The following is a 288358-nucleotide window of genomic DNA, read 5'->3' on the forward strand; positions in this document are numbered from 1 at the left end:
GGCAGCTCAATTGTGGAACTCCCTACCTCACACTCTCAGAACTGACCAAACGTTCGACAAATTCAGAAAGAACACTATAAAATGGCTTATTGAGAATGCTATGTAACTGCACCTGCTATAGATTTGCCACTTTGTTAACGTGAACTTCATGATGACCTGATGTCTGCAAACCGTTTTGTATTTGTACCCTACCGCCTTACCTCCACCTGTGGAGCTAAGAGAATTGTCTCAACTATACTCTGTATAGATATAACTTCTGTAAGTATTTTTGTTTATGTCCGTCACTGCCTTACCTTCACCCTTTGGAGCTGAGAAAATGTTGTTTCTCCATGATCTGTATTTCTGTAACTTCTGTAACTAAACTGTAAGCCTTCTTGTCAAATGCGCCCTGCTACCTCAGGGTCCGGCGCGCACAATAAATAAATAAACAAACAAACAAACAAACAAATTGGACAGAGTAAGGTAGTCTATCTTGGACATGAGGTAGGAGGTGGAGAAATAAGGCCTTTGCTCAGTAAGATTGAAGCTGTGCAAAATTGGACAACACCTACTACTCAAACCCAAGTGAGAGCCTTCCTAGGCCTCACTGGGTATTACAGGAATTTCATAGAGAACTATGGGACCATAGCTTCTCTACTGAATGTCATCTCCTCGCCCAAATTTCCTAAAAAGTTTAGATGGAACGAGGAGTGCAATCAGGCTTTTGAAAACCTGAAAAGGGCTCTTTGCCAAGCCCCAGTACTCAGAGCTCCTGATTACCGCCAACACTTAATTGTGCAGACAGATGCTTCAAATGTAGGGATAGGTGCCGTACTCAGTCAACTGGATGGGAAAGGTAGGGAGCACCCTGTTTGCTTCATCAGCCGCAAGCTGAAGGATCCTGAAACAAGGAGGGCAACAATCGAAAGAGAGTGCTTTGCTATCGTGTGGGCTCTGAAGAAGTTTAGGCCTTACTTGTATGGTTCTACTTTTGTCATTCAGACTGACCACCAACCCTTGAGATTGTTAATGCAAATGAAAGGGGAAAACCCAAAACTATTGAGATGGTCGATCTGCCTGCAAGGGTTTGATTTCACCATTGAGCACAGGTCAGGGTGTCACCACCAAAATGCTGATGGTCTCTCTAGGATGTATGTCATCGACTAGAGGTATGAGATTCATCCAGGAACGGATTAAATCCTCCTGTCCCTTAGTCTGGGGGGGGCGAGTGTTAGGGAGAATTCTCTGTTTAGGCTGAATTTCCTAACCTAGTGAGTCCCCCAGCAGCTTTTCTGGATTTCTGGAGTTTGTTTTTTTCCATCCTGCCAAGAGTGAGACTCTTTTTCTCCCACTCTTGGACATGAAAGTGTGTAATTCCTTCAAATGTCAATGTGTTCTATGGGCTATGGGGTCTTTTACTCCATAGAGTCTCATATGTTTTTCTATGTGTGTTACACCGCACCCTACGTGCCGTAACACTGGGGCGTCCTAGCGGACCTCCATCATAGACTCCATACCCGTGGACTGACTACTGTCTCCCCGGGCATGTAAAGTCACCATTGGCTTTACTAGACCTAAATTTACTAACAGAACTAGTACAAACCATCCTATTGTGGACGTACTAGTAGGGGTAATTCGATTACTCCTGGGTGTGTTATTCGAGGGGGCACTGTCCCGTCCCCCCTCGTCGAGTTTTGGCTGGTGGCAGTGGAAACTACTTGTTATGTTCGACCCCGAATATAACCCTATGGGATTCTTCCCATTGTTGGAGATTAATACCTTTTTTCCCGTTAGTCTCTAACATGCCACCGGTTTACTTATCTTAAATAAGTTTATCGGATGGTATTTTCTGCCAGAACTCGGTTTTTAAAATGGCGTCTGTGTTCGTCTCTGTGACTCCTAAACCAAAGGTTCAGCCCTTTGTTCCACTTTTGGCGGGCTTCTGTACAGAGACCCTCCCAAGTGGTGCCATTCTGTCTGGGTTACCAAAGGGGTGTGGGAGGGGGTTTAGGCACCCTGGACTGAGTTGCCTTGTCAACTCCGGTCGCACTCTGGTGTGATTGGCCCAAGTGGTGAGCCTCCCCGCTCACCACTTAGCGTGTTTTGATTGACAGCTAGGCTGAATGAATGGGGGTTTTCTGCATAAAAGCAGGGCTTTTGGGACTGGATCTTCAGAAGTCGCCACAGGACCTAAGAATCCGACGAGGGTAAAGCTGAGCCGACCTGCAACGACGACACCTCCGGTGGAGCCCTGCTGAACCGACTCACCACCTCCCGACGACAGAGATCTCCCTGCCGGAGAGTCTCTTCCCCTGACTGGTGGGAACAACCAGTCACCTTTGCTTTTTCTTCGCTCCAGGACGCAGTGGTCGAATTGCCGGTGCAGAGCACCTCGGCAACCGGATAGCCACTACACCTGTACCGTGACCAAAAGGTGGTGCCTTGTGACGGAGCACTCCGCGGCTGGTCTCTTCCCTGGTGGTGCAACGATCTTCAACTTTCCTTCGACGACGAGATCATCTCTTCTCTTGGCAAAGACCCGATGTGCATCCACCACCAGGAACAACTGCCCCCGCCGGAGCTGTCTCTCGACAAACAAGGTACCGTGTCCGCATGGCTTCCCTTTCTGCCGGGTAGAGTGAGGTGTCTTAATCCTCGCCTTTCCATTGGGTCGCCTTCAAGCTTTCTTAAACTTTCTGTTCTGAACTGGTCCAAACTTTCCATAACAATTTGCGATAAAGACTCGAAGCGCATTTCTACTGAGACACTTTTTGGGACATATCTCCTTGCCTCTCTCCGAGTGGGCCTGGCCTCTGAACTTTGTGATCTGCAGTAGACCCTGTCTTTCTTGACTTGCATTTTTCCGTAAAGTATTGGTACCGAGTTGATTTCATAACCTGCCTTATTTTTCTCTCCGACCTAACGAATACTAGAGTGCCATCTAGGTTAAAGCATACACCTCTGTCTGCAAATAAGTGATGCCGGTAAACCTAGACTTGTCGAACTATTGTTAGGGGGATTGATCTTTTTCTTCGTATTGTATTGTGATTGAAGTTGTTTGCCGTATTAGTGACAGAGTGTTTTCTATAGATGTGTCGGTATAAATAAATACCTTTATATCTTTACACCGAAGCCTTGTCCCGTGTTTGCTTGTTCTACTGTGTAGATTGCCCTATTTTGTATACTCCACATACTGCCTAACTCTTCTTGAGGGAAGTCTGACTGCTCAGCCACAGCTACCAAGTGAATCTGTGTGGTGCAGACGGCTACCAAGTGGGTTTACTGCCAAACACCTGTAGTCCTAAATCTTTTGCAGTGGTCCCAGAGGGAACTGCACAGGTTTCCGCCTAACACAGATTCACCCTGTTTTCCACACGTCTCTCCTCAAACCTTGTCCTGCCTCCTCCCGCCTCTGTTCCCCGGTTGCCCCGGTGTCCCTGGATGCCCCTGATGTCTTTGAGGATTCCGGTATTCTGGGTTCCCGCCTCCATAGGGGCAAGTTGCAGTACCTCGTAGACTGGTTGGGCTACGATCCAGAGGAGCGGTCTTGGGTCTCAGCTTCGGATGTCCGGGCCCCCCGGTTGGTTGCTCGGTTCCATCGGGAGCATCCTTCCTGCCCACGCAGTCGTGGGCCTTTGCGGGGGGGCTCTGTCATGCCCTCCATCCGACCCACCAGTGATCCCAGGTCCCCCTCGGACTGAATACACCCCCCACTTATCTTCCGGGGCTCACGTTGGCAGTCCAGGCCGTCTCACACACAGCTACAGCAGCAGCTTCACGCTACCACTCCACAGTCACGACTGCGACCATTCCTCCATTGGCAGTTGCCGTGGAAATTAGGCCATCAGAAGATCAAAGTCGCTTCCTCGCATCGTGTTGCTGGGCCTATCCGATCACGTGACCTGAACTCGCGATCACGTGATCTGAACTCGCAATCACGTGACCTGAACTCGCGATCACGTGACCTGAACTCGCGATCACGTGACCAGGAAGCGAATGGTACTTAAGAAGTGAAGTGCTTCAGTACCGCGCTTCACAGCTGTTTTCTTGGAGACCCTGTTTGGCCTGCGAATCTTACCCTGTTTCATGATTGATCTTGGACCCGGCTAACTCTTCTTGGAACTCTTTTGGATCACGCTCTATCTGTGCTGTACCGGCTTGGACTGATACACTTGGCTCTTGACCTCGGATCGTCGTCACAGACTTCTTTTTGGATCCCGCCTTTTCGTTGTTCCGTCAGCTTGGACTGCTACCCTTGACTCTCGACCCTGGATTGTTGTCACGGACTTCTTGTGGATTACCCCTCTTCACAGAATCTGGAGCATTGTATGAACTACAACTCACCATCACCCTTGCCTACAATCTGGTTCAGTCCTGCCTGCAAGTCTCCCCCAGGTGGGGTCTGGTGTGACTACCAGTAAGTGCCTCCTATTCGGGACCTTTGCCTACGTGAGCCCCGGAATTCCTCCTTCTGTCAATTCCTGGTAAGATCCTTCCTGTTTTTTGGCTACCTGTGCATTACCCTGCTTGCTTGGTACTTAACGCTGTTTTCCTTCACAGCTTCCGTGGGGCTTCCAGTACTTCACGGGTTCCGGATTTTTCTCCACCTGTGGCCTCAAAGGTTGCATAGAGAGTGAATCTGTCATTCTCCCTGTGCGGCACTTGGGGACGGAGGTCTCACATATCTACACGACACTCAAGTTACAACAGTCTGTGAAGCCTTGTCGTGTCAGGTATGGAGGGTACCGTGGAGGACCCCATGGCTGCTATAATCCAAGCAATCATGGTATTACAGGCCGACATGGTCGCTGCCAACACAGCAATCCATCAACGCCTTGATTTTTTGCAGAGTACCCAACATCCCTTGCCCGCGGACCCGGAGCTTGGGGACGCTGCTCCAGTACCAGTGCCACCTCCTCCTGTAACCCCGGCTCCTACTGCCCCTACTTCCGTTCCCATCGTTCTGCCCTCTCCTTTTCCCTTGGCAGCCCCAGAAAGGTTCCATGGAGACCCCAGAAAGTTCAGGACCTTCCATAACCAATGCAAACTACACTTTCTATGCCGGCCTCTTGATTTCCCTGATCCCACCACTAAGGCAGCCTTCACACTATCACACCTGGTGGGTATAGCTGCGGCATGGGCAAACCCCCTATTAGAAAATGACCACCCCGCTCTCTATGATTTCGACCAACTGGTATCAGAGATGTCACGAGTATTTGACACCAGGTACAAGGTGCAGTCTCATGATTTAGAGCTACTGGAGCTTACCCAGGGTAGGGGGTCCCTCATCGATTACATCACTCGATTTAACCAACTAGCGGCCGAAACGTCATGGCCAGAAAGTAAGAAGGCAGTGGTCTTCTACAGAGGGTTAAGCAATCCCATGAAGGATGCATTAGCTGTGTTTCCGTCCCTGCCCGTCCAATTCCCGGCCCTTGTGGATCTGACCCTTCAAGTAGACGCACGGCGTTCTGAACGAAGAGCTGAGGCTGGGTTTCCCCATTCCACAGGCCCTGCCATCTCTTCGTCCACCTCAGACACTGCCGGGGAGCCTATGCAGATTGGAGGTATCAGGAGTCCGATCACATCTAGGGAAAGGGAACGTAGAAGAGCAGAGAATGCCTGTTTTTACTGCGGGTTGGGTGGCCATTTCGTGAAAGAATGTCCCTGGAGACCGAAACCCAAGAACCAGGTTTTTCACACAGCTCGACCCTAGACACGGGGGGAATGTCGAGCTCCTCATGTTCCTCCCCGGATCCAGTCCCGATGTTTGGCAGAATTAGACCCATCCAAGTACAAGCCACTCTGCAGCCCACCCCTGGCATCATCCACCCCGTAGTGATCACTCTTGATTCAGGGGCCTCCGGAAACTACATTGAAATTACCTTACCCGAGCCTTAAACCTGCCCTTGGTAAACAAGAATCGACCCGAACTGGTACAAGCAGTTGATGGGACAGAACTCGCGTATGGACCAATCAGACAACAAACAGCAGCACTCTTACTGACGATTCAGTCCGTCCACAAGGAAACCATACATTTTGATTTGATAGCCATGCCTCAGTTCGGTGTTATATTAGGAATGCCATGGTTGCGGGATCACAATCCGCACATCGATTGGGGTACGGGTCACGTGCATTTTGAATCCGAACTGTGCCAGAATTTTTGTCTCCCCATGAATGGAGAGGAGAACTCGCCTGCATCAGCGTTGGGCGCTATTGCCCGACTCAATATCACAGAAAACAGTGCTCCCTCTGATCCGTGTGTAGTGGGTTTAGTCACCGTAAACATCCCTGCGGAGTACCAGGACTATGCTCCGGTTTTCGATCAAGGCTCTTCTGAAACCCTACCCCCACACTGTCCCTATGATTGCCCGATTGATCTGACCCCTGGGGCTTCTATACCCTCGGGTCGTATGTATTCCTTGTCACAGTCCAAAGACCAAGCCCTCAAAGAGTACATAGAAAAGTCTTTGCGCCTGGGTCACATACGCCCTTCCACGTCTTCAGCTGCCAGCCCGATCTTTTTCATGCCTAAAAAAGAAGGCGATCTACGTCCGTGTGTAGACTACCGCCGTCTCAATGCCATTACCATTACGAATTGGTACCCAATACCACGTATCACTCCGCTATTGGACCGATTGACCCATGCCTCTATCTACTCCAAGTTGGATTTGAGAGGTGCCTACAACCTTGTCCACATTCGAAAGGGGGACGAATGGAAGACCACATTCTGTACACGATACGGCCTTTATGAGTATACGGTCATGCCTTTCGGACTATGCAACGCCCCAGCCACCTTCCAGCACTTCATGAATGATGTGTTCGGTGACATATTGGACATATATGTGGTTGCATATCTTGACGATATCCTTATCTTTTCCCATACCCTAGAAGAACATGTGCAACATGTTCGAGAAGTATTGTCCCGGTTACAAAAACACTCGCTCTATGCGAAACCTGAGAAATGCCAATTTCATGTGACCAATATCGAGTTGCTGGGGTTCAACATCACCCCTGGTGGCTTGGCGATTAATTATTCCAAGGTTCGAGCGATCCTAGAATGGCCGGCCCCGCAGACCCTGAAGGCATTACAGTCGTTTCTCGGTTTTGCCAACTTCTACCGGCGTTTTATCTCTGGCTTCTCCTCCATAGTATCACCTCTCACCTCCCTCACCAGTCCACATGTCCCTTTCAAATGGCTAGAGGTACATCAGCAAGCTTTTGAAGATCTAAAAAACGCTTTCACCACCGCCCCTGTCCTCCAGCATCCTGATCCTGACCTGCCTTTCATTGTTGAGGCGGATGCCTCCTCTTTTGCGCTAGGGGCAGTTTTTTCACAAGTCTGCTCTGCTACTGGACGCCTACACACCTTCAACTCTGCGGAAGCCCACTATACTGTAACCGAGAAGGAGCTTCTGGCGGTGATGGATGCCTTTCGTACTTGGCGACAAAATCTGTTGGGGGCCAAACACAGGATCACAGTGTTTACAGATCACCGGAATTTACAGGACCCGGCCTCCCTGAAATGTGTGAACAGCAGGCACGTCAGGTGGCACCTGTTTTTTGCAGCCTTCGACTTTCAAATTAAACACTGTTCTGGTCTGACGCATGGTAAAGCCGATGCGCTGTCTCGTTCCCCCGGGGGGGTTTCGCTACCTATCTTTCCCGACACTCTCTTGTCACATGAGAACGTTGTATGCACATGTACACCTCCTTTGGCATCGCTGGACGCAATCCGTACTTGGGTCCAGCAACATCCCGAGCAGCTATCCGAATGGGACCCAGTGTTCTATGACGGGCTACCATATGTACAGAATCACCTAGTTCTGCCTAACACTGATACCAGAAATCTGGCTTTGGAATGGTCTCATTACGCCCCCTTCAACGGCCACCCAGGCCAGGTCCGTACCCTGGACCTACTGAAACGCTGGTGTTGGTGGCCATCCATGAAACGAGATGTTGTCTGCTATGTAAACACATGTGCAGTATGTGCTCAAAGTAAACACCGCAGGGGTCGTCCGCTTGGCCTCTTACAACCACTACCTATACCACCCAAACCCTGGCACACATTGACCATGGATTTTGTGACTGATTTATCTAGGGTCCAGGGTTACGGCACAGTCTGGGTGGTGGTTGATACTTTCACCAAAATGGCCCGTTTCATCCCCTGCCGGGGTATTCCGTCTGCCCCTATGTTGGCCAAGCTGTTCTTTGAATCTGTCTTCTGTCTCTTTGGTCTGCCTTCTGTGCTCATTTCTGATAGGGGGTCCCAGTTTACGTCACGGTTCTGGCGTGCCTTGACCAGGTTGCTTGGTATTGATGTACGGTTTTCCTCGGCTTACCATCCTGAGACCGACGGTCAAACTGAGAGAACCAACCAATCCATGGAACAATACCTGCGTTGTTTGACGCTGCAACAACAAGCAACCTGGTTGCAGGTCGTTCACTTTGCTGAATTCGCCTACAACAATGCTGTGCATTCCTCCACCGGTTCCTCCCCCTTTTACGCTTTTTATGGCCAATACCCCCGTGTTCTCCCCATTCCTGACTCTTCTTCTTCTGTCAACCCAGCCGCAGCTGCCTGTGTTAGAGATATGTCCTCTATCCATGCCCAAACCGTGGTTCACCTCCAGGAGGCCCGGTCATCCATGAAAGCTTTCGCTGACTCGAAACGTAGTTCTGCCCCGTTATATGCTGTGGGTTCCCGGGACTGGTTGTCCACCCGGCATCTCCATTTAGCGGGTTGTCGGAAACTTTTGCCTCGTTTTGTGGGCCCTTATGTGGTTTCCCGAGTCATCAGTCCAGTGGCCTATCGCCTTGTGCTTCCGTCTTCTTGGCGGATTGTTAGGGAGAATTGTCTGTTTAGGCTGAATTTCCTAACCTAGTGAGTCCCCCAGCAGCTTTGCTGGATTTCTGAAGTTTGTTTTTTTCCATCCTGCCAAGAGTGAGACTCTTTTTCTCCCACTCTTGGACATGAATGTGTGTAATTCCTTCAAATGTCAATGTGTTCTATGGGCTATGGGGTCTTTTACTCCATAGGGTCTCATATGTTTTTCTATGTGTGTTACACCGCACCCTACGTGCCGTAACACTGGGGCGTCCTAGCGGACCTCCATCATAGACTCCATACCCGTGGACTGACTACTGTCTCCTCGGGCATGTAAAGTCACCATTGGCTTTACTAGACCTAAATTTACTAACAGAACTAGTACAAACCATCCTGTTGTGGACGTACTAGTAGGGGTAATTCGATTACTCCTGGGTCTGTTATTCGAGGGGGCACTGTCCCGTCCCCCCTCGTCGAGTTTTGGCTTGTGGCAGTGGAAACTACTTGTTATGTTCGACCCCGAATATAACCCTATGGGATTCTTCCCATTGTTGGAGATTAATACCTTTTTTCCCGTTAGTCTCTAACATGCCACCGGTTTACTTATCTTAAATAAGTTTATCGGATGGTATTTTCTGCCAGAACTCGGTTTTTAAAATGGCGTCTGTGTTCGTTTCTGTGACTCCTAAACCAAAGGTTGAGCCCTTTGTTCCACTTTTGGCGGGCTTCTGTACAGAGACCCTCCCAAGTGGTGCCATTCTGTCTGGGTTACCACAGGGGTGTGGGAGGGGGTTTAGGCACCCTGGACCGAGTTGCCTTGTCAACTCCGGTGGCACTCTGGTGTGATTGGCCCAAGTGGTGAGCCTCCCTGCTCACCACTTAGCGTGTTTTGATTGACAGCTAGGCTGAATGAATGGGGGTTTTCTGCATAAAAGCAGGGCTTTTGGGACTGGATCTTCAGAAGTCGCCACAGGACCTAAGAATCCGACGAGGGTAAAGCTGAGCCGACCTGCAACAACGACACCTCCGGTGGAGCCCTGCTGAACTGACTCACCACCTCCCGATGACAGAGGAGATCTCCCTGCTGGAGAGTCTCTTCCCCTGACTGGTGGGAACAACCAGTCACCTTTGCTTTTTCTTCGCTCCAGGACGCAGTGGTCGAATTGCCCGTGCAGAGCACCTCGGTAACCGGAAAGCCACTACCCCTGTACCGTGGCCAAAAGGTGGTGCCTTGTGACGGAGCACTCAACGGCTGGTCTCTTCCCTGGTGGTGCAACGATCTTCAACTTTCCTTCGACGACGAGATCATCTCTTCTCTTGGCAAAGACCCGACGTGCATCCACCACCAGGAACAACTGCCCCCGCCGGAGCTGTCTCTCGACAAACAAGGTACCGTGTCCGCCTGGCTTCTCTTTCTGCCGGGTAGAGTGAGGTGTCTTAATCCTCGCCTTTCCATTGTGTCGCCTTCAAGCTTTCTTAAACTTTCTGTTCTGAACTGGTCCAAACTTTCTATAACAATTTGCGATAAAGACTCGAAGCGCATTTCCACTAAGACACTTTTTGGGACATATCGCCTTGCCTTTCTCCGAGTGGGCCTGGCCTCTGAACTTTGTGATCTGCAGTAGACCCTGTCTTTCTTGCCTTGCATTTGTCCGTAAAGTATTGGTACCGAGTTGATTTCATAACCTGCCTTATTTTTCTCTCCCGACCTAACGAATACTAGAGTGCCATCTAGGTTAAAGCATACACCTCTGTCTGCAAATAAGTGATGCCGGTAAACCTAGACTTGTCAAACTATTGTTAGGGGGATTGATCTTTTTCTTCGTATAGTATTGTGATTGAAGTTGTTTGCCGTATTAGTGACAGAGTGTTTTCTATAGATGTGTCGTTATAAATAAATACCTTTATATCTTTACACCGAAGCCTTGTTCCGTGTTTGCTTGTTCTACTGTGTAGATTGCCCTATTTTGTATACTCCACATACTGCCTAACTCTTCTTGAGGGAAGTCTGACTGCCCAGCCACAGCTACCAAGTGAATCTGTGTGGTGCAGACTGCTACCAAGTGGGTTTACTGCCAAACACCTGTAGTCCTAAATCTTTTGCAGTGGTCCCAGAGGGAACTGCACAGGTTTCCGCCTCACACGGATTCACCCTGTTTTCCACACGTCTCTCCTCAAACCTTGTCCTGCCTCCTCCCGCCTCTGTTCCCCGGTTGCCCCGGTGTCCCTGGGTGCCCCTGATGTCTTTGAGGTTTCCAGTATTCTGGGTTCCTGCCTCCATACGGGCAAGTTGCAGTACCTGGTAGACTGGTTGGGCTACGATCCGGAGGAGCGGTCTTGGGTCTCAGCTTCGGATGTCCGGGCCCCCCGGTTGGTTGCTCAGTTCCATCGGGAGCATCCTTCCTGCCCACGCGGTCGTGGGCCTTTGCGGGGGGGCTCTGTCATGCCCTCCATCCGACCCACCAGTGATCCCAGGTCCCCCTCGGACTGAATACACCCCCCACTTATCTTCCGGGGCTCACGTTGGCAGTCCAGGCCGTCTCACACACAGCTACAGCAGCAGCTTCACGCTACCAATCCACAGTCACGACTGCGACCATTCCTCCATTGGCAGTTGCCGTGGAAATTAGGCCATCAGAAGATCAAGGTCGCTTCCTCGCATCGTGTTGCTGGGCCTATCCGATCACGTGACCTGAACTCGCGATCACGTGACCTGAACTCGCGATCACGTAACCTGAACTCGCGATCACGTGACCAGGAAGCGAACGGTACTTAAGTAGTGAAGTGCTTCAGTACTGCGCTTCACAGCTGTTTTCTTGGAGACCCTGTTTGGCCTGCGAATCTTACCCTATTTCATGATTGATCTTGGACCCGGCTAACTCTTCTTGGAACTCTTTTGGATCACGCTCTATCTGTGCTCTACCGGCTTGGACTGATACACTTGGCTCTTGACCTCGGATCGTCGTCACAGACTTCTTTTTGGATCCCGCCTTTTCGTTGTTCCGTCAGCTTGGACTGCTACCCTTGGCTCTCGACCCTGGATTGTTGTCACGGACTTTTTGTGGATTACCCCTCTTCACAGAATCTGGAGCATTGTATGAACTACAACTCACCATCACCCTTGCCTACAATCTGGTTCAGTCCTGCCTGCAGGTCTCCCCCAGGTGGGGTCTGGTGTGACTACCAGTAAGTGCCTCCTATTCGGGACCTTTGCCTACTTGAGCCCCGGAATTCCTCCTTCTGTCAATTCCTGGTAAGATCCTTCCTGTTTTTTGGCTACCTGTGCATTACCCTGCTTGCTTGGTACTTAACACTGTTTTCCTTCACAGCTTCCGTGGGGCTTCCAGTACTTCACGGTTCCGGGTTTTTCTCCATCTGTGGCCTCAAAGGTTGCATAGAGAGTGAATCTGTCATTCTCCCTGTGCGGCACTTGGGGACGGAGGTCTCACATATCTACACAACACTCAAGTTACAACATTTATAGAATGCACATCCCAACTGTTGTGCTCTTAAAACAACAAGCCTTGCCTGTCTAGAGACAAATTGTTATCCCAGCCAAAGATGAGAGCCATAACATGGTCTGTGTGGTTAAGGGCAATGGACCAAGGAGAGCGAGAAAGGGAAAGAGTGCAAAAAGCTAGGGATACAAAAAAGTGCTGACCTAACTCACAACATGTATGGACATGAAAAGATAAGGGTAAATGATAGTGATCATTACAGTGAATATACCGTTTTCCTTCAAAAGAAGGAACAAGAGTTTCCGTCTAGCACACTCAATCAGGTCTGATATGTTTGGCCTCCTTAGATATGACCTCTGCCTTTGACTGTGTAATAAGACCATTATTATGGAATAAGCTGCTCTTTGAGATTGGTTCAGTTGGTGGCTGCACTACATCTGAACACCACTTACAGAATTCATCTCACACCGGAAGGGGCCATAACCAGAGCAATCTCGACTCCCACTGGGGTTGAGCAGGGGTGCTGCATGGAATCTACCCTATTTAATCTTTATCTTAGTGATATGGACGAGATTTTGCAAAATGACAAAATCACTCCTGTAAGATTGGGTCGATTAAGAATACACTGGATGGCATTTGCTGATGATCTCATCTTATTTGACAGGACAACTATTGGCTGCAAGCAATGCTTACATTATTCATGCAGTATGCCCTTCAGAATATTCTTAAGGTGAATGTCACAAAATCAAAAATAGTCACCTTTACAAGAACTCAAAAATGAAAAACAATGAAGTGGTCTCTGGCCTTGGAAAGACTACAACTAGTATACAAAATAAGGTATTTAGGTTATAACTTGTGTAACTTCTCTTCGATTTCTATGTGAAAAGAATCTCTGGAAATCTAATTACAACCTCTCCTCCTCAGATGAAATTTCGGTTTTCAAAAATCTGTAAGTTTTCACTCATATCAATCCTTGATTATTATGTGTTGAAGATTGAACCAATTTTACTTTACGGATTGGACATGTGTTTGATAGACATTTAAGAATATCTTAATTCAATTCAGGATCGGATATGGAATGTTGTCCTCCATTTTGCAAACTCCTTGCCCAATGCAGTACTGAGGCATGAGTTAGGTTTTGTATCACTATCCTCAAGATTACAGTAGAGGCAACTCTCCAACTATTGAAACATTCTAGATCCACTGTTTAACTCTTTATATGAGGATCGTGATATAATGCTACAGGAAACCGCTGTCAAATCATTGAATATATATGCCAATAGAATGCAATCTTTGCTTTGCACTATTGACTCTAGAGAGGATGAACTGATTCTAGAGAGGAAGAACTGAATCTAGAGAGGAAGAACTGATTCTAGAGAGGAAGAACTGAGAAAGTAAAACAAAAACTATGTGATCATGATTGGTTGAAAATCTTCGACAATATGGGAACCTACAAACGTCACAAAGAATAAATGTGTTTCCCACGTAAAAGGAAACAAATAATAATACATACATTCTGAAATATTCTTGTAACAAAGTGTGTACATGAGATTCTGATTTAATATTTTTTTAAGAAAGGGATTGTATTAAGCCCTTCAGCACAGGAAACACATCAAACAAAAATACACATTGTCGATTCTGCAATGTATGCACAGAGGTAGAAACGTTAAAACATTGGGTATCAAAATGCACCCACTTTGGTCCTCTGAGAGAGCAAACATTTGTTGATGATCTGCTCACAAAATCTGATTATTACAGTAACCTTTTTTGGTCAAGACTTATGTGGGGTGACAATGTTGCTCTTGTTTTAGCACTAACTCATTTTCTTTAAATGGTTAATCTCCAAATATAGAGTCAACCACTTTAGTATGAATGTATAGAATGTGTGTGGTTTCTATGACATGCTTATTCAGTAATGCTAAAATCACAGCAACATTAAAATATGCTGCTATGTTCTTAGAGAATGTACATTTGAGATGTTCATGAACGTTTAAATAATTTTTGGCAAATTCGAATTGTCAAGCTCTTTTTTTGTGATTTTTTTTAGATACTGTCAATCAAATGATAATAATGTGTAATTTATGTTTTTTTTAATTAAATCTGCTCTATTTTAAAGGGTGATCAATTCTGATTAATGGATTTGAAACATGCTTAAGAGTGTCTGGGAGTTGTTGGGGCCACTAACCAGATAATCATTTTAGACTCCCTCCTGCTGTCAGCGGGATGGGGTTCTGGTAAAGTCGAGTCAACAGAGAGAGTTGTAAGAGCCAGGAATTGGATGCTTGCAGAAAGAGTGCTTGGGATACAAAAGGATAGTTTGACTGGCTTGGGATAGAACATAGAGAATAAGTGCATTGAATCGGTAAAGGAGCCGCTTGATTGGAGTATGAGTAAATAAAATTAGAGGTTGGGCTGTAAAACATCCATGGCATGCTTCCTAGTTACAGGGAGACATTCGTAATAAGGACAACACTTTAGAAGGATAACTGCCCAATATAAGGCCTTTATGCACAGGTTGTCTGGCACCTTAAACACAGGATTCAAGGAATTCCTGCACTTCATGTGATTCGTCAAGGGATGCCCTGGGGAACAAGAGAGACCACACTCTTCTATGTATTCCTTAGGCCACAAACAGACATGAAAACCCAAGTCTTCTTCTTAAGGTTGTCCTGGGTGACAGCCTGATGATCACTTCATCTAAAATTTTCAGTTTGCCCCAGTTCCATCTTTTGGACACTTATCACAAGATTATTTGGTTCTTCCACAACTGTTTCTATGAGGTATATCTTGAGGGAGTAGGGTGGTAACAAACAGAAAGCCCAAGTCGTACAGAGAAAAAAAACTTGGAAGAACTACGGGCACTCCTAAATGAGGGTGACTTCTGATCTGCATTAACATTATTTAATTGAATTTGATGCTTTCCGTTAAATGATACAGGCTCAGAGGAAATACTTTGCACTGCAAAAGCCAGTAATTAAAGTTAAGCAGAAAAAACAAAGTAAAAAACTCAAATTCAGCCCTCACCCCCATCCTATGCCTTTAGGCTTAAATAAAAGAAAAATGTAACTTGTAATATGTGCTAATATTTCCTGTAAAGAAAATTATAATGAGCTAGAATGTGTATTATATTTCATACTATACCTGTTGATAGAACAACCTATTGTTTGATTGCTAATGTAAAATGAAATAGTTCAGATTACACAGACCTATTTTATATGGAATATGCTGCATTCAAAATATTCTTACACATCAGGGTGCAGAATTATCACCATGATTGCACGTCTATGTAGAGAATTATTAGAAAAATTAATATTCCAGTACACTTTTGATTCCTCATTCTGTGGGTGGAGGAAGGCTTGTACATAGCTGACCCATCTTTCTTGTGACATATATAATTCGATTGACCATTAAAGCAAGCATGAGGGCCCTGATGGGTTGAGGTAGTGGAGGGGATCAATCAGGTACCCTATCCAATCCCAAATCCTGCCACATTGGAATGAATGCAGAGGCCTTTCCAAGTGAAGGGCCACATTACCTGAGAGGGATTTTGAGAGCAGGTGCAAAGAATGAAAGCGGAATTACCTGGCATCCAAAAAAGGAATACCCCAGTTTATTTAGACAATTTTCAGAAATATTTGATAAATCCCAGATGGCATTAAATAGTATTTTGGCCAAACCTTTTTGAAAGATATATCACAGAAAATGGGAATGAGTGCAATGTGTATGTGCTTTATGATTCATAATTAAAACCATAACCATAGGTAGCAACATCATAATAGGGCTTTTCTCTAGACATATGACTTATCTGGAGACCTTAGACATCTCATATTTAAATGTGGATTGGTGACTTCATGTTCAATTAAACCTGGAACTGGGGTCTTGTGAGGGGGAACTTGATTCCTTGAAAATAATTAGTGTCTACTGGCCCAGCATTCCAAAAGCAACAGAAACCCTGAAAAAACCCAAGCCTTTAAAATGAATGGCAACCTGACTAGCATCACAACACATATCAAATAGTACCTATGCCTATGCTTGGAACCAAAAGCTTGCCATTGATTCATGTCTAACATTCCAGTTTTAAACCAGTACAATAATCGGTGAGCTATATTACAGCAAAATATGTTCTTGATGCCAATACTTTTTAATAGTTTCAGAGAAAACAAAGTCAATTGTTTTATTCCAAACGTTCTCCTGAGATCTGCTTCCCCTTTAGATACCACGGGGTAGGTGGGTTTAAGACAGTTACAATTCTGTACTGTAGATTGATGACTTCCCAAAAGTTAAATCAAACGTCACTTTGAGAGTCTATAGCTTGAAGTATTTGAGTCCATGAAAGGAGTAGTCATTTGTATTTGTTTTTCAATGTATTGATGTTAGTAAGATTATAAAAAATATTCTAGATATTATATTATATTTTACTAGCAAAATGTACTCGTATTCCGCACGGGTTCCGTTGACAGATATGATAACACCCTCATCAATTGTTGAAAATCAATGATCCTGTAGGTCGTTGTTCCGAGTCGCTTATCGCTTGATGTGCTTTGCACTCTAAAGTAAACATCACTGAGAATGGGCACGTGTGTCTGGCTAACATACCCTGTAGCAGACGTTGGGGGAGGCGAGAGTTGGTGTCGTCTCACCCTGGTGTGATGCAGTGCTTTGCAGTGCAATGCGGTGCAAATATCTTGGAATCAGTGCATCCTAGGACCTTTAAACGTGGTTCTGAAGGTCCCCTAGAGACATATTTTGCATTGAGATGCTTAAAATGAGCTTTGTCTGGACCACTTACGATCACATTGATGTTTTGACCATTTCTGGCAACCGTCTCATGTGCGAAGGAGCTGAAATCCAGGGAAAGGCATGGAGTATTCTAATGACATGAGGCCAGTAAGGTCCGGACGATCCTAACTGTTAACTATGCACAATGTCGTGCAGATTGGTGGAACAGTAAGGAACAAGCTAACAGATTTATATATATATATATATTACATGGCCTGCGGTAGCAGCCATGTAGTTATGGTTAAGTTGCTCACCTCATAGGGAGATCACTTTTTGGGCAGCTTATAACTTCGCTCCCCCTGGACGAATCCTCACCAAACTTTACAAAAGAAGTATATGGTCCACTCTGAATTATTTTTGCAAAGTTTGGTGAAGTTTGGTGCAGGGAGGGCAAAGTTGTAGGTGGGGCCCCAACATTGCTTTTTTTCCCAAAGAGTGAATGGGGAAAAAACTTTGCTCACACCTACAGCTCAAACCGCTGGACGGACTTCCACCAAAGGAAAAATGCAATTTCAGGGGGTGTGTTGGTGTGTAGGAGTGCTTGGGAAGGGTGGCAGAGTAAGAGATGAGTCAAATGCTGTATTTGTTTAGTTGACAGGTGCCCCTGATGTGTTCGTGATGTCCCCGGACACCGTGGCTGTCTGCGGACATACTAAATGCTGGGCGCACTACTAGCTATTTTACTTTAGTATGATGTTGGTTTTGGGTTGTTAGTAGAGCATTGATTGTAATTAATACCCCCTATAAGCAGCCCACATACCACAGTCAAAATGTTTGGTAGCTTGGGTGTTTTATGCTGGGGTCATTGTGGCCAGGGCCTAGAGACTTGGGTGCACGGCCCAAGACTCTAGGCTCCGGCCACAACCACCGCAGCATAACACACCCATAGAATCAAACACCCATCAAATATCCACAACCCAAAAGTTTGTCTACTGTTTGATTTGTAGAGTTTGCATGTGAAGTTTTGGCTAGACTATACAGTTAAGATTGTAGAGCTTGTAACAAGGACTGCGGCATACGATACCCATGGAAGTAAACATTTTGGATTGTGGTTTATGCTTAGATGTTTGCTTGAATGGATGTGTTATGCAGTGGTGTTTGTGAGTCCATTTATTATATACTTATTGCTTGACTTTTTTGTGGTTGCATGTAGTTTTTTCATGACATGGGTAATTGGACCAGACATTCTTTTTCGATCTCTGTCATAAAAGAAAAGATCATATGTTAGTGTAGGTGGTTCATAATGAGTTATTGCATTACATAATAGACATTTAGGTATTGTTCAGTCCCTCATATTTAGTACTTTAGAAGTACTATAATTCAAAATAGTGTACTGCGCAATTTTTTCAGTTTCTGTGTTTGTTTTCTTAATAATTTGGTTGTGGGAAAATTCCATGCTGGAGTAAAAAAAACTTCTATGTTGTGGTAAAATATATGTCTTTCCTTGTTTTAGTGATTATTTCTTACTAATCTTCTATCTGTGGGTTTGTTGCAAATTTTTGGGGCAGTTAGATACCTGTTGGTGTATTTCTAATTGTTTATTTCTACTATTATGCTATTCATCTATCTGTTGGGTTGTTGCAGATTTTTCAGGGCAGTTAAATACCTGTTGGCGTATTGTAACTGTATATTTCTTGTTTGATTTTAGTGGTATGTATTGATCTGTTTGCTTGTTTCAGAATCTTGGGGCAGTTAGATACCAGTTGGCGTATTCTAACTGTGCATAGTTTTGAAGTTGAAGTTTTGCTTATGTTCATACACAGTTTACGTATTAAATTTTGGTTTTAAGAATATTAAGTAAGCGTTTACAAGATTTGCGGGTAATCTCTGGTACTATCATTAAATTCGAACCGTCCACAATTGTTTTTTTATATATGCAGTGTAGTGACCTTCATTGGTTGTGGCTCCTGCATGGTAGATTATACCTATTGTTGTGAAGGTTTTCTTACCAAGTGATACTTTACCATGTGTGAATCCAGTCAGCTTACAGTTGATTTTGGTACCATCTGCATTGTAACGTAAAAGCATTACTATTACGTATTTACTATGTGTCTGTATTTGTAAGGTGGAGCGATTATCTGAATTGCAGGTAGTACATAATCTGCCATGGTTTGTATTTTGTACAAGTTGCTGAAATGGAATGGATTCACAGTTAGGTATGGATACATACATGAAGCATTCATTAGGGACTTGTTCCTGTGCCACATGGCTGCAGAGAGTGCATGCATGTTTCCACATGTATGGAATCTGGAACATTTCATTTATAGGTATGTTTTTGTTTTCCAGTACTTGTAGCAAGTACATTAGACATTCTTGTGGATCTTCTTGTGAGTTTATAGTGAATTTGAACATTCCAGCACAGTAGCCCAATTCTTGTCTTATTCCATGAACACTGTAAGTGTTGTCAGGATTGTTGGTTGCATTTCTACGAAGGACTAACATTTGCAAACACAATTGGTCTGTACTGTGTAAGTAAATGTCAATAATTGGTGGCAATTGGAATAGAATATTGATTGCTACATTTGCGTAGCATTTTACACAAGTTGTATTTGAAAATTTGAATGGACCTGACAGTTCTTTGTTGAAGTCATTTGTTCGGAGTGCGTGTTGCTTCTTTGAAGAAGTAGTTGAGTTACTTTGAGCAGTATAGTCTTCTTTGGTTGTGGTACTTGATGAAATATTAGCTTCTTTTAGTTTCTTTGGAGGAATTGCAGTGAGATCCTGTATCTTTTCAGTTTAAATTAGTTTTCTTTTACAACGTTTTGCTTTTTGTGGAACAGGATAGGTTTTTAGATGGGGTGTAGAGTGAATGCTGTCTATTTTATTCTAGAATGCAAGGAATATCAGCATTTACTTTACTTGCATCAAAGTAGATTAGAAATAGCCCATCAAGTGTATGTAAGCGTGATAGTCCTACATAGCTCATGCCTTCTTTAAAGACTGTGCAACCAATATCTATCAATGCTTTATCTAGGGTAAGACCTTGTGATTTGTGAATGGTAACTGCGTATGCTAGAGTTAGTGAAAATTGTTCTCTACGTACATACATTCCTTTGAAAAGAAGGAAGTGGGCTGTTGAGCGTCCTATCCTTTTAACTTCTGATAGTTTGTCAAAGAGAATATTGTCAAACTGAAAGTTGTTGTCAGGTGGGTATGTTTGAAAGCCAACAACTGTGCCAAGTGCTCCATTAACTACTCCTTGCTCCACGTCAAGGTTATGTTTAAGCATTACTCTACAGTTTAAAGATAATTTTAATATTTTCTCCAAACCAGCTGAGTTTTCTTAGGTATTTAGTCTTGTTGTGGCTTGTTGACACATGGGTAGTGTCATACCATGTATGTCCAGTTTATATGTGGAGCAAATTTCAATTATTGTTTGCATTTCTTTTTTCAACATTGTTTCATTGAATTTTGAACAGCTTGCAAGAGTTGGCATCAAGGACATACAATTGACATTTTTGTCTGCTAATTGTTCCATGGCATCAGTAGCACATGAGTTAGTATACCAACTCTAATACTTTTTAAAATGTTGGCATATGAGAGGTCTGCAGACTGGCGCATGTTTTCCGTTAATTCTCTGTATTGTAAATGTTGCCAAAGGTTGACATTTCATATGCTGCCAAGAGTTTTGCGGCACAGTTTGTGACCTAAGGTTTTAAAAGTAGGTTCACCTTTCACTGGTGTCAATTGAAGAAGATCTCTGAAAACAATAATGTGTTTTCCTCCAAAGAGCTCTTCGTAGTTTGTTTTGAGGACCTCTTGTAATCTGAGGTAAATCAAAGCCAGCATTAGGTTGGAGACCATGCTCACCTCATCTATTATTAGCATTTTCATTTGTTTCAAAACTCTGCGTAGTTCCATTGCAGCTTCTGTAGAAAGTTTGCAATAGTCTAATTTGTTTTGATGTTCTCCTGGAAGGAGTAGTAATTGGTGTAAAGTGACACTGCCTATGTTGTAGGCAGCTAAAGCTCTGGGGGCAACTTACAGTTTGTTGTTTGTCAATTGTTGGAGGAACTTGCTGATGATTTTGATTAAGAATGTTTTGCCTGAACCACCTTGACCACTCATGCATAGCAGTATAGGTTTGTAGTCTTGGCAGGTACAGTTTTTCAGGCTGATTCATGTAATTAATGTGCGCCAAAAATCTCTGCGCAAGCGTGCGCAAGCGTGCGAATCGCAGCGCAAATGCGAAAATCACAGTGCAAGTGTGTGAAAGCCACGCACATCGATTCATGGAAGTCTGTGCGTGTGTAAATACTGGGATGTGCGCTAAAATCCTGCGTGGTGCACGCGGGCGCACACGTCATCAAAAGGCGTGCGCTACGCGCACAGCGAAAGCGTACATAGCGCGGCGCACATAACAAAAGTAGGCGGAACACAGGGCGTAATGGGGGAAGTACAGGAAGCAAATGCGCGGAACGCCCACACACGCGCCTACAACACGTATTCATGGAATCAGACAGGGGAAACGCGTGCGCCAAAAAAGACGCGCTAATCCGGACACACGTACACCAGCAGGAAGCAGGAGTACGCGGACGCGTGCAGCATAAAAGTGCACGCAAACAACAAACAAGCTCAGACGCTACGATGAATATACCATTCCTCGCAGCAGTGGTCGTGGGACACCGCAGGAGGAGGAGTATAGTCAGGGACAGAATTTTTACACCCAGGACCAGCCTTTTTGGGATGCCTGATGACCAGGTGTATGGGAGGTACAGGTTTCCAGCTCACGAAATACTCGACCTGGTGAGTGAGTGGGAGGATGACCTCACATCCCCCACCCTGTGCTTCCTAGCACTCAGCACCTTCGAAAAGGTGCTTAATGTACTGCACTTCTTGGCCACTGGTTCATTTCAGCGGACAAGTGCCATAGTGGGGGGGGGTGTCACAGGCCACGCAGTCACGCTGCCTACACCAGGTGTTGGCCATCATGACTGCACGCCCATCAGTCCGCAGGCACATATACCTGCCCAGAACACCTGCAGAAAGGCAGGCTGCCGTCCAGGATTTTTACAGGGTGGCACACTTCCCCAAAGTGCTAGGTGTCATTGATTGCACCCATGTGGCTCTACGTCCTCCCAGGGCAACTAAGCGCATCTATAGAAACTGCAAGCACTGGCATTCCATCAACGTGCAGGTAGTATGTGATGCCAAGGGAATCATCACCTCAGTATATGCCAACTATCCAGGGTCCACCCATTACAGTTTCATTTACAGAATGTCAACCCTAAACCGGGACCTAGAAGCTGGGCAGCATGGCGATACATGGCTGCTTGGTGAGTATAAATGCCTCTGCAAATCCATGCATATCAGATACTGAGTAATGTCACAACCCCACTAATGATACCCATCATCACCTCCCCATGGGGACAGTGCCTACCCTCTGAGCACCCACCTGATGACACCAATTCGGAACCTCACCACACCACCCGAGGTAAGATACAACATAGCCCATATTGCAACCCGGGGCATAGTGGAGCGCACATTCGGAGTGCTCAAATCACGCTTTCGCTCCCTTGACCGCTCTGATGGGCAGCTGCTATATGCGCCCCCAGTAGTGTGCAGGATCATAGTGGCAGCATGTGTCCTGCACAACGTTGCAACCCGCCGGGGCCTGCCGGTGGACATGGTGGTGCCCCCACATCCCCAACCACATGCATGCCCGCTGCGCATGGGAGGGGAAATGGCATGTGGTGAGGCAGCCCGTACCAGGTGGTGGCTAATTACTTCACCTAAAATCACAACCCTGTGGAGTGCACACAGCCCTGGTACATACCAGCTGACAATCAATGATGATGACATAAGGGACAGTCAACTGTCACAACCATACCAGCCTGAGATTGGTCACCTGGAAGTGTTACATTGTGTGCATCCCTACCTACCGAAAGACAACCAATGCTGTGTCACAAAAAGACACACATTCATGCTGCATGAATGACTACCCCCTTACAAAATACAACATGAAAACAGCACCATGTCACCCAACTCCTACCCATCTCCGCTACCCAACACACCATGGCATGTCATGCAATGTGAAAGCAAACAAAGGAATGCACAACACATGACACAAGTGTCACAAAGTTCACTGTCCCAAATGGAAACAGGCAACAGACAATATGCTCCCAGTAATCAATAACAAACAGCACACATGACCAAATACTTACCAGCAACACAATACAGCAACACAGGATGAAACATTGCCAAAATATGACAGTACCAAATAAAAGTAGTGCAAGTTTTACAACCTGAATAAGCCAGCACATCCACCCCTTCCAACTGCAGAGTGTTGACGTCAGGCAAATGTGTCAGTGTACTGCATGCAACATGAACTGCATCTGCAAAGTAGACAGCCTTGTGAAGACATGAAGAAGGTACCTGTGAATAAGGTGGAAGTCATGGATGCAAAAGCACATATCAATACACCATGCAGTGATCAATACAACAACAATCCCCACTAGGGATGTACACACAGTTTTGACTACAAAATGCCCACACAGCTCATGGGAGCCCAATGTCACGGTTTAAATCACTGTCACTTGGTCACACCCTTTGCAAGCCCATGGAAAGGGAACCAGGAGGGGTGTGAGGAGGGAACATGCAGGCTTGTCCTGTGTTTGGGTTAGAACCCAAGCATCTAACCCAAACACAGGACAAGCCTGCATGTGCCCAGCTGGAATACACAGTGGATGCCCACGGGAGCCACACAAGGCAACACACTGTAAAAAAAAACATAACAATCATGTGGGGGTCATGGCGGGGGGGAGGCCACCCAGGAGGTTCGAGGACAGGGTGCACACCAACACCCACCTGCGTGGATTTTGCGGAAAAAAAAATACCTCCATGGGCTGATGGCCTGCACGGCTACGCTATTGTGTGAGAACTGCTGCTGTCCCTCTCTTCACCCTCTGCTTCTTCATCAGGAGGTGGTGGTGCTATGGGAGGCAGCCCACACAAAGCCCTGGTATGGTCCTCCATGGCAGCAAGCATGCGGGTGTTGAAGGTCTGATTCTGGAGGATGGCAGAGATCCCCATGCACTGTGTCTGTACTGTGTAAGTAAATGTCAATAATTGGTGGCAATTGGAATAAAATATTGATTGCTACATTTGCGTAGCATTTTACACAAGTTGTATTTGAAAATTTGAATGGACCTGACAGTTCTTTGTTGAAGTCATTTGTTCGGAGTGCGTGTTGCTTCTTTGAAGAAGTAGTTGAGTTACTTTGAGCAGTATAGTCTTCTTTGGTTGTGGTACTTGATGCAATATTAGCTTCTTTTAGTTTCTTTGGAGGAATTGCAGTGAGATCCTGTATCTTTTCAGTTTAAATTAGTTTTCTTTTACAACGTTTTGCTTTTTGTGGAACTGGATAGGTTTTTAGATGGGGTGTAGAGTGAATGCTGTCTATTTTATTCTAACCTCAGGGCTTCCCTGTGGCCCTGCGACTCTACAGAAATGGCTTCCCGCAGAGTCTACAGTGCTGTCCGTCGGTCCCTGTTGGATGCCAACATGTCTTCCCTGTGTGATTGGCAAATGGAGTCTGTAGCCTGCTGTTGTTGCTCCATTTGCCTTTCAGGGGGGAGAATGGAAGTGGCCACCCTCTCCATTGCCTGAGCCATCATTTTAACTGATGCTCCCTGTTGTGCTGCAATACCGTAAATGGAGTTTTCCCATACAGTATTGCCTGGTGGCGCACGGCCACCGCGTCGGCGGGCACCACACCTGTTTGGGCAAGGCAATCTGCACCTTGCTGTGCCGGCACTGCCTGAGGCTGCAGGACTGCATTCCCCCTCTGATCTGCTGGCCCAGGAACAGGATCAGATGTTTTGGAGTGTGACCCTGCATTCGTAACCGCCAAAGGCGGAGTTACCAAAACTGACATCCCCATAGAGGGATCTACCCCTGGTCCAGGTGGCTTGGACAGAACAGAATCCCTGCCACAATCACTCACCTGCGACAGAACATTAGTCTCATCATCCGATTCAGCACCTGAATCATAGAGGTCTGGGGAGGTGCAACCAGAGACACCCCTGGACAGTATGGTCTGCAATAAGATTGGGTTTTTTACCCACCACCACACCACGTCCTCCACTGGTGCCCGGTCGTGCCTGAGTTTCCTCCAGGGTCTGCACCATCTCCTCCACCTCTACAGCATCAAGAGCATCATCACCTGCAAAACATGAAAGACAACAAATGGAAACAGGCATGAGCACCATAGCACACACATAGGCCTTACAAGCCAGAGATCCAGTACATGATATACACATGTCCAACATGACAATAACCCTGGCATGCATGCACTGTCAATGAGTTGGAAGGGGAGGTAAAAATCAGACACTGAGGACACCAAGATAGAAAAGCAACACATTTGCTGCATGCTGGGTAGCACTGGCATCACACATTAGCCTGTGAGTGGCATGTCCAATACACATACATGACACATGCCAGAACACAGATGGCATGTAGCCTAGCCATGGTACATTTGACAAGTACAGCCATATGTCAGTGAATGAGTACTGTCACCCATCCATGTGAGATGGACATGATGAGATGAAAAATGCTAAATAGTGTGACAAAATACGCATGTGCCAAACACTGCAACACATCCAGTGTACAATAATATAGAGATTGCAGGCAGACATACACATCAATGGTTGGCCACTTCAACATGACAGGAAACAACTTTCATGTTCCACAATCAAACAGGCCCCAAAAATTAATGTGAGCAGGCCAATACTCAATCAGCCTGAATGGTCTAATCATTCATATAACAAGGTAACACATGTGGGCCAATGTGGGGTGTAATCAATGAAAGAAGCATGTCACATATGTGGCATTAGGGCTGAAAAATGCGTTGCAAAAATGGGAGAATTGAAACAATCAGTCTGAATGAACACTGAAAAATTCAGAACAATGTTGTTGCAAGATGACAGTTCAAGGGCAACTGCAGTAAGGTGGGGCCAATTGGCTACTGTGGGCAGAAGGGATACTGTCATACCCAAATCCAAGGCCGCTGAATGTTTTGGAGGAAGCACATGGGTGACCCATACCACTCAGGAGTACACACCCTCACCTGGCACTCAATCAGAACCCGTCACCCAAAAAACATACACATGGATTACAAACACATGCATGGGCACTCACCAGACAATGCGTCGTAATCTGGTAGGTCTCCCACGCCTTGGATCTGTTCCTCTGTGAGGAAGGTTCCAGCAAAAGACTCATGTTCAGTGAGTTGGTTGTCCTCTGGTGGAGACCCACCGCCAGAAACCAGAGTAGAGACATGATTTGAGGCCAGCTTGTTCTTTGCTCTGCGTTTTAGGTCATTCCACCGCTTGTAGCAATCACTAGCTGTGCGCCTCACAAATCCAAGGGCACTAATCTGGTCCGCGATTGTCTGCCAGTGTGCCCTACGTTGACCAGGTGTGGTCTTGCACCCTGCAGTCACCACTATTTCGCGGCTATATGCCGACACATAGACCACTAGTGCATCAAGTCCGGCATCATTAAAGCTAGGCTTCCTTGACATGCCAGTGTGTGTAGCCGTGTCTGGGGTCTCAGCCTGTAATGCCAGAGCACCCTTCTTCTTCTTTTTCAAAGGTAGTGCGGATCCTGAGTGGCTTACGCCGCTCTGGTCAGTAGGGTCAGAAGCGCAGGTGGACTGGGTACTAGAATTGTGCGAAGGCACAATGACCATAGGTCTTGGTGCAGGCATTGGCTGCAGAGTGATGTTTGCAGGGCCAACGTCGGTTTGATGTCCCGGCTGGGAGACTCAGAGCTGGGGTGGATAGAGCTGCAGCTGCCCTTGCAGCCTTCCCACCATGCCTACTTGGGGCAGCAGATGACATTGCTGCCCCAGATCCACGTGGCCTGGTGACAGCAACTTGCACCGCCACACGTGGCTTAGACTTGCTGACCCGGAAGTCACCCTGGGAGTCATCCTGTGCCGGTTCAGGTGCCAAAATGGGCCGGTCCAACAAGGGCTGAGCTGGGATGGTGTCAGCTAAGTTTCCCACAACCATGGGGGGGGCATGGGTGTCCCTGATTGGTCCTCCACACACAGGGGTCTAGGGGCACCCTGCAAATCCTGGCCACGTCCCCTACCGCACCAACCATGCCCACCTTTTGGAGGTCGGCCACCTTTGCCTCCCTTACTTGCGTGGAAAAATAAACCTGCCCTACGCTGTGGCACCCAGAAACACATAAATAAGCGTACACGTGTTACACGTAGCGTACAATGACCACTGAAGGGGTACGTGACACACGGGACCAACCACAGCGACTCACTGTCTGCCTTGGAAAAGAACATGAAAAAGACGCGCGTGTGCGCGTAGGCAACACCCCCGCCAAAAGAAGAAAAGAACACAGTCTGAGGAAACAGGGAGTACGAACTGGATACGTTGTGAAGTAATCGCGTGTGAACCGAGAAGAAGTACAAGATACACCCACTCGCTCTCCACAAAAAGCACGTAAAACTTAATAGCGTGATACTCGTACCTTTTAAGCCAGCCCACACGTGAAACATCACTTACGTGCTTACACACTAAGGCCCTTTCCTCCAATAGCATGGTGACGTGCAGTTTTCTCACGTGCTGATTCACTATGCACACGTGTTGTGGGCAACGCCTGCGCGTGTAACGTTACTGACGCGCTTACGCGCTGAGGGCCTTTCCTCGGATAACACGCTGACGTGCAATTTTTTCACCTGCCAAATCACTCCATATCAAGCTGGCCACACGAATACACACGGAAGACCACGCTCCTGCCCAAAAGGCCATTTTCCTGCCCCCATGAGGCCCGAGTACACTCCCACCTGCCATCTGCTGCTGCCTGACTGCCTGCTGCCCACGTGCCCTGCTATTTGCTGCCTGCACGTCAGCCAGGGGTGCAGTTGCTGTGACCACCCCTGCTGGAACTGAAGACTCCCGACTGGGATACCATCGCTCCACAGCCCAGCCCCAGGACCCAGTTGCCCACCCACACCTGCCTCTGGGGTTGCCATGTCTGGCACAACACCATCTGACACCACTGGCAACCCCCAGCCAGAGAGGCAGAGGGCCACCAGCTTCAGTGCCAGGGAAGTTGGTGTCCTGGTGGAGCAAGTCCTGGGGCAGTATGATGCCCTCTTTGGAAGTTTGCGCACCGACAATGAAGGACGGACCAGGATCTGAATGGACATCGTGACTGACATCAACAAGGAGGGGGTGGCAGTCCGCGACATCAAACATGTCCGGAAGCGCTGGGAGGATTTCAGCTCCAGGACCCTCGACAAGGCCCAGCGCCTCTTGCAGGCATCGGATGCCAAGGGGCGCCGGGGCGACCTGTTAGACCACCAAATGAGGGTCCTGGAATGCACACGCCCAGCGCTCCACGTCCAGGTCCTTGAGAGGCAGACCCGTCTGGAGTCCAGCGGGAAGGGTACATGCATATTGATTGGACGCTGTGCGTGTTGTGGTGTGCCAGTAGTGTGCAGGTTGCACATGTGTATTTGTATGGCCATTTATGGATATGTATGTACAGGGGTGTGAGGCTGACACATGTGAGTCCTCTCATGTGTGAGAGACATGGATGGTGTATGTGTTGGTAAGCATGCAGGCCAAATGCAGGTGTTGGAGCACACATGTTTGAATTACTGTGTATGTACGTTGGCATGGTTGTGGTGTCACACATGGATTGTGGTTCCAGCTGCATGTATCTGCACTGTGTACATGTGCATGTGTGTGTATTTGACAAGTGTGCAACTGTGATGCAACATGGATGCATGTGACACTGACATGTAGAAGGCTGAATGGCAGATGTGACATGGATGGCGATCTCATCACTGCAACAGTTAGTGGAGATGTACACATGCATGTAAGTGTGGTGGCCTGTGTGCATGTGTTGTGCACTCCCCGTGTTTCATGTGACATCAGGCTCACCTTCGGCTGCTTGTGCTGTTGTTTGTGTATGGATAGTGCTGCCTGGTGGAATAATGCTGTTGAATTGCTCATGTGTGTGTATTGAAATGACATGTGAGTTGGGGAGTGTGATGCCATGTCTGAGGTTTAACACTGACACTCATGTACAACTGTCATGTGTTTACCAGTCCATTGTCCAATGCCCTGATGCCTGTGTTCTATCTCTCCCTGTCTGCAGCGTCAACTGATGAAGAGGGCGGAGAGGGTGCTGTGGAACAGAGCGACAGGGATCGCACCACCAGCCAGAGACGCAAGGCCCAGCTCCGCTCCCAGGTTGCCATCTTGTCAGGGAGTGAGGAGTCTGGAGCCACGTCCTAGGCCACAGCTGCCGAGGGTAGGTCCAAGAGGCGGAGGTTGGAGGTGGACTCCTCGGCAGCAGAAGGGGCAGCTGAGCCCCCACAGGTCAGACGGAGGAAGATGGCACAGAGTCATCCAGGTTGGTGGGGGGTTTGGTGGAGGAGGAGGCCGTGGAAGGGACACACACGGGGTCTGGATGTGGGAATTCCACTGGTGCTAGTGGTGCAGTGCAGGGGCAGGGACAGGAGGCAGCACAGGCCACCGCGGAGGTGCTTGTGTGTAATCCTGTCCCCGATCCTGTGACTGCATCATCCCGCACCAGCAGGGATGCCTACGTCCAGACCCGTTTTCACGGAGGGGATCTGATTACAACAATTGGCCTACCTCTCCCTGCAGACTTGGTTATCTAGGACCGGGTTGAGCCTGTCCTGAGTGGGATGGCGTTGCGTCAACGGGGCATGCGAGGTGACCTGCAGTGTTTTCGTGAAGACACTGCACGTCATCTCGAATGCCTCATTGACTGCGTTGACCAACTGGGGCTGGTCACCAGGGCTGGATTCCTCCATTTGCTGGACCTTGTTCCGACCCCCTCCTCACCTGAACACCCTATGCGCCAGTCGTCCTCCATGCCATCTTCCCACTCATGTATCACATGGGTACCCTGTGGAGCTGCCTCTGACCCACCGGCCAGGTTGGTGGGGGACACATCCCTGCCACTGTCGGGAGTCGGACGTCCAGCAGGGGTGGCCACCACTGCACCCCAGCCAGAGGAGGATGTGGAGGGAGCAAGAGCAGGTGCACTGGCACAGGCACAGCAGCAACAAGGTGGAAGCCATGATGGCTCGGAGCCATCGACATCGGAGGGGCAGGCATCGGCCAGAGGGCAGGAGGACCCAGGATTACAAGTGTCTTCCGTGTGGCAGAGGTTGGGCCATGCCATAGAGGCGGAGCAGCAGCGGGTGGAAGAGGCGCGGCTCACAATGGTCAGGGCGGAGAACTCCATGCGGAGGGCACTGAGGCGGGCCGAGTGCCTCGAGGCAATTCGCAGGGAGTTGGAGGTCAACATGTCATCGTCCCTGCGAACCCTCAGGGCCATGGAAGAGGACCGCCTCCAGGACATTGAGCGGGAGTTTGATGATGCCCTGGCCCGGGACATGGAAAAGTGAGCTGTCGGACTAGCCCGCTGCCATTGTAAATAGTTTTTAGTGTTAGGTTTTATTTTCATTTTCCTTTGATTTGGGGTGATTGGACTATGCCCCACACATTTGTACATAGTTTTTTTCTTAGGTAGTTTGTCAGGTAGGTTTCATTTCTTTTGTTGGGCTCATGGACCCTTGACAATGGATTGTACATAGTTGGACAATGGATTAATTTGTACTTTTTCTTTGGATTTCACCATGGATTCATGGATTTTTCTTTTTACGTTTCCTTTGGATTTGCTTTGGTGGAGGGAGAGTTTGGACTATTTTTCTTTTGGATTTCTTTGGATTGGTTATACTTTTCATTTACTCATCTTTTGGACATGCTTTTCATTTCATGTTTGCTATTTTTTTCATTGCTTTATTTTTGTCCATAATACATTTTGATATTTTACTTCCATGTGTGTGATAGGCTCATTGGCTTCATGCATGTGAAAATGTGGGTTTACGCAATAAATGCAACCAGTGTGTGTGTGTGACGGACATGTGTTGATGTACATAGTTGACTTTGGGTTTGTGTCTTGAGATAGGCATGTCAGTGTGGGGTGGATTGGGAAATCATTGCGTCTCGAGACTGGTGTGGGGTGCTGTGGTATTTTGGTCTAGAAGTGGGCCATGATTGTGCATCTTTATGTCATGTAGGGGGGGACATGAGAGGGGGCCTGCTGGCAGGTGCCCCGCAATGCTGGGGGGTGGGGGTGCAGGGGGACATGAGTGGGGTCCTGCTGGCAGGGGTGGGGGTGCAGGGGGACATGAGTGGGACATGAGTGGGGGCCTGCTGGCAGGTGCCCCTCAATGCTGGGGGTGGGGATCCAGGGGGACATGAGTGGGACATGATTGGGGGCCTGCTGGCAGGTGCACCTCCATGCTGGGGTAGGGGTGCAGGGGGACATGAGTGGGGGCCTGCTGGCAGGTGCCCCTCACTGCTGAGGGGTGGGGGTGCAGGTGGACATGAGTGGGACATGAGTGGGGGCCTGCTGGCTGGTGCCCCTCACTGCTGGGGGGTGGGGATGCAGGGGGACATGAGTGGGGGCCTGCTGGCAGGTGCCCCTCACTGCTGGGGGGTGGTGGTGCAGGGGGACATGAGTGGGACATGAGTGGGGGCCTACTGGCAGGTGCCCCTCATTGCTGGGGGTGGGGGTGCAGGGGGACATGAGTGGGACATGAGTGGGGGCCTGCTGGCAGGTGCCCCTCAATGCTGGGGGGTGGGGGTGCAGGGGGACATGAGTGTGACATGAGTGGGGGCCTGCTGGCAGGTGCACCTCAATGGTGGGGGGTGGGGGTGCAGGGGGACATGAGTGGGGGCCTGCTGGCAGGTGCCCCTCACTGCTGGAGGGTGGGGGTGCAGGGGGACATGAGTGGGGGCCTGCTGGCAGGTGCCCCTCACTGCTGGGGGGTGGGGGTGCAGAGGGACATGAGTGGGACATGAGTGGGGGCCTGCTGGCAGGTGCCCCTCAATGCTGGGGGGTGGGGGTGCTGGGGACATGAGTGGGACATGAGTGGGGGCCTGCTGGCAGGTGCCCCTCAATGCTGGGGGGTGGGGGTGCAGGGGGACATGAGTGGGACATGAGTGGGGGACTGCTGGCAGGTGCCCTTCACTGCTGGGGGGTGGGGGTGCAGGGGGACATGAGTGGGGGCCTGCTGGCAGGTACCCCTCACTGCTGGGGGGTGGGGGTGCAGGGGGACATGAGTGGGGGCCTGCTGGTAGGTGCCCCTCAATGCTGGGGGGTGGGGGTGCAGAGGGACATGAGTGTGACATGAGTGGGGGCCTGCTGGCAGGTGCACCTCAATGCTGGGGGGTGGGGGTGCAGGGGTACATGAGTGGGGGCCTGCTGGCAGGTGCCCCTCACTGCTGGGGGATGGGGGTCCAGGGGACATGAGTGGGACATGAGTATGGGCCTGCTGGCAGGTGTCCCTCAATGCTAGGGGGTGGGGGTGCATGGGGACATGATACATGTACCCTGCTTGCTGGGGAGTGGGGGTACCACCCAAATACACATACCCTTGTCGCTCATGCCCAATCGTGTGTGAAACTCCCCGCAAACCCCAGTAATACACGTACCCCACTCGCACAGGGCCAATCGCGTGTGAAACTTCTCGCGTACCCCCGAAATACACGTACCACGCTCGCACAGGGCCTACCATGTGTGAAAACTCCCAGCGTACCACCCAAATACACATACCCTGCTCGCAAAGGGCCAATCGCGTGTGAAACTTCCCGCAAACCCCAGTAATACACGTACCCCGCTCACACAGGGCCAATCGCATGTGAAACTTCCCGCGCACCCCCGAAATCCACATACCCCGCTCGCACAGGGCCTACCGCGTATGAAACTCCCTGCGTACCACCCAAATACACGTACCCTGCTCGCACAGGGCCAATCGTGTGTGAAACTCCCCGCGAACCCCAGTAATACACGTACCCCGCTCGCACAGGCCCTACCGCGTGTGAAACTCCCCGAGAACCCCAGTAATACACGTACCCCGATCGTACAGGCACTACCACATGTGATAATTCCAGCGCACCCCAGGAATACACGTTCCCCGCTCGGCGTTTGCTGTATAGCGGCCCTGTAAGCTGGTCCAGGGTTAGCGCAGCTCTTTGCGCTGGATTGGGGATTTTGATGGCTTTTCCTTGCGTGAGGGGCGTTCTTCTGGGCGTAACTGGCGCTGCGGGATGTTCTCCGCGCCAGGGCTCTTTTTCCTTGGGAATTCCATGTATACCCGGTGCGCCAGAATGCTGTTTAGCGCACACGGCTGACTCACGCTGGTGCACAATCCCTCTCTGCGCTGCTCGCGTGCGCTGCCTCTGCGCTGAAATCTATGAATTACCCCCTTTATTTTCATGTTGCACACCTTGTTCAATTTGTTTTGTTACTTCTTGGAAAATCCTACGCTGTTCATTGTTCAGTTGTGATTTCAGTACAGAGAAGTCTTCTGTAGCTTGTTCATACTGACACATGGGGCCTCATTACGAGTGCGGCGGTAAGGGGTTAACGGACCGGTAAGGACACTGGTGCCGTTAACCCCTTACTGCCACATTCTGAGGTCCTTTAGCGGGTCCCACTAAGGCCGGCTGGTTTTACCAGCTGCCTTTAGTGGGGGCCACTAAGGGACCAGGGAGCTATTAATTAATTATTAGTTCCTTCCCCATTCCCATTGAGCCCTATGGGGGCTCGAATGGGAATGGGGAATAGTTTTCAGAATGGGGACTTACCGGGTCCTCCAAGGTTGGAATGACCCGGTAAGTACCCATTCCGAGAACCCCGGCCCGGTATGCAGTAAAGGGTTAGCCATGGTGCTAATAGCACCATGGCTACCTCCTACCTCGTAATGAGGCCCATGGTGTTTTCTACCTCTGTCATTGATAATTCTGCTCCATTTGCTATTAGTCGCTGTCCAAGTGGTTCTTGGCTTCCTGTTACAGAAGGTTGACTACTGTCGGGAGTTTCCACTTTTAGTTGGGCCTGGAGTTCTTTTTCATGTTGCTGTACATTGTGCAACATTGTTTGGTACTGTGTAAAGTTTACGTCTGTTATAGTGCTTTCATTTGCTTTGAAAGAGTCTTCATAGGAGCCATATGATTCCAGTAACTCTTCTTCTTTCCGCCATGGTTTAAAAAGTTCTAGAAGGTGTATGTAATACAGTTCTTTATGTTGAGGAGTTTTTAATGACAATTTGATATGATTAATTAAGCTGTGTTTGGTAAGTTTCACTAAGCTGCCTACACAATTTGCTACTCTGTATCTACCTTTCTTTTCATCTGGTTTAATATTATTTTTGTATGTGAAGTTTTGGGCTACGTGGTAGAGACACATGGGACCTCATTACGAGGTTGGCGGAATGGGTTTACCGGCACCAGTAATGGTGCCGGTAAACCCATTCTGCCCCATTACGAGGTTCCCTTGTGGGGCCCGCTCAGAACGTCTGGTCAGACCAGACGTCTTTTGCGGGTCCTGCAAGGGGGCCATGGACCTAATAACGGGCCCAATTATTAGCTCCATTTCCATTCCCATTGAGCCCTATGGGGGCTCAAATGGGAATGGAGATTGGTTTTGTGAATGAGGAATTACCAGGTCCTCCAAGGTTGGAATGACCCAGTAATTCCGCATTCACAGAACCCGGACCCGGACACGATTTTGGAGGCAGCCATGGCGCTATTAGCACCATGTCTACCTCCAAACTCATAATGAAGCCCATGGTTTCCAAAGTGGTACTCCTGTTTGGATAGTATATGTCTAGTAAATTGTTTTTTCAAAATGTCTTCGCTGTTGGGATCATTTTTGGATATTGTTTCTATGTCCTCATATGATTTGAGAACTCTTTTTCTAGATTTAGCAGGACCAAGACTTAGCCATACTATATTGCCAGATTTTCCATACAAGGCAGTACCAGTTAAACGGTCTGCAGCTTCATAGCAGCCACATTCTCTATGAGAGAGCATTTTTATGCCTAAGCTGTACAATTTCTCCGATAGTGTTTTTTCAGATGATATGTCATTGCAGAGGTCCTGTTTTCTCTGCTTTGGTTAAGTAGGCTGTGACATATCGTGCAACTACAGTCGAATTGTCTGCAATGTACAGCACACCTATGTTTTCATTCCATAGGAGGGCAATGATTGCATTGTAATAATTGTTGTATTTGGATTCTTCTGTTTATGTTATGTATGTATGTGTTCTTAGGTGATTTACCATTGACCCTTAATAAGGGCATGGCTGCCTGCAAACTCGGGTCCGGGTCTGTGGTCCCTGAATGGGTAAATACCGGGCCATTCCAACCTTGGAGGACTCAGTATTTCCCCATTCAGGGAACTCATCCCCATTCCATTTGAGCCCCCATAGGGCTCAATGGGAATGGTGAGGGAGCCAACAACGGGCCTGTTAATAATAATAATGTAGCTCCCTGTTCCCCTGGCAGGACCCACAAAGGACGTCTGTTCTGACCAGACGTCCAGAGCGGGTCCCGCAAGGGAACCTTGTAATAGGGCGGAATAGGTTTAACAGCACCGGCACCTTTACCGATGCAGTTAAACCCATTCCGCCTGGGTCGTAATGAGGCTCTATGTCTGACTGAAGACATGAAGTTGTTTACTTGATCTGTTGTTGAAACTGGTCTAGGGAAACCAAAGTGTAGTATTTCTCTTTGTTTTTATATTTGCGACAACAATATTTCCCACATTTGTGTCTTTGAAATTGTAAAATTTGTGCATGAAGGTCACTATGGGGGTCATTATGAGTCTGGCGGTAAGGGGTTAACGGCACCGGTAAGGATGCCGGTGCCGTTAACCCCTTACTGCCGCATTCCGAGGTCCCTTAGCGGGTCCCGCTAAGGGACCAGGAAGCTAATACCGGGCCAGTTATTAGCAGGTCCTTTATTAGCTCCCTCCCCATTCCCATTGAGTCCTCTGGGGGCTCGAATGGGAATGGGGATGGGTATTTTGAATGGGGACTTACCGGGTCCTCCAAGGTTGGAATGACCCGGTAAATCCCCATTCAAGGAACCCGGACACGAGTTTGAAGGCAGCCATGGCGCTAATAGCACCATGGCTACCTCCAGCCTCGTAATGACCCCCTATGTCTTGTTTGTGAAGGGATTTCACAAGTGACATATTTTTGGATGAACTAGAAAACAGTGGCATCACTGTCCTGACCAAATTTAGGAGCATCTTTAATCCATAATAGCATGTGGATGTGTGGTGCTCCTCTGGCTTGGTATTCTTTTCTCTCAAAAGAAGTGTTGCACTTCTCTGAGGGGAGGAACAGTTTTATTACAAATAAAGTGTAGCATAGCAATGAAGCGATGATGGAAATATCATGATACATTTACAGGATCTAGAGAGCAGAGTTCTCCTGGTGTTTTTATATTTATGTTTGTTTTGTTTTTGTTTGCTATGTTTAGGAAATCGTGTAAATCTTCCCATGCATATTTTGCACAACTTAATGTAACAAACCAAGTGGGTGGGCCAAGGTTTCTTATCATACAGCATACATCTCCGTGATGTTGGAACCAGTATTCTTTTGTACCACGCATATTTGCTAAAAGATTAGTAATACTTGACTGTAAAACCTCATCTTTTTCTTGCACTTTTTGTAATAATTGCATAGCTGGCATATTTTGAAAATGGGTACCTGATTTTAATGTGTGTGCAACTCCTTAGCATAGAGTTGCTAGTTCACTTTCAAAGAGAAGGTGGAATATGTATTCCACATTTTGTCTGAATCTGGGGTCGTCAGAATACATTTGTAAAGAGCGATATTCTGATGCTGTTATCTGTGTGCGTCTATCAACGTACCTTCCTCCTTTTCCAGTAGGAAATATTAAAAGAAAGGCCCGTGCTTCTATACTTTTTTCCCATATGCTGATTGGAGATCCTTTGGCTTATCGCATTTGGTACGTTTCCAGTGCATCATCTATAGGATTTAGAAGTTGAAATTGACCAGTTTCTGGTGACTCTTGAATTATTTCAATGGTTTCTCTCAGGTTTTCTTCAATATTAATTTCTTTGCAGTATTCATTGTTTTTTATATATTGCAGGACTTGTCTAACTTTATGTAAATCCATGAGTTGTTGCCACATTTTTTTGTCTTTTATAGGTACGCCATTTACTAAGACAATTAAAGATTGATCTATTGGCTGTTGCACTCCTAGAGTGTGTACAATTTTTTTAACGATCTAATGGTAAATAAACTACTTTGCCATAAATGCCTTTCACTAATTCAGAGGGAGGTAATTTTGCTGTTTTTGGTTGAAGGTGTATTATTGCTTGAAATGGGTCCACTGAATGTGTTTGGTTGTTGTCAAGTTTTGCAGTGCAGTAATTGCAAAGTATTAAGGGGTCAGTCATTCCGTATTTGTTTTCTGCTATAAGGTAGAGAGCTAATTGGAACTATTTGGAATCTTCATTGACTTTTTTTTGTACATTATGTCTACAGTTGTTGTGATACCTTTATAAAAAGTCCTGCGTTAACACAGACACATGGTTTGGTACTTCAGTGGATGTACTTTTAAACTTTAGTATTTCTTTTTTGTATGTGTGTAATAGAAGGTTTCTATTTGTACAGTAGTTGCTAGTTTGTTGTAAAGCTATTGCATTTTGTAAGTGGCTTTCACTTCTAAAATATTTTCTCTGGATATGCTCTATTTCTTCGAGTAGTTGTTTGGTTGTATCATGTAGAAGATTGTTATTTAAATTGGCTAGTGCTAAAGCAGGACTTTTAGCATAGTAGAATTTATGGACCAGATTTCTTATATTTGAATGATGTGTTGATATGATTTTGATATGATGGGTGGTGCTTTTGCAGATAGGTCCTGAAATGCAGGCTAGTGAATGTCCTTGTAGTCCTGTGTATTTGAGCACAGGACAGGCATCCATATTTTGTAGTAGTTTCATTTTGAATTTGCCTTTGCTTTTTAAATACTGATTGAGGAACTGGCGTAAAGATTTGAAAGATTTTTTGGCAATGTTACACATTGATATGCACGGCCAATTGAAGACTGGACGTTTTGGTTCAGTCCAATGGAGAGGTGATACTGAGTTTTCTGGGGATATTTTTGTGAACAGAGTTTCTTGTTCCATAATGGTGTTATTAAGTTTTTCATACCCATGGCCCATGCTATGTATGGCAATTGGGTGTGTTTGCTTTTGTTTATATGCTTCTTCATTAAAATATGGTTCTGTGTTTGCAGTGTGACTCCATTCACCTCCAAAGATCTATAAGAAGCGATTTTTGTTGATATTCTGTTTATTAAGAAGTCTTTTTTGTAGTTTAGTAGTTTGTTTTGTTAGTGGTTTCATTCTGTTTAAAAATAAAATAAATAACTTCCATTTGAGAAGTATTGCACTTTCTACGAGAGTTTCTAGGATTAATTTTCTATGGTAGGTTTTAAGGGTTGTGCATGATTTCTCTCCTGTTTTTATAAGGTTCTGAAGGACTATGTGGTGGGACATTTTTGTAAAATATTTTTTTCGGTATGCTTACTTGCCACTACATCAAGATTTATAGGTGCAGCGTTAGCAGTAGTGGTAGCTAAAGTCTTGTTAATCACTTTCTGTTTTGTTTTACATTTTGATAGAGGTGGCAAAGTTTCTGTACTGAAAGCTTGTTTATGTTTCGCTTAATGACTGTATTATCTGTTTTGTTTGAACTTTTTGTACAAAGTCTGCTAGAAATGGATGCTTATTTTGGACACTTTTGTTTTGATTTGCTCTACTTCTGTGTTGCTTTCTACAGAGTTGCTTTTTGGTAGGCATTCTTTGGGGTCTGTTGGAGGAAAAAAAGAAAGTGTGGGATGGGCTGTTGTGCAGTGTATGCATGCTTTGTGAGTGTGATGGTAAGGAGGTTTGTGGAGGTGTGTGATTGTGCAATGGGCAGCTACATCAAGTTGGAAAGGTTATTCTTTTATTTGTGTGTTACTATACTGGGCTTCAGATGACAATATAAAGTATGCAGCTGGTAAGGGAAAGCACTAATACTAAATGTAATGGTACAGGGTTTATACACTTGTTTGTTCTACAATACTAAAATGTTAGTGTGTTTGAGTAACAGTTAGAATATTATGTTAGTATTGTACTTACTTTTTTGTATGGAAAGAGTAGGTTTCTTCTTGCTTGTTCGTACTTCAGACGCTGCTGCTTTTCAGGAGAGAGGTCTTCACTGCAATTGTAAAAGAAAGAAGTTAGTGTATGTGTGTGTTTATAGCACTTTTGTTAATGTAGACATTGATTTTTTTTGTTTTTGTAGTAGTAGTGTTTTCTTATAATTGAGCATAGTATGCACATGCACTTTCCTTTGCCTATGTGCATTCTGTATATTTTACTTAGAATCTGTTAGTTGAATATGTTTTACAAATGAGTATAATAGTAAATGTATAGAGCACACTTGTTTTTATAAGGCTATGTTATTGGATCTTAAGAGATAGAAGAAATAATCATATGCATCTTTTGCTATTTTTACAGGGTAAATGGTAGAGATTGTACAGAAAAGTATGCAATGTATGCATTTGTGAAGGTGTGGGAAATAAAGCAGAAGGATTTGATATAGAGGCAGTGGTGTTGTTTTAGTTGGGAGCCTTTGTAATGATATTGTCTATCTGTGTGCATGAATGAAGATGCACGTACTCATCCTGGCTGCGTGTAATTTTATAACACACTAGACAGTCTTTTTCATAATTATACTGTTATTTCTCCCATATTTTAATATGAAATAACATTTCTTTAGATAGCTGTGTGTGTAAACAAAAATTTGGAGAGCAGACAGGTTTGCAAGCGACACTTGCATAGCAGATGGGAGAAATTACAGCAAGTTAATTTTACAGTGTATACAGGGTAAGTGGCAGTTACTCTGTTTATATGTATTCCTAGAAGAGCTGTACATGTACTGTGTAGAAAGTATTCATACCTGTAGTCTGTTTTCATGCATGTGGATGTGCATGAATTTGCAAGTAGAAATCTTGGGGAGTTGTATAGTAGTTGTTTCTGTAGGTCCTTTGCAGTCACAGCCCAATTGTACTGAGAGTGATCAATAGTACATCTACAGTGCATATCTGTGATGATGGAGTTAGATGTAGAGTTCTTGGATGTGATTGGTGGATGATTGTGTGACTGCTTAACAATAGCCATTGAGGAAATGGTGCAGAGAGTGAAGTGGAAAGGGTAGAAGAGCTGCCCCAGTGTTACACACTCCACGGACACCACAAATGTCCGCGGACAGGGCATGCCACATACGGGACTTCTTAACATATCTGGCATGGAAATAGGACTATAGGGATCAGCCAATCAGATGTTGAGGTTGGAGTTTGTGTTGAAAGAGTCTGTGTGTAGTGAAGATGGCAGAAGTGGAGGAAGTCAGGGTGTTGGTAGTTGGAGATATGTGTGTGCATGGTTTGGAGCATTATGCTAAATGCAGGAATGTGGCAAACAATTTTGATATTAAAGGAGTGGAGGTGGTATAGAGCACTGTGCTTGGTTTCAATGTGCAGGGACTTTTACACGTTTGTGGAGATATTGGCAGGGTGAACAGTTCACATGTAGTTGTTTTGCACTGTGGTGCTTTGCATTTGGGCTATGTCAGTGCCCCTACTTTGTTGGATGATCTTGGACACTTGGTTCAGGCAGTAAAGAAAATACTTCCAAATGCCAAGGTTATGTTTCTGGTTTAGTACCAAGGGCAAGATGGGACAATATTTCTGTTTTTTGTCCCCAGCAAAATATTGCTAGGTGTGCAATCAACTGAGGCATGCTTGCTTTCATGCTTAGAGCTGACATGTTCTTTTGTAATAATGAGAACATTGATTCTGATAATGTTGTTTATTTTAATGAAGATGGCATGTCTTTATCTTTTATGGGAAATGCATGTTCTTTGGAACATAAAGATTGCTTTGGAGAAGCTAATGTGAAGATTTTTGGAGGAAAATAAGGAAAACAAACCAAAAAAAGTACAAAATAAAAGGTGTTTCTGAAGCATCTTAAAAAAAAGGCTATTTTCAGAGCCATCCCAACGGGGAAATGGGGCACACTATTTAAATTTTAATTCCCCACTCTCAGATTTTACGATGTATCCGCGGACACCGCGGTTGTCCACGGACAGCGCTTATTACATACAGGGAATTTGAGGCGAAGAGGCATGCAAATGAGACTGAGCAGAGCAAGGGTTTGGTCAATAAGGTTTACTGGGTGTGTTATGGGTGTGTTGTGTAAGGAGAGAGCTTGTCAGAGAGTCTTTTTCCTGAGAGAAGAGCAGATAGCTATGGCTGTGTGTTTCAGAAAGCAGATCCACACTGTGGAGTGGCTGCACATCTTGGATTCTCTCATGTGGAAGTGCACTGGCATGGAGTGCGTGGAATGAAGTGGCTGTATTTGGTACCTCTCTGTGCTACTTTGGTGACACAGCATCATCCAGACATTATTATTATTCATTGTGGAGGGAACCGTTTAGGACATGTGTCTGGAATCTCTTTGCAATTTGCAATGAAAGAATGACTTGGGAAAGTCATGGACATGTATCCAAACTCCAGAGTATTTTTTTCCCTTATTGAGCAGAGACAAATGTGGCTGCATTCCTTTTCATTTGGAACAGAAAAAGATCCAACAATAGGGATCCTCCTGTCCCTCGCACACTATCGACAATCCACCAAATATGGTATTAAAAATAAATAATAGACATAATTTAACCTTCCATTGATTGATGTCTATTAATTATTTTTAACACCATATTTGGTGGATTGTCGATAGTGTGCGATGGAGGGGAGGATCCCTATTGTTGGATCTTTTTCTGTTCTATGTGTATAACAGGGTTTTTATGCCAAGGCCTTATTTCCTCCCTTGCACCTCAAATATATAAAAACCAGCTAGTCTGGTATGATAATTTTGTCTTAATACAACAACTACATCTAGCTGTGCTCCTATACCCCAACCTGCTTTTCAGTTCCTTTTCATTTGGTCCACAAATGGGGAAAGCAAGGCGCAATGTTAACAAGGCTGTTTGTGCCTTTTTGAGAGATGTTGGTATGTCCTCTTTTCAGAATGAAAACATAATGTTTTGTAGTACACACATTTTTCGCACAGATGGAGTACATCTTACTTATGCCGGCAATCAGATTTTTCTGAAAAATATACAAAATGCATTGCAATGTTTTTTGGAATTACAGCAATCCATTTTGCAGTAGATCCTGACCATTTGAAGTTTTTTAAACACCAAAAAACACCACAAAAAGGCTCTTTTCAGAGCCACCACTTCCTCTCAGAGAAAAGTGCAATGGTTCTGATAGGGCAGTACCCCAAAAAATATTAAATGTCCTCATACTAAAAAATGAACAGGGACCTGCACTATTTATTTGTCACTTCTATTTTTGAACTGTGAAAGGCGGCTCTGAAAAGAGCCTTTTTTTCTTTTTTGGTTTTTCTTGTTTTATTAATTTTTTGGGTTTTTAAACACGACACACAAGGAAAGGAGGGGAAAGGAGGGTAAGGAAGGGACACCAACCACGGGGATAAGAAAGGGCAGGTGGAGAGAGGAATATGTAGGGTGGGCCTTATTGAGGTAGGCAGCAGTGCTTCTCATGCTCCTTGACCACAGTCTCGAAAGTACTCCGAAGGTTCTCCCCCCCGCAGAGTACTGCATCGCAGTACATGCACAATATTGTGACCCTCAAAAGGTAAGGGTCAACAGCATCATGAATGGCCTGCGAGGCAGCTGGAAGTATGTGCTGTCCCACAGGAGTGTCTCTTGTGGTGGCAGGAGCGGAAACGGAGGATGCTGCAGGGGAACTCAACCTACTACGTTTATCACAAGGTACAACCTTACGAATAGCCCCACCGTGGAACGATTTTAGGTGTCGCTTTATAGATTTTGTACCATAGCTATACGAACCAGGCTTATCACGATTCAGCACCATGTGGCACTGAGTGCAGAACACCTTGTTTGCACAAGCTTTTGGCTTTCCATCAAGAGTGGTAAATAACCGCCACACCCAAGACTCATGATGAGTGCTAGTAGTAGGGACTTCCACTACCTCATCCTCTTCATCCTCTTCTGCATCCTCATGCCTGTTCCCCTCTGCAGGCCCTTGGGGAGATGGTGGTGGTGGAGGGATTGGGGGTGGGGCTGAGACAGCAGTAGCACCAGCTGCAGCCATCAATGTCATCAGGTTAGCTGAAGCAAAGCAGCAAGAGCAGCAAAAGCAGCAAAAGCAGGTCAACCTGCAGTAGTATAAAGACAGAATGAGGATGAGCTCTGGGGTTTGGCCTTTTAGAGGGGTTCAGGTGCATGCTCCGTGGACACCCGCGCTGTTTGCGGACAGATGGAACACCAAGAAAGGGCTCAAAAAGTTCCAGAAATTATGTAGACCACCAGGGACATTGTCTAGGACATGTGCAATGGTGAACATTTACTGGAAAATACCTTGGATTGCTCAAATAAATTACTTTTTAAATGTTTGGGGCCCCGGACAGTGTTCGCAAATAAGGACACATGCTCAGCATGTGTGCAGTCACATGATGACATCGCGGACACGTTCATGAATGGGACAGCTGTCCGCAGGACACCAAATGCGTGGGGGCGGTTATGTGCATGCGCGCGGGAGTTCTACGGACAGTGTTTGGTTCCCCAAACTAATTTAAAGTGCGACACACGTGCAGCGGATAGTTACGAACAGTTGCGATGTCCATAGGACCCAAGGGTGTGGTGCGCATGTGCGAGGGTGTTCTACGAACAGTGTTGAAGTCCCCGAATAAAATAATTTTAATTACGAACAGTACGAACAGGTATAGTATCCTGAGACACCCCCATTTTGGTTAATTGCGGACAGGCGTACACCTTGTACGTTCTACAGACACCTCCATTTTAATTACGAACAGTATGAACAAGTATAGTGCCCTTAGGACACCCCATTTTTGTTAATTGCGGACAGGCGGACACATTGTGTATTCTAAGGACACCTCCATTTTAAATACGAACAGTACAAACAGTTATAGTGTCCTTAGGACACCCCCATTTTGGTTAGTTGTGGACACCCTGGACATCCATGCTGTCCGCGGACACTGTAATTCCTTTTTAAAAAAAAATAAGACACAGACATATAGTAAGAACACACTTAAAATGTTATTATTGTATAACAGTATAAAAATTACGAAAGAGAGGGGGAAGCAGAAACTGAAACAAATGCAGGGGAACTAGGGGTTTAAACATGATGTATGGGAGGGGAGGAAGGGATGCAAGTCTCATTGTAACGTTTGTTTTGCTGTGGAGGGTTTGGGGATAGTTGGCTGGGACATGGAGAGGGGGAACAGGTACATGTGGGACAGTGATATTTAATATTTTCTTTTATGTGGTCTTCTACAAAGTGTCTTAAAATAATGACATTTTTCATGAACATATCCATTTTTAGTTCCATTCTCTGCAGAGGATTTTCTAATGTCTCTCTTGGTATATTATTTGTAGTTTCTGTATGGTCTGTTAAAAAAAGATGTGTTACGTACACATAAACTGATGGTTATTAATTGGCTTATATAGAGAAATGTTGTGTCTACCATTAGTGTCACTGTATAGCTTCCCGGTTAAGGCTGCGAAGTTATGGAACTCCCTCCCCCATGATGTCAGAGAACCTCAGCCCTTCGCTAAATTTAGACAAAACCTCACTAGGTGGCTGAGAGCCAACAACAGCTAACCACTCCACATGCCACATTGTACATAACTGTATATAACTATATATTATGAGACTTTGATTATGCAGGAGCATGCTCCTCGCTCCCTTGTTCTTGATCGCTCCCTGTACATATCGGCTTACTGTAGTATTGCTGATGTCTATGCCCACACTTCCTGCCTTCTTTTTGTACTTGTAATTAGCTGAGCTTATCTGTAACCAAGCTCAGCGTGTCTCTGCACCTTCATCTGATTTGTTTTTTCTTATGTATCTGTAACTAAGTTGAGCATATCCTTGTCTGTTTGCGCCCTGATGCCCCAGGGTATGGCGCGCCATACAAATAATAAACTAAACTAAACTAAACTAAACTGTCTTCACTCATTTCATCTCGTGGGAAATTTTCTTCCAGCCAATTCCAAAGTACTGGACATGTCTGTGTGAATAAAAATAAATATTAGTTTTGTTTGTTTGTTTATCTTATTTGCATAGCGCTCCAAACCCAGTGGAGAAGGGCGCTTAAGAATATGGTTACAGCGTTGAGAAGTATCTTTGTGTTACATACTTCGTACATACTTATAATATATACATATATATATATATATACAGTTATCAATATACAGTGCACATACAATACACACAATATACAATTTTCAATGTGAATACAGTACCTAAAGCAGTTACCGCATGGGGGTGTAAGGTCTGGTGTTAGTGGGGCTATTCATTGTTTAGGAGCCAGCTGATGACCTGCTTCCTGAAGATCTGGAAGGATTCAATAGTTTTGATGTTGAGAGGTAGGGTGTTCCAGAGTTGGGGGGCAAATACTGTGAAGCTTGCCCCTCAAGCTCTTTTTAGGTGGAACCTGGGCACTGTCAAGCATAGAGTGTTGGAGGATCTGGTGGATCTGGTAGCAGGTTTCATGGTGAATTTATTAGCTAGATATGGTGGTGCTAGATGATTGAGGGACTTTTACGTGAGGCAGATGGTTTTTAAATACATTTTTTGGCGTATGGATAGCCATTTGCAGGCTTTCCTAGTAGCTGAGCTATGCTCTCATCTAGGAATGTTGAGGGCTGCGCGCAGGGCATTATTTACCTGCAGCTTGTTGAGTACATATTTGTTAGCACCTAGGTACAGGATGTTGCAGTAATCCAGTTTGGATTGTATGCGGGCCCTGGCAAGGGTGAGGCAGCTGTTGGGTGATAGGAATGGTCTGCTGGCCCTAATGAGCTTGCCAGTGTAGGCGGCGGCTGAGGCGGTCATATTGGTGTGTTTGGTGAGGTTGGTGTTGGCATCTAGATAGAAGACAAGGGTTTTCACGCTTTTGGCTATAGGGATGGTGTGGCCATCGATGGTGATGTTATTATAGCTAGGATTAAGTTTAGTTAGGGTGTTGGGGGAGCCGACGATGAGGAGCTCTGTCTTCTCATCATTCAGGCAGAGACCATGCAAGACCATCCATGCCTGAATGATGGAGAATATTTTGTTGATCCGGGCGGAGTCTGCTTGGTAATTGCCTGTGATGGTGAGGAGTATCTGGGTGTCATCTGCGTAATTTGTGTAGGTGACACCCAGATGGTCCAGTTGGTCAAATAGAGGCTTTGTAAATATATTGTACAAAGTGGGGGATACACAGGATCCTTGTGGGACCCCGCATGTGATGGGGATGGGGTCTGCTGCAGCTGTTGTGGGGAAGACCTGCATTGGTTCTGTTTGCCAGCGAGGATTGTATCCATGTGATGGCAAAGGAGGAGAAGTGGGCTGCGGTGGCAAGGTGATTGCAAAGGATTTAATGGCTGACCAGGGCAAAAGCTGCTGAGAGGTCCAGTAGGAGTAGGACTGCGGGATTGCCTTTATCTTTAATTTCATCAATCTGGCTTTTGAGATCAACAAGGGCGGTTTCTGTTCTGTGTTGAGGTCTGAAGCCAGATTGACGTATTCCTAACAGTTGGTTGGATTCCAAGTATTCCTGAATTTGGATGTAGGCAACTCTGTCCAGGATTTTTAGTAGGAAGGGGACTGTGGTGATAGGCCTGTAGTTGGTGGGTATGGCTGGGTCGAGAGATTGTTTTTTTAGGAGTCGGAGAACCCATGATTGTTTTAAGTTGCTAGGGATCGAGCTATTGGTGAAGGACAGGTTGATGAGTTTGGTGATGAAGGGGGAGAGCTCTCTAGTACAGTTTTAGTGTACTAATACAGAAAGTTTATAAATAAATGTTGGTTACTTATTAATTTCTTACAAACCTTTGGTATTACTGCTGTGTAGGTATGCTCTTGCTTTTTGCTGTGCAGTTTCTGTGAGGTAATTTTGTTGGAGGCATATTTATTTTGTTTTAGTGTATTCCATTATATTGCAAACGTTATTTCAGTGGATGGTTGGTGTCTTACATATACAGTTTCCACTTCTTATTTATTATTAAATGGAATGTATTTATGTGGTGCTTTTTAAACATGTTTGGTGTTTTTATTGTATGACACAATAACGTAAGATACCCCTGAGTTTTTGGATAGTGTTGATGGTGACCGTGCCCGTCCGTGGTCATGCGCATAGTCCGCGGACATCAGAACCACTAGCACAGGTAGGGGGTTCAGTATTTTCTATGTTATTTGTATGTAAGCTAAGGGAATCCTAGTAAACATTTATCAAATTTGTAGTATCTATATCTATATTCAGTGAGAACACTTTGTTAAAGGGGTATTATGGTTAGGTTTAGCTATCAAAAACCTATGAAATTCAGTAAAAAAACGTTGTTAAAGGGACGTTATGGTTAATTTGCGCTACTAAAAAGCTATGAAATTCAGTGAAAAAAACGTTGTTAAAGGGACGTTATGGTTAACTTGCACTACTGAAAACCTACGAAATTCAGTGAAAAAAACATTGTTGAAGGGACGTTATGGTTCCAAGTAAAACCGAAAACCCCTTGAAATTTGCCAGTTATGGTAAGATAAGCAACCATAACTTGCGCCACCACCATGCACTGCTAAGATTAAGACCCAGGACATGAAAGATGACATCACAAATGTCATTGATGACATCACTGATGACATTGCATGTCTGGCTGCCTCTTTTTTCCTTTACTGACATATCTAGGCCAGTAACAGTCAGGAACTAAAAAATCAAAAATTACTATATTTGTAGACTTATACTTCAAATATGTTCTTACAGTTATTCACTTGGGGTTCACTCACAGCATATGAAACATATACATATGGGAAAACAGATTTGGAAAACAGCAATGCTTTCTGTATATGAAGATGATCAGTAAGGTTATCAACACTTTCTTATAGTTCTGCTTTTTTTAAAATGACTTTACTTTCTCTGGATATGCTCATATTTGTATACATTGCATGCACACTACTTTTCTTATGGTTCAGTCACATTATATGATAGTTATACATAGCGAAGTAGTAGCTTTGAAGCAGAGCAATCATTTCTGTCCATAAAAGTAATCACTTAGGGTATGAAGATTGGCTGGTAATACTTTTGTTTACTTCATTTTCCCTGTATATGCTCATATTTGTATGTGTTGTTGTCAATTTGTGTTTTGTTTCCAATAATACAATTATGTAGTAAGTGGGTTTTATTAGCTTTCACAGTAGGCAAAACTGAAATAAGAAAGCATTTATCATTTTACTATTCAACATGGTAAGATTAATAATATTGCACCTCCATCACGTATGTTGCACACAATGCCTATATTTGTTCATGAGTAGCTTAGTATACTGCAAACAACCTAATAATAGAATGGTATTTGTATCAATGCATTACTTAATGCACTACGTGCTTCATGATATTTATTCCAATAATACTTCACACTTTTTTATCAACATTACTATAAGAATCAATTGTGCAGACTTTTCATGAAAAGTAAATGCACATGTGATGTCATCAATGAGGTCATCAATGACATTTGTGATGTCATCTTTGATGTCCTGGGTGTTAATCTTAGCAGAGCACGGTGGTGGCGCGAGTTATGGTTGCTTATCTTACCATAACTGGGGAATTTAAGGGTTTTTCGGTTTCACTTGGAACCATAACGTCTCTTTAACAAAGTTATTTTCACTGAATTTGATAGGATTTTAGTAGGGCAACTTAACCATACGTCCCTTTAATAAAGGTTTTTTCACTGAATATATATATATATATATATATATATATATATATTTATATGCATAAATGAATGAAAACAATAAAGGAACAAGAGCAAGCAGGTTATGTTTTCATTTCTGTAGATTAGCTGCCTGTATTAATTTGAATTATTGTGCATCTCTCCCCCATCATATTATAGTTGGGGGACCGCCCTTAACTCCTTGATTTAAGATGTAAAATAAATCAACAATATTCAGATTAAAAAGCTTGCTTCTTGTCCCAGATTGTGTGCACCAGGTTGAGCATCGTTGTAGTGACATCCCTTTGTAAAGACTACATAGATTTATTCCATTATATCTGAGATCAAGCCCCTGTATCAGGCTGGCGCGCTCCTGCGCGCGTGCTCCTGAAGTGGCTTGGAAGTGTCTGTTCGGCTGTTCGCTGCTCGCAGCGCAGCCTGCTGCACTAGCCACTCATATTCACTTCCCTTCTCACAAAGGAGAAAGTCCTAGTACCTGCTTGTGCGATATTCTAAATCTCCACGGTCCATACCCCCCTGCTCCAAGTGTTTGTTCCAGGGCACATCTCATTGTTGGTAAGTGAGTTGCCCAATTTGAAACCTATCAACATCTTGACTATTCACGCTTGTATTTGGGACATAACACACTTCCAACAGCCAAAGCGGTGACACTGAATCTTTTGCTCTCTTGCTTCTGATTTACGTGTTCTGTTGACCTCACTGTGAACGCACCTGAAACCAGAAGCATATTTGTTTTTCTCGGGCGCTAATCGGCTTGCGTGTGTAAGTTACCATGCAACCAATACATAGCGTATTGTTTTACTTTCTTCCTTAACGCTTTGTCACATGGTTGCAAAGTTGTTTAGCTGGTATTGTTAGAACTGTTAGAATCATTCTTTCTCACTTATGCGTTTTTGTTTAAAACAAACTATTCCGAGACACAAACTAAGACACAATATCTCAGCGCGACTGCGCAGTGGGCATATGGAACCCAAGCTTCCACAAAAAAATCGTAAATTTACCGCTACGATAGACAAAGATTGTACAATCCCCTCACAGAGAATGTCTCAGCAAACAAAGCACAACAACAATGTACTCCCCTTAGCTACAACACCTAGGAATGCTTCCTCCCAAAGTGCACAAAATGATTTAATTTATCATGAAGTAGCATTTGCCTATGCCAAAGCACAACACAACTCACTTTTTAACTTAGAAAATAAACTTGGACTGAATATGGATGAGCCGGAAAACTGTCATCCACATACTCCAATGAAAAGCTTTTTGAGTATGCGTGATGTGGAAGACAGAAATCCGGCAGAAAATACCCTAAGGGCTCCCTTTAGGCCTCTTTCTGACATATCAATAATGTCACTGGCAGTATCTTTTGAACTAGAAAAAAGGGTGGAACTATCAGTTGGGCCTTCTACCCTGGTTATGGCCCCTTCGGGTTGCATTGCCCAAGTAAGTTCATTTACATTGTAACGATCCCAACTATCACCAATCTTTTCTCCGGACAAGCCCATGGAGAAACCTCATACTCAATCTTTTGAACTCCAAATAAAGGGATCTAGGGAGGAGATACCTCAAACTACGTCTGGTCAGGATTGTTCTTCTCCTGATGAACAAAACTATGAACATCCTAAATTTGTAGAGGCTGATGATAAACCTAACGCGGAACCCAAGCCTTCTACCTTAGCTGAAGATCTGCAAATATTTGAAACCAATTATCCAGTAATATCCAGAATTCTTAATCTTCTAGATCGAGGGCACGTCTACACACCCTATGAACTTCGTGACATAAAAGCGGCCCTACCACTCACACTCTCGAAACTAAACAAACTCGAGGGCTTCATCTTTGCGGAAAACTATAAACAGGAGGGCAGTTGTTTTTCACCACAGCTCAACAACAAAAAAATTGCAACACACTATTGCCACGCAAACAGAGACTCCACCTGAAATCATACCATCTAGTAAAGCTTATGTATGTGCTAATGACACAAAATTCAGAGAAACCATCAAAGTCTACACGCATGACCAGCTATGCCAGATGGTGTTTGCACATGTTGAAAAAATAGATCAATTACTATTTTTTATTCAGTCCATGAAGGGAGCACTGGGGATCAGATAACCCAGCGGGGCTCAGCACAGGATGAGGAGACTGTCGTACTTCCTGCCAGTCCCTCGGCTCTACTTGCGATTCTTGAGAGGGAGAACAGTAGCAAAGAGATCGCCAATAGCAATGAGGCATCTGCTGGGGTCTTGGAGGAAATTCCACAACCAAAGCAATTTACATCAAGAAAGCAGAAGAGGTTATACTTACGGGCAATAAAAAGACTCAACATGCGCAAAGCTGCCCAAGTTGAGGCCGAAAAAATATAAAACACCACACAAACAAAAAAGTTACAAAAAAACAAAAAAAGCAGAAAGCTCTTTCCAACGTGATGGACGCCTCAGATAAAGAGAACTTCACTCCGGATATCACCCTTAAACAGGCAAATCTGGAATTAGCCATAAACCTAGAGGAACTGTCACTGGAAAGTAGGCTTGCATTGCAGCACACTGTGGTGGGTAGCTTGAAGCCATCCTTGATGGTACCACTAAAACAAGGCACGTATACTAAACAACTTGTGAGAGATGATGCAAGCTCTGACCTTTAACAAACAGGTTGAGTGTGCTTCCTCTCTTATAGTGCCTCAACAAACCCTTCTTTTTACCTATTACAAACCAATTATATCAAAAAAGCCATAAAAGGAAAAGAACACTTGGCACTGAGCGAAGAAGAAGAACTAGTTTTGATGGTGACGGCACTGGACTGAAGACCCCGTCTAGTAAGATTCCGCCCCACGATGATAAGGAGCCACTGCTCACCGATGCTGGGCCTGGAAGGGTTGCCCCATTGGCGTCCTCTCCAGTGCGGCAAATGTCACTGACCATTACTGCAGCTAGTGCCGCTTCCATCCATAAGCCATCAGGTGCTTTGATGATTTCCCCTTCAAATGAAATCAGCAATGCAAAAGACATCAAATCGGCAACTGAGTTTCAACCTAATAACCAGAAGACCATGGAAAAGGAGGTGCAAGATACATATTCGCAGATCTCAACCATTCTTGTTTGGATAAGCTCCCCTGAAATTAATGGCGACAAAAGCCTGAATCGTTCATTTATGCTGCAGGCATTTCTAAAAATTCCTGCATTAAGAACACTTACATCTCGTGACATTTCTTGGATTACTCTTCCTCCTGTTAATAATTTTAGAATGGTGTTGCAAGTAGAGTGCACAATTATTGCAGAACTAATTTGGATGCACAAACGTGAACTGAAAATGATAGGGCTTGAACTGCACCCCCTACTATCTATTGAGGAAGCCATTGTATTCAACGAAACTCCGGCAGTGATGCAGAAGGTTGCCCCACCAGCATTAACAGGAATTTTAGCCACATCGCCGCCAGAAGCCGTGGTGATTGCTCAACTAGTGGCAATGTCTGTCAATACTTAAGACTGGTCCTGGCTATCTGTCCTACTCAATCCATCTAAAAATCCGCAAGACATAAACACCACATAGTAACAAGAGTTCTTTGAGAGTGATGTCTTGGAATTTGTGCGGTAGCAAAAACCTTTTGCTCTGGGCAGAAGCCTCAAATCCGCACTAATTCATTGACTTCATTCTATGCCAGGATACCATGGGCACCTTACCATTTCAAATAACAGGTTATATTGCATTCCATTTGGACGCAACACAAGGCTTAGATGGCAGGCCTTCTGGTGGTCTTGCTATTTTTTTTTTAGCAATGCTCTTTTGGCTAAACATTGTAAGATCTATAAAACTCGGCTCTACCTGGCAATTGTTGTGGAAATGGGAGATAACGGCTAGGACCGTTATCTGCTTGTTTCCGTATACTATAACCCTCTTCAAATGCTATTAGAACTTGCACTCCAAAAACTTACAGTCCTGTTTGACGAAGTCTTCTTTGAATGGCCAAATTGCAAACTAATTCTGGGTGGTGATCTAAACTCATGTTGCATTCCTTATTTACATTCTGAGGTACTATTATTATTCATTCAAAACCTCTCTTTCGCTTAAGAGAGGAGCCTGATGGTTTTCCTATTTCTCACACTGGGATACCTATTTTATCCCCTTTCAAAAGGGAGGGCACGTTAAAACCTGGCACCGCAATAACATGAAATCATGCATTGATTATCTTGTAGTGACAAGTGATCTACTAGCAGTCTAACGGAATCGAGCGCATCACCTCGGTAAATAGTGACCACAGTATACTAATTGCAACTTTTGATCTTACAACACCTTGCATGGGGAAAGATCCCCTTCAGGTACTTCTAGTACCTGATTGTGTGGGTGCTTCACTCAGGTGGAATTCTTATGTCTGTGATAAAATTAACATAATTATTACAAACGAGATAGGGAAGCTCTTGTGTGGAATTTCTTCGACTATGACTGACCAGCAAAATACACAATTAATCACTGCTGTAATTAAGAAGGCAATATTATCATTCATCAGAACGCAAAAACAGTCACAAGTGCCAGTTACGACCTATTGAGGGAGAAAAAAAAATCTGCAGCTCAGACGGTTTAAGACTCTATCCTTAGAAGAGTTGGAATTTCATGTACTAAAGAAGCAAATATGCAATAGCTGTCATAACAAATGCAAAAACTACAAAGCTTACCTCCATCACATGACAAACCAGGCTATGATAACTAACCTTTGTAGGAACGATAGACAATCTACCTGGGCGATAAGCACTAACCTCTAATATTTCAGAAGAGGCTTGGACAACCTTCTTTAGGACGAAATTCCAACTCCCCGAGAGATTCTCTAATGGACACTCTAAATTTGTTATATGTAAGATTGTGCACCCTTTAGGATGGTCTACTGATGATATCACATGGGCTATCGCCAAACTGAACAACTCTAAAGTCCCCGGCCCTGATTGTCTTCCTCCTTGTGTTCTAAAAAGGAATCCCACACTATGGGCAGAGATCTTGGGAATTCAGTTTGAAGAAATTCGAACTACCTCGCTTATTCCAAAATCTTGTGTATAGTACCAGCCAATTGCTCTAATTGATTCGGGAGCCAAGGTATTTGCTATTCTTTTGCTATGTGAGCTTCATTTCCACCTACGTCAACACAAGGTACTATAGCGTGTCCAGATAGGTTTCCGCGCCGAAATGGGCACTGCTTTGAATCCCACAATTGTGGCTCATCTTTTAACTAAAACTAAAATACTTGATTCAGGGACACTATATATGGCTTCAGTCGATCTTTGGCAGCATTTGACTGCGTAATACGCACTGTTCTATGGGAAAAACTAGAACGGAAGGGAGTCCCTGCACATCTGATAGAGTTAATTGCTAGACTACATCACGACACATCTTACTTAATGAAGATTGATGGCTCAGGTGCTTCCACACAACTGATGATACCCACGGAGGTCAGGGTTAAATAGAGATGCAATTTAGCAGCAACCCTGTTTAACCTCTACCTCTGCGACATAGACGAAATATGGTTACGGGAAATATCATACCCGGCAAAGCTTGCTTGGCCACCTTAAAATCCAATGGCTTGCCTTTGCGGATGATATTTTAATATTTGATTGAACACCTTACGGGCTGCAGAATAAGCTTGCCATCTTTGCAGACTATTTGTACAAGCACAATTTGAAATGCAATGTTAACAAATGAAGAATACTCATTTTACGAACTTTTAAAAAAAGTTGCACACCACTGTTTGGAACCTGGACGGAGTCCCGATTTTGGTGGATAGATCCCTTACATATCTTGGCTATAATGTGAGTGACTCTATTTTCAGGAAAATGTGGATGGAAAATCTTGATGCCAAAGCAGATGCACTAGGCACTCAGATGAGGATGGTATACTCGAAATTCTGTACATTTGTAATGACTCCCTTATTTGAATTCTATACACTTAAAGTAGAATCAATCCTTCTATAAGGGCTAGATTTATGTTTACTAAACATTGATATCATGCTTGATCAAATACAATGCAAACTGTGGAAGCATACCTTACGCCTGCCCAATTTGCTTCCCAATTGCGTCCTTTGCCAGGAACTTCGCTTAACCGCACTAGATAACCACTAGATATCATTGGCGTCAGTTGGCAAATCTAGCTAAAATGCTCTTTCCTCCTGAAGACAAACTTTTTTAGGAATTTCACATCATGATCAAAGCAAGAAATCCAATCTCGGTGGCACACTTCTATGATTCAATGTTGACACTGCTTAACGACTTAGGCTTGAATTCGTACGACTTGAAACTTGGTCTTACCCTAGTACAAAAACGGCTCTTTGAACATGTTCGGGCTAGGACGCTTAGTGAGATGCACACTAAGAAACTGTACTATGAGGCATCACGGTATGTTGGCGAAACGGATGCCTCATAGGCTGTATCTGTTGAAATTTCCATGTCATGCTTTAAGAGATCTATATCTGAGATTTAAGTGTAACCAAATTCACACTGGTGAGAAAATATCAAAATGGGATAAAGGATGTACAATTGAATAGATCGATGCATGTCGCTTTTGCAAACAAACTGGGCAAAGAGAAACATTGAAGCATCTGACAATTTACTGCAACCACTTTGAAACCTATCGCATAGCTGCTTTGGGATGTGTATTGCTGGGCTCTACACCAAATGCTCATGAATGGAGCTGGATGAGATTGATGTGGGACAATTCATGTAAATCTGTAATAGCACTCACCAATTTTCTCAAGATCATTATCGGGGAATTGCATACCAAAAATGCCTTTTAGAGAGATTAACATAAGTTGTTTTTCTTGGTTGTGTGTATAGTTTTCCCTTCTTTTTTTTTCTCTTTGTAATGAAAAATCAAAAATCCTTGTGAAATCTTCTATATATGATCAGACACTTAAGTTTGTCCATGTTTTAAAGTTTTGTATTGTAACCTTGTAAGTTGTAAAAGTTTGTTAATCAAACTACAATCAACTATTTTAATGAAAATAAATATATATGTATATATTTTTTAATATATTAGTGTCGATGAAATGAGTGGAAGATGTTATGCCGTTATCAATGAAGGTTTCAGTTTTCCTCATTTAACACGATGGCTGGCTCTGTGAAGTCAGGCCGCGTTATGCACTCATTGGCCCTCATTACGATACTGGCGCTAAACCATGGCGCTATTAGCACCATGGTTGGTGACAGTATCATAACGAGTCCGGCAATGTTCAATGGGGAATTACCACCCCATTCCAAGGTTGGCGGGGCGGTAATTCCCCATTGAACATTGGCCCTTCCCCATTCCCATTTTTGCCCCATAGGGCTCAATGGGACTGGGGAAGGCGCTAAGTACGATACCGCAAATTGCGGTACCGTACTTAGCACCAAGGTCCCTTTGCAGTCCCTATTTTAACGGCTGGTCAGGTCGGGTCCCGCAAAGGGACCTCGTAGTAAGGCGCTAATGGGTTAACGGCGCTGCAGCATTTTACGGCGCCGTTAACCCATTAGCACCAGGGTCGTAATGAGGCCCATTGTCAGTTTCAAGTCAACATGAGATATTCCACCTAGCTGTGCACATTGAATACAATTAAACCATAATTATCTTCTAACGCCAATCATTTGAAGCCACTTTTTTAGGGTATGCTAATACATTTTTCACGGTGAAAGCAAATCAAAATGATTTTGTTGTTTCAGCAGATTGGAAATGTGTGAGTAAATACATTGTTTATTTCCAAACTACCTTTCTCCATTCTGCCTGGGGGTACAGTTGCTTAATATTGAACATTACTTCAGCTCCATTAGGCCTAAGACTAATGTTGAGGCCTTTTCTATCTCAAATCAACATGCGCTTCACAGTTGCATTATATTTATGGTAGACAATCACTCAATGATATATTCTTAAAAGATGTTAGTCAAGAGCAGTTTTTCTTCATAAAATGGCCTTGTGCAAAGGACATGACATTGCAAATACATTCTAAAAATGACATAATGCAGCATGACATAATACAACATATTGCAATATTCTAGTACAAGTAAAATTTCTTGTGCCCAAAAATTGAAATGGGGAAAATATAGACAGGTACAACCAAAAATGAGCAAAACTCCCCTAAAAATGCAAAAGGGCCTCAGACACCATAACTGAAATATGGACCAAATAAAAAATAAACAAAAACTAAGGATAGAAAGAAGTGAAAGTCCAGCCTGAGTGTGTGTGTGACTTGGGACTGTGGTGGGAAATGGAATACACCCCGATCACTGTAGAAGGCCATTGTACATTAAAAAGCAGAATTTCATGAAGATTTCAGGTCAAGATTAATTTGGTAACACAACACTAAGAAGAGCTACAGAGTAATGAGTTTGGCCGTACACAGTGAAGTGACAACTAACCAGTATGGAACATCAGTCCAGGTAATGGAGAGGAGGCCAGTATCTGACCGTGTGAGAGGTCTCCACATAGAGTATCTTTGGCTTTCTGGAGTTAGGTAGCAGGAGCTGACTCCTATACACTTTTTTTATAGGCTTGCATCCAAAGTAGGCATATGTATTTGAGTGATATTTGTTTTTATTTGGAGAGGCCCAGCCCTGATGTAACAGCTACATTTTGTGCTACTTGTAGTTTATCTCTAGAACTGGTGTGTAGATTGGAAGGAAGCCATCAGCAAAGCCGTGGTTGAATTAACAAGAGCACTGATGACCCTGGGTCTGTCTTCAGTGGGCATAAGAGGGCAGATATGATTCAAACATCCAACTGAAAAATTTCTCTTGTCTTTGGCCTTCTGATGGGCAATGCACATGATAAAGTACATCACCATCTCATGGATATGCACAGGATGTGTAGTTATTTAGATAGTTCAAAAGACATAGTGGAGAAAAAATCCACAGGACAGAGATATAGGGCCTCATTACACGGATGGCGGTAAGGGAATAACGATACCGGTAAAGGATTACCGGTATCGCTAAATTCCCTTGCCAATCACGACCCGGATAACCGCTATTAGCGGCACCGCTAAGAACGGTGCCACTAATAGCAGCTAGTCCGCGGGCGCCCCATCCTTCATGCCGGCAATAGCGGCATGGTGCTAATAGCAGACCATCACAAGCCATCGAACATGCTAATAGCGGCATGGATTTGGCCAAAAAAGCCCATACTGGCATGGAGGAAATACCAGCATCGCGAACCACCCGTTAAGAGACATGAGCAGTGTTCCCACCTGCCACAGGTGGCCACAATCAGCACAGGTGGAGGCAATGGAGACTGGGACAGCAGAAAAGGAGAAAACCACACCCCTTCCCACACACCTTGCCACACCAAGATGGTTCCAATACTAGCAGGATTCCTATAGGCAGCACAGAGGAGACGCAGGAGGAGGGGGAGGGAGAGACAGGCCCAGCAAGCCACACCAGTGCACCTAGTCATACCACAGAGGCAGCCACCAATCCCCAGGATTCGAGCCAGTCCATTCAACCTAACCCCTTAGCAGATACACACCCTGTACCGTCTGGACCAGGATACCATCTCCGCCATTGTGGACATGATACACAACGACATTGTGAGCTTCATAGACATCCGTACTGCCATCCCCCCTCTACTGAAGGTGGTAACTGTGCTCCACTTCCTGGCCACAGGTACCTACCAAAACACGGAAGGGCAGATGCATGGCATATCACAACCAGTATTCTCAGACACGCTGACCCAGGTGCTTGATGCCTTCCTGAAGCACACAAGTGAACACATATCCCTGCCACGCACGGACTGCCCAGGAGATCTCCAATACCAAAGTTGGCTTCTATTCTCTGGCAGGCATCCCAAGTTGCATCAGGGCCATCGACTGTACCCATGTGGAATTGGTGGTCCCACATGACAATGAAGCAGTCTACCGAAACAGAAAGCAATACCACTCCATCAATTTCCAAATGGTATGTGACTCAAACAAGATAATCACACATTGTTGTGCCCGATATCCCTAATCAACCCATGATTCAATGGCCCTGCGGAACTCAACGATACCAAGCTACATGGAGCGACATGCTGGACAACATGCGTGGCTACTTGGAGAGTAGCAGAGCAAGCACATGGCAGTGTGATGTGGATAGTGATCGGGGGGAGAGATGCATACTCCAACTGGGTGTTATTGGGGGGGATGCATACTCCAACTGGGTGTGATTGGGGGGGGAGAGATGCATACTCCAACTGGGTGTGATTGGGGGGGAGAGATGCATACTCCAACTGGGTGTGATTGGGGGGGAGAGATGCATACTCCAAATGGGTGTGATTGGGGGGGAGAGATGCATACTCCAACTGGGTGTGATTGGGGGGGAGAGATGCATACTCCAACTGGGTGTGATTGGGGGGGGAGAGATGCATACTCCAACTGGGTGTGATTGGGGGGGAGAGATGCATACTCCAACTGGGTGTGGACTGTCGTCTGTAGAATAAATGGACATAAAGATGTACGCCAATGTCCACCAAGGCAGCCCACAATGGACCGGGCACAAAACCACATGCAAGTTGTAAGATGCACAACAAAGAAATTAATCCAATACGCCAAACATGACATATCTATCCACATGCACATAGCACATCATACCATACCCTGTATGACAAAAAGCAGCAACATGCAGCCAATATGCAAAATGGAAATGTGCGCTGAACAACATCACACAGATATGCACCCTTGAGTGCATAAAAAGGGATCACCTGTAGCCATTGTACTGAACCACACCCGTACACCACTACTGATGTGCCGCTTCACAGCATGGGGACATCGATTTCAGAATGGCAGTACACTAGCAGTGTGGTGCAAACGTTGCCCGGGCCCAGGAACACTAATGGCCTGTCCTCACCCAGAACATGGCAATAACTGCCAGAGGCATGCATGGTGCATGTCCGCTTGCAAGGACTAGTTCACCTTCTCACATTGCAGTTACATTGATTGTCTCCATGCATGCTGGGATTCATGGATGCCAATCACAATGCAAAGTTGATTTGTGTGATATGTACAGGTTGATGTAAACAGTAACACATCCCCATTCTTGCACCCATTCCGGTGATGCTGGCTATCCCCTGAAGAGGTGGCTCCTTACCCCTGTGCGGAACCCACAGAACAGGCACGAAGAGGAATACAATCATGCACATACCCGTATCCGCGTCGTTATTGAGCAGACATTTGGCCTTTTGAAGACACGGTTCCGGTGCCTCAGGAGGTCGGGTGGGGCACTCCTGTACGTCCATGAGAAGGTGGCCAAGATCACCATGGCATGTGTCATGCTGCACAATATGTGTATCAGATGGAATGTGCCAATGCCCTCTGACATTGAAATGCAACCACCTGATGAGGATGATGATGGGGATGAGGAGGGAGGATACGGGGCTGCAGATCATGCAAGAGGGGATGCCCAGGAGGGACGCGCTGTGCGTCAGCATCTGATCAACCAAATATTATGATTCACATGGTCCTACTCTGTTGAATGGATGTGGGTATTTGTCCACTGGGTTTTGTGGTGAAGCGCACACTGGGCCCTGTCCCCCAATAAAGCTCACATACAGAATGATAAGGTCCAAGCCTGTGTTTTAACTTGTCACCTGTGTGTTTAATATATTATGAGGTATGCATGGACCCATCTACGCAAACACCCTTTCCCCCTCCCCCCACAACACTCCCAAAACACCCTTTCCCCCCTCCCCCCACAACACTCCCAAAACACCCTTTCCCCCCTCCCCCCATAACACTCCCAAAACACCTTTCCCCCCTCCCCCCACAACAACCCCATTTATGGCTGGTACAACGTTGCTGTTTTGCTGTACATGTGTCAGCTACATCGGGCTGGCCCTAGTTCCCATTCCCACTCCCACCATTAGGGGGTTGGAAGGGTGTGCGCCGCATAGATCGCAAGGACTGGTGCCGGGGGCTCGTCTGCCTTGAGCTGGCAGAGAAGGAGGTGCATGGTTATTTTTGTGGCGGTGGGGGGTTCTGCCTGTCCATAGCATCAGCTATGCGTGTGAGGACCTGCCTCACTAGTGCCATTTCCTCACAGAGCCTGTTGGTGCAGGCTTCCATGCCCTGTCTGATCTTCCTTGCATTCTCCCTGCACTCCTCCCTCAAATGTGCTGCCTCATCAACATGCTGGCCAACCAGCGCTGTTATGTCCTCCTGCCGCTGTCTGATGATGGTCATGTCATGGCCACTGTGTCTTGCTCGTGGGGTGGGTGCCGCATCTTCTTCTATGGGTCCAGCATCAGTTGAGGACACCGTTGGACTCCAGCACCCTGCCACGATTTCATCGCCAGACTGGGCATGGCTGCTGGATTGTGATGTGGGGCGTGGGTTTGGTTCTTTTGATTGCTGGGGGCTGGGGGTGTGCTCTTCCGTGGGTGGTTCGTGAGTTGGGGGGATCACTGGAGTGGGTGCAGCAATTGTTTCTGCCGTAGGTTCACATCTTGGTGACGTGGGTGGCTTGCTGTGTTTAGCCCTCTGTGGGAGTGCACTCTTCCCTGTGCCCCTCGATGTGCTGGCGATGTTGCCTGACTCCTTTCCCCTGGGTTGTTTCTTGGCGGGGGGAGCCCGTGTCGCAGTGTCCTGCTCATCGCTGTCAGTCTGTGAGCCTGTGGGGGACAAAGAGGGGGATGGCATTGGTGATAGGTCAGCGTGCTTCATGCAGATGTTGTTCATCATGCTGTTCTATGCATTAGGACTTCATTTGTGGGCATACAGGTCGTAGGACTGTTGGGTGGGTCATTCATGCATGGGTCTGGGAGGCACGTGTCTGTGGTGATGCGTGCATGTGTGTGTGTTGGGATGTGACCCTCACATGGGCAGGGTCGTGTGCATGTATGTTTGTGGCCACATCCATGAGCTGATTTAGGGCTCACATTTCGGGGTAACTCATCTTTCACAGTGCAGTGTTTTATGTGGACACTCACCTCCATCTAACGTTTTGCCAACTCCCTCTATGGATTCCACACCTATGGTGCTCGCGCAGGTCTCCTCCCACTCCATCAGTTTGATAGGGGATCCTTCACCGCCTCTTGTGGCCATGGCCAGGTTCCGGTTGGCAGCCAGTATGCTGCGTACACGGAGGTGGAGATCGTCCCGCTGCTTCCTGCAATCTTTCAAAGTGCAGGGAGTTGTGCCCACCGCACTAACTTTCTGGGCCACCTCTGCCCAGATTGCCTTTTTTTTTTATTAGGGTGACATGCAGCATATCATTTGCGAACACCACATCCGCATTGGCGGCAAGCGTGTCAGTGAGCATGATGAGCTCTTCATTGGTGAATCGCTCCTTCCGCTGCCGCTCTGCTCCTTTTTTGATTGCCTTGGGCATTGTCAGGGGGTCTTGGATGATTTTGTATGGCACTGGTGTGGATGCAGGTCCTGAGGGCAGAGGATGGCAATGGATTGTGTTTTTAAAGATGGCCGCCGTGCTAGTTCCCGTTCCTGTGTGATGACGCTACTTCCGGTTCTGCATATTTAGCGGTCACCGCTAATGCCATGTTGCAGGAGGTCGGAAGTGCTATTAGCGCGTTCATCGGTGCCGCTAAGGGTCTTTACGGGGTCTTTACCAGCATGGCGGTAGGATCATTACTGGCATGGCGCTAAGCTTGTGCCCGCGTACTCGTAATGGCACGCAATTAGCGGCCTCTTGCCTACACAGACACGTTGTTAGCGCCATGCCGGTAAAGGCAGTATCTTACCGCCTACCGTGAAATGAGGCCCATAGTCATCTATGCAATTTGTAGATACCTACAAATGCTGTCATTCCATTAACAAGGGAACATTCACAGCTTTAAGGAGTTTAGCATTCTACACATGTGCCACACTACAAATTGTGTGCCATGATTTTGAAACCAGCGCATACATTTATGTGTGCGCTGCAATTATTATGCAATATTGCTGTATTAAGAAGGTTTTTTTTGTTAAGAAGCATCTTTTCTGAAAATGTTTACATGATAGTTGTATTTAATGTTTTCATGTACACCATCCTTCTACCTTGAGTGCGATGCCACCACACACACCTGTATGTACTGTCACTTCTTTTCAAAGCTGTGTTTTAAAGGCATGGTCTAGTAAAAAATGTTATTTAAAAAATAGATAGGCAACATAAAAAAAATAATACTAGCATTCTCTTTTTTAAAACTTCCTATGTAAAATTTTGAGCTATTCAAGCTCAAAATTCGCAAAAGCAAGCACATGGGCGCATCCATTTTGTGAAATGGATGCCCTCCTGTGCTGGCTTTTGCTTTTGCGGCACTAATGAAGGAAAAGCCAGCCAGCTGTAGTAAACAAAAGCTACCGCTGGGTGGCTTTCCCTTCATTAGTGCTGTACGCGGAGGACGGGGACCGGAGACCAGAGCAGGAAAGATGCAGCTGAATCTCGGTAAGTGCTATTTATTTTTTGGAGGAGCCCGGAAAACTTAGAAATAAAACCGCAGCTTTAAAAACGTTGTATTTATGTTTGCGGTCGCTTTTGAACCGACCGCAAACATAAATACCACGTTATTGTGTTGGAAAACGCTGCGGTTTTTCATTCCAAGCCGGAGGAGCCTGAGAAACTCGGAAAGAAAAACCGTAGCGTTTTCCAACACAACCGCGTTGTGTTTCTGTCTCAATCTGCTTTCCCATTTGGGGCTCTCGGGCTCCCCTACGGGGAGCCCGAGAGCCCCAAATGGGAGAGCAGATTCAGGTAGAAACAAAGCAGCATTGCGGAAAATAACCACGTTGTTTCTGCCTGAATCTGCTTTCCCATTTGGGGCTCTCGGGCTCCACGGGGAGCCCGAGAGCCCCAAATGGGAAATCAGCTGTAGGCAGAAATACTACGCGGCATGTAAACACAACCGCGTTGTGTTTCTGCCTGCTGTGGCTTTCACTTTGGGTCTCCGGTGGTCCCCTGGGAGCACCGGAGACCCAAAGTGATAGCCACAGCAGGCAGAAACACAACGTGGTTGTGAGCACCGGAAACCCAAAGTGAAAGCCACAGCAGGCAGAAACACAACGCGGAGACCAGAGCTTTCCTGCTCTGGTCTCCGGTCCCCGTCCTCCGTGTACAGCACTAATGAAGGGAAAGCCACCCAGCGGTAGCTTTTGTTTACTACAGCTGGCTGGCTTTTCCTTCATTAGTGCCGCAAAAGCAAAAGCCAGCACAGGAGGGCATCCATTTCACAAAAGCTTGAATAGCTCAAAATTTTACATAGGAAGTTTTAAAAAAGAGAATGCTAGCATTTTTTTTTTATGTTGCCTATCTATTTTTTAAATACATTTTTTTACTAGACCATGCCTTTAAGTCATCCTTCTAAATTAATATGTTGCTACTGAAAGCCATTTTACTGTTTAGGAGGTCAGTTTGATACATTTCCATTTTTCATCTCTCTATGTATTTACTTACTTATCCTCTCTCCCCATCTTGGGTTTGCATGTGTGCTGTGGACATGGCATGTGTTGTTTGGCCAGACATGTTATCATTAAACTCTGCTTTTTAATGTAAATTGGTAGGAATTTACACTATTTCTGGCTTACTCACACAGTCACTCAATCAGTCACATTTGTCCATACTTGAACCAAAAACTGTTCCACCAAATTAAACCCCAATCATAGCTATCAGTCTATACTTGAAACATGACTATACATAGATGTATAGACATCTCTCAAATATAATAACCAATTCACCAAAATGAATCACTTCTAGAAAGCACGCACAAGCTTTGTCTTTCTCCACGAAGACACTGGCATCAGCCACCAATATAAACTAAATCTATTTTTTAAATGGTTACCCTATAGGTTTTTTTTTAATAGACGTGGAAAATAAAAATGTAAAATAAGTGTTTGCGGTCTCACACCCAAGGTCTACGTGTTTGATGAATTTGAATTACAGTTTGCTTTACAGTATGTAGTAAGTTGATTGGTCATACAAGACATGGTACAAGAGTAAATAATAAAAACATGAATTATGGAAAGATAAAGTAGTCCAACCATATGTGCAAGATTTCGAGGAACATGTCCTCCCAGTTATCAAAGTATAGAGCCACATGTGTTTTCATGGCAGACATATATACATCTGTCTATCTATAGATTATAGTGCAGTGGTTGCCGCACTATAGTTAAGTTGAGTTCCAAGTTAAACTTGAAAAAAGATTTGCTAATAACTTTTGACTCGTATTACGGATTTGGCTGAAATATTGCAAACATAATTGTATTCATGTGCTACCGCAAAATTGACATTTTGGGAAAGATCCATTAAAAAATAAAGCTATTAAGAAAGTTAAAAACACTGTTTCAGTCTAGTCCCTATTAATATTCACATCGAGAAAAAATGTTTTTTTGATAAAACGCAGAGCCAAAACCGGTGGACCGAATTGGACTAGGTACGAAACAACTTGGGCACAAAGCGTTGACTCGATTTCTGGGAGCAGTCTGGGGCTATGGCATCCTGTAGCTTTTAAAATATTTGATGGTGCCCCCTTCTCCCAAAATTATAGCTATGTCTCATATATTGCATTGCAGCAATGAGGCTGACAGGATTTTCAGAAATGAAAAAGCAGCCATTTCCCCCAAAATTATATTGCTAAAAACTTTTGACTGGCTGGATGGATTTGGATGACATTTCTACACAAAAAGATTGTCATGGATGATCTCTCCCCCAGCCACTGAAAGGCGAATTCTTGGGAACAATATGTTTTAAAATGTGTTTCTTTATTTATTGTGCATTTGTAAGGCGCTTATACATCAAGTAAATTGTGTTTCCAAGTGCCCACAGGGCAATAGGGAGGCAACATGAGAAAGACAGCAATATAACAATGAAAGATAGCGGGAGGCGTGGCCAGCATGTGAGCAGGCAGGACGTGAGTTTGTGGAGCTCCAGCGGCCACCGACGAAATCCTGTTTAAACATCCTTTTCGGTGGAACATATTTGGCTTCAAACACATCTGAGGCGAAGAGGACAAGGTGCGGCACAGATACACGGAGATGGAATGCAGAAAGCGAGCCTCTCACCGATATATTTGACGACAACGAAACCCGATCGGGCGTGAAAGTGTGAAACCAAGATGGCCGCCGTGACTTAGTGGAGCTGCAGAAGAGAGCTGCGGCGTCCACAAATGGGCTGGCAACGTGGCTGTGCTGTCACCCGGTTAGTGTGCCCAACACCGAGGAGAAAGGCAACGTGCGCGGAGCTGCGGTGCAGGATGGAGGGAGAGATGCTAGGAGCAGCGGGAGTGGCGGGTGATACGCGGAGCGGATGGCACAGCGCTGCGTGTGCCTCCCGGAAAGAAGGTAGGAAGGGACGCTGTTCCGAGAGGGAGCGGACGGATCCTCCTTCCCCCAGCTGGAGTGCGCGATGCCCCGGACCGGAGAACATCCTTTTGACTCCTCTCCCCTCACCCCCAACCTCGTTGGAGTAACGGCTCACCGTTGGACTGGTGGTGAGGCTGGGACTTTGCTCTGGGGACGAAGCAAGAGACTCAAGTTGGCGTGAAGCGGCCTCCCCCCGTGAGTGGCACTGGCTTTGCGGCCCATGGCCGATCCTATCCTCGCCCCCCGCAGGGAGAACTGGAGAAAATCTGCATCCGCGGACTGGGCAGAGAGGCAACATTAAATCCGGAACCGGCGCCTACAAGGACATTCCTGAAAGTACTCAAAAACAACTCCTACCTCGGCAGCTACCGAGAAGCGAAACAGGCACGGAATCGCACCAGAAAGCACGAAGCGTTAAACCCACTTCGCCCCAGTCAGGGTGTGCAGGCACAGGGGTAGTGCGGGTGACACCCCGCATTGGGGAGAAGTGGTTACACAGCACCTGGACCAGACACTGCCAAGGCGGACTCACAGGAGGCCCCTTGCGGGGGTGCGGCGGCACATTTCAGCCAGCATAGCAATCACATATCTAAGTAATACCTGTGAAATCAGTTAAAGAGTTTAATAGAGCAAGCTCCAACACACTATACCACCACCTCCCATGCTTCAGAATGGGGAAAGACAAACCGCGGAAATCGAGCATACAAAGCAGAATGGACCAATATGCTTTTGCCACGATATCTCAACCGATGGATCAAGCACCGCTGTCAAACTCTCCAGACGCGGAGGACGCCCTCTCTCTGAAAGATGTAATGGCGGCCATTGCGAGTTCCTGCACCTCCATGGAAATGAAAATAGACAGTATAGCGGCGGATGTGTCCTTCCTCTGCCATGACCTGCAACATTAACAAACAATTGTCACAGACATTGCACCGGTTGAAGACCCTGGAGGCCAGAGTGGATGAGGGAGAGGGCAGGTCTCGCCGCAACAACGTGCGTATCCTCGGAATCCCGGAGGGGACGGAGGGACCGAGCATGGAACTGTTCCTGGAACAGTGGCTAGCAGACATTTATGACCCACATTCCTTTTCCAAATTCTTCTCAGTAGAACGTGCCCACAGGATACCTTCTGGCACGCCCATCCCAGGAATGCCGCCCAGGACTGTACTTGCTAAGCTCCTTAATTATCGTGCTAGGGATGCGCTGCTCCAGATGGCCTGTGAGAAGGGAACAGTCACTTATAATGGCTCCCGGATAGCCTTCTTCCCCGATTGCACAAAAGAAGTGCAACGCGAAAGACAATCATTTGAACCACTGAAGCGGCAGCTATCCCTCATGAAAGTAAAATTCGGACTGCTATTTCCAGCTAAGCTCAAGAATTATCATAAAGGTACGACCACACACTTCACTGACCCTCAGGAAGCCTGGAAATGGGCGGAGACCCACATTGAGGGCGACTGGTCTGCATGACCAAGGAGACAGGAAGGTAGACCCCGGCCCTGCCCGGACCGGGCCCCCCGGGGGAGTCCCCTGGCGGACATGGAACCAGTGGCTCTAGAACAAGCAGTGGAGCCCGCCGAGCACCAGCCAGGATGACAGGATGATGCACTCTCACCCTGAGACACAAATAACATCACAAAAACAACATAGCAACGGTGGCCGCCCAAGGCCACCTCCCAGGAACTTGAACTTAAATTTAGACTGTGACCACGAACAGTCAGTTTGGCAACGGAACAACCAAAGTAAGACAGTTGGAGATTGGTTAAAGCAGAAGCACAGAGACTTGGGTAATGGTTATTAGTTAATGAGTTACCTGTCCGTTTGACAAGGTGTTTGATTGTTGTATTGGGCGACAGATGCTTCAGCGTGGGTGGAGTACAGGGTGGGGGTGGGAGGGTGAGAGTTGTTATGTTAAAAGTTGCACCAAGTTCAAGAAGTACATAGCAATAACTCCCTTGCGTATGACCCGCATGGAACGAAAGAGCAAACGAGTCCCGACATTGAACCAACAGATGTACGAACTTGCTTAATCCCTGCCCGGGTTGGTGGATCATGGAACACTCTTAGATACACAATATACTGTCACCACACATGCACAAGTTACATGGCACAGAGCACCAACGTAGATAAAAGCAGAGCCATCCGGGTGATGACATGGAACGTTAACGGGCTCGGGAATAGTATTAAAAGATGCCCAGTCCTACAAGCACTGAACCGTTACTCACCAGATGTGGCCTTCTTAACAGAGACACATCTGGCGGGCACAAGATCCACACTGTTTAGATGCACAAACTACCGACAAGCCTTTCATGCCGGATTCACCATGGGATCACGTGGGGTATTGATCTTAGTACACAAAAGACTCCCCTATAGCCCCACTGCAGTCACCTAGGACCAGGGAGGTAGATATGTACACACGACAGGAACCCTTTGGGAATGCACATCTCTATGATAGCCATATATGCACCACCTAACCCCCCTGACTAACGATATTACACCCCTAATTGTTGACAACACTGAAGGCCTCACGTTGATTGGAGGAGACTTTAACGAAGTCATGAACACAGAGTTGTATAGGACACATGTACGATCCAGAAATCCAGACATATGCACTAAACTTGCCACATTTACCAATGCACTGGGGTTACATGATGCATGGAGATCCCTACATCCCAACACAAGAGAATATTAGTACCACTCCGGTGCACATTCTTCGCTATCCAGGTTGGATTACTTCTTCCTACCAATGTGTAACATACATGAGGCGTGTGACGCACAACTGCTCCCCAGAGGTATTTCAGATCATTCCCCACTCATGTTAACGATTAAGACCAGCAGGCCACTCCCCCCACCCAATTGGAGACTGAATGGTTATTACCGGGAATTTCCCGAATTGGTGGTACACATACAAAAGGTTAACGAAACATACTTTGAAATAAATACTGACTCTGTGGACAGCCCAACAACGCTATGGGAGTAAAAGCAGTATTAAGGGGTGAAATCAGAGCCTGGACTGCAGCCCACAAGAAAAATCACCTTGAAGCGATACGTGCAGCTGAAACCAAGGTACGCAATGCAGAATCTGCTCACCTGGCCCATGACCTACCCGAGACACAACGTGCACTGCAGTTAGCACAGAAACAGCTACAGCACATAGCCTTAGACAATGCAAAACAAGCGCATGCAGCAATATGAGCGAAAATATATGAAACTGGGGACAAGGCGTGGAAAATTCTGGCATGGTTGGAGCGCAGGGACATAGGCCTCACCCAAGTTAGGAAACTAACAACAGAAGAACCAGACCCACTAGTAACAGACCAGGACATAGCGGAGGAATTTGCGCTAAATATTACACTGAACTGTATAGTGCACCACCTGCACCTCCACCGACCGATATATTAGAAGAAATTACCCTCCCTACCCTAGACGAGCAACTGTCGGTCCTACTAGAACAAGAAATCACAGAGGAAGAAGTAACCTGTGCAATGTCAGAACTCCAGTCAGGGAAGACCCCAGGCCCGAACAGTTTTCCTGTCGAAATATGGAAAAAAAATAGGTGCAAACATAATCTCTCCACAACTACTGCGCCTCTTTCAACACTCGCGCTCGAAGGGTTGCCTCCCCCCAGACCTCAGAAAAGCTACATTAATATTTTTGCCAAAGACAGATAAGTCACCTGACAAGTGCAATTCCTACAGACCCATCTCTCTTATAAACTGCGAGGCCAAAATACTGGCGAAAGTACTGGCCAATCGGCTGCAGCGAGTCATACACACACTAGTGCACCCGGACCAATGTGGATTTATGCCACAAAGATCCACCAGGCAAAATATATATAGATCACACACAGCACTAGAAAAAACACTTAAGCTACCAAACCCTCTAGCCCTACTGTCCATAGATTTCGAAAAGGCTGGGAGGCAATTTGGGAAATGATGCGACGAATGGGCATAGGCCCTTACTTCATGAGTTGGGTTAAACTACTATACCACCTTCCAGTGGCAGTAACAAGAGTGAATGGGTATACTTCTGAACCCTTCCAGCTAGGTAAAAGCACGCGACAAGGCTGCCCCCTGTCAGCTTTGATTTTTGCGTTAGCAATCGAACCTTTAGCAATCCTGTTAAGATCCACGCAAACATGGAGTGGCTTCAGGTGGGCGGACGGCTGGGAAGACAGAGTGTCTCTATACGCGTATGATCTGTTAATTTATCTGGCGGACCCACGAGTTTCCTGTCCCGTTGTGTCGCATTTACTGGAGAGATGTGGCACGTTCAGCGGACTCCGCGTCAACTGGTCAAAGTCCATACTATTCCCGGTGAAGCATATAGATATTGCAATACCAGACGTATGCCCCTACCGTATTGAAAGGGAACAATTCAGATACCTCGGTATACAAATCACACACAAACTAACAGACGATGTGGGGAAAAACTTACATCCAGTGGTGACCAGGTGCAAGGATGATGTTCGCCACTGGATGTCTCTACCACTCACATTGCTGGGACGCATGGCACTCTTCAAAATGATGGCCCTTGCCCGTTTTCTCTACATACTATAAAATGCACCACTACCAATAGCACCCAGTGAGATTCCACAAGATAGATCAAACACTTACTACCCTACACAGATCCATATGGGAGGGCGGGATTGGACTCCCCCGGCTACAGACCTACTACTGGGCTAGTCAAATGGCAATAGTGAATGATAAATTGCATGGGGATACCACTCTACCGCATAACATAATACGGGACACCGACGCACAGGAAAGACCCATCATGAGCCTCCTCTACCGGATAAAAGAGCGACCCGCTGACCCATCCATGTTGTCGCATATAACCCTAGTCTGGGCAGATACACATAAGTACCTAGGTTGGGATAAAAAACTAACTCTAGCACAACCACTCTGGAACAACAGACATCCCGGAGGTGAACAAACTCCCTAAATGGCAAGCATGGGCCCAACTAGGTATTACGAAAATTGGCGATGTGATGAAAGAAAATGTAATAATAGCATTTGCGGATCTAGCCGCCACCTTTGCACTCCCACCCAACAAACAATACCACTATATCCAGCTCAAACATGCGTTGCAGGCTCATCTCCCTGAATTGAGTGACATACCTGATTACTCTCCACTAGAACATAATGGGCCTCATTCCGAGTATGGCGGTAAGGGATAGCGGCCACCGCTAACGAGAGCGGTGGCGGTAATCCCTTACCGCCATACTCCGAGTTCCCTTAGCGCCATGGTGCTTTTAACACCTGCTTTTAGCAGGCGTTAAATACCATGGCGCTAAGGGACCTTGATGTTAATTACGCCACCGTAATTTACGGTGGCGTAATTGACGCCTTCCCCACTCCCATTATGCCCTATGGGGCAAGAATGGGAATGGGGAAGGGTAAATGGGGATTGGGGAATTACCGCCCCGCCAACCTTGGAATGGGGCGGTAATTCCGCCAACCACCAAGGCGCTGCCGGTCCGGGTACGGCGTCAACCAAGGCGTTAATAGCGCCATTGGTTAGCGCCGTACTCGGAATGAGGCCCAATGTATTCCCAGAACTGCTTAAACAGAAAGTCACATCGATTATGTACAGTGCTATTAACTCCTTTGCTACGAAAGAGCTGTCGAGCCTGAAAGCCAAGTGGGAGAGGGAGGTAGGTGATATACTCCCAGAGGAATGGGTGACTGCGTTGATGTACCCCAGAGAATCAACTATATCCTCCAGGCTTAGATCAATTCAACTGAAGATACTACATAGGATTTATTACACAAGGGTGGCACTGTTCAAGTGGGGAAAGGCTACGAATCCATACTGTTTGCGATGTAAGAGGGAGGAAGGCTCCTATTGTCATATTCTGTGGGACTGTGCCATCATTCAACAATACTGGCAACAGTGCTGTGATGAACTGTCAAGGGTAATGGGCAAGAGGATAAATCCAAAGCAATTACTACTGGGGATAGAAGGAGACACTGATCTAACGAGGTATGAGAGAGCGTTCTTATCTACCACCACAGCAATACTTAAAAGGAACATAGCGCAACTTTGGGGCTCCAAGAGGCCACCGAACTTTGAACAATGGATCACGGATGTGGATATCTGCATCGCGATGGAAAAGAGAGTTTATACTGCCAGGGGGTGCCCAGAAAAAGCACAAAAAATATGGCAAGGCACTAAAAGTAACTTATAATACTGTACCGTTATGCTATCCAGAGACTTGAAAATGAACTGGTGGGTGTAATACGAAAGGGATAAAATGTTGTGGCATGTTTTGAAGCTTGTTGGTAAGGGACCACAGTGGGGAGTTGTTGGCGGACGGGTATGGAAAGTTTTGTTTTCCCCGCCGTATGGGGCTGTATGTTTTGTGTTTCCAAAAACCAATAAAATGTTGTATTAAAAAAAAACAATGAAAGATAGAGGCAGACCTGCTAGGCGTTGTGAGCGTTCAGAACGTGCAAATGCAGAGAGAGGAATGGGGGGGGGAACTTGGGAAGGAAGTGCTAGGTGTATTAGGCGAGAAGTGCTAGGGAGTGAGCAGCTGTAGGTGCATAGGTAAATAAGTAAGTAAGTGCAATCATTTGATGAAATATGCCAATGGGTGCTGAGGCAAAGTGATGGGAGGGGTGAAAGCTTTAGGCGATTGGGTGTCGGAGGCCAGGGCCCGTGAGGACACATAACGGCCCTGGTCACCATTTCAGCAACTGTGGGATTTAGCAGAAGAGGGAAGAAGAGAAGGCAGAGGTAAAAGGAGATTCTTGAGGGGCTTCCAGAATTTGAAGAGATCCGGCACAAGACAAACAGGAAGTGGGAGGCTATTCCATAGGAGGGAGACTGCTGAGGAAAGAGATTGTCCACCAGCTAGCTGTTTATCGAAGCGCTTAACCCACAGCGAGTTGGTGCCGGATAGCAAGTTGTAGATAGTGTGGTCCACTGGCCCAGATAGCCTTGTGGATGATGCAGAGGGATTTGAATTTGATCCTTGCATCATCCTGGAGCCAGAGGAGGGATTTTAGGGCTGCAGAGATACAGTCCCTGAACTTGAGGCCGAGGATAAGTCTTGCATCCCTATTTTGGATTAGCTAAAGGGGTCATAGAGAAGGTATGGGTAGATTAAGAAAGACACTATTGCAATAGTCTAGGCTGGAAAGAACCAGAACTCTGGAGACATTGAGCTTCTGAGGTAAAGTGAGGAAAGGAAGAATTCATTTGAGAAGGTGGAGTTGAAAGTGGGACTTCTTGGCAAGGTCCTGAATATGAGGGATGAAGGAAAGAGAAGAGTCGAAGATGACTCTAAGGTTTCTGACTTCAGAAAGGGAAGGGAAGAGCCCATAGAGGATGGCCATAGTGAGAGGCAGAAAGAGGGAGTAGGAATCCCAATAGGAATAGATTTCAGTCTTGCTGGCGTTGAGGCAGAGATTATTGCAAGTGCACCAGAACTGGATGGCAGATAGGCAGTCAGGGATGATGGAGGGAGTAAGAAGAGGATCAGAGGGAAGTTTAAAGAATAGTTGTGTGTCATCTGCATAACACTGGAAGCTTTGGGAGAAGGCAGAGATGAGGTGTGCAAGCGGAGCCATGTAGTTGTTTAAGAGCCAGGGAGAAAGGATGGAGCTCTGAAGGGACTCTGCAGGTATAAAAGAGGTGGGGAGAAGAACGAGCCCAGAATAACCTGGGACAGATGGTCACTCAGGAAGGAGGTTAGCCAGGGCAGTGCCCGCTCCAAGATACCTAGGGTATCATGGAGCCATTTTATGAGGCTCCATGAAAATTAAAAAGTTATTAAGAAAACAAAAAACAAAACACCAGAGTTTCTAAGTTTTCAGCCCATTCAGTTTCCCATAGATAAAAAGTGCAGTTTTTGAATAGTGTGAAAACCACTGGACAGATGTGGACCAAATAAGAATCAACTTGGGCACGACATTTTGACTGACATTTTTTGACTGGTTTGGGGTAGTTCCATCCAGTAGTTTTTAAAACATTTGACAGAGAAGGAAGTGAGACTTGCTCTTTAAAACATTGATATCGGCCTGGGCGCTTTTTACAGCAGAGAGGCTGAGTGAGGCTATTAAATTTTGACTTGCTGGATGGATTGGGATGACATTTTCCAAACACACAGTTTATCAAGAGTCCAAATAAACTAGACATTTTCGGAACCATTCGTCAGAAAAAGAAAAAGTGTTGCATTCATTTTCCGATGAGTAAAAGGGTAGGTTTTGAGCAGCTGTAGTGTGGCTAGTTGCCCGGTAGCATTTTAAAATGTACATGGGCATGGCCAGTGGGTGTAAAAGAAACATATTGGAGCAACGTATACAGTGGACATGGCCTGTAAAAACGATGGTATAACAAAACCCTTTGAATTTACGGAAAAAAAACTTAGTTAAGGTGCAGATAAGTTGCACAGCTTTAATGCAACAAAACCCTTGAAATTCAGAGGATGTGAGAAGTCATGACCAGCTTAACTCGGCATGTACCCATTGCAAAGCCTATGAGCACATACATATTATAAGAGATATATCGCATAATGTAATAGTGAATTATAGGGTGGCTATAGCACCCTATAGTTAAGGTGAGTCGGACTCCCATAGGAACTGCTCAAAATTCCATTGTTAATAACTTTTGATTCGAGTAATGGATTTGACTGAAATTTCATAAGTAGTTAAGGACTCACATGCCCTCCAGACTGCAAAGTTTCATAAAGATTTTTTTAAAAATAAAAAAGTTATTAAGAAGACAAAAACATTTATTTTTCCAAAAGTGTGGCCTATTTCCGATTCATTTTCCCATTGACAAACAAGGTCAATGTTTGTCAAAGCGCACAGCCCAAACCACTGAATGGATTTGGACCAGGGCAAAACAACTTGGACACCAAGTGTTGACTTGCGATCCATGCATGGTTTGGGGTTATTCAGTGCAGTCGTTTTAAAATAATTGACGGAGAAGGTCGTGTCCCCTTCTCAAACTTAGATAGCTATATCTTGGGGGTTTACCCAAAACCAGGTGTTTTTAGAAATTAAACAGCGGCCATCTTGTTTTTCTCTCAATGTGAGAAATAACCGTGGCTATAGCCGAGGATATGGGAAAATGAAACAAAGGAAAAAAGCTATTTGCAGGTCAAAAAACATGCACATGCCACCAGGCTAGACGTGTGGGGGGTGAGTTGGAGGCGGTCTAGGGACTGAGTTTGCAACACAAAGCTTTCTGTAACCTCGGCTATAGTCTCAAATAGCCGACATCTCAAAGCAAACTGCATCACAGAAACAGCATGTGTTGTGGGAGGAAAGGGAGAGAGCAGGGGAGGTAAGGAAGCCATCTGAGGAGTGGGGGGAGCTTGCACAGATGAAGGGGGCTCTTGCTGATGGCCTGGAAAGCATTTTGTGTTGCCCGCCATTTTTTCGATATTTGTGGCTATAAATGACTAAGGATAGCCGAGGGTATGTGTAGTTCAGTACCCGCAGTTTGCAGTTTTTTAATTTTTATGATATTACTACAGCTATAATGACCTTGGGGTGGGAAATATCACTTGGGATGGCCAAAGGCCATGGCCAGTCACATGATTGCCATCCATCCAGTAACCAGGGCAGATTCAGCTTAGCTTCAAAGTGAGGAAGGAGCCTGCCTCTTCAGGCCATGTTGCCAGATAAGTGAGCCAATTAGAGACCACTTAGGTAAATGGACTGGCCCTTTCCTTGCTTTGAAGCTAAGCAGGGTCAGTCCCGCTTTGGAGCTAAGCAGGGTCAATCCCAGTTACAGCATGGATGGACAACCGAATGGACATCCAAATATTTTGTTTTTTTAAACAGTTCTACTGTCAGTCCTTGACAGTTTTGCACTCAGAGACCGTCCTTTTCCTTTTTCTGAATTGAATTCTGGTATTTGTAGTCTCCCAGTAAATAATACAAATATATATATATATTTTTACAGCAACAGTGTTTTCCATCCCAGCAGTAACTGGGATGAACCTTGCTCAGCTTCCAAGTGAGGAAGGGGTCAGCCCCCTAAGGCCATTTTGCCTAATAAATTATCCAACCTTACATGACCACTTAAAGAAACATGGCCTAAGGGGGCTGGATCCTTCTTTGCTTTGAAACTAAAGAGGGTCGGTCCTGGTTACTGCATGGATGGAAGACAGTCCACAATCCCGAAAGCTGTGTGTTTTCCTAGTTTGAAATATCTTAGAACAAATGACATACACATTATTTTTTCTAAATCGTGGTACTGTCAGTCCTTGAATGTTGCACTCAAAGACCATTTTCTTGCCTTTTGTTGAATTGAATTCTGGTATTTGTAGTCTCCCAGTGAAGATGGGGGGAATAATGCCACCATTTTACACTTTTTGCCTAACATTGTTCTATATGGATTTATATATTTGAGTGACACTATGGTATGTGTAATTGTGACTGTTTTTCAGGGCACAAGTAAAGTACACATGTGGGTGGACATCGTAACTTTTCTTTAGCGGGCGGATGCAGCACATGCTTAGGTTGGCAAGTTTGCTCAAGTATTTGGCTTTCAGGATTTTGTTCAAGTTGTCATGTTCTTGTTCATGTTCAAGTTGTCATGTTCTTGTGGGTAAGCAGAGGTTACCCACAAGGATACAAGCACTTGTTTGATATTGGGATTTTGTTTACCGGGGAATATTTCACAACAGATGGCTGGGTTTTAAAGTTGAGCACCTTTTATATTTTGCCAGCATATTTATTGTAAGATTTCCTCTCTCAGGTTATTTTTCTGGTGGACATTACTTTTTTATAAAATTCCAATGCTCTTTTGTCTTGTGCACTTTCTTCTAAGGGACAAATGGACTACATTTGTACATTTCACTTTAAGATATGTGTTCACTTACTATGCATATATTCATGGGTGCCAGCTTTTTATTTTTGCTATGGGTGCAGAAAGTTCCTGAGCATATGTTATTCTTGCAGACGGTAATTTTTTTCCCATTTCCAAACTGCTTACATGTGGTTAGTTGGGGTTGTGCGATGTATCACAACAGTCGCCAATAAACCGGCCATAAAACTCTCTGGTGCAATGAAATATTGGAGATACAGCTATCATTTTGGGATAAGGGGGGGCACCCCCTTCTCCATCAAATATTTTAAAAGCTACTGGATTCCACAATTCCAGACTGCTCCCAGAAATCGAGTCAACGCTTCGTGCCCACAGGACTCCATGGGAATGGGGACTCGGAAACACTGGCTCCGTTGCTGGTGCTTCCATGGCCACTCTGCCTGCCGAGGCTGTAGTACAAGGCAGGGTCAGACCTGTTGGGCGCAGCGTCCAAGGCAGGCAGACTCGTAGTGTGGCAGTCTGGAAAAAAGGTAAGCTTATGGGCATCCTTGTTTCCAGACGGCCACACTTGTAATGAGGCCCAGTGTCTTCATTTGTTTGTTGTTTTGTGAAACCTAGTTTTTAGTTTCATGGAAAATATGTTTGGTTTTATTTTTAAATATACACTCATAAAGAATATAGGAATGGTATTAGTTGTGCAAACTCCTATGTAAAAAAGAAATGGAATGATTTTTCCGCTGCAAATTGCCCAAATAATTCAGGCCCACTATGGGTTCAGCAATGCAATTTCCATCCACAAATGATATTTGAAGTATCAGTTTGTTGTGCCTACTCTTTTGATTCGTTGTTTTCTCTTTATATTTTTGTAAAATAAGGGGCTACAAAAAATGACCACAGAATCTTTGTTCATATATGTGTAGCGGTAGCAATTGCTTTTTTGTTGTAAACTAGAATTTGTGTAACTATGTAGGTGTGATTTCACACCATGATGCAGATGTCATATTTCAAATACATCATGTTGCAGTTATGCAGATTGGGTATAGGTAGAATGGGAGGAGTTTGAATGGGCGTGGGTGGAACAGAGGAAGCTATAGAAGTGGAAGAGAGTGTTGCAGATGTGATTTTCTACAACAGATACCTGTGCACAGATTTTAGGCCATGTGTTTGTACATTTTGATGAAAATTAGACTTCATATAGGGTTCCTCCACATTGTTGTAATGGAATTGGATTAGGCGCTGAAACAAATTAGAGGTTGCAAACATTTGGGGTGCTTTATTGGAAGCTTCCATCTGCAACAGCTTACAATAGAATCCCACTGAACGTCTTTAGTGTTCTTTTTACTCGATAGCTGCTTGACACAGAAATACTGCTAGCTGTCAGTGAAGGTTTTCTGGGCACACTGGTTCTTCCATGGAGTTAAGGTGAATATTTATCATCCCCATGCACATCTTTATAACTTTGTTTTATTGCATCTATAATAAAATGTATCCTGAAGCTGGGGAAGTCACTGCTCGATTGTGGCTCCTACAGGCCGATCTCCCTGATTAACCAGGATACCAAAATTCTAACAGCAGCCCTTGCCAGCCGACTCAAATTAGTCATACAGGGTGAAACACTATCTGGAACCTGCGAAGGCTTCACCACGTAGTTGATCAAATAAATGATTGACGGGGCGAATGCACCATCATGTCCTTGGACGCGGTCAAAGCATTCGATGCTGTGAACTGGAACTGGATGGGGTGTGCACTCGCCCACTTTGGGATAGGGGAGGGATTCTTCCGCTGGATCAAGCTGTTATATAAAGACTCTAGAGCAAGAGTGAAGACCGGTAAACACATCTCGGAAGGTTGGAGGATCTACAGGGGCACGAAGCAGGGATGCCCACTATCCCCTGATGCTATACATTTTGGCCTTGGAACCGATAGCAGCCTTCCTCAGGGCGGAGTAAAAGGACACTGGGATAGCAATAGATGGAGTCATACACCAAATTTCATTATACACTGATGACAAGTTCATTTTTGTAGGGATCCCTCAAGCAAATTTACCAGACCTACTAGAAGCCATAGACGCCTTTGGTAAATTATCGGAAATCTCTATCAACAAAGAAAAGTCTTTTCTGTTCCCTTTAGCAGATCTATGGTGGGTCACCCAGATCAGCTGTCAGACCTGGGTCTCACATGGGCGCCACGCAGATTCTACTATCTAGGAATAGATGTGCATCACAACACCACGGAGACACATAGAACTAACACACAGGCAGCCCTGAACAAAACAGAAAAGGCCATGAACTTCTGGGAGATACGCCCACTGAGGATGATAGGAAGAGCAGCTCCATTAAAAATGATGGTGCTGCCACATATGTTAAACAACTTCACAAACATTCCTCATGACATACCTGGAACATTTTTAAAACAGTTGAATACAATAACACAGAAATCCCTGTGGGGCGGGGGGAGGAACAGGGTAGCCCTGAACACCCTACAAAGAGACTATAAAGCAGGAGGGATCAGGATGCCAGACTTTGAACACTATTATCTAGCAGGGCAGTTACAATTTGTGGTCAGTTGGCTGGGTGAGGACACATCTATAGATTCATTGCTCTTCCAGCCTGCACTGCACCAGTGCTATCTAAGAGAAGTGATGTGGATATACAAGGCCGTGACTAGAACTCTCCCCATCATGGTCAAACTGGGCTTAACCCTGTGGAAAAAGGCATGGAAAGCCCAAGGGATACAAGACCCCTGCTCCATTCACATCCCCTCGCTGGTCTGGCCGGCGCCCACACAGTGCCACATATCAGAGACATTGGGAAAGTAAAGGTGTACCTCAGATCGGGGATCTGTGGAGAGACGGACAATGGGTGGATTTCCAAACCCTAACGGAAGACCATGACATACTCAAAGGCCAATTTATACTGTACCAAAGCATGGTTCGAATAATCAAATAGAGATGGCTGGAATTGTTGAAGGCAAAGAAACCGACTGGGAGCTGGATGGGTGGTACAATGTGTCAGAAGGAGTACGCACGGTTTCCAGACTCTACGAGTAGCTACTGAAAACTAACAACATTTAAGAACTGCAGACATGAGAACAATGGGAAGAAGAACTCCAGAAGAACTTCCCTTCCAGGAATGGTCCAGAGTCCTCCGGTACACAAGAAAAGTCTCCAGAAATGCAAGATTTCGACAAGCACCGTTATACCTCATGCACAGAGCATACCTTACGCCAAGGAGAATGTCTACCATGGGAAGCAGGGAAACCCAGGAACTGTCCACGGTGCACATCAGAAAAAGTAGACATGCTGCACATGTTCTTGGCTTGCTCAGTGATAACGAATTTCTGGGATGTCGTCCGTCAGAGAAAAAGCAGCCAGGTCCAGGGTCCACACGCATGCATGGACACCTGAGTCATATCTACTGGGCCAGTTTCCAAGAGGCAGCAAACAGAGGACACATATAGCCAAACTCAAGGACCTAATGTGTATACTCGCAAAGCGCTGCATAGCAATAGCATGGAATTCTAGTTCGGGGCTGAATATAGAGGCATGGTGGGCCGACCTGAAGAAATGGACATTGGCTGAAACGATGGTGTGGACCATGGCACTGCAGAGGGGAGAAAGTGTGGGCAGTTCAAGCAACTTGCTTGGAACTCGCTATTACAAGAACTGTTTGAACAGAGGGAAGCGAATAGTACAAATTAACTCAGTGGGGCAGAGGACAATTGAAGGGAAAGTAGAAAGGAGGAGAGTGCGCCTCCATCAGAGAAACCCGTGGGGGAGGCCCAAACCAGGCAACAAAAGACCCCAGGGGACGATTTTGCTGCTAAACAGAGGATCAAAGATCCATGCTAGGACGACCACGGAGGCGCGCCAGTTGCGACAGATGAGCCGAATCCCAACATGAAGTGCCGGATTGGGTGTGGTGTTTGTTGTTGTTGGTTATTATATGTTGTAAAACAATAAAGAGTTTTAAAATTATTTTAGTTGTATTGCATTTTCTTGTCTGTGCTGAGTAGGTTTCCTGTAAGGTTTGATCAAGTGATTTGCAAATTCCCCAAGAAATTGACAATGTCCAATGCAAGCTGTTTTAGAAGGAATGGTATTCGTTTTGAAAGCTTGTATTATGTTGAAAAGAAATAGAATGTTTTTTTCCGTTGCAAATTGTCCTAATAAATACAGTCGCACTAGGGGCACCAGCAATGCAATTTCTGTCCACAATATTTGAATTATGGCTTTGTTGTGTCTAATCTTTTTCTGTTTTTTTTCTTTTTAAATAATAAATAATGGGATTCAAAACTGAAAAAAGTAAATATCTTTATACTGGCAGCAATTGCTTTGGTGTTGTGAAATAGCTGTTCTGTAACCACGTAGGGTGCAATCTCATACGATGATGCAGTTATAATATTTTAAACACATTCTTTGCAGTCATGCAGATTGGGTATAGGGAGGATAGGGAGAGGTTGGGTGGAGGTGGCTAGATCAGAGGAAGCAACCAAAGTGGAAGAGAGTGACGCAGGCGTACCTTTCTACAGCAGATACCTGTGTGCACATAGTAAGGCCATAGGTTTGTACATTTTGATGAAAAATATCCTTCCTATAGGGTTTCTCATGTTTGTAATGGAATCGGATGAGGTGTGTAATCAAATTAAAGGTTGCACACGATTGGGATGGTTTACTGGAAGCTTCCATCTGCAATAGCTTACAATACGAAACATACTCAACTTTTTTAATGTAAGCCAATGCTACTTGACACAGAAATATGGCCAGCTGTCAGTGACAGCTTTCTGGGCACACTGATTCTTCGATGGAGTTAAGACAAATATTTAGCATACCCATGCACATCTCGATAACTTTCTTGTTTTGCTTTATTCTCAGTGTGCTGAGCAGGTCTCTTGAAGATTTGAGCAAGTAATTTGTAAATTACTAAGAAAGTGATAATGTGTAATGCAATTTAGACTTATCCCTGGTGTTTAAATATGTCAGCAGGATATGTGGTCAAAGCTAGTGATATATATAAACATAAACATCAAACAAAACAGAACAAGTAACACATGTTTATTTTTCACCAAACTGTTTTTTTCTTAAATAGGGAACCAACAAAGTTTGAAAGAATTAATACAAATGAAAAACATTTTGTTATGGTGATCTTTGATGAACTATTTGCCAGATATTTTGCCCTTGGCCGTTGCTGCCTTCTATATTGGTAGCTTGCTCGAAATAGGATCAATTTAAACTATGATGGCCCTTTTCCTTTCTGTTGTGTTTGTGCTGTTGGTATTAAGCAGTACGCATATGGCTTTTGGGGGCTATTTTGTCAGAACCGTAGGGTCTATGCTCCTCTGTTTTCTCTTTTACTTGATCAGCCAGTTTGAGTATCTTTGAAATTGGTCCCAACACACATGTGCATTTATCTTGGTATGATTTCCATGATGCATTCATTTTGGCAGATGTGGTCTGGGACACTGATTCCGTAGTTTGTTCCTGGCTTTTTTGGCCAGTAGTGTTCTCAACCTTCTCATCAGGTATGCTGCTATTTTTGTTGGTGGCTTCCATTCTGAAGATCAGGGATGAATGAGAGTGTCTGGGTCAAAGTTGTCTACATTCTCCTTCTGATTTTATTCAGTCTTTTTTCATTCAGAGCTTTTTTGTCTTTATCTTCCCTGGAAGATGACAGCGTTTCCACATTCTCTTCACTGGATTGCTCCTGCCAGCTGCCGTTTTCCTCGACTGAGCTGGGTGAGGATACCTTCTACCATGTGCTTTATTATTTTGTGGCATTGGGTCTCATTACACGGTAGGCGGTAAACCATGGTGCTATCAGCACCATGGTTGCCGCCGGTACCATACTGGTTCCACCATGGAGGAAAGGGGAATTACCACTAATTCCTCCTTTCTCCATGGCCCTTCCCCATTCCCATTTTTGCCCCATAGGGCATAATGGGAATGGGGAAGGAGCTAATTACGGTACCACAAATTGCGGTACCGTAATTAGCACCAAGGTCCCTTTGCGGGTCCCAACTTTAACGGCTGGTCTACACCAGCCGTTAAGGTCGGGGCCCGCAAAGGGACCTCGTAGTAAGGCGGTAAGGGTTAACGGTCACCGGTACCCTTACCGGTGACCGTTATCCCTTACCGCCTTCCGTTTAGTGAGGCCAACTGTCTTTTCACAGTTGTCATTTTTGTTATTTTACATTTTCTTTACCAGTTGGACATTTTAACATGTCTAGTCATGAGATCAGCAGCAGTAGCAATGGTGATGCCATCTGTGTCCCGAATCCATTATCATCCAGGAATTAAAAAAAAAAACCTGGAGATATTTCAAGGTGAAAGAACAGTGCTCTAAAAGGGAGGTGGAGAATGATCAGTCACATTGTGCAAGAAAAGACTGTGGGCCTCATTACGAAGTGGGCGGTAAGGGATACCAGGCACCGGTAAGGAGACCGGTGGCGGTAATCCCTTACTGCATGGAAGGGAGAATTCTCTGTTTAGGCTGAATTTCCTAACCTAGTGAGTCCCCCAGCAGCTTTGCTGGATTTCTGGAGGTTGTTTTTTTCCATCCTGCCAAGAGTGAGACTCTTTTTTTCTCCCACTCTTGGACATGAATGTGGTTAATTCCTTTGAATGTTAATGTGTTCTATGGGCTATGGGGTCTTTCACTCCATAGGGTCGCATATGTTTTGCTTTGTGTGTTACCCCGCACCTTCCGTGCCGTAACACTGGGGCGTCCTAGAGGATTTCCACCATAGACTCCATACCCGGGAACTGACTACTGTCTCCCCGGGCATGTAAAGTCACCATTGGCTTTACTAGACCCAAATTTACTGACAGAGCTAGTACAAACCATCCTATTGTGGACATACTAGTAGGGGTAATTCGATTACTCCTGGGTCTGTTATTCGAGGGGGCACTGTCCCGTCCCCCCTCGTCGAGTTTTGGCTGGTGGCAGTGGAAACTACTTGTTATATTCGATCCCGAATATAACCCTATGGGATTCTTCCCATTGTTGGAAGTTAATACCTTTTTTTACTCGTTAGTCTCTAACATACCACCGGTTTATTTGTCTTAAACAAATCTATCGGTTGGTATTTTCTGCCAGAACTCGGTTTTTAAAATAGCGTCTGTGTTCGTCTCTGTGACTCCCAAACCAAAGGTTGAGCCCTTTGTTCCACTTTTGTTGGGCTTCTACACAGAAGTCCTCCAAAGTGGTGCCATTCTGTCTGGGTACCAGAGAGGGTGTGGGAGGGGGTTTAGGCACCCTGGACTGAGTTGCCTTGCCAACTCAAGTCACACTCTGGTGTGATTGGCCCAAGTGGAGAGCCACCCCGCTCACCACATAGCGTGTTTTGATTGACAGCTAGGCTGAATGAATGGGGGTTTTCTGCATAAAAGCAGGGCTTTTGGGACTGGATCTTCAGAAGTCGCCACAGGACCTAAGAATCCGACGAGGGTAAAGCTGAGCCGACCTGCAACGATGACACCTCCGGTGGAGCCCTGCTGAACCCACTCACCACTTCCCGACGACAGAGGAGATCTCGTCGCCAGAGAGTCTCTTCCCCTGACTGGTAGGAACAACCAGTCCCCTTTGCTTTTTCTTCGTTCCAGGGCGCAGTGGTCGAATTGCCCGTGCAGAGCACCGTGGCAACCGGATAGCCACTACCCCTGTACCGCGACCAAAAGGTGGTGCCTTGTGACGGAGCACTCCACGGCTGGTCTCTTCCCTGGTGGTGCAACGATCTTCAACTTTCCTACGACGACGAGATCATCTCTTCTCTTGGCAAAGCCCCGATGTGCATCCACCACCAGGAACAACTGCCCCCACTGGAGCTGTCTCTCCACAAACAAGGTACCGTGTCTGCCTGGCTTCCCTTGTGTCGGTTAGCGTGAGGTGTCTGAATCCTCGCCTCTCCATTGGGTCGCCTCCAAGCCTTCTTAACTTTCTGTTCTGAACTGGTCCAATCTTTCTATAACAATTTGTGACAAAGACTCGAAGTGCATTTCCACTGTGATACTTTTTGGGACGTATCGCCTTGCCTCTCTCTGAGTGGGCCTGGCCTCTGAACTTTGCGATCTACAGTAGACCCTGCCTTACTTGCCTTGCATTTGTTTGTAAAAGTGTTGGTACCGAGTTGATTTCATACCCTGCCTTTTCTCTCCCGTCCTAACGAATACTAGAGTGCCATCTAGGTAAAAGCATTCACCTCTGTCTGCAAATTAGTGGTGCCGTTGAACCTAGACTTGTCGAACTATTGTCAGGGGGATTGATTTACTTATAGTAATTGTGATTGAAGTTGTTTGCCGTATTAGTGCCAGAGTGTTTTCCATAGATGTGTTTTTATAAATAAATAACTATATATCTTTACACCGAAGCCTTGTTCCGAGTTTGCTTGTTCTACTGTGTAAATTGCCCTATTTTGTATACTCCACATACTGCCTAACTCTTCTGTAGTCCTAAACCTTTTGCAGTGGTCCCAGAGGGAACTGCACAGGTTTCCGCCTAACACTGCCCTATTCCAAGGTCCCTTGGCGAGGACCGTAAGGAACATGTGGTCTGACCACACCTCCCTTACGGGTCCCGCAAAGGTACCAGGGCGCTAATCACGGGCTTGCAAGTCGCGAGCCCGTTGCTACCACCCTCCCCATTCCAATTGAGCCCCATGGGGACTCAAATGGGAATAGGGAATGGTTTGTTCAATGGGTATTACCGGTACGCCAGGGCCAGACTACACTGGTAAGTCCCCATTGAACAAGACCGGACTCGGTCACGGTATGGGAGGCAGCCATGGTGCTAATGGAACCATGGCTACCGCCCATCCCGTAATGAGGCCCTAAGACATGGCCCTCCTAATGTTCTGTCAGAAAGCTTTGGACATCAATTATGATAAATCATGTGGTGCGAGTCTACTGGGATGATGTGGATGATTCGTATTGGAAATTGCACGAGCACCACAACTAAAAATGCATGGGGCTCATGTATTACGTGCATGGAAATTGGCACCACGTCCAGCACATGATTCCACCACTGTGACGCTACCGACACTGAATAAACCCTCGTGTTGGGCAGCAGTTCCAACTCCACATGTCCCAGTTTTACCAGCTCCCAATGTCTCAGTTATGAGAGTCATCAGTGATCTATGCCAGCAATGGGTAACTGTGGGAGGTGTTGCAACTAAGGATTGAGACATGTTAATCACTGAATACCAGATTAATTGACATCTTTTTTTTGAAGTGGCAATCTTTTCCCACCTTCTTTAGAAAAACAAAAATATTATGTTTATGTAAATGAAACACTTATGGAATTAGACAAAATGGGCCTCATCACGAGTTGGGCAGTATCTCGGCGGTATTAGCACCAGGATAAAAGGTTTGGCGGTAATGGGTATTCCCAATTCCCCATTGGGTCATTTGGATCCAATGGGGCATTTTTGGCGCAATTAGCGTGCACTAATAGCTCAGCGCTAATTGCACCCGAAAATCAGAATCTTTTAAAAGAAGGTCAAATGTAGATGTAAAAAAATTAGTGGTATCTGGCTCTGCTCTGCCATCCCATTTCCCTGTTTGCTCTGTGGTCTAAAGTCTGATAGGGCTGGAGTGTGACATGATATTGGTGGACATTGGACGCGCCCGGTGTTGGTTGGAGGGAAGCGTGATGTGCATCATAGGTTTGGGTAATGCTGCCATGCTGTAGCCGAGGATAATGCAGTGCCAAAATGGCTGGAAAACATGCGTTTTGGCATATGGTGGTGGGAAGAGGGGATGGAAAGGGAGGGGGAGTGTATACGTACATACTGTCACAATTTGTGGGGAACTCCTCAGGTGACTAGCTTGTATGGTGACTGTAAGCAGCCTTCATTACGGCATGATACGTCCTGAGGCAACCTGTTTGTGTGGTGAGTGCTGGCAGGATCAATTGATGATAAGGAGTAGATTGCACATGACATAAGCATGTTGGCATAGGGTGTACTAGGCTTGTGTGTGGTAAGCCCCTAGCACCTGCGATGTATGGCTGGACATGTGATTGTGCATTTCCGATATTGTGGCCATTGTGTATATTACTGATAACTGTATTGTACCATAATGTAATGGTTCTGTGCACTTAATAGTCTGCTGGGAGCAGGGGCGATGTTCTGAAAATGTTGTGGTTTGGTTGGCAGTAGAACAATATTGTGTGAGTGGAAGTGAGTAGAGGTGCTGGAGGCTGTGTTATGTTTGTGGATTTTGCTAACGACCTACATGTTTCAATGCATGACAGTATTATGGTGCGGGGGCTGGTTAGCATTGCCAATGGATGTGTTACGCTTGTGGGTTGTGGTACCTGGCCACATGTTCACATGGATTTTCTTTTTGAATTGCCTAGAAGGTCTACATTTGACTCAAATCATGCATTCCACTGAATCCTATTTTGCAATGAGCTCTACTCCTGTTGATAGAGATGTATGGCAGGGTTGCATTTCCTGCCACCATGCGGCTACAAAAACAAAGTCAGGCAGCAATGTGTTACCATGTCATCATGCATTTACAATACAAAGTACTCCAGTTACGTACACCTTTCTCGTGCACTAGTTGCAAGTAGGTTTCACATTGTTGACTCGTATGTGTGGTGTGTCACCATTGTACATATTGTTGGTTGAATGGGTGTGGTGATTTTTGTACCATCCTCCAGTTTTGCGTCCATGGCTGGAAATGATGGAGTCCACAGTCCTGCAGTGTGTCCACTGGGTGATGTGATGGAATATTATGTTTATAAAATTATGTAGGGTTCCAGTGCATGTTTTCTGTGGTTGGGTTGTGGCTATTGCGCAGATTACAGAGTACTGCACCATACTATGTTGTATTGGATGTGTGTACTTAATAGACTGCTGTGCGCAGGGACAATGGTCTGAAGATTTTGTGATTTGGTTGGCAGTACAAAAATGCTATGTGAGTGGAAGTGAGTAGAGGTGCCCGAGGCTGTGTTATGTTTGTGGATTTTCCTACATTCCTACATGTGTGTATGCATGGCTGTATTATGGTGTGGGGGTTGGGTAGGAGTGCCTGCGGCTTCATTACATTTGTGGGTATAGAGCCTTTACATTTGGCACAATTCATGCTTAGCACTGAAGACTATTTTACACTGAGCTTTTCCCCTGTTGATGGAGAGGTATGACAGGTTTACATTTCCAGCCACCATGCAGTTATAAAGACAAAATTAAGGCGGCAACGTGTTACCATTTCTTCATGCATTTCCAATGCTAAGTACTTGACTTACGTAGAACTTCTCTTTATGTATGTGTAGACACATTGGTACATTGCACTGAATGTACAGCTGACACAATATACAAGCACTTAAAAAAAGGCACTTTTCAGAGCCACCACTAAATATGAAATCCCCTACCCTGGTTGCAATTTATTACCCCACACCCGCACACAGCACGAAAGCCACAACCAGGGCTTTTGAGGATGGCGACCATGGAAATGGGACAATGGAGGCTAAGAGATTGTGCAATAACATTTCTGGCTGTGTTGTCTACGCAGAGGATTGTACAGAACTGATAGGGTTAAATGGAGAGGTCTTTAATGTTATTGGTGGATGCCTGTTTGACTATTTAACAATACCCCATGGGAATGGGACTGTGGGGATTATCGGTACTGAGGGTGTGGTTCACAGGAAGGGGCGTTAATACTTTTTTCCATTACTCTGCATAGTGGTCCAGGCTCACATGGTTGCCATTAGTTGCAAAGGGAATGTAGCATAGCAGAATTGGTTCAAAATCAATTACAGCTCAAAGCAATGTGGCCCGCTACTCTGTTCTGAAAAGCTACAAACAGAATGCCGAACAGCTCTGGCTGTGGCCTTTTGTAGGGATGCTGTGGAGACCTTGCTACAGGAAAAGAGGCCTACATCATTCAAACAAATACATACATGTGCAATGGCACTTTGTGAGATGTGTGTAAGCGTTTACCTTCACAATAAGACTCCGTAGATTGCAGAACACTGTACTTTTCTGCTGTATGAGGGTCCAGATCGTGTCCGCAAAATAAGGTCTAATGCACAGCTTGGGTAGGGTCGCATGGTGACATCGTGAATGTTCTCGATTGGGACAGCTGTCCGCAGGGCGCATTGGGCGGAATACTTTGTGCGCATGTGCATAGGTGTCCTATTCACACCGCTGGGATCTCTGGACTGATTAATAGTGCAATATATGTGCACCAACCATTTTGGGACAAGCTGGGTGTTTGTAGGGCATGGCAGGTGGGATGTTTATGTGTACAGCTACCTGTAGAACGTGGGTGGGCGCCTAATACTACTTAAAGTTCGTCACAAGTTTCTTCACATATGCTGGACAGGGGCCATGTTACCAGGAGACAGAGGAAGAGATATGCATGCGGGTACTTGTGCAACGGACAAACGTCCACTCCCACAACCAATTATTGGTGGTTCACTAGATACGGACATGCTGTTCATACTGGCGTCAAACAAATGCCTCCATTGTGTAGGGGCGGATAGGCCGGGCAGGTGCCGTGTCTGTAGGAACCCTCCCTTTTTCTTAATTGCAGTAATTCCCACCAGTACTGTGCTCCGCTGAGTCATAACAGGATTTAAAAAACAAAGGAAAAGCCACATATACACTCAGCAACAATTTACATATCAACCTTTATTTCCACACATTCATAGATAATATTAGGAAAGGGTAGCAGAGGTGAATACATATAGTGGGAAATTGGGAATTTGTATAATTGAGGGGATGCTTTGGATGGAGGGCTGTGAAATGGGGAAGGGGTACATGTGCAGGTCAGGCAGTGGTATTTTATTTTGTATGTAATATTTGAAGGCAGCAACATTGTTCACCAATTCCTCCATTTTGGCTTCCGGGCTGTCCAGTTTGCTATTTACAGAGTTTCTTTCCTTTCCTGTGCCCGTATGCTGTTGTGGAAGGTGTGCCGCTTGTGCTGCGTTGCTTGCCTTTCCAATATGTTCTCTGAAAGAATGGAAAATCTCTTAGACGCACATGAAGCAACAGTAAATTAAATATTTTACGTTTCAGACTGTGGTGCATACCAATGGGGGTACTATCGTAAGTCATTTAGTGAAGAGGGAAATTCTCCTCCAGGCACTCTAAGGTGTTTGCCATTGCTACTTAAAAAAAGAAACATTGTGCTTATCTACTATTGTATACTACACCACCTGTGCAATTATCAGACAAACTTTTGTGTGCTTATTACATTGTAGTGACGTTCCTTACTCTGGCCATTCAATCTTTGTTCCTATGTAAAGCAGCAGTGTGGTAAGATTGTTGAAGGCAGACGTCACTTCTCTTGTTTGTGTTTTCCGTTATGGTGTACTTCCTATGCCTTTGTTCTGTTTGTTTCATAAGTACACAGTTTGCAGACCTACTCCATTTTCCCTTGCAATTCACGTACATGGTGCTGTTTGTATATGTTCCTTGTGCTTGCTGAATGGTACCATTATGTTGGAGAGCCCCTGCCTTTCTGAGCAGGTTTGCTGCCACTCGATGTCCGCAACAAGACGCATAGTCTGCGACTGCTGTGCGCATTAACATGGCGCCAGTGGGTTCAGTATGTTTTACGGTACATCTTTACAAACTAAGGGTATCCTGATAAAAACCTATGAAATTCAGTGAAAAATGTTGTTAAAGGGACGTTATGTTAAGTTGCGCTACTAAAGACCTATAAAATTCAGTGAAAAAAAGTTTTTAAAGGGACATTATGGTTTAGTTACCCTACTAAAAAGCTATCAAATTCAGTGCAAAATCTTTTTCAATGTGACATTATACTTACTTTGCACTAATAGCAACCTATTCATACTATGGTTACTAGTAAAACCGAAAAACCACAGAAATTCGCCAGTTATGGTAAGCTAGGCAACCACTGTGCACTGCAAGGACTAATACCCATGACATCAACGATGACATCACAAATGTCATTGATGACATCACTGATGACATCACATGTCTGGCTCCATTACTTTTTTCTTTACTGACATATCTAGAGCAGTTATTTTTCTTCACTGACATTCAGGTACTAAAAATTCAAAAGGTACTATATTTGTAGATGTTGCCCTTCTCATATGTTCTTACACTACTTTACTTACAGTCCAGTCACATCATATGATACATATACATAGGAGAAGAAGGAGCCTTGAAACACAGCAATCATTTGTGTGCCTGAAGATACTCAGTTAGGTTATAAACACTTTCTAGTCATACTCCTGCTCTCTTGCTTACTTTACTTAACCTGTACATGATGATATTTCTATGCTTTGTGCTCACTTTATGTTTTGTCTGTAGTACTACAATTATCTATTAAGTGCGGTTTCATTAGCTACTTATTACATGTTTCACAGTTCACAAAACTATAACTCGAAAGCATTTATCATTTTATCATCCAACATGCTAAGATTATGAATATTGCACCTCTATGGTGGATGCTGTACACAATACCTATTTTTCCACATGAGTAGGTTCCTATTCTGCAAATAAATCTGTAATACAATGGTGCTTATAGCAATGCATTGCTAGATGAACTTCATACCTCATGACATTTCTCCCAATAACTCCTGACAGTTTTGTGCCTACATTATAATGAGAATCCCTTCTACAGACGTTTCATGCAAAGTAAATGCACATGTGATGTCATCAGTGATGTCAATGACATTTGTGATGTCATCTTTGATGTCATGGGTGTTGGGTCTTAGCAGTGCACAGTGGTGGTGCGAGTTATGGTTGCTTAGCTTACCATAACTGGCAAATTTCTGGGGGTTTTCGGTTTTACTTGTCGCCGTAACGTCACTTTAACAATGTTTTTTGACTGAATTTCGTAGGTTTTTAGTAGCACAACTTAACCATAACGTCCCATTAACAAAGTGTTTTCACTGAATTTCTTTGGTTTTTACTAGAATACTCTTAATTTATATTGATATACCATACAACATACTCAATTACCTGTCCCATATTAGTGCTGTAATGTCTGCGGACCATGCGAATGTCCGCGGACGGTCTCGGTCAACATCAACACTATCCAAAAGCTTAGGGTGTATCTTACATTGTAATATCATACACCAAACACACTGAACATGTTCAAAGAGCATCATATAAATAAATGACAGTAAAAATAAATAAGAAGTGCAAACTGTATATGTAAGACACCAACAGTCCAATTACAGGGCATATGAAACATAATGGAACATACCAAAAAAATAACATATGCCTCCAGCAGAATTACCTCACAGATACTGCACAGCAAATATCAACAGCACACCTACAAAGCCATAACAGGAAAACTGAAAACCAAACTGGTAAGTACATTACATTATTTTCTATATTTATAAACTTTCTTTAGTAGGATACACTAAAAAATAATGTATCTTTTTTTTTACACAGAAATGGCTAACACTCTGGAGTGGCTTGAAGAACATTTTCCCTGGGCTGAAATAAGTGAAAACTAAGTGATACTAATGTAGACACTGCAGTTTTCAAAGTAAGCCAATTAATACACATTATTTTATATGTTCCTAACACATTTTCTAGTAGCACCATGGCTGCATCCAAACTCGTAATGAGGCCTCATGTCTGTTCGTACTGTCCGCAATCAAAGTGGAGGTGTCCGTAGGACACATAATCTGTCCGCATGTCCGCTATTAATGAAAATAGGATGTCCTAAGAACATCCCCTCTGTTCGTATTGTCCGCAATCAGAGTGGATGTGTCCGTAGAACACATAACTCGTCCACATGTCCGCAAAGTTATAACACACTTTTAATTAGTTCGGGGACCCAAACCCTGTCCATCGGACACTTGTGCACAAGCGCATGTCAGCCTCAGGTCCTATGAACATCGTGTCTGTCAGTAATGGTCCACCGCACGTGTGTCGCACTTTTAATTAGTTTGGGGACCCAAACACGGTCCGTAGAACACCCGCACGCATGTGTACATCTGACCCTGTGCATTTAGTGTCCTATGGACAGTCGTCCCATTCGCGAACGTGTCCACAATGTCATCATGTGACCGCACCCACAATACGCGCGGGTCTTTGTCCGCAAACACAGTCCGGACCCCTGGGCACACAAAAATGTATTTTGTTGGAGCAATCCAAGGTATTTTACTGTGAAACTTCACCATTGCAAATGTCTCAGACCATCTCCCTAGCGATCTGGATACTTTTTGGAACTTTTTGAGCCCTCTTTGGTGTTTGAAATGTTCGCAGACGGCGCCCCTATAAAAGGCCACACCGCAGAGCTGCTCCTCATTCTGTTTTTGGACTTCCAGGATAGACACTGCTCCACATTGGTGGATTGCTCTTTTCTGTCTGCTAATTGCTGACTTCCTGGTGTTTCCTGAGAACTTTGGAGATGGCACCCATGGCTGCTCCTGCTGCTGCTGTGACTGCCTCAGCACCAGCCACAGCCCCTCCACCACCACCACCACCTTCCCAAAGACCTGAAGAGGGGAACAGGCATGGAGATGCAGAGAGGGATGAAGAGGAAGATGAGAATGAGGTAGAGGAAATCCTTACTAGGGCCAGCCAGTGTGAGTCTTGGATGTGGAGGTTATTTACCACCGCTGGAGGGGTACCCAACGCACGTGGAAACAAGGTGCGCTGCACTGAGTGCCAGATGGAGCTCAGTCGTGGCAAACCGGGTTTGTATAGCTATGGGACCACCACCATGTGGTGACACCTAAACTCCTTCCATATGGCGGCAGTTTGGAGGGTTGTCTCCTACGATAGAATTAGTAGGTTGATTTCCTCTACAGCATCCTCTAGATCTGCTCCTGTCACCACAAGAGACACTCCTGTCGGGCAGCACATCCCTAAACCAGCCTCGGAGGCCATACGCGATGCAGTATACTCTTACCATTCAAGGGTCACTGTATTATGTTTGTACTGCGACGCGGTACTATGCAGTGGGGAGTGATTTCAAAATGCTTTCGAGACTGCGGTCCAGGAGCATGAGAAAGACTGCCAACTTCCTAAGTAAGGCCCACCCTACATCTTCCGCTCCCCACCTGCCTTTTCTTATTCCCGTGATTGGTGTCCCTTCCCGGCCCTCCTTACCTTTCCTTTCCTTGTGTGTCGTGTAAAAAAGCACACAAAAAAAATACAAAAGCACAAAAACAAACTAAAAACATCTCTTTTCAGAGCCACCTTTCACAGTTTCAAAATAGAAGTGCCAATGAAATATGGCAGGGCCCTGTGCATTTCTAGAACGCTGCGGACAGTCTGCAGACTTTTGAAAAAGAAATCCGCAAGGATAGCAAAAATATTGCACTGTTTTTCAAGGTCAAAGAGGGGGCTCTGAAAATAGCTTATTTGTGGTTTTTGTTTTTAGAAAAGTGGAATTTGTCAACTCTTACTGCAAAAATGCTTGCTATAGTTCCAAAAAGGGCTGTAATGCATTTTTAATATTTTGCAGAAAAATCTGATTGCCAGCATCAGTCAGATGGACTCCATCCCTGCGAAAAATGTTTTTGCTGCAAAACATAATATTTTCATTGTGGAAAGAGGACATGCCAATATCTCTCAAAAAGGCACAAATAACCTTGTTGACATTGCGTCTCGCTTTCTCCATTTTCCGGACCAAATGGAGAAGAGCACAGCCACATTTGTCTCTGTGCAATACGAGAACAAATTACTCGGGAGTTTGAAAACATGTCCATCACTTTCCCAAGTCCTTCTTTCATTGCAAACTGCAATGAGATTCCAGTAATATGTCCTAAACTATTCCCTTCACAATGAATAATAATAATTTCTGGATGGCGGTGTGTCACCTTAGTGGCACAAAGAGGGACCAAATCCAGCCACTTCATTTCGCACACTCCATACCACTGCACAACCACATGATGGAATTCAAGATCTGCAGCCACTCCATATTTCTGTGCATGCACCTCCAACCAATGTATTTACGAGTCTCCCAAAATCCAAACACTCTGCTTCTTAAAAGACATAGCCATAGTCATAGGCATCTGTTCTCCTGTAGGCAAACAGATCTTCTAACACAATCTCCCATTTTCATGCCTACCAACCATAAAATGCCTGGATGTAACACGCACGGTCTGCGGACTACTGTAGTGTCCGCAGACATATCATGCAATTTGTGTGAATAGAGACACATATTTCAAACAGGGTAGGATATTTAAATGTAAAGGTGGCTCTGAAAAGAGCCAGTTTTTGTAATGGTGCTTGTAAACAAACACCTTTACTTTTTTTTCTTTTTTCATATTTTCCTCTTCTTCAAATTCTCACAGACTTTTAGGAACCTTTTCAAAGCATCCCTTAGATTGCACAACCAAACAGCATTCCCATAGTGGATAGAGAAATGCCATCTGCATTGAAAAAGTTCAAAATCTGAGGATTAACGTTGTCATTGTCACAGGAGAACATTCCACGACTGCAAAGAAATGCCGACATTCCCCTTTTAACAACACACCTTCCAACATTTTGCTGGGGACATAGTACATTTGGATTATTTCATAGTGCTATAGGTGTTATATAAGAAAAAAAACACCTTCACTGTAGGAAACAACAACATCACTTTCTGTACCAACTGCTTTAAGTCTAGAAGCAAACTTCCAGCACTAATATATCCCAAATTCTCTCCTCCATAGTGCAGTATCAAAATATCAGGACTACCAACAGTAGCCATATCTCTGCACAAATCAAACAAAGCCTGCAAGTTACGACTTGGCACTAAGTTCAAAAAAGCCTGCAGACCTGGAAAACCAAGATCTCCAGAAATGCCTCTTCCCTCAGCATACCTCTTCAGATAATGCTCAAACATATCTCCCACTATCCACACAGTAATACTCTGTCTCTCTTCAACACTAGCCATCTTCACTACACATCCAACAAAGGAATGAAAAAAAACTACAACCCTCCCTTCCTATACAACACAGTGTTAACATTTGATTGGCTAATTCTCAAGTATACTCCCATTTTCATGCAAGGCAGACACAGAAACCCTGGATGTGGCACATCCTGTCCGCAAACTCCCACGGTGTCCACAGACATCGTAACACAGAGACAGCCCTTCTTCCCTTTCCACTTCACTCTCTACAGCACTCTTTGATTGGCTACTGTTAAACAGCCACTCAACTATCCACCAATCACATTCAAGACCTCTATATCTAGCTCTAGTATCACTTTCACTGCAAGTCTTCTGTCACTGGAAAACACCTACAGCAAAAACTACTGTAATACTCTCCAAGATTATTGCTTCCAGCTTGATCTACATCTACACACATTAACACAAAATACAGGTATAAACACTTTCTGTATATTAGAATTGCAACTCTATTATAAATGCAAATAAACAAAATACCTGCACTTACCCTGCGAAACCAACAAAAAGACATACTGTATTTTCTCTTACATCCTGTCATCAAGTTTCTCTTGCAAATCTATCCGCTTTACTACTTTGCATTTACCAAAATCACTCATTGTAATATGCAAACTATCATTTTCTTCTCAGTATTTCTCATTTTCACAAACACTTACTCCTTCACACACATGTTATCAAATTACTACAATGGACATACAACTGGAAACCAGTTTGTATCTTACCAAACAAAATAAACTGCATATATATTAGCAAACCATACCAAGTGCATCCTTTGCACAACTAACAAAATGCACTGTTATTGCAATAATCTATGTAGAGAAATATTTATCAATTTTTATAGACAGACACATTCTCCTCTACTATCTATATATCTTTCTAAACCTTTTTTCTCACCCTCCTACAACTTCCACTAATCTATTTACACAATAAATACTACTACAACAACACCAACTATCTTACAATGATACTAGAACTCAAAATTACCCATTCATATACACACCTCCATAATTTAACACATACAGTACCTCAACTTGACAAAAAATCTTTCTGCAAATTTAACTCATCTATTTTTCAAAAGCAATTACTTCACAATTAACACATATATGTACTAATTCCTTCTTTTGCAATTACAATGAAGACCACACTCAATATTTTTCTAAGGAAACCCTGCCCTGGAACACATACAACGTATAGAAATACCCTCAACAACTTCAAAACTTTCATCTGGTTGAATACGCCAACAGGTATCTAACTGTCCCAAAATTCTGCACCAACCAAATAGATAAATGAATACTGCTAAAATGCAACAAGAAATAAACAATTAGAATACACCAACTGGTATCTAATTGCAGCAATACTACCACCACTTCTAAACCAAAAACCATGCACCTATTCAATTCCTCTCGTTGAAATCAACCAAAGAAAGATTTTATGAACAAACACAGGAACTGAGCAAATTTCTCAGTACACTGGTTTGAACCATAGTACTTGTAAAGTACTAACTATGAGGGTCAACAAACTACAGAAATATCTACTATGCAAGGCAATAACTCATTACAAACTATGTGCACTAACATGTGATCTTTTCTTTTATCACAGAGATTGGAAACAAAACAATGTATACTCCAATCTTCCATGTCTTGAAACAATTGCATGCAGCCTCAACAAAGCAAACAGTAGGTATATCATGTTTGGACTTACAAATACCTCAACATAACACACCCAGGCAAGCAAACACCTAACCATACACCACAACCCAAAATGTCTGCGTACATGGGTATCTTATGCTGCAGTGGTTGTGGCCAAGGCCTACAGTCTTGACTGCATGGCCTGCCTCATCAAAGCAAACCTGAAGTATATCATTATTTGACTCACAAACACCACAACATAACACACCCATTGAAGCAGCCAACTGGCCATAGACCACAACCCAAAATGTTTACTTGCAAGGGTACCTTATGCTGCAGTGGTTGTGGCCAAGGCCTACAGTCTTCACTGCATCTCCTAAACAAAATTCTACATACAGCCTCAACAAAGCAAACAATAAGTATACAATGAAGTCACAACCACCGCAACATAACACACCCATGCAAACACCTGACCACTAACTACAACCCCAAAATACCTAGAGTCTTAGATGCCAACATTCTAAACACAATCCAACAAACCAACTACCACACATCATGTCCACTATCCTATAAAACTATTACACTACTGTCAATAAGTACACAACATTTTAAAAACATAACCCCTATGCAGACCACATACCACACTCAAAATGTTTGCTTGCATAGGTGTGTTATGCTGCAGTGGTTGTGGCCTGCGTCTTGACTCTTGGGTGCATAGTCGAAGGCCTATGGCCTAGCCTTTGGCCATGCACCCAAGACTCTAGGTGCTGGCAAAAACCACCGCAGCATAACACGCCCATGCAAGCAAACTCCTGCCAACTGACCACAACCCAAAAACATAACACAACCACCTCAAAACCTATCCACTTCAATTAACCTTCTAAAACAAAGAATACAGAAAATGCACAAACTCTTCAATACATAACCTCTTCACCCAATACTGTACTAGCTACCCAAAACCAATACATCAGAGCATAGTACAATTCCCAGTAGTGCAACCAGTGTTTGATTTGTCCGCGGACAATCGCAGTGACCGTGGACACCATGATCACATCACGGCCTTCTCCCACCTAAACAAATACAGCATTTGACCCATCTCTCACTCCCCCACCGTCTCCAGCCACTCTGACACACCAACACACTCCTCAAAATTGAATTCCAGCTCTGTTCCACGTCGTGCTGTCCGTGGATATCTGTGGATCCAACATGGTGGGTGCATCGAGAAAATTTGACGCACCTCACACCTCACTCCAACCAATCGGCGAAAACGTTGTCTGTCCACGGACATGACGTAAGCCAATTGGCCAATGGGTGTCCTGTCTGCGGAGCGAACAGGGAAGTGTGTCCGCGGAGCAGACATAAATATCACACATTTTTTTATCTACTTTTTGGTTGTTCCACCAAGTTTACAAAAGCACGCTTTCGGGACCAAGCCGCCACTCTAGCCGCAAATTTGGTGAAAATCCGTCCAGCGATTTGGGCTGTAGGCGTGAGCAAGTTTTTTTCTCCACTCAGTCTATGGTAAAAAAAGAAATGTTGGGACCCCACCCTATAGCCTTGCCCCCCCCATGAGATTATAAAGAATCTGATGATCTCAGATGCTGGCAGGAATATCTCCTGGCTGACCCACATGAAAAAAGTATTTATGTCCCTTGGGCGAGTATCTATGCTGCTCTGGCAAGCGTCTCAAAGAACGATGTATCCATTGTTTGGGACACATTTATGGATCGCAGAATGGATGTACAATGATCATGGATGTAATGGGCTCAACAGTGACTATCTAATTTGGTTTGTTGGGAAACGTAAGATGAGCATGTTGTTCCATCTAAGGGCAAGCCGTTTATTGTCATTGGTTAACATGCATGTTGGCAGAATTCACATCGGCTCAGAATTGTGCTTTCGGGGGCCCAACTAATTTTACTCTAAAAGGCGATTTTACGCATTCCTTGTTTTTCTGTATGATTTTTAATAACCCAAGGTTAATTAAATATATATACTCTCTTCCAACCAGAGAGGTTGCAGCGGTTGTATATATGTTTTTGCAGCTGATCGCGGAAAACTGCCAGAACATTTTAGGCTGCAGTGGGCCAAATGATGACATGCCAATGTTGGTTTGTTTGAAAATATGTATTTTTTTAAAACTTGTCTAATGTATTTTCATAGCCATAATTACTATAACCTTGTATACTTTGCTGTTTTGCGTTTTTTATATGCTTTTATGCCTTTTTAAGTTGTTATATGCTTCAAAATAAAGATTGTTAATAGTAATACATATATGTGCAGTCGTGTCTCCGTTGTTATGGTTAAGTTGGTGAGTCCATGAGAAGAGGCCCTTTTGATATCTTTCTTACTTTGGCACCATTTGAAGGATCTGAAGGACAACACTTCTTCTCTATTTTAAAGAAGTGGTTAGCCAGACAAAATATACTATGCTGAATATATTTGCAAACAAACAAACAAATGAGAACTATATATATGTTTTGAGCCACAGTTAAGAACCCGTGTGCATGCATTAACAGTTTCTAATAGAGAGAAATGAGAGGAAAAGAGTGTTTTGCTTGCAGTCTCAGTTTGATTTATTCGCCTTCTGAAACGTTCAACACAATTTGTTTTGTAGCATGATTTCTCATGAGGCCTCATCACACTAGAAATGGAAAAAGGCCCTTAAGGCATTTACTCGTAAGTGGATAAAGTATATTAGTGTGTTTGTTCTCATAATATCCATTAATCACATAATGGGACAATAATGAGTGCAATTAAATATGAAAAAAGCAAATGGCACGTGTGTGCCAAATAAAGACACACACCCTATAAATACTACACGAAATAACTACAGGACATTTTTGTATATGAATGTAGGGCACTAAGCGTATCATTTTCAAAATGATATCTGTAGGGCCGCCATTTTAAATTGCTATTGCAATTATTAATCTTTATATTAACAATGCCTTAAAGATAGTTACCCTGAATGCTTGTTTCTAGGTAAATGGGTGTAATATATTTTTCTTATCTGTTATTACCATTGCTAGAATGCAAATATGGACACATTGCACATTTTTACAAAAAATATCTATGAAAACACAGACTGTATATATGTGTTCTGCGTTTGTCTTCGACTAGTGGTTTATGAACATTCGATAATGGCAACCACTCACACTCAGGGTTAATCATATTGTATTATAGTCTCAAATCGTTTGTCCTGGTCAAGGACTTAACAATCGTCTGTTTTGGACAGCACTGAATATTTTAAATTTTCTTTCCAAAACTACTCAATCTTGTGTTTAGCATATCTGCGTTTTCTTGTTTCTTTCCCATGCTATAACTGTGGAAGAAATCATTGGGTATGAACATTCTCTAGGGACAGGGAATTTGTAATTTCTATTAAGTCATAGCAACACAGGACAAAAACTTTTCCAGCAGTGAAAATAAACGTCAATTTGCATTTTGTCTGTAATGTTTCTCTGTGTCACCTCCTCTTTTGTCGTGCGCTATCCACTCACGTTCCCAAAATCTTTACCCATCTAGAGAATTACTTTATGTATTTGTAAATATACTGCCTTTCATGCTGCATATGTATGCGGCTCACATGTAGCTTGAACGTCTACTTTCATTCTTGGGGGCGGGGTGCGCTCAGAGAAAAGGGCATAGTAAAAAGCATTCAGTGCCTTCCATTGCATCAGTCCCATTCTCCTGGATGCCCCCCTGCTGTCTTCTTCATGCAGAAGCTCTACGTTGAAGAGAATGGACTGCAAAGCGCGATATACAATTGTTAGAACATGTTTTTGACAGAATGCGTTTGAAAATTATGCTATTTGTACAACTTAAAACAGCAGTTATACTTTTCTGAATACCAAAGTATTGCACTCATGCTTTTTTCAAATGTATTTCTTTTTGGTGCCTATCTTGTTTAAGCCGTTGTCAGAATGCTTATGCCGACCGACACGCATGCGCAGATCCAATCTAAGCATATATGAGATACAAAGGGCCAGTGTTACTGAAAACCAAATGCTCACGTCAAACATTTTTAAAAAGCAATGCTTTCTCAGTTTTCTCGCATAGCAAGAGGAAACACGTTTTCTACAAGGAATAGATTTATCGTGTTGCTACTCTTATTACATGTATTATTCAGCCTTAAAGTAAATGCATTAGAACACGATGCAGTGCGATATCCTTGTGATCAATCCAGCAACAGCTGTCCCTGTCACAGGCCTCCTGCTCTGTGATCTGTGAATTCATGGACATCCACAGCCACAGCCATTTCTCGGTGGCTTAACCACTGGCAATGAAGCCCTAATTCCATTGTTTTAGAGACAGATCCTGTCTGCCGTCTTTGAGTCCAGGGTTACCATGCTGGATCCAGGGCGTGGACGCACTGCTTTTTGGTTGGCTGATGCTGCACTTGTCTCCCAGGTGATCTACAGGGATACCTTTCTCCCTAACGTAGAGATGTTCATTACAGATGGATATGTGTTGTCTGTTGACTAGTCGCCATGGTAGCCCTCACATGCGGTGTAGTCCTCATCTTTGGGGACCTAGTAATTGTTCTCACCAGCTAGGTGTGAGCACATGTGTGTTTGTGGTCTCACTGATCATAGCTGCAAATGTGTAGGTAACACACCAGTCTTCTCTTGGCGCTACCTTCCTTGTGGCAGTCATTTTTAATCAGGAGGTTCAAATTAGCTTAGCTCACTATAGCTGTATAACAACAGCTCATATTTCCTTCTGAGTGTTCTCCCATCACATGTTATCGCCTCCTTCAGCTTATAGCCTTGACAACTAAGGCTCGTAACTTTGACCACACTCCCTAAAACCATATATGTTTGTCATATTTGCATCAAACTATAATTGACCATTATATTTTTCCTGTAACCTACTATGCCAAGATCATGAAGCCTCATTCAATCCTGCCATCTGCCAGGTGATCCTCCACCTATTGATCCCAGCTTACCCTTTTATGAACTGGTGTATGATCCATGGCCATTTAGCAACAGCACAGTGTGTTGATTTAGTCGACCTAAAACAGCATCATAAGATCTTTCATGAGGCCTAGCATCGCTGCTCATCCACAAAATAATGTTAGAAAAGTGATCTAAAAGTGAAGGTGAAGTAGACATTAGCCAAATATCTCCCTCAAATTGCACCTTTATGAGTAGGTCTACACGACTTCCTTAGATGCACTCCGTATTTCATTTTCTCTTTACACCATCTGAAGTCACCTAATAATTCACCCGCTGTGTTGCAACTGCTCTGTCTCCGGAGAAATGTCGCTACATGGCAACCAAATTTCATCAACTACACCAATCTTTTGATTTGAACGGATACTGGAACTAATACAAGAGTGCGCAGGAACTGATGGATCTTCTCCAGTATTGCACCGTCCTAACTCATAAGGACCCGAACGGGAAGATAGCCCATGGGCAAGCACTTCTCTTGCAGACAATACAATGCAGTTCAGCACAGGTTCAATCCCCAGCCCTGCGCTAACTGGCTAGACTCTGGCTTGAAGTGCAATGTAATTGTTTGTATTTTTAAATACAATTTGTGTACTTTTTGCCAGCCCCTCAAATATGGTAAAAACAAATCGATGGGGCTTTGTGTGCTGAGCCATCAGATCATCTTAACTCACAAATTCACCTTGAAATGCTGCCGACCTCACAAATATGCAAATAGAAAAGATGTGTAGTAAAAAATACTCAGTGCAATCCATTATCCAGTATATCGCCTGGCTAAAATATTACAGATGTCTCAAACATTATCCACTGCCTTTGAGGTACAGAGAAGAACTCGAATAACCCTATAGTAATCTTAAACAATTAGTCTAATGGCTTTATAGTCTCAGCAATTAAAACCTTCATTGCATCTCTTGACTTGCACCAAAAAAGGAGAAACACAATTCCCAAAGAGCCTCTGAATGAGCGCATCTTAGATGCGCTCATTCAGAGGCCCCCCTTTTTTTGCTATTTTGTGCATTTGCGCAAATAAAGGGGCGTGTCAGGGCATTTAAAAGTGCATCCTGAATTCATAAATGGGATGTGCTTTTATATGCACTAAAATGAGGGTCATCCCCCTGCGCCTTTCGAAACAGGCGCGAGGGAGGCGCAAATCATGACAGGATCATTTCTGAACCTGTCAGGATTTTTTGGGTAAGTGTGACAGCGGCAGGTTAACCCAAGGCCTTAAAACTAACATTGCCATCCCCCAAACTGAGATGTTGCTGCTTTTCTTTTTTTTCAGGCATTTCACAGAGAAGGACCCTTTGACAGCCTGTCTCTGTGAAATGTGCTTCCAGTAACCACATGGTTGCTTGGAGCCTGTCAGACATTAGTGTCGGGAGTGCCCTGTAACACTAATGTATGTAAGGGGGCTGGACACTGCATCTTTGAATAAGGTGACCTGAGCATTTCTCAAAGCAGTGCAAATAAAGCGAGTGCATTCTCTGGCCTTTGTATGGAAGTCTGAGACAAAGAGATGGGCGTCTAGGAGAGTGACTGAAACTTTTTTCCTCTGGCATCTGACTGCAGGGCTGTGTTATTCCCAGTATTCAAGATTCAGAAACGTGAATATAGGATGAGTGTGGCCTAGATGCAGAAAAATAGTCCAGAATTGTATTTATTTGAAAAGCTGGAGTTGCTTTGCCCATGCTGGGAGTAGAAAGTATGTACCTTTAGTGAGAGTTTTTCCAGAAATATGGGATTGTACAAGAATTTACCAAATACTTCACTGCATAGTCAGATGTTTTGATAATCGAATCAAGACTATTTTTGGCAGTTGGTTGAATATAGAGAGGTATAGGGTGCGATTAACAGATGAAGTGGGTCAAGAACATTTAATGCACCCTTGTGGTACTGGCATTTTAATTCACAGTTGTACAGTAGGCCCTGTCTTTTCATGAAGTTGGGAGGATAGCTCAGGGGCAACATGTTCACCTTGGAAGCAAGACGACACGGAGCAACACAATTTTGATCCCCGGGTCAACGCTTAGAAACCTGTGGTTATTAAGCGTGTTATAAATAACCTATCATATCATATCTTATCATGCATCTGACTGGATTCAAGAAAAGGTATTATCAACAAGGCAGATAAACAGTTAAATCTTGAAATGCTTAGGTAAGAGAACATGTGAACTGTAATAGTACATTGATCCAGGTTTCAAGAACAATAGTCAGTTAAGGCATGAGCTGTCATCAATACATGTTTAAGCCCCGACAACTGATACAGATCATCAGACTTGAGAAATAGAGATTAAGGATGGGGAAGAAGGATAGATCAGGGGCAACACGTTTGTCTTGGAAGTGAGACAGTGAAACGCCAACACAGGTTGGTATTAAGCATGTTATAAATGAACAATTATAAATGATAAGCTCACGTTGCACCAGTTACATGTGCAATTTTAGTGGCTTATACAAGAACTGGAAAGTCAGCAGGACAGTCATGTTGGCTGATCGTCCCAATGCACCAAGCTCACATAGCAGCTAGAAGAAACAAAGTAGACAATTGTATTGTATTGTAGTTGACAATTACATAGCACCTTTTACCATTATTATAGTCTCAGTGCGCTAGTGATGGAAACGCCCTTGGCGACCGAAGTCCAAAATGTGGGAAATCACAGAGTAGGTGTGCGCATTTGGCCACGATAAGGCTGAGGAGGGCTGGCTGGGCATAGGTAAAAAACAACACACGAGGTATGGCATGTGAACGGGTCCTGAGAGAGGTCAGGAGAAAGCGTGAGTGCGAGAGAGTCCAGCTGGCCCGAATTTGACGTAGGCTTTCCCTGCTTACTGCTGGCAGAGGTGTTGAGGCATAGTCTGGTGTAAGAAGGTCAAAAAAATTATGTGAACCTCGACACCAAATTTGTCCTAGTCATTGCAGTACTCTGATGTGTGCAGTAGCCTAGCCTTGCAATAATACCTGTCTCAACTGATTAAGGGTTATGTGTTGCTCCAAATGAAATAACACAATTGCAGTTGGTCTCATCGAGATTAGTAATTTTCACTGATTTTTCATGCCTCTCCACTCTCTCCATGGTGTTGTCCTAAATGCACAGAGATACACTACATATTCAATTTTCACTAGGTGTTATGGACAGTATATTGTGCTTTGCGGAGCTGCCCCATGACAAGGATACCCTTTTTCAACCCTGACAGGAGATGTAGGTGTTTGGCTGGACAAGTGTACTGTCAGTAGCTTACAATAGGGCTTTGGCCACAGCCCTTTCTCTTCATTTAATACACAATGTAGTACAGTATACCTCTTTCAATTTTCATGTTAGCAATTGTCAGTCAAGCAATCTATGCAGGCGTGTGCGTTACTTTTTGGCACCTTTAATTAATGTATTTATTGTATGTACTTTATTGTTGCTTCTTCGCTGGATGCCTGGCTGATCGGGGACATCTACAATTGTACCGCTTTCTTCCTGTTATGTGGACATGTTAGCTGGACATTGTGTGCTTGGGAGCTTTTCAAGTGGGAGGTCTTTTCATAGAACTTTGCATTTGAGCATGTTTTGGCCAGGAAAGGCCTCTGCTGTGGGCAGCACAGAGCTGTCCACACGAAGGAGTCTTACAGCCAGGGACACATCCCATAGCTTATTCAACGGCTGTAAACAAGACGGATTAGTTCAAACAGGAAGATTATATGTAATTGATTTCAGTTTAGGATAAAGTACTTCGGCATTGGTGTCGTTCAGGTTGGCCTCAAACTCAGGGAGACCTGTTTATCTGTCAATGTGGCATTTAATGATGGCCCCATACACAAATGGCTGATCTTCATTTGGTGCTCGATTAAGCAATGACCCAGCAGATTCATTCTTACACACCTGGTATCCCCTCCTGCTATATAGCATACAGCCCCTTTGTAAGGCCACCTTGTTGGGGTGGCCATACGGGTATTAAGAGTGTCAATATTTCAATTGCTGCTCTTACTGCTCTCCCTGCAATGCCAAGAGCTTTGTGGCGCTGGCACATGATTTGGAAGATCCACCAATAGCTACTAAGTCTGAGGATATCTATGACGCCATCTACGATCTTCTGCCAAACCAGTGGAAAAGCCCTTCCAGAGAGGAGAATGATCAAGCATCTGTATGAGTATTTACTATGGTGTAATGGAGAGAACTGCAGTCTATCTATATGCAGTATATTGTGCTGAAACTGACCTTCTTTCCTCCCCTCCCCTTAAGGTATATATGCATTCGTATACATCAGCTCCTTCAAGATGATGAGAGGACAGCTTGACAGCTCAAGCACAATGCTATTGTGGGGGCATAGCATGAAGTGAACCACCTGAGTAATCTATGGTGTAAGTATGGCATTGGGGTGCAAATGGGAAACATCAATGAGAGGGTTGCTCTCATTTGTTGTTAAGGTAGAGCATGCTTGGGTGAGCAATCTGTGTTTCAACTGCTTGGGAGGGCAATCTCACGTTCAGGGCACAGAGAGATACGCCCAGAGTGTGGTGTTTGCTCTCAACGAGCAAGCTGGAATGTGTACACTCTGTCAGATATGTGGCTACAATTAGTTTTGTGATCTTAACTCGATGCATGCTGGGTCGTGTAGTCTCTCCCAGCTGTGCACCTACAGAGATCTCTGTGCTTTTAACATAGTGCATGCTGGGATGTGTAGTCTCTGCCAGATATATGCGCCTACACTGATGTTTGTATTCTTAATGCAGTGCATTCTTTGATGTTTAGTTTCTACCAGTTATGTATGCACTTCCAGGGAGTTTTATGCTCCTAATGCAGTACATTCTGGGTCATGTAGTCTCAGCCATATATGCACCTACAGTGAGTGATCTGCTCTTAACACAATGCATGCTACGATGTGTAGTCTCTGCCAGGCTTGCACCTACAGAGTTTTGTTTTTGTGCTCTTAACGCCGCCCTTGGATGTGCAGTCTTTGCCAGATACATGCCTACAGAGAATGCGGTGCTTCTAATGCAGCGCATGCTGGACATGTAGTCTCTGCCAAATATGCTCCTACCTACTTCAAGGTCTTGCTGGAAACCGGGGGAAGCTTTGAGGATGTCGTTTTTGCAGCTGAGACTACGGTTGCCCTTGAAAGGTTTAGCTTCATTGCATTCAGGAGGATGGCCATTACTTCATTGTACCTTCTATTAACCACCTTGTGAACGTACACATTTGAGGCATCATTTTCAAGAAGTAAATGAACACAGTGTTTTTCAAGCAAAACATTCTAATGTGATGCTCTTGCCTCGTGCATAGCACCATTACCCTGAGGATACCTAAGTGTCACCGGCCATGCGGGATAATGACCCAAAGGATCCACAGCGGTTGCATTTATGGCAACAAAAGAACTCCCTGGACGGCCTGATCTGGAAATAATCCTAAAGAGAAAGGCACAAGAAATTGACTTGATCACTCGCATTGACCAATTATAGACCCTTGAGAGATACAGGGAATTTGCTACGCAGGGTTTCAAGCACGGTCAATTGTGTAGTTACCTAACCAAGTGGTTACCTCCAGAGCTATGAAGATTTACATAGCAGCTCTGCATGGATATATTGCAAACCAAGTAATGTATTAGTAGATGGATGAATGCAGATACCCAGGACAGGACCCGCAGACACTGTTCAGCTGCAGTTGAGACGAGGAGACATATATTGACCTCTTGTATAGTGTTGGCACACCTCTACACAAGAGGGTACAGAGCTTTTGTTAGCCATCCCGACAAAATATAAGAGGCGCTCAATTCTGGTCTAATCTGATGGGGGCAAAATCTGTTGTTATGAACATAGTAGCTTTCTACTAAAACAAACTAGCTATGAAAGACGCAGTAGAGCCTTGTGTTTTAGAATAGACCGTTTTTAGGTTTTGATATGAAATAGATTTCAAGTGAAGGGACAAGGTAGTTTAATTGTTATCTTAACGATTTAGTTTATTTTGTATTATTTTTGGTTCTTTTTTAATCACTGCATTATTTTATTGATGAACTGACTGTAATTTTTTATAAGGTAAAGGCGATGTTTATCTTTTGTATTTTATTGTAACTGTTCAAGAAAGTTTAAATAAACTATGTGCACAATAAAAATAAAATGAACAAAAAGTGATTGATAGGATCTACAGGTTGTTTTTAGTTTATGGACTCTGTATACTCCTGTGGTTCAAATCTACCAGACATATTTTGTTACTGTCATCCAATTTTGTGTCATGTTCAATATACATGTACTGCAGTCGCTTTTTCTGTTGCTACTCCAAATACAAAGTGTGTAATGTAATGAAGCAAAAGACATTGGAACTTTATTTTCCAAAATGTATTGCATCATCAAATGTGCAGCACTGAATGCCCAGGTGGGGCATGCACGGTGTGTAGAATGAGGTGTGAGGCTGATCAGACTGTGGGCGAGGGAGCTAAAGGTAGAATCTAGAGGGACAGGTGTTGTTGAGGGACCAGATGGTATTGTTTATCTATAAAGCGCCTATACACAGCCAAGTGTTTCAAAGTGCTCAAGGAGGGTGGAACAATTGTGGGAAAACAATAGGCGCTCAGAGCCGTTGAAATTCTGAGACAATAATTGTCTGCACAGGCAGAGTAAGTGCATATAATAAATCTAACAGTTGAGACACAGCAAATAGGCCCGACAACGATTCTGCAATTTTACCAAGTGCAATTAAGGGGTGAGGACAAGGGAGAACAGACAGACGATCTTCAGGTGTGGTGCATTCGGATTGTGCAAGTGCACTGACAGTCACAGGGAGGGGGAGGTCCAAGTGCACCCTGTCAATGGAGACTGGGGTAAGTGCAGAGAAGCCACTCTCATGGGTTGTTTCTCAAGTGCAGTGAGGGTGGGTGAGGTTCAGGGTCCTGAGGCAAGTGCGAGAGAGGACTGGTGTGGATGTGCAGGACCTGTGAGACTCTGTGGTACACCAGGCAGCCAGTCAGAAAGCTGTAAGGAAGAAGAGGCAGAGAGGAAAAGAGTGGCGAGCCAGGTTAGAAGGGTAGAGGGAGAGAGAAGGAAGAGGAGAAGGGGAAGGTCTTGAGGAGTTTCCGGATCTTAAGAAGATCAGGCTTAAGACAGAGGGCGGCAGGGAGGCTATTCCAGAGGGGGGCACCGGCTGAGGATAAGGATCTCACTCCAAATCTCTGCTTGGAGAACCAGCTCACTTGCAGAAGGTTGGAGGTAGATGAGCGGAGGGCTTGTGAGGGACAGTATTTAGGTAGGCAACTCTGCAAATAGGTAGGTCCCACGCCACAGAAAGCCCTGTGGACATTTCAGAGGGTCTTGAACTGGATCCTTTCAGCCACGAGGAGCCAGTGAAGGGATTTCAGCACTCGAGAGATGCAGTCTCTGGGCTTGAGGCTGTAGGGTATTTTTGTGGAGATTTGGGTCCTGGCGGTATTTTCTTACCGCCGAAAAACAACAATCACTCCTTGTATTCAGATTGGGCCATGTACAACAACAATACAGTGGACATGCATTATTTCAGCACACAGACATGCGTGGTTGGTGGTATTTTGGTGAGCATAATTCCCTTGTTTTATTTGTGGCCCCAATATCCAGAACCCCTTATTTTTGTTTACATTTTACGTGTAATCACTAGAGAGACCTCAGGCTTGCATTTCAGGAACACCACATTTTCATTTTTAGTGTGCCACCATGGGCAATTTCTCTCTGTCTTATCTACGGCAGCGAACTATCATGTGGTAGTTTTCACTATCTTATATACGGTAGTGAACTATGTCCCGGGCCTCCCTTTTTGCCGACTCCATCATTCTTCGAGCTGTGTCAAGATGTCTCTCCCTTCTCCCCCAGATTCTGCCGCAAAAACACTAGTCACAGCCTCTAACATGATGCTTGATGTGACGTGCTCCAATCAGAATCAATCATGTTCTATCCTCCTACTTTTAACAATGGCTCTTCTTGTACAGTCGCAACTGTAACAAGCTGATTTCCTGCTTATTCGAAGTCTTTGCTTCCTGCAGTTACTGTGGACAGAGCACAGGAAGGCAAAGAAAAAAAAAACTTGAATGTGTGTTTAAAACTGATTTTCATAGTCTGCCTCTTTTTGCAGTGAAGACACATTCTTTTATTAATGAGTTATAATTATTAGTCTTGTTAGTGATATTAGTTTGTTAATTACCAAATGTGTCACTTGCAACATAGGCATTTCAGGTGAGAAATGGTGTTCATTTTGAAGATACAGATGTGTGCTTTTAACTGTGAAAAATGTATTTGCATTTTATATGTAAAAATCGTTTTTGACTGAATAACCTGCCCTTACTTATATGTCCATGTTACACTGGCAAAACATAGCTTGAAACAACTGCATCATAGCAATGCACCACCCATGCATTGGCGCTGCATAAAAAAAAAACATGCTACACATTGATCCTGTGCAGTAGTGCTGTACTCTGTGCTGTAACACGCCAAATATCCTTACACACCCTACTTTTTTTGAATTTGGCTAATCCGAGCCACAATTGGAAAAAATCCAACTTGTTCCTTTCCTTCTTTCAAAAATGTAACAAACCAATGCAATTAACATCCTTGTTGTGAGGATGAAAATTGAAAGTCACTGTTCAATCAATATAATATTAAAATTCAACTGAATTTATCAATTCTTATAAAATGTTCTACATTTGCCTTCCCATTGGAAGTGTTCAGTCCAGTATTTCAATTGTATACTTGAAGTCAATTGAAAATAATAAAATAAAACAACTAACTAAAACAAATAATTAACATAACAGATTAAAACAATTAATTAAAATAATAAATACGTGGAACTCCATATGTCAGGACTCTTGTCTGCCTCTGATATGTCCCGACCACCGATGTCACATCATTTGGTTCATTCGAGTACTCTTTCATCTTGGATCCATAGGAGTCATCTTTTTTGGCATTCTGATTATCTTGTCTTCACCTCCACTTGGAGGCAGGCAACTTTTGGTCTTCATCCAAGGGACTCCAGGACTCCATCGTCTCCTGTGACCTTTGGTATAAATAGTAAATGTTCTAAACCAAAATAGAAAAGAAACAGATTAACAGGCCGATTCATGGAATTAATGTGCGCCGAAAAACGGCGCATGCGTGCGAAAACGTGCGATTCGCAGAGAAATAGCGAAAATCGCAGTGCAAGTGCGATTATCGCACAGAAAACATCGCACATCTATTCATGGAAGTCCGTGCACGTGCAAAATGTGGGATGTGCGCTGAAAAAGTGCGCGGCGCACGCTGGCGCACGCTGGCGCACAGGTCATCGAACGCTGTGCGATAAGGCCACAGCGAATTCGCACATAGCGCGGCGAAAATAACAAAAGTAGGCGTAACACGGGGCGTTACACGCAGAATGGGGAACAACTTGTGAAAATGTGGGCGTCACGGGGGAAGTACAGGAGGCAAGTGCGCAGAACGCCAACACGCTTGCCTACAACACGTATTCATGGAATCGAATAGGGAAAAACAGCGCACGGCCAAAGACGCGCACAGGCCCATACATGTCCGCCACATGAAAGCAGGCGGTAGTCTTCCTTGCGCAGGAAAAAAATGTGCGCCAAAGTTCTACACACGCGAGAAGTTCCACACGCGATCGGGCCTGGGGGAGCGTGTGCGTGTATTTCAGAGGTGCGCAAGAAGTTTCACACGCGATCGGGCCTGGGGGAGCGTGTGTGTGTATTTCAGAGGTGCGCGAGAAGTTTCACACGCGATCAGGCCTGGGGGAGCGTGTGCGTGTATTTCAGAGGTGCGCAAGAAGTTTCTCACATGCGATTGGCCTGGGCGCGTGTATTTCAGGGGTGCGCGAGAAGTTCCACATGCGATTGGCCTGGGCGCGTGTACTTCAGAGGCGCGCGAGAAGTTCCACATGCGATTGGCCTGGGCGCATGTATTTCAGGGGTGCGCAAGAAGTTTCACACGCGATTGGCCTGGGCGCGTGTATATCAGAGGTGCGCAAGAAGTTTCACATGCGATTGGCCTGGGCCCGTGTATTTCAGGGGTGCGCAAGAAGTTTCACAAGCGATTGGCCTGGGCGCGTGTATTTCAGAGGTGCGCGAGAAGTTTCACATGTGATTGGCCTGGGTGTGTGTATTTCAGGGGCTCGCGGGTGTTTTCACACGTGATCGGGCCTGGGGGAGCAGGGTACCACTCACTGTCTGCCTTGCGTGTAGAAAAACGCATAGCCAACACCCACCCGCTGTGAAGTAATAGCGTGTGAACCCCAACGCCTGCAAAACACACGCACCGCACCCCATGAAAAGCAACGGCTGTGCGCGATACGTCACAGACACGCATACGCGCTAAGGGACTTTGGTCCAATGGAATTGCATATGCGTGCTGACGCGCTTACGCGCTAAGGGCCTTTCCTCGATTCACACGCTGACGTGCAGAATTTTCACGTGTCAAATTACTCCGTATCAAGCTGGCCACGCGTAAGCACACGGAAGACCACGCTCCTTCCCAAAAGGCCGAATTACTGCCCCCCAGAGCCCCGAGCAGCCTCCCACGAGCCATCTGCTGCTGCCTGCCTGCCTGCTGCCACCGTGCCCTGCCATTTGGTGCCTGCACATCAGCCATCTGCAGGGGTCCAGTTGCTGTGTCCACCCCTGCTGGAACAGAACACTCCCGACTGGGATACCATCGCTCCACAGCCCAGCCCCAGGACCCAGTTGCCCACCCACGCCTGCCTCGGGGGTCGCCATGTCGGGGCAAACACCATCCGAGACCACTGGCGACCCCCAGCCAGAGGGGCAGAGGGCCACCAGCTTCAGTCAGAAGGAAGTTGGTGTCCTGGTGGAGCTTGTCCTGGGGCATTATGATGCCCTCTTCGGATCACCACGCGCCGACAAGGAAGGACGGGACAGGATCTGGGACGACTTTGTGGTTGCCATCAGCGCGGAGGGGGTGGCAACCCGCAACATCAAGCAAGTCAAGAAGCGCTGGGAGGACTTCAGGTCCAGGACCGGCATAAAGGCCCGGCGCCTCGTGGAGGGGGGCCGGGGCAGCATGAGTACCATCCAGCTGAGGATCCTGGAACGCGTATGCCCAGCGCTCCATGCCCAGATCCTTGAGAGGCAGACCCGTCTGGAGTCAAGCGGTAAGTGGCCAAGCATTGCTGTGTGAGACAGGGCATGTTGCAGCGTGCTGGTTGTCTGATACTTGCCTGTATGTGTGACATAGGCCATGTACGCGTGTGTGTGTGCAGGGACATCATGGTCATGCATGTGAGACCAGTAATGTGTGAAGCACACAGTTGGTGTATGTGTTTAAATGTAACATGGGGAGCCCTATGCGGAATGGACACATGAGAGCATGCCAGTCTCTGTTCCTGGACATGGGTGTGGGTGAGAGATGGGTGCTGATGCCATGTACATGTATGGTGTCCCTGTCTGTGTTTCTGACCTGCGTGTCTGTGACTTGTGGATGCCATGGATGCATGACACATGTCTGTGACAATGTTCAGATTCACTGATGCAGCCTAGTTATCCTTGCATCCACTGTGTCTGGGGTGTACGAGTCCAGATGGATGAAAGTACGTTGAAGTGTGTGCATGTGATAGGCATGACCCATGATGCATGTGAGTCCAAAAACAACATTGTATGCTTCAAGAGTCCCTTGGAGATGTTTGCTTATGTCCATAGCATGCGCCATGCCTGTTACTGCATGTGTTTTGCCTGCACTGACCCATGTGTTGTGGAGGGACATGATGGAAGTGATCTTTGACAGTGCCACTCATCTGCTATTGCTTCCTGTCTAGGGGACCATTGTACAGTACCCTGATGCTTGTGTTCTATGTCTCCCTCTACACAGCGCAAAGTGAAGAAGAGGGTGGAGACGGCGCTGTGGAGCTAAGCGGCGGGGATGCCCCCACGGCTGCAGCGGAAGGGGTGGGTGAGCCCCCACAGGGGCTTGCAATGGCGGAAGACGGTGTGGAGCCATCCAGGTTGGTGGTTTCCACTGAGGAGGAGTAGGCCGCTACTGAGTCGCACATGGGGCCTGGTGGGGGCATCCCTGCTGGTGCAAGTGGTGCAGTCCAGGGGCAGGAGGCAGCACAGGTCGCCGTGGAGGTGCCTGTGCATGTCACTGTCCCTGACACTGTGACTGCACCACCATGCACCAGCAGGGATGCCCCATCCCAGGCCCGTCCGCAGGTAGTGGGGATGTCCATGTCATCTGACCCCCCTCCACCTGCAGACGAGGGGACCCCTGGCCGTATGGAGAAGGTCCTGATTGGTGTCGCGTTGCGCACGGCTGTCATTCGTGATGAGGTGCGTGCTTCCCGGGGGGAGCACGCACGTCATCACGAAGAGCACCGTGCCAACGTGGCCCAGTTGGGAGCGGTCATGGTCGGGGGTCTCGTACATGTGTCGGGCACTCTGGCGACCCTCTCCTCCCCTGTGGAGGCTATACGCCAGTCGTACCTCATGCCGTCTTCCGGCCCAGATGCCACCAGGGCCCCCTGTGGACCTGCCCCGACCAATGCAGCCACCTCGGTGGGGATCCCATCCCTGCCACAGTCGGGAGTTGGAGGTCCAGCAGGGGTGGACAAACCAGCAACTGGAACCCAGCAGATGGAGGATGTGACGACATCATCGGGCAGGGCATGTGCACGACGGCGTCAGTGGTTTCCATCAGCCTGGATGCCGTCGTGCTGGCACAGGCAGTAGCGTCGGAGGCAGCGGCAGGCTCGACGTGGGAGGCATCATGGCTTGGGGCCATCAACATCAGGGGTGCAGGCAGCGGCCGGAGGGCAGGAGAACCCTGGAATGGGAGTGGCTTCTGTGTGGGAGCGGTTGGGCCAGCAGATAGGTGCAGAGCGGCAGCGGGCAGAGGATGAACGGCTCACAATGGTCAGGGCGGAGAACTCCATGCGGAGGGCGCTGAGGCGGGCTGAGTGCCTCGAGGGTCTTCGCAGGGAGTTGGAGCTGGACACTGCATTATCCCTGGGGGACCTCGGGGCCAGGGAACATGCCCGTCTCCAAGCCATTGAACAGGAGTTCGATGATGCCCTCGCCCATGACAACAACCAGTGAGCCGTCGGACTAGCCCGCTGCCCTTGTAAATAGTTATGTAGTTAGTGTTAGGTTTCCTTTGCTTTTTTTATATTGGACCTTTTGGACAATGGGCCACATTTTTGTATATAGTTTTATTTTATTAGGTAGTATTTTTATGTAGGTTTCATTTCTTCAGTTGGGATCATGGACCCTGGTTTGTTTATCTGTATATAGTTGACTGTTGGATTTTTATATTTTTTTTTGGATTTACCCATGGAGCAATGGTTTTCGGTTTTGTTTTTACCTTGGATTTACTTTCTTGAACTGTGACTTTGGACACCTTTCCTTTGGATTATGATTTGTCGTTTTTCATTATTTTACGGACATGATGCTTTTGGTTTTTGATTCCCATTGTCATTTGTTTATTTTTAATTCCATTTATGCTGTTTTTAATACATTTTTTCATCAAACTTCAATGTGTAGTATCATCTCATTGGTATCATGCATATCATGAAATGGGTTTTGAGATTCACTGACACCCATTGGGTGTATGTGAGGGCCATGTGTTCATTTCAAAACTTGCTATTGGGGTTCTTTCATGTCATTTCCATTTCTAAGTGGCTGGATGCAATACTCGAGTGGGTGTTTTGCATTTGGAGGCTGACCATAAGGGCCAGGGATCTAGATTGTGATGACATGTTGGCTGGGGGACATGTGTGGGGGGCCTGCTGGCAGGTGCCCCGCAATGCTGGGGTTGGAGGTGCAAGGGGACATGAGTTGGTGATCAGTAGTGCAAGGAGACATGTGCCTTTGCTGGGGGGCATGCACATGTTGGGTGAGCTGCCTGCGGGACATGACCAGGGATGCAGGGTAGTCCCCTGTGGTGTGGGCTGCCTGCAGGGGCCGTGGAGGGTGTACAGGGGACACCTGGGAGGACCCACACTGCCAAATCACATGTAGGACTCCCCGGCACCCCTGAAATACACATTCCCTGCTGAAATCGGGTGTGAAAATTCTCGCTCACCCCTGAAATACACATGCCCTGCTGAAATCGCGTGTGGAACTTCTCGTGCACCTCTGAAATACACGCGCCCAGGCCAATCGCGTGTGGAACTTCTCGCGCACCCCTGAAATACACGCGCACAGGCGAATCGCGTGTGGAACTTCTTGCGCACCCCTGAAATACACGCACCCAGGCCATTCGCATGTAGAACTTCTCGCGCACCCCTGAAATACACGCGCCCAGGCCAATCGCGTGTGGAACTTCTTGCGCACCTCGGAAATACACGCGCCCAGGCCAATCGCGTGTGGAACTTCTCGCGCACCTCTGAAATACACGCGCCCAGGCCAATCGCGTGTGGAACTTCTCGCACACCTCTGCAATACACGCACACGCTCCCCCAGGCCAGATCGCGTGTGGAACTTCTTGCGCACCTCGGAAATACACGCGCCCAGGCCAATCGCGTGTGGAACTTCTCGCGCATCTCTGAAATACACGCGCCCAGGCCAATCGCGTGTGGAACTTCTCGCGCACCTCTGCAATAGACGCACACGCTCCCCCAGGCCAGATCGCCTGTGGAACTTCTCACGCACCTCGGAAATACACGCACCCAGGCCAATCGCGTATGGAACTTCTCGCGCATCCCTGAAATACACGCGCCCAGGCCATTCGCTTGTGGAACTTCTCGCACACCCCTGAAATACACGCGCCCAGGCCATTCGCGTGTGGAACTACTCGCACACCCCTGAAATACACGCACCCAGGCCATTCGCGTGTAATACTTCTCGCGCACCCCTGAAATACACGCACACGCTCCCCCAGGCCAGATCATGTGTGAAACTTCTCGCGCACGCATGTTCCCGACACCTGTAATACGCGTTCCCTGCTTTGCGTTTGCTGTTTGCCAGTCCGGTAAACTGGTACAGGGTTGGCGCAGCCCTTTGCGATGGTTTTGCGATCTTGATGACTTTTCCTTGCGCGAGGGCGTTCTTGGGGGCGTAACTGGCGCTGCTGCAGGGTCGCTGCGCCACTCTGCGCCACGTCTTCTTTTGGAGGCGAGAATCCATGAATACGCTGTGCGCGGAAATTGATTTTAACGCACGCGGCTGGCGCAGACATTCGCACGGGCACGCTGTGCGACAGCCACGTGCGACACTTTTGTGAGGAATTCCATGAATCGGCCTGTAAGTATATAGCACAATACTAACCACCCTTTTGCCAAATTTAAAACATTTTTTTTTTCCGAAATTAAACACAGGTTAAAAAGAAAATAAGCATACATGAAACAACATTTTAAATTCAATGCATTTTCATTCTGCACACCGACCATGAGCTTCCATTATATATATATATTTTTTTTACTTTTTATATTATTTATTTATTTACATATATTACAGTGTTTATGTGCCATTATAATAATCAACTTTTTAACTTCTCTGTCACTGCCTCCTGATTGTACCCATTTATCTTATCTTTTTGTGTTCAAGGGACTTTCTGTTGTATCAGTGGGCAGCAGCCCCAGGGCTTTCTGTTTCTACATGCTCAAGCCGCCTGATCTCGTGTCTGGGATGGAATGGCTTGATCTGATTTACGTGGACAAACTGCTCTATCGCCGTTTCACCTTCATTTTTCAAAATTTTATAAACCACAGGAGAGACCATTTCTATAATTCGAAATGGCCCCTGTCAGGCTGCTAGAAATTTAGAATTTTTCTGTTTGCTTTTTCCAAAATGAAACTTGTACACCTGATCCCCAACACTGTATTCTCTCACTGATGTTCTTTTATCATAGTATGTTTTAGCACTGTCAGCAGCCCTTTCCAGATTTCTCTGCACAAAAGCAAATGCATGCTGCAAATGCTTCCTCAGTTCATCAATGTACTCATGAACTGTGGATGCACTCACAAGTGTCTGCTCATGTGTGTTCTGTATAGTAGGTGTTGTGGTAACACCATTTTCCTACCCGTCAAGACTTCATGGGGGCTAACACCTGTTGCTTTGGCAGGAGTTGATCTGATTGCCATCCAAACCAACGGTAAACGTAAATCCCAGCTGGGACCTGTTTCTGCCACAAATTTCTTTAAAATATCCACAACAGACCTATTGCTCCGTTCAACTCCACCTGAAGAGGCTGCCCGATATGCGATATGTAGTTTCCTTTTCACACCCAGTATTTGCCATACCTTACTCATTAGGGTACTTGTGAAATTACTTCCTCTGTCTGACTCAATTCTTTGTGGCATCCCAAACCTTGAGAACACATGGTTCACCAGCAATGTGGCTGCTGTTTGCGCACTACAATCTGGTGCAGGAATACATTCAATCCACTTCGACATCAAACATATCACACTTAAAATGTAATGGTGCCCTCTGCTCGACCTTTTTAAAGGGCCTACATAGTCTATTTGCAAATCGGACCATGGGAGAGTTAGGCCTCTTTTCATCAATGGTGCTCTATGCATTGGTGAATCAGGTTTAAATTGGGCGCATACTAGACATCCCCTAGTATATAATTCCACATCTTGGGATATATGTGGCCAGTAAGCATAATCTTTCAGTATTTCCAATGTTATTTGTGAACCTCTGTGGCCTGCAGTTATTGCATCATGTGCATGTTGTAGCATTAGCCCTCCGAATGAAAGGGGTACCACCCACTGTATCTGTCCTGTTATGGACTCTCTAATCATGAGTCCATCTTGTAATCTAATTCGTCTTTTATTCTTTAATAGTACCCTCAACTCTTCTTTTCCCATACAATCATTTTCTGTTAAAGGGTTTTGTTCAGGATCTATCAAATGATTATAATAGATTCCCAAAATTCGATCATTCTTTTGTGCCTCAATCAAATCTTGGTCTGGCGTGTCATGGCCCCATTGCACCACTGGTTGATCTACCTCCTTTGGTGCTTTAGAACGTGTTACTGCATCAGTCTTTATTTCACCCAGTAAATCATCAATAGGTAGCAATTCTCCCATCACAGCCCCAATTTTAGCCAGGTGGTTTGCCTTATCATTTCCCTCCTTATCCTCTCCTGGTGTTTTTAAATGCCCACAAATTTTTCTCCAGTATATTGTTAGATCATTCTCTGACACCAATTTGTCTATGGCTTGTATCATTTTTCCATGTTTAAGTGGCTTTTTGTTGTATGTAATCATTTCTCTTGCTTTCCAGCCAGGTAAATATTCCACAAAACTATTCCGTGCATAGTCAGAATCAGTCACCAGGACAATTTCACTGAACTTTCTATCAACTGCAGTAGTAATTGCTTTATAAATGGCTGCCAATTCCGCCACTTGACTGCTCCTAGCTCCAATCCTCATCCCTATACTGGGGACTCCTTCACATTTCAACCAGACATTTCCTATTCCTGACACTAATTGTTTATTACTGTCATTTTCAATGTGAAAAGCACAACCATCCACATATACAGTTGGCAAATCCTTGCATGTTTTTTCATCAAAAGCTTTGTGTGGTGATTGTTCAAATTCCTGCCAATTAGGTTCCACTTCCATTTCATTTGATATTTGTTCAGCTGCGCAGTCATGTAAGTCAGCTAACCCTTGAGCAATTGGGCTCTTTTTATTTTGTCCATATCTCACTTCTACAGGAAAACCTTGTAATGCCAGCATCCATGAAGTGATTCTGGACTGCGCTAGATTACCTGACCTAATTCTTTTAATCTCTAAAAACTGCAAAGGTTGATGATTTGTTTCAATAATCACCTTTTCTCCCTGAACAATGGGGTGGAAATGTTGTATCGCCCACACAGTGGTTAATAGGGCCTTTTCACATTCATTAAATTTCAATTTGGGAAAATGCCTTACTTGCATAGGCAATTGTTTTGTGATTCAAATCATGTTTTTGTGATAACACTGCTGACATACAATGTTCAGAAAAACCTATTTCTATAAAGAAATCCCTACCTTTTATGGCATATGCTAAACATGGTGCCTTTACCAGACATTCCTTCAGTTTAGCCATTGCCTCAGACTGCTCTTTTTCCCATTTCCAGGAAGTATTCAGTTTAAGCAGTTTAGTCAATGGTTGAGTGATTTCAGCATAATTTCCAATGAATTTTCTGTTATACCCTGTCATTCCTAACAAACTGTTTACTCCTTTCACATTCTTAGGGTCTTTTAATCTTTGTATGGTCTCTATCTTCTTCTTTTGTGGATTTATCCCATGTTCAGTCACTTCATGGCCTAGAAAATTCACTTTTTTCTTGCACCATTGTGCTTTTTGCAAAGATACTTTGGCGCCTGCTTTCTGCAATTGGCCAAGCACATGTCTTATTTCATCAAAATGACTTTTCAGGCCTTCATTTTTTATCAAGACATCATCCACGTGAACTATGGTTCCTCTTTCCGCTGCATCAGGCATGGCCTTTCTCAAAAATATGCCAAATTCACTCCCACTATTGATGTACCCGAACGTTCTAAGCCAGGCGTATTGAGTCCTGTCAAATGTAAAGGAAAATAAATTCTGTATCTCCTCTGCCAATGGCACGCATCAATATCCAGAGGTGAGATCTAATGTGGTAAACACTTTTGAACCATGTACCTGAGCTAAGCCCTGATCAATGAATGGCAAAGGCCATCTGGACACTGGTACTCTTTTATTTAACTCTCTCAAGTCTGCACATAGCCGCCATTGACCATTTGGCTTTAACACACCTAAAATATGTGTATTGGATGTGCTATGAATGGGCCTGATGATTCCCCGCGATTCCAAATTTTTAATAATCTCTGCCAATGATTCTAAACATGCCAGCGATAGTCTATACTGGCGTACAAACACTGGACATCTGCTACACCCTTCTGGTAGTGTGGCCACATGTAAATCAGTTAAACCACAATCATAAGCATCTTTTGCAAATACATCCTTAAACTCCATAAATATCTCCCTCAGATTGTTCCTATCCTCATTGCTGTCACACGCATCTGCTAAGGAGATCTGCTCTTCTACCATTTTGGAAAATTCTGGAAAATCTTCTGGTAAGGGAATCTCGGCGCTTTCCTCTAACTGTGTGGCTGTGTCTTTTTGTAAAGCTGCCACTTTTAAATATTTTGGCATATCAGCTTCCACTTCAATGGGCTGATTTTCTGTTTCATTTTCATTTAAATGAAATCTTATGCAATCCTCTTGATGGCAGCACACTGTCTCATTTGAATCATAAGGATACACAGAATGAATTTTAAATATTCCTTTGGGCTGAGAGTCCAGGTGTTCTGGCAACTCACCCTTGGCATCTACATACTTTTCAGGGATATTTCCAATCACCATGTTATTTAAATCTTCCGTATAATATGATTTTTGTATGGGCATTCCTAATGGGGAGTTTTCCTCTAAATGAATATCCTGACAACCTTTATTATTTGCCATAATTTTTACAGATCCTTCACCAATATCTACCAATGGAATGTATTCATAATCCAGGCCTTGCTGTTTTATGGATTCATTCAGGCATACAAATGCATCAGAGTCTTTCATCTGCTGTCCAATTTTGCATTTCAGTGTTATTGCAAACTGTTTTGTAAATGCAGGAATAATAGTATCTTTCCTCATTTGTAATTCGATTGCATAAGGAACCAGTTGTGCACAATGATAAGCCCTTCGTTTGTCTTCAAATTCAGGTGCCGGGCCACCCAGGCGTGACCATATTTTTTGATTAAGGAAATCTAACACCATACACATTCTGTGCATGATGTCATTGCCCATGTAAAATTCATTTTGTGCTCCACTCACTATCCATACATTATGGTAAATTGTTTTTTGCCCAATGCTAATTTTAAGAATGCATCTGCCTGCAATTCGGTTTTCAAAGTCTGGACTATCCAACCCAGAAACATATTGGTTTTTAATCCTAAATTTCGGGATTTCCTCCCTCTCCATTATTTTTTGCAACAATTTCTCATTAATGAAGCTCCTCTCCTGTTCAAGCGCTAAAGTGGCTTTTATTGTTTTAAAACAGTCATTTATACCAACATGAACCCATGGTTGCTCATCTTCCATGTGTATTTCAGCAAGAGTGGTAATGTGTTTTTCTGAACCTGTTTTAGAAGCAATAAATAAATAAATAAATAAATAAATAAATATTCTGTTTGATTGTTTTCTCTTTTAAATAAAAATGTAATGTGTGCTCATCTATGGCAGTCTGCCATTTTTTCCTTGGGTCCAAGTAGATTTGTACAGGTAGTCCTTCATTATCGCTCTGCATTTTGTCTTGACACATTAATATAACAGTGACACTAGGTATGCAACTATTCTGGAGATATACCGCCACAGCATCATTTGTTTTAGCAACGGTGTGACATTCATTTATGTTGCTGTTTTGTGATTTTAGTTTCTTAGGCCTCGATGGTTTTTTTGTTAAGGAACACAGCACTCCATTCACCCCATCTATGAGAGGAGACAATCTTTTCAGGCAATCCGTCCCCATCAGAAATGGAATTTCACAAATAGATGTGATCAATTCCTATTTTTATGTCAACCTTAGTTACACCTATGATGGGCACCTCCTCCCCATTAAAGTTATGCACTGGACCTTGATTTTCCTTCACTGTGATCTGACTCTGTGGGGGTCTCACTTCATTGATACTCTTTACCAGCTCCTTGGACATAATTGTGGCCTGTGCGCCAGTGTCAATCATAGCAAAGGTGTGGTATTTTTCTTCTACAGTGATGGGTGCATAATATCTGTCCTCAAATTCCTCTAATACACATAAGAAGTGTGAATTCTTTCTGATTTCAGGGCTCACCTTTCTAAGGCCTTTTTCACCTTTGGCTAAGCACATTGGTAAATGGAAAGACATTTTTCCCTCCTTTTTACCCATTTCTGCGCGAAAGACTTTATTCATTTCTCCATGATCAGAGGTTTTTTGGAGTGTGGCCACTGTTCGCCCATCCATCTGGGTAACATCAGAGACCACATTACAACCTTCCAACTGAACATGTGTAACAACATCATTCAGCAATTTGTCATTGTTTAATTCTGTGCATTTGTGATCATTTAGTGTGATACCAGCCCTTTCAGCCTCTTCAAAAATATGTGGCTCAAAGAATTCTTCAGGTGATTGACCCGTACCCTCCTTTTGAGTATTTCCTTTTTCTATCTGTGTTTGGTCATTGTTTTGCTTGCCCAGGGAAGGAGCTATAGCATCCCCACTTACTCCCTGTTCACTGGTATTCCTCATGCATGAGCCATTTTTCTTAAATCTGTCTCTTTGTTCCTTTGGAATTCCAGGTTTTTCTTTTTTATTTGCACACATCTTCAATGTTTGATTTAGTTCTAGGTTAAACCGTACCTCTTTTTTTAGAAGTATTTGCATTTTCTGTTCATTTATTGGTGCTTTCACTTTTAAATCATTAGGCATCTCAGAGTCATTATGCAAAATTACATCAGGGCAATCTGTCTTTCTGGCACTGTAGGTGTCAAAAGTACTTAGTCACTTCTCAGAAGCCCCCCGGTCATTGCTAAGGCCATCAGCCCCATCTTTAGATGGTTGTTTTTTGTACTGTATAGAGCTTTCCTATTTGCTCAGCTAACTTTTTCACTTGGGCCTCAAGGCATTGGAACCTTTCTATCTCTCTAGAATCCTCTTTCTGTGGCCTAGGTCGATTTTGGTTGTTTTCCCCCTGATTGGATCTATTCTGATACCTCTCAGGTAATTGATGTCTGTTGGGATGGTTTCTGAACTCTTGATTCATTTGTGGAGGGGAGCGGGGTGCACCCATCCTTTGATTATAGTCCCCTGGTGGGGAATCATTGTACTGACGTGGATTGTAGTTCATGTTTTGCCTCATGTCCTGTCTCTCAGATTGTGGGTACTGGCCCCTATGTTGATTTCCATTATCAGTAAATCGATCCACATATCGGGGTCTATCCTGATTACCATATATCATGGTTTTGGGATCAAATCTGCTCTGTGTGCCCAATGACTGGTACAGACCATAATTTCTTTGATTCTATAAAGAAATCCCTACCTTTTATGGGATATGCTAAACATGGTGCCTTTACCAGACATTCCTTCAGTTTAGCCATTGCCTCAGACTGCTCTTTTTCCCATTTCCAGGAAGTATTCAGTTTAAGCAGTTTAGTCAATGGTTGAGTGATTTCAGCATAATTTTCAATGAATTTTCTGTTATACCCTGTCATTCCTAACAAACTGTTTACTCCTTTCACATTCTTAGGATCTTTTAATCTTTGTATGGTCTCTATCTTCTTCTTTTGTGGATTTATCCCATGTTCAGTCACTTCATGGCCTAGAAAATTCACTTTTTTCTTGCACCATTGTGCTTTTTGCAAAGATACTTTGGCGCCTGCTTTCTGCAATTGGCCAAGCACATGTCTTATTTCATCAAAATGACTTTTCAGGCCTTCATTTTTTATCAAGACATCATCCACGTAAACTATGGTTCCTCTTTCCGCTGCATCAGGCATGGCCTTTCTCAAAAATATGCCAAATTCACTCCCACTATTGATGTACCCGAACGTTCTAAGCCAGGCGTATTGAGTCCTGTCAAATGTAAAGGAAAATAAATTCTGTATCTCCTCTGCCAATGGCACGCATCAACATCCAGAGGTGAGATCTAATGTGGTAAACACTTTTGAACCATGTACCTGAGCTAAGCCCTGATCAATGAATGGCAATGGCCATCTGGACACTGGTACTCTTTTATTTAACTCTCTCAAGTCTGCACATAGCCGCCATTGACCATTTGGCTTTAACACACCTAAAATATGTGTATTGGATGTGCTATGAATGGGCCTGATGATTCCCCGCGATTCCAAATTTTTAATAATCTCTGCCAATGATTCTAAACATGCCAGCGATAGTCTATACTGGCGTACAAACACTGGACATCTGCTACACCCTTCTGGTAGTGTGGCCACATGTAAATCAGTTAAACCACAATCATAAGCATCTTTTGCAAATACATCCTTAAACTCCATAAATATCTCCCTCAGATTGTTCCTATCCTCATTGCTGTCACACGCATCTGCTAAGGAGATCTGCTCTTCTACCATTTTGGAAAATTCTGGAAAATCTTCTGGTAAGGGAATCTCGGCGCTTTCCTCTAACTGTGTGGCTGTGTCTTTTTGTAAAGCTGCCACTTTTAAATATTTTGGCATATCAGCTTCCACTTCAATGGGCTGATTTTCTGTTTCATTTTCATTTAAATTAAATCTTATGCAATCCTCTTGATGGCAGCACACTGTCTCATTTGAATCATAAGGATACACAGAATGAATTTTAAATATTCCTTTGGGCTGAGAGTCCAGGTGTTCTGGCAACTCACCCTTGGCATCTACATACTTTTCAGGGATATTTCCAATCACCATGTTATTTAAATCTTCCGTATAATATGATTTTTGTATGGGCATTCCTAATGGGGAGTTTTCCTCTAAATGAATATCCTGACAACCTTTATTATTTGCCATAATTTTTACAGATCCTTCACCAATATCTACCAATGGAATGTATTCATAATCCAGGCCTTGCTGTTTTATGGATTCATTCAGGCATACAAATGCATCAGAGTCTTTCATCTGCTGTCCAATTTTGCATTTCAGTGTTATTGCAAACTGTTTTGTAAATGCAGGAATAATAGTATCTTTCGTCATTTGGAATTCGATTGCATAAGGAACCAGTTGTGCACAATGATAAGCCCTTCGTTTGTCTTCAAATTCAGGTGCCGGGCCACCCAGGCGTGACCATATTTTTTGATTAAGGAAATCTAACACCATACACATTCTGTGCATGATGTCATTGCCCATGTAAAATTCATTTTGTGCTCCACTCACTATCCATACATTATGGTAAATTGTTTTTTGCCCAATGCTAATTTTAAGCATGCATCTGCCTGCAATTCGGTTTTCAAAGTCTGGACTATCCAACCCAGAAACATATTGGTTTTTAATCCTAAATTTCGGGATTTCCTCCCTCTCCATTATTTTTTGCAAAAATTTCTCATTAATGAAGCTCCTCTCCTGTTCAAGCGCTAAAGTGGCTTTTATTGTTTTAAAACAGTCATTTATACCAACATGAACCCATGGTTGCTCATCTTCCATGTGTATTTCAGCAAGAGTGGTAATGTGTTTTTCTGAACCTGTTTTAGAAGCAATAAATAAATAAATAAATAAATGAATAAATAAATAAATAAATAAATATTATGTTTGATTGTTTTCTCTTTTAAATAAAAATGTAATGTGTGCTCATCTATGGCAGTCTGCCATTTTTTCCTTGGGTCCAAGTAGATTTGTACAGGTAGTCCTTCATTATCGCTCTGCATTTTGTCTTGACACATTAATATAACAGTGACACTAGGTATGCAACTATTCTGGAGATATACCGCCACAGCATCATTTGTTTTAGCAACGGTGTGACATTCATTTATGTTGCTGTTTTGTGATTTTAGTTTCTTAGGCCTCGATGGTTTTTTTGTTAAGGAACACAGCACTCCATTCACCCCATCTATGAGAGGAGACAATCTTTTCAGGCAATCCGTCCCCATCAGAAATGGAATTTCACAAATAGATGTGATCAATTCCTATTTTTATGTCAACCTTAGTTACACCTATGATGGGCACCTCCTCCCCATTAAAGTTATGCACTGGACCTTGATTTTCCTTCACTGTGATCTGACTCTGTGGGGGTCTCACTTCATTGATACTCTTTACCAGCTCCTTGGACCTAATTGTGGCCTGTGCGCCAATGTCAATCATAGCAAAGGTGTGGTATTTTTCTTCTACAGTGATGGGTGCATAATATCTGTCCTCAAATTCCTCTAATACACATAAGAAGTGTGAATTCTTTCTGATTTCAGGGCTCACCTTTCTAAGGCCTTTTTCACCTTTGGCTAAGCACATTGGTAAATGGAAAGACATTTTTCCCTCCTTTTTACCCATTTCTGCGCGAAAGACTTTATTCATTTCTCCATGATCAGAGGTTTTTTGGAGTGTGGCCACTGTTCGCCCATCCATCTGGGTAACATCAGAGACCACATTACAACCTTCCAACTGAACATGTGTAACAACATCATTCAGCAATTTGTCATTGTTTAATTCTGTGCATTTGTGATCATTTAGTGTGATACCAGCCCTTTCAGCCTCTTCAAAAATATGTGGCTCAAAGAATTCTTCAGGTGATTGACCCGTACCCTCCTTTTGAGTATTTCCTTTTTCTATCTGTGTTTGGTCATTGTTTTGCTTGCCCAGGGAAGGAGCTATAGCATCCCCACTTACTCCCTGTTCACTGGTATTCCTCATGCATGAGTCATTTTTCTTAAATCTGTCTCTTTGTTCCTTTGGAATTCCAGGTTTTTCTTTTTTATTTGCACACATCTTCAATGTTTGATTTAGTTCTAGGTTAAACCGTACCTCTTTTTTTAGAAGTATTTGCATTTTCTGTTCATTTATTGGTGCTTTCACTTTTAAATCATTAGGCATCTCAGAGTCATTATGCAAAATTACATCAGGGCAATCTGTCTTTCTGGCACTGTAGGTGTCAAAAGTACTTAGTCACTTCTCAGAAGCCCCCCGGTCATTGCTAAGGCCATCAGCCCCATCTTTAGATGGTTGTTTTTTGTACTGTATAGAGCTTTCCTATTTGCTCAGCTAACTTTTTCACTTGGGCCTCAAGGCATTGGAACCTTTCTATCTCTCTAGAATCCTCTTTCTGTGGCCTAGGTCGATATTGGTTGTTTTCCCCCTGATTGGATCTATTCTGATACCTCTCAGGTAATTGATGTCTGTTGGGATGGTTTCTGAACTCTTGATTCATTTGTGGAGGGGAGCGGGGTGCACCCATCCTTTGATTATAGTCCCCTGGTGGGGAATCATTGTACTGACGTGGATTGTAGTTCATGTTTTGCCTCATGTCCTGTCTCTCAGATTGTGGGTACTGGCCCCTATGTTGATTTCCATTATCAGTAAATCGATCCACATATCGGGGTCTATCCTGATTACCATATATCATGGTTTTGGGATCAAATCTGCTCTGTGTGCCCAATGACTGGTACAGACCATAATTTCTTTGATTCTATAAAGAAATCCCGACCTTTTATGGGATATGCTAAACATGGTGCCTTTACCAGACATTCCTTCAGTTTAGCCATTGCCTCAGACTGCTCTTTTTCCCATTTCCAGGAAGTATTCAGTTTAAGCAGTTTAGTCAATGGTTGAGTGATTTCAGCATAATTTTCAATGAATTTTCTGTTATACCCTGTCATTCCTAACAAACTGTTTACTCCTTTCACATTCTTAGGATCTTTTAATCTTTGTATGGTCTCTATCTTCTTCTTTTGTGGATTTATCCCATGTTCAGTCACTTCATGGCCTAGAAAATTCACTTTTTTCTTGCACCATTGTGCTTTTTGCAAAGATACTTTGGCGCCTGCTTTCTGCAATTGGCCAAGCACATGTCTTATTTCAACAAAATGACTTTTCAGGCCTTCATTTTTTATCAAGACATCATCCACGTAAACTATGGTTCCTCTTTCCGCTGCATCAGGCATGGCCTTTCTCAAAAATATGCCAAATTCACTCCCACTATTGATGTACCCGAACGTTCTAAGCCAGGCGTATTGAGTCCTGTCAAATGTAAAGGAAAATAAATTCTGTATCTCCTCTGCCAATGGCACGCATCAATATCCAGAGGTGAGATCTAATGTGGTAAACACTTTTGAACCATGTACCTGAGCTAAGCCCTGATCAATGAATGGCAATGGCCATCTGGACACTGGTACTCTTTTATTTAACTCTCTCAAGTCTGCACATAGCCGCCATTGACCATTTGGCTTTAACACACCTAAAATATGTGTATTGGATGTGCTATGAATGGGCCTGATGATTCCCCGCGATTCCAAATTTTTAATAATCTCTGCCAATGATTCTAAACATGCCAGCGATAGTCTATACTGGCGTACAAACACTGGACATCTGCTACACCCTTCTGGTAGTGTGGCCACATGTAAATCAGTTAAACCACAATCATAAGCATCTTTTGCAAATACATCCTTAAACTCCATAAATATCTCCCTCAGATTGTTCCTATTCTCATTGCTGTCACACGCATCTGCTAAGGAGATCTGCTCTTCTACCATTTTGGAAAATTCTGGAAAATCTTCTGGTAAGGGAATCTCGGCGCTTTCCTCTAACTGTGTGGCTGTGTCTTTTTGTAAAGCTGCCACTTTTAAATATTTTGGCATATCAGCTTCCACTTCAATGGGCTGATTTTCTGTTTCATTTTCATTTAAATTAAATCTTATGCAATCCTCTTGATGGCAGCACACTGTCTCATTTGAATCATAAGGATACACAGAATGAATTTTAAATATTCCTTTGGGCTGAGAGTCCAGGTGTTCTGGCAACTCACCCTTGGCATCTACATACTTTTCAGGGATATTTCCAATCACCATGTTATTTAAATCTTCCGTATAATATGATTTTTGTATGGGCATTCCTAATGGGGAGTTTTCCTCTAAATGAATATCCTGACAACCTTTATTATTTGCCATAATTTTTACAGATCCTTCACCAATATCTACCAATGGAATGTATTCATAATCCAGGCCTTGCTGTTTTATGGATTCATTCAGGCATACAAATGCATCAGAGTCTTTCATCTGCTGTCCAATTTTGCATTTCAGTGTTATTGCAAACTGTTTTGTAAATGCAGGAATAATAGTATCTTTCCTCATTTGTAATTCGATTGCATAAGGAACCAGTTGTGCACAATGATAAGCCCTTCGTTTGTCTTCAAATTCAGGTGCCGGGCCACCCAGGCGTGACCATATTTTTTGATTAAGGAAATCTAACACCATACACATTCTGTGCATGATGTCATTGCCCATGTAAAATTCATTTTGTGCTCCACTCACTATCCATACATTATGGTAAATTGTTTTTTGCCCAATGCTAATTTTAAGCATGCATCTGCCTGCAATTCGGTTTTCAAAGTCTGGACTATCCAACCCAGAAACATATTGGTTTTTAATCCTAAATTTCGGGATTTCCTCCCTCTCCATTATTTTTTGCAACAATTTCTCATTAATGAAGCTCCTCTCCTGTTCAAGCGCTAAAGTGGCTTTTATTGTTTTAAAACAGTCATTTATACCAACATGAACCCATGGTTGCTCATCTTCCATGTGTATTTCAGCAAGAGTGGTAATGTGTTTTTCTGAACCTGTTTTAGAAGCAATAAATAAATAAATAAATAAATGAATAAATAAATAAATAAATATTCTGTTTGATTGTTTTCTCTTTTAAATAAAAATGTAATGTGTGCTCATCTATGGCAGTCTGCCATTTTTTCCTTGGGTCCAAGTAGATTTGTACAGGTAGTCCTTCATTATCGCTCTGCATTTTGTCTTGACACATTAATATAACAGTGACACTAGGTATGCAACTATTCTGGAGATATACCGCCACAGCATCATTTGTTTTAGCAACGGTGTGACATTCATTTATGTTGCTGTTTTGTGATTTTAGTTTCTTAGGCCTCGATGGTTTTTTTGTTAAGGAACACAGCACTCCATTCACCCCATCTATGAGAGGAGACAATCTTTTCAGGCAATCCGTCCCCATCAGAAATGGAATTTCACAAATAGATGTGATCAATTCCTATTTTTATGTCAACCTTAGTTACACCTATGATGGGCACCTCCTCCCCATTAAAGTTATGCACTGGACCTTGATTTTCCTTCACTGTGATCTGACTCTGTGGGGGTCTCACTTCATTGATACTCTTTACCAGCTCCTTGGACCTAATTGTGGCCTGTGCGCCAGTGTCAATCATAGCAAAGGTGTGGTATTTTTCTTCTACAGTGATGGGTGCATAATATCTGTCCTCAAATTCCTCTAATACACATAAGAAGTGTGAATTCTTTCTGATTTCAGGGCTCACCTTTCTAAGGCCTTTTTCACCTTTGGCTAAGCACATTGGTAAATGGAAAGACATTTTTCCCTCCTTTTTACCCATTTCTGCGCGAAAGAATTTATTCATTTCTCCATGATCAGAGGTTTTTTGGAGTGTGGCCACTGTTCGCCCATCCATCTGGGTAACATCAGAGACCACATTACAACCTTCCAACTGAACATGTGTAACAACATCATTCAGCAATTTGTCATTGTTTAATTCTGTGCATTTGTGATCATTTAGTGTGATACCAGCCCTTTCAGCCTCTTCAAAAATATGTGGCTCAAAGAATTCTTCAGGTGATTGACCCGTACCCTCCTTTTGAGTATTTCCTTTTTCTATCTGTGTTTGGTCATTGTTTTGCTTGCCCAGGGAAGGAGCTATAGCATCCCCACTTACTCCCTGTTCACTGGTATTCCTCATGCATGAGCCATTTTTCTTAAATCTGTCTCTTTGTTCCTTTGGAATTCCAGGTTTTTCTTTTTTATTTGCACACATCTTCAATGTTTGATTTAGTTCTAGGTTAAACCGTACCTCTTTTTTTAGAAGTATTTGCATTTTCTGTTCATTTATTGGTGCTTTCACTTTTAAATCATTAGGCATCTCAGAGTCATTATGCAAAATTACATCAGGGCAATCTGTCTTTCTGGCACTGTAGGTGTCAAAAGTACTTAGTCACTTCTCAGAAGCCCCCCGGTCATTGCTAAGGCCATCAGCCCCATCTTTAGATGGTTGTTTATTGTACTGTATAGAGCTTTCCTATTTGCTCAGCTAACTTTTTCACTTGGGCCTCAAGGCATTGGAACCTTTCTATCTCTCTAGAATCCTCTTTCTGTGGCCTAGGTCGATATTGGTTGTTTTCCCCCTGATTGGATCTATTCTGATACCTCTCAGGTAATTGATGTCTGTTGGGATGGTTTCTGAACTCTTGATTCATTTGTGGAGGGGAGCGGGGTGCACCCATCCTTTGATTATAGTCCCCTGGTGGGGAATCATTGTACTGACGTGGATTGTAGTTCATGTTTTGCCTCATGTCCTGTCTCTCAGATTGTGGGTACTGGCCCCTATGTTGATTTCCATTATCAGTAAATCGATCCACATATCGGGGTCTATCCTGATTACCATATATCATGGTTTTGGGATCAAATCTGCTCTGTGTGCCCAATGACTGGTACAGACCATAATTTCTTTGATCTTGATTTTGTCTCTGGTTATTATTGTTCATACCTGCCATATCAAGCCGATATCCTACCGGGGTCTGTCCCCTAAATACCTAGGGCTGATGTAGCTCTCCCTATTACTAGGATCATGTGATTGGAACATTGGTACAGGAAAGGGCGATCTTTGTTGATTACCCTTTGTTCAGGTGTCACATTATTTTTACCTTGGCTTTGAGCAGACTCAAGGGACATTTTGGCTGACCTGATTTCCATTACTGTGGCTGAGGGTTCTATAGATTTAGGTCTAGTATCTTTCATTTTATCACTTTCTCTACCCTGACAATAGAGTACCTCATATAGTTTTTTGCTTTGATGTACAATCCATTCAAGGGACATGTCACGGTCCAATTCACGGACCAATTGGGATATGATGTCTTTCTGTAGCCCATAGAAGTATGCAGTTTTAAACTCATTGGAATTTGGGTCAAAAGATACATCAAAGCGAGAAAATGCTCTTTTTAAGTCTTGTAAAAATTGGCGAGGGGATGTATTAGGTCCAGCAGTGATTGTGTACGCAACTTTCTTTGCCTCCTGCAATGACTGAAAAGGAGAAAAATCACGCCTAATTTCTTTTTCAAACTCCACCCAGGTCATATTCTGCTGTTCATTTAATCCCCTTATGATGCTGGCCGTCGGGGCATCTAAAGTTAAATGAAAATATTGTCTGTACTGTTCCTTAGGTATCTGGAGTGCTTTAAAAATGTCATGCACCGCTTCTAAGTGATCCTCAATGCAGCATTCACCTCCCTTTTTAAATGGTTTGATCAGGGCTTTAATGGATTTCATTATTTTTATGGGGCTACTTGTTGCAATGCATGGAATTGCACTACTTTGTGATTCAATCCTGTTGTCAGGTGTATGAGATTGGTGGCTGCCCCCAATGGGAGTATCAAATCCCCCAAGGGCGCTGCAACCAAGTTCAGTGACCGGCCCTGTCACTGGAACACTAGCTCTTTGGGCAGAACTAGAATTCACCTCCACTCCATTGAATGTGGTACCCTGCCGCCTCTCCTGGGACCTGGGAATGCACATTTGCTGTTCTAAGTCCTTACACTTTTTAAGGAGTCTGTTTGCTTCATTTTGCAAATAGTTGTTTTCATCACTAATCTTATTAATCACCTCCTGCATGTCGCACATTTGCATTTGGCATTCATTGAACTCTTTATTTCTCTTGTCTCTTTCTTGAGTCATTTTAATCATTTCTTGTTCTGCACTCTGGAGATCGCATTCTTTTTCACAATGTTCTTTTTGTAAAATCCGCATTTCTGCTGAAACAACCTCATCTTTATCCTGTCTAATGTGGTCCACTAAGGCTTTTAAGTGTACCAATTCTTGCTCACTATCCTCAAATTGTTTCTTGCTTTTGGATAACTGAGCATCAAAGTCTCTGCATTTTAATTGCATGTCTTTTTGGCATACATCCAATTCTGCTCTTAATATTTCCTGATTTTTACTTGTCCCATCTAATTCAGTCTTTAACCTGTTAATTAGCTGGGTATCATTTTCCTGCATTCGCAGGGACCTATTCAAAATGAACCATATTTTGCCGCATAGCCGTATTAAACAGTCTTTCTCTGCACTTTTATCGGCTGCATTCAATAATCTTGTAAGGCAGACCTGAATTATGCTGCCTTCTGCAAAAATATTGTCTAGTTTTTCTTTCTGCACCTCACACTGAATGCGGTCATGCCATTCTAAGGTACTGTTCGACAACCACATCCCATGTGCAAACAACTTTGCTTCTAAATATTGCACTAGGTCTGAAAATGTGGTTTCCCTTTGTGACATTCTGAAATTCGTTTTTAGTGACACACTGCTATTATAAAAATTATAAAATGGGTTCCCTTTAATATGCAAATGGCAGTGTGAGACACGCTTGCCACGCCCAGTAGGTACTCTATGATCACTTTCCCGGCCTGCAACGCACCATAAATATGTAGGTTATTTTTGTGGAGATTTGGGGCCTGATGGTATTTTCTTACCGCCGAAAAATAACTTAGCAACAATCACTTGGGCCATGTACAACAATAATACAGTGGACATGCATTATTTCAGCACACAGACATCCGTGGTTGGTATGCGTGGTTGGTGGTATTTTGGTGAGCATAATTCCCTTGTTTTATTTGTGGCCCCAATATCCAGAACCCCTTATTTTTGTTTAGATTTTTCGTGTAATCACTAGAGAGACCTCAGGCTTGCATTTCAGGAACACCACATTTTCATTTTTAGTGTGCCACCATGGGCAATTTCTCTCTGTCTTATCTACGGCACCGAGCTATCATATGGTAGTTTTCACTATCTTATATACGGTAGTGAACTATGTCCCGGGCCTCCCCTTTTGCTGACTCCGTCCTTCTTCGAGCTGTGTCAAGATGTCTCTCCCTACTCCCCCAGATTCTGCCGCAAAAACACTAGTCACAGCCTCTAACATGATGCTTGATGTGACGTGCTCCAATCAGAATCAATCATGTTCTATCCTCCTACTTTTATCAATGGCTCTTCTTGTACAGTCGCAACTGTAACAAGCTGATTTCCTGCTTATTCAAAGTCTTTGCTTCCTGCAGTTACTGTGGACAGAGCATAGGAAGGCAAAGAAAAAAAAACTTGAATGTGTGTTTAAAACTGATTTTCATAGTCTTTTTGCAGTGAAGACACATCCTTTTATTAATGAGTTATAATTATTAGTCTTGTTAGTGATATTAGTTTGTTAATTACCAAATGTGTCTCTTGCAACATAGGCATTTCAGGTGAGAAACGGTGTGCATTTTGAAGGTACAGATGTGTGTTTTTAACTGTGAAAAATGTATTTGCATTTTATATGTAAAAATCGTTTTTGACTGAATAACCTTCCCTTACTTATATGTCCATGTTACACTGGCAACACATAGCTTGAAACAACTGCATCATAGCAATGCACCACCCATGCATTGGCGCTGCATAAAAAAAAACATGCTACACATTGATCCTGTGCAGTAGTGCTGTACTCTGTGCTGTAACACGCCAAATATCCTTACAAGGCCAAGGATAAGTCTTGTGATTGTGTTCTGTATGAGTTGCAGATGGTGCGGAGCAGAAGCAGGGAGATTGAGGTAAAGTAGTCTAGCCTAGAGAGAACCAGGTATCTGGAGACAGTGTACCACTGGTGGAAAGCGAGAAAAGGTAGAGTACCTCTGAGAATTGCTGCATGGTAGTTGAGGAAGTCAGACATTTCTGTCTTCTGGGTGATCACATTTATGCCAGAGGTGCTCACGGAATCGTTTTCTCTTTTTTGTTGCAACTTCTAGAGTCAAGCCATACATTGACTTTTGATTCAGACTTCAGTTTTTTCTGGATGACACAGGCAAGTATTTCCAAACTTATTTTAAGATCATGGTGCAGATGAACAGGTCCAGTGGACACTGGAGGGTTGAAGAAGTCATTGGTCTTACTGTAATGGATCCTGACTTCACCGAAGATGTAAGTAATGTTTTCTCGGGTAAGATCCTTCTGGACTGGAAGAATGTCTAGTCATATGAAGGAAGAGGAGTCACCATGAAGTGAGATAGATTTCCATAGTTGATGACAGGATACCATCCTAAGTATGGGCACCAATGTGGACAGGAGTTTATGGCCAAATCCTCATATCAAGGATACTGCATAGTTTGGAAAGTGCAAGTAATTGCGTGTTGATTAAGCTATATAGCTAGATGTTAAAGTCACTGGGTACCACGAAAATACTGAAGTAAAGTCCATCTAATCCGCTTGCAAACCAAGTAATCAAAGGAGGAGACAGTAATTATATTTATCATAGTTATGGGGCAGAGGCAGTATAGATCAGTTCACCACCCTTCCCCCTTGCCTCCTCCACAGCATGTTAAACCTTTTACAAACATGTCTCTTACTACTTTCAAACCTGTATATTAATGTGACCTTTATCCTCCAAAATATGAATAGATAAGACACACTATAGGATCAGCAATACAGTAACTCGTTGGCAAGCTCTGTTTTTATGCTTGTACACTATGGCCGCATTCTGAGTATAGCGCTTTGTAAATAAGAGTGCTGGTAGCAACGTACCAGCACCCTTCCCGGACAGCCGCACTATGAGAATGCCGGTAGGGGCCACGTATCCCCCAGCCGGCGTGACCTGCCGGGTCCCTACCTGCATGTCTCCCACTGTAGCACCAGCACAATTAGCAAACCGGTACCGCCGCCTCTTGTGATATCCCAGTGGCACTGGGATATCAGGCAGCTGTAAGGGGGTTCCGGTAACCCACCACCTACCGCCCCTATGTGCCTTTAGAGATTTATATTCTTATAGTAATTGTAAGATTTTACCAAAAAATCCCTCACAGTTTATCATCCAGTACAAGAAGTAACCTAAGATACAAGGCAGAGAGCGACTATAATTGAATGTTAGGATTAAAGTAAGGTATTAAAAGTTTCTGACTCACTATAGCATATGGAGTAGGGACATGGTAACTACACAAAAGCGAGATAGATGATTTGAGGGTGCATCAATTAGACTAATATGATCTGGGGGTGGTCTGAATAACCCCAGGGATAGTAAGAAAAATGAAACTGTGGGAAGTTTCTCTTTGTTTTCCAAATTATATAATTTATCCTTTATGGGAAGTTACACCTTGCAAAACAATAATACGATTAAGATAGGAAACTAAGATGTCACTTTATTTAAATGGGGAATAGATAGAAGTGGACTAATGATAACTATACAATTCCAAATTATATTTCTTTCAGTACATGGGGATCTATCCATGTTAAATGTGAAAAACAAGTATGATATGCGAAGGTATAAAGCATGAGATTGGTGAGTAGTGTGAATGGGAATGTCACGTTGGTGATGAGAACATAAAGGGTGAAAACTTTAAATGAAAAACCAGGGTGAAATAACCACAATGGATAAGGTTCGTTCTGAAAGCTAACTTCTGACCAATCAACGTATATGAAAGTGATACATTCATACTGGACAAGGAATGCTATAATACTAAGATCTGACTAATGCTTGTATATGAGTGATCAAGGAGTGATATGGGCACAATACTGCTATGTGTAGAATTGTGAATAAGGGGTTTTGAAGCTTAGATGAAATGTATTGAGTAAATACGTAGGTAATTAATGTAACTAATGGAAGATGCTACTGTCTCTTTTCCCTTAGTGATCCTACTTAAAATCAATCCCTCATTTTCTGTTTACACAAGCATACAATGAATATTGAACATCACATGGTATGAATATAATGTTGTACTATATTATTTCAAATATTCACTGCAGTGAATTTATGACATTGAGCCCAGCTTTAAGAAAGGCCCAGGTGGACGAAACACGTGTTAGCACATATGAGCGAATTAATCAATTAAATAATACATCATTTAAGATGTTTTTAAAACATTACATACATCTATTGTAGCCTAAATAATACCACAGCTCTGAGCCAACGGCCCTGGGACATAGTTGAACAGGTTTGTTTGTTTGTTTGTTTTTTTATTTGTAGTGCGCGCCAGACCCAGGGGTATCAGGGCGCAGAGGGTACATGAATACTTTCAGCTTAAGGTTACACATTTACAAAGAAGGAGAGACAAGTCTTGCAGATAGGATAGCGTCAGTCAGCTATTTGAGAGGTATATACATACAATCTGAATAATCAATACAATATTATATAATGTACAAGGTTGAGGTTCAGCATCTACTAGGCTTTGTAGTAACTATTTACAGTGTAGACAATAGGCCAATAACTGTGTACGTTAGTGGTCATTTTCTCTAAACCAGTTGATGATGTTATGTCTGAAGATCGGATACATTTGGTCCACCCTCGGGGGGGGGGTGAGGGGGGTTCCATGTCTGAGCAGCTTTAACTGGGAAACTGCTCCCTTCGACTTTAGTCAGTTTGTACCTATGTACAACTAGGCAGTTTGCGTTTGCAGTCCTGGTTGGGCGACTGGAACATTTTCTATTGATTCGCTCCATAAAATAGCGAGGTGCAGCATTGTTAAGGCACTTGTGTGTTAGCGAGGCAGTTTTGTGCAGAATTCTGCCCCTGGTAGAAAGCCAATTATTCTGTCTTCTTACCTCAGAGATGTGCTCTTTTCTAGCTATACCCAGTGCCGCTCTAAGGGCATTTTTCTGGAGAATTTGGATTTTGTTGATAATGTACTGGTTTGCACCTAAGTATAGGGAGTTACATTAGTCCAGTTTCGACAAAATTAAGGATCTGACCAGAAAGGTGCAACTATTCTTAGATGCGAATGGTTTATCTGCTCTAATTAAGTATGCAGCAGCAGAGGCCATGGAGTTGACCTGTTTGGCAAAGGTGAGGGTGGAACATAGGTAAAAACCTAAGGTTTTTACCTCTTAAACAACTTTAATAGTGTTGCCATCGATGTTAAAGGAGGTGTATTTGTGGCCAAGTTTATTGAGATTTAAGGTAGTTCCCAGAATGATGAGTTCAGTTTTGTCATCATTCAGGCATAACCCGTGGATAGCCATCCATGCCTGGATGATGAGATAGATTTTTGTTTTAATCCCCAGGAAGTGGTATGAGGATCTGGGTATCATCTGCATAGTTAGTGTAGGTAATACCAAGAGGGTCTAGATCATCGAAAAGGGGCTTAGTAAATATATTGTACATTGAGGGTGCGACACAGGAACCCTGTGGCACTCCAAATGTGATCGGAATAGGGTCGGCTGCTACTGATGGTGAGAAGACCCTCATAGTCCCGTTACTCAGAAAGGAGTGGATCCAGATTGTGGCCTCCTGAGAGAATTGAGCTGCTGAGTCCAGGTGGTAACATAGGACCTTGTGGTCCACGAAATGGAATGCAGCCGAGAGATCTAGAAGACATGCTAAGGCTGATTTCCCCCTTTTCCCTGAGCTCGTCTATTTGGGCCTTGAGATCAATTAGCAAGGTTTCGGTACGGTGTTGAGGTCAGAAGCCTGATTGTTGTGTTCCAAGGAGGTGGTTAAGCTCTAAATACTCCTGTATCTGGAGATAGGCCACCCTGTCTAAAATCGTAAGTAAAAATGGCACTGTTGTTATAGGCCTGTAGTTGGTGGGAATAGTTGGATCTAATGCCTGTTTTATGAGGAGGGGCAGTACCCAGGACTCCTTTAAGATTCTTGGGATGGTGCCAGTAGAGAACTAACCATTAGTTAGCTTAGTTATAAAGGGTGCCATGTCTCTTGCGGCATCTTTAATAATTTGGCTGGGCTTTTATCTCCCTGGCAGTTTGAGGGTTTGAGGGAGAGGATGATTTTTTCCACCTCTAGAATTGAGACTCTGGTGAAACTAAAACGTTGTGATGGTTTATGGGAAGGCCTAGGAATTCTAGCCAGTGTGTCAATATTGGGTAGGTTTGCTTTTTTGTCGGCGATCTTAACCTGCAGTTTGGTTAATTTGTTGGTTAAAGCCATCTGTATATTAGAGCTCCAGATTTTGTCTTTGACACAGTTGTCTGGTGCGGGAATCAGGGCTTCAAGCTCTTTCAGAATTACAAAGAGTTCCTTTGTACTTGAATTAGCTTGAAGAATCATCTTGTTGTATGTTTCCTGCTTGGTAAGAAGTATTTCTTTCTTATAGATGGATGACATATTGAAAAAGTTCGATCTGTTTTCAACAGAGGGTAAGTGCCTCCAGATAACTTTGCATTTTCTTTTTTTCTGCTCTCAGTGTTTTGAAGTGCAGAGTGAACCAAGAGTTCAAGTGTGCTCTGGGTTTACTGTTCCTCATTTTTAGGGGGCAATGGCATCTAATGCTTTAGTCATGGTTTTATTATATTAATTAACCAAGGTAGCAGGATCAGTCGTGGCTGGTAGTGAGTTGAGGGTCGGTAATATTAAGTGTGAATGCTAAGAGATGGTGGTCTGTCCATAGCTGTGGGGTTACAGCAGTGATTGAGGCACTGCAGTTAAAGTCAGCCACCCAATCAAGTGTTCTCCCTTTGTCATGTGTTGGAAGCGTCACTCTTTGCGTAAGACCAAGTTCTGTAGAACATTAGAGATGGCTGTAGCTTGCTGGTCTTTGGGGTCATTAACTCCCAAGTTGAGATCGCCTAGCAGGAGTACTTGCAAAGTGTTTTTTAGATTGCTAGATAGAATGGTTGAGATATCCTCCTCAAATGCACCGATGGGGCCTGGTGGTCTATAAATAGGATGAATAGTGAGCATTTGGGAATCGGAGATGGGTAATTTGGCGGTAATGGATTCACAGGATTTAAAGTCAGGTGAGGTGGCTTGTCTCATAGCTACGTTAGACTTAGCTATGCGGGCAATGCCTCCTCCCCGTGCCTCAGTCCTGTCTACTCTAAGAATGGTATAATTATCAGGTACTGCGAGCATGAGGGGAGGGCCCACTGCTGCATGTAGCCATGATTCTGTAATACCTTGAAAGTCATAGTTTTCCACCTGGATTAAGTCAGCTATCTCCATAGCATGAGTCACTAAGGATCAAATGTTTATTCAGGTACCCTTCAGGTCAGGAACAGGGTTACCTGTCAATGGATTGGGTGAGGTACAATTACTTGTTTCTTAGTCCAGTTTTGCAGTAAGGCATTTATTCTGCTGATGTTTTCTGTGGGTACAACTATCAGTCTTGGGCTCTGGGTAGGGTAATAGGGATATTATTTGTGGTTAGCATGTATTGTTTGTTGTGTGGGCGTTCTCTCCTAAGGCCTGTATTTGTTATCAAGGAGCTGGCAAGTGGATCATAAAGTTCGGTGAGTCTGGAACAGAGTCTAATGTTTCTAGAGGCTATGTGGCAAGGTTTATTCATTTTAGGTAAATCCTGAGTGAGGTTGAACTTAGATGGCAGTCGATGTTGGTCCAGGTTACTAAGATAATGATCGTCAGATGGAGATATCTCCTCTATCCTAGTCCCTGGAAGATTTCTAGTCGAAGTATTAAACTTATGGTTCAGGTTCTGCTTAGGTATCGATGGGGTGATTGTAGTACCCATTATGACTGCAATATTACTTGTCATGTTAAGGTGAATTGTAACTCATTCTCATGCTCCATGCTTCACGCTGCATGAGTTGTCCTGTACTATTTTATGGATTGCAATATTTTTCTTTTCAAAATGTACCTTTGGAATTGCCCTCTTCATGCACAGGAAGAGGTAGTCCCGAAAATTAAACACTAAAGTTGATGGACAGAAAGCTTTAATTTCATTAGAACAACAGGCAATTTATGTGTGAAGATTCCATTGCACTGTTTTTAATCTGTCTTTACCATTACAGAAGAGAATCAGACATGTTGGGCCTGCCTCCACCGGAAGCAATATTCACTTTTGCGATAACACTCTTCAGCAGGGACAGTTCCTATGCTAATGAAGTGGTAGCCCCTAACTCACATGCGTTATTGGCTCCTAGATTTCTAAAGGAGACTTGAGATTCTATTAATGTCACGTTGAGTATTAGGCCGTTTACTGTTTCCTTTGATTTCCACTTGCAGAGTGTGCTTCCTTTTTTCAGGGATTTTCACGCAGGCCTCCTGAAGGCAAATGACCGCCTTGTCCATAGAATCTGAATCAGATCAAAAGGTTTTTGAGAGAGCTTCAAGCTTCAAGCATTTTGTCAAATACTTCAATCATAGCCATGAACACAGAGCAGGCTCCAAAACTGCTGAACGCCTAAACTCTTGCTGCCAGTTATCAGGGACCTGACTAGGAGTGCTAGGAAAAGCCACTTTTCCATTATTCGAATGACCATCCATACTACAGGCACGCAGCCCTCAATAGGATTTAACAGCAAGGATAACTCCAAGCAGGTAACAGGTGTCTCTCCCCCTAGCGCGCTCACCACTCCCTGTACACCAAGCACATGATATTTCCGGCCTCATTTAAATGGACACCAAAGCAATGCGATGCGCTTGTGGGTCCTTTTCTAAAACGAGGAAGAAACTGCTGGAGAGAGGACTTGAAAACCGCCTCTCCCAATCTGGAGAGGAAAATGGGGATAGCAACGGGGCCAAGCCGTGATTGCAATGCTAAACCAAAACACTTGTGCAGAACCTCTGTGAACTGGTGCACCATTAAGCAGTAAAGAAAGAGGAAGGACTAAGGAAGGATGCAGGCTTATTGGCCCACTTTCGTAAGGATTGGTGCAGAGGATCACATGGGCTTGAGGGTCTTTCTTTACTGTTGGTGAAAGGAAAACACGTATATAGGAAGCCTCTGTGTCATGCCATAGAATGCCTCATCCGTGTATGTGTTTGTTGTAGAGTGTGGTAATTAAATGTGACCTGCTATATAAATGCCACTTAATGACTTCATATGGGCTAATTTATGATTCTTTTATTGGATTAGTGGTGTAGTAGAAGGGACAGATTGTGCCTGATAAGGATCAGTGTTTCTTAGCAACCAAAGTATTTTAGACTTTCATGGGGCTAAACTAGGGCTAAACTTCTTTGAAGGTGTAGGGAAGGGTTTTTTGGGTAGATTGTTTCTTACAAAGGTGTGAGCATATCCTGTTTGTGAATGGAGATATTGCAGTCTATGAACACTGTTCAATTCAATCATGTTGCTATAGCTATTAGTGATTTAAAAAGAACGCTATATTTGAATGCACTTAGAACAGCATTGCTTCCTTATGTTCCTGCCCCCCCTTGCATTATGGACAATTATTTACCAAGAAGCCTTACTTAGGGGCTTTTCCTGAGGCAATGGGCATAAGGAGGATTTAGGGCACATAGCTACTAATATTATCATTGAGGTAGGACACACAATCTGGGAAATTTTCCTCCAGCAGATATGGAAAATCGGATGGAACCATTTTGTCACGCTTTTCTTCATTTTTTGCAGTTTCAGGGTAGATCAGAAGTCTTCCTTTGGGACTTTCTTTTGAACTGCAGGGTACTGTTTCCTTTCCTTTTATGGCGTTGGGACTCCCTCATTGGGATTGCAACCCAATGGTTCAGCTATGATATTTTTCTTTGCTTTTCCTCTGAAGGAATATTAGGAGGAGGGCTATTTATTTGCATTCAGTAACTTTACTCACTGATGCTTAGTACCCAATGTAACAGTGGAAATGCAGGACCAATGCAGGGTAACATGTAAAATGCTTCCTTGGCTTTGACATTATTTATTTGCAGTTGTTGGGGTTTTCTGAGAGTAGAGAGACGTGTCCAGTCACCCTTTGCTAAAGTAGTGGAATTATGTTCCCTGCGGGCCTGCCCCCTGCTGCCCACAAACCCCATCACCACACCCCCTCCCACATGCAAACAAAACCCACAAACAAATGCAGCTGATGTTTATGGGAATGTTCAGTGCAGTACACTGAACCACACGTTTCAACTTCTTCCGACACTTTTATTTTAAAACGAAATAATTCCAGAACGGTTTCTTTTTCAAACAAAACTCTAGAAATGGTAACACTTGATCAAAAAAGTAGAGGAGCACCGCTTCCATGCACTCGCACCCACTTCGACCACTGGGTTTAGAAGTTAGGAAGGTATCCCAGTGTCCCAAAGATAGAAAGGGGGCATCTTCTCTGTGTTCAGACCGTTCCTGACTTTCACCCCCTGTTTACATAGTGATATCATCGTTACTCACTGGTATAATCCCACATGCCAACGCTATTCAACAGTCTCGCACCATGAAAAGAAACTGCCCCAAATTATGAAACTATTTTAATAAAAAAAAGATGGTCATGAACAATATCTATCTACCTTAATTATTCATTTCCAAATAGTTGTTATATACAAATAACAATTATTTAACAATACATTCTTCCACTTACTACTAAAAAGAGTACATATCATGTAATATGCATGAAAACAGTCTTATCACAAAAAAGTGATGACACTGCAAACTGCATTAAAGAATCACCAAGGACATGTTAAATGGTAATTATATAGTGCCTCCTTAGTATTTATATTGGCCTAAGCCTATTCGCGCTACACGGAAAACCGCGTTGCAAAGTTCAGATTTTTGGGTTAACTTCGCCGCCATTTTAAGATTCATCCGTCATTTTGATTTCCACTCGTGTGTTCTACATTCTAAAATGGTGGACTATGTTTGCGACTTGCAGCCAAGCCTTTTGACCTTTGAGTTCTGTTAATGTTTAGGATGTCCGAGAGCCGACTGTATAGACCGAGCAAAGAGACCTTGTGCTTCATTTGAACTATCATTCAAGTGTTGTCTGCACTCACAAGCTTCATCCTTGTATAAACATTGGGACAATGAAGAACAAACCTCAAGCGTATGCTTTAGCTGAACTACATTGTGAAGTAACTTGGAACAAGGCTTCCCGTGGGATACGAGAACATACAATCACCATTGTGCATTCATGGAAATACAAACCTATGTAATCCTTCGCATGATATTGTAAAATATGTATGTGAACTAGGCACAAACTCTACACTACAAATTATTAACGTGAAGAGAGGCTGGACAATATTACATGAATTGTATAAAAGCATGAGTGTTTAGATGTTCCGCACTGTCTCACCTCTCCTTGTTGGCTGGTACACACTGCGAGGTGTTGGGAGCCAGATAGCTATCTGTTTTTGCCTTGTAAACTGTACAGTAATAAAAGATCTGTGAATCTTTTTAAACCGCGATTGGTGTATTTCCTTTGTGGTACTCAGCCTCGATATTTCTTTGTTCTTTCAGATGGTGCCCGAATAGGTACCCTCAAGATTGATGCCACTTCGTTGAAGAGTAGACGCGGCTATCGGACCGGGATTGGACGGTGAGAAAAAGGGGGCCCCTTTTGGATGAGACGCAACACCTCAACAGTACTGCACGATCCAATCCCTGGACGGAGAGCACGCAGTCCTAAACGGCATCTCGACAAGGGTCCATATATCGAGGCGGGCAGTTTTGCCGAAATAACCAACCACGAGGGTCCTTTGTCCTTTGTAATCCAATCGGAACACCATTTGTCCTTTGAATCAGGTGAGTTGTGCCCCGATTCCTAAGTATCCTGATATTCGGTTGTAGAATTGTAGTCGCGAGCACAATCGACCTCAGGTAACACCAGTAATCTGACATTCCTGAGAAATTGTCTGCCTGTTTCAGGGCGTTATTCCACAGAGACAGACAATCTTTGGAATTTGGCCGACCGGCACCACATGAGGGGTCGCTGGCATGTACTATCTACTGTAAGTACGGTATTGGTAGTATAGTATTCAACGATATTTGGCAGAGACAAATTAGACATGCTTCCGAACTTCAGTGGCCAGTCAATGGTAGTTTTCAGATTGCCCGAATAGTGTATTTAGAATCCATATTGTTAAAGAAAAAAGCTAGACCTGCAGCATTTGATGTAATACAAAATTGGAAAAAGGAAGCTATGCAGTAATTTAAGAGTAAAGAGAAGCATGCACGTTGTCATATGTCAAATTCCATAAAGGCATTATTGTACGATCAACAAAACAGTCAGAGTCTGTTAGAAACATGGATAGGGCTTTTCAACTTGGTATACAGACAATATTTCTGTCTAAAGATTTTCATGCCTCAGATGAGCTAATTGATAAACTCTTGAATTAATGTAGGCCTGGTGCCCCTGCGCCACCTCCTTATGTACCTCTTCCTGTTGTCTTACCTCTTCCTGCTGTCGTTCCTCCTCCTGTAGCAATTCCTGTTCTTCCTGTTGCTCCTCCGCTGCCAGTTATTTCTCCGCTTCCTTTTGTTGTTCCTCCGCCTGTACCTCCACCTTTATTGAGTGTTACTGTTCCAGTAAATCCATCTTTGTTGCCAGTGGTAGTGTCTCCACTACCTGTTGTACAGGACTTGTCCACTCTCTCTTTTCCAAGCGGTTCTGCTCCACTTATAGCTGATAAAGGGGCGAATCAAAAGTTGTAATGCGGAACACAGTTTCCAAATAAACAAGGAGAAATTTGAATGCATGGGCAAAGCAATGTATAGAGAAAGGTGAAACATCTACTGTCTTAGCTACACTCCTAATCTAGAAAGTATTCCTGATCAGAATGTCTTTATTGAGGGGATGGGGATACATTTGGCTGTAATGTGGAATAGATTGACGGACACTGATGTCCCACAAGGGTTGAGGGATTTGAATGTTTTAGCTTATTCAAAGGATACTGCGGAGAAAGTGCATGAGTATGTCGAGAGGGTGTGATGCTGGAAATGCATTGGAGGGACAGGGCCTCCGTATCCTTGTCCTTTACTGCTTTTTATTGTGTGTTCTGTGGTGTTTGGGGCGCACGCTATCATGTCGGACTCCTGGCATTGCAGCTCTCTCTTTTGGTTTTGGTGAACAGACCCATGGGATACCCTTATTGCACCCTGGGTGGGAGTACAACCCTGCGCCCCTAGTGTATGTTTTTGGGCACCTGTGTGTGGCCAACTGAGCAGGGTATTGGCTGGCGGCAGCTCCGTGCTGAATTGACGGGTGCCCTGAGCGTCCTCCATTTTGGGATGCCCAGGCCCTGTCATTGGAATCGGTAGATTCCTGATGGAGACAAGATGGCCCCTGTGGCCTCTTGTCTTCCATCGCCTGTTACCTTGATCTTCCCGAAGTCCCGGGAAGCCCTGACTCTGTACCTTCCCCCTGAAAAGTGCTGACCAGACTGGCTGGAGCCTTCCCAACAACTGTATGTTGTGGGTACGCCTGTGGGTGGGACCTGGGTGAATGGAGTGTGTGACGAACACGCCTTCTGTGTTGTGGATGTCTAGTATCTGGTGTTTGACACAATGGGTGAGACAGCCCTGCCCGAAATTGGTATGAATGCAGTGTGGAGTGTTGAATGGCTGGCTACTTGACCCAATACACATAACTTGTTGTGAGTGTCTGGAGAGGAGTGAATGGCCTGAATGCCCTGTGTGCCTGATTGGCTGCCTGCCTGCATGAATGCCCTTCGCCATGATTGGATACTTGATTATGACCCAGCGGAATTAATGGGAGATCAACAGTATATCTGGGGACCTCTCACTGCTAGGAATCGTGTTCAGAAGCTGAAGTCCACTACGATGAGTAACTGGAGTGAAACTGAAGCTTGACCTTGAAGCCCTGCTGGAAGAGAAGAATTTCTGTTGCTCTCCTTCACCAATCTGAAAGCTGCTGTGTCTCCAAGGACTGACCCAGAGAGGACCTGGTAAGGCGCCCTCTTCCTGAGCTACGAGGGACCATTGTGCACCAGCTGATCATTGCCAAAGCTCCCTGGTAGACAGACCTCCGACAGGCTGCCGACCGGAGATGGGGACAGCAGCGGAATCCCAAAGAGAAGTGCCCGGACTGTTGTCCACCACCGTAGATGACCGGCGTCGCTGACCGGAGCCGCCGTGCTCGCATTGCCTAAGAACTTCATTTGATCCAAGGACGCTCTCATCTGCATCATCGCCCGCCTCATCCCGCTGGAGAAGGCCTGACCGTCGACGAGCCAAGGAGCATCCGCCGGTGGGTTTCCCGCCACCCAAGGACCACAGAGACACAGACGACTCAATGCCCTTGCTGGGCCACAGTTCTACAAACTCTTTGCGGTGCAGAACTATCAACACCGAGGTGCCCCGCACGCCTCTTCCTTGCAGGATGTTTACATTTCCCCGTCAACGAGCACCGCAAGGAATGAAGCTGCCACTTCACTGTCGTAGCTCACCCTGTTCTCCGTCGGACGTTCGACGACCCGTGACTCCTGCCTTAAAGGGAGGACACCCAAGAAGGGCCGTCGATTCCCAGACGTGGAATGCTACAACGCCAGGTACTTTGGGGTTGCAGAACTATTGGAAAGTCTCTTGTGAACAATATATGGACTGGGCTTGTGATCTAGCTTTATTTTACAGGTTGCCCAGGTGGGGGGATCGCCATACAATACTGTGTCTAGTAGCTGGGCCAGTATTCTGCCAATTGTTCTAACCAACTGCTTTCCTCTTATATCTATTGTTGGTTTCCTTTACGAACTGATTTGTGTAACATTTAACCGTACAGTTGATGCACTTTAAAGAGATCTAATAGTAATTGTGGTACCACGTAGAACTGTATATTTTCCATTATAGATAACCAAGTACAAAGTGAGTTATCGTGATATTGTACATAACCTTGAATGTTAATTATATAAAGACTGTGTTTTAATGAATACAGTGTGTGGACATTCCTTTGTGGGTGCTTGGGGACTACACTGTACTTAAGAACCAGCCTGCATCACCTCCTGAGAAGCTAGGCCTTGATTGCTCGGCCACGTACCAATATTGAGAATCTTGGCAGGGGTCCTCTGTGCCTCTCCTCTACCAAATAGAGAGCGGAAGTACAGACCCCCCTCCGGTCCCTCACAGAGGGTTTTTGAGTTTAGAAGGGAAATAGAACGGTTACAGAATGAGGAAGTAGATGGTGATAGTTTGGACGCTTTTTACGTGCAGAAATGGTTCCTTCCTCCTTGTAAACCAATGAGTGAAGAAACGCGAATTTGCACGAGGCATGCGCTTAGATGGATTTCAGATATGTCGATATCTCCCGTAGAAGTATATGATACAAATAGTCAGTATACTCCAGAAATGCAGTGGAAAATGTTACAGGTAATGGTAGAATACCTGCAGGATGAATGTATAAAGAAATAGGTTTGTTCTCCCGCAGAATTATTGAAACTTTTCTGTTTCATACTGCTTCCACCACTTTAGCTCTCAATTTGGCTCTGTTGCTTAGTAAACTATAGGGTTTACTATAGGGTTTACTATAGGGTTGCCTACTTCTTAGCTAAAGGGTTTTCTGGCATGCCAGTGGTAAGTCCGGTCTCTGCCAGTACCAATTTCACTGGGGCCATTCATGGATCACTGTCCATTTTTTTCTGATAACGAACTGTGTAGAGAATTTGTTGGGGTTGAATCTGTTGCAGAAATTAAATGCGGTAATTCATTGTTCTTTGGATGGAGTGTGTTTGACGATTTCATCTCAGCAATCCTCTGCCTCACAGTTTTTAACTAGACCTTTGCCACCAGAATTTAGTGTATTTCCAGCGTGTTTATGGGCGGTTAACAACAATGATGTTGGTATTTTGCAAATTTAGCCTGTTAAAATTGTTTTGAATCCAGGAGTTAAGTTGCCACGAATTCCACAATATAAGATTTCAGTTTATGGTGAGCAAGCTTTGAAGTGTATAGCTTCTGACTTTGTACACCGTGGAGTAATTGAAGAAATTGTAGGAAGTTTGTGCAATATCCTGATTTTACTGGTGTATAAGAAAGGGGATAATGCGATTCCGTTCCGTTTCATTATCGATTTGCGTGCTATCAATAAGATTGTTGCTCTACAATTTCCAATCATGCCTGATGTAACGACGATACTAACGATGATTCCAGCTTCTGCTACTCATTTCAGTGTGGTGGATCTTAAGAATGCCTTCTTTAGCATTCCCATACATGTGGATAGTAGATATTTGTTCACGTTCACCCTAGGGGGACGCTCGTTTACATGCACCTATGCATCATAAGGGTACACGGAGAGTCTGAGCATTTATAGTTGGGCTTTGAAAGAGCAGCCCAATACACATGAGTTGCCTTCTTCTTGTACATTGCTGCAATAGGTCGATGACCTTCTCTTAGCTGCAGACTCAGAAAGTGCTTGAAAGGAAGGCACTGTGTTATTGCTTATTCATCTAGCAAAGCATGGGCATAAAGCTTCATTGATAAAAGTGTCAGTATTGTCGACAGGAGGTCGTCTATTTAGTCTATCTCCTGTCAAAGGAGGGAAGAAGATTGACACCTGAACAAATTAAGAGCATTTCTAGCATGCCTGTCCCAAATACACAGAAGGAAGTCAGAGCCTTGATAGGAATGACTTCTTACTGTAGACAGTGGATCCCAAACTTTTCAATAGTGATAAAACTAATGTTGGCATTGACAAAGAAGGGCATTTCTTTGCCACTACCGTGGAACTTAGAACACCAGAAAACTTTTGATCTGCTCAAGACTGTACTGTGATCAGCACCGGTTTTGGGCACACCAAAGTATGATAAGGCCTTCGAGTTGTATGTGCATGAACATGATGGGTGTGCTTTGGCTGTGAAAACACAGGAACATGGGGGGAAGAATAGACTGTGCAGTTATCTTTCCCTCATACTTGATCCTGTTGCATGCGCTTTTCCGAGATGTTTGAGAGCTGTCGCTGCTGCTGCGTCTGTGAAACAAAGTGAGGGCATGCTTCTAGGCTATACTTTAACCATGATGGTACCTCACTCTGTAGATGTTCTATTAAATAGAACTCAAACGCAACACCTTACTTCTGCACGATTAACAAGATATGAACTGATCCTATTTGCACCGCATATCCAAATTAAGTAGTGTTGCGTATTGAATCCGGCTGAATTTTTACCCCTTCCATAAGATATTGCTTGCAATGACGTAATGTCACATGACTGCCTTTATACCACAGAGCAAGAAACTAAAGGCAGGATTGATTTAAAAGATACACCTCTGAATGATCCACAAGGAGAGCTGTTTTGCAATGGCCCCTGCTTCAAACTTCCGGATGGTACCTCCACTGCTGCTTATGCCATCACTACACTAAGCACGATCGTGGAGACCAAGAGAATTTCGCATAACTCTGCGCAGGCCGCAGAGATTATCACACTGACTCGAGCTTGTGAACTTTCTGAAGGGCTTAGAGTGAATATATTTACTGACAGCCAGTATGCCTTTGGGGTGGTTCACAACTTCGGTAGACTATGGGCAGAACGAGGTTTCTTTACCTCACACGGAAAGAAAATCCAACATGGCACCATGATAGTTCAGCTACTTTCAGCACTTGCGCTTCTTACTCAACTAGCAATCATGAAGTGCACCGCACATCAGAAGGTAGTAGATGATGTAGGGAAAGGGAACACTTTTGCTGACAGGATAGCTAAACAGACTGCTACTGATTTGTATTCAGAAATGTATGTCACAAAGGAAGCCACAAATACCTGTACAGTAGATGAAGGGATTGACTCGATAAAGAATATTCAAGCTGATGCCACTCCAGAAGAATTTAAACACTGGGCTGAGGGTTTAGCAAGTTTGGATGAGGAAGGGTGTTGGGTAGACAGTTCAAAACGAAGACGGATGCTACCCGATGCATATGCCATTGCCATGGTCACAATGGCTCATGGTCCCACTCACATATATGCTAGGAAAATCTGCAAATTACTACAATCTGTTTGGGTGAATGTCAACATTTCAAAAACTGCTGAGCGTTTTGTCCAGAATTGTATGGTTTGCTTACAGCATAATGCGGGGAAGGGTACAACGAGACTGAGGGGTAGTTTTGGTCCCCCCTCTGCGCCTTTTGAAGTGATTCATTTCGACTTCATCGAGATGGAGCGCTGTAACAACTACAAATATGTCTTGGTAGTCATTTTTGCCTTTAGCAAATGGGTTGAAGCCTTCCCTGTGAAAGATGGTACAGCAATGACAACAGTGAAAACCATGCTTAAGGAATATTTTCCTAGGTTCGGTTTGCCAAGGGTCATTTGGACCGATAATGGACCACATTTTATCGCTGCTATTATTCTGCAAATATGCGCAGGATTACAGATCGATAAATTGTTCCATTTGGCTAGACACGCTCAAAGTGCTGGACTTGTAGAATGCCATAATGGTATTTTGAAGAATAAACTCACAAAGGTTTGTGCTAGCAGTAATTTGAAATGGCCAGATGCCTTACCTATAGCACTACTGTCCATGCGGACAACCCCACAAACGAGAACTAGACTCTCCCCTATGAGATTATATTGGGGAGACCAGCAAATATTTGGAACCTGCCAAACCCTAAGAAACTGAAAGATGTGGAGCATTTGCTCCTTGCTGAATACTGTGACCAGTTAACTCAAAACTTGTATTTGATTTATCAACAGGTGCGTGAAGCCCCCCCCAGTTAAATATGAGTGGCCAGGTCACAGACTCAGTGACTGGGTACTCAAAAAGTAATTTCAGAGAGCATCCAGCCTTGCACTGTGCTAGAGAGGACCGTTTCAGGTCCTGTTAGCCACACAGACTGCTGTACGAGTAGCTGGCTGACAACACTGGATACACGCTACACACATCAAGAGGATACCTTTCCCTTTGCCTCATGATGGAGAGGAAAAGAAGGAAACTACTTGCTCTGCTCCTGGTGATCAATCGGTCTTGAACAACATCAAGGGTATTTTGGAGACACTTCCTGAGTCCGTGGTGCCTGGGGAGGCTGCTGCTTTGTCTCTGAATTCTTCTTCAAATCTTTCTGCACCCTTGAGCGACTTTGCATCTGTTTCACCACTTCCATCAGGAAGCAAAAACACACTGTTCGCAGATCACGCAGTACCTGGAGTCTTAAGGTACGATCTGCGTCCACGACACTAGACTTACAGCACAGCATGGCTGTGCCTACAGGAAATGATTGTTGAGCTCGTCCTTTGCCACTTTTGTGCTGAAACATAAGTAAGTGGCTGGGACCAGTAAAAGCTATCTTCAATCAAGATCACGTGGTCAGGAGATCACCAGAAAACAAACTAAGGTGTTTATCGCAGAAACTTTTTGGGAAAAGAGCTTCGAGGAACAATGACTGTCTCTATCTTTACTCGTACGGAGCAACCAATCAATTGTGTGGCTAACAAAGAAATTGCACAGAAAAATACATGGTCCTTGAGGACGTATTGTTTCCTTGTAAGTATGTTAACCGGTCTAACAGTAGTAATTGCTCTTGGGTCTTGGTACATTTCTACCTACTGAGAGTGTTCCCACTAAGTCTTCTCCTTTCGTGCATCTGCACACTCTATCTCCTAGGGATTCCCAACACAGACAGAGTTATCACAACAAAACACTTTTATTAATCATGAATGCGACCCATGCAATCTTAAACAGAACTAATTGCTGGATATGTTCGCATCTGCCACAACACGGGGAAAAAGGGTTGGGCTGGTATATTCATCCTTTGCCTCTAACTACTGCATGCTATGCCTCTCTAAGGGCATTATTCTTTGGCTGTTGGAATGATAGCATCTCAGGGAATTTTGACGGGACTAATTTAAATTAATTTGAAAGATGAGTCCTGACGCCTCTGGGATGCTCCCTTTTCGCAAATAAGAGCAAGCTTAATGTTGCTTCTATTAGGCCTTCCAATAGACTTTCTAGACCTTTCCAATCATTAATTTCTTTCAAGATGGCTCCCCTAGGCAACTGGGATGCCACACCTCCTTCCTATACTATCAATCACTGCCCCAACTCTGTTTCCTTCTACATACAAAGGAATGGTTCTGAGTCAATGGGTACTTTTGAGGGTTGTACCAATATTGCGAATTTGACTGGTGAGGACAGTCCCTTCTATGTAGGCTATCCTGTTTATTTTATTTGTGGCAATGAAGCTTATCCTTGGCTACCTAGGGATTGGCAGGGTACTTGCTATTTGGGTTTATTGCTACCAGGGGTATTTGTAGCTAGCACCACTGAGGTCTCTAGGGCTTGTTCAAGGCGGTACGAGAACAGTGATACTCCTTCACAAGTCATGGGTGATGTAGCAAAATCTTTTGTGCCATTTTGGGGACAGATCATGAATTCCGAGGATATTAGGAGACTAGCAAGAGTATTGGAGAGAACCATCAACCGGACCACCAATATACTCTACAACATGATGTTAGAACAAAAATCAATTAGATTAGTGGCTCTACAGGACCAGATGGTGTTTGACGTCATCCTGGCTGAAATTGGTGGAGTATGTAAATTGGTGAGATCTGCTTGTTGCATTTTCTTACCTGACTCCTCCCCTACCATATTTAAGGTAATGCACAATCTGCACGTCATAAGTACAGAAGTACATGTTCCCAAGGGAAACTGGGATCTTAGTTTTTGGTTCTGGGGCTTTTTACGGTCTTGGGGATGGAAACTCTTTTCAGTCTTAATGGTAATCCTTGGTGTTCTGTTGTTGTTGCATACAATGTCTTCCTGTCATATGTTCGATGTTAGGAGGATGTTGTGCGTAAACTGTAGGAACATTAGGACCGAAAATACGCACACCTGAGAAGGTGACTAACTTGTTTATTATGGAGGATATTACTGTCAAGGATTTGATGGCAATCGATATAGCTGATGAATGTGATTCTGGATGTACGGACACTGAAATGTGGAGTTACGAGTAAAGCGAATATTTTTAGTAAGGCTTTTGGCTTAGGCCAAAAGCAGGGTTTGTTAAACGGTAATTATATAGTGCCTCCTTAGTATTTATATTGGCTTAAGCCTATTCGCGCTACACGAAAAACCGCGTTGCAAAGTTCTGATTTTTGGGTTAACTTCGCCGTCATTTTAAGATTCATCCACCATTTTGATTTCCACTCGTGTGTTCGATGTTCTAAAATGGTGGACTATGTTTTCAACTTGCAGCCAATCCTTTCGACCTTTGAGTTCTGTTAATGTTTAGGTTGTCCGAGAGCCGACTGTTTAGACCGAGCAAAGAGACCTTGTGCTTCATATGAACTGTCATTCAAGTGTTGTCTGCGCTCACAAGCTTCATCCTTGTATAAACATTGGAACAATGAAGAACAAACCTCGAGCGTATGCTTTAGCTGAACAACATTGTGAAGTAAATTGGAACAAGGCTTACCGGAGGATCCAAGAACATACATCACTATTGTGTCTTCATGGAAATACAATCTATGTAAGCCTTCGCATGATATTGTAAAATCTGTATGTGAACTAGGCACAAACTCTAGACCACAAATTATTAACGTGAAGAGAGGCTGGACAATATTACATGAATTGTATAAAAGCACAAGTGTTTAGATGTTCAGCACTCTCTCACCTCTCGTTGTCGGCTGGTATACACTGCGAGGTGTTGGGAGCCAGAGAGCTATCTGCTTTGTTTTGTAAACTGTACAGTAATAAAAGATCTGTGAATCTTTTTAGCCTATGATTGGTGTATTTCCTTTGTGGTACTCAGCCTTGATAGTTCTTTCAGACATGTTTTCCACATGGATATGAGAATGTGTGTCCTACTATGTCACTCAATGTGCTCAATGTGTGTTACATCATCTTACAGCTCTTCTTCATTAGCCTCTTTGTGGAATTTTATTGTTGGTTAAATTAGTTTCCCCAATTGTTTTAGTGTATTATTTTTTATTATAACAGGCTTCAAAGTCATAATATATGGCAGGAGGCGCAATACAAAAAGGAGATCATATAGCTTTGCGTAACTAGTGTGATTCCAAAGTCTCACTTTATGGATTGTTATTATCCTTAATTGTAATTTACTGTTGTACTAATAACATCTTCAATTAAGCTTAGAAAATACACCTTCAAAAAACGCAACATCAATACTTAAAAGCGATGTTATCAATTAACCGTGCAATTTAAATTGTCTTATATCCTATTCGCAGAAGCAACCACCAAAATGAATTGCCAAAAAACAAACAGTATTCTGCATCCTGGACACAAACTGAAAACAGTCGCAGGTGCAGGGAAATGGTGGAGAAGGCCTGTTCAAAGACATCATGTGTGATAACTTCAAAACAAGACAAATCAGGTTATGGTGAAAACATTTCTTATCCTTTCTTGCTTTCCATATTAAGAGAAATCCCCTCTGTCATTAGTAGAGAGACTTATTTCACCACTTCCATCAGGAAGCAACAACACACTGTTTGCAGATCACACAGTACCTGGAGTCTTAAGGTACGATCTGCGTCCACGACACTAGACTTACAGCACAGCATGGCTGTGCCTACAGGAAATGATTATTGAGCTCGTCCTTTGCCACTTTTGTGCTGAAACATAAGTAAGTGGCTGGGACCAGTAAAAGCTATCTTCAATCAAGATCACGTGATCAGGAGATCACCAGAAAACAAACTAAGGTGTTTATCGCAGAAACATTTCGGGAAAAGAGCTTCGAGGAACAATGTCTGTCGCTATCTTTACTCGCACGGAGCAACCAATCAATTGTGTGGCTAAAAAAGACATTGCACAGAAAAATACATGGTCCTTGAGGACGTTTTGTTTCCTTGTAGGTATGTTAACCGGTCTAACAGTAGTAATTGCTCTTGGGTCTTGGTACATTGAAGAGGTGCGCCCACTTTAAACTTTTCTACCTACTGAGAGTGTTCCCACTAAGTCTTCTCCTTTCGTGAATCTGCACACCCTATCTCCTAGGGATTCCCAACACAGAGTTATCACAACAAAACGCTTTTATTAATCATGAATGCGACCCATGCAATCTTAAACAGAACTAATTGCTGGATATGTTCGCATCTGCCACAACACGGGGAAAAAGGGTTGGGCTGGTATATTCATCCTTTGCCTCTAACTACTGCATGCTATGCCTCTCTAAGGGCATTATTCTTTGGTTGTTGGAATGATAGCATCTCAGCTTCTGCATCCTGGACACAGACTGAAAACAGTCGCAGGGGCAGGGAAATGGTGGAGAAGGCCTATTCAAAGACATCCTCTGTGATAACTTCAAAACAAGACAAATCAGGTTATGGGGAAAACATTTCTTATCCTTTCTTGCTTTCCATATTAAGAGAAATCCCCTCTGTCATTAGTAGAGAGACTTCTTTCTGAATGAAGCACCTGATGTAAGGCACCAAATGGTCTGGTTTTCTTTTCAGTATTTCTTGTATTGCTTTAGTCAGTGGTCAGGAGTAATACAACACAGTGCATCCCTGAAATATATACAGGGGATATGTTGCCTAGCAATGTGTTTGTTGTTCTTATTAGACAAAATGCTTGTTTGTCTTACTTACTGCTGCTTTTAAATTCACTTCCAAATGCATATGTGTTCTAAAAATGCTTGCTATTTAACTAATAATTAACACAGTTGCAATAGTCACTATTCCGTGATAAACATTGATGAAATCTTCCTAAGCATACTCAAAAAATATTCATGTGGAGTTAAGTGCACCTACCTGCAGCTCTAAGTGGGGCAACTTGTTTCATGTAACTAGAGGGACTGTCTAAATGTAGACTGCCACAACACAGCCATAAATTATTCATACAAATAACGATGTTCCATTGAATTAACAGCGAATCTTCCAACAAAAAGGCTTTTGCTCATGCAGTACATTTTACTAATCAAAACTGGAGCTAAATGCATCCCGGTGAGGGTCTGACACAGGCCAAAGTGCATCCCGATTAACAATAGCACGTGCTATGATTTACTTGAGATGTGCACATATTTCCCCAGTCACAGGCCAGCAGTAGAAAAAAGATCAATGCTACCAGGATCCAAGATGAGCCCTGTCAGAACTGGGCTCCCAAAAATAGAAACACGCAGTTTTTACATGAATTTTCAAGGCCCATTAACCATTAATTGTATATCAATCAGGTGAGATTTGGCATTTTTTAATGACAATGTTTTGAAAGAAATATAAAACATTTATTCTGTTTAGTTAGGTAAGGTTGTCATGAATTTAATGTCAATTATAAGACACAAGTATGCATGTGTTCTATGACTCTACGTTGGACTTTATTGTTCAGTGAAAAGTTTGAGAAATGGGAAATTCAGATACTCTTGAATCTAGTGTGCTTTGGTTTTTAATTGAAAACATTGAAATGATTTTGTAAAAGATCGTGTTTGTAAAAACATGATTATAAGTGCACGAAAAGTGAATTGTTGCAAAAGGCATTTTTTTTTTAATCACGTGAGAAAAACTGATATTGAGTCTGTATCACGATAACAGATTGATTTGCCATGTGTGGACATCGATAAGCATTCATGGACATCAAAAACAAAGCAATAAACAATCTGTTGCTATGAAGCTAAAAGAGCTTATCCAAAATCAATGTACAGTTTAGTCCTTCAAGATGTGTCTGATTCAAGTGTTTGATCATTCAGTAAGTAGACGTTGTATTGATCCCAAAATTGGAACCAAGACGTCAATGTTCTACCTGGCCAAACCGCTTCCTCTGGAACTTCATTAATAGGACGTATTGACACAGGAACCATTTTCCAGGTATAATAGTGTTCTATGCATCTGCATTTCTATATGGCCCAGGCACACTGCAGCTAATCATTTCTTTATTTGCAGTACATGTTAAACTGTTGAAAGCCAAATGTTTAACGAGTTAGAGCTATATTGAGATGTATACAACAATGAAGATGTAAACATCTGCTATTTTTCAATGTGTGGAATGTGTGGAAAAGGATATAATGCAAACACATGGCACAAATGCCCACATAACATAAGCACGATATACCAATCCCAAAAGAGTCATTGGTAAGATTCAAGAATTTTAGATTAGATTTGCGCAAAATCAAATTATACTCCAGCAGTCTGATATGTTTATTTTTTGGTTCAACTTATGGGGGAAGTATTACAAAGCTCAAACTGTGGGTAGAGCAGCTTGGCAGAAACCTCAAAGAAAGTTTAGGTGAAGTTGACAGCTGATGTTTTGCAAGCTTTGGGAACATATTTGGATGCCGTAGCTAAAACATTTCTCTAACATTTATATAACATGCATGTATGTGTGATGGTGCCCTTTAATGATGATGTAGTTTTTATAACTAGCCATCTTTAATGTTTGGATTCCTTCTGCAATGTACACAAGTGATAAAAACATAGATTAGCACCGAGTGGAATGTTGGAATCCTGACAGACAATCATGATCCAGGCCTTTCAGGTAATAGATGCTGTTATTCCCATTATTCCTTACGGACTCGCCACTCCAGCCACTTCCAGTACACCAGCTCCCTCCCTCAACTCTCCACTTTCCAGTGTATACGTACAAACCATGCACGTTACCATCCATACCCTCTACGCCAACCCATCCTGCCATCATGGGATCCCAATGCCTGCTCCTCTATGGTTGGCCTGAGGAGAAAAAGTGGAAAAAACACGGCTCCATGGTCGCTAAATGTCTATTGCTTAGCAGCCATATTATAGTGGAGCAGTGGTGTGAGAGTGGGCAGTCTGTGGCAGTCCCTCTCAGTCTTTCTACAGTGGCTGCAGTGTTTTTGGTGCCATTTCATTCAAAACCAGAAGGAAGCAGCGAAGCGGAGCGGAGTGGTGTGAGAGTGGGCAGTCTGTGGCAGTCCCTCTCAGTCTTTCTACAGTGGCTGCAGTGTTTTTGGCACCATTTCCTTCAAAACCAGAAGGCAGCAGCGAAGCGCAGTGGAGTGGTGTGAGAGCGGGCAGTCTATGGCAGTCTAATGGCGGCTGGGGCGGACGGGGGAGCTTCTCTGGACTTGAGACTCAACACCTCCGGAGGCGAAGATGAACCACGAAGGCTGCGGAGTGCCAACAACCCCTCTACCCTCTTGTTAGATTCCTCACTCTCTAATGACGCTCTTTCAACTCTACAAACAAATAACTTATCCTGTGCAGGTTCTTCAAACGGCCAGGAGGTAAATTGCAAAATATCCCTTCAAAAAAACTGCTACTGGATAAATTAACAGTCCAACAACATACTGCAAAGAGCAATAATTTTGTACAGAAACAAAAACAAAAACTTTTACCAGTGGGGTGGTTCGAGTCTACGTCCGGACCTTCCTCGACTGGGGAGGCTATCACTAAAAAGAAGCAAACGGAGGAGATTCGTGCTCTTGAGTCGGAGACCGGCTTTAACAACAGGGGAGCCGAAGCGCCCTGGCCACAGCATCTGACGGTGGACGGCGCGGGGGGCACCCCTCGAAGGAGGGGAGACCACCCGTGTTGAATGCCAGGAGGAGCTGGGGACGGGCTTTGCGTGTGCCGACTCACCAACTGAGGCTAATTACGGCCATATGGGTCAGCGGAGCTGCAGAGAAGCATCACTACGGCAGCATTCTGAGGACGAAGTCGGCTGTATGGGAGAATCCAGCGGTGCTGTGCGGCCCTGGTCCCGGCCCCTGCACCTGGTGGAAGACGCAGAGGAACCGTCCCTCAAAGGAGGGGAGGCCACCCAGGTCAGAAACCAGGGGGGCCGTGGCCAGGCACCGCATGCTCCCCTGTACCCCAGGAAGACCATCACTCACCTATGGAAGAGCGGAGCAGCGAAGGCTGGCTTCCACCTCAGCATTCTCCTCCGCAAACCAGAGATTCCGGGGCAGAGAGCTCCTTTAACTCGACGACTCCTGGCTCAGCCGTATCACAGCACCATCTGGTGGCCACAGACACGATTGCATTGAATCCTTTTGCAAAAAAATAAAGGCTCAAATACATAATATCTCGACTTTGTCATCGGCCGAAAGTGCCGAAATGGAACAACTTGAAAGAAATAAAACACTTGCTCTTGAGGGGGATCCTAAGATTGCGGGATGTCCTGGTGAGCTTACTACAACGCCTCCCGCACCACCTTTTTCCCCCTCGGGTCCCTTGCATGTTGAGAGCACTGAAACTGAGCTTGCCAAGACTAGAGATCTGAGAGAGGGCACCAAACAAGGGGCACACAATCGATATCCACATGGAATTCCATTTAGGCTGCTCACAAAAAAAAACTTTTATCTCCCTATGTCTAACAAGCGAACAGCAGAAAAAAAGCCCTCGAGATCCAGCAGTTCGGCAACTCCATCGGCGAGTTTGCGCCTGGAAAATTCCCTGAAAATGCTTTTCCAAAGGCAAGCAAGAAAGAAACTGTACCAATCAGAGCTTGGGGAAATTTCAGGCGCAGACTTGCTAGAAGCACTTCTTGAACCTCTACTCACTGCCTCATCTGGCTCCAAGAAGACCATTCCTGGTAGTGGGATCCAAGCACCGACACCAGAACAAAAAGAGCAAGCTAAAGACATTTGCAATCCCGGGCCAGCATTTTTACCAATTATTGTGAAAGCACAAGAAAACCGACCAGAGAAAAATCTAACCTTACCAGCTGTGTCAACTCACAAATCTTACAGGGAAGACCCAAACTCTCTGGAGCTTGATCAGATAATACAACCTCTACTGGGAAGCTCGAAATCTAATCCCCAGTTAGACTGTATAGGCCCGCTAACCGCCTCACCAGTGTCATTTAAAAAAAATAGCCTGCTAATTGCCCTACCAGTGCCATCGGAAACAAATAGCTTGGGCTTATACGACAACGAAAATCCATCGCCTCAAAATTTCGAGAAAAGGAACCTGGCAACAAGCCCATTGACCTAGCAGTCCTCCTTCCCATTGAGGCACATGGGGGAAATGGAAATAAAGAGGCTGTGCCAGACCCCCGGAAGGGTTCCCTTCCGAGTTTCCCCACCCCTCAACACAAATCCAAAGAACTGCCGCGGCTATGGCTGCCTTCATCACCAGTGAGCTCTTCAACTAATAGAAGATCAAGTGAGTCATCCTCCAGCATCCCAACGGAGACTCCATCGAAAAAAGCAGACTTCATGTACATTATGTCTGCCGTAACAATCGCACTTGCACCATTCTGCAAGCTATATGAGGCAATGAACGATTCCTTAAAAGATCATACATCTATCTTCGCGATGATGAACTCTACGCTCATTTACCTAGAAGGTTATATCAACGCCCTGGAGAGAAGGAAAAATGATTCAGCTGACATCTCCCATCTCCATCAATCTGAGTTTATGGAATCTTCAACAGTCCCAAGAAAAAACAACAAAGACAGGCCAAGGATGGACACAAGCTCTCAAACAACAGTACAAGACACTCTGCAGCGTGAGGCCACTTACATGGACTGTGCGACAAGGCCTAAATCTGGTTCCAGCAATTTGTCAGGCCTTCACAGCTCATCGCCACTTAGACCAGACTTGACAATCAATAAGATGGGAGACAATGAAATGATGTGTCTCGATGACACTCTCCCACACAAAGATCAGCCAAGAATGAAACTAATCCAGGGAGTAAGCCAAAAACCATCGGGCTCAGGGGTGACTATCGACGCAAACTTAGGCACAAGATCTAAACAACAACTTCCCAGCTCCCAAGTATGTCTAAAAACGGCACCTCTGTTTAAGCCAATCCCTGTGACTCAGCAACCAGAACTCTGTCAGAAGGAACCAAACAACAATCAAAGCCTGGGAGGGAAGAAATCAGTTCCAGCAAATGCCTTAAATACTGATAACCCATCAGAACTTCTTTCTCAGTCACCAAAAACAGTAGATGATTTTCTCACTCATAATGACTTGATGGATTTCTATAACCCAACATCTTGATGTCACTGTAGATAGCCAACAAAAAGGCGTGAACATTCATCTTCCCAAGCTGTCACCCAGCCAACAGACAGTTATTAGGGATCTTTCAGGCTTCACCTCACTTGAAGACCGCTTCAAATCTCTCCGAAGTAATAATTGGGACCACACCACCAAGCCCTCTGACAAGCGTATGGAACAAAACCCGCATTTCGGACTTACCTCCTCGTCGTTCACAGGCGAAATACAGCTCGAGAGTCCATATTCAAACAAAAGCTGACTCATCGGACAAGACTAAGGGTATTATCCATCAGCAGCAGAGAAAGGGATTCCAGGACCACAAACAACACGAGAGAGAGACCTATAATTCTCATCACCAGAAGAAGCCGTACCAAGACACTCACAGCCATAAGTTGAGCCCCTCAATCAAAATACGACAACGATCTGGCAACCAAAAGTACTTGGTCTTAAATAGACGCACTGTGATGAAGTTGCTACACAGTATTTCCACCTTAAAGAATCTAAAATCGGAAGATCTCAAAACGGTGGAACCTTCTCATGAGGGTCACATTGCCTCTTGTTTGCTCTACATTTCATCAGTCAGTGTGACGACTCTGTTGTCAGCCGCAGCGGAGGTACTATACAAACAAGGGTTTGAACTAACTTTACTTAGGCCATTTAAAACAGACAATGAGAAGATAAAGGAAAGTACAACGGAGGATAGACCTACAAATGAAAAACGCCAGCATACTAGCTCAAGCGCCGATCTGGCAAGGAAATCAGCAGTAACCTTCCGGTCGGACACGGCTCAATCGTCACTTCAGGGGCAAGATATCTCCCCCCGTAAAGCACTTGATATAAAGGTGAGCACACTACTTGAGGAGAACCAAAAGAGGACGCAGGCCAAACCGAATTTGAACTCTTCTACATGGGCTTGGTTACCTAAAGCTCTGTCTACACGTCTTCACAAATAGCCACCAGTTCTCACCAAAACTGATAAAGAGCAACAATCACTCTCTCTGATGAGCTGGAACACAAGAGGGTTCTTACACTTAACAACACCTGGTGACATCAACCTAGGGGAATACGATATTCTATGTCTCCAAGAGGTCTGGTTAAAATCTAAACCAACATTGGATGGTTTCGAGATTGCTTTCGCAGAAGCATTAGCAGGAAACAAAGGAAGGCCCTCTTCAGGGCTAATTATTGCAGTCCAGATGGCCGTGGGACTAGAGGTAACTAAAATCATCCTACGTTATTGCGGTTCTTTTCTCTTGGCTGCGAAAGGAGTCTGCGGAAGACCAGCACATGCTGTCACGACTCGCTCCCTTCGCTCCAGTTCCCACCATTTGGGGGCATGATTTGGGGTTTATTCCCTACTGGACTTTTCCTCCGAACTTTATGCTACAGTACTGTGATGATTTGGGAGCGCTAAATCCCTATTTTCCAAGCTACTTCCCTTCCGGATCCATTCCAGGTTTTTGGCAGCCAGCATGCTTCTTTAACCAAATGACTATCCTTCCCAGAATGCCTGGCCCACTGCTCCACCTCCACCCTTGCAACACAAGGTTGGGTGGAGGATAGGTAACAGCTGTGGCGGCAGGTGCAGCAATCAGCACACCCGAGGCGTGTGCTCGTTAAGCAGCTTTAAAAGCCTCAGTCTTACTTTAGTCCAGCGCTGGTCATCGTTTGCAGTGTTCCTGTTTTTGACTAGTCCCTGGTTCCTGGTTCCTTGCCTTTGTACCTACTTCCTTGTTCCTGTTTTCTTGTTTCCTCCGCCCTGAATTTCGGATTCATGCGCTAATTGATTTATGCTCCCTTGATTCCTCTTTTGTCTTCCTCTGTTTGCAGGCAGCATTTCTCAGTTCTTTCCCCTTTTAGATGCAGCCCAGTTTGTCTGTGTTCTATATTTCTTTGACTCTGTCCTTTGCTGCTGTTACCCATTTGCCTTAGCCTTCCTCTTAGTTTAGTTTCCTGTCTTTCCCTTGGGGGGGTAGGGAGAAGCTTGCATAGGTTATTTCGTTTTTCCCTGCTCCTGATCCTTACTTTCTAGAGGATCCATTCCATGTTTTCCACTGCACTCCTGCATTTATTTTCCCTTTGATTATTAGGTGTGGTGTGCAGTAGTAGCTAGCTCCTGTGTGAATGCTTAGGTTTTCCCCACTATTTTGTAAACACTATTCCAACTTAGGTATTTAGTTTTCCTTCCATTGCTGTTCTAGCCTTTCGGGGTCCCAGTTTCATTCAACAGGATTCGTGGGCTAGCTGACATTCAAGAGGTTTTTCTCGTCCTCGTGAGTACAGTTCTTAAGTTCCCTTATGTAATACCATCAAGAGTGTTAGTACACAGATCCTGTCATTGCTTGCCCTCCACGTGGGTTTAGCGCTGTCAGTACCTGTAACAGCAATTGGGGGTAAGGTGCTTGCCGACTTTCCTCGCGGTCAGGTGCTTACCCCACATCCCTTTTCATATATTGGTTTTGATGTCACACTCTATTTGCACTCCTGGGTTCTAGCATACCTGAGTCGTTGTTCCTGGGTGCACATTTCCCTTGCCATATTCGCTGCCTTTGTACTCGCCTGACTAATCCTGACAGTATGACCAGCCCAAAATTCCCATTGAATATGGCAAGTTTAAGAAAGAAAGGCAGCAAGGCCTCTAACAAGTTTGTACAGAAAGCTTCCCCTACATTTACCTGTGACAATCAAATCACTAGTCCTGACTCCAATGAACTCCTTGTCACGAATGGGCATTTACGTGCAAAGTATTTTTCCCATAGGATGGCACATCCTACATGGCCTGATCCTAGTTCTATCTTTGGTTTTGATCCCGATTCTATGTCAGCACAAGCCTTAGCCGCAGAAAATAACACACTGTTAGACTTATTATACGAGAGTACCTCTGTTGTTGAACCCCATGATTCCAGTTGTGCTTCACCTCAGATAGAACAGTTTCATGATACCAACATAAAGAATGGAGGGGTTTCTTGCATAACTTCTGTTTTCTACCCTCAGTTTAACGCATACTCCGTTGCACAGGTACACACTGTAGTCCCTAATGCCAAGAGGTCTAATGTCAATAGTTTGTTTAAGGGAAACACAGACCAAGTTGGAAAGATAAACTATAAATCACAGAACCTGCAAGCAGTAGAGGACAATGTACAATCGATGCACATCCAGATTGCTAGTGCAGGATCCAGCCCTGATGCCACTATGCTTCCCCCTGTGCCTACTGATAGTGATGTACAGTTAATGCAGGGCATGCTAAGAGCTAAACTTGAGGAGTTAAGACAAGAATTCATTTCTTTACAAGAGGAAAATAAAACCTTACACTCTTTACTGAATACACCTCAGACTTTATCTGTTGATGTGGAGGAAGTGAACACTGTTCAGCCCCTGAGTGCAGAGACTTTGGTAAACCATGATATTTGTCGATATGTTAGATCTATTGGGAGTGAAGGTCTTTCGTCTAGCACAGCGCTTAATCTAGGCACAGGTTCTAACAATTGTTCTGCTGTTTATCAGGGATTGCAGTTAGCTGAAGAGTTACAAGCCACTCCTTTACCAAAAATACCCTGTGTAGCAGTTTGTCATAATTCTGAGCTAGCACACATACAAGCTTCTGATTTCCAAACACAATCCACAATGGTGGCATACACAGATTCAGTCACTACCCTAGGCTTAGGCCCTGCTCTTGATACAGCTGCTGAGACTGAAGTAGATGTTAAAGCTGATGTGGAAAACAATGTTACCTCTGGGTTCACTCTTCCTTCTGCCAATTCTGATCAATATGAACAGTCGGAGACAGGACAGATTTCATGTTCTGATGGACTCATTCCACAGTATACTGAACCGAAGAACCGTTAGGCGGTTCCTGAACTGTTGATTGATAATCTGCCTCTTTCAGAAGCTAAAACAGAGGAATGGACAATAGACAAAATCCTGATTAACAGAGACTTTACTATGGTGATTCCACTGGTTGATTTTGACTTCTACAAAGAAAAAGACTCTGTGTCACCCACTAAAGAAAGGGACTGCAAGGGTACAGTTCAGTCTTTGGTTACTGGTGCCAAGGAGTCTACTGCCCTAAAGGTGCCCTGCATTCCTGAGCCATCAATGGGTCTGTCAACTTCTGAGACTTCTGTCTGTCCTCCTACAACCATTGACTCTTCTATGATTCAATCCACAGCCCTGCAGTCATCTTTGGCACACCTGTCTTTAACCAATGAACCGCTGCCATGTCTGCCATTTACTCAAGAGCCAGTCCCAAAGACCTGGACATGTTTGTATCCAGCAACCGAGATTGCTCCAGCTTGCATGCCTTCAGCCTCAAGGTTTCCCCTGGCCTGCCTGTCTTCCGCTACAGTGACTCATCCTGCAGAGCATCCTTCAGATTTAGAGCCTCCGGTAGTCCATCAAAAGAGCATGTCTTCAGTCCCGGAGTATACTGAGTATTTGCCTTCAGTTCATGAGATGCCTGTATCCTGCATAGCCTCGCTGCCAATATCAGAGGTATACCTGTCTTCACCATCAGATCCTGCTGTATTTTCTTCTGCTCCAGCGATTCCTCCTGAATCCCAACCAATTACAGTCGATGAACGTCTAGCTTGCCTTTCTTTTGCTTCAGGAGGAGCACCAGAATGCCTGCCTTTTCCACAAGACGATTCTCCCAACTGCTTCACTTTAGCATCAGAGCCTCCTAAAGATGCAGCATCAGAGTTTGAGACTTTTGCCAGCTCCCGCTTCAGAGTCATCAAGCTGGACGAAGTGGTGAGTCAGAACCACTCACCTGGGTGTGCACAAGGGGTGGTGCAGACCGGCGTATTACCTACAGGACTTGTGCAACAGAATTCCGCCAAGAAGCACCAGTCGGGTGCTAGTAGCCAAAGGAAGGGAATGACTGCTGCAGTTCAAGATGTGTCTGTTATTGCTCCTTCTGCGAGTCTGCCTGAAATACCAAGTACTGCGTCTATCACTCCTATCAGTATGCCAAACGTCCCTGCTGTTGTATCCCACGTGAAACAAAGTGGCTACACGACTGTCACCAGGAGTACTAGCCTTGTACAACCCATTGGACTTTCAGGTCTCCAAGGCGTAGAACACGTGCAGTCAAACCTTAGTCACTTTCAACCACAAGCCTTTTCCCAGATGGATGACAGAAGGAAATCTGAATCTCTACCTCAGCCACCACCTTCTCTAATGGCTGGGCATAAACCTTTCCTGAAGCCAGCATTTTCCTCACCTCCCGCATGTCCACTCTCGGCAGAAAGGCTAACAGAGCTTCTACCATTGTCTAAGGCATGTTGCACCAGCCTGCCTCCCTCCTCAAAGACTTATAAGGGTCCACTCCCAGTGACTGAGCTTCCTGGACCTTCCAACTCTGCTTCTGGTCCTGCAAGTCCTTCATGCCCTTCTTCGAACCCTGAGTCTCTTCCTCACCAGAAGCCACCGTTTCCATCAGTACCACCTCCAAAGACAAAGCACTCCTATCATGGAAGTCCATCTGCCTTTGCCCACAGGCCACCATTTCCATCAGTGCCACCTCCAAAGAAAAAGCACTCCCATCATGGAAAGAAGATGTCTCGTGCGGGTGGCGGGCACCCGAAGCCGGCCGTAGGAGGGGGTATACTGTCACGACTCGCTCCCTTCGCTCCAGTTCCCACCATTTGGGGGCATGATTTGGGTTTTATTCCCTACTGGACTTTTCCTCTGAACTTTATGCTACAGTACTGTGATGATTTGGGAGCGCTAAATCCCTATTTTCCAAGCTACTTCCCTTCCGGATCCATTCCAGGTTTTTGGCAGCCAGCATGCTTCTTTAACCAAATGACTATCCTTCCCAGAATGCCTGGCCCACTGCTCCACCTCCACCCTTGCAACACAAGGTTGGGTGGAGGATAGGTAACAGCTGTGGCGGCAGGTGCAGCAATCAGCACACCCGAGGCGTGTGCTCGTTAAGCAGCTTTAAAAGCCTCAGTCTTACTTCAGTCCAGCGCTGGTCATCGTTTGCAGTGTTCCTGTTTTTGACTAGTCCCTGGTTCCTGGTTCCTTGCTTTTGTACCTACTTCCTTGTTCGTGTTTTCTTGTTTCCTCCGCCCTGAATTTCGGATTCATGCGCTAATTGATTTCTGCTCCCTTGATTCCTCTTTTGTCTTCCTCTGTTTGCAGGCAGCATTTCTCAGTTCTTTCCCCTTTTAGATGCAGCCCAGTTTGTCTGTGTTCTATATTTCTTTGACTCTGTCCTTTGCTGCTGTTACCCATTTGCCTTAGCCTTCCTCTTAGTTTAGTTTCCTGTCTTTCCCTTGGAGGGGTAGGGAGAAGCTTGCATAGGTTATTTCGTTTTTCCCTGCTCCTGATCCTTACTTTCTAGAGGATCCATTCCATGTTTTCCACTGCACTCCTGCATTTATTTTCCCTTTGATTATTAGGTGTGGTGTGCAGTAGTAGCTAGCTCCTGTGTGAATGCTTAGGTTTTCCCCACTATTTTGTAAACACTATTCCAACTTAGGTATTTAGTTTTCCTTCCATTGCTGTTCTAGCCTTTCGGGGTCCCAGTTTCATTCAACAGGATTCGTGGGCTAGCTGACATTCAAGAGGTTTTTCTCGTCCTCGTGAGTACAGTTCTTAAGTTCCCTTATGTAATACCATCAAGAGTGTTAGTACACAGATCCTGTCATTGCTTGCCCTCCACGTGGGTTTAGCGCTGTCAGTACCTGTAACAGCAATTGGGGGTAAGGCGCTTGCCGACTTTCCTCGCGGTCAGGTGCTTACCCCACATCCCTTTTCATATATTGGTTTTGATGTCACACTCTATTTGCACTCCTGGGTTCTAGCATACCTGAGTCGTTGTTCCTGGGTGCACATTTCCCTTGCCATATTCGCTGCCTTTGTACTCGCCTGACTAATCCTGACACATACACCTTCTTGCTGGTGCTGTCCATTTATTGGAACCATAAAGTGATCCACCAGACCTCCCTGTTTGACATAGTTACGTCTACACTAGATTCGGTATACTTGGAGTTCGGGGCAAGTGAGGTCATTGTATGCGGAGATATAAACATCAAATGTCCAACGGCTGGCTCTGTCACCACAGGTCCCTCACAGAGTATTCCCTGTAAACAAGGTACAGTTTGGCATAAACTGATTACGGCCAGACAACTTTTTAACACTGCATCGGTACTTCCTGATTCCAGCATTCTACCTTCATGCAAGTGAGGCATGGCCCATTCAACAATAGATTACATCTTTGCTTCTGAATTTCTTCTAGCTGGCTGACAGAATTCAGTGTTCATCAGTCAAACCAAAGCGACCACAATCTTCTGGCCATCAAATGGGCTTCTATAAAACCAGCATCAGCCCATTACTCTGGAAGAATTGAACCGGAAGGTAAAGGCAACCGGGTTAGGGTCACACGGGCAAACATTCGAGCAATCACTTCTTCATATGGAAGCAGGCAGTCTGTTTCGGAGGTTGATTACAGACCATCGCAGGAACCCTACAGACCCATGACGAAAAGCTTGAAGGGGATAAAGTCAAAGCAAACATCCCATGCACACAATTTCGACATCCTCCTGGTGGCACACCGAAACATACTTCGGAGAGCAAAAAGGACAGCTGCAAGAAACAACACGCCCTCCAATAGAGCCCATGTAATTGAGACATCAAGAGCCTATAAAAGCTGGCTGCGGTGCTATCATCTAACACTTCATCAACAGGACTCCGAAGCTATGTTGGAACAAATCCAAAAATCCAATTCTAGAGAGTTTTGGAGTCTGGTCAATACACGGGCTAAAGAAGCAACTACAATGATGCTGAATAGCATCTCGGAAGCAACATGGATTGGGTTCTACTCAACATTGTTCAGATCGCCGGATCTTGCTGAGGGGCCTTTTTCACCTTAGACGACAGTACCTTGGGTTGATCTCTCTGACAAAACCGACATCTTGGATAAAAATCCAAGTTAAAGAACTCAAGGGCACCAGGGCCCGATGGTCTGTCTAACGAGAATTTGAAATCTGCCCCAGAAGACTGGTCAAATCTGCTGAGTCTAATTTTTCATAAATGTACAATCTTCAGCACAATCCCGCCTTCTTGGACCTCAGCGGTCATCATCCCCATATTCAAAAAAGGAAGGAAGGATGACCCTAGGAATTTTCGCCCAGTGGCTCTCCTCGACGTCATAGGGAAGGGCTACGGGTCCCTTTTGTTGGATCATTTCAATTAATGGGAAGAAAGTTCACCCTGTCATTACATGTATTAACATCTTCATTCTCAGTCTATTAAAAGCAAACGCCTGTGAAACAAATCGGAACATATATCTGGCATTCATAGTCCTTACCCAGGCCTTTGACTTAGTCAATCATAGGAAACTTTGGGAAAAACTCAACAACTGGGATTGTCCACAGGAGATCTTGAACTCTATCAAAGCACTTCATGCTTCTACATCGGTGCAGGTGCGATTGAATACTAGTGGTCTGCGTTCGTCAGCTATAACAACCGATAGAGGGGTCAAACAAGGCTGCCCCCTAGCTCCAGCCCTCTTTCTTTCATACTTTGGGTACTACAAAGAAATCTCAATCAGGACACGAGCATACCCCCCAGAATTAGGCAAGGTGAAGATTCCAAGACTCTTGTATGCGGACGACCTCATTCAACTTGACCAGACCTCAATCGGCTTACACCGCCAGTTGTCGGCATTGACCACATACACAGCTGCTAACGATTTAGAAGTAAACAAACAAAAAACAAAGATTGTGGTGTTTGAAAAAAATCACAAAAGGAAAAAGAACAACTCATGGTTCCTTACTGGAAACAAAATCGAACAAGTGGCAGAATTCAAATATCTTGGAGTTCTCATTGACTCAACACCTAAAGACTCAGCAATGCAACACCACCTCTTTGAAAAAATGAAAGCTCTTGTCTCACAAGCAAAAATACTGGACAAAAAATATGGGCGTTTTTTCATTGATGCCCCTACTCAAATTCTATCGGGGCAAAGTTATCCCAGCTATTACCTATGGAGCTGACGCCATGCCATCCTTACCTAATGCTTTTTGGGTCAGACTTGAGAGCCTCTTCTGGCGTTCAGTTTTGAATTTACCATCTTCTACCCTGATAGCTTTGATAAGACGCGAACTCTCCCTTTCATTTTTAGAGTCAACAGTTAAAAGGGTTTCTGTCATGTTATACCGGAAGATCAAAGATCCTTCTTCTCTGTCAATTTTTTCGATGGTACAAGCGGAGATGAACTCAAGTAAAAGCATATTGCTCACCAAATGGGAGTCAATGTGTTTACAGCAACTCAAAATATGCGGCAGCTCCATGGTAGAACTTTTGGGTAATCCAACAAAAACCAAATCCCGAATTGAGGAAATGGACTGGATAAGTACATTAGACAAGGCATCTGAGTATAAACTGACTAGCCATCTACCTCCAACATGCAGAAAACTGAACGCAGTCCAACCTTTTCTGCTAAAACATCCAAGCAGAAAAACTCGGAACACTCTTTTGCGTGCAAGGTTGAACTTGTTACCCACAAATGAAATCCTGCACATAAGAGGCCTCTCTCCATCTAATACCTGCCACTTTTATAACGACACCAAACAAAGCGAAACATTACAGCACCTTTTACTAATGTGCCCAGGAACAGACACATTCAGATCGCCGTACATACTGCATCATTTAAAGAAAGCTTACCTGACTGATGAAGCAGTTTGGTGGGATCGTCTAATAGGAGGTTTGAGACCCTCTTGGACTATAGCAGCTACTAAAAGCCTGGACCAAATCTTCGCACATGCAGCTTCGGAGACACGGCAGAACGGTCCCATGTGAAGCCAGGCATAAGGGGTGACTCCTCTAGGTGGTGTGTGGGTCGGTGCAATTACCAAGATGGCTGGGAGTGATTTCACCTTTCACCTTGCATCTTTCACCTTGAGCTTTTACTTTCACCTTTTAATCTTCACATGTCTTCTTCTTTCAGCCTTTACTTCTGCTGTTATGACAAAACATTTTGTGTTTGTTTTTGCTCATCTTCTTGTAAAAATCACTTCGGTGATTATATACTCGTAATTAAAAAAAAAATAGTGGAGCACCCAACAAAGAGCATAAATTCCTTCCATTTAGGACAATGAGGTACTCATCTAAACAGGCAACACCCTATGGATGTGCTATCCGAACAAACAGACATATATAAGACATATGCTCCTATAAAAGGTGGCTTAATGGGCTTAGCACTGGTTCCTAGCCAAGAAGATACAAGCATTGTGCCCTCACAAAACATAACAGGTTTGATGTAAGTTTATAATTAGGAAGCATCCCTCTTTTTACTTAAATTGACTCCACATTTGCAAGTAAATCAAGCTGCTTCCTTTCAGATGTTCCCCATCTTTTCAACTCTCATTGAGATGTCCATGCATATGCTAGAGGTTTAAAGGCCCTAAGGTACTTACTGCTTAGACAAGACAAAACACCTTGCTACCAAAGCATCGGATTCAGGAAAGTCTACAACAACCCTACAAGTCCCCACTGGCGTTTCCCCACTGGTTTATGCTAAGCCTCTAGCATTGCCATTACCATGTGCAGCCTTATTCTGAAATGTTGCCTGTACCAGCTCTATAAAATGAACTAGTCACTCAGTTGCCATCAAAATAAAGTCTCTCAAAAGGGTCAATATTGTTATCCAATTATTATATGAGTCGGATAGATGTAGCTGTCGGTGTTCGATATTCAATATTATCAGCTCTATAGCCTCCTTGAGACATCACCTCCCGCAGAAGGGGCACAGATTCCTGCAGCAATCTATCCCTAGAGCGGTTGACATGCATGGCTGATGCTGCATATATCTTCAAAGTCTCAAAACCTTTCCCCAACAAAAATCTTTCAAGGTTTTCTGACTTCACTGACCTACAACGGGTTCCCACTACGAAGCCCTATGCAGAAATAGATAATACATTTGCTTTATATGCCATAGTCAAAGACTACAAACAAAATCCTCCGTACAGAGGAAATATCTAAGGAGGGATCCAATTATAGCTCAGCTTCCCACAATGCAAATGTCCAGATTGACACCCTAATAAAGATTCCAGTCAGTTTCCTAAGCAAATACATACATTTACGCCTTCAAATGCATTTTCTAATCAGTACTGCAACATCATTGCCTCATGGCAAAAACAGGTACGTGTACATCATAGATTATAATCATTCCTTGTTTTTCTTTTTTTTGTTTTTATTAATGTGTGATGTGAGTTCACAATGTCTTCACATTAAGGAACGAACCAAAAATGAATGCACATTGAATGTGGAACATGTTTCATGGTGCAGTTTACCACATCAGTATTCCACTGTGGAATATAGCACCACTGGAATATAATAAAGAAATGTAACTCAATAATCGAATTTTTCAGCTGATTTAATGCTTCTGCCTAATAGCCTAAAATGAGCCATAAAAAAGAGTCACCATTAAAAATCTTTTACTCTTCAGGTTCATTGCAAGATACCACATGTCAGATGTCAGACCTCGGTTCAGTGCAAGTACAAGGCAAATTAAAACAACATCAGGGCATTGACCAGACAGTGCAAAACCAAATGTCCATCTCCGGATCAGTACAAGGACAACATGATGCACTAGTCTTTTGGTTTTAACATCCATGCCAAATTACCAGGCACTGCTGCAACTTATACTGTTTTTCCATGTAAAGAAATGATAATTCCATCATGACAAAACATCAAGTGCATTTCGTGCAACAACAATACATTCCAACGCGTTTTGGACCAGCATTGCTGCTTGATTAATAGAAAATGGAGCAAAAGTGTTTTGCTCAAATCTTTATTGGATACACTTCTTTCAGTAGGGAAAACGAAGCGAATGGGATTTGAAGTATGTTCGCTGCTTACATAATTAATGTTTAGCTGCGTTCTTTATGTAATTAGGGGGAACCACTGAAAAACATGTTGGGCCATGTTTTCTGCAGCGCTCTGCAGTACATTTGAAGCAAATAAGTTTTGTTTCACCTTAAGCTATAAAATTGGAAACATAGCCACTTTTTTACTGTCTTTCGCGAGTGCAGACATACTTATTTAATATGAAATGGTGTAAAAGATATGTTCTCCAAGCGAGCAACACAACCGATCCAAAATAAATGATTTCCACAAATAAATGCAGAGGAGCAATCTTTACATAATATTTTCTCATGCCTTTGAAAACACCCACACACACTGACACACAATAAGCTGCCCTATTGAACAGATGTTGAAAGGAGAAGTTTAGTTTATCAAATCAAAAGCTCTGTTGAAAAAGTTAATCTCGCTGGATCCATGAATGTCACCCACTCTGTGTTATTTATACACAGGTTTTTCATGACACTTTTTTAACGAGTAGTTTGTTAACAGAAGAGCCTGAAGTAAAGCAGTTAGTATCTGGAAATCGAACACACAGGCTCTTTACTACAGTTTTGATGGAAGCCTCTGGGATTATTACTATTATAAACCATGATTAGAAGTTGATATCAGCAGTATTTTATTGTTAGTAAATCACATGACCCGGAGGGAAAGAGGAATAATGTTCAGGATTAATGTTCCGACTGCTATGGAAATACAGAGCACATCACCTGCTTTGAAATGTTTATCTGTGTCTGTCAAATTAATCTTCAAGGACAATGAGCAGTGAGGACATGACGGTGCGTTACAGTCTTAAGGGTTATATACTAATTGACCTTTTCACAATTAAGCTCGGGAGAATTGACCGAGAGAATTGACCTAATTTAAAAGGTCAATTAGGACATATATGCGGGGGAAACCCCCTGAGACCCTCTGCCCAATCCAAAAAACCCTGGCAACCCCCCACCCAATCCCCTTATTACATGGCCACGGTAGTGGCCATGTAGTTAAGGTTAAGTTGGTGTTTCCATAGGAAGAGCACTTTTTGGGTGGCTTATAACTTTGCTCCCCCTGGACGAATCCTCACCAAACTGTGCAGAAACAGTATATGGCCCACTCTGAATTCTTTTGCAAAGTTTGGTGAGGATTCGTCCAGGGGGGGAAAAGTTATAGGGGGGGTCCCAAAACTTTTTTTTTTTCCCATAGACTGAATGGGAAAAAACTTTGCGCACGGCTACAGCCCGAACCGCTGGACGGATTTACACCAAATTTGGGGCAGGAGCGGCGGCCTGGTCCCGAAAGCGTGCTTTTGCAAATTTGGTGTAAATCCGTCCAGTAGTTTTTTTTAAAAATGACCAAAATGTAAGGCAAAAAAATTAGTGATATCTGTGTTCGCTTCGCGGACGGACTTCCCTGTTCACTCCGCGGACAGCACCCCGATTGGCCCATGGCCTTGCGTCATGTCCGCGGACATGTGACTTGTGAAATGTGGATAAAAATTGTAATTAGTGCCCTGTGTTGGTGTGTAAGAGTGTTTGGGGAGGGTGGGGGAGTATGAGATAGGTTCAATGTTTTGTTTTTTTATGCGCTAGACGTTTTTGTTGCGTTCGATTTGTCCGCAGAGAACACGGCTGTTCTGACATTTTGTAAATAAACTAAATGGTGGGGTGTTTAGAGGACGGAGTGTGTGTCATTTTTGTTCGCAAGGAAGGTAAAAATGAGCTATGAACACTCGCGGTGTACTTAATTGTTCGTAAATACACAAACTGGGGGTGTCCTCAGGACGCTGTCCGTATTGTAATCTGTCTAGTTGAATGTGTTCTAAGAACACTCGCGGTGTCCCGAAATGGTTGTAATTACACAAAATGGGGGTGTTCTGAGAACGTTGTTTGTATTGTTCGTTGTCAGGGTGAAAGTGTTTTAAGACCACTCCTTTTGTCCGCTAATAGTACAATTTCCTATGGGCATCAACCGACTTTTTGTCCACTAAAGAAACGATAAATCCGGCTGGTGTGCGCCGACATTATGTGATAATCCTATGACTGGCGCTATTGACCTGGCTGACTTGCTTTTGCGACACTAAATCATATCTCCCGCCCCATAGCCTGATATTATCAAAGCATTCATATTCCCCGCCTCTCTCCGTGACGTTACAGGGTGCGTCATCAAATGCGCCCAGTCCTCTCCAGTCCTAAGTGACTTTACACAGAACCCGGAAGACAACACATATTGTGTAACAACACAGCGTGCCACAATTCGGAATATGAAACAGTGATTTAAAAGCAAACAGCAAGATTGTAAATTTTGTAAAGTACATTTATTTGACATCAAATGTTTAGAGAATATTCAGCAATTTGCATTTGTCTTTGTTGTCGATCCGCAAAAGTTCATGTTGAGGCACGCGATGTTCCTTTGCAGTACAGAGGGTGTTAGATCAGCTTACAACTCAGTGCGCCACAATTCGGAATATGAAACTGTGGTTTAAAAGTAAACAGCAGGATTGTACATTTGGTAAAGTACATTTATTTCACATGAAATGTTTAGTGAATATTCAGCGATTTGCTATTGTCTCTGCTGTCGATCAGCAAAAGTTTATTTGGAGCCACGTGTTGTTCCTTTGCGCTGTTGGTTTATGATAAAAGCAGTAAATGGTTGCTCTGATAATCGGAAGGTTGCTCCAAAAACGAGCCATTAGACCACCCTATTGGTTGGTATGTTGTGTGTAGCCGCTAGTACTGTGTAAGGGCATATTGGTCCTTGGCGATTGTCCCATAAAATGGTGAGGGTCATGAAGTTGCATATTTGGACCTGCACCTGGCAGTTGAAGACCCCATCCGCTGGAGTCTGTAAATCGTGACATAGGCAAAATGGGGCCACATACCTGTTTTAAAAAACATAAATTATTCTCACCAGCCGATCTTCATTAAAAATCATCATTTTATTTATTAGGGCGTGAAACTATTTGCTATCGAAGATAGTGCAACGGAGTATGTTAATAATAAAATAATAATATTTTCCCATTCATATAGTGCTAAGAACTGTGAGGTCTCTAAGTGGTGCTTATTATTAACCACGGTGTGTGGTGCTCATTTATCGACCACGGAAGGATGAAAGGCTGAGTTTGGCCTTGCCGGGATTCGAACTTGGGTTAGCAAGCTGTGCACAGATGTCAAAGCGAGCGTTGTACTCGCTGTGCCACTTGACAGGCTACAGTGAAGAGGCACAGCGAGTAGAGCGCTTGACCGCCTATAGACCGGTTAAATTATTTATATTAACCCACCCTGTGTCGTCTGCCTTTTTCAGAGCCCTCCAAACAACAGGGGATCAATTTGGCGGTGATAGCGCGCGGTAGAAAACATTATGCCACTTTCGACGAACAAGTTCAACTTGAGCGGTCTTTAATGCTACGCTATTGTAATTATATTTGGTATAAAATAATCTAAAGGGTTACTTACAGTACAATTGCAATTTCCATTGTCTACGAGTGGTGCAGTCCCAAAATACGACTCCGCGTGTGCCAACGATCTTTTGCATAGTGATATAATATATAAAAGTGGTTTCGTTTCATAAATTTCATCCTTATCTTCTCTTACGTTTTAGCAACACTCCTTCAAGAGAAGTCTTTCATCACAATCTCTGTCTGTCAAGGTCAAAACACAATACAACCTTATAGTCCGCTTCGTGAGCCTCTCCGGGGCCCGAGAAAAAAATGGAAGCAGCTGACATTCACTGTGAACGAGCATAAATTCTTACTTTGCAACATTCTGTGTAAAGCCATCTGTGAGAAGTTGGTTTTTGCACGCCATGTTTGTATATTGTTTGCGTGATATTAAAAAAAGTTTGTTTAAGGGACGTTATGGTTCTAAGTACAGCCAAAAGACCCCTGAAAATCGCAAGTTATGGTAAGCTATGAAAAATAACTCGCGCCACCACAGTGCACTGCTAAGACTTACACCCAGGACATCAAAGATGACATCGCAAATGTCATTGATGAAATCACTGATGACATCACATGTGTATGTACTTTTCATGGAATTTGTGTACTAGGGATTTTTATTATAATGTTGCGAAAAAAGTGTCAAGGATATTGCAATAAATATCATACCGTTATTAGTGCTTTGAAAGATGCATTGATATAAATAGCATTGTATTATGGGATTCTATCTAGTATACTGAGTTACTAATGGAGAAACATAGCATTGTGTGCAGAGTACAAGATGAAAGTATAATATTTGTAATGTTAGTATGTTGAATAATGAAATGATAATTGTCCTGAAATGTTCGAAAATTCACAAAATGGGGGTGTTCTGAGGACGTTATTCGTATTGTGTGATTGCTTAGCTGTATGCAATGAGGGAATGGCACAGAGAGTAAAGTGGACGCCGTCCGCGGACACCGCGGCTGTTCGTGGACAGGGCGTGCTACATCCGGGTTTTTCCAGGAAATCCAACATGGAAAGAAGACTGTACGGATCAGCCAATCAGATGTCGAGGTTGTGGATTTGTGTTGAAAGAGACTGTGTGTGGTGAAGATGGCAGAAGTGGAGAAATTCAGGGTGTTGGTGCTCAGAGATATGTTTGTGCATGGTTTACAGCAGTACGCTGAATGCAGGCATGTTGCAAAGAACTTTGATGTGAAAGGAGTGGAGCTGGTGTGGAGCACTGTGCCTGATTGCAATGTACAGGGAATTGTACAAGTTTGTGAGGATATGGCCACGATGAACAGTCCGCATGTGGTAGTTTTGCACTATGGTGCTTTCCTTTTGGGCAACGTCAGTGCCCCTACTTTGTTGGCTGATTTGGAATGCTTGGTTCAAGCCGTAATGAAGATCCTTCCAAATGCGAAAGTAATTTTTTCTAGATTACTACCTAGGGCAATACGGGACAATAGTTCAGTTTTTTTGTCCTCAGCAAAACATTGCTAGGTGTGTCATCAACCGAGGCATGTGTGCCTTCATGCTTAGAGCTGGTATGTTCTTCTGTAACAATGAGAATATTGATGCCAGTAATGCTGTTAATTTTAAAGAAGATGGCATTTCTTTTTCTTTCACGGGAAATGCCTTTCTATTTTGGAATGTAAGGGTTGCTTTGGAGAAGGTTATGTAAAGATTTTAGGAGTAAAGTAAGAAAAAAAAACAAGAAAAAAAAATACAAAATAACAGGTGTCTGTCAAGCATCTGTAAAAAAATAAAAAAACGGCTCTTTTCAGCGCCAACTTCAAAGGGGAAATGGGGTACACTATTTAAATTTACATTCACCACGCTCAGATTTTCGATGTGTCCGCGGACATGGCGGTAGTCCGCGGACATGAAAATCACTACGAAGGGGTTAGTATGTTCTACGTTACATGTATATGAAGTCAGGGATATTATGGTTAAGTTGTGCTACTAAAAACCTATGAAATTCAGTGAAAAAACTTTGTTAAAGGGACGTTATGGTTAAGTTGCGCTACTAAAAACCTATGAGGCAGTCATCGGAAGTCTCTCTACTCTCTCTACTCTTTCAGCAGTGGGTGGACCCACATATACCGGTGATCGGAGCGGAGCGGCGAGCGGAGCTAGAGGCGAGGTAGAGGCAGTCATCGGCAGTCTCTCTACTCTCTCTACTCTTTCAGCAGTGGGTGGACCCACATATACCGGTGATCGGAGCGGAGCGGCGAGCAGAGCTAGAGGCGAGGTAGAGGCAGTCATCGGCAGTCTCTCTACTCTCTCTAATCTTTCAGCATTGGGTGGACCCACATATACCGGTGATCGGAGCAGAGCGGCGAGCGGAGCTAGAGGCGAGGTAGAGGCAGTCATCGGCAGTCTCTCTACTCTCTCTACTCTTTCAGCAGTGGGTGGACCCACATATATCAGTGATCGGAGCGGAGCGGCGAGCGGAGCTAGAGGCGAGGTAGAGGCAGTCATCGGCAGTCTCTCTACTCTCTCTACTCTTTCAGCAGTGGGTGGACCCACATATACCGGTGATCGGAGCGGAGCGGCGAGCGGAGCTAGAGGCGAGGTAGAGGCAGTCATCGGCAGTCTCTCTACTCTCTCTACTCTTTCAGCAGTGGGTGGAACCACATATACCGGTGATCGGAGCGGAGCGGCGAGCGGAGCTAGAGGCGAGGTAGAGGCAGTCATCAGCAGTCTCTCTACTCTCTCTACTCTTTCAGCAGTGGGTGGACCCACATATACCGGTCATCGGAGCGGAGCGGCGAGCGGAGCTAGAGGCGAGGTAGAGGCAGTCATCGGCAGTCCGCGGTCATGTCCGCGGTTCGCAACCCGCCCACGATGAAATCTCTCGGATCCAGCGAAGAGCCCACGCTCTCTACACTCCAAGAACCTCAAGAACTGCAAGAAGTAAGTTCAGAGTCCACTCCGGAGCAAAGACTCCTTACAAGTAACTTCAAAAATCCTGGTGCGATGGCGGCGGCAAAACCATCTGGTATGAAATCAAGGGCATCAAGGATCATTACGTTGACACCGGTGGCTAGTGAAAGTCCGGGCGACACCACGCTACCCTCGAAAATATGCTTTGATTTTAAAAAGCCCTTTAACAGGAGCGGGAGTGGAAGCAGCTTTTTGTTACATTCGCCACATTCGCCACATGTTTCCTCTGGCTCATTAACGAAGCCGGATTCCAGTGCTACCAAGGATTTAAAAACTTCAGAAGCAGTCTACTTTCTACCGACCCCTCAGTACCCCGCAATAAACCAAGATGCGTTTACCTTGGATTCTGGCGGCTCACCAGCTGTGGGGGGTTGTGGCGTGGATGGTCCCGCGGACTTGTCGGGACGCCAGGATGTGTCTCTTTTTCCAGTCCCTTTGCCTTTGACCCTGCGGGGCCCGACTTCCTCCTCCCCTTCCCGTATCGGCATCCAGTCTGTTCAGCCCTCCCGCCAGGCCCCGATGGCAGCGAGAGATGCGGTCGATTCGGCGGTCGGAGGACCGCCGGCGTCTACACCTGTGCTTGCAGGTTGGGTGATCGGTCGAGAGGGGGCGGGGCAACATGAGATCTTCCAGTCTGGCACCGAAGGCGACATCACGGACTCAGAGGCTCAGCCCCAAGGTAGGCTGTCGAGGATTTCTCCTCATGGCAGTGCCTTGTCTTCACTAGCGACACCTCCTGTTATAGTTAAGGAGCCCATAATTGATTTAACAGAGCCCTACAAGAGCCCGCCAACAGCCTTGAAAACGCTCGATATACACTAGTCGCCGGTCTCAATTATAGCCCAAATCCACGCCACCAGTGAACTTTCCCCTCTAAAAAGCCCACAAAGGAAAAACAACGTGGGTGCTTATCCAGGATCCAAAAATCCCTCGGCGCCCGGACCACCCAAAGTAGACAATACAATCACTTCAAATGAATACATCGTGGGAATAGTGGAAGAAATGGCCTCAGAATTTCCCGCATCAAAAGTAAGATCTCAAATCATGATGCCCAACCTAAAATAATATCAAACTTAAAAAGGAAATATAAGAAAAAAGACTCAGGGAAAAAAACTTTAACTCGTCCATTGCTATCCTCAGCGCTAAAGGATTTCTTTAAAAAACAATGCAAAAGAAAAATGGATGAACTCAACGAACTGTCGGATGCGGAAATCTTGGAAGCTATACAAGACCTCCCGCCTGCAACTAAAGCAAGAAAAACCTCTCCATATGCTAAAAAAACAACGGATTCAGTAGACAACAACAAAAAGGATCCCGACAAAGTTAATTCACAAAATAAAGAAATTCCTTCTATGATAACCAAGGTAAGAAATACTCAACCAACTCTAAACGAAAACATCCAAAATCCTATCTCCGATTTACGGAAACCTGTTCAATTATCGCCTCTAAGTTTGATCAACTTAGGCCCAACGGAGGCTCGAAACAATACCAAACCTCCTACATTTGCGAAAGGAAAAGAGCAAATTGGTGGATTGCTGCCCCAAACCATCGTATTACCTCCGGAAAAAAAACTTGACAGTGGTAATGTACCACAATGTCCTCAAGACCTAAGTAATCAACATCCGGCGGAGTTACAACTAGAGCCTCAATCCTCGTGGGAGAAACAAATACAAAAACCCAAAAATCAAGATCAGCTCACTCAAACAGATGAATGTATATCCTCTCAGGAACAATCTTCATTCACATCCCCACGTCCTCTTTCGCCATTAAGGAACAGGAGACTTAGTGAAATAATCCCTCCTAACCCAAAAGACTCCCCTTCAAAAAAAAATTTGGGGCAGGAGCGGCGGCCTGGTCCCGAAAGCGTGCTTTTGCAAATTTGGTGTAAATCCGTCCAGTAGTTTTTTTTAAAAATGACCAAAATGTAAGGCAAAAAAATTAGTGATATCTGTGTTCGCTTCGCGGACGGACTTCCCTGTTCACTCCGCGGACAGCACCCCGATTGGCCCATGGCCTTGCGTCATGTCCGCGGACATGTGACTTGTGAAATGTGGATAAAAATTGTAATTAGTGCCCTGTGTTGGTGTGTAAGAGTGTTTGGGGAGGGTGGGGGAGTATGAGATAGGTTCAATGTTTTGTTTTTTTATGCGCTAGACGTTTTTGTTGCGTTCGATTTGTCCGCAGAGAACACGGCTGTTCTGACATTTTGTAAATAAACTAAATGGTGGGGTGTTTAGAGGACGGAGTGTGTGTCATTTTTGTTCGCAAGGAAGGTAAAAATGAGCTATGAACACTCGCGGTGTACTTAATTGTTCGTAAATACACAAACTGGGGGTGTCCTCAGGACGCTGTCCGTATTGTAATCTGTCTAGTTGAATGTGTTCTAAGAACACTCGCGGTGTCCCGAAATGGTTGTAATTACACAAAATGGGGGTGTTCTGAGAACGTTGTTTGTATTGTTCGTTGTCAGGGTGAAAGTGTTTTAAGACCACTCCTTTTGTCCGCTAATAGTACAATTTCCTATGGGCATCAACCGACTTTTTGTCCACTAAAGAAACGATAAATCCGGCTGGTGTGCGCCGACATTATGTGATAATCCTATGACTGGCGCTATTGACCTGGCTGACTTGCTTTTGCGACACTAAATCATATCTCCCGCCCCATAGCCTGATATTATCAAAGCATTCATATTCCCCGCCTCTCTCCGTGACGTTACAGGGTGCGTCATCAAATGCGCCCAGTCCTCTCCAGTCCTAAGTGACTTTACACAGAACCCGGAAGACAACACATATTTTGTAACAACACAGCGTGCCACAATTCGGAATATGAAACAGTGATTTAAAAGCAAACAGCAAGATTGTAAATTTTGTAAAGTACATTTATTTGACATCAAATGTTTAGAGAATATTCAGCAATTTGCATTTGTCTTTGTTGTCGATCCGCAAAAGTTCATGTTGAGGCACGCGATGTTCCTTTGCAGTACAGAGGGTGTTAGATCAGCTTACAACTCAGTGCGCCACAATTCGGAATATGAAACTGTGGTTTAAAAGTAAACAGCAGGATTGTACATTTGGTAAAGTACATTTATTTCACATGAAATGTTTAGTGAATATTCAGCGATTTGCTATTGTCTCTGCTGTCGATCAGCAAAAGTTTATTTGGAGCCACGTGTTGTTCCTTTGCGCTGTTGGTTTATGATAAAAGCAGTAAATGGTTGCTCTGATAATCGGAAGGTTGCTCCAAAAACGAGCCATTAGACCACCCTATTGGTTGGTATGTTGTGTGTAGCCGCTAGTACTGTGTAAGGGCATATTGGTCCTTGGCGATTGTCCCATAAAATGGTGAGGGTCATGAAGTTGCATATTTGGACCTGCACCTGGCAGTTGAAGACCCCATCCGCTGGAGTCTGTAAATCGTGACATAGGCAAAATGGGGCCACATACCTGTTTTAAAAAACATAAATTATTCTCACCAGCCGATCTTCATTAAAAATCATCATTTTATTTATTAGGGCGTGAAACTATTTGCTATCGAAGATAGTGCAACGGAGTATGTTAATAATAAAATAATAATATTTTCCCATTCATATAGTGCTAAGAACTGTGAGGTCTCTAAGTGGTGCTTATTATTAACCACGGTGTGTGGTGCTCATTTATCGACCACGGAAGGATGAAAGGCTGAGTTTGGCCTTGCCGGGATTCGAACTTGGGTTAGCAAGCTGTGCACAGATGTCAAAGCGAGCGTTGTACTCGCTGTGCCACTTGACAGGCTACAGTGAAGAGGCACAGCGAGTAGAGCGCTTGACCGCCTATAGACCGGTTAAATTATTTATATTAACCCACCCTGTGTCGTCTGCCTTTTTCAGAGCCCTCTAAACAACAGGGGATCAATTTGGCGGTGATAGCGCGCGGTAGAAAACATTATGCCACTTTCGACGAACAAGTTCAACTTGAGCGGTCTTTAATGCTACGCTATTGTAATTATATTTGGTATAAAATAATCTAAAGGGTTACTTACAGTACAATTGCAATTTCCATTGTCTACGAGTGGTGCAGTCCCAAAATACGACTCCGCGTGTGCCAACGATCTTTTGCATAGTGATATAATATATAAAAGTGGTTTCGTTTCATAAATTTCATCCTTATCTTCTCTTACGTTTTAGCAACACTCCTTCAAGAGAAGTCTTTCATCACAATCTCTGTCTGTCAAGGTCAAAACACAATACAACCTTATAGTCCGCTTCGTGAGCCTCTCCGGGGCCCGAGAAAAAAATGGAAGCAGCTGACATTCACTGTGAACGAGCATAAATTCTTACTTTGCAACATTCTGTGTAAAGCCATCTGTGAGAAGTTGGTTTTTGCACGCCATGTTTGTATATTGTTTGCGTGATATTAAAAAAAGTTTGTTTAAGGGACGTTATGGTTCTAAGTACAGCCAAAAGACCCCTGAAAATCGCAAGTTATGGTAAGCTATGAAAAATAACTCGCGCCACCACAGTGCACTGCTAAGACTTACACCCAGGACATCAAAGATGACATCGCAAATGTCATTGATGAAATCACTGATGACATCACATGTGTATGTACTTTTCATGGAATTTGTGTACTAGGGATTTTTATTATAATGTTGCGAAAAAAGTGTCAAGGATATTGCAATAAATATCATACCGTTATTAGTGCTTTGAAAGATGCATTGATATAAATAGCATTGTATTATGGGATTCTATCTAGTATACTGAGTTACTAATGGAGAAACATAGCATTGTGTGCAGAGTACAAGATGAAAGTATAATATTTGTAATGTTAGTATGTTGAATAATGAAATGATAATTGTCCTGAAATGTTCGAAAATTCACAAAATGGGGGTGTTCTGAGGACGTTATTCGTATTGTGTGATTGCTTAGCTGTATGCAATGAGGGAATGGCACAGAGAGTAAAGTGGACGCCGTCCGCGGACACCGCGGCTGTTCGTGGACAGGGCGTGCTACATCCGGGTTTTTCCAGGAAATCCAACATGGAAAGAAGACTGTACGGATCAGCCAATCAGATGTCGAGGTTGTGGATTTGTGTTGAAAGAGACTGTGTGTGGTGAAGATGGCAGAAGTGGAGAAATTCAGGGTGTTGGTGCTCGGAGATATGTTTGTGCATGGTTTACAGCAGTACGCTGAATGCAGGCATGTTGCAAAGAACTTTGATGTGAAAGGAGTGGAGGTGGTGTGGAGCACTGTGCCTGATTGCAATGTACAGGGAATTGTACAAGTTTGTGAGGATATGGCCACGATGAACAGTCCGCATGTGGTAGTTTTGCACTATGGTGCTTTCCTTTTGGGCAACGTCAGTGCCCCTACTTTGTTGGCTGATTTGGAATGCTTGGTTCAAGCCGTAATGAAGATCCTTCCAAATGCGAAAGTAATTTTTTCTAGATTACTACCTAGGGCAATACGGGACAATAGTTCAGTTTTTTTGTCCTCAGCAAAACATTGCTAGGTGTGTCATCAACCGAGGCATGTGTGCCTTCATGCTTAGAGCTGGTATGTTCTTCTGTAACAATGAGAATATTGATGCCAGTAATGCTGTTAATTTTAAAGAAGATGGCATTTCTTTTTCTTTCACGGGAAATGCCTTTCTATTTTGGAATGTAAGGGTTGCTTTGGAGAAGGTTATGTAAAGATTTTAGGAGTAAAGTAAGAAAAAAAAACAAGAAAAAAAAATACAAAATAACAGGTGTCTGTCAAGCATCTGTAAAAAAATAAAAAAACGGCTCTTTTCAGCGCCAACTTCAAAGGGGAAATGGGGTACACTATTTAAATTTACATTCACCACGCTCAGATTTTCGATGTGTCCGCGGACATGGCGGTAGTCCGCGGACATGAAAATCACTACGAAGGGGTTAGTATGTTCTACGTTACATGTATATGAAGTCAGGGATATTATGGTTAAGTTGCGCTACTAAAAACCTATGAGGCAGTCATCCGAAGTCTCTCTACTCTCTCTACTCTTTCAGCAGTGGGTGGACCCACATATACCGGTGATCGGAGCGGAGCGGCGAGCGGAGTTAGAGGCGAGGTAGAGGCAGTCATCTGCAGTCTCTCTACTCTCTCTACTCTTTCAGCAGTGGGTGGACCCACATATACCGGTGATCGGAGCGGAGCGGCGAGCAGAGCTAGAGGCGAGGTAGAGGCAGTCATCGGCAGTCTCTCTACTCTCTCTAATCTTTCAGCATTGGGTGGACCCACATATACCGGTGATCGGAGCAGAGCGGCGAGCGGAGCTAGAGGCGAGATAGAGGCAGTCATCGGCAGTCTCTCTACTCTCTCTACTCTTTCAGCAGTGGGTGGACCCACATATATCGGTGATCGGAGTGGAGCGGCGAGCGGAGCTAGAGGCGAGGTAGAGGCAGTCATCGGCAGTCTCTCTACTCTCTCTACTCTTTCAGCAGTGGGTGGACCCACATATACCGGTGATCGGAGCGGAGCGGCGAGCGGAGCTAGAGGCGAGGTAGAGGCAGTCATCGGCAGTCTCTCTACTCTCTCTACTCTTTCAGCAGTGGGTGGACCCACATATACCGGTGATCGGAGCGGAGCGGCGAGCGGAGCTAGAGGCGAGGTAGAGGCAGTCATCGGCAGTCTCTCTACTCTCTCTACTCTTTCAGCAGTGGGTGGACCCACATATACCGGTCATCGGAGCGGAGCGGCGAGCGGAGCTAAAGGCGAGGTAGAGGCAGTCATCGGCAGTCCGCGGTCATGTCCGCGGTTCGCAACCCGCCCACGATGAAATCTCTCGGATCCAGCGAAGAGCCCACGCTCTCTACACTCCAAGAACCTCAAGAACTGCAAGAAGTAAGTTCAGAGTCCACTCCGGAGCAAAGACTCCTTACAAGTAACTTCAAAAATCCTGGTGCGATGGCGGCGGCAAAACCATCTGGTATGAAATCAAGGGCATCAAGGATCATTACGTTGACACCGGTGGCTAGTGAAAGTCCGGGCGACACCACGCTACCCTCGAAAATATGCTTCGATTTTAAAAAGCCCTTTAGCAGGAGCGGGAGTGGAAGCAGCTTTTTGTTACATTCGCCACATTCGCCACATGTTTCCTCTGGCTCATTAACGAAGCCGGATTCCAGTGCTACCAAGGATTTAAAAACTTCAGAAGCAGTCTACTTTCTACCGACCCCTCAGTACCCCGCAATAAACCAAGATGCGTTTACCTTGGATTCTGGCGGCTCACCAGCTGTGGGGGGTTGTGGCGTGGATGGTCCCGCGGACTTGTCGGGACGCCAGGATGTGTCTCTTTTTCCAGTCCCTTTGCCTTTGACCCTGCGGGGTCCGACTTCCTCCTCCCCTTCCCGTATCGGCATCCAGTCTGTTCAGCCCTCCCGCCAGGCCCCGATGGCAGCGAGAGATGCGGTCGATTCGGCGGTCGGAGGACCGCCGGCGTCTACACCTGTGCTTGCAGGTTGGGTGATCGGTCGAGAGGGGGCGGGGCAACATGAGATCTTCCAGTCTGGCACCGAAGGCGACATCACGGACTCAGAGGCTCAGCCCCAAGGTAGGCTGTCGAGGATTTCTCCTCATGGCAGTGCCTTGTCTTCACTAGCGACACCTCCTGTTATAGTTAAGGAGCCCATAATTGATTTAACAGAGCCCTACAAGAGCCCGCCAACAGCCTTGAAAACGCTCGATATACACTAGTCGCCGGTCTCAATTATAGCCCAAATCCACGCCACCAGTGAACTTTCCCCTCTAAAAAGCCCACAAAGGAAAAACAACGTGGGTGCTTATCCAGGATCCAAAAATCCCTCGGCGCCCGGACCACCCAAAGTAGACAATACAATCACTTCAAATGAATACATCGTGGGAATAGTGGAAGAAATGGCCTCAGAATTTCCCGCATCAAAAGTAAGATCTCAAATCATGATGCCCAACCTAAAATAATATCAAACTTAAAAAGGAAATATAAGAAAAAAGACTCAGGGAAAAAAACTTTACCTCGTCCATTGCTATCCTCAGCGCTAAAGGATTTCTTTAAAAAACAATGCAAAAGAAAAATGGATGAACTCAACGAACTGTCGGATGCGGAAATCTTGGAAGCTATACAAGACCTCCCGCCTGCAACAAAAGCAAGAAAAACCTCTCCATATGCTAAAAAAACAACGGATTCAGTAGACAACAACAAAAAGGATCCCGACAAAGTTAATTCACAAAATAAAGAAATTCCTTCTATGATAACCAAGGTAAGAAATACTCAACCAACTCTAAACGAAAACATCCAAAATCCTATCTCCGATTTACGGAAACCTGTTCAATTATCGCCTCTAAGTTTGATCAACTTAGGCCCAACGGAGGCTCGAAACAATACCAAACCTCCTACATTTGCGAAAGGAAAAGAGCAAATTGGTGGATTGCTGCCCCAAACCATCGTATTACCTCCGGAAAAAAAACTTGACAGTGGTAATGTACCACAATGTCCTCAAGACCTAAGTAATCAACATCCGGCGGAGTTACAACTAGAGCCTCAATCCTCGTGGGAGAAACAAATACAAAAACCCAAAAATCAAGATCAGCTCACTCAAACAGATGAATGTATATCCTCTCAGGAACAATCTTCATTCACATCCCCACGTCCTCTTTGGCCATTAAGGAACAGGAGACTTAGTGAAATAATCCCTCCTAACCCAAAAGACTCCCCTTCAAAAAAAAATGACCTAGCAACCATTATGTCGGCGATCACAATATCCTTAGCTCCTTTTGGGAAACTTTACGAAAACATTAACGATTCATTAAAAGACAGCATCACGGTGTCGGCAATGATGCACACAAAACTGATTTTCGTAGAAGGATTTATCACCGCCTTGGAGCAAACAAATAAGAATCACAGAGAAACTTGGGACCTGAAGTTATCAATCCTTGAGGAAAAACTACGGCTGTTACAAACGGCTAATCCTGGAAAAAGTCCACTGGCTGAGAATGAAATCTCGACCTCAGCGCAAATACACCATACAAAAACAGCCCCGCTTTTTCTTAACGAAAAAATTAAATCTCCTTATAGAAAAGCAGAGTCTGTTAAAACTGTGCTCACAAAAATAAATTCCAAAAAAACGCAATCTACATCTTCTAACCAACCTCTACTAAAGTTAACAAAAACTTCAATACCAGACTCAGCCAAGAGTCAGTTTGAATCAACAATAGAGCAACCATCTACCTCCAAGGAAATCTCTAAAGAGGCAAAAATTCCCACAACAGATAAAGAAATGGAATATACGAAAATGGCTCTATGGACGTAAACCAGCCCATCCAATCGCCTCGTTCTGTCGAGGAGTTCATTTGCCAAAGTTCACTGATAGATGTCTCTCAACATGAGGATTTAATAGAAATCACTGAGTCTAATACCGCAACGGGAGACTTCAACAGTCATTCCGATAAAACCAAATCTGCATCAAAAAAAGAAGAAAGACATACACCTATACTTAGCCATGTTGACAAGGGTAGGTATGATCCCAAACAGGCGAAGGATCTGAGTATTGATCAACTTTACGAAAAACTAAAATCCACCAATTCTCCCATCTCAAGTAGATCACCATCCAATAAGGAAAAACTAGCTCAACCTAAATACCAACAGGAAACTTTTGTAAGAGCTAACGAAAAAATCCTCGATTCAGTGCGACTCTTCAAGATTGAACAAAATCCAGCTGAAGACTACTATATGATCTTGAACAGGAGATCCGTCCTTAAAATCCTCAAACAGGTCGACATACTTAACACACTTAAATCTGACGATTTTACGCTCATTGAGCTGTACCACAGAAATAATCAAGCGAAGGCCTATCTTCATATTAGGAACTCAGCGCTTCAAGCCGTTCCTCAAGAAGCCTACGCAAAAGTGGCACAAGAAGGTTTCATCCTCACAGAGATCACACCTCAAAAAACCATCAAGAGCCAGTTGGAAAGTAACAAAACCCTGGCAGCAAAAAAAAAAATACAGATATAAATCACAGACTGAAGATTTATACAGATCAAAAAGACGGGAAAGAACACCGTCGCGCTGGGAAAAACGAGTCTCCTATGAAACTAAAACGTCGGGGTTAGTACAATCCAGACCTGCCCATTCAAGGCCTTACCACCAGGCAATAGAGAGAAAGATGGACAGAAAGGACATAAAAAACTGGAAAGATAACAGAAGATCAACATCGCCAACGGACTCAGCGCGCTACCGAAACCAACGATGTCCCTCTCCAAGACATACCCCACGACTCAAACAAGATGCAGCCCAGTCCGCTCCACATCGACATGGCACATCGACTAAGGACACGTGGTCCTGGCTTCGTAATGTTTTTACTCCGGGACAAAAGAAATAGCAGCAAACAAGGGGATCCTCCTCTTTTCATCGGCGCCCCGAACTTATAGATCAAGCACAAACAAATGCTAAAATATCCATAGCATCATGGAACACGAGAGGTCATACGCACCTTACTAAAATTGGCAGTTACAATTTGGAAATCCATGACATTATTCGCCTTCAAGAAACGTGGCTTTTGAATAAACCTGCACTTGATGGCTACATTAATGCGATCTCGCCAGCGCTACAAGGGCCTTTCGGTAGACCGTCCTCTGGCCTTCTGACCGCCATTCGGTCTGGGGCCAACCTCCAACTACTTAAGATAGTTGTTGCTACCTATGCCTTCTTAGGAGTGCTTGTAAGAACAACCTACGAAAATGACTCCGAGATCTGGGCAATTATTAATACATATTGGAACCCTCAAAGAATGTCTACTGCTAAATTTTGTGATGAAGCCACAACGATCATCGATGAAATTATGATTGAATATAAAACCTCGAATATTCTCATCTGTGGCGATCTGAACTGTAATTGTCTAAAAACAACTGACTCAACGCCTTCATCTGAAAGAGGCACAACGTGGCTCGAGCTAATGACCTCCAAAAACTTACACAATGTGGCGAACTCGTGTAACCATTCCACTATTCCTACATGGGAGCGGGAGCAATCTTCAGCAACCTTGGATTATATTTTTGTTGCAGAAAATATCTATTCGACCATTGTTTCCTTTGAAGTAACTAGAACGGAAAAAAGTGATCACAACCTGCTACATCTCACATGCAGAACGAAGAGATGTGATTAGCAATTTTACTACTCAAAGGTTGAGCCAAACATCCAGCTCTCTCTTTTGCGCATGACTGCAAACGACGTTAAATGTTTGACTAAAGATTATGTAGCGCTCACTAGGGATACCAAAGCCAAAGAAGAAACATCTAAGAGCAGCTACATCCCTTTACTTCTGCAATACAAAAAACCTCGGAAAGGAGGGACTAATCGACCAGAGAACTTTACCCATATTTATAATCGGGCTCTAGTGCTTAGACGGCGCCATTTAAGGAAATTAAAAAAATAAGCATCTATGATGAACTCTCCTAACATATGGGAAGCATACCGGTTGGAGCTCAGATCGTATAAACAGTGGCTTAGAAGTAACAGAGCGTCACTCTATCAAGCGGATGCGGAAAGCATGATCACAACCATGGCCAATAAAAAAACGAGGGAATTCTGGAAATTGATTAACGACACGAAATCTAACTCGACTTCTTCAATGATAAATGCAGTGTCGGAAGACAGGTGGTTTAACCATTTCCACAAACTATTTGATCATCCTCCCTCTGATACTGAGAGGGTTCACCCACCACTTAAAGCCAAAGCCAACTGGGTGGACTTATCCGATATCGATGATATCAAGGAAATTATCGTGAAACTGAAACCCTCACGTGCACCGGGACCGGACGGGCTGGCAAATACCGACTTGAAGCAACATCCAGAAGAATGGTCTTCAGCCCTGAGCCTGATTTTCAATCAGTGTATGGAACGATTGATAATTCCAAGTACCTGGACGCGAGCAATTATCGTACCGATATTTAAAAAGGGTACAAGGGAAGATCCATCTAATTACTGCCCAATTGCTTTACTAGATGTTATTGGAAAAGTCTTCGCCATTTCTCTGCTGAAACACTTTCGGAACTGGACAATAACATCGCCAGCTATGGATCCACTTCAAACCGGTTTCCAAAAAAACCCCAGCACTGCAGCCAATCTAATGATTCTTAACATCTTAAAAGAAAAAGTTCTGCTTGGTTCACCGAAAATCCACCTTGCCTTTGTCGATCTGTCTCAAGCGTTTGACAGAGTAGACAGAGACAAATTGTGGCTCAAACTGAACAAGTGGAATTTCCCTAGCCAGATCCTCGATCCCATCCTGGCTTTGTATACGGACACCCAAATATCGATCAGGTTAAACAACAGTGGCCTTCTCTCCAAGCCGATAAATTCAAATCGAGGAGTCAAACAAGGCTGCCCTCTGGCACCAGCCCTTTTTATCTCTTTCCTCGGAGATTTTCAAAACTCACAAGAATCTATCAGATCGTTTCCGCCAAAAATAGGAACTACTAGGGTTGCGAGACTTTTCTACGGAGACGACCTCATTATTCTAGACCAGACGCAAGTGGGTATCCAACGCCAACTGGACAACCTGCAAAAATACATGGAAGAAAACAACTTGGAAATAAACAACTCTAAAACGAAAATTTTGACCCTCGAAAAACCAGGCCGTAAGCAAAAGGATACGTCGAAGTGGTTTCTGAATCAATCACAAATTGAAACAGTACCGTCTTTTAAATACCTGGGAATAACTATTGACAGCTCAAAAAATCTCTCAGCATGCAAAAAATGTTGTGGTCTAAAACCAAAAATTTAACAGCACAACTACGTGCAGTAGATAGAAAGTATGGTAAATTCAGTCTCCTCCCTGCAATTCAATTCTACAGGTCCAAAATAGTGCCAGCCTTGACATACGGCATGGACGCTAATCTTTCCATTCCAACAACTTTAGGACTGCCCAAATCAAAAGCAGTGGCGCCGATAAGGCGCGAACTTGGGCTGCTCTCCTTGGAGGCGGTTGTTGCTCAGAGCACGATTCAGCTCTATAGAAAATTGCGGGATCAAGATAGTTTGGAAATTTATAAAATGATTTCCGAAGAAATATCGAAGGGAACCAACAAATCCCTTACCAACTGGGCAGAGAAACAAAAATGTATGCTACAAGAAATAGCCTGCTCAGAAGAGGAATTAATTCGGAATCCCATGCGAATAAAATCAAAAATGGAATTGTTGGATAAGAACAAATGACAGTGCAATCGCTAACAAGCTATTAATCCATCTGCCACCAATTTGCAATAAACTAAAGCAACCTATGGACTATTGTTTGAGATACCCGAACAAAAGTCTTATGAGAACCCTACTTAAAGCCTGCCTAAACGTTCTCCCGACACAAGAAGTTTTGGCAATTCGGACCGCATCCAAGGTAAAATCCTGCAGACTTTGTAAAGACCCAAAAACAATAGAAACTATTAGACATCTTCTGATGGCATGCCCTTCGATTAATCACGAAAGAGAAGCCTTTCTTGGCCACATAGTCAAATCATCTTCCTATGTCACCGATCACAATGTATGGTGGAACCGTTTGATCACGGGTGCTAAAACAAGCTGGCTAATAACGGCCTCCATGCTAATAGACATTGCCTTGGAGAAAATCCGGAAAAACCATGAATTCGAAACCTTCGACCAACACGACGTTGTTGAACATTTTTCTTACATAGGAGATGGAAGTCTATTTCTCTTCAGTTGATGACAAAGAAAGAAAGTTCCTCTTCTTCCACTTTTGTAAAAATCTAATTTTGATTAAATACAAAAAAAAAAACAAAAAAAACCTATGAAATTCAGTAAAAAAAACTTTGTTAAAGGGACGTTATGGTTAAGTTGCGCTACTAAAAACCTATGAAATTCAATGAAAAAACTTCTTTGATGTCCTGGGTGTTAGTGTTAGCAGTGCACGGTGGCGGCGCGAGTTATGGTTGCTTATCTTACCATAACTGCCGAATTTTAGGGGTTTTTCGGTTTTACTTTGAACCATAACGTCCCTTTAACAAAGTTTTTTCACTGAATTTCATAGGTTTTTAGTAGCGCAACTTAACCATAACGTCCCTTTAACAAAGTTTTTTTTACTGAATATTATTTATAATCCATAACCAACCCAATACATATATAAAATAACTAAAATAATATAACGATCAATTGAGAAGAGGTCAATTAGGACCACTATAATTAGGTCAATTAGGACAAAAGGTCAATTGTAAAAGGTCAATTAGTGCAATACCGTCTAGAGCTGCCTTTGTATGTTGGCAAATGCATGTTCTGCCCTCTACTGCCCTCTACCTGGATTAGCTCGGACAGGACAGCTTAGTGTTTAGCTGATGTTCACCTCATCCATATTGCAGGTTTGCATCCATCATTTCTGGCCCACTGTCATGTACAGCCACTGTGACATGGTGAATAGGGATACATGTGATCATTGCGAATCCCAGTTCAGATTGGCCAACTTGCTTTTTAGTCAGGTGCATCATGTCAGCCTTCTGCTAGGCATACTAGTATGTCATTTCCCTGATCACGTGTCCTGAACTACTTCCCTACGGTAAACCATATGTGTGCATTAATTTCAACTAAACACAAAAACAGTTTGCTTCACAATCTCCATTCAGGTGTACGTGAAAATGTATGCCTACACACATCTAAAACATTACATTAAATTATTAAATTATTACCACACACCGTGGGTTATAAGCAGCGCTTAGATACCTGAGGGTTCGTAGCGCTATATAAATGCTAAATTATTATAATGTTATTATTATTACGAATATGTGCATGGGTTCATAAACATATACACTTAATTTGATATATTTTATATTGGTGATTTCAACTGGGATCCATCCAGAAGTCAAGCTATCACTTTTACATGGCAAAAAAGGCAAGCATTGACATAGCCAGTAGTTTTGGCGTTTACACTGGTCCATTGAATTGTACAGGTATATGCTTGCATTTGTGTTGGCCTCATAGAGAAAGGGCCGAGCTCTACTCTGGCTTTGCGCCTAAAAGGAACACTTTGCAAGGTGCAAAAAGTATGAATGCTATTCACAGAATGCACTTTGGCTGAACTCGGGTCCCTTGCTCCCTGACCAAGCCACATTTGCACAAAGGAAGGACCAACGGAAAAGTGGAGAAGTGGGGGATAGAGGAGGTATGCATCATTCATTTGTGAAAAAAGGAGACAGGTGTGGGCAGGCATCGGGCATACTCAAATACACACCTATCAAATGCAAAAGAAGCCTAATTCACATAACAAAAATGGTGTTGTTTCTCAAAGGTACTGCAGGAGCAAAGTGTAAACACACAATACAAACATAGTGAAACCCAGCAAAAATGGCCAACCACGCATTGCCACATTTGTGTTTGCACAAAACCCAATAAATATAAGAAGATTACACATCTGTACCACTGTTTCTGGGATGCTAGGTGAAGATGTCTATGGCACATATCGATTTCACCCATATGTCGCCCTGTATTTGACCAGGGAGTGGAAGGCACACCTGGCATCACACACCTCTGCTTGTGAAAGTGTTATCTGCCCTTCAATTCTTGGCACCGGTTAATTCCAGTGACCACAGCCATTGTAGGGGGCATATCACAGTCCAGACAATCACAATTCCTGCAACAGCTCTTGCAGTGCATCACTGTGTGGCTGCCTAGCCATTTCGACATGCCCCACAGTCTGCAGTTAAGGCGAAGAGGGACCAAGGACTTAATTGCCATCAAAGAGTTCCCTTGGTTACCCAGAGCCATTGACTGAACACATGTAGCACTGCAACCTCCTTTGGGAAACAGAGCATGTATACAGGAATAGAGAAAAAGGTAATTCCATAAATGTACATACAGGTCATCTGCCATAGACAATGCCAATGTGTCTGGATGCAATCATGACAGCTACATCCTATGCCATTCCAGTATTCATCAGGCTGTGGCATCTGGAAATGTTGGAAACATGTGGCTCCTTGGTGAGTATGGCCCATCACACACATCCAGCCACACCCAAACAACCACATACAAAACATCCACCCACCACAGAATCCAAACTAAACAATATGTACCATTTAGCCATTTGCTAGAGACAGTGCCTACCCGCTCTCACCATTCTTCCTGATAGCCCAGCAGGACTCCTGAAAACCCAGGTCACAATGCAGCACACATTGCCACTAGGTGAAATGTGGAAAGCACATTTTAAGTGCTCAAGTCACGGTTCCACTCACTTGACAATTCGAGTTCTAAATTGCTATAAACATCACCAGTATTTAAAATCAAATTGGAATGTTATGTACTGCATAACATTGCAACACTATATGGCATACCTGTGGCGGTGCAGGAGGGTTTGCGCCCAAATCCACAGACCCAACCCATCCCCCTAGTGAGGCATAGGGCAAAGGGACAGGCCAATGTGCAATCATTGACAGGTTTCACTGATGACAGAGGGCAAGTCATGTGTGCCCAGGCATAAGACCCTGTCACAGAGCGTCAATGAGTTTGTGCACAATCACAGAAACAACACATTGTAAGGCCATCATGCCACAAACATACCCATCACACACAGGACCCCCATAAAACAAGTGTCATAACATCTCTACCCAGAAACAACATATGGACTACATGCAACGTCAACCTCACATAATCCCGAATTACCAAGACCACCACGCTGCAGGAACCTCAGAAACCCTCATAAATCAGGAAGGGGGTCATACCCACCAAAATCCCAGGACACATGGCCTCTGAACGTGGCAAGAATATACATAAATGTACATCACACTGACAGACGTTAATCATTAGTGTAACACCCCAGAACCCACACAGATGGAGCAAATGGACAACACCTCTACCCCTATGAGTGGCAGAGCAGTGCATTCCCTTGAAAGGAGGTCAGTTCGAATTGCCTGCAATGGACAGATCAGAGTCATGCCTGTGACACAGAATATGATGTTTACTATGAGGAAGAAATCTTTATAACAGAATACTCCAGCTAATAAACGACTGGATTGAACAAGTACATTTACTTGGCCCGCATACTTGGCCCGCATCAGTCTGGCTTCAGAAAGGGTTTTAACACCTCCCATTCTATCTGTATCCTCCAGACACTCATATCGGACGCCCACAATTATCATGACATGCCAAACATACCTATGCTTTGTAGACTACAGTGCTGTCTCTGATAGTGTGATTCGATCTCACCTTTGGGAAGAATTGGTAGCGTGGGGAAAAGACGCCACAGTGTTGAATTTTGTTAAACTGCTGTACTGTGATACCAGGGTCAGGGTCAGACTCTTGCAAGAGGGTGCCCTGTCAGGGTCTTATCACTATCACACTAATATGGGCATCAAGCAGGGGTGTGCTCTGGCACCCCTATTATACAATCTCTACATATCAGATATGCAGCAGTTTTTAAAAAATGGCCCACAATTTGCTCCTCGATTTGGAGGAAAAGAGACAGTCTGCCTTGTGTACATTGGTTATATGGTGGTCATGGACAGGACTGGCTTGGGGCTACAGCAATCATTAAATGCGCTACATGTATATTAAAACATCAATGGTCTAAATAAAAATATCAACCTATCTAAGACCAAGGTTATGATCTGCAGTAAGAGACCGAAACGTAAGGGGAGTTTCAAGTGGGTCTTGGATAATTTTCGCCTTGATCCTGTTAGTGATTTCAAATACCTTGGCGTGCAGGTCTCGGCTTCTTCGTCTCTGGCCCATCTAGCGGAAGGGATAATTACAACAACCTGGGCCAAGTGGTTGATTATCAGGAGGGTTATCCTCGATAATGGTTGCAGATCCATTGAAGCTCTGGAAATAGCATATAGAGTATCGATCATACCGACTATCCTATATGCCCTAAAATCTTTCCTTTTGTAGGTGGAGTTGTGGCTTCCCAAACTTGAGGCTAAAATCTTGCGTTCTATTCTATTCTTTTTGTTTTGCTTTTTTAAATTTGTTTATTGTTTCATAAGTCAAAATACAGAACAACAAAACATCACAACTAAATATGACTTCCTCCTTTACAATCACAGCAGTTACAATCACTGTCATATTTTAAAATTGTGTGTTCAAGTATCTTGGTTTCAATTTAACAGCTAAAAACTACTACACACCAGAGCTCAGTCTACTAAGATCCAATTCGTGTACCAGAGTGTTTTCGGTTTGTGTGCAAAAAGCCTATGCCTGGGAGGTTTTCTAGGGTGATGCACCCACCTCCCAACTGCAGGGTTATCTTTCAATATGTAACTTAAGTCCATAAACTTCAATACGTGCTTGAATTTGGCAGGTCTTGCCAGTACACCCAGGAAACATTGTAAAGGTGTCCACTCAAATCTACGGATTCCCACGCTTCTGCAAATTGTGCACCTTGGTGTATCTACATAGCATGTGTATTAGGTATGCTTCTTCAGAGTGACACCATGGCAGACAGCAGTTACCCCTCTTTCAAACTTAGCTACTCTGCATGGGTCCATATACGTCCTATGCAGTACATAAATTGTACTAAGCAGAACCTCTCATTGCACGACACATATAAAATAAAAGACAGGGCTTGCTCCCTCTGAACTGCAGTAATCTGCCCCCCAATATCCACTTCCTACTTGCCCTTCAGTTTGTTGTGCACATTTTAGTTCGACCCTCCAATGCATTCATATATGTGGGTGGTCGGCTTAATTTGATCTTCCAACTGGTATAATAATGACAATAGCGCATCCTCTGCCGGTTCCACAGGCAGCCCTCCCCAGTTCTGCTTCACTATTCTACGAACCCTCATATAGCACAGGAATTGTCCTCCTGGTAACTCATCTTCCTTTACTATATCATCCGGTTCTTTAAACTGCCCATTAGTAAGGATATTTCCCCATGTGTATACACATGTCTTTCCCAGACTCTAGCTTCCCCCAGTTCTGAACGGTTAGTACTGGCGTATGCCATCACTAGAGCTTGTCTAGCATATAGGCGCAATGACCGTGTAACCTTCAATGACCTATTCCACACCAGCCGGCCTAGTTGCAGGAGCAGACATTGGGATCTCATGCATGCCCCCGGAGTCCACACACTTTCCTTAAGCTTACCTGGCCACACCACCTGCCTTAATAAACCTGTTTCTGCAGTTGTCTCATCCGCAAACCACAGTGCCACAAATCGCAACTGCGATCCCAAATAGTACCATTCAAGCTGTGGTAATTGTGCTCCCCTTCTTGGCACAGTGAGTATAACATTTTCATAGCCATCCTACGACGACCATCTCTCCACAAGAAGTCTCTCAGTATCCCTTCCAGTTGTCGGAAAAAAACAGGTTCCACATAATAACAGACATTAGAGAATGCATACATCAGTCTGGGGAGTAGTACCATTTTTGCTATGGATGCCCTGCCCATAACCGAGAGCAACCGGCGCACCCAGAACTTCATGGAGCGCCAAATCCCATCCAATGCTCTCACTGTGTTATAAACATGCATGTCCCTCGGTTTATGTACTATTTGTACCCCCAAGTACCGAAACTTACCCAGTTCCGATTTCAGCCCCAATTCAGGGAGATCTTTCTCATCCTCTTCGCTCAGTCCCGCCAGGGGAAATACACATGAATTCTCTCTACTAAACTTAATCCCAGTCATCCTGGACCTCCATAATAATGTGCAGATTATGCACTGGTTCGCAAAGCTACAGCAGGACATCATCCGCATATATGCCCGCGGCCAGGTACTCATGTCTCAGGTACACAGCTATCGGTTCTAACGCCAAGATGTAATGCGACGGCGACAGAGGGCATCCCTGCTGTGTGCCTCGAAGGATGTCCCACAGCCCCAAAATATACTTCCAAGACTTCAGCCTAGCCACTGGCCTTTTGTAAAGCATCATGACCCAGTGCATGAATGGCTCCCCAAACCCAAACCTCTGCGGCACCACAAACAACCATTTCTAATACACTAAGTCAAAAGCTTTTATTGCATCCAGTGAGGCCAGCAGCAGATATTCCGGGCATCCATTAGTGCAATCCATCACATGCTGCAACCTACGTAGGCTCAATGACGTGTTACAGCCCGGGATGAACCCTGTCTGATCCGGGTGTATTATAGTAGCTATCACCCTGTGCACCCGGCACACCAAAACGGTTGTTAGGATCTTAGCATCATAGTTTAGTAGGGCCAATGGGCGATATGAGTCACACCTTTCCGGGGGTTTCCCTGGCTTTAGTATTGGTGCCACCCTCGTGTCCCTCATTCCTAGCAGGAAAGTTCACTTATCGTAGGATTCTTCATACACCTTCAAAGTGGCTCAACCAACACCAACCTTTATATTTTATAGTGCTCCGAGGGCAATCCATCTCCCCCAGGGGCTTTTCCTGAAGACAACATTTCTATCACGCATTTCATCTCCTCAATGGAAATGGGCTGGTCTAATTCACTGACCTGCTCATCTGACAGACGCGGGCGGCTAATCTGTTCAAGCACCTTTTCTATCTCATCCTGTGGCATACACTGATAGTGACTATATAATAGTGCATACAACTCTTTAGAAATGTCATTAATAGCCATTTGTGACTTCCATGGGGCCCATTCTCATCTCTGAGCAGTGTTGGTATTATCCTAGGGTATTCACAATTGGACAGCCAGGCTAACATTCTCTCAGATTTGTCAGATTTGTCTCCCCCTTTGTGCGTCAATTCTATCTTCTTCTCGTGATCACATTTTGACAACCTTCCCCAGGCCTGCTCACAATTTTAACGGACCTCAGCAAGCACATGTTCGGACTCCCCATTTCCATGGGGCTGAGATTTCAATCTCGTGACCTCCTCCTCCAGTGCCTCCAGTACTCTCCTCAATTGCCTACGTATCCCCACTGCCTTGGAAATTGTCTCACCCCTAACCACCACCTTCAGGGCCTCCCACACCGTTCCCCAGCTGTTTACACTCCAAACATTCAGCTCTAGGGGCTGGTCTATAGTTTCCCTCTTGAATCTGCGAAAATCCTATCCTTCAGTGCCTGCTCCAGGAATCTCCAAGGCAGCACCGGAGGTCTATGGTCTCCAGCATTCCATGTTACCGCAGGGGGGTGTGATCCGATACTGTACATCCCTCATATTCAGCACCAATATATTCCCCCAAATTCTCTGCCCCTTCAAATACATAGTCAAGCTGCTGTGTATATAAACATGGGGGAGCGGATAGAATGAAATCCCCAGACTCCAGGGTGTAGTTCCCGCCATATATCCACTAGTGCCTGATCTGACAGGTCTGCCTTTAAGGCCACCATAGCTCTGGAAGGCCCTCCTTGGGGGGTGGGGGGGCAATTATCTATCCAGCAGGTTATCATGCACGCCATTAAAATGCACGCCCTGCAAACATATCATATCTCTCTTGGTGACCAGCCTGTTGCTAACTTTCTTTACATGCGTCGAAATTCCAGTGTTGGGAAAATACGAGTTCACTATACAGACTTCTTTTTGTCCTATATAGCCATGTAATATGACATACCTTCCCTCACTGTCCGTTGTTACTTCCAGCACAGGTAGCGGTACCGATGTGTCTACCCATATAAGGACCACTCTCATGTACTGGGAATATGTGGATCCGTGTCCTGCCTCACCCCATCTGGACAATAGTAGTTCTTGACCATCAGGTAGTAGATGTGTCTCCTGTAGCAGGGCCACAGATATCTGCTTCCGCCTGAGATAGGACTGCACCTGATTTCTTTTTATATTTGTCCCTAGTGCCCTAACATTCCATGATAAAACAGTAAATCTGTTCATGGTAACTTGTGATAATTGCCTCCCCACCTCCAAACAAGCCCACTTCCACTGTCCTTAGTGCAGTCATGGACCACTCTGTTCTCCCCATCCCTTCTGATACCCCACAGTTGGAAAATCCTCTATAGCTGCCTGATATCTTCTCGCAATGCACACCCAGGTCTCTAATTATCTTGAGCATAGAACCAACACCAACCACAACAAAACCAAATCAAAACAACCCCTCAAATGTCAAGGGTAAACAATGCCCAACAGCGAAATCCCATTCAAGCAGACCCGTAACTCCTGGGTTACACCCAGACATGGGGTACCGTGTTCTAAGCCAGCAGCCATCTTACCTATCGAAACACCTGTTTTGGGATTGTCTTAACACTATCTAGTGGAGTCATTGCCCTCCCAAGCAAATAATGAACACATTTGCAACTGCAGACTTGTGTTAATCATTTAGCATCAATCTGCAGCTTCAGCCCTTGCCGCTTTGCAGCTTCTTCCAGTGGCTGGTCCAATCCTGTTGTCAGCCCCCTTATCAAGTTCCTTACACGGACGTGAGTGCCCTTGCCAGCATCCACCTTTTATTTTTTTGGGTCGTACATTTTGCCCGGATGGCCCTCCTCTCTTTTATCTCCCAGATTGTTGTGGTCTAGTCACATGTTTGCCGTGGTTGGGGTTTCGAGAAGGTGCATCTTTCACCCATACAGGATCTTTTACCTGGACAGAAACATCAGCATATATTTTACCCCATACTCCTGAGTTGCGCCTTGACATGGGTAAAGGAATTTCGCCTCTGTTGCACTAGAGTTATATAGTCTGGGTATATGGCAACAGCTGCATCTCCCCTCTTTATGGTTCTGCCACCTCTGGAAAAGGGGAGCACTACTTCTTGATCCTTGTAATTTAATATTCTAGCTATTATCAGCTGAGGGTACGAGCCCAGTGGGGGTTTCCGTTATAGGGATCTATGTGCCCTTTCCACTGCAAAGCCCTTTGACAGCTTTTCAGGTCCAATTTCTTGCAGCGGTAATGTTTCTACAAAATCTGTCGGGTCTCGGCCCTCAATTCCCTCCGGCAGCCCCAATAGCCTAAAATTGTTACTTCGGGACCTCCCTTCTCCTTCCTCAATCCCAGCTTCAAGTGAGGAATTTTTCATTTCCAGTTTTTGTAATTTCACTGTGTGATCCTTCACGATAGGGGCTAATTCCTTCATTGTTGATTCTGTTGTAGTCACCCTTTCTGCCAACGAACGGACATCCTGACGGAGGAGTTGCACATCTCTGCTCACTGCCTCAATGTTACCCTCTAAAGACGTTTTAGGTCCAGTATTGCAACTAGTATCTTTGACTCCTGCGAGTCTTCTTGCGATTCCCCCTCTTCTTCAGCAGAAACCCCTTTGCGGCCATCACTTCCTTGGTCTTCCCCTGTATCATGAAGGAGTCCATAATCAACCCCTTCTGTTTATTCTTTGGTGGGGCATTGCAGCCTTAGTCACTCACTTTGCAGTTAATCACTCTCCTTATGTTCGCCCACCCCATATATTTCACCACTCAGTTCCCTCTATGGTTCCTCTCTAGAACTGGGTATGCCAAAGTTTCAGTTACTAGGCCAACTCCTGTACCTCCACCGTCTGGTCTATCTTTCAGTTCACCGGGCTTTTAGTGTCAAGTTCCATAGATATGACTTCTACATTGGACGGTGTCTCTAGAGTGTTTCCAGCATGTTTTGCACCCCCTTCTCCAGGTGATCCCCCCTCTCCAATGGTGACTGTAGTGGGTACCTACTATCGGGTAACTATTGTAGGGTGCCTCTTGCACAGTATCCCTGTTTCCTCAGTCCAGTGTCAGTGCCTAAATTCTGCCATAAGTGTGCCTGATTCCTTGCCAGAAGCCATACCTTCATATCCACTTGCACTGTTATGTTGAGAGCAGCATTAGCGCCTATTCCTTGGTTTTATCAGATTTATACTCCATCTCCGATTTGATATACTTCCTGTCTAGGCATATACTGGGGCACGGATGGGGATAATCCATCCTCCTCTCGTATCCTGCCAGCAATCCTGTGCACCTTATCACGTGTGTCTGCCACCCCCTTGGGGTTCCTTTCACTTGCTAAATATCCACCAGCAGCCTGCTGCCTCCCTTCTCCTTCCTCTCTAGCTCTCCCTCACTACCGCATCCCGCTGCTCCCTTCTATCAGGCACTGCTCCACAGCGCCACTCACCAACAGTCCATGGTAGCCCACTCCTCGGCTGTTGAATGTTTAGTCTCCACCTACTATTCTCGGTCAGCACTGCAGGGGCTTCACCACTGTCAGCTAAACCATTTCTCCCCTCTTGCCGGCTTGACAGTACTGTGCCGTCTACTCCTGCTCCCTGCCGAGCCCCCCTTTGCTCTCACATCAACTCCGCTGCAGGCAGCCACCTCATCTGAGCCTTGCCAAAGTTCACACGGGCTGCCATTTTGGCTCGTCCACCTCCCACTCTATCGGTCGCTGGTGCAGGCTCTCAGGACAACGTTTCTTGTCCAAACTCTGCCAGTTTGTTTTCTCGGGCACCTTGCATCCGTCCCGTCCTTCAGGTTCTCATAGAATGGTATCAGTATGCACTATCAGGATCTGCTGACAGGATCTCTGCAGGAGATGCAGAAACACACGTCTAGACTACATTGGTCCAGACCACGCCCCCCACTTACATTCTATTCTTAACCTACCTACTTCCATCCCATATGAGGCCTTGCATTTGGGATCTGCCCTACAATCACTCCTGTCCCGATAGAAAAGTAGCGGCATGCAAGCTTTGGGTTGAAATTAAAGTTAATTGGAGCTCTGTTTCCTCCTTGCTATACTTAACTCTGGATCATTGCAGGCTCTGCTCCAAAAGCATATGGTTCAGGGATTTGGAGACCATGGTGGGATTACACTGTCTAGATATTAATCTAGCCTGTTCCAATATGAGAAATGTCCACTTATTTCTATATGGGCTGAGTGGCAAATCCCGTATTCATGAACACATTGGGCCTCATTACACGGACTGCGGTAAGGGTTAACGGTCACCGTTAATGGCAACGGTGACCGTTAACCCTTACCGCCGTACTACGAGGTCCCTTTGCGGGTTGGAGGAATCAACGCCTGCTTCTTGCAGGCGTTAAGTACCAACCCGCTAAGGGACCTCGGAGCTAATTACGGCACCGCAAAATTGCGGTGCCGTAATTAGCGCCTTCCCCATTCCCATAGAGCCCTATGGGGCAGAAATGGGAATGGGGAAGGGCAATGGCGGAAGGGGGATTTACCGCCCCTCCAACCTTGGAATGGGGCGGTAAATCCCCTTTCCGCCAAGGCGGTGCCGGTAATTTACCGGCATGGTCCAGGGTGCTAATAGCACCCTGGATTACCGCCTTCCGTGTAATGAGGCCCATTGTAACCCTCAGCAGACTAGCGACAATAAGCAGGTCTGTAGTGTATTCTCAGCAGGGCCTATTCAGAGATTCTCCATGTAGACATCTCGTCACACTCTATTCCTTGGTTTTATCAGATTTATACTCCATCTCCGATTTGATATACTTCCTGTCTTGGCATTTACTGGGGCCTGGATGGGGATAAAAAGAGTGGAGCGCCTCTGCTGGTTATGCATTTCTCAGGTGGAAACGGTGCGACATGTCCTCATGGATTGTCAGGCTCTCAGCGCTCTCTACATACAGCGATATGCCAAATTTGTAGACTGTGGGTTTGATCAGTTTGGGAGCATGCTTTACTGTGGGGAATCGTATGTTACCTCAGCCGCCGCTTTCCACATGTGGCTTAAAATCAAGGCAATTCACCCTTTCTATAAGTGACTGTTTAGCTGTAGAGATACATTTTTGTATACGGTTTAATGCTTAAATGAAATGTATATTTTATTGGTTTTTGATGAAGTATTCATTTTTTGTACCTTACAATGTAATTTTAATGTATTTTATGATTTTATGTGCAAAATGACCCAATGTTTCCTAAATGTACAAAATCAAAATGAATAAGAAATAAATAACAGAATATGGTGGCCACTACGAAACTAGTAACCAAATAAGTGATGGGTGGAAGGCTTTGAATAAATCTGAACCACTGGCTCTGCGCTGCGCAACCTTCCACACTGTTGTTTTTTAACCATTGTTTTTTAAGCCATATGTGGATTGTGACTGCACCATTGCAAAATGGGACCAGTAGACCACAAACAAATACACCTCCTAAAGAACAACTGCACTGCCAACATAACACAGCACACCAGCAGACATCCCAAACACCACCCTCAATATCAACATACTAATAGGGCAGAGCGAAACAGATAGCATATATTCCCCGTGTAAGCCAATCCAGGAAAGGCAACATCTCTACAGTCACTGGGACACACCATCCGGAGGTGCATACTGGGGTACCACTGAAACAATGATAAAGAAAGAGTGTAAAGAATACACACCTCCTCTTAAAAATATAATCCAAATTCAAAGCTAAATGGTCAATAACCTAGGTGCAGGGGAAGTCCAAATAACCCTGGCACAAGGTTGAAAATAAACACAATAGAAATTATTGGGACTCCCGTCCCAGCATACTTATATGCTGTATTGACAGCCAATTAGTTACAATATAGTGTCAATTATATATTTTATAATCAAAAAAGTTTAAACAACAACATTATTTTCACAGGCAGACTTCCATATGCTCATCCATACATCTTTTTTGTACTGAGGTGCTCAAAAAGTTTCATTGTGACAACCCCTTCTTCAAGAACAGAAAAGATAACTGTAGATTCAAATGTAGAAACTGTTCAAACAACCTATAGTACAACAGTTCTCTTAATTGGTAATATGCACTCATACATAACATACATAATGATTTCTAAAATACTATGGGCCTCCTCAAGAGTTGGGCGGTATCCCAGTGGTATTACTGCCAGGCTACTGCTGGGGATAAAAGCATTACCACCATACCCCCAGTGCTATTAGCGCCGGATCACTGTGTTTGGCGGAACAGTAACTCCCCATTCCCCATTGGGCCCATTCGGGAATTCCCCATTCCCCATTGTGCCTAATGGGGAATTTTTGGCGCAACTACCATCGGTGGCATTAGCGCACAGTAATTGCAGTGCAAATCGGCATTCCCAGTGCATTTACCCCAGCTCAGAGCTGGGGGTAAATGCAGCCAAACCTGTGATTTGGTGGACCCTTAAATATGGTGGTAATAACGTTACTGCCACATTCAAGGGTTACCGCCAAACTTGTGATGAGGCTGTATATATCAGACCTTGGACTCCATTACCAGTTTGGAGGTAGCCATGCCCTTTACAAGGGCATGGCTACCCCCAAACTCGGGTCCGGGTTCCCTGAATGGGGAAATACCAGGCCATTCCGAACTAGGAGGGCCCGGTATTTCCCCAACGAGGGAACCTGGAGCCGGTATATCCCCATTCCCTTTTGAGCCCACATAGGGTTCAATGGGAATGGGGAGCATGCTAACAACAGGCCTATTAATGATGGGCCCGTTGTTAGCATGCTGGGCTGCTCGCAGGACCCGCTAAGGATGTCTGGTAAAACCAGGTGTCCCGAGCGGGTCCCACGAGCAGACCTCGTAATGAGGCATTATGGGGTTACCGGGGCTGGCAGCTCTACCGGCGCCGTTAACCCCATAACGCCAGGGTCGTAATGAGGCCCCTTCTCTCAATACAGTGTAAAGAAATAGAAAGTCCTCTTTATGAAAACCAAGAGTATTTTCAACTATAACACAGAATTTGTGTCAAACAAAAGAAGCAGACACCTTGTTAACATAAATGTACCAATCAATAAAATAATCTCTCCAAATGTGTGTCAATGTATATATACCTATTCGAATTGGATGGGTCAAAAAAGGTATCCATTCAATGTGAATCTCATCACAGGAGATGCAAATTCATATGGAACAAGGGCACACAGTCCCTCCAAGACAGTCAAATGCACAGATTAGTACTGTCTCGTAGCGTTGGTAATTCACTGTAAGGTAAAAGTGAAAGACAAGCATTCTAATAAATGGCGCTAAACTGTGTCTCATGGAAAGAATACCAACAGCAACCCCAGACAAGTGTCTCCTTCAGAACCATGTACTTAAGGCACTCAATATTACATTTGCCTTCCAGAATTGGGTTGCTATCTCCATGGAACAATACATTTGCTCTAAAACGAAGGAGAATTCCGCATTTCTTTGGACATATGAGCCATTGTACATAACCTGGTCTAACAATGACAAGACCATTCCTATGGTACAAGGATACACTTTGCTGTTTAAGCTCATTTTCCTTCCTAATCCTGTATTTGTGAACCAAAAAACTGTCAACTGAAGCCATTGGTAGCAATGATGTCCTTTGTAAAAAAAAATGATCAAACCAAGGATATGCAAAGTAGATTTAATAAATTGTTACCAACGGGAAGAGGTACGTATATTTGACAACATGACATCTTCTACCAGGCGTCTTGTTAACATTAGATGAGGATTCCCCCATAGTCACAGCCAACAGAGCAATGGCTGCAAGAATATGTGGTCCTGAATATACTTCTGATCCCATTCTTCAAGCAAAAGATAACCCGGAAAGGCCTGGGGAAACCCAATGATTCTTCTAGGAAATTGATTTTCATTCAATGGAGCTGCCTTAGTATGATGGTAACCCCAAGTAGTTGCACCATAAATCACCAGAGGAGCCGATCTGGCCTGATAAGTCCGAATACTGTGTTCAAAAGAAAGTCCACCCAGTTTCCCACCATACCGCACAATTGAACCATCAATTTGGGAGGCCTTAGACAATCCTTGCTTGATGTGCTAGTTCCACCTCATGTCACGAGAAATTGTTACTCCCAGATAGCGAAAAGAACCAACCCAATCAAGAATCTTGTCTTTAATTGATATTGCAACCCAATCCGCCTCTCACTCTTGACAAATAGACATATATTGCATACAGTTCTCCAAGGCTGTCCGGGATTCTGATGGCAATATGGGCAGACATTACGCTGTGAGTTGGAGGTCAAGTGCCCATGTGGCCATGTATCCTTTTGATTATGCTGTCTCTGCAGAAACCCATTTGAGAAATGCATCTGAGTGCAAAGAATGTAAGACCTAATGGTGTCATGGAGCATGGTCATATAACATGGTTTCCTGTAGACATATGTAGGGATCATGATTGGCACTTGACAATAGCCATTGCCTAATGAATATTAACTAATGTTGAGTAAGAAATGGCGTGCTCTTTCCATGTCTGTAATCTAGGTGGCAAGTAATTTATTATGATTGGCAAGCATCTTGTAATGTGATATGTTTGTACATATTCTTATGATGATGTTTGTCTCTTGTCCTTCTTTTCCAGTGTCTCTGACAGCTGAAGAGGATGTGCATGCCAGGGACAAGGCTTCTAGATGGCACGGTAGAACCCAGGCACTCTCATGCCATGGAGGAGCATGTGCCGGAAGAGGTGGTGTTCTCTGATGGCACTGCTGCTGTGGAAGAGGCCCCCAATGAGGTTAATCTGGTGGACAACTCAGCAACAGAGGGACATGGAAGTGTTTCCCAGAAAACAGATCCACACAGCCTGGAGAACTCAACTGTGGTGTCAGGGTTGAGTGTAACGGGGGGACGCTGAGGGCCTTGACTGGGTGTCAGGTGGAGGATCTAAAGGCATGCTGATGCTGTAGACATGGGTGCAAGTCAGGAGACTGTGCAAGACACTGTGGATTTGTCAGTACATCCTCCTGTTCCAGGCTCATCAGTTTCAGCTCTACATACCTTCTCTGAGGCCTACAACCAGACAATGGCCAGTTCGTCAGCTGAAGAGACCATCGAGGCCACTGTGCTGTCATTGTTGGGAGATGGATTTGGTTGGACCAATGCTCTACGTGATGCTGTGCTTTCAACTCAAAAGTAGGCTGCACAGCACCACAGAGAGAAGGCCATGCCCTTCGCCTAACTAGCAGATGCACAGAGCAAGGATGACCTCTTTGGAAAGTCCACTTCTATGAATGCCTGCTCTGCCTCCATATCTCTGCTCCTTTTTCCCTGGTGGAGTTAATTGTAACTGTAATTGTAGTCATCATTTATATAGCACCTTTTACCCTTATTATAGTCTCAATGCGGTTGTGGTGGGAATGCCCTCTGGGACCGGAGTCCAGAGTATGGAAAATTCTCATTGAGGTTTAGAATTCTTGTGTGCATTTTGGCCAAGGTAAGGAATTAGGTGGGCTGGCCGGACTCCTGTAAGCAACCCAAAAGGACAAGCATGTGGGTGAGTGCTGAGGGAGGTCACAAGTATATGTCAGTGCAAGAGATTTGTTATGTGTCTAGCAAGACCAACATTTTGTCATAGGTTGTCGCTATATCCCTATGGCAGAGATGATGAGGCAAGTCTGTGTAAGTGGGCTTAAAAACGTTGTGTTCAGAAAAAACAAATTTTGCGGTAGGTCATAACTGCATTCTAATGTGGGTGGATGTACAGCCGTGCCTGTGGCAGATGTCCACCGAAGTGGTGCGTTTATACATACCTAGAGCTCAGACGGAGCTTATCTTTGATGTCGCTGTGCCATCAGATCATCTGTGGGAAAAAACAGCTACCCTCATAGAGACTTCTAGATCCTAAGGGGAGGCTACCTTCAAGTCTTCTTATTGCAATAGACTAGCTGTCCTTGTACATCCTCTAGGCGTGACAGGTAGGCTACCATAGTATCTAGGATAATAGGATTCCCTAAGCGCCATAGACAGGCTACCTTTATAGTCATACTATATATCTTCAGACTTCTAAAATGCTATAAACCACCACCTACTAACTGCGATATCTGCACATCTGCATATAACTGCTGTGTGTTACAATGGCTAATTTAGGATCTTTAGGTACAATGTAAGGGTTACCAGCAATATCATTGAGCATAATGAGTGGGCTAACATTATAAGGTGCAACAAAAAAGACACTCCCAGATCTATCTAAATGCAACACACTGCCCACCCTTTGATCGTCTGACCAATACCGTTCTTTTAAATGCAATACATGTGCCAGCCTTCGCAGTACCTCTACTAGGCGCAATCAACAGTCTATCTTCCAAAAACTTCAAAGCGCTTTGCCCGCATCTCCCTTTGTTCATCTTAATGCTGAAGCCTATAATATCATTATACGCTTTTGGGTATAATGGACAGGCTAACATATGATTGCAACACATTTCCTACCACCCAAAGTCCATCTAAGGGCGATAGCTCACCTAACCCCAAAGTCCATTTAAGTGTAACTCATTTTCCTACCCCAACAATCCATCTAAGTGCAATACATTTCCTAACCCCCAAAATCCATCTAAGCGTGATAAATGTCCTACCCACTGCCACACCCACACCCACCTCCTGTGGAGTCCCTCACGGATCCTGTGTGTTTCCCACACTTAACAACATGTTGCCAAACCCCTTTTTGACCACATAGATGCCCTCGGTGTCTCATACACAAACTACGTGGAAGACACACAAATCCTCATACCCCTCACTGGAGATTACCCCACAGACACTGGCTGCATCAACGACATCTATGAAACCATCCAGATCTGCTCACAGCCTATGCCTATATGATGATTCAAGCTCCTCATCTCTTGATCAGCAGCATTACTTTCGAAACTACATGTGCCTACAAAACGTTCACTATTGACTGTCATAAGATACCGGTAGCATCGTCCGTCAAAACTCTTGGCCTTTTTCTTGATTCCTCCCCCACCATGACTGGCCAGGTCAACCACATTGCATCCTCCTCAGGATACACAATCAAACTCATCAATGTCAGCAAACCATTCCTTTCATTGCAGAATCGCCTCAAAATTGCCAGAGCCCTTATAGGATCTAAACTGGACAATTGCAATGCTCTACTTTGTGGGACTTCAGAAAGAACGTGCACAAACTCCAAACCATTCAAAACAATACTCTGCATACAGCACTTGACATTGACAGAGATGCTCATATATCGGAGGCCAGAAAGTGAGCACAGTGGCTCCCAGTCAAGAACAGAATTAAATTGAAGATACTCTCTATCACCTACAAATGTGTGGCCAATGATGACCCCCAATACCTCAAAGACACCATCAAAAAACGTTCTTCATCTAGACCTACCAAGTCTGCCTACACAAAAACCAGATGATTACACCTTGCTTCAACAGGAAAATTCTGGGGCGCTAGCTTCAGAGCCCATGCCCCAGCTCTCTGGAATGAACTCCCTCCTCACCTGCGAAATGAACCCTCCTATCACGTCTTCAGGAAACACCTCAAAACCCTCCTATTCAACTAAGCCTTGAGGCTCTATCTTTTACCCTCTCTGCCCCACTTCCTGCAACTAGCACCTAGATGCCTGTGGGTTTTGTACGCCGCTACAAATGAACAAGATAATACATAAATACCCCACAAAGCCCATTTTAGTGCAACACATTTCCCTACCCCAACAATCCATTTAAGTGCAGTACATCTCCTAACCTCAACAACCCATCTAAGTGCAATACATTTCTTAACCCCCAGCAATCCATCTAAGTGCGACATATTTCCTACCCCCAACTATCCATCTAAGTGCAATGTGCATCCTAACCCCAACAATCCATCTAAGTGCAATACATTTCATAACTCCCAACAAGCCATCTAAGTGCAACACATTTCCTACCCCAAACAATCAATCTTAGTGCGACACATATCCTACACCCAGAATACAGTTAAGGGATACACATTTCTTACCCTGCAGGACTGAGTACGTGCAACACACAGATTGTTACCAGTAAGTCTATCAGGCTATCTAGGTGGGGCAGCAGGTAATCTACACAGTCTTGTAATGAGGTAGAGTTAATGATGGAGTGTTAGGCAGAATCCTGTGCAGTTCCCCTGGGGAACACTGTAAGAAGATTAAGACTACGGGAGTAAGCAGTAAACGCAATTGGTAGCAGTCTGTACCACCCAGATTTACCTGGTAGCTGTGGCTGAGCAGGCAGACTTCTCTCAAGATGATTAGGGCAGTATATAGAGTATACACAATAGGGCCAAAAACACAGTAGAGCAAACAAACACTGACCAGAGCTTTGTATCAAAAGTATATAATTATTTATTTAAAACACACCTTAGGCAATACACTAGCACTCTAAATCAAAAGCAAGTTAAAAACACAGTCAGGTAAAGTATAAACACCTCCCTTGATAACTATTAGACCAGTCAGGGTTAAAACACCACTATTTGTTAAAACAGATGTGAGCGCGTAACCTAGATGGCACTCCAATAGTTAAGTTAAAGGGAGAGAAAAAGGCAGGGCATAGAAATAAAACAGTTCCCAACACTTTTAGAAGTTCAAAGCAAGGGAGTAAAGGCAGTATACACTGTAGTGCCAAAGTTCATAGGCCAGGCCCACTTTAAATGGAGCAAAGCGAAATGTGCCCAAGATCACACAGTTTAAAATGCACTAAAAGTCTTTGCAGAATGTTCAAACGAGGTTGGGGTGATTCAAGAAGTAAAGTTAGAAGCTCTGGGGCCAACCCAGTTGGAAAGCCAAGGATTTAAGGTTCACCTTTAGCAATCCGTTGAAAGGGAGGCCAGGCAGAACACAGTACCTTAAAGAGAGAGGAAGATCTAGCGGTGGCAGTTGTTCCTGGCAGTGGTTGCAGTTTGTTGTTTCAACCAGGGGAAGAGGGGATCTCGCCGAGGAGGAAACTCAGAGTCGATGCACTGCACAGGCATGAAACCAGCCGCGGAGTTTGTCAGTTAAAAGGTGCATTCCTTTTATTCGCGGTCAAAGTGGTGAAGCTTGGCTATCTGGCCGCCAAGGTGCTTGGCACGGGCGATTCGATCAAGAGACGTCTTTGGAAGGCGAAAGGGGTGCACTGGTTGATCCCACCAGCTCAAAGGAAGAAGACTCGTCCAGCAGAAGATCTTCTCTTGATGTTGGGAAAGTGGTGAGTTTGTTGCAGCAGGGCTCCACCGGTGGTGTCGTCGTTGCAGATGGCTCAGCTTCTTCCCTCTTCGGATTCTTAGGTCCTGTGGCGACTTCTGAAGTTCCAGTCCCAAAAGCCCTGCTTTTATGCAGAAAACCACCCATTCAACAGCCTAGCTGTCACTCAAACATGCTAAGTGGTGAGCCGGGCGGCTCACCACTGGGCCAATCAGAATAGAGTGCGACTTGGGTTGCTAAGGCAACGCAGTCCAGGGTGCCAATTCCCCTCCCCACACATCTTGTGGAACCCAGACAGAGTGGCACCATTTGGAGGGCTTCTGTGGAGAAGCCCGCCAAAAAGTTGAACAAAGGGCACGACCTTGGTTGGAGTTACAGAGACGGACACAAACGCCATTTTAGAAAAGAGTTCTGGCGAAAAGACCCAACCGTTGATTTAATATTAAATAAATAAACCAGCGGTATCTTTAACATTGCACCAAAAAGTGGTGCATTTAAAATCAATGGGAAAATCCCATAGGAAATATTCCGGTGGAATATTTTGCGTGGTAACCACTGCCACCAGCGAGAAACTCGACAAGGGGGGCCTGGACAGTGCCCCCTTGAAAACAGACCCGGGCAATCGAATTAACCCCTTCCAGCACTTCCACAATATGATGGTTTGTACTGGTTCTGATCACAATTTTGGACTAGTAAAGTCAATGGTGACTTTACATGCCCTGGGAGACAGTAGTCAGTCCCAGGGTATGGAGTCTATGTTTGGGGGTCACTATGACACCCCTGTGTTACTGCACTGAAGGTGCTGTGTAACACACATGAAAAACAGATGATACCCTATGGAGTAAAAGACCCCATAGCCCATAAGCACATACAAAGTCAAAGACATACCTCAAATCATGCCTAAGAGTTGGAGGAAAAAGTCTCACTCTTAGCAGGAAAAAAAAAAAACAAACCACAAAAATCCAGCAAAGCTGCTGGGGGACTCACTAGGTTTGGGAAATTAGCCTTATAAGAGAATTCTCCCTAACATGGAGTGGCAGGGTTTTAATTGAACACAAAACACTTGGGTACCCTCGGGTTCGGTGTGGTATTCAAGCAAATAAACTAAACAGTAATGTCTGTGCGCACAGCCCGTACTAATCTTACCTTAGTTGTCACTGTAGGGTGCTCCAACGGACATCCGTGGGTGAACAGGGTCCATCAGGGAATGGAGCTGCTTAGGAGGGAGCAGTACTTCGCCACTAGCCCTTCGCTGAGGGCTGTCTGGGCATGACTTCCCTGGGGAGGTACTGAAAAGGGAGAGTTCCAGTCTTGTTCAGTAGTACGGAAATTACCAGGGGATACAGTGGGTGGGTTGGGAGTAGGAGTGACTGGGAAAATGACTCTGAATGTCCCCCAGTAGCAGAATGAAACGGAAGGAAAACCTAATAAATAGATAAATAAAGACAGAGATATGGCAGTGCAGAGAAAGAGATGAAGAGATCCCAGGGCCCCCAGAGCCCAGAGCTAAAGAAGGGGCCTGGGTAAACTCCACAGGTGGATGCTCACTAAGCTATGATCTCCCTTTGCATGTGCTGTAGCACAGATCCTATTGGGGGATACGATGGGCGGGGTGGGAGGAGGTGGAAATGGGCCTGCAAAGGTACAGGGAAACAAAATAAATAAATAAAGTCAGAGATGAGGCCTTACAGGGAAAGGCTTACCAGGCAGATGGGGATATCCCAGCGCCCATAGCTAAACAATGGTTTGGGGCACCTCCACAGGTGGACTCTCACCGAGCTACGGCCTGCCTGGTCACGTGCAGTAGCACAAGCCCTATCAGGGGACACAGAGGGTGGGTTGGGAGGAGGGGGGTAGGAGGCACTGGTAGAGGGAAACAGAAAGAAAACCAAATACATAAATAAATACAGCCAGAGATGAGGCCGTGCAGAGCAAGGCTTACCAGGCAGATGGAGATATCCAGGGGCCTATAGCAAAAGAAGAGCCTGGGTCGCCTCCACAGGTGGACACTCACCAAGCGAGGACCGCCCGGTCACGTGCAGTGGCACAGACCCTATCAGGGGACACAGTGTGTGGGCTGGGAGGAGGAGGAAGCAGGGACCAGTAAAATGTAAATAAATAAAGCCAGAAATGAGACCGCACAGAGAAAGGCTTACTAAGCAGATGGAGAGATTACAAGGCCCAGAGCTAAGGAAGGGCATTGGTCGCCTCCACAGGTGGACACTCACCAAGCTATGACCTCCACAATCAGATGAAGTAGCACAGACCCTATCATGGACATGGTGGGTGGGTTGGTCGCAGAGGGAAAGGAGAAACTGGGAAAGGGGCTGCAAAGGTCCTGCAGTGGCAGAGGGAAACAGAATGAAAACCAAATAAATGAAGGCTTACCAGGCAGGTGGAGAGATCCCAGGGCCCAGAGCTAAATAAGGTTCATGTCCACACCAAGCGAGATGAATCAGAACTTGAGAGGGAGGTGCAGGCTAGACCTACCATTTTGCCCAGTGGAGAACAGGCTTTGGTGGTCAAAGAGACATTCCAGGATAGTGGCAGCAGGGATGCTGCATGGGTTCATTTCTGAGTAGATGATCTTCTTTGTGGGGAGTGAACTAGCGGTTGAAACAGATTGGCAGGCATTAGGAGTTGTGAGAAGGATTGACATTGCCATCAAGGCAGATTGGAGAGCGAAACAGATCAGGAACATTGCGACTGCAAGGCAGGCCAGGGTAAGGGTCTGCATACAGGTGTCAGCGGTGTTGGATGGTACAAGTGAGGCAGCAGATGGAGAAGAGGGGGGCAGACTGGGCTACAGCACTTGAGGCAGCCATTGACATGAACAGAGCAGAAGCAAATGACAACATAGCCTGTACTAGGGCTTCAATGCTGGAGTAGTCTCTGAGGGCTACCCAAGACATTGAGGTGAGGATGAAGCAGGCCTTGGTGACCTTACACAAGAATAGGGATGCCCAACTCCGGGAGGCGAGTGCCGAAGCGAGATGGCCTTGGCACAGGCTTTGGCAGAACTGGAGGAAGACATGGACCATTGATTTCTGTTTGTAGCTGTGTGGGTTTGTTTTTTATTTGAGATGGGTAGAGTTATGTTTCTTTTGACATTTTACAGTATCTTGTTGTACATATGTTTTTATTTTTCAAATCGCGTGTGCTTTTTCAATGCATTGCTTACTTTTGTCTGACAATCCTTTGTCTTATTATCAGTTTGGCACATCATATCCATGTTCCATGGTCAGTGGTATTAGTGTCACAAGGTTAGATAGGACACTCTGTGGGTCAGTCTGGTAATTTACATGTTTCTGCAGAACATTTTTAGTATATTACGGAAACTGTATTATAGGGCGGCAATATCATCCATAGATTAAGCAAAGATTGTATGGCTAATGAACTTTGAGCCATAGGATGGAGCAGCACAGTGTTAAACATCCCTATATTAGGGCCAATGCCAGGCGGGTCTGGACATTTTGTGCACATCCGTGTTAAGGTTCAAAAGATATAAATTGAAAAAAAAAGGGTTTGTTTTTCACTTTTCAATTAATTTTCCCTGAGAGAAAATGGCAATTGTTTGCCCATGCACACAGCTCAAACTGCTGGATGGATTTATGCCAAATAAGAAAGACGTCTGGAATGAAGACTTTCTTGTTTTGGTTCAAATTTGTCCAGTGTTTATGTTAGAAACTGAAGTCATGTCTCCCATGATGCATTGCTTTTGCCAGCCTTTTCATTTCTGAAAGCCGGCCATTATGTGATTCGCAAACCAAGTTCACAAACGACATTAAAAAGTGCCTTAACATGATATAAATAGTGTACATTATGGAGTTTTGTGGGCAGGGTGCATGTGGGCAGTGTGAGAAAGGATGAATGGGGAAGGTTGGGAATTGGGGAAAGCATAGTTTTTAGTTTTTTACAAGCATTTTTCTGAGAATGAGAAGTGGGGAGAACTGAGAAAAAAAATTCTTGGTAAATATGATACAATGAGATTTGGTAATCAGTGTGGTTGCTAGTTAGGGGAAGATGAGTATTCCTTTTGAGAATATACATATAAAAAAAGCCTTAAATTAACTTAAAATGAGTAGGGGGTTGTATTAAGGTGATTTAACGTTCTGCATTTGTATATTTAGATCGAGATATTTCTATTCAACTTTGTTTAGTGAATATAAAATGCACCACTGAGATGCACTCATGCCAACGCAGTGGTTACATTGGGGGTCATTCCGAGGTTGGCGGTAAGTATTGGTTTTTACCGGCATGGCGGAAAGAGCGAGTCCGATCTGGTACAACGCCGCTATTTACAGGCTATTCCGACCTCGCGGGCACAAGCTTTCCGCCATGCCGGTAAATCCCCTAGCGGCATACCGTTAAAGGGCCCGTTAAACCCCTTAGCGGCATGAAGCGAGACGTTCTTTACAACACCGCCATCGAAGCTTCGCCGTCCGCAATTAGCGGTGACCGTAATTTACGGATACCGTAAATTACGGTCACCGCTAATTAACGGATACGGAAATTACGTCATCGCACAGGAACGGGAAGGAGCGCGGCGGCCATCTTTAAAAACACAATCCATTGCCATCCTCTCCAGGCAGCACCCTTGGGAAGAACCTGAACCTCGGAAAGGGCCTACACAACCGCCAGCTATGCCCAAAGCCCCGAAAAAGTCAGCGGACCGCCTCCGCAAGCAGCGCTTCAGCCCCGAGGAGCTGCAGGCCATGGTGGGCCACCTGGAGGAGCACGCAGACGTAGTGTTCAGCAGCGACATGCGCAGAGAGGCAGTGGTCCGGAAGAAAAACATATGGGCAGAACTTGCTGAAAGGGTGAGCGCAGTAGGCACCACCCCCCGCACCCACAGGGACTGCCGCAAGCGGTGGGACGACTTGCGGTTGAGGGTGCAGAGCATCCTCGCAGCCAACCGCAGCAAGGCACTGCTGACTGGAGGTGGACCAAGTTCACCAATGAAACTAGCGCCATGGGAGGAGACCTGCGCTGCATTATTGGCACAGAATCAATCGAGGGCGTCGTTGAAATGGAGTGTGGGGCTCCGTCGTCTGCTGATGGAGGTGAGTGTCCAAAGTCAACACCGCCAATGGCAAATACATGTTGAATACACTTCCAAGCCCCGTCCAATGCACCTTGTCATACTGCCCTCCACCCATTCTGATAATGGCAAGACAACTGCCACCAAGGGATAAGTGCTACCACATAATGCCCACCAACCACAGTGCAGTAACTAGCACATCCCAATGAGCACACTGTGCAGCAGGCTTGGCAGTGTGCGAGTCAGACTGCACATGACCAGGCCAGGATTAGTGACTCCCACACCTGCGTACATATCCGACACATCCGTAGAAACCAGTGATGTAGTAACGGCCAAAATGCCACCAATCCAAAATGACTGAAATGTGAATGCTGCCATTAATGACATTAGCGTCTCACACAACCACTCATGTTGTACCTTTGTTCTACACCCACAGGCAGTGAGCATGAGGGCGATGAGCCTGAGAGAAGCCGTCCCACCACATCCAGTGCCAAAGGCAGGGACCACCGCGTACTGGCCAGGAAAGACAAAACCACCATAGCTCCTCCAAGGCCTTTTGAGGTTGAGGGGAGGGGGGTGAGGGTGGAGGTTTTGTTGTACACGTGTGAACCTACTAATCCAATACACCGGTTGTGCAAAAAAATATCAGAGTGGACATTGATCATTGTGCATGTGTCTTTCAATGACTGACAGTGCATGGTGTACATGTATCCCCACAACCAGTGCCCGATGCCCTGTCATCCTGACACCCTCAGCTGACTTGAGTGTCAGAAATATTGTCCAATCAATGATTGCCACACGGCACATCCCTCCTGTGCATCTGCTCTGTGATGCTGTCCTGCCAATTCTTCATCCACCCCCTCATCATCATCTGGTGGTAGCAGTCCCAGGTCAGGGGGCAGTGGCACGTTCCGATGGATGCACATATTGTGCAGCCTTACACATGCCATGGTGATCCTGGCCACCTTCTCGTGGCTGTTGATGGGTGCTCCACCCGAACGGCTGTGGCAACAAAATGGTGCCCTCAACAGGCCAAATGTCTGCTCTACGGCCACCCGTGTACGGGTATGGGCTCGATTGTAGTCCTCCTCATGCCTGTTCTGTGGGTTGCGGATAGGGGCCATGAGCCACGGCTTCAAAGGGTAGCCACCATCACCTGCATGGAAGGGGAATGAAGGTAAGTGTTTGTACATTGATGGTGGCGAACTGTAGCAGTCTTGCATGGCAGCTGGTGATTCCTGGCCATACACGCATGTCCCTGGTTGCATCAACCCCATTACTGGCCCGGCTATGTGTCCTGTGCCATGGAATGATGGAGGGGTAGCTTCTTCAAGATGGCTTATGGTGTGCACTCACATCTTGTTGTACGTGCACCGTATATGCGTGCAGCAGTGTTGGCCTGAATTCATTGATGTGTTGGGTTCTGTGAGATTTGGTGGCAGGGGGTGTTGACTGTAGTCAGTAGCATACTTGTCTTACTGCACTGATCAGTACCATGTTGACTTGCACCACTACTATGGGTGTGCGGAACCAGTGACACGCTGCTGTATCTCTGTTGGGCTCACTTCTATGCACTCCCAGGGACGTCTGTCTTGTGTGGTGGGATGCAGGAGGCTGCGAGATAGTGCATATGCAGTGCATGGTGCAGGATGCCCTTATGGTGTGTGAGGTCCGCCGATGAGTGGTGCTTGTGTTGTGGTATTGGGCCAGGTTACCTGTCGGACGAGTAGTGTTGTATTTTCTACATTCTAGCATCGCTGTGAGGTTAGGCAGTCATGTGCCATATCCATTGCCTTGGGGCACTGTGTTCTGTGGGGTGCACATCGTGCACCGGCGTCAACAGTCCCAAACAGGTGTAGTATGCACCCCCCCTTTCCCACCAAGTTGGGGTATGCATCCACCCTACTCATGGCCCCAATGCGCTGCCATGGCCCAATCAGGTGACTCACCAAGCAGCCAGGCATGTTGTCCAGCATGTTGCTCCATATAGCGTGGTAGCGTGGAGTTCCGCAGGACCAGGGGGTCATGTGTTGATCGGGGGTATCGGGCACAGCAATGTGTGATGGCTTTACTGGCATTTCATACCATCTGGATGTCAATGGAGTGGTATTGCTTGTGGTTGCGATACGCCACCTCAATTGCATGTGGAAAGACCAATTCCACGTGGGTGCAGTCGAGGGCACCTATGCAATTTGGCATGCCTGCCAGTGCATGGTAGGCAACTTATGTATCCAATATCTCCTGGGGTGTTCGGGGTAAGGATATGTAGTCCCTTGTGTGTTTGATGAGGGCATCCAGCACTTGGTTGAGTATATGTGAAATATGGACTGTGGTATGCCATGCATGTGCCCCACTGTATGCTGCTACGTGCCTGTGGCAAGGAAGTGGAGAACAGACACTACCCTGAGTAGAGGGGGGATTGCAGTGTGGATTTCTATGAGGCTCACCATGTCGTCATGTGTCAGGTCCACTATGGTGGTGATGGTGTCCCGGTGAAGGCGGTACAGGGTGTGGATCTGCTCTGGTGTGAGGTTGAAGGGGGAGGCTCTGATGCGAGGGATTGGGGGCTGCCGGCGTGGTAATGGTGGCTGCACCGGTAGGCCATGCTGGGCCTGTCTCACCCTCCTTCTCCTCCTGTGTATCCTCTGTGGTGGTGGCTGTGGTTGTTGTTGTTGCTGTTGTTGTCGTTGCTGCCTTGCAAGCAGGGCCTCCAGCTCCAGTAATCCTGCTACAATTGGTATCATCTTGGTGTGGGAGGGGGTGTGGCGAGTGGGTGTGCTCCTTTTGTGCTGTGCCAGACCCCATTGCCTCCACCTGTGCTGGTTGAGTGCACCTGTGCCTCTTGGAAACACTGCTCAGGGTTCTTAACACCTTCTCGGCGATGCCGGTATTTACTCCATGCCGGTAAGGTACTTTGCGGCCTTGTAGAGGCCGTTTTTTGCATGTCCGCATGACTTGGGATCAGCTCCGGTTTACGCCATGCCGCTAATTTTGGCATGGGGTGTCGTGCGCGTGCCTTGAGACCGCTATTTACGGCCTCGTACTTTACAGCGCCGTAAATAACGGTCTAGAGGTTCAGAATGGCCCGTAACGGTAAACGATGCCGGTAATCATTTACCGGCATCGTTTTTCCCTTAACGCCCAACTCGGAATGACATTGTGTTTCGTTTTTGATTGCATGAGATTTTCACATGATCTGAAATAATTCTTCTGGATTCCGTCTTCTCTTCAGAGCAATTGTTGAACAAACCCTTAGATTTGTACAGGAGTTTTAAAAGCATGATCTTGTGCTGTGTAATTGTGCCGTGCCATAACTTTAGAAGTTTGTTTCCCTGTTGATGATGCCACAATCATCAACAGAGAAAATTGACTTCTGGAACTTGGCTGTGGTGTTGGTGGTAAGGTAAGTGTGTTTTTTATGTTTAATTAATCATTCTTGACACCTGTATGGGTGAACAAAACACTGATCTTACTAGGCCCAGTGACATTGAGTGCAGAAGTGCATGGGAGAGGGAAAGGGGAAAGTGCACGGGCAGGAGAAGTGGAATGTGCTGAGCAAAGGAATACAAATAAATAATAAATAATTAATAAAAAGCAACAAACAGTGGTAGTGTAGCCAGCAAGTGGCAAGTGTTAGGTTTAAGGCAACAGACAGGGTGTGAATGATAAGTGCAGAAAAAATAAAAGGGGATGGACTCTAGGGTCACAGGTACAGTCTCCAGTGCAAGGGATTGCCAGGAGGCAGTGCGAGTGGGTGGCAGGGTGAACAGGTAACTAGGCCCGAAAGTCTGAGGGTGACAGGTGCATGAAGTGAGAGACAGAACAAATCAGCAGGGGGGAGGAGGTGCGAAGGCAGAAGCATAGAGGAAGATCTTGGGTTGTTTCCAGAACCGGAGATGGTCCTCCACAAGTTTCAGAGTGGCAGCAAGGCTGTTCCAGAGGGAGGCCCCAGCTGAAGACTGAGATCTACCCCCAACTCATTTCTTTGAAAAACAACTGACCCCGAGGGAGTTAGAGGTGGAGGAGCAAAGAGCTTGGGAGGGAAGTTATTTAAGGAGACACAGCTGAAGGTAGTTTGGACCCAGGGCCCCGAAAGCCTTGTGGACAATGCAATGGGTCTTGAATTTAATCCTCGCAGGCCAGTGGAGAGATTTCAGGGCTTGAGAGATACGATCCCAGGGCTTGAGGCCAAGGACAAGTCTTGCAGTCCTGTTCTGGATAAGTTGCAAAGGGCAGAGAGTAGAAGCAGGTAGATTTAGAAAGAGGCTGTTGCAGTAATCCAACCTAGTGAGAACCAAGGCTCAAGAGACAGTGAGCTTCTGGGGGAAGGAGAGGAAAGGCAGAATACCTCTGAGGAGGTGCTGTAGTCAGTTTGACTTTTTAGAGCCATCAGAGATGTGGGCAGAGAAGGAAATCTCAGGGTCAAAGATGACCCTGAGGTTCTTAGCCTCGCAGGTGGGGGTAGGAGGTGGGCCAAGGGAAGTCAGCCACAGAGTGACAGGAAAGGAGGGTGAAGGTGTGCTGATGAGGAGGATCTCCATCTTGCTGGCATTCAGGCAGGGATTGTTAGCGGCACACCAATCCTAAATGGCAGGTAGGCAATCAGGCAATCAGAGATGAGCAAAGGAGAAGAGGTGGCCGAGGGAAGCCTGAAAATGAGTTGAGTGTCATCAGCATAGCACTGGAAATTTGAGCAGAAAGTGGCAATGCAGTGGGCATGAGTTGCCAGGTATTGGTTGAAAATCCAGGGTGAGAGGTGAGACCCCTGGGGAACACCGCAGGTAGAAAGGGAGATAGATGAAAGGAAGGGCCCAAGTTGGACCTGGGAGGGTTGATCAGAGAGGAAAGAAGTCTGCCAGGCCAGAGCCTGATCAGTGATACCCAGGTTGTCACAGAGATGGTTGAGCAGGATGGTATGGTTGACTGTGTCAAAGGCAGAAGAGAGATCGAGTAGTATAAGGACAGAGGGGAAGTTAGAGTCAAGGTTGGAGAATAGATCTTCACAGATGTTCAGGAGAGCAGTTTCCATGCTTCTGGCAGCTCTAAAGCCAGACTGACGGTCTTGGAGACAAACAACAGAATCAGAGTAAAGGACTTTGCCCAGAAAAGGAGTGATGAAGATTGGGTGATAGTTAGCCAGGCAAGAGGGTTCAGCTGTGGGTTTCTTGAGAAGAGGGTGCACAAGAGAGTGCTTCAGAGGGGAAGGGAGGTGTAGGTTTGCGAGGCCAAGCAGAGGTTGCAGAAATCATCCAGGGCAGGAGCAAGAGTGTCAATGTGGTCCTTGATGGTTTTGGAAGAACATGGAGAAACCTGTTTTGATGAGACTTTCATAGATCAGACTTGTCTAGAGACCTTGTCAGGGGAAAAAAGAGAAAAGGATGAGAAAGAGGGATGGGAGGCTGTAGGAGTGCCAGAGTTCACAGTAGGACTGGGGAAAAGAGAGAATGAGAGTGTGGACAGGATATCCTGTATTTTTTACATGAAGTGAGAGGCAAGGACCATGCAAAGGGCCGTGCAAAGGCCCTGGGAGGCGACAGGGGAGTTAGAGACTGCAGCAGCGTTGGCCTGCTCCTATAAGATTTTCAAGAGTTTGGCCGAGTTGTAAGATACCGCAGAGACACAGGCTTGGATGTGGGCTCTCTTCTTAGTGTGGACAGAGAGTCAGTATTGCCTTTGGAGCAGGCGGCAGGCCAGTTTGTCAGAGGATGAACAAGAAGCCCTCCATTTCCTCTCAGCCACCCTAGACTTACGTTTCAGTGTAGCTTGGTCATAGTCATACCAAGAATTGCACTTGGCTTTGGGCTTCAAACGGTTCCTCATGACAGGGGCAAGAGCATCAAGAGTATCCGAAATAGAAAAGTAGAGCATAGACAGGGCTGTGAGTCAGCCAGAGGTGGAGGGCAGAGAGAAGGTTGCGGCAAAAGCCTCAACTGACACATGCTTCATGGGCCGGATGTCCGAGACGTTAGGTGGCAGTTTTGGGGTAGGCTTGGCCTGGGGTGAAGAGAGGGAGAGATGAGAGGAGAGAGTGATCGCTCCAGGAGAGAGGAGTGGTCAGAGGGATGGAGAGGGGGAGGTCAGAGGAGATCAAGACATCAAGTGTGTGACCTGCAGAGTGAGTCAGTATGGTGCTAAGGGAGATTAATTAAAAAATAAAAAATGACCTTGTCGTGTAGCACTGTACTGTGCCATCCCTTCAGAAGCCGGTGTCTCTGCTGATGATGTCACGGTCATCAACAGAGAAAATGGATTTCAGGAACAGGTACTAAAGAAACACCATTAGTACCTATATGGTGCTCTTTATATAAAAATATGTATATTTATATGATCTTGTGGTGTGCTGCTATGCTGTGCCGTACTTTACAAAGTCCATTTCTCGGTTGATAATGTCCTGGTCATCATCAGAGAAAATGGAGGAACTAGGGCATGGTGCAATTGTGCATCACAAGGTAAGTTAAACACCCTTATCACCTGCATGGTGCCACAGGTGTTCAATACAAAAAAGAAAAATGACCTTGCAGTGTAGCGCGGTGCTGTGCCATACTTTCCAAAGTCTGTTTCTTTGTTGATAATGTTACGGTCAGTAACAGAGAAAATGTTTTTGAGGATCTAGGGTGTAGTACCAAAGTGCTTCACAAGTTAAGTTTGATTTTTTGCCAATTAAACTCCCTCAGCACCTACATGGTGCTGAGGGTGTTTAATTGAAAAAAATGAGGACCTTGCAGTGTAGCGCCATGCTGAGCCCTATTTCTCAAAGTCCATTTCTCAGTTAATGATGTCACGGTCATCAACAAAGAAAATGGATTTCAGGAACTAGGGCATGGTGCCGAAGTGCGCTGCAAGGTAAGTGTCTTTTTTTAAAATTGAAGCCCCATAACATATACATAAGAAACTGCATGGGTTTATGGAAATATAATTCACAGAAGCAGGCAGAGACTGCTGGTACCGGTACCACTGCCTGCATTAAGGGACCTTTGTTTCATTTGAGGCCTTTACTTGGGTGGCTGGTGGAAACTGGTTAGTTTTGGTTGGGGGATAGAAAGAAGGAGCACTTCGAAAACAATACTTTATCTGGTTCTCAAATCACTTGGGGTCCCGATTCATAGAATTTCTTGACAGGCACAAAGTGACTTTACACTGCTTAAAAGTGAGTTTGCACTGCCGACACCAACCCTGATTCATGGAACTGTGCAAAGTGTATTTTTGTAGCGCAAAGTCAGTCCATAGTCATTTGTGCAGTACAAATCTAAGTGTTACTTTTGAGAAAAAAATGTTAATATTTATAGGAAATCCTTAAAAGAAGTTCAGTCTTCATAATGTTTAAGGTATATTTGTGCACCAACTCCGTCTTCCTCATCACACTCCCCCACTAACCACACCTTGCTATTCCTCATCACTGTCCTGATGTATCCCACCTCACTTGGTTATTTTCCCGCTTTCGGAGGGGCACACATAAAAAAATGTTGGTCGATGTTGTGCAGCCCTCAGAAAGCAGGAAAAGGACATGCCTGTAGGTTTTTTTTGTATTGGGGTGTTTCCCATTTACTCCTCCCCGCGCCCCAACCCCACCCTCTCCCGCAGCATTACCTCAAAACCCTGAACCCCCCTCTCCCTGCCACCGCCCCATCCCTTCCCACCCAAGACTCCGCCAAGATTCCCCCAAACCAAAACACACACAGACACACAACACACACACCAACACACACACACACACACACACAAACTTACTCGTTCTTCTACTCCGCTTCTGGCTCCTGGTGAGCCTGTCAGTCCCTGAACGCATTCATGTGCGACAGGGGCGTGACAATTCAATTTAGAAACACAGCTCAGGGTGAAAAAAATGGTAATTTGGCCTACAATGCCTCACTCTTCCTTGTCACAGTTCCTAACTAGCCACCTCACTCTTCTTCATCACAGTACCCAAATACACAAGTTTAGTCTTTCTAATTGAAGTCTCCTAATAGCCCCACCTTGCTCTTCTTTATCACAGTATACCATTGCTATGCCCTTCTTATCTAGTAGGAACAAGAGGAAATACTTGGTAAACCCGATGTTGTGTAGCTCAAGAATCAATATCAATAAGAAATGATATGACATCCGGTATGTTATCAGAAAAGACAGAATTGCAGGTAATGGGAAGTATTTTGCATAACAAAACCTTTGAAATTCAGTTAAAACACTTTAGTTAAGGGACAGACAGGCCTTCGTCCAGGCCGTGGGCTGGTTTCTGCTAAGAACAATCTGGCCTGGTTGGTCAACTAAGGGGGAATTAGTTCCCTGATTCTTCTCGATCTGTCAGCTGCTTTTGATATGGTTGACCATCCCCTCCTGTTTGACTGCCTTGCATCTGCTGGCCACTCTGCCCCGGTCCTGGCCTGGTTCACCTCCTTCCTGGCTGACAGTGGCAGACCCTGGCTCTCTCCTCTTTTCAGTCCTCCTTTCACTCTCTGTCCGTTGGTGTTCCTTGGGACTCTGCCCTGTCTCCTATGTTATTCAATATTTACATCCAGCCTCTTGCCTCTTGCCTCTGCTGCATTCCTATGCCGATGACACCCAAATCCTTGTCCGGCTTGATGTTGCTCAATTGGACATGGCCTCTCGGCTTATGGGCTGTTTTACGGCAGTAGCTGGATGGATGAGCACCAATTGTCTGAAATTGGATTGGGAGAAGACGGAGGTCTTGGTGGTTGGTTCTTCTTCCCTTCCTTCTTCCCTGTCTATCTTCTGGACTTCCTCATTCTGGCCTCTGGAACTGGGCCTACTACCCTCACCAGTTTAGGAGGTATAAAGTCTTGGATTCAAGTTCTCTTCTTCTCTATTTAACGAGGCTCTGGTGAGCATGGTCTGTCAGACGGTCCACCTTCCATTAAGAATGTTGCTGATAGTACTACCGTTTCTTCCACCCCTTTCCCGGGTGCTGCATTGACTACTGTTATTATCTTTACTTAGCTCAACCACTCTACCTTACCAACGTCTCCAGCTCCTGCAGAACTTGGCAGCCAGGGCAGCCACTGGGACCCCTTATGGGTCTCATATCTTACCGGTGCTGTGTTCTCTTCACTGGCTTACAGTATCCAAGGATATCTCTTTTAAATTGCTTTGTATTGTGCGTAGGGCATTCTATGGAGTGGATGCAGAGTTTCTATGGGACAAGTTTCCACCTTACTGCCCCACTCGTGCCCTCTGCTCTCAGACCACCCAGTTGATTTCAGTCCCATGGTTCTGTCTGTCCAGGTTTGGTGGCCACTCTTTTTCCGTCTCTGCAGCCACACTGTGGAACGCTATGCCACCTACACTCAGGGCCAGAGAAAACCGCCTCCAGTTTAGGCATCTGTTAAAAAACGTACCTATCGTATCTGTCCTCGCAGGGTCTTCTGGTCTGTTTTGTAGGTATTTTTAGCGCCAAATTGCCTACGGTGTTTGTGCGCTCTATACATTTATATAACATAACACAACATAATGTAATAAGTTCAGTGCAACAAAATCCTTGAAATTAATTGTAAAAACGTTAGTAGAGGCAATGTTAATGTGAAACAACTTAATGCAATGAAACTCTTGAAATTCAGTGAAAAATCATTTGTTGAAAAGACTTTAAGGTGCTTATTTAATGCCACAAAACCCCTGTAATCCGGCAGGTGCTGCGAGCTGCACCACCTTAATTATGATTCCCCCATTGCACGGCCCCTAAGTATACTGATGACATCAGACATGACATCACTGATGATATACATATGACATCACTTATGGCATCATGAGTGACATCACAGGTGCAGCAGATCAGGCATGCAAGAAAGAGAGACGCAGCATTTTGAATGCTTTTTTCTGCATTGAATGGTGTGGATACAGCTTGGTTGAAGTTTGCATTTAAAAATATAGTCCATTTACAGCCGTGGTATACTTAAACACCAAGGTTACTCTGTATTGATTGACTTTTCTCTAGTACATTGATCACTCTGATCTAAAAACAGTCCCCTATGCAAAGAAGACATGTGGGTACTCCAATTATGACTTTACACCTGTCTGTCAAAGAATACAACATGCATAGCAAAGGTCAGTTCCTGAAGTCAACTTATCAACATATGGCAGACAAGTTACTGTCATTACAACACATGAAATGGTAGGCCTTGACCATGTAAAATAGGGAAGGCTAGGAAGGCAGCCTGCAAGTGTCAACAGTGTCAAAAAACACTTTCATGTTGTTAGGACAAATATTAATTAGAACCAGAGAGGCTAATGTACCGGATGGCCAAAGGTTGCCATTGTTTTAGTGCCGGGTTTTGAAGACAGCATACCACTACACGTTTTGGACTATGACTCCCATTTATCCTCACCAGTGCCTATGCCAGGTAGGGCTAGTGAAAGTTTTAATCTAAAACCTCTGGAGATCCAAAGCTTGCATACGTCTTCTATATTACATCTAAATCATCAAGTGCTATGTCCAAGACAAACTTTCTATAGTTCCCCAAATATTATTTATAATGTTTTTATAAATGTTTTCAGTCCTTCATCAAACACAGGGTGTATTCCATCTGTGCTATATAGTCAAATACAGTCATAAATGTTTCCCCATAGCTAGTACTTGCCAGTGAGGTCATTGAGGAGGTCACAGGTGATGTGCTGCCTGATTTCCCATACGATGTTATCACTGATAGCATCTGGCATGTCCTAAGTGGATAGCAAGTACGGTTAAGTGGAACGACTGGACATGTTGCAGATATTGTTGAGTGTGGACACACCGTGGCCTACATTCAGTGCTTAATTGAAATCAACGTAAATGTACATGCTAGGTGAAGTGTGCATGAAAATGTGGCATGTCAGTGAAAGTCACATGTTGACAGGCACAGTACAATTTCAATGTGCATGTGAGGCATACTGGGAAATGTGCATGTGTATCACAGCAACAGTATTTTAAAATTCAAACTCCAACCAAACTGAATCCAATGTGTAAGTAAGCACTTGCATGCTAATGCCAATCACAGACTATCTCTGGCTGGTGCTTGGGGTGTTGGGGGGAGTAGCTATTCATAGAAGCCTTCTGTATGATTAGAGCACAAAATCACTGAAATTGCCTATTTAGCGATTCCAGTTATGGCGCAATGTGTGCCTATAGCATATTTTGCGATTGTACTGCGATTGTACTGTGGGAGTGTCGTGGGCATGTATGGCGCTACAGTTTTTCCTTTACACCGTTGGATTTTGCACTGACTTTATTCTGTGAATTAGCTTGCAGTGCTATAGTTATGCATGGTGCGATCTTAACAGTGGCGTGAAAAAGGCGTGGAACTATGTTTGCCCTCTTTTGCAAATTAGGCCCTGCGTGTGCTATCCACCACTGCTTACAGATTAAATACTTCAATGATTTTAACTTAGCAACTGAAGCACGAAGCCGTCAGTTTACACCACCTTCTATATAGGACCATTCATTCCCTTAGATCTCTCTACTACTAAACATGCCATTCCAATTTCTCACTGACACAACAGAGTCATGTACCACCTAACAATCTGTTTACGACAGTGTGAAAAAGTTGAAATGTACAACTCCCAAATAAAATCCTGACATACCTGATCTATGAGACCATGTGCTGGAGGACTGCTTGATTACTATCATTTACAGCAAGAGGAGATTAATGTGCATTTCCATAATGAGGATCAATTTATCAGCCATGCCCTTTCCAGTATTCCATCATCATTCATTCACACATGCATGGTATGAATAATATAAGTAAGATCCAAAGGCATGAAGGCCACAAGCCCATTTCTGTTAGGGAAACATTTGAGTGGTATTCATGCCTTGCCATTTAAATCTGGGAAAATTGAAGCAGTTGCTCTACCTAGTTCTTGCCGTCAAGTTTCATGCTTAAAAACCAATCTCATTGTCCATGCATAACTCCAGCCAAATGAGGCCGGAGAATTGGAAAAGTAGATATATATCACCCACAGATCAGTATGCATTTTCACTGGATACCGAAGTTTATAATGCCTCTGATAGCAGAAGGCATTGCATTGGGGAGGAAGTATTATTGCCCTTGACCAGTGTACAGGGGTTAAGAATACATAGAGCAAAAATATAAGAAAAGCTTAGAAATGTGTGCTTCAATGCAATAGACACTTATCATTCAGCAATACTTTAGAACAAGATCACAAGTATGGACTTGAATTGGGGCAATTCTTCTATTTAGATACTTAGATGTATGCTGCAACAGGGGAGATTTTAGCGAGAGCAGCCATACAGACCATACTCATTGAGATAAAATCCCTCAGAGGAGATATACTAGTAACATTATCAGTTCTTCCAGGAAAGCTGAAAAAACCTGAGGACAGGTTTGAAGTCTTAGAAAATAGCCAACTGTTGTCTGATCTACTTGAAATTAAATTCAACATACGATAAAAAATGTAGAGGTGAGAGAATCCGAATCATCTCTTAAAGTCAATGACATCGAGACTCGTGAATGCCAGTGCAACATCTGAATTCATGGAGCGCCAGAGAAGGAAGAGGAGAGTTCAGCGGAAATCAAGAGAAAGGAAACAACATTCGTTGATGCATTGTTTGTGGATGATAGTGGAAATGAGGTGATATTCAATAGAGTTCACAAGTATGTGGGTCACTCTAAAGGTCGCAGATCAATTGTGGTGAATTGTCATTATTTTAGAGAAAAGCATGGCCAGGACGTTAGCTCAGGGCAACGCATTTGTCTTTCTTTTAAGATAGTGTAGGGGATTACATAATCATAGCCGGTCAAGTGGCACAGCGAGTAGAGCGCCCGCTTTGACACCCGTGCAGAGCCTGTTAACGCAGGTTCGAATCCCGGCGGGGCCAAACTCAGCCTTTCATCCTTCCGAGGTCGATAAATGAGCACCACACACCGTGGGTAATAATAAGCAGCGCTCAGATACCTGAGGGTTTGTAGCGCTATATAAAAGCCTAATTATTATAAATCTTGAATAATCTGAATAACCATTACACCACCTCTTGGACATTCGGAAGAATGAGACCACAACTGCCATGATGGGACAAACAAAGGATTCTGGAAAGCCTAGTAAAGTCTGGAGTCGGAAAAGTAAGATGTTAGACATAAATGTGGGTGGGTGGAAACTCCTTCACCTACGAAGCCCTAAGTGTAGTCTAGGAGAGTCCTTGGGCCTCATTCCGAGGCTGGCGCAAAGGGATTACGGGTACTGGTGCCGGTAATCCCTTTGTGCCCTATTCTGTGGTTTTACCAGGCATTATGGACAGGGCCCGTTAAGGGACTTCAGAGCTAATAATGGTACCGCAATTTGCGGTACCGTTATTAGCGCCTTCCCCCTTCCCATTGAGCCCTATGGGGGCTGAAATGGGGATGGGGAATGGCTTTTTCAATGGGGACTTACCGGTCCCGCCAAGGTCGGACTGGACCGGTAAGTCCCCATTGAACGAGGGCGGACACGGTCCCGTTATTGGTGGTAGTCATGGCACTAAAAGTGCCATGACTACCACCAACCTTGGAATGAGGGCCATTATGGTATGTTATGTTATTTTTTGTATTATTGTTCGCAATCAAGCCTTTACCACGAGCAATAAAAATACAAGAGAAATACATAGAGTTCATATTATGTTAATCACCTTTGAATATATAAAAATCACTTTATCATGAGTTCTTTAAAACAGACCCAACAAATACAGAAATATGCAACGCTCCATAGACAAGCTGCTTTAAACTCTTCACAGTTAGAGCATTAAGTGATTCCTGATACAATGACATATGGTATTGAAACAGGAACAATTTCATGTCCATAAAAGCCAATCACAGTCAAAACATCATAAGCAGCATCATTTATGTTTAAAACATAGAAGCCATGCAGACTGTTGAATTTACTTAATATGTCCTACTCTGGTGTCCACCATTAAGGGGATAGAGACCACTGTCAAGTTACCCTCTAAATTGAGACTGTTGACAACTCCCACTACAGCAACAACTACACTTGTACGGTGCCCAGATAACCAGATAACAACTCTGACCACAGGTTCCCAACTACCAAATCATGAATTCTGTGAAGAAACTTCCTAAAATAGAATGCCTGGTTTGGTGTTAACGTTGGGCAATACAAGATTAGATGCTCGAGATTTTATACCCAATCGTTATTTCAACAGAAACAACAGTTATCCATTGCAACCTCACACTGACCATAACACCAATAACTCTTTGGTGTGCAGCAGATTGAGTCAAAACAGTAGGAAAGTCCTCCTCGCACTGCTTCTTGGATATATTGACAAGTATGGTCCAGAAAACCAGAAAAGGTGAATTTCACAACCATATAAAACTGTTGAAACAATTTTCCCTTCATAGTATCGAGGTGATCGTAGCAATGAAAACCTACCATAATTGTAATGCAGTTTCACCTATGCAGTACTCTTGGCTGGTTTGAGTTTTCTGTGTTCATGATGGTGTTTTGTACATACATTTTAGTCATTGGTCATGGTGTCAATTCGCATTTTTATATTGTGTTTTAGATGTATCGTTCTCTTCATCCCAGTGGATTTGCACCAGATGTTGGACAGTTAACTTCTGTGAAAGATCAAACTATATTCATAATATAGTGGAACTGCTAGAGATGGGGGCAGCACATTTGCAGGCAGTTTATGAAAAGCCTTCTTTTTGAACTTTCCTAGCATTTCTGATAATTCTTGAAATTCAGTGTTACAGGTGTTTCAAGTCTCTGGTTGTTGGTGGCAGCACCATTAATGTGTGGAGTTTGATTATGCACAAACACTGCTCACACCTAGTTTGTTCATGTTTTCTTTTTCAATCCAAGTTGTAGTTTTTTCCCAATGACTCAATGATTAGTATGTGGAAAGAGAACATAAGTGTTGCATGCACAAATGTTGTATCTTATATAGTGTATGTGATACACTGCATACAAGATATAAGTGTCATAAAAACTTAGCATTAAATTGTGTTTCTTAAAGTGTGTGTGTTGTTTAACTGATTATGTTTTCTTACTATTGTTTTAAACATAGATGAATAACCATGACTACGGTGTACCCCAATGTGCCGTTGCATATTGGAGGCACGTTTAACCACAGCAACCACTTGGAAGGGTTGTATCCACGGTTCGTAGGTCCATACCCGTGGCTGTAAGCCACAATTTGGGAAAATGTATGCTGTTTGTACCCGAAAGAGTCCTTTCTAAGACTGGTCTATTAAGTATATATGTATACAAATTCAATGTGACTTGCCCCCAAAGTTTAATATTGTAACCAGAGCTAGAAAAAAAGTAAATGAACTGTAGCCGCGGATTTGAATGAGGAGTTATTATAAACTTTACATAACTATTTTTTATGTACTCTTTTTACTGTCTCCTTTGTTATTCATATTCTATGCTCAGTTACTTACAATCCTATAGTCACGGCTACTGCAAATGGAGCACCACTGGTATATTTATGATCACGGTTACGAGTAGCAACGACTGAGGGTGTTTGTCCGCTGCTATATCAGACCCACCCTAATGTATCCATGGTTATGGAACATTTGGGGATATTGAGTGTAGTCTTTGTAAACAGTTATTGTAACATTTGAACTATTCTTTATTCAGTAATAATACATATAACTGTACATACTTGAAAATGGTAAATATGTTAACAGAGTTTTTTGAAAACACATTTATTTGGGGGATGTGGTTGTGGGTTTTCTTTTTCTTTTAGTTAGAACACATGATACATCTTCTTCTTTAGCCCAATTATCTGGATTTTTACTGTCTATGATTTGTCTTAAATTTTCAGTGTACTTTTTGATTGATTGTACTTGTTTTTGAACATTTTAATGAAGCCATGATTACTTTCCGGTATGTATTTTCTGACTCATTATGTTCTCTTTTTTTCTGATAAAGGGATATTATTATTGGAGCCACGGTTAACCGCAACAATGACTGGGTAGGGTCATAGCCACAGGTTTGTTGGAAAATACCCATGGCTATAGGCCTCAATGCGCAATAAAGTACACTGCTTGTACCCGAAAGAATCTCTTCTAAGACTGATCTATTATGTAGTATATTTCTAAGATGGATCTACTATGTATATATTTATAAAAAATGCAGTAACCGAAACAGCCAACTGTCTCCGATCAGCCACACAGTTCTCAAACCAGCTATGATATCTGTAGTCTTTTTTTTCTAGGAGAATGATTCTTAGTTTGAATTTCTATTCATTTGTATGAGCATGGTCTGTAGGATGTGTGTGTTTTCAAGTGTGTAACTGGTTGATGGTACTGTTGTAATTATTACAGCAGCCACTCAGTGCATGGTGCTATTACCTGTGGGTAGATGTGGTCCCCTCTGCAGCCGTGGCTATATTAAAGTTAATGTTATTGTCAAAGGACATTTGTACTGCGCACTATCACCACCGAAGTGGTCCCCTGGCGTTCTGCCGGCTCTGAAAAAGGGGAGGAGAGGGGGTGGGTTAGTGGGAATAAGCTGGAAAAGTGCAAGAGAGCAGTGATGTGCTGTTGGCAGCCTTAGCCCGGTGGGTCCGTTGGCTGGGCTTGGGGTGTTTTACGGTCCGTAGTCGTCGTGTGCGGTTGCGCCAGTCTATGTGTGGTTTGTTTTGTTATTTGTGCAGATTGCTGCGTTTTAGGCTTGTGGTTGTGTTTGGTTAGAGTTTGAGAGGTGTATGCAGAGGGATGGAATTGTTAGTTGGTTGGTTATTTGGCACTGCTGTCCATTGCAATTATGGGATTCCATCTAGTTGCGGTACATGCTGACATTTACATTTCTATCCAAATGCAACGCAAGCTAAAGTTTAAAATTCTAAGTGTGGTGCATGTTAAGAATAACATTTCTATCTAGGTGCGGTGCAAGCTAAAGTTCAGAATTCCATACTAGTGTGGCACATGCTAACAGTCACACTTCCATCTGGATGCGTCGCAAGCTAGGGTTCAGAATTCCATGCGAGTGTGGCACATACTAACAATCACATTTCTATCTAAATGCGATGCGAGCTCAAGTTCAGAATTCCATGCAAGTGTGGCACATGCTAACAATTGCATTTCTATCTAGATGCGACGCGAGCTGAAGTTCAGAATTCCATGCGAGTGTGGCACATGCAAACAGTCACATTTCCATCTCGATGCAGTGCAAGCTTAAGTTAAGAATACTGAGTGTGGCACATGCTAACAGTCACATTTCCATCTAGATGCGGTGCAAGCTAAAGTTAAGAATCCTGAGTGTGGCATATGCTAACAGTCACATTTCCATCTAGATGCGGTGCAAGCTAAAGTTAAGAATCCTGAGTGTGGCACATGCTAACAGTCACATTTCCATCTAGATGTGGTGCAAGCTAAAGTTAAGAATCCTGTGTGTGGCAAATGCTAACAGTCCCATTTCTTTCTAGATGCGACTAATGCTAAAGTTAAGAATCCTGAGTGTGGCACATGCTAACTGTCCCATTTCTTTTTAGATGCGACTCATGCTAAAGTTAAGAATCCTGAGTGTGGCACATGCTAACAGTCCCATTTCTTTCTAGATGCGACTCATGCCAAAGTTAAGAATTCCATACGAGTGTGGCACATGCTAACAAGCACATTTCCATCTAGATATGGTGCAAGCTAAATTTAAGAATCCTGAGTGTGGCATATGCTAACAGTCACATTTCCATCTAGATGCGGTGCAAGCTAAAGTTAAGAATCCTGAGTGTGGCACATGCTAACAGTCACATTTCCATCTAGATGTGGTGCAAGCTAAAGTTAAGAATCCTGTGTGTGGCAAATGCTAACAGTCCCATTTCTTTCTAGATGCGACTAATGCTAAAGTTAAGAATCCTGAGTGTGGCACATGCTAACTGTCCCATTTCTTTTTAGATGCGACTCATGCTAAAGTTAAGAATCCTGAGTGTGGCACATGCTAACAGTCCCATTTCTTTCTAGATGCGACTCATGCCAAAGTTAAGAATTCCATACGAGTGTGGCACATGCTAACAAGCACATTTCCATCTAGATATGGTGCAAGCTAAATGTAAGAATCCTGAGTGTGGCATATGCTAACAGTCACATTTCCATCTAGATGCGGTGCAAGCTAAAGTTAAGAATCCTGAGTGTGGCAAATGTTAACAGTCCCATTTCTTTCTAGATGCGACTCATGCTAAAGTTAAGAATTCCATACGAGTGTGGCACATGCTAACAATCACATTTCCATCTAGATGCGGTGCAAACTAAAGTTAAGAATCCTGAGTGTGGCATATGCTAACAGTCACATTTCCATCTAGATGCGGTGCAAGCTAAAGTTAAGAATCCTGAGTGTGGCACATGCTAACAGTCACATTTCCATCTAGATGCGGTGCAAGCTAAAGTTAAGAATCCTGAGTGTGGCAAATGCTAACAGTCCCATTTCTTTCTAGATGTGACTCATGCTAAAGTTAAGAATTCCATACGAGTGTGGTACATGCTAACAATCACATTTCTATCTAGATGCGACGCAAGCTAAAGTTCAGAATTCCATACGAGTGTGGCACATGCTAACAATCACATTTCTATCTAGATGCAACGCGAGCTAGGGCTCAGAATTCTAAGTGTGGTGCATGTTAAGATTAACATTTCTATCTAGATGTGGTGCAAGCTAATGTTAAGAATCCTGAGTGTGGCACATGCTAACAATCACATTTCTTTCTAGATGCGACGCGGGCTAAAGTTTAGTTCCCTACATGTGTGGCACTAGCATATGCATCACAAGGCAGCATTTACAATCCATTTACAGTGGTCACAGGTCTTCCTAAGTATGTATTATTGAAATCTTGGCAGTCTACGCTATGGAAGGTAAGGTAGAGTGACAGGGGCTGTCGATGGCGCCGCCATGTCGATGGGAAGCCCTTCTCAGGAATCAAGATTGGAATACACTAACCCCGAGAACCCTTCACCCGTGATACGCTGGCACCCAGGGAAAGGTTTTCTCAAGGCATGAGCACAACTGGACACCCTCCATATTGAGGACTCTCAGTCAGAAAGGCCATCTAGGTGTGGTACATGCTAACGTTAACAATCCTGTCTAGATGCGGAGCAGACTGAGTCAAGAATTCCATCTAGGTGTGGCATATGCTTACCTTGGCGAGTAGTTGAGTAGATTTAGGCTGGTGGTCTTAAATCTCTGTAAGTATGCACGATGTGAGGCTATGACAATCCACAAATTTGAAAGGTAAGATAGAGTGGCATGGGCTTTTGGAGTAGAGTAATTGCTCTACACCCCACCCATGCTACACTTACAGTTTTTGTTGGTGTCTGTTGACTTCTGGCTTCATTGGCTTACCCTGCTGACACCTGCAGACACATCTTGGGGCCGTCCTTTGCCTCGGGGTCCTTTGCCTCAGGGCTGCCGGGCAGAGGGCTGTCCTTGGATGTCCTTGATGTGGGGTATGGGGACCAATCCGGATGGAGTGGGCGTGTTGGGAGGCGGGCAGAGAGAAACCAGGAAGCGGGTGGGCTGGGGAGAGGGACCACGCGCCAAGTGCGCTATGGTGCTTTTAAGCACCTTTGCAATATTAAATTGCAGGGTTTGGGGAGGTGGGGGTCAGGAGACTCCTTACCTTTGGCATGGGTCACTGCAAATGGCGGAGAACGCCTGCTGCAGACCCTCGCCACGGCCTCTGCTTTTTAAAAATTTTTTTTTTAAAAGCACCAATCGGGACGGGGGAGGCGGGCAGAGGGGAACCAGGAAGCTGGTGGGCTGGGAAGAGGGACCACGCGCCGAGTGCGCTATGGTGCTTTTAAGCACCTTTGCAATATTAAATTGCAGGGTTTGGGGAGGTGGGGGTCAGGAGACTCCTTACCTTTGGCATGGGTCACTGCAAATGGCAGAGAACGCCTGCTGCAGACCCTCGCCACGGCCTCTGTTTTTTTTTCATTTATTTTTTTAAAAGCACCAATCGGGACGGGGGAGGCGGGCAGAGGGGAACCAGGAAGCTGGTGGGCTGGGGAGAGGGACCACGCGCCGAGTGCGCTATGGTGCTTTTAAGCACCTTTGCAATATTAAATTGCAGGGTTTGGGGAGGTGGGGGTCAGGAGACTCCTTACCTTTGGCATGGGTCACTGCAAATGGCGGAGAACGCCTGCTGCAGACCCTCGCCACGGCCTCTGTTTTTTTTTTTTTAAAAGGGCCAATCGGGATGGGGGGGAGGCGGCCAGAGGGGAACCAGGAAGCGTTTGGGCTGGGGAGAGGGACCATGCGCCGAGTGCGCTATGGTGCTTTTAAGCACCTTTGCAATATTAAATTGCAGGGTTTGGGGGGGTGGGGGTCAGGAGACTCCTTACCTTTGGCCTGGGTCACTGCAAATGGCGGAGAACGCCTGCTGCAGACCCTCGCCACGGCCTCTGTTTTTTAATTTTTTTTAAAAAGGATCAATCAGGACGGGGGAACGCGGGTAGAGGGGAACCAGGAAGCGGGTGGGCTGGGGAGAGGGACCACGCGCCGGGCGCGCTATGGTGCTTTTAAGCACCTTTGCAATATTAAATTGCAGGATTTGGGGAGGTGGGGTCAGGAGACTCCTTACCTTTGGCCTGGGTCACTGCAAATGGCAGCCATATTAGGGAAAATGGAATGTCATGTGTTTGTGGACATGCGGACATAGATGCATTTAGTGTTTTGGGTGATTGGGAGAGTCCAGAGGAGTGGAGGAAGACCATGGGCGGTAGAGGGGGGCTGGTATGTGTGTTAGGGGGAGTGGGAATAGCATTTGCTGGGGGAGTGGGAATAGCATTTCTTAAGTCGTCGTTTTTGCGAATAGCTGCAGCTATCAGTAAAATTATCATGTATTGGTTTTTCTATAACCACGTGTATAAAAAGCACATGGGTAGGCGAGTCAACGTGTTTTGTCTTTTAATTGGTTGTGTTCGTAGGCAGTGGTTATATTTATAACCACATATATAAACATAGATTTTATGTGCAATAATCATATTGTTATGAGGATGATATAGCACAGAATTGTCGTCTTGTCTTATTTGAAGTTTTGAAAGTTGTCTTAGTTTGGTTTTTAGTTTGTAGAAAAAGTATGTGTAGCTACGGCTACAAGTAAGCTTTGTAGCAGGGTTTTGTATGTGCTTCAGTGTTTCTAATTTACTGGTGTTAATGTTGTAAATGTGTACTTCTTTGTGATAGGTTGCAGTGAATATGTGTCTGCCATTTTATTTATTTTCTTAGAATATAGTCCTCTTTTTCTTGTTTTGATTTTGGAAAGTATGAAACTCCCCATTTTGTCTTCTTTTCTCATTTTGACTGCAGAACTCATACTGTGCAGTTCATGTTACCCGTGATAAAATATGATTTGCATTAATCAGTCATTTGTCATTGTTTTGTTGAAAGATTTATTTGATAATATGTTGACAATGGGGCTCTTATTTTATTGTGTTTTTTATGGTATTTGTTAACAATGAAGTGGTCCTGCTGTATATGTAGATAATGGGTGGGAATAATTATTGGACGTTGTTTATTAGGAACTAAAATGAATTTTAGTGATGTTCATGATATTGAATCATTAAGTAAACTTCCTGTACTCAAAATAAAGAATGATCAGAGTGTACAAAAGTGATTCTATCTAGAATGCTTTCATAATAACTTATTGTGTCTGTTAAAGTGCTTTTGGGGGTCATATGAAAATGTGTTTGTTTTAAAAAGATGTTTTTTGCTGGTGTGGGATGATTTGAAAATGTGTGTGCTTTAAAAAAGATTTGGTTTGCTGAAGTGTCTTACTGTGCGGTTATCTATAAGAGAACATGCATTTTCTTCATTTGATTATCGTTTTGTGAACCCTAGTGTTTAATTTTATGAACAATGTGTGTGATTGGTTTTCTTTTTAAATATACATTCATAAAGAATATAGGAATGGTATTAGTTGTGCAAACTGCTATTATGTAAAATAGAAATGGAATGAATTTTCTGGTGTGAATTGCCCTAATAAATACAGGTGTAGTATACAGGGGTGAACTGGCCTATAGGGAACTCTGGAGATTTCCCGGTGGGCCTCTGCACCCTGGGCCTCTTTTCTGTGGTATTTCCAAATTTTCTCATAGGAAAAGCATTGGGCTTGCTGAAAATGTGTTATATGGGGCCACTTTGAACTTTATTTCCAGAGCCTTTTTTGGTCCCCAGTAATTATTTCCAGGGCCTCTCTTAGTTCCCAGTCCAGCCCTGGTAGTATATGCTTGGAAATGCAATTTTACTGAAATTATGAGGTTGTGAAGTTTTGGAATACTTTATTAGAGGTTTCCATGTGCAACAGTTTGAAATAGGAAACAAGCAGAATTTTTTAAATATTATTGTTACTCTCCTGCTATTTGATACAGAAATAGTGGCAGCTGTGAATGTCAGTTTACTGGGCACACTGGTTCGTCCATGTAGCTAAGGTCAATATTTAGCATGCTCATAGTTGCAAGTCCGACCAACATGATGGCTTTAATAAAGACCATGGGAAATGATCTGATGCAGGAATGCCCCTTTGGCTCTGGGCTTATTGCTATTAGGATTGTGGCTCATTATACTAGAGTAGTAATAGTGTCTTTATTTGGTTGGAGAACAGCAACGCTAGTGATGCTTTTTTTCACACAGTTGTTTCCCGTGCACAGATTATAGGCCATGATTTAAAAGGGAGGTGCAGGATGTTCAGAGCACATTGTGCAAGAAAACAGTAAGACATGTCCCTTGTAATGTTTTGTCACCAATATTGGGAACATGAATCATGATATATCATGTGGTGTGAGTCTCCTGGATGATGTGGATGATGCATATTAGAAATTGTATGTGCACCCCAAAATAAAAATGCTTGGGGCTGATGTGTTACGTGCATGGAAATTAACACCATATCCAGTATATGATTCCACCAGTGCAACGCCACCAGTTAATGAACCTTCGACTTTGGCAGCAGTGTCAAGGCCACATGGTCCAGTTTTACAGTCTGACAATGTCTAAGTTATGAGAGTTATAAGTTAATACCTCAATATATTTTTACTTTGGCTGCAGTCTTTTTTGGCTTATGTGTGGTCTTATATCTTTCATGAAGTGTCTACAGATGTGCTGCTTCTAGCTCCAGCAGTACCACTTGGATGAGCGTGAGCGAGAGGCCTTCACAGGATCTTTTCTTTCTGATTCAATGCATCTGCCGGATGACTTCATCCACTTCATACCCAGGTACTAATAGTGTCTTTATTCGGTTGAAGACACAGCGGCATTTCGCAACTGAAAAAAAAAGTTGAAAGTCTGTTCACCCTTTCGATGATTAAAACCGTAAAAATATTAAACACAGTAGATTGCCGCCATGGAACGGGAGAAGGGACTACATATAGTTTCTTCTCCCTTTCAATGACAGCCATTAAAAAGTTAGAAGAAAAAATAAATAAACAAAAAAGCCTCTGTGGGAAGGGAGAAGGGAGTATGTGTAGTCCCGTCCCTCTTTCCATGGCAGCCACTCACAGACCAAACACCAAAGGATGTAGTGGTGACCGGTGACCGGTGCCTTGTCTGGATGTTAAGGACCCAGCGAGGGTCAATCAGATTGTTTGTAACAATCACATTATCCCTTGTTGGGCACTAATTGTACTTTAAACTGTCTACTTGGATTACATCAGAAAAATTAACACACAAGATATAGTGGAAATGCAAAATTGTTACATGATCCGATTATCTGTTACAAACAGGCGTGAAGGAGCTTTCATCAGCGTGGCTACAGATAAATGCAGGTGCATCTTCTCGTTGATTTAGGTGATTGGTCAATAATTTAGGCGCAATCACGTCATCTCGTTTGGTCGTACCCGTGCATCCGAAAACACTTTCTGGTTTGCCATATTGCATAACCGCGGTTGTACCCCTATCCCAAGTACCTTGTTCATATTTTCTGTCATTACTTTTTGCCTCTTAGTGGGTGAACTTCTTTGTAAGCCTTCAGGAACTTTTAAAAGCAGTACCTTAATGTGTCCATTCTTGTTTTACCTTTCTTCTTCCAATACCTTTGTCCTCTGTCGTGTAAAGATTTCTTTTAAGATATATTGAGTGTAGTCTTTGAACACAGTTACTAAGACGTGGCCCTACTCATGTTCCGTCAAAAAGCTTGGGAACATCAATCATGATGAATCATCTAGTGCAAGTCTTCCGGAATGATGTGGATGATGCGTAGTGGAAATTGCATGAGATGTTCTGGCCCATACTGGGCTGCAGCCTTTTCTGGCATATGTGTGGTCTTATATCTTCACTGTAGCTGTGGGCAGCGGTTGCGCATAATCAACCTCCACCCATTAAAGGTGCTGCTAGCAACAGCCCTATTCTTCAAACACTGGCAATACTAGAACACTCTATTTGAAGAGTCATTGGAAATGCTAGAGAAGTTCAGAGCGGAGGCTTCCATTTTTGTGGAATTGTCTTATTAGAGTTGTCATTTTTGTTATTTTATATTCTCGTCACAGTTGGACATTTGAATAAGTCTAACATTGTGCAAGAAAACACTAAGACGTAGCCCTTTTAATGTTCCGTCAGAAAGCTTGGGTACATCAATTCATGATAAATCATCTAATGCGAGGCTCCTGGGATGATGTGGATGATGCAAATTGGAAATTGCACAAGATGGTCTGGCCCATATTGGGCTGCAGCCTTTTTTTGTCTTATATGTGGTCTTATATCTTCCCTGTAGCTGTGAGCGGTGGTTGTGCAGAATTAACCTCCACCCATTAAAGGTTATGCTAGCAACAGCTAGAGTCTTCAAACACTGGTATCACCGAACCCTATATGAGGGCCATTTAAAACAGTTAAAAAAAATGAAACAAAGAAGATGGCCACCATGGAAAAAGATTGAAGAATAAAAACAAAGAGAATAGCAAATATGCTCAGGGAGAAGGGAGTACATGTAGTCTCTTCTCTCTTTTCCATGACAGCCACTTACAGAACAAACGACAAGGGAGGTAGTGGTGAACAGTGCCTTGTCTGGTTGGTAAGTACCCAGTGAGGGCCAATCAGATTGTTTGTAACAATCTGTCTCTCCCCTGTTGGGTACTAATTGTCCTTTAAACTTTCTACTTGGATAACATTAGAAAAATTAACACATTCAAGAAAGTGGAAAACGCAAAACTGTTACATGATCCGATTACCTGTTCCAAACAGGCGTGATGCCGCATAGCTGCATCACTGCTGCTTTCAATGTGATTGGGCCTTTCCTCGACATGTCTATGGATATGTGCAGGCGTGTCTTTTCTTTGATTTAGGTGATTGGTCAATAAGATAGGCGTGAACACGTCATTGCGTTTGGGCATACCTGCGCATACAAAAACACATTCTGGTTCACTATATCATGTAACTGTGGTTGTATCCCTCTCCCAAGCACCTCCTTCCTGTTTTCTATCATTGCCTTTTGTCTCTTGGTGGGTGAACTTCTTTGTAAGCCTTCAGGAACTTTTAAAAGCAGTACCTTGATTTATCCATTCTTTTTTTACCTTTCTTCTTCCTATACCCTTGTCCTTTGTCTTGTGCTTTGTACTTTGTCATTTTTTTTATTTTAGCTTATATATATATATATACACAATTCCATGAAAAGTACATACACATGTGATGTCATCAGTGATTTCATCAATGACATTTGCAATGTCATCTTTGATGTCCTGGGTGTTAGTCTTAGCAGTGCATGGTGTTGGCGTGAGTTATTTTTCATAGCTTACCATAACTTGCTATTTTCAGGGGTCTTTCGGCTGTACTTAGAACCATAACGTCCTTTAAACAAACTTTTTTTAATATCACGCAAACAATATACAAACATGGCGTGCAAAAACCAACTTCTACAGATGGCTTTACACAGAATGTTGCAAAGTAAGAATTTATGCTCGTTCACAGTGAAGGTCAGCTGCTTCCATTTTTTTCTCGGGCCCCGGAGAGGCTCACGAAGCAGACTATAAGGTTGTATTGTGTTTTGACCTTGACAGACAGAGATTGTGATGAAAGACTTCTCTTGAAGGAGTGTTGCTAAAACGTAAGAGAAGATAAAGATGAAATTTCTGAAACGAAACCACTTTTACATATTATATCACTATGCGAAAGATCGTTGGCACACGCGGAGTCGTATTTTGGGACTGCACCACTCGTAGACAATGGAAATTGCAATTGTACTGTAAGTAACCCTTTAGATTACTTTATACCAAATATAATTACAATAGCGTAGCATTAAAGACCACTGAAGTTGAACTTGTTCGTTGAAAGTGGCATAATGTTTTCTACCGCGCACTATCACCGCCAAATTGATCCCCTGTCGTTTAGAGGGCTCTGAAAAAGGCAGACGACACAGAGTGGGTTAATATAAATAATTTAACCGGTCTGTAGGCGGTCAAGTGCTCTACTCGCTGTGCCACTTCACTGTAGCCTGTCAAGTGGCACAGCGAGTACAGCGCTCGCTTTGACATCCGTGCACAGCTTGCTAACGCAAGTTCGAATCCCGGCAAGGCAAAACTCAGCCTTTCATCCTTCCGTGGTCGATAAATGAGCACCACACACTGTGGTTAATAATAAGCACCACTTACATACCTCACAGTTCTTAGCGCTATATGAATGGGAAAATATTATTATTTTATTATTAACATACTCTTTTGCACTATCTTCGATAGCAAATAGTTTCACGCCCTAGTAAATAAAATGATGATTTTTAATGAAGATCGGCTGGTGAGACTAATTTATGTTTTTTAAAACAGGTACGTTGCCCCATTTTGTCTATGTCACGATTTACAGACTCCAGCGGATGGGGTCTTCAACTGCCAGGTGCAAGTCCAAATATGCAACTTCATGACCCTCACCATTTTATGGGACAATCGCCAAGGACCAATATGCCCTTACGCAGTACTAGCGGCTACAAACAACATACCAACCAATACGGTAGTCTAATGGCTCGTTGTTGGAGCAACCTTCCGATTATCAGAGAGACCATTTACTGCTTTTATCATAAACCAACAGCCTATCTACCACAAAGGAACAACGCGTGGCTCCAAATAAACTTTTGCTGATCGACAGCAGAGACAATAGCAAATCGCTGAATATTCACTAAACATTTCATGTGAAATAAATGTATTTTACCAAATGTACAATCCTGCTGTTTACTTTTAAACCACAGTTTCATATTCCGAATTGTGGCGCACTGAGTTGTAACCTGATCTAACACTCACTGTACCGCAAAGGAACATCGCGTGTCTCAACATGAACTTTTGCGGATCGACAACAAAGACAAATGCAAATTGCTGAATATTCTCTAAACATATGATGTCAAATAAATGTACTTTACAACATTTACAATCTTGCTCTTTGCTTTTAAATCACAGTTTCATATTCTGAATTGTGGCGCGCTGTGTTGTGACATAATGTGTGTTGTCTTCCGGGTTCTGTGTAAAGTCGCGTAGTACTGGAGACGACTGGGCGCGTTTCATTACGCACCCTGTAACGTCACGGAGAAAGGCAGGGAATATGAATGCTTTGATAATATCAGGCTTAGGGGCGGGAGATATGATTTAGTGTCGCAAAAGCAAGTCAGCCAGGTCAATAGCACCAGTCATAGGATTATCACATAATGTCGACGCACACCAGCCGGATTTATCGTTTCTTTAGTGGACAAAAAGTCGGTTGACGCCCCTAGGAAATGGTACCATTAGCGAACAAAAGGAGTGCTCTTAAAACACTTTCACCCTGACAACGAACAATACAAACAACGTTCTCAGAACACCCCCATTTTGTGTAATTGCAACCATTTCGGGACACTGCGAGTGTTCTTAGAACACATTCAACTAGACAGATTACAATACGGACAGCGTCCTGAGGACACCCCCAGTTTGTGTATTTACGAACAATTAAGTACACCGCGAGTGTTCATAGCTCATTTTTACCTTCCTTGCGAACAAAAATGACACATACTCCGTTAAACACCCCACCATTTAGTTTATTTACAAAATGTCAGAACAGCCGTGTTCTCCGCGGACAAATCGAATGCAACAAAAAGGTCTAGCACATAAAAAAACAAAGCATTGAACCTATCTCATACTCCCCAACCCTCCCCAAACACTCTTACACACCAACACACGGCACTAAATACAATTTTTTATCCACGTTTCACTGTGCTGTACGCGGTCGACTGCGAATACAAGATGGCGGGCACCACAGAAAATCTGACGCGCTCCACGCCCCTCGCCGTCCAATCAGCGAACACGTCGCATGTCCACGGACATGACGCAAGCCCATGGGCCAATCGGGCTGCTGTCCGCGGAGCGAACAGGGAAGTCCGTCCGCGAAGCGAACGCAGATATCACTAATTTTTTTGCCTTACATTTTGGTCATTTTTAAAAAAACTACTCGACAGATTTACACCAAATTTGCAAAAGCACGCTTTTGGGACCAGGCCGCCGCTCCTGCCGCAAATTTGGTGTAAATCCGTCCAGCGGTTTGGGCTGTAGCCGTGCGCAAAGTTTTTTCCCATTCAGTCTATGGGAAAAAAAAAAGTTTTGGGACCCCCCCTATAACTTTTCCCCCCCTGGACGAATCCAGTTTGGTGAGGATCCGTCCAGGGAGAGTGAAGTTATAAGCCACCCAAAAAGTGCTCTTCCTATGGAAACAGCAACTTAACCATAACTACATGGCCACTACCGTGGCCATGTAATGCAGAAGAATGTCAGCAAAAAGATACAGGTAGGCAGATAAACAACACCTCCAACTTAATACCAAACTTGCCCAAGCACTCACGACCATTTACTAAGTTTAAAAAAATGTCTTTAATTAATCAAAAGTTGTGCAAAATGTTATAAAAAGCATACATGGCAATACCTGGTCAGACCAGGCACAAGGCACCACTCAGCATATGCAGCATAAGTGTTGAAAATGTGTTTGCATATCTTCCAAAAGCTATGAAAATTGCTATATGTAGTCTTCCACCTCTGACTCACATGTTTGAAGAATATACCCTGCTATTTGCAGATGCATTCAATTTAGAGGCAAAGATGTATATCTACCCCTTGGGCCTCATTACGACCCTGGCGCTAAGGGATTACCGGTACCGGTAAGCGTACCGGTACCGGTAATCCCTTAGTGCCTGATTACGAGGTCCCTTTGTGGGTTCTCACCTTAACGGCTGGTTTTACCGCCGATGTTGTAATGAGGGCCCTTATGTTTTCTGGCCCTGACCTAGGTCAAGGGTGAACATTCCTGACACCAGGACAGTGACAGAGCCTACTGAAACCTCTTTCCCCCCAGAACAGCTGGACAGTAAGGGGCACTAAATAGCTTAGATCAAACAGGAAATGGACTATGCCCTCAGGGCCGACTTCACTCCCACACATTGACAAAGGCACCATTGTGAATTGTTTAAAGGGATCCCAACAGTGACACCTTTTTTATTTTACACTAAACCATATTATTACCTAACCCTTAATAATATGGCACATTCCAATTTGTTCCCCTGGCGTGATCATTCTCTGAGAGTTATGCCCCATCACCCCACCCTCCCTGATAGGGTCAAAGGTAGACCCTTAGGGTGGATACGATGGAACAGACCCTACCACCAACCTTGCACCGCCCACTTAGAGGGCGTGAGGATGGCCATAGTTTATGTTCCCAAACCAAGGCCGTTCATAGGCTGGCTGCCCATTCTTCATGTCTCACGCCAGGGCACTTCCCCTTTTTTCCTAACTTTCCTCTAATGAACGACAACCACAGGAAATCTCTAAATGCAGATTCCTACCCAAATAACCTGCATGACTATCCTTTTACAAACACACGTATTTACAACAATACCCACATAACTCTAAAGATTTCAATTATATACTGGTGTAACAATGTACAAATAACAAATATTTACATTATTTATATGGGTGTGACTGTTGAAATATGCTACACACTGGTCCTGCGATAGTACCTTTAGTATCTGTTATTGTTTGATTTCATGAGGTGTGGGACCAGCCATTATCTCCTGGCCCCCAGGGCCTGGCCCAACCCCATGTAGCATTATGGGGCACCACATTACTGCTGAATGACCAGGTAGCATTGAGTTCTACTTTGATGCCGCACACCCATGTGGGGCACAGCATTCACTGCAGCCATGCCCTGGCACAGTATAGTAGCCTCGCACCAGGCACCCATATATATCTTCAGCAGGCATACCCATCCCCGTGGGGATACCGCTGCATTTGCATCAATCTTCTCTGGAGGCCCTGTCCACCATCTGGGGCTGGCTTTTCAGGTCTGCACCAGGCAGGCTCTGTTTTTCTTAAGGAATTGTCCGCATTGCAACAGAGATGCCACTGCAGCCACTGCTGTGCTCCGACATCTTGGAGAGCAGAAAATGCCCCCTATATCCTCTGCACCTGTGCTGTGCAAGGGGCAAGGCTGCACACTCCTCTTCACCAGATCCACAACGACATGGCAGCCCAGGGCTTTTCTATTCTTCCCAACCCGATGGGGTGTGGGCTTCGGTGTACGCACTCCACTTCATCTCCTGGGCCGCCTCTGGCATAAGTGACCCGAGTGGTCTGCCCCTCCACTCGCCTGGTCTGGACAGGGGGGGCCTTGTCCAATGTCCATTGTTCTCTCTTTTCTCTTTTTGCATTCTATCAAGCCCCATGGTGGGTTGGATGGTATAGTTCAGAAACAGATAAGTAATACCAGTAATTTACTGTAACCACGCAAACACAACACTAAATGAATGTCCCTCATGTAGCCCACACGTGCCGGCACAGCATGTCCCAGGATTACATACACCTGTAGTATACATATATGCATACAATATAGGATCTTTTGCGCACAATCTCACTGAATTTAATCATTATCCATGCTGTTTTAAGAGTCTGAACAAAAGGGGCGTTTCCATCAATCTATGATAACAAATGATGACCTTTGCAGTTACTTATGATCTAGAAGGCATGGCATGGAAAAACTGGAATACACCAAGAACTTAGCTTCAGTTACAATAACCTCTTGGAGACACGGGATTTTTATTAACAGTGAAATACTTTCAAAATGCATACCACTGAAACGTTTGAGTCCACAAGATGGGTGAAGACAAATGATTTTTTGTGGGTGAGAGCCCATTTAAGTGTGTGGGCAGCTAAGGGGATTGGTGGGTGAGTAAACTGACACCTGCCAAAAGAGTGCATTGGGATGTAAGAAAATGTATATCATGATTAAAAGATGCTAACCATCTTTTTCTGTCGTTTACTTGGCCATTGGCCATTGAGCTCTGTGTATGTGTTTCACCCCCGAGACTTGGTCGAGCACACATGGCCCAGAAAACCGGTCGTGTGAACATCTGTATATAGGCTCATTATAAATAATAAATAAATAAAAACCTGTAAACTTAACATCAGTCAAAGGTTACATTTGCATTCTTCGTTTGCTTCTCTTTCCTTATTTCTCACTCTGTTTGACTCCTTTTTTCCTTACCTCTTTAGTAGGAGCAGGCTCATACTTTGTCTGAATGTACATATCTTTATCAGTGTATTTTAGGGGTGTACCGAAATGCAGCTTCGAGTAAGTATTTGGCCGAATTCCAGCTATAAAAGTGATATTCGGCTTCGGCCAAATACTTAATTAGTTTTGCATTGAAAGCCGAATTTCATTACATGGGGCTGTCTGCATTCTTTTTGCTTCTTCCTGGCGGTAAACACAAAATGAGCAGATAAAGTCCTCTATTTTGGGGGGGCTCTGTGGATGAGGGCCAGAATACAGAGATATACACCCAGTTTCCACAGATAGCTATCCAGCTGTAACATAACAGGGTGGAAGGAAAGAGAAACAAGGGAAATATTGAACATTAATATTAATTAAATTCAAAAATGGTACAGAAGGTCAGTTGCATCTACACATCACATTTTTTTGAAACATCATCATAAAAGAACGTTAATTAAAACGTATGCAAATCAACACTTTTGTCCAGTTAGAACCTATCGGTATCAGACAATGTGCATTAATCTAATTATCACAACAATTATAGGTGTGGTTAGTAACCTTGGCAAGTGACTCATCCACCACACTTTAGAGTCTTCCTGTCGGTGTCATGTCCCAACCCTTGTGATGCTTTAAGACAAATACCCTCCTGCCAGCGGCAGGCAGATGCTGTGGGCCCCTTAATGACTGCTTAATATTTTCTTTCTTCTAGATAAGCTTTTACAGTGGGAGAAATGTACAAGCTTTGTTTTGGGCAATACGTTCTTAACGTTTCGGTGTAAATAAATACAAAGGGTCATTTTAATTTTGAAAGCATGCACAAAACCCCACTTAGCTGCCTAAATCTACACCCAGAAGTGCTCAAGTACTGGTCAGCATGGTCTCCCTAAAACACTGTAATTGGCACCTGGTGCACTCATTCTGATGTAGGTCACTAGGTCCGCAAAGACAAGTGACCTTTCAGCAGCCTGTACCTGCAACACATGTAAGTACAAATTCAGGTCTGCTGGGGTCACTCTGCATCTTGAATGAACTCACGACCCTGCAGTTCATAACCTTCTTTTGGCGTTTGCAAAAGGCTAGCAACCACGTTCAACTCGCTCTTTCCTTTCCCCTCTTGCACCTGTCCTCTCCAAAGTGAGCAGTTTCACTGGAAGTATCCGGCCATCTGCAACCTCAAGCTACTTCAGTCATGCTTGTTTGGCCTGCAGGTGCGGCTTATGTCCCCAAACACTGTTTTTCTTGGCTGAAAACTCTGTACATAATCCTACAATGAATGGAGACTGATAAAACCAGTAAGTGCTAAATCAAGTAAATTGCTGAATGAAAATACCCGATCCGTGCCTCTTAAGTACTGTGTTTTTCTAGCCTCTAGGCGCTATTACAGATTGTTCCACTCCTATATAGTACGGACAAGCCTAGTTACTCTGAAACTACCAACGTGGAGATATCACAGATGAAAGACTGTTAACATACCATAACATGTATCTTCACATGGCAAGCAAAGAACCCCTGTATATAATTCAGCTTTACAGGGCTGCATGAAAAAGCAGCTTGTTTGGTTGGTTCCTATGCAGATGCAAACAGGGTAGTTGATTTGGCTACTGCGAGTCACCGTGTCTGGTGAAGATTTTGCACAGCAACCATCTGAAATTCATGCCTTGAGATCTATTTGATGGGCTTACTCTAAAAGTTTTTGACGCCCCAGGAGAGTTTTGAGGTTTCCTGTCAACTGTTGATACTGTTGATACCGACCGAATGTTGAATCACTGCATCACTCACCCCTTGAGCGAATTGTGTGATTCTGGACCAATCACGCTCAATGTAGTATTTCCTCAAATTTGGAGCAAATATAAGTGGGCTTAGCGTAATGGCTGCATTCAGTGCAATATCAAAAAAAGCCGTTGTAAAAATGAATGTGTTGGACTCTTTGACAGCTGGTGGTTAAGGCTGTGATGTGTTTAAGCCTAACAAGAACACCCTAACGATAAGGTAAATGAAAGCCCAGCACATTGTCATCCCATATGGAAAGCGAAGCTTAAGTTCCTGAAACACCTGGTAAGCGCAAGCGACAAAAGTCACTTCAAGACCTTTCCATAGGGTGTGTGCATACGCGACAGGTGCCTCTCTTTTCACTCCATTACACGCACACCTTCTGTTGCGCTGCCGCTTGGCAGCACCGGGCTGTGCCAGGCCATCATTTGGGCACATGCCCAAAGGTCTGGGGGTGTCAAGGTCTCACAATAGATCTACGGGGCCTGCTGTAGAACAGCGTTTTCAATGGGAAAATCCCATTGAAGAAGCACACTTTGTAATTTAGTCCCACAGTGTAGAATTAATTAAAAAAATAGAAAAGAAAAGAATTAAGAAAAGAAAAAGGAAATATAAGAATTGGCAGACACTACATAAGTTTCAAGCAATGCATAAGCAATGACAGCATATGCTTCATGTCATAGACAGGAAGGAACTATTCGGCTTCGTATTCGGCTTCGGCCGAATACTTTGGCCAACTATTCCGTATCTGGCAGAATACTAACGAGCCGATTCATGGAATCAATGTGCGCCGAAAATATCGGTGCAAGCGGCCAAAAACGTGCAAATCACAGTGCAAGTGCGAAAATCGCAGGGAAACCAGCGCACATCGTTTCATGGAAGTCCGTGCGCGAGAAAAATATTGGATGTGCGCTGAAAAAGTGCGCGGTGCACGCCGGCGCACAGGTCATCTAACGGCGTGCGCCACGGCCACAGCGAAATCGCACATAGTGCGGCGCACATAAAAAAAGTAGGCGTAACACGGGGCGTAACACTCGGAATGGGGAACAACGCGTGAAAATATGGGCGTCACGGGGGAAGTACAGGAGGCAAGTGCGCGGAACGCCCACACGCTCCCCTACAACACGTATTCATGGAATCAAATAGGGCAAACCAGCGCACTGGCAAAGACACGCACAGGCCCAAACACGTCCACCACAAGAATGCCAGCCGTAGCGTCCCTGCGCCTGAAATAAATGTGCGCCAAAATGTGCGCTAACAAAAAGCACCTATATACAGTTATGATGAATGTCCCATACTGTGCCCTCTAGGACAAATGACGTGGAAAGGGGTACACGACAAACACAGAGACCCGCTGCGTGAAAAATAGTGTGTGCGTGCATTACGGGGTGCGCGGGAAGTACCACACGCGATTGGCATGGGTACGTGTATTTCTGGGTGCGCGTGAAGTGTCACACGCGAATGCAGAAGGGTACTGTATCTCAAGGTGCGCGTGAAGTGTCACATGCAAATGCAGCAGGGTACGTGTATCTGAAGGTGCGCGGGAAGTTCCACATGCGATTACAGCAGGGTACGTGTACTTCGGGGTGCGCGGTAAGTTTCACACGCGATCATAGCAGGCTACGTGTATTCTGGGGGTGCCGGGGAGTACTACACGTGAATTGGCCGTGTGGGTCCTCCCAGGTGTTCCCTCTACACCCTTCACGGCCCCTGCGGGCAGCCCACACCACAGGGGACTACCCTGCACCCCTGGTCATGTCCCGCAGGCAGCACATCCACCATGGCCATGTCCCCCAGCCAACCCACATGTCACCTTGCACTACTGATCACCAACACATGTCCCCCAGCACCCCCACCCCCCAGCAGTGCAGAGCACCTGCCAGCAGGCCCCCACTCATGTCCCACACATGTCCCCTGCACCCCCACCCCCCAGCAGTGCAGGGCACCTGGCAGCAGGCCCCCACTCATGTCCCACACATGTCCCCCTGCACCACCACACCCCAGCATCCAGGGGCACCCTCCACCAGGCCCCCACTCATGTCTCCCTGCAACTACACCCCCCAGCAGTCAGGGACACCTGCCAGCAGGCCCCCACTCATGTCCCCCTGCACCCCTACCCCCCAGCAGTGCAGGGCACCTTCCAGCAGGCCCCCACTCATGTCCCACACATGTCCCCCTGAACCCCCACCCCCCAGCAGTGCAGGGCACCTGCCAGCAGGCCCCCACTCATGTCCCTCAGCACCCCCACCCCCCAGCAGTGCAGGGCACCTGCCAGCAGGCCCCCACTCATGTCCCCCAGCACCCCCACCCCCCAGCAGTGCAGGGCACCTGCCAGCAGGCCCCCACTCATGTCCCACACATGTCCCCCTGCACCCCCACCCCCAGCAGTGCAGGGCACCTGCCAGCAGCCCCCCACTCATGTCCCCCTGCACCCCTACCCCCCAGCAGTGCAGGGCACCTTCCAGCAGGCCCCCACTCATGTCCCACACATGTCCCCCTGCACCCCCACCCCCCAGCAGTGCAGGGCACCTGCCAGCAGGCCCCCACTCATGTCCCTCAGCACCCCCACCCCCCAGCAGTGCAGGGCACCTGCCAGCAGGCCCCCACTCATGTCCCCCAGCACCCCCACCCCCCAGCAGTGCAGGGCACCTGCCAGCAGGCCCCCACTCATGTCCCACACATGTCCCCATGCACCTCCACCCCCCAGCAGTGCAAGGCACCTGCCAGCAGGCCCCCACTCAGGACCCCTTGCACCCCTACCCCCCAGCAGTGCAGGGCACCTTCCAGCAGGCCCCCACTCATGTCCCACACATGTCCCCCTGCACCCCCACTCCCCAGCAGTGCAGGGCACCTGCCAGCAGGCCCCCACTCATGTCCCTCAGCACCCCCACCCCCCAGCAGTGCAGGGCACCTGCCAGCAGGCCCCCACTCATGTCCCCCAGCACTCCCACCCCCCAGCAGTGCAGGGCACCTGCCAGCAGGCCCCCACTCATGTCCCACACATGTCCACCTGCACCCCCACCCCCCAGCAGTGCAGGGCACCTGCCAGCAGGCCCCCACTCATGTCCCCCAGCACCCCCACCCCCCAGCAGTGCAGGGCACCTGCCAGCAGGCCCCCACTCATGTCCCACACATGTCCCCCTGCACCTCCACCCCCAGCAGTGCAGGGCACCTGCCAGCAGGCCCCCACTCATGTCCCCCTGCACCCCCACCCCCCAGCAGTGCAGGGCACCCTCCACCAGGCCCCCACTCATGTCTCCCACCACCCCACCCCCCAGCAGTCAGGGACACCTGCCAGAAGGCCCCCACTCATGTCCCACACATGTCTCACAGCACCCCCACCCCCCAGCAGTGCAGGGCTCCTGCCAGCAGGCCCACACTCATGTCCCACACATGTCCCCCTGCACCCCCAACCCCCAGCAGCGCATGGCACCTGCCAGCAGGCCCCCACTCATGTCTCCCTGCACCCCCATCCCCCAGCAGTCAGGGGCACCCTCCACCAGGCCCCCACTCATGTCTCCCAGCACCCCCACCCCCCAGCAGTGCAGGGCACCTGCCAGCAGGCCCCCACTCATGTCCCACACATGTCCCCCTGCACCCCCACCCCCAGCAGTGCAGGGCACCTGCCAGCAGGCCCCCAGTCATGTCCCCCCAACACCTCATGACGATCCACAATCATGGTCCCCATGCCCTCTCAATACACCCCCCACGCCACCCCAGTCTGAACACACCACCAGGTATGACATCCACCCCACAAAGAAATCACCACCACATGATGCATCCCAAATGGCTAGTCTGCACATCAACATATATCCGTCAAACACACACAATGAGAGCATGTGAATGATAAAACACACATTGTGACATGCATGAAACCAAAGAGAGAATACCACACATTGAAGTACCAAATGACAATGTATTAAACAGAAAAGCAAGGGAATGAAATGCAACAGAAGAAAATGGAAATAAGAAATGAAATCCTGCATGTCCAATAAATGAAAAAGATGCATGAAATACAAATGAAAAGCAATCCAAAAGCAAGTCTCCAAAGTGTTAGTCTGAGAAAATAAATCCAAGGTGCAAAAATAATAAAAAAACATTGATCCATGGAAAAAAATAATAATAATCCAAATCCATTGTCAAACTATTTACAAAGTGAATATCCAGGGTCCATGTGCCCAATCCTTTAAATAAAACCTATGAAATAAAACCCTACCTAATGAAGAACTATATACAAGAAGTTGGGGCATTGTCCAACCGCCCCAAAAAAAAAACAAAACAAAAGGAAACTTAACACTAAAGAACTATTTACAAGGGCAGCGGGCTAGTCCGACGGCTCACTTCTGGATGTTCCGGGCCAGGGCATCATCGAACTCCTGCTCAATGTCCCGGAGGCGGTCCTCTTCCATGGCCCCGAGGGTCTGCAGAGACGACGACATGTTCTCCTCCAACTCCCTGCGAATTGCCTCGAGGCACTCGGCCCGCCTCAGGGCCCTCCGCATGGAGTTCTCCGCCCTGACCATCGTGAGCCATGCCTCTTCCGCCCGCTGCCGCTCCGCATCTATGGCGTGGCCCAACTGCTGCCACACAGAAGACACTTCCCGTCCTGGGTCCTCCTGCCCTCTGGCCGATGCCTTCCCCTCTGATGTCGAAGGCCCCGAGCCATCATGGCTCCCACCTCGTTGCTGCTACTGCTGTGCCTGTGCCCATGCTCCTGCTGCCTGCACATCCTCCTCCGGCTGGGGTGCAGTCGTTGATGTGGCCACCCCTGCTTGACGTCCGACTCCCGACTGTGGCAGGGATGTGTCCTCCACCAGCCTGGCCGCACGGTCAGAGGCAGCTCCACAGGGCACCCAGGTGACAAATGGGTGGAAAGATGGCACGGAGGACGACTGGCGCATAGGGGGTTCAGTTGAGGAGGGGGTCGGAACAAGCTCCAGCAAACGGATGAATCCGGCCTGGGTGACCCGTTCCAGTAGGCCAACGCGGTCAACGAGCCATTTGAGATGACGTGCAGTCTCCTCACGAAAAAGTCTGCAGGTCACCTTGCATGGCCCGTTGACGCAACGCCACACCAGTCAGGACAGGCTCAACCCGTACATGGATAGCCACGTCCACAGGCAGAGGAAGGCCAGTTGTTGTAAGCTCATCCCCTGCCTGAAAACAGGTCTGGACATAGGCATCCCTGCTGGTGCAAGATGATGCAGTGACAGGATCAGGGACAGGATTGCACACAGGCACCTCCGCGGCGGCCTGTGCTGCCTCCTGACCCTGGTCCTGCACTGCACCACTAGCACCAGCGGAATCCCGACCTCCAGACCCCATCACTGTCGCTTGCACGGCCTCCTCCTCCACCAAACCCCCCACCAACCTGGATGACTCTGTGCCATCTTCCCCCGTCGGGCCCTGTGGTGTCCCAGCTGCCCCTTCTGCTGCCGAGGAGCCCAACTCCGACCTCTGCCTCTTGGACCTCCCCTCGGCAGCTGCGGCCTGGGACGCGGCCCTGGACTCCTCACTCCCCGACGAGATGACAACCTGGGAGGGGAGCTGGGCCTTGCGTCTCCGGCTGGCGGTGGGATCCCTGCCGCTGTGCTCCACAGCACCTTCTCCGCCCTCTTCATCAGTTGATGCTGCAAACAGGGAGAAATAAAACACAGGCATCAGGGCACTGTACAATGGACTCATACACACATGACAGTTGTACATGAGTGGCATTGGCAAACCTCAGACATGGCATCACAATCCCCAACACACATGTCATTTCAACTCGCACACATGAGCTATACCACAGCCATATCGCAACAGCCAGCACCATCCATACACATACAACAGCATGAGCAGGCAAAGGTGATCCAGACATCACATGCAACACAGGGAGTGGACTTCACATGCACACACACCACCACACTTGCATGCATGTGTACACCTCCGCCAACTGTCGCAGTGTTGAGATCGGCATCCATGTCACATCTGTCAATCAGTCTTCCACATCCCGGTGTCACATGCATTCATGTTGCATCACTGTTGCACCCTTGTCAAATACACACACATGCAAATGTACACGGTGCAGATACATGCAGCTGAAACCAACATCCATGTTTGACATTACGACCATGCCTACTTACATACACATTCATTCAAACATGTGTGCACACACATCTGCAATTGGCATGCAAGCCTACACACACAAGCACCATCCGTGTCTCACACATGAGAGCCCTCGCATGTGTTAACCTCATGGCCCTGTACACACACCCCCATACTTGGCCCCATAAAACCACATGTGCAACCTGCACACTACTGGCACACCACCACACGCACAGCTTACAATCAGTATGCATGTACACTTACTGCTCGACTCCAGACAGGTCTGCCTCTCAAGGACCTGGACGTGGAGCACTGGGGATATGCATTCCAGGACCCTCATCTGATCTTCTGACAAGTGGCCCTGGTGCCCCTTAGCATCCGCTGCCTTCAAGAGTCCTCCCAGCGCTTCTTGACATGATGGAATTGTCGGACTGCCACCCCCTCCGCGTTGATGGCACTCACGATGTCCGTCCAGATCCGAGTCCGTCCTTCCTTGTCGGCGCACAAATTTCCAAAGAGGGCATCATACTGCCCCAGGACTAGCTCCACCAGGACACCAACTTCGGTGGCAGTGAAGCTGGTGCCCCTCTGCCTCTCTGGCTGGGGGTTGCCAGTGGTGCCAGATGGTGTAGTGCCCGACATGGCAACCCCAGAGGCAGGACTGGGTGGGCAACTGGGTCCTGGGGCTGGGCTGTGGAGCGATGGAATCCCAGTCGGGAGTCTTCGGTTCCAGCAGGGGTGGTCACAGCAACAGCACCCCTAGCTGATGTGCAGGCAGCAAATGGCAGGGCACGTGGGCAGCAGGCAGTCAGGCAGCAGCAGATGGCAGGTGGGAGCGTGCTCGGGACTCTGGGGGGCAGTGATTCGGCCTTCTGGGCAGGAGCGTGGTCTTCCGTGTGCTTACGCGTGGCCAGCTTGATACGGAGTGATTTGGCACGTGAAAATCCAGCACGTCTGCGTGTAATTCGAGGAAAGGCCCTTAGCGTGTAAGCGCATCAGCACACGTACACGAATTCATTGGCCCAAAGGCCCCCAGCGTGTAGGCGCGTCTATGACGTTACACGCACGGGCGTTTTCCATGGCGTATGGAAAAAATAAGCACGTCCGAGTGTCAAAGCGTGTAATTGGTGGAAAGAGCCTCAGCGCGTATGCGCGTCTGTGACGTGCGTGCACGGGCGTTACCCTGTACACGGATGCATGTTACACGTCCAATGACTGCATGTCAGAGTGTCAGCTCGTGTAATTGGAGGATAGGGCCTTAGCGCGTACACGCGGAAGTGACGCTGGACATGTGGGCATGTTTAAAAGGCACGTGTAGAACGCCATTTCCTTGTACGTGCTTTTCGTGGAGAGCGAGTGGGTGAAATCTGTACTTCTTGTCGGTTCACAAGCGATTTACTTCACAGCATTTCAAGTTCGTACTCCCTGTTACCTCTGACAGCTTTTTCTCTTTTTGTCTTTTTTCTGGGCCTGTTTCCTCAAACAGCATACACTTCTTCTGTTGTCCTGTCTCATCAGACAGCGAACAATTCTTCTTTTGGCAGGGGTGTTGCCAGCGCGCACATGCGCGTCTTTTTCACGCTATTTTTCCAGGCAGACGGTGAGTCGCGCACGTATTTAACATCTGTGCTTGCCCCGTGTGTTGCGTACCCTTTCAGAGGTCATTCTAGGCTGCGTGTGACACGCATACGTTCATGTTTGTGTTTCTGGGTGCCACAGCGTAGTGCAGGTTTATTTTTCCATGCATGTGGTCTAGGAGGGGTTGCGTGCACGCTATCTCCCTTTCTTGGGGTACCTGTGCGTTGCGTGACCCGTCATCTTTCCCCAGGGGTCACATACAGCCTTGCTAGAGCACTAGGGTACGAATTCCATCAAGTACCCTACCCCTTTAACCCCCAAATGCCCAGGACAATAGTTTACTGCAACTCCCATATGCACAACAACATCAGTGCCATGGCTGGGAGGCGAGCAAGCGGTAAGGGTGGCAAAGGTGGCCGAGCATCAAGAGGTGGGCGTGGTGGATATGGTAGGGGACGTGGCCGGGACTTGCAGGGTGTCCCTAGCCCCCCATGTGTGGAGGACTAGTCAGGGACACCCATGCCCCCCCCCCCTGGTTGAGGGTAACGTGGCTGACACCATCCCTGCTCAGCCCTTGTTGGACCAGCCCATTGTGGCACCAGACCTGGCAAAGGGTGACTCCCAGGCTGACTTCCAGGTCAGCAGGTCTAGGCCACGTGTGGCGGTGCACGTTGGTGTCACCAGGCCACGTGGATCAGGGGCAGCTATGTCATCTGCTGCCCCAAGTAGGCAGGGTGTGGAGGCTGCAGGGGCAGCTGCGGCTCCATCCACCCCAGCTCTCACTCACCCAGCCAGGACAGTGTCGGTCTCAGTCCATCCTGCTGACGTTCCCCCTGACTACATCCCACTTCAGCTAATGCCTGCACCAAGTCCCATGCTCAGTGTTCATTCCCACACTCCTAGTACACAGTCCTCTGGGGCTCCTGCCCCTAGTGTCCAGAGCGGCGTAGGACACTCAGGATCCCCACCACCTTCCAAGCGGAAGAGGAAGAGTGCTCGTCCAGTACAGGCTGATGCCCCAGACACGGCTGCACAGTCCGGCACCTCGAGGAAGCCTAGCGTCAGTGAGGCCAAACGTGATGCACTTGTGGAGTATGTGTCCGCACATGACCGGGAAATGTTGATTACTGCAGGGTGCAAGACGACACCTGCTCAACGTCAGGCACACTGACAGACGATCGCGGACATCATAAGTGCCCTTGAAATCGTGAGGCACACAGCTAATGATTGCTACAAACGCTGGAATGACCTGAAGCGCAGGGCAAAGAAAAAGCTGGCCTCAAGTCATGCCGCTACTTTAGTGACTGGAGGTGGGTCTCCAGCAGAGGACATTGAACTTACTCCACATGAGTATGTTGCTGGGACCTACGTCAAGGAGGAACAGATCCAAGGCGTGGGAGACCTGCCAGATTACGAGGCATTGTCCGGTGAGTGCACATGCATGTGTGTATCATCCATGTGCATGGTGTGTGTGTGAGGGCTTCTGTTTGAGTGCCAGGTGAGGGTGTGTATGCCTGAGTGGTTTGGGTCACCCATGTGTTTCATCCAATACATTCTGCGCAGCAGGATTTAGGTATTGCGGTATCCCTTCTGGCAACAGACAGTTGCCCTTGAAGTGTCATCTTGCCACAACATTGTTGCATATTTTTCTGTGTTCATTCAGGCTGATTGTTTGCATTCCACCACTTTCACTAGGCATTTCTCAGTCCTATTGTCACATGTGTGACATGGCTATGGTACATGCCATCTGTGTGATGGCATGTGTCATGTATGTGTATTGGACATGCCAATCACAGGCCAATGTGTGATGGCACTGCTAGCCAGCATGCAGCAACTGTGTTGATCTTCCATCTTGGTGTCATCAATGTGTGCCATTTGCCTCCCCTTCATACGCAGTGACGGTGCATGCATGGGAGGGTTATATTCATGTGGGACATGTGTCATTGAAGTACTGGTTCTGTTGCTTCTCAGCCCTAATTGTGTGCCATGGTGCTAATGCCTATTCCCATTTCTTTTCTTTCATGTCTTTGCAGGGGATGACGCACTTGTTACTGCTGGGGTTGTGGAGACGGTGCAGACCCAGGAAGGGTCTCAGGGCCGACCGGGCACCAGTGAGGGACGTGGTGTGGTGGTGGGTGAGAACCCACACTTGCTGCAGACCATTCTCTCAAGGGGTGACTCTGGGTGCACCTCCCCCGAGCTCTATTCAGGTGTCGATTCAGATGATGAGACCTAAGTGCGGTCGCAGGTAAGTGTTTCTGGGAGGGATTCTGTTCTGTCCGACCCACCTGCACCAGGGGTAGAACCCTCAATGGGGATGTCAGTGTTGGTAGGTCCGCCTTTGGTGGTTACGGATGCAGGGTCACACTCCGCAACATCTGATCCTGTTCCTGGGCCAGCAGATCAGAGGGGGAATGCAGTCCTGCAGCCTCAGGCAGTGCCGGCACAGCAAGGCGCAGTTCGCCTTGTCCCAGACAGGTGTGGTGCCCGCCGACGCGGTGGCCGTACGCCACCTGGCAATACCGCATGGGAGCAATCCATATACGGTATGGCAAACCAACAGGCAGCATCAGCTGAGATGATGGCTCAGGCCATGGATAGGGAGGCCACTTCCATTGTCCCCCAAGAAAGGCTGATGGAGCAACTACAGCAGGCAACAGACTCCATTTGCCAGTCACACAGGGAGGACATGTTGGCGTCCAACAGGGACAGACGGGCGGCACTGGAGACTCTGCGGGAAGCCATTTCTATAGAGTCCCAGGGCCACAGGGAAGCCCTGAGGGTGGAACTCCGTCACCTCAGGGTGACTCTTGTTGAGCTTGAGGCTTCAACTGACATGAGGACAGAACAGCAGCTGGAGCGGCTCACACGTACGCTCTCAGCTGAGATGCAGGCAACTCGGGAGTAGGTCCGGGCATCCCGTGAGTTGTTGCATGGGGACCGCCACATGATTATCCTCCAGAACCAGAGTGCCACCACCTCCTGATGCAGCTGCAGAGGGTGGAGAGAGCGACAGCAGCGATTCTCCCACAATAGGGTAGCCGTGCAGGCCATGAGCCCATGGAGGTGTTTTTTTTTCCGCAGAATCCACACAGGTGGGTTTTGGTGTGCACCCTGTCCTCGGACCTCCTGAGTGGCCTCCCCCATCCCCCCTGGCCCATACATGGCCATTTTTGATTTTTGATTTTTGGTTTTTGGATTTTGGATTTTTGATTTTTGATTTTTGATTTTTGATTTTTTATTTTTTTTCAGTGTGTTGCCTTGTGTGGCTCCCGTGGGCATCCGCTGTATTGTGGCTGGGCACATGCAGGCTTGTCCTGAATTTGTGTTAGATGCTCGGGTTTGTGAGACACACACCCCTCCTGCTTCCTGTTTCCATGGGCTTGAAAAGGGTGTGCCCAAGTGACATTGACTTACACAGTGACGTTGGACTCCCATGTGCTGTGTGGGCAGTCTGTAGTCAATACTGTGTATACATTCCTATTGCATATTGTTGTTGTATTGTACACTTCATGGTGTATCGATGTGTGCCTCTGCATCCATCTCATCCTCCTGATTTGCAGGTCCATTCCTCATTTCTTCACAAGGCCGTCTACTTTGGAGATGGAGTCCATGTTGTAAGCAGTGCACCTACACTTTTGCGTGGCGCCAACACTGTACAGTTGGAAGTGGTCGAAGTGCTGGCATTATCAGGTAGTGAGACTCCCAATTTTTTAAAATTCGTACTGTCAGGTTTATGGTAGGTTTGAGGTTGTGTAGCTGATTTGTATTATTGCTAAATATTTGCTCAGGTGTGTTGTTGGTCCTGCATTACTGTGAGCATTTCATGTGTGGCCAGTTTCCATTAGGGACACTGAACTTTGTGACACTTGTGTCATGTTGTGGGGATTACTTTGTTTGCTCTCACATTGCATGACATGCCATGGTGTGTTGTGTGGCAGTGCCGGGGAGGGGTTGGGTGACATGGCACTGTTCTCATGTTGTATTTTGCAAGTGGGTATTCATTTTTGCTGCATAGAAGTGTGTCTTTTGATGACACTGCATTGGTGGTGTTTGTGTAGGTAGGGATGCACACATTGTAACACTTCCAGGTGAACAATCTCAGGCTGCTATGGTTGTGACAGTTGACTGTCCCTTCATTCATCATCATTGTCTGATTGAGGTATCATTGATTATCAGATGGTATGTGCCAGGGCTGTGTGCACTCCACAGGGGTGTGATTTCTATGTGAAGTACTTAGCCACCAGCTGCGTACGGGCTGCCTCACCCCGTGCCCTTTCCCCTCCCATGCGCAGCAGGCGTGCATGTGGTTGGGGATGTGGGGGCACCACCATGTCCACAGCCAGGCCCCGGCGTGTTGCAACATTGTGCAGGACACATGCTGCCACTATGATCCTGAACACTACTGGGGGAGCGTATAACAGCTGCCCGCCAGAACGGTCAAGGGAGCGAAAGCGTGACTTGAGCACTCCGAATGTGAGCTCCACTATGCCCCGGGTTGCAATATAGGCTGTGTTGTATCTTACCTCGGGAGGCGTGATGGGGTTCCGAATTGGCGTCATCATGTGGGTGGTGGTGATGGGTGTCATTAGTGGGGTAGTGACATTACTCTGTATCTGACATGCATGCATGTGCAGTGGCATTTCTACTCACCAAGCAGCCATGCATCGCCATGCCACCCAGCTTCCATGTCCCGGTTAAGGGTTGACATTCTGTAAATGAAGCTGTCGTGGCTGGACCCTGGATAGTTGGCATATTCTGAGGTGATGATTCCCTTGGCATCACATACTACCTGGACGTTGATGGAATGCCAGTGCTTGCGGTTCCTATAGATGAGCTCAGATGCCCTGGGGGGATGTAGAGCCACACGGGTGCAATCAATGGCACCTAGCACTTTGGGGAGTTGTGCCACCCCATAGAAATCCTGGGTGGCAACCTGCCTTTCTGCAGGTGTTCTGGGCAGGTATATGTGCCTGCGGACTGATGGGCGTGCAGTGATGATGGCCAACACCTGGTGTAGGCACCGTGACTGCATGTCCTGTGACACCCCCCCACTATGGCACTTGTCCGGTGAAATGATCCGGTAGCCAAGAAGTGCAGTACATTGAGGACCTTCTCCAGGGGGGTGAGTGCTTGGGAGCAGAGGGTGGGTGATGTGAGGTCATCCTCCCACTCACTGACCAGGTCGAGTATAATGTGAGATGGAAACCTGTACCTCCCATACACCTGGTCATCAGGCATCCCAAAAAGGCTGGTTCTGGGTGTGAAGATTCTGGCCCTGACAATCCTCCTCCTCCTCCTGCGGTATCCCACGGCAACTGCTGCTAGGAACGGTATAGTCATCCTGGCGTATGAGCTTGTTTGTTGTTTGCGCGCACTTTTATGCTGCGCGTGTCGACGTACGCCTGCTTCCTGCAAGTCGACGTACGCCGGCTTCATGCTGGTGTACGTGTTTCCGGATTGGACCGTCTTTTTTGGCGCGTTGTAGGCGACCATGTAAATCTTCCCGCCCACCCCAGGAATACACGTACCCCGCTCTCCCAGGCCCAGTCGCATGTGAATGTTCACGCGCATCCCTGAAATACACGGACCCAGCCCAATCGCGTGTGGAACTTCCCACGCACCCCAAAATGCATGTACCTGCTGGAATCGCGTGTGAAACTTCCCGCACACCCCTGAAATACACGTACCCAGCACAATCGCGTGTGAAACTTCCCGCACACCCCTGAAATACACGTACCCAGCCCATTCGTGTGTGGAACTTCCCGCGCACCCCGAAATGCACGTACCCTGCTGAAATGACGTGTGGCACTTCCCTCGCACCCCTGGAATACACGGACCCAGCCCAATCGCGTGTGGAACTTCCCGTGCACCCCTAAAATACACGTACCCAGCACAATCGCGTGTGAAACTTCCCGCGCACCCCTGAAATACACGTACCCAGCCCAATCGCGTGTGGAACTTCCCGCGCACCCCGAAATGCACGTACCCTGCTGAAATCGCGTGTGGCACTTCCCGCGCACCCCTGGAATACACAGACCCAGCCCAATCGCGTGTGGAACTTCCCACGCACCCCGAAATACACGTGCCCAGCCCAATCGCATGTGAAACTTCCCACGCACCCCTTAATGCACGTACCCTGCTGGAATCGCGTGTGAAACTTCCCGCGCACCCCTGAAATACATATACCCAGCACAATCGCGTGTGAAACTTCTCGCGCACCCCGAAATTCACGTGCCCAGAACAATCGCATGTAAAACTTCCCGCGCACCCCTTAATGCACGTACCCTGCTGGAATCGCGTGTGAAACTTCCCGCGCACCCCTGAAATACACGTACCCAGCACAATCGCGTGTGAAACTTCCCGCGCACCCCTGAAATACATGTACCCAGCCCAATCACGTGTGGAACTTCCCGCGCACCCCGAAATGCACGTACCCTGCTGAAATCGCGTGTGGCACTTCCCGCGCCCCCCTGAAATACATGTACCCAGCACAATCGTGTGTGAAACTTCCCACGCACCCCTGAAATACACGTACCCAGCCCAATCGTGTGTGGAACTTCCCGCGCACCCCGAAATGCACGTACCCTGCTGAAAACGCGTGTGGCACTTCCCGCGCACCCCTGGAATACACGGACCCAGCCCAATCGCGTGTGGAACTTCCCACGCACCACGAAATACACGTACCCAGCACAATCGCATGTGGAACTTCCAGCGCACCCCTGAAATACACGTTCCCCGCTTGGCGTTTGCTGTTTGGCAGTCCTGTAAACTGGTCCAGGGTTAGCGCAGCCCTTTGTGCTGAATTGGGACTTTTGATGGATTTTCCTTTTGCAAGGGCGTTCTTGGGGGCGTAACTGGCGCTGCTGCAGGGTCGCTGCGCCACTCTGCGCCACAGCTGGTTTTGGAGGCTAAAATCCATGAATACGCTGTGCGATGGAATGGATTTTATCGCACGCGGCTGGCGCAGTCTATTGCACAGGAACACTGTGCGCCAGCCGCGTGCGCACTTTTGTGCAAAATTCCATGAATTACCCCGTTAATCTACTGTTTGGTACACCCCTAATGTATTTTCTGTTTTAACACCTGTCGTCCATTTTTCACGTCCACCTTTTTTTCATATATATTTTCTTCGCTGTTTGTCTTATCTCGATTCTCAGTGCAAAGCGCCCAGGTCCTATGGGCAAAGTGTGCATAAATAAACTTGAGCTGTACTGATACTGATACTGGAGGTCTATTTTCTAAAATCTCATACATTGAATGGAGGTTGGCTGTTACATTTGCACTTCAGTGCAGAATGATCCTGTCTGACCAAAGTTCCATATTTGCATTACCAAGTGCGGAAAGAGGGAAGGAACACTGGTGAAATCTGATTTTGCTCCTTTACTTCGTAGTGGATTGTGTTAAAGCCGTCTGCCATTTACAAATGGCGGACAGCATTTACAATGGAGCAGTCTCGGACCAGACTGCTTTTAGCAGGTGTAAACATCAGGCTCTTTCCATAAGAATCCAATGCATTACCTGCTCTGCAACACACAACAGTGAAAATATGTTGGAACTTAAAAACATGAGCTAAAGGTTTAAACGTGCTTTTTACCATGATGTGTATGTTTTGCCATAACAAAATGAGCCCTACTGTGAGACTTATTTGCTGACCTCCTTTCTTTGAAGAGAAAGGTCTAGACGTTTCCGCTTCCCAATTCTTAGTGCCTAAAACGGGTGCTGGTGATCGATGACATGAGATATGGGGATCCCTGGGAAGCAGCAAGCAGAGAACACACTATTGCTTTCTGTTCGCGCTTCTCTCGTGCGCTGCATGTTTCGGCCAATAAACGATGGGGCACAGCACTGCCAACAGCTAGTTTTAATTGTTTGGCACCAGATGAAGGCCCTTTTCAGTGGGGCATCGCCCGCTGCAGATGGAAACTCTAAGATGGCAGCTAGTAATGGCCTAGTTAGAAGTGCCAGAGGAGTCATTACCACTCAATGAGCACATTGGCCGGGCAATACACGTGTAAAGGTATGGCCCATTACATTTTACAGGGCAATAAAACTCCGCAACACATCCTCAGAGATGACGGTATACATGCTGAGTGAAAGTATACGAGCTCACAAGGGGGTGGGGCTACTCTGTAAGGGATTCAAAATAAAGGGCATGCATGTTGTATAACACTCTTGTTCATCAATGAAATATAACGTACACCTGTAAGGCTACAAGAAAACCTGATGATATAGTGTTCCTTTAATTACAGTATGACCAGGGGAGTTGCTAGGTCTGGAAAAGACCCGGGGCTAAGCTGATGTCGGAACGGTTGGGGTTGGGGGCTAGCTAGTCTTTTGGCTGTAGCTCCTGAGATTCTATCCGGGGCTACAACCAAAAGATCAGGGGCTATAGCCCCCTTAGCCCCCCCTAGCAACGCCCCTGAGTATGACACATAGGTATTGTTGTTATCCAAAGCGTTTAGGAAACAGTTCTGCTGGCATTTTATGCTGGGACATGAGAGGCTGAGTTAACCCTTTCACTGCCCGATGCACCTTTACGGCGTATGTGTATATATGTCATCATTTCCAGAGGGAAGCATTGAATTCCGTCAGTGAAAGGATTCATCTTCAAAGCCTCACTGGCTCCTCGTTGAACGGATTTGGTTTTTCATAAATTGAGAACTGGTAAGTCTCACCTGTAAGTTCAGTGCTAATCAGCAATCTTTTAATTGGGCTCTAGTCATTGCATCGAATGCAAGAACATCGAATGCCTTTACATAGAAAAAAATGCATCGAAAAAAGGTAAAGGGTTTATTTTATTCATAAAGGGTTTTAAAGGTTAAAAAAAGGGTCTGGGCGACCCCCCCATTAAAAGAAAAATGCATTCAATGCTTTTTTTTTCAATGCATTTTTTTCTATGGTAAGGCATTCAATGGTCCGGTGTTCGATGCAATGACTATAAACCTTTTAATGTCATGCGTTGGATGCTTGTACAATTTAACTTTGTCAAAAAGACACTTACATCGTCATGAAAACGTCATGTGTTTCAAAATTCAAAACGTGTGCATTAATTTGTTTATTTATTGGTATTTGTTTATTTATTTATTTAATATCTTTATAACGCGCAACAATTGACCCTGCGGTTTAGGGGCGCCAACAAACATACAAAGTGGAGACAAAACAACAAAATACATGAAGCATATTTCGGTAATATACAGTCTTTTACATTTTCTAGCACTATAAAAAGAACGTTTTACTTGAAACCAATTCACTTTGTTCAATCCGTAGACAGCTGAAGAAGGGAAGCATGGGTGTCATTTCAGAGGGGGACAAGGATGTGTGTCCTCCACCAAAGTTTGTGGCACACCATTTTGTCCCACTCATTTGGCAGGGCCCCTTTCATTCAGATGTCATGCCCCCCCACCATGTTCAGCAAAGTTACTCCACTGAAGGGAAGGCTGAAGTTGGAACCTGGGCTATAAAGACAGATCTTTGCAAGTAAAGCTGAAGTCATCAAGCTCGATCTTACTTAGCACACAAGGATGCTGTACTTCTACAGGCCGATTCATGTAATTCCTCACAAAAGTGTTGCACGCGGCTGGCGCACAGCGTGCCCGTGCGAATGTCTGCGCCAACCGCGTGCGATAAAATCAATTTCCACGCACAGCGTATTCATGGATTCTCGCCTCCAAAAGCAGACGTGGCGCAGAGTGGCGCAGCGACCCTGCAGCAGCGCCAGTTACGCCTCCAAGAACGCCCTCGCGCAAGGAAAAGCCATCAAGATCGCAAAACCATCGCAAAGGGCTGCGCCAACACTGTACCAGTTTACCGGTCTGGCAAACAGCAAACGCAAAGCGGGGAACGCGTATTACGGGTGTTGGGAACACGCGTGCGCGAGAAGATTCACACGCGATCGGGCCTGGGGGAGCGTGTGCGTGTATTTCAGGGGTGTGCTAGAAGTTCTACACGCGAATGGCCTGGGTGCGTGTATTTCAGGGGTGCGCGAGAAGTTCCACACGCGATTGGCCTGGGCGCGTGTATTTCAGGGGTGCGCGAGAAGTTCCACACGCGATTGCCCTGGGCGCGTGTATTTCAGGGGTGCGCGAGAAGTTCCACATGCGATTGGCCTGGGCGCGTGTATTTCAGGGGTGCGCGAGAAGTTCTAAACGCGAATGGCCTTGGCGTGTGTATTTCAGGGGTGCGCGAGAAGTTCCACACGCGATTGGCCTGGGCGCGTGTATTTCAGGGGTGCGCGAGAAGTTCCACACGTGATTGGCCTGGGCGCGTGTATTTCAGAGGTGCGCGAGAAGTTTCACACGCGATTGGGCTGCGTGCTGGTATTTCAGGAGTGCGCGAGAAGTTCCACACGCGATCTGGCCTGGGGGAGCGTGTGCGTGTATATCAGAGGTGAGCGAGAAGTTTCACACGCGATTGGCCTGGGCACGTGTATTTCAGGGGTGCGCGAGAAGTTCCACATGCGATTGGCCTGGGCGCGTGTATTTCAGGGGTGCGCGAGAAGTTCCACACGCGATTGGCCTGGGCGCGTGCATTTCAGAGGTGCGCGAGAAGTTTCACACGCGATTGGGCTGCGTGCGGGTATTTCAGGGGTGCGCGAGAAGTTCCACACGCGATCTGGCCTGGGGGAGCGTGTGCGTGTATATCAGAGGTGAGCGAGAAGTTTCACACGTGATTGGCCTGGGCGCGTGTATTTCAGAGGTGTGCGAGAAGCTCCACACGCGATTGGCCTGGGCGCGTGTATTTCAGAGGTGCGTGAGAAGTTTCACACGCGATTGGGCTGCGTGCGGGTATTTCAGGGGTGCGCGGGAAGTTTCACACGCGATTGGCCTGGGCGCGTGTATTTCTGAGGTGCGCAAGAAGTTTCACACGCGATTTCAGCAGGGTACGTGTATTTCAGGGGTGCCGGGGAGTCCTACATGTGATTTGGCAGTGTGGGTCCTCCCAGGTGTTCCCTGTACACCCTCCACGGCCCCTGCAGGCAGCCCACACCACAGTGGAATACCCTGCATCCCTGGTCATGTCCCGCAGGCAGCCCTCCCAACATGGGCATGCCCCCCAGCAAAGGCACATGTCTCCTTGCACTAATGATCACCAACTCATGTCCCCTTGTGCCCCCACCCCCAGCATTGCGGGGCACCTGCCAGCATGCCCCCACCCATGTCCAACTCATGTTCCCCACCACTCCCACCCCCCAGCACTGTGGGGCACCTGCCAGCAGGCCCCCACCCATGTCCAACTCATGTTCACCACCACCCCCACCCCCCAGCACTGTGGGGCACCTGCCAGCAGGCCCCCACCCATGTCCAACTCATGTTCCCCACCACCCCCACCCCCCAGCACTGTGGGGCACCTGCCAGCAGGCCCCCACCCATGTCCAACTCATGTTCACCACCACCCCCACCCCCCAGCACTGTGGGGCACCTGCCAGCAGGCCCCCACCCATGTCCAACTCATGTTCCCCACCCCCCCACCCCCCAGCACTGTGGGGCACCTGCCAGCAGGCCCCCACCCATGTCCAACTCATGTTCCCCACCACCCCCACCCCCCAGCACTGTGGGGCACCTGCCAGCAGGCCCCCACCCATGTCCAACTCATGTTCCCCACCACCCCCACCCCCCAGCACTGTGGGGCACCTGCCAGCAGGCCCCCACCCATGTCCAACTCATGTTCCCCACCACCCCCACCCCCCAGCACTGTGCGGCATCTGCCAGCAGGCCCCCACCCATGTCCAACTCATGTTCCCCACCACCCCCACCCCCCAGCACTGTGGGGCACCTGCCAGCAGGCCCCCACCCATGTCCAACTCATGTTCCTCACCACCCCCACCCCCCAGCACTGTGGGGCACCTGCCAGCAGGCCCCCACCCATGTCCAACTCATGTTCACCACCACCCCACCCCCACCCCCCAGCACTGTGGGGCACCTGCCAGCAGGCCCCCACCCATGTCCAACTCATGCTCCCCACCCCCCCACCCCCCAGCACTGTGGGACACCTGCCAGCAGGCCCCCACCCATGTCCAACTCATGTTCCCCACCACCCCCACCCCCCAGCACTGTGGGGCACCTGCCAGCAGGCCCCCGCCCATGTCCAACTCATGTTCACCACCACCCCCACCCCCAGCACTGTGGGGCACCTGCCAGCAGGCCCCCACCCATGTCCAACTCATGTTCCCCACCACCCCCACCCCCAGCACTGTGGGGCACCTGCCAGCAGGCCCCCACCCATGTCCAACTCATGTTCACCACCACCCCCACCCCCCAGCACTGTGGGGCACCTGCCAGCAAGCCCCCACCCATGTCCAACTCATGTTCCCCACCACCCCCACCCCCCAGCACTGTGGGGTACTTGCCGGCAGGCCCCCACCCATGTCCAACTCATGTTCCCCACCACCCCCACCCCCCAGCACTGTGGGGCACCTGCCAGCAGGCCCCCACCCATGTCCAACTCATGTTCCCCACCCCCCGCACCCCCCAGCACTGTGGGGCACCTGCCAGCAGGTCCCCACCCATGTCCAACTCATGTTCCCCACCCTCCCACCCCCCAGCACTGTGGGGCACCTGCCAGCAATCCCCAACTCATGTTCCCCAGCCAACATGTCATCACAATCTAGATCCCTGGTCCCTATGGTCAGCCTCCAAATGCAAAATACCCACCCGAGTATTGCATCCACCCACTCAGAAATGGCAATTACATGACAGAACACCAATTGCAAGTTTCGAAACAAACACATGTCCCTCACATACACCCAATGGGTGTCAGTGAATCTCAAAACCCATATCATGATATGCATGAAACCAATGAGATTATACTACACATTGAAGTTCGATAAAAAATGATGTATTAAAGGAAACAAATAGATTGAAAAATAAAGAAACAGAAATGGGAATGTACAAAAATGAAAAGAAGCATGTCCGTGAAAGAAAGCAAAACCAAAAATCATAATCCAAAGTAATGGTGTCCAAAGTCACTGTCCACAAAAGAAAATCCAATGGGAAATAATAATTGAAAGCCATTGCTCCATGGGTAACTTGTGAAAGAAAAATAAAATCCAACAGTGAACTATGTACAGACGAACAAGCCAGGGTCCATTATCCCAACAAAATAAATGAAACCTATCTAACAACACTAACTAATAAAATAAACTATATACAAAAATGTGGCCAATGTCCAAAAGGTCCTGTAAGAGGATTCAATTCAACACTATAGCTAAGTCAATGCCTAGTCTGGGATACTGAATGGAAACCCTTATTGATATATCTTTATGTCCAGTTCATGCGTTCTGGATGACTACCCCTATATAACACCCCTCTCTTGGAATCCTCCTGACCCCACTGAGCCAAGAAGTAGTTCTGTTTTGCAAGTTAAAGGTTTATTTGATAATTTAAACAATATATATATATATATATCACGCTTTATAATAAATTAATAATTGAATATCACACTTAATCTGATATGATAAAGATTAACAACGGAGAATCTGGCACTAGCACACTTCTTTATAATCACTAAGGAGTTGACATGAAATGGATAAGATAGCAACAATACTTTTATGGTTTCAAATGGATGCAATGTGGAATGAAATGCAGTAAAGAAAATAACTTGATAGAATTTCAGCAAAAGACAATGTAATCACTTTCTTGGACCATTCACCCCCCCTTTTATGCAATGCAGGGAAATGGAAGGAAGGCACACAATTCTCAGAAATGCAATTCAAATGTAATTCAGTTCACCCAGCAACTTAGACTACAGAAGTTGAAAACACAGGCAAATGCTTTGATATGTGCTGGCAATGGAGTGAAAATATGTTCAAATGCTTTTAATTCCCTCTAGAGGTTCAGGGTGAGTGGTATCTAGTTAATATTAGCTCAGGCTCACTCTAGCAGTGATGCAGGGATAGTTTTTATGAGGCAAACGATTTTTTCAGAGGAAAGCAAAAGCAGCTATCTTTTTGCAAGTGGAGAAATTTTCAAATCGCGGCAAAATTCGCGAATGCGTCTGGCGCGATTACAGAAGAACTACAAGGGCTATCAATATCGTTTTGGGGTCCTAGGAAAGCCTAGGATCTCAGCTTCCAGTTACTGCAAGTCTCTAGCACAAACGGTCGCGGAGATATGAGCGATTAAATAAAGGTAGTTTTTCAGATTGAAATTTTAAAGTTCACAAAGACAAGTGCAGCTTGCAACTAGCAAATCACAGGTGACAGCTTTACAAATGACAGGTGACAGTTAGGAGACAGTTCTACTTAGATTAAAATAGATTGAATTATATTATTTTAACTAAGAGATTGGTTCTGCACAGTTTTACTATGTACTCACACTATATTTAGAAATTAGAATGGGCCTCGCCACGGATCTGGTCAGGTTTTAGACTGGACTCTGGTCTCTGCACTTCACAGTGATCTGGGTCAGCTCTCTCTGGTTCTGCTAACAAGTCAGCTCTACTCTGCTGGTCTGGTCTGGGTCTCTGAAGGTTGATGGAGGTAAAGTATGGATTTTCCCGGCAGAGCTTCCAGCTGCAAATGGATTTGAAGGTCCCTATCTGTCCTGTCTCTCTGCTTTTATGTGTTTTTAAAATGGGTGTGTGTGAGCAGCATCACTAGCCAGCCCCTCTCCACTTATCATTGGCCAAGCTTTCATTTCTCCCCTGATTGGGGGAGCTAAATTGTGTCAGAGTGATGTCATTTTACAGCCTGCAGAAAGTCCACTCCTCCTGTCAACTTGCACACAAATCTAGATTTGAACCAAATACATATTTCATAACTACACAGTGGTTTGAAATTACATGCACCCATCACATATCACAGGAGGTATCCCCTGTTCCAACTCTGCTCTTCCTGGGGGCTTGCATTCAGAAATGGCAATATTTTGCACTTTTTAACTGGTTTGCAATACCGGACATTACCCCAAATTTACACACATGTGCGCAAGGAGTATGGACATTAGTTGATGAAGTGTCAGATTTTTCACATGCACACATTTTGAGTAATATCCTCTTTTCCGCTAAAACCCCCCTGAACATGCCACCGGTTCTAAAAACCTCTTAAAATGTGGGCAGAAAAATCACAAGAATTATGGTGTCATTTAAATAATTTTCACAAGTCCGTACTATGAGTTATTCATCTTTTTAGAGTTATGTTCTGGCCCCAAAGGGGTGTGGTTTTCCACCAGCACAAGGTTGAATTTCTGGTTTTTCCAGTTCTGCCAAGCCAGCTTGCGCTCACAGGCAGTGCCCCTCCCCTTTATCCTTCCAGGAGGAAGCTACATTTACGATATCTGCAATAAACCATCTGCCTGGGTCAGGACAGGGCTTTGTTCAGAGCTCCTGTATTCTGTGGGGGCTCCCCTTAATTCAATTATCAGAGAGATGGCATATCCTTAGTGTGGCCAGCAAAAGGCAGATAGGCCTGGGAACACAGCTGTAACTCAAGTTTCACTCCTGATGGGGGGTAGTTGCCAGGCAAAATTGGAATCTCTTTAAGCCAGTTTTTAGCTACATGTCATTTCTGTTCCCCAGTTTTCTGCATTCAAATAAAACTAAACATTTTTACATATGCAGCTAGAATGCTGATTCTAAGTTCAAAACTATGACATTTAAACAATTGCAACCTATGTGACACTCAGAAATAGGTCACTCAGTCAATTTAAACATTTAGATTTGTAGTGTCTTTCAGTCCAAATTTACTTAAACTGCTGAAATCCACAGCTCAGCCAGTCTTGCTATAAACCTTGAAGTCACTTCAGAATATAACTTTACATTGGATCCACCTCTCAGTAAGTCTTTCTTTGGCTTGCTTTGGGTTCATTTATTCAGTTTTCTACAAAATCTGGTGTTTTAAAACGCCGGCTTTTGGATAGTGGTGAGTACTGGTACTGCACCCCTTTTTGGGATTTAAGAAAATGAATTCCCAACAGTTATGGGTTTGCTTTTGGCAATCAGCATTGCCATTCCCAATGGTTTCAGACTACTGTGTGGGTAGTCCACTGGTGGTTTTAGGCAGTGTCCTTCTGTGCCCATAACATCGGCAAAAATGAGTGGCAGCCTATTCTTCATGCATTTCCCTGTGCATTTTCTGAGAAGCTCTGGCCATCATGATGTTTTCCATGTCAGTACTGCACAGTTTTGAGGTGTGGCTCGGATGCATGGGTAAATACATCCCACAGTCCAAAATAAATAAAAAAACAAAGGAAACCTAACCTTACCTACATAACTATGTACAAGGGCAGCGGGCTAGTCTGACGGCTCACTTTTGGATGTCCCGGCCCAGGGCATCATCGAACTCCTGCTCAATGTCCCGGAGGCGGTCCTCCTCCATGGCCCCGAGGGTCCACAGGGCCGTCGACGTTTCCACCTCCAACCCCCTGCGGATTGCCTCGAGGCACTCGGCCCGCCTCAGGGCCCTCCGCATGGTGTTCTCCGCCCTGACCATTGTGAGCCGTGCCTCTTCCGCCTGTTGCCGCTCCGCATCTATGGCGTGGCCCAACCGCTGCCACACGGAAGACACTCTCTGTCCTGGGTCCTCCTGCCCTCCGGCCGATGCCTGCCCCTCCGATGTTGAAGGCCCCGAGCCTTCATGGCTCCCACCACGTTGCTGCTGCTGCTGTGCCTCTGCCCGTGCACTGCCTCCTGCTGCCTGCACATCCTCCGCCGGCTGGGGTGCAGTCGTTGATGTGGCCACCCCTGCTGGACGTCTGACTCCCGACTGTGGCAGGGATGCCTCCTCCACCAGCCTGGCCGCACCGTCAGAGGCAGCTCCACAGGGCACCCAGGTGACTGATGGGTGGGAAGATGGCACGGAGGACGACTGGCGCGTAGGGGGTTCAGTTGAGGAGGGGGTCGTAGCAAGCCACATCAAACGGAGGAATCCGGCCTGGGTGACCTGTCCCAGCAGGCTGACGTGGTCAACGAGCCATTCGAGATGACGTGCAGTCTCTTCATGAAAAGACTGCAGGTCACCTCGCATGGCCCGTTGACGCAACGCCACACCAGTCAGGACAGGCTCAACCCAGACCCGGATAGCCACGTCCGCAGGCAGAGGAAGGCCAGTTGTCGTTTGCTCATCCCCTGCCTGAAAACGGGTCTGGACATAGGCATCCCTGCTGGTGCAAGATGATGCAGGGACAGGATCAGGGACAGGATTGCACACAGGCACCTCCGCGGCGGCCTGTGCTGCCTCCTGTCCCTGGTCCTGCACTGCACCACTAGCACCAGTGAGATCCCCACCTCCAGACCCCGTCTCTGTTGCTTGCACGGCCTCCTCCTCCACCAAACCCCCCACCAACCTGGATGACTCCGTGCCATCTTCCCCCGTTGGGCCCTGTGGGGTCCCAGCTGCCCCTTCTGCTGCCGAGGAGTCCAACTCCAACCTCCGCCTCTTGGACCTCCCCCCGGCAGCTGTGGCCTGGGAGGCGGCACCGGACTCCTCACTCCCCGACGAGATGACAACATGGGAGGGGAGCCGGGCCTTGCGTCTCCGGCTGGCGGTGGGATCCCCGCCGCTGTGCTCCACAGCACCTTCTCCGCCCTCTTCATCAGTTGACGCTGCAGACAGGGAGAAATAAAACACAGGCATCAGGGCACTGTACAATGGACACATACACACATGACAGTTGTACATGAGTGGCATTGGCAAACCTCAGACATGCCATCACAATCCCCAACACACATGCCAATTCAACTCGCACACATGAGCCATACCACAGCCATATCGCAACTGCCAGCACCATCCATACCCATACAACAGCATGAGCAGGCAAAGCTGAGCCAGACATCACATGCAACACAGGAAGTGCATCACATGTACACACACCACCACACTTGCATGCATGTGTACACCTCTGCCAAGTGTCACAGTGTACAGATGGGCATCCATGTCACATCTGCCAATCAGGCTTCCACATCCCGCTGTCACATGCATCCATGTTGCATCACTGTTGCACCCTTGTCAAATACACACAAATGCACATGTACACAGTGCTGATACATGCAGCTGAAAACAACATACATGCGTGACATCACGGACATGTCTACTTACATACACATTCATCCAAACATGTGTGCCCACACAACTGCATCTGGAATGCAAGCCTTCACACACAAGCACCATCCATGTCTCACACATTACAGCCCTCGCATGTGTTAGCCCCACGGCCCTGTACACCCCCACCCATACTCGACCTCATACAAACAGATGTGCAACCTGCACACTACTGAAACATCACCACACGCACAGCTCACAATCAGGATGCATGTACACTTACCGCTCGACTCCAGACGGGTCTGCCTCTCAAGGACCTGGACGTGGAGCGCTGGGGATATGCGTTCCAGGACCCTTATCTGAACTTCTGACAAGTGGCCCCTTGTTCAGGGTCCTGGACCTGAAGTCCTCCCAGCGCTTCTTGACATGTTGGAAGTCGCGGACTGCCACCCCCTCCGCGTTGATGGCAGTCACGATGTCAGTCCAGATCCGAGTCCGTCCTTCCTTGTCGGCGCGGGAACTTCCGAAGAGGGCATCATACTGCCCCAGGACTTGCTCCACCAGGACACCAACTTCGGTGGCACTGAAGCTGGTGCCCCTCTGCCTCTCTGGCCGGGGGTTGTCAGTGGTGCCAGATGTTGCAGTGCCCGACATGACAACCCCAGAGGCAGGAGTGGGTGGGCAACTGGGTCCTGGGGCTGGGCTGTGGAGCGATGAAATCCCAGTTGGGAGTCTTCGGTTCCAGCAGGGGTGGTCACAGCAACAGCACCCCTGGCTGATGTGCAGGCAGCAAATGGCAGGGCACGTGGGCAGCAGGCAGTCAGGCAGCAGCAGATGGCAGGTGGGAGCGTGCTCGGGGCTCTGGGGGGCAGTAGTTCGGCCTTCTGGGCAGGAGCGTGGTCTTCCGTGTGCTTACGCCTGGCCAGCTTGATACGGAGTGATTTGGCACGTGAAAATTCTGCACGTCAGCGTGTGAATCGAGGAAAGGCCCTTAGCGCGTAAGCGCGTCAGCACGCATACGCGATTCCATTGGACCAAAGGCCCTTAGCGCGTATGCGTGTCTGTGACGTATCGCGCACGGGCGTTGCTTTTCGTGGGGTGCGGTGCGTGTGTCTTGCAGGCGTTGGGGTTCACACGCTATTACTTCACAGTCGGTGGGTGTTGGCTACGCGTTCTTCTACACGCAAGGCAGACGGTGAGTGGTACCCTGCTCCCCCAGGCCCGATCGCGTGTAAAACCACCCGCGAGCCCCTGAAATACACGTGCCCCGCTCCCCCAGGCCCGATCGCGTGTAAAACCACCCGCGAGCCCCTGAAATACACGTACCCCGCTCCCCCAGGCCCGATCGCGTGTAAAACCACCCGCAAGCTCCTGAAATACACGCGCCCAGGCCAATCGCGTGTGAGAAACTTCTTGCGCACCCCTGAAATACACGCGCCCAGGCCAATCGCGTGTGGAACTTCTCGCGCACCTCTGAAATACACGCGCCCAGGCCAATCGCTTGTGGAACTTCACGCGCACCTCTGAAATACACGCACACGCTCCCCCAGGCCAATCGCGTGTGGTACTTCTCGCGCACCTCTGAAATACATGCGCCCAGGCCAATCGCATGTGGAACTTCACGCGCACCTCTGAAATACACGCACACGCTCCCCCAGGTCAATCACGTGTGGTACTTCTCGCGCACCTCTGAAATACACGCGCCCAGGCCAATCGCGTGTTAAACTTCACGCACACTTCTGAAATACACGCGCCCAGGCCAATCGCGTGTGGAACTTCACGCGCACCTCTGAAATACACGCGCCCTGGCCAATCGCGTGTGGAACTTCTCGCGCACCTCTGAAATACATGCGCCCAGGCCAATCGCGTGTGGAACTTCACGCGCACCTCTGAAATACACGCACACGCTCCCCCAGGCCAATCGCGTGTGGTACTTCTCGCGCACCTCTGAAATACACGCGCCCAGGCCAATCGCGTGTGGAACTTCACGCGCACCTCTGAAACACACGCGCCCAGGCCAATTGCGTGTGGAACTTCTCGCGCACCTCTGAAATACATGCGCCCAGGCCAATCGCGTGTGGAACTTCATGCGCACCTCTGAAATACACGCACACGCTCCCCCAGGCCAATAGCATGTGGTACTTCTCGCGCACCTCTGAAATACACACGCCCAGGCCAATCGCGTGTGGAACTTCACGCGCACCTCTGAAATACACGCACACGCTCCCCCAGGCCCATTCGTGTGTGGAACTTCTCACGCACCTCTGAAATACACGCGCCCAGGCCAATCGCGTGTGGAACTTCTTGCGCACCTCTGAAATACACGCGCCCAGGCCAATCGCGTGTGGAACTTCTTGCGCACCTCTGAAATACACGCGCCCAGGCCAATCGCGTGTGGAACTTCTCGCGCACCCCTGAAATACAACCGCCCAGGCCATTCGCGTGTGGAACTTTTCGCGCACCTCTGTAATACACGCACACGCTCCCCCAGGCCCGATCGCGTGTGGGCCTTCTCGCGCGTGTAGAACTTTGGCGCACATTTTTTTCCTACGCAGGGATGCTACCGCCTGCTTTCGTGTGGCGGACATGTATGGGCCTGTGCGCGTCTTTGGCCGTGCGCTGTTTTTCCCTATTCGATTCCATGAATGCATGTTGTAGGCGAGCGTGTGGGCGTTCTGCGCACTTGCCTCCTGTACTTCCCCCGTGACGCCCACATTTTCACGAGTTGTTCCCCATTCTGCGTGTGACGCCCCGTGTTACGCCTACTTTTGTTATGTGCGCCGCGCTATGTGCGAATTCGCTGTGGCCTTATCGCACGGCGTTCGATGACCTGTGCACCAGCGTGCGCCAGCGTGCGCCGTGCACTTTTTCAGCGCACATCCCACATTTTGCGCGTGCACGGACTTCCATGAATAGATGTGCGATGTTTTCTGTGCGATAATCGCACTTTCACTGCGATTTTCGCTATTTCACTGCGAATCGCACGTTTTCGCATGCGTGCGCCGTTTTTTTCGCGCACATTAATTCCATGAATCGGCCTGCTAGTTTCCTCAGTGTAGTACCTTTCCGGCACTTTGGTCCTTGTATTCTTATAAGTAAGTCTCGGCAAATTTATCAGTTTGAATCCTAAATGACCTGAATTTTTACAGTATTCGGAATCCGCTGAGTTTACTGAACTTTTAAGAGATTTGTCTAAGTGTGTTCGGCCAAGTAGGACCCGCTTGTATGCACATTGGAAGGTTTCTGGAGCACTTCCCAGCAGTCACTGTTAATGTTTCAGTGAGGGGGAAAGATGCTGAGAACAGTTTGTGCTGGAGCATTTAACATTAATTTCTAGCTTGAATGTATAGGCTTCTGTATGTAATATATTTACAGGGAGAGAAAGAAAGAAGGAGCATTTAACAGGTTAGGAAGCCAGAGGTATTGACAAGTATTGGAATCAGAGAAAGGCTTCCCAAACATCAACATCGGACATTTGACAAATCAAAGTGTGTTAAAATAATTTGTCATCAAATAAGAGATTTAATCTAGGTTTTAATGATTTGAAAAGACATTTGTAACATATTGTACGACATCCAGAAATGTTACCATAGAATTGCATGATGGCGCTTAGAAGTTTTATTGTGCTTTAAATATGTGAATGACTGCGTGTGTCTAGTAAATTATTCAGAATTTTACAGGTAGGTGGAATATTGTTCTTTTGGTAACCAAGCTGCCTGTGATTGTACAATATTATGCATGGAAGAGATTACACAGCGTTTATTATATTGCATCAACTATCGCAATTGTACAGTTTAAAGGCATATCAGACTAATCAATTTTACAATTTGTAAGGAAATGTTCTTTTCTTTTATAAGTGTATGTAGTTGTTATAATTTTGGCTGAAGTTTAGATTGTTTGGGTTCATAAATGGAATTTTATGTATTGAATGGGAAATTGGAGGGGATGTTTTAAACTGTAGTGTTCACGAGTAAGATTTGAATTAAATATCACATCAAATAAAAAATTAAAAAATAGGACTGAACTATCAAGTGGCAATAAACTGTGGCACTTTAGATGACAGGTCCTAAAAGAATGTGAGTGACTCATTGTTAGGGGTGTTTGCATTAATAAACTTAACCTGGTGACTGACAATGTCCCCATTGACTAAGGAGCCTTTCCTCCAAATTCCCTCCAGATTGTGTTTCACTTGCATGACCCTAAAATTCAATGACCTGTGTATCAACACCCTTGCATGTAAAAAATATGAAGAGAATTATCGAGAAATACTGATGCTCGCCCCATCTAGACACCATATTAGAGCTAGAGCTACCACCCAGGTGTGTCTCCTGCAGCATGGCCGCATTGACCTTATGGAGCGCCGAGCTCCAAGTAGCAATACTATATGAGTTTAATGGGGTGGTTCCAGGTGAAAACCTTTACCTCTGCTCCAACTTCAAACTCTTTGTTGTTACCAGGCCCCATCATTTCTGCTCCATTGAAACCTATCCTTTAGCCACCAACTTAACTTTCATGATTTCCCTTTAAATATCCTGTACGACACAAGCCAGTACGGGCCTTCAAGTCTACAGTTTACTTTAAACTCCACAGACCCACCGCCCTCCCACACCAGTATCTCAATTAGACCAAAAAACCCTTTTCCTCCCTTTTGTTTTAAGACCAACCCAACAAATATTTAACAATCGCAGGCCATAGGTGGAGCACTATAGGGGGAGCTGGCTCACTGCAACAACACAGAGGCACGTATAAAGAATACACACATTTCCTTTCCCTAACCATAAATAACCATGCCAGAATACATGTGTCAGGCTCTATAGAAGGGCACATAGCACATGGATACTAACATTAAGCAGACTAATCAGTTCCAAAACATTTTCTCCTCAAGCGATTCTACATTCTGCCACGTCCAAGCATTCTTATGTTGTTTCTTCTAGAATGGCCCTCTAATTATTCTGTCTTATCGGAAATGACCTTTAAGAGAGAGCTATTCTCTTCTACGACTTTGGCCACAACTGTGTGAGTTTCCTCTACTTTACGTAGAGATGCACTGTTCAGCTTTTCCCAGGCACGCTGCGTGTTGACAATTCTTTTCTTGTGTGCAGTCTTACAAGATATAGAGTCAATGTTATTGGCTAGTGTGTCAGTACTCGATATCCGTTCTGCAAACAATATTTTCACTTCAGAGTTGGGGCCACTGGTGAAAGGAGGTTGAGGAATTTCTAGTGGGCTTGGATCCTGGACAAATGCTTTTGCTGCCTTCTTAGTGCTGACCCTGAATGATTATTTCTGCTGTTTTTTTTATCAGATATGCCCATTTTACACCGTCAACTGGTATCCTCTGAACTCTCCCAACTGCTTCCATCGTATTTCACATATAATTGTGGCTACTCCAGGAGCAAAACGTTATTTAGCATTCTGATCCCTATGCCAGGCACTCAGGGAATAACACACACCCTGGGATATCCACCCTTTAATGTGGAAGCAGGGAGTAATAGTAATCTCTCCTAGCATGGTCCTTGCAAGCGCTTCTCCACCGTTGGGAGGGTCTGTACCCACTTCTCAACACAGTACTTGTGGCACATTTTGCCATGCAGAGACCCAGATCCAGAAGCAGGCAGGCACCTGCAGTCCCCACCGGAACGTCGTCCACGAGACAGAACGCAGCACCATGGCCCTACACCGCTGTTACCTCTCTGGCTAATCCCTTTGGGGTCATGACATTGTTCGAGATTCACCAGGAAAGATGTATTGGCTCTCCTCTCTGTGCCTTGCAAATTATTGACAAGGAGGTTCAGGGTAAGAGGCTACGGAAAGAAAATCATAGCGAAAGCGCAAGAGAAGGCCAAACAACTTAACAGGGACAGCACCCTAATCAGCAACAAACAGGATCCAACGAGCAAAGAGAAAATAAGCTTCATTACCACGTATTGTGATGATAAAGGGGTCCTCCGGAGAATACTTAAAAAGAACTGGCATTTACTACTATTATACCCTAACGTGAAGAAATACATTGAAGATAGTCCATCTTTGATCTACAAAAGAGCCAAAACAATTAAGAACATCTTAAGTCCTTCTTTTCTTCCAGAGATCAAGAATGTCAATCCAATAACATGGCTACCACCGCCACCTAAAGGCTTTTGGAAATGTGGCGCATGCTCAATGTGTAAATATGCATCAGACAACATCTCTATCTTTAAAGACAAATATGGAATCACACACAAGATTGTAGACCAGATCAACTGCAAAACAAAATATGTGGTCTATGCGATAATTTGCCAATGTCAAGAAGTCTACATAGGTAGCACAATTAGACAACTAAGAATAAGAATAAGAGAACACCTATCAAGTATTGGAAGTCAGAATATAAACTTTCCACTGGCCCAACACTGGCAAAAGAATCACCAGCTGAATGACAAAAGAATGCTGAGGTTCGTAGGTCTGAAGCGAGTGCTATTAGGACCAAGAGGCGGAGACCAGGAAATGAAGCTTAGACAAGAAGAAGCAAAAATAATATGCACATTTTGTTCAGTAGAGAGGGGCCTGAACTCTGACAATGAAATGGCCTCTTTTTTGTGACTTCATGATATGTATTACAAATGGCAATGTATGGTATGGGGTGTTGGGAGACCCCCCAAGGGGCAACAGCCAGCATGACTGTTTAGGTTTAATGACCTCCACAGATTTTTTCAGTAAAGTACAAACTGGCACCCTTTCTTGCCACGCTTTACACATTCAAACACCATATGTATATTTAGCACAATTATTACTCTATCAGAAGTCAAATATAGCAAAAATCAAATCTAGCTAATACATTTTCAATAAGAACGACACTAGAGAGATTATAAATAGTACACAACACGTATCACTATGTTGCTCACAACATGGCCGCCAAATTTGTAAACAAAGTTTAATGAGAGTAATCGATCACATGACACGGCATGACTTTGTCTTATTTTAATTTTTACAAAGCCCGATCAGGTCTCAACAATGTACAGCGAAAACACTGATGTGAGGCAAACACAAAAACACGACCAATTGACAATACACACTTTTACATACTAATTAGGAACTGAGCCCAAAGTATGGCCCCCGCTAAAGAAACAGGAAGTTGGACCAAGTTGCTAAAAAACAGCTGTATGCATAGAACAGCAACTGACATAGACGCGAAGCGAACTAGGACATATTCGTACTAGAACGAGAACAGAAGGTGAGCGTTCATGAGGGGCTTCCCAGGCAAACCTTTATTACAAACACACGAGCAAACACGTGATTCTGCTCGTGCTCTTCTAGCGATGCCAACAGTAACAAAAAAAGAAATTCTGAAACATGTTGAACAATGAATGACTCCGTGGGAGCATTACAAAAAACGTAGCGAGTGTTTTGGTTTTTTCTCAACACCAATCTAGATGTAATTTAATACGGGGAAATGTTAAAGGACCTATATATGATTCTAGGAGTAAACCAACAAAATCTGCAAACTTTAGCGCACATCATTTAAAACATAAGATAAATTGAAAAGTTAGAATGAGATTAGTTTACGAACAGGACATGTTTGTACTTATCAATTTTATGTATTTTCTCAATTAGCTTGGGATTTAACCCGTGACTTGAAACAAAAGACTGAGATAAAAACGAGAACAAGTAACATTGGGTAAGCTCCTAAACCCTAATACCATACGAATCTTTTATTATCAAAATGGTCAAGCAAATGCAAACTTAGTAAAATAAGAAAAGAGTGATTGATGAATGTATACAATGTTAAAATACATACCAAAGTAAATAATTTTTTCATTTTTCATCTCTTATCATTTTCTTTCTTTTTGATGTTTTTTCTCTCATTCATAAACACTCCTAACCCTTTTCCCCTCCCTCAATGGCCAATCTCTTTGAATGGATTTTTCTTGTTTGTGTAATGACTGTTTTAAAATTACATAAATATATTTTTGACTTTGTGAACTTGCTAAAACAATAAGCCCTGATTTGAGAAAGACGGAGAACCCGTTGAAACACGTATCACAGAGGGCACTGCTGTAATAATAAAAACTTTTAAAAACAACATTGTAAAACGGAGAAAGGAGTTATGTGATTCTTTCACTCGCAGAAAGACATGGGCGCATGGGCTCAATGTTTAAGTAACTGCCAAATATTTGTCTTTCAACTTAACGGAGTAGAGGAACCTAGTACTCCGTTGTTACTATTCCATGTGTCCATTAAGACAATTCACACAAAAAGATACTCAAGGGCGCTTGCATTTACATTTTACTCTATCTAATAACATTCGAATGAGAGGGACAGAGGCAGAAGGTAAAGGGTCGCGCCAAAGAAGCCCCATGAAGGCAGATGTTGGTATCATGCAAGGGCATAGCAACATTATTCATTGTCTTCTCATATTTTTATTTTCTGCAGCAATGAAAAATAATTGAAGAATTAAACAGTGATATATATACATCACAATAGAAATCAGAATGTCAGTCAGACTTTCAGAACAGCCCTTTCTTTCTATGTTAGACATCGCTGGATGCCTGGAGCTCAGTTACCAGGCAAATAACTACTGGAATTCTTCTCTGCTTGGCCTGTCCTGGGGAACAATATGTAAGTGATTCATTGAATGTATTTGTGCTGAGCTATACATTACTCAATAATGCACGTCTCAGTGTTAGCGAAAGAATAATAAGGGCATCCTCATATAGTGCTTCGTGAAGGATTGCGCCCTACTCTAGCCCCAGCTCTAGCCCCAGTTAGGGCGCTTATTATAATTTTTATATGGGGTAATTACCATTACTCTATGCAATGATTGTGTGTTCTCAGTCTAATTATGTGGTTACTACCACACCAGCAGGAACTGAGGCAGATTTTCAGAAAACCCCCAGGCGGTATTTGCGAAAACCTATGCTCTTGATTTTTGTCATTAAAAAAAATTGATTTCCATCTTTTGGAGTTGGAAATTGACTTCCCAAAGTACCAGCTCTTACCATTGCGGTCGCAATGTCCAGAAGGGTCTGTTTTATTGTAGCCTTTTGTTATGTTATGTTATGTTATGTTAAGATGTCTTATATAGCGCACGGTCGCCCGAAAAGCATCTTGGCGCTGGTACTTTCCTTTGTTATTGGAAAAACATACTAGGTAATGGTAAAAAGGGGATGACCATTTCTACGCATTTTACATCATAATAGGTGCTAACAATGACTAACTAACTTAGAAAAACTGCTGTTCTACATGAAATTCCCATCAGAGCCTCTGAGATAAGTAGATGTGTATGGCTGGGACCACCAACGCGTGGTGCACTCACCTGATTTCAGATTAAAACACACTAAAGTGACATTTTTTTCATGTATTTTATTTCAAAAGGTACCCCCTTCCTTACTCAGCAGAGAATATCATCTGGGTTTCATTGGGGATTTGTACATATCCAGCAAACATTCCAACAGACAAAAGTCACAGTACGTCACTCTCACTCAAAAGTTGGTTGATCCGTGGCAGCGCATTGCCAAGCAAATTACTTTTTTGCAGGCCTTTCAGACTAACTTTTCTAGAAACTTCATACATTTTTTACTATAATACATAAATAAAATATGCACCTCTTTTTCCAAATTACATAATTATGAGAAATCACCATCCTGGTTGCAGTTTTATCTTTACACAAAAGACATGCCTGAGTTTGGGTTATGGTGGCTGGCATTTCATATAATTCTTACAGGCACCACTGAATCTGTATCATTCATGTGACAACACTGCGAGCCAGGCTGTGTGTATTCTCCCCAAACTGGCTGTTTCTGCTGCAACCACCAGATCCTCTTTTTTGAGGTCAGGTAACATCTCCATCCAGCAATATAGCCACTCAGCAGGATCTGTCCTGGGAAACATGACTCAAAGGGCACACCTTACACAAAGGGATTATCATCACACCAGTGGATTTCATACCAAAAGGCTATTGATGCTGGGGGTCTGAAAAGGGGGCTGGGTTAGTGAAGACTCTGCACATTACCCATTTCCAGGTCACATTGGTGCTGACTTTTGCTGAGGATCAATGCCTACCAGTCTGCACCTAACTTCCCTAGACTGGGAGAGCAGAACCTGAAAGGACTTACCCTATCCTAGAACCGATGCAATGGATCAGCATCTCTGTCCTACTGCATCAAGCCAATCAAATCACAGTTCAAACTTGTGTTCACCACACTTAAAACAAAGGCACCCACCAGTCCTGCTTTGGGCACTTCCTTGAATCTTCGGCTTACTGCTTATTTGCATCCATCAAACAGTCTCTGGGCTGCATCGTGCTAGGCGGAGCACATCAGCTATTTGGCTCCAATAAGCTGCCCACCACTGCACACCAACTCAAAACACGGCTGCTTCGAACACTGCACTGGTCACCATGGTC

This window comes from Ambystoma mexicanum, chromosome 6p (genome assembly GCF_040938575.1).
Source record: "Ambystoma mexicanum isolate Mex_15411 chromosome 6p, UKY_AmexF1_1, whole genome shotgun sequence".
Classification (NCBI taxonomy): Eukaryota; Metazoa; Chordata; class Amphibia; order Caudata; family Ambystomatidae; genus Ambystoma; species Ambystoma mexicanum.